Genomic DNA, 267614 nt, shown 5'->3' with positions numbered 1-267614 from the left:
GTATCCCAATCTACAATCCTACTGAAAGGCCCAACAAGGGGCCCAATCTGAAGCCCACATAATTACACAAAAAAGAAAGGCCTTGCAAAGGCCCAACTTCAGTTCAGACCTAACATGCTGGGGCAGGGCCATTGTTAAGAAAGTTGGCTGGAGAGCGGTTGTTTGTCTGGGATTTGTTCTTCAAAAGACAACAACTTAAAGACTAATCCATTGATTGTCCCTCATAATTCAGACTCTGCCCTCTATGCATGTACATGTATTCGTGGGAAAAAGTCAGACATCCCTTTGTGGAGACTGTAGGTATCATTTACATAATATGGTACACTGATGTTACAGGCCTTTTCAGGATTAGATGTAGGCATCACATGAGAGTCCAAGCATTTGTGTGTAAGTGCATAATGGTGTTTTGATGTTTTTATATGCCAACCACCATTGCGTTCTGTAGCCGTTGCTGATGGCAGCCAGCGACCCATTAAAATGAAAATCGTTCAAGTCCTAATTTTGAGTGAGTAGTCTTTGTTGTCTTCAAGGGGACAGGAGGTACTGTGTACTTACCTCCATTACGTGTCTAGTCATCAGAAATTGGGGGAGGCAGACTACAGCTGTTAGCACTTCATAAAAAGTTTTTAGCTCATGAACTGGTCCCCATCCCAAATTTTTTGAGGCTGATAAACCCAGATTACCATTAAAGGAGTTACTAACAGCTGCTGTAATGGTGGCCATTTCTCTGAACTTTTTAGCCTTCCAAGTGTTTGATAAAATGCGCAAGAACGTGTGGTAAGACAAGTCGTCAGGACTCAGGAGGGACCTGAGCAATTCAGAGGTTTAATGTTTTACTCGTGGCTGCTCACTGCTCAGTGGGGGCAGAAAAGGGCTCCATATGTTTCTGTCTCCATACTCCATTCATGGGCCAATTCCTGCCAGAAGCGCCTACCACGTGGCCTTGTTAAGCCCCCCTTTTATTTTCTTCTGGTAAAGGGTGAGGCTTTTCAGTGTTTATGTTACTCTGCAAAAGAAATGGTGGGGTTTGGGGATAACATAAATTAAAGAATTGAAGACATCATCAACCTAGTAGAGGGCCCACTATTTGATAGATGGTGTGGATTGTTCTCATTGTAGAAATAGGGCCTGGATTCCCCTTAGGGTGTTAATAGATTATATTCCCTAGACCAATATAAAAAAAAAAAAACCCTAGTAACGACCCACTCAAGAAACTTTAGTTCTAATAAATTAATTTAGTATTCTGAAGATATCTGCATTGTTTATTAACATAATACAGTAGTGGTATCTGGTATGAGAACAATTGTTTGCATGTTAAGGGGCTGTTTGCTAGGGTGCAGTTTGCATTAGCTTGCTGGAGTTTTTGAAAAAAGTTGAGAGCCAACTTGACTCTGGTTGAGACTGCAGAAGGCGGGAAAATGGAATGAGAAAGTGATAACCAAAAAGAAATGGGTCCATTGGAACAGGGATTTGACGGCAAGTTCTGACTCTTCTGAGCAATGCCCCGTGAAGAAGCACAAGTGGCACCTGCCAAACAGACCCTAACATACTTGATGCATCAAAACCTGCAATCTCGGGGAAGGGTTTGCACTCTGCCAAAAAAAAAAAAAAACTGTTTCCCTCATTTTTATTTTTCTTTAATTTTATTTACTGGGCTGAGCTCTCTCCAATCTATTGTGAAAGACAACTAGGATTTCTCGTGTATGGGGGGGGGGGGGGACTTGAATGATTTGTATCAGATTATAATATTTAGGTTGTATCAAGAATGATTAAGTCACTCTATATAATTAATAAGATTTTGTATGCAATATTATATCAAATATTCAAATGGATTATAGGCGAATGTTGTGCCATTTTTGTTTAAATAATGAAGTATTTTAATGGAAATTGACTTAAGTACATCAAAGCTAATTAAACTTAGGTCGCCGACACGGCGTGTAATTTAATATTATATATCGGCATTATTTTATTGAATAATTTGTCTGTAATTTAATATCACATTAGCATTAATTTATTGAATAATTCGCTGTTAATACAAACAACAATGTGTATGGAATGCTTCCTCAGTTCCTTGTATGATATTAAAATTCTCTCTCTCTCTCTCATAATCATTGGGATATTGTATTGATGAAGGGCCCATTAGTTTATAAATTTGGGTTGTAGAATGTGAAGCCCACGGAGGCCCACTTTGTGTTTCAGCTTGATTCATGGAGTCCGTTGTAATAAACTCTGTGAGTACGTAACATTCGGTTACCGTATAGGCGTACACACTATTTGTTTTTTTTCCCATGAAGAAGGAAGGAAACTAGGAAAGGGGTCCAGTATTTGACCAATTTTCGGTTGGAAACCCAAACCTAAAATAAATGGGCTAGATCATGTTTATATTATTCATTCAACCAGGGGCTCTGTTGCCCTGGATTTCCGGTACTGGACCATCCCATTCATGGGTAATGGGTTCCACCCTTGTTTATGGCCGGGTTTCTGTCATTATCCCTAATAATGTTTTCTTTTGCTCCTGATTATTTCTGGGAGAACATTAATTAAATGGTGGGCACTTCTCTTCCTCTAGTCCTGGAGGAGTCTCTGTTTTCATATGGTCCTCTATGAATTATGATCACCCAATAGAACAAAAAAAAAAAATTATATATATGATATATGATTGACCTTATCGATAGTGTCCAGTGGAGTCCAAATCTGCTGCTTTGCACAATTGTGTATAACAGGCTACATAACCAATCAGAGTTGAATACGTCAGTGTTTTGCGCACCTGGGCAGGGTTGTAAGTATTGATACTCTTGATGTGCAATACTTGCGAGATCACATCAGCACCTCACATGCATATCTCACCGTGTATTAAAAATATTTTCCATACTAAAAATTTGTGTGTTTAGAGTTTTGAAGTTGATTGAATCATTGAAACACTTTTTTTTTTTTTTTACTTTTTTTGATTTGATAATTTGACAGGCTACTTGTCATATCAATTACTAATGTTCAAAACAAGTAATATTTGGAGTATTAATGACCCTAGAAATCGATGCAGAACACTAGTATGTTTACTTGTCATTGGTTACATAGTCTGTGTTATATACAGCTGTGGAGTATGGGCAGTCATGCATATCTCCAAGCCTTGGAAAATTTTCTAATTTTCTAAATTGTTTCTCTCTCTCTCTGTTTTTTCCCTATTCTTTGCCAGTTACTACAAGTAGATGAAAGAAAAATTTATCAATGTCCAACTCACCTTGGGCCCTATTGTCTTTTTCTACTGAAAAAAAAAAAACATCAGATCTCAATGAAAACAAACCAAATCAACCAAACTAATTTCAATCTTCGATTCAAGACAATGAATCTTACACCTATTTGTCACCGAAACCCTGCCTTGACGACGATGTACCGGTCGCCATCCTTAGGGCACGGAGATATTTGATTTGGATTTCATTTTCGTTTTCTGTAGGCAAAATTGACAGGTAAGATGAAGATCCTAACATTGAGTAAATAGCTGGTTACAAAGCCATCCAGATTAGTTCTATAAATTCAGAACAGTGGTAGTGTTGACAAGAGCATTGAAAGCCAATGGAAGAGACCTCAGACGTCTGGTGTTAACGCCCTATCGGATATACGCCAAAGGGGGGATGAATCTCTCAATTCAATTGTTGGATATGGTTTAATTAGAGTTGAAAGCATCCGACAATGTATCATATTTTTTAATGCAAGTTGGTTGACGGTTAGCTGGTGTGAAGATGGGCTCTGAATCTTGCTCTATGAATTTCTTTACTTTGGGCCCCAGTTGAAGAGCTATTTCCCACCAAGTTATTCTATTAAGTTTATAGAGAATCCCTGCTTATCTTATCATCTAAATAATAATAGCTCTCATGTCTAAATCTGTACAACCCATTAAATCGACCATAGCCCCTCTTTTTCATAAGGCTTTGCTTGGTTTGAAGGTAAAATGTAGGGAAATGAATGGAAAGGTAGGGAAACTTATACATGATTTGTGAAGGTTTCTCTACCTTTCCTTTCCTTTTCTTTTCCTTCAACGTGCATTGAAAACATCTGCCGATGTAAATTCCTTTCTTCAGGCTTATAATTTGAGATGGATCCTGTAAGAACATGCTGATGAGAGCATTGCATCCAACCGCACATCCGGGATATCTCCCATGAATTTAACATCTCCGTGTTTTTGTCTTCTAGTTCTTGTATGGATCTTTTGTTCAATGATGCATGGGTGCCTCAGGTGAAGGACAGTTCTAGGTTTCATTTGGATAAACTTTTTCTTTTGAGCTTTGGACTTTGAAACCAAATTTGAGCTAAAAAGTGTTTTGAGCGTTTGATAAGAATTACTTGTGGTTATGGGCTTTGAAAGCACAAATCCTGAAGCTTATCCAAACACAATCTTAACTTGCCTGATTGGGACATAATCCGAGTCCGAATGGCGAAAATCGGACGGTTAAGATTGCCTCTTGATTGAGAGGCCCCCTTATGACCATGTAAGAAATTGTACATTGTAGCAATAATAAATTTACAACCAATATGAAGCCTGGTTGTTATCTCATAAATCTGTTATATGGGTCTTCTATTTGTACAATTTTGGTTGAAAAGTCCACGCTTGCTGTCTCTAATAATTCAGATAAGACCATGCTAATGATGGTACAAAGTAGTACAAGGTCCACTGAATATTTTCTTGGATGATAATTTTGTAAATTACCTTTCTCTTTAATAAAATGTAACTATCCCTCGTTTAATAGCTTTGAAAGTATTTATTTTTTGATAAAGATGACAAAAAATTATTTGTACAAATTTATTTTTATTATTATAAATGGAGATATTATTGTCCTTTGATAAGAAATGTCTCCCAAATGTGATGTGTCCATATCCATTACTTTGGCTAGGAGTACTAATCTAATCTGAGAAATTTCTTAAAAACTTACTTATCCTTTTTTGTTTTTTGCTTATTTTCTTTCAAACCAAACACAACCTAAGAGATACGCACCCTGGGGCCTTAAAATATTTCCCAAGTCAGGTTACTGTAAAACAGATTTTTTAATTGCAGCAGATGGGATTCTATTCAGATTTGATCTGATTATAACGACTTCTACCTTTGTAAAAGATCCATATCCCACCTTGATTTGATATGAGAATATGATCTATTTAGGGCAGCCTCAATTTAATCTCTTCTTTTTCTTCTTCTTCATCCTTTTATCAATGAGACTGAAAGAGGATGACGGGAACAGTTTGGTTTGGCACGGAAACAAGGAATCTTATTGGTGGGCATGGGACCCACCACCCAGTAGTTTTTACATCAGGGGTAAAATAGTCATTTTACCCAAATACGAATGGACAATTTTACACTCACGGTATTTTGATTTCTTTTGATCCCCGGCCGAACTCACGTCACCTAAACACCTACCCTTGCTTTTGCTTTTGACACAGAGAGTCCAAACACTACCTAGAAGTCAACAGAAACGGTGGTGATGGCCAGAGAGAATCCATGAGCCGGGCCCCCACCTGTGAATACACTGAATGGATGTATAGGCGGGGAGGGCCCCATGCTTTGCCCGTGCCTCACGTGCCTTGTTGGGTTCGTGGGTAACATGTTTTGTTTACAGTTGCACAACAAGCGCAGGTTAGATAAAGGCATTATCAATTCAGAACCAATAAAGCAAAGAAATTTGAAGGAAGTTACCAACTGACCAACTCTGATAAGATTTTGGAGTTAAAAGTGGGACCCCCTGCCCTGCTCCTGAAAAACAAACCAGAGCAAAAACAAACAAAACAAAAAAAAAAAAAAAAAAAAAATTGTAATTTGCTTAAAATATAAGGGCCTTTTAGTCTTTGCACATCTTCTCTTTCACTCTAGTCTCTAGAGTGCCTAGGACCATACGGAGATGCATGCACCATGGCATCCACACCGTAGATCTTAACAAGCACGGTTCCTTTTCGTAATCTCCACCATTCAAGATTGTGAAACCAAGGCCATATGAATGCCAATAAAAGGTGGCATGTTTATAATTTAGAATGATATTAATGTCTTTTCTGGGTAATTTGGGCTGAAAGCCGGACAGATGGTGATGGGTCTGATGGGGCCTATAAGCATAATTTTGCTTCACCAACCCCTCTCTCTCTCTCTCTCTATAGTCTCTTCCTTCTTACGCTTTCAAAAAAATATTATAAATTGAAAACGAAATGGGGTCTGTAAATTGTAAAATATGTAAATGTATCGGCCGGTACACTTTTATCGGCCGGCCAATAACTCATCTTTTATAGTTTTACCAGTAGAGAGCAGAGACCGATGAGATGCACAGACTGTTGTCAAAAGATGATCATTTTATTAGAGGAGTGTATTACATATATTAATTGTGGGTTATCAGTTTAAAATATAGCTTCATGTTTAATGTTTTTTTTTTTGTTTTTCTTTTAATTTAATTTAAAAAAAATACAAAATTTTATTGGAATCGGGAAGCAATATGAGGAGGAGACAGAAAAAGCTGATGATGTGGATAAGCAAGGTCCAAGCTCCAACTAATAATATACAAAAATTGTCCATCATGATTCATTCGTGAAATTTCATCATATTCTTTTTCTTTTCTTTTCTTTTTTTACTTATTTAATTTGATATATCGCATATAGATATGATGGGCATTAAGATTTGAAATTATTAATAAATTCGGCATCAAGTCACCTATTCAACCATTTGGCCTTTTTTTTTAACCAAATCGATACTACCGTTTTTTTGGAAAATCAGTAACCAAAATTGAACCGAAACCAATCGATTAACCCGTTGACTGGTTCGGTTAACTATCGGTTCAGTTCATCATTTTTTTTGGTTTTTTGTTTTTACAATATATGTTATAAATATATATATATATAAATATATAATAAAAATTATAAATATATATAATATTATATTTTAAATAATAAATAATATATCATATATTATAAATATATAATGCATATTTATTAATTTATAATATATAAAAAATATTAAATATATATATAATATACATAAATATATATAAAATATATAGAAATATATGTATACTGGTCGGTTTGGTTAACCGCTGGTTTTCTATATTGGTTAACCAAAATCGAACCAACCAATTTGGTTAACTGATTTTTTGATTCTGTTTCAGTCGATTCGATTTTTCGGTTTTTTTTTTTCTCACCCCTATCAACCAAGGACCAAAACCAATGTATCCAAGTCGAATAAGTGCAATTTACTATATTAGCTAGTCCTATGGTTAAAGTCTGAGAATTATAAAATCTTAGGAAATGTAATATTTTGATCAAAGAAAAAAAAACATAGACATGTCAAATGTCAAATAAAAGAGGAAAGTTGCATCAAGTTGGTGGTTGACACTAAAACTTTTGCCAAACTTTTATGATCATAGATCTGGTTTATCTTTCATACTTATATTAGGATTTTCCTCAGAAATCATGCGTTACAACTAAACCCAAATATAGTGCCAAGTGAGCAAGAATATGTTAGGATGGTCATTGGAAGTGATCAACCACAACATCACCTGATTATGGTGATAAAGAGGAAAAGTTTCCCACATCTTTTTTGGATAGAGGCAAATAAAAAGTTAGTCCAGCACAATTTCATTTAGCCACTTTGAATGTAATAAAACTAATAGAAAAGGTTATAAAATTAATAAACACAATGAAGAGGAGAATAATGATTACTGCATCTTATAGGAAACTAAATGGAAGTAAAAAAAAAAAAGTGAATAATAGAAATGAAGTAGCAATAATAGTATAATGTGAAAAGAGTTCGTAATAGAATAATTTTTAATTAGATATTTTAGGGGAGAAATTCATTAACATATTTAGTGCTTATCCACCACAAGTAGGTTTGGAAGAAAATATTAAAAACCAATTTTGAAAAAATAAAACTTAGGACTAATCTAAGTGGGCATGTGGGGAAAAGAAGTACAATTATGACATGGTGCATGGAGGTTTGAAGAAAAAGAAATAAGATATACAATTTTAAAATATGTGTTACTTATTAATTAAAAATAATAAACATATATTTTAAAGAGAAAAATGAACATTTAATAACATTTAGAAAACTCTGGGAGAGAACAATTGAGCAAAATCTTTCTATATAAAACAAACATTTTAGAATGTTTATGCAAGGAGATTAATCATGGAAGCCCTCTTTATTGAGATATTGATAGAGAAGTTAAGAGAGAAGATAACTCCATATGATCTTCATTGATCTAAAGAAAGCATATACATGATAGAGTGACATCATATAATAGGTTGGAAAAAAAAGGAATTTTAAATAGGTATGTTTGACCTAATTAGGGATTAAATGGTGATGCAAAAAATTAGTGATAGAACACTTTCTGAAATGACATCATATTTTACTGCTACAATGGATTTTCACCATGATTCAACACTTAGTCTTTATAATAATAATAATAATAATAATAATAATAATAATAATAATAATAATAATAATAATAATAATAACAATAATAGAGCAAATCATGGTATACTTAGGATTGAAAACCAAGAGATAATTCAACATGAGCTCTTTGTTACCCTGGTTCAATAATTCATATAACAAAGGAGAGATTGAGGAGAATGTTGTTGCTCATAGAACTGGAGTAGGATTGGCAAAATGGAGGGGTGCATCTAGAGTAGGGTAATCATGGGTTGGGCTGGACATAATTCTAGATCTATGACTTTTCTATATGCAATATTTTATTAATATGTGTATAAAATTCATTTTGTACATTATATAATATAATATAATATAAGTATATGTTTAAATAATATATATATATATATATATATATATATATATATATATATATATATATATATATATATATATGTGTGTGTGTGTGTGTGTGTGTGTGTGTGTGTGTGTGGTTAGCTCATGCTCGAGCTAGGCCTAAAAGTTTTGGGCAAGGCTAGGTTAGGCTAAAAATGATCACCATAATTTGGAATATTATGTTATAGGTGAATACCACTTCAATTAAAAAGAAAAACTCTATAAAATAGTTGTACAAATAGCTATATTGTATGAAGTAGAGTGTTGAGTAGTTAAAAAACAATATGGTCAAGAAAATGAGTGTATAGAAATGCGAATGCTTAGATAGATGAGCAGTAAACCTAGAAAGGCAAGGTGCCTACAGGATCCTTCAAAAAAATAAAAAAGAAAAAAACTAAAAAAAAGGCAAGGGTTAGAAATGAAGTCATACAAAGAAATCTAGGAATAACTCCAATAGGTGATAAAATGAGAGAAAGTAGATTGAGATTGCTCAATTACATGCATAGAAGACCAACTACAACAAAGTTGAAGGTGCTAGAAGAATTAGGGGCAAACTGAAAATGACTTGGGTGGAAATAATAAGAAATGATTTGAGCACCTATATATAATTTTAGTGATGGATACATGACCCCATATAGTTGGAACAGGGCTTAGATGATGACGATTAAAGGAGGTTGATCATTGTGCAATGGTAAAATATTTGGCTAACAAGCATGAGAAATGTGGGTTTCAAGTCTAAGAGTGACCATTTTGTGTCAAGACCAAGAATAAGATATATATATAAAGAGAGAGAGAGAGAGAGCTTAACTATAATATTATAATACATTATAGGTTGAGAATTCTAAACCCAATGATCAAGTTTAAATAATGTTTTAAATTTCCAATATTTATATTGGGTTTAATACTAGCTAGACAAATTTGCTTTTGTAGTCTCTACATGTGAAGTGTTTAGCTATTAAAGGATATTTTGGAAACATAGAGATGTTTTTTATATTAATATTGGTAAATTTCATTCCTTTCTATGCATATAGATGAAGTTTTCCCTTTTGCATTTCTACAGTTCTACCCATAAAATAAAATTTGATTTTAAAATTACTGTAGGTTAACAATTTTTCTTGTGAAAAAAGTAAGTGATATGTTAAACAACACAAGTATTTTTTTTCCTTTGAAATGGTAATTTTTTATTATTTAAAAATATTAATTCTATAAATCATGATCTTAATATTTTATATATAAGTTATTTGTTCCAAAGTCTAAATGTGGTAATTTTCATGTGGCAAAGTCTATTTTGTTATGTCTCATCTTACAAAGTTTCTCAATATTAGAATTATTAAAAGAGAGAGTCTATGTATTTGAATAATAATTTGGTTATAGAAACAAATAATAATGATATGCATAATAAAGATAAAAATAGAATTATGGAAATGCTTCATATAAGAAAAACTGAGTAGGTGTTTGGCATTGGTGTTGGGACCATCACATTGTTTTCTCATAAAAACGGTGCTAGGCATGTAGAGTTGTAAGAAAACAGTGCTTATTTTTTGTTTGGAACCGATGCTGCCACATAGACGTTTTATGAGAAAACAACACTAGTTTTGTTTGGTATCAGTGCTGGCAGCAACATTTTCAACATTGATCTATATTATTCAACATCCAAAATGATGCCATATCATTGCACCGCTGGCAGCAAGGCACCGTTTTCTCAGAAAACATTGAATTTGGTGTTGCTCCATACCACACTTTCCTGATTTCCAAGGCATGGTCTGGAGTAATGTTTTTTTCTGAAAAAATGGTACTAAATAAGAGAGTGTTGTTTGAAGCACCGCTTTCTCTGATGTGGCACCGTTTTCTCAAAAAACGGCATCAATGCCAAACATCGCTTGAGATTTTCCCTATTTTATAAAACTTTTTGAAGTTAAACTTAGAGTCATGGCCAGAGGTGTAAATATAAATACTAGATGGGAGAAAATGCATTGCTATGCATGCTATAAAGAGAATGAAACTCAACCCTTTTATATAATATAATAAAAATTACATTTCAATGAGAACATGTCAACCATACAAGCTGGTTGCTTTTACTACCCCTAACATTTGCTTTTATTTTTAAAAAACTTGTGGTCAATTTTTTATTGTTGTTACAATAAAAATTATACACACCGGGCTGTGCTACTTATCACGAGTGAACACGCCAATGCTCACTATGGGTCCATCTGTACTGAATACTGGCATGCTCAATCGTGACTTGTAACCCAACCCGGTGTGCATGATTTTGTCTCCAGCCAATCTCATTAGAGGTAGAGAGAGAATAAATAATAACTGAAATAATGATACAGGGAAATGTGCTGCAATTTTGCAAATTTGAACATGATCTCCTCTGAATATCACATGATTGATGAATTCCCCCTTCTGTTTCTTTTTCAATAGTAAATAAAAGGTTGAAGTCATGGCCATTTTTTTTTATGAATTAAAGACATCGATGTATTTTGGAAAAAAAAAGTATAATATCTATATTTACCTTAAGGCTATGTTTGGTTTGATAGAAAATAAGAAAAAAACAAAAAGTTGAAGGGGAGCTTTAATTTAATAAAGCAATTTCACATCAGGGCCAGAACTGAAATCTAATTGATGCATATTATTGTCATATATACCCCCATCGAGTCCCTTATTAAAACCATGACCCAAAACAAAGTACCTAGAAAAATTGTGACCACACAACTTTGGTACAACTTTAGTGCAGGGCTAATAGAGTTGTATTAGGCCCTTGCCTCCCCAAAGGGTGGTATTGGGTTGAATGCCCCACAACGGTGGCATGTTTTAGTTGGTTCATTCACCTTTCTCATTGAAGCCATGTCTCTCAACCACTACATGCCTCATACCTCAAGGAATTAAGTACCCTTGCCAAATGCTCAAAAAAAAAAAACATGAAATAAATAAGCAATTAAAGTTGAAAAAGATCAACTAACCAAAGTGGAGATCCTTGAGTTGTTTGACTTGTGATATATATGTTGAATTAATCTTCCTTTCCAATGTTCTCAAAACTGGACCGGACTGAGAATCAATCATCTGATTGGTTTCATTTTACCCCAAAATCGCATTTTAATAAAAAACTGTTGATTTGATTAGTGAATCATTGACTCGGGTGATCAAATTATTGATCCAAATAATGGTTTTTGATCATTTTTTTTTAATTTTTTCATGTAGTTTATTCAATTTTCACTAACTACACCCTTTAAGTGGTAGTACACTTAAGTTCATTCATATTGGTGATAACATTTATTTCTGCAACAGGGGTTTGTAAAATTTTATATTCTAAATTATGCATTGATATCATTTTTACAATTAGTAAATAATTTAAGAATATTTATAGAGAACATAAACATGTTTAAAAATCTTGCATATTAAGGTTATTATTGTTACTTCATCAGAGCATAACGAATTGCACAAACTGCAACATCAGGTGCAAGTTGCAACATGTACAGTCTATGGTGCTTTCTTGGTATTGATACCACAAAGCATGTTTCGATACCATAAAATTTGTAATTTGTGATATATTAAGTGAAAATAATTCTCTTAATTTCATCTCTAATGATAATCATGTCTTTTATATGGTTTATTAGGGTTTACTTGTCGAAGTTCTCATTTTCCTTTATTTGGTTAGATATTATTAATTTACTCGGTTAAAAAGTGATTAATTTGATAGTGAAGAAATATAATAAAATAATCCCACATCTCTCCTTGTTATGCAATATATACTTTGATGTTTATGGGTCTGAAATTAGATGTAGATCATTCCAATAATCCTACAGTTTTATGTGTTGTCCATGACCTAGATTATTTCAATTATATCATGATCCTGAGAAGTCACCATGGAAATCATAACCATTATTATGGCTTTATAAAAAATTTTATTAACCAAACTATAACTATATATGTTCCAATAATTAATAGGCTTTCCCTTAAAAATATAACTAGTGAAGATTCCTCTTTGTTGTTGCTATATATGTTTATTTCTTTATTTTCTGTAATTTGTTTTAATAAGCAATCTCGATCCATTCAAGGAATTAGGCTGCATTTGGCATTTCTTATTTAAGGACTTATCTCCTTTTTGTAGTTAAAAGCTTAGTGTCCATAGAGATATTTTAATCATGGTTTTTAAAACTGACCTGGTGACCGAACCGGTCAGGGGTCTAGTTATCGGGTCGAACGGTCTGACCATTCGAATCGAACACTCGGTCCATTTTGACAAAAAAAATTGAAAAAATAAAAAAACGGTCAAAACCATTCGAATGGTTTGAATGGTTAATCGCCCAGTTCAGTGGTTCACTAACCAAAATCAATGGTTTTGGGGAAAATGGAACTAGTCACCTAACTGATTCCCGATTTTTTCGGTCCAACCGTCCGGTCCAGTTTTGAAAACCATGATTTTAACTACAAAAAAAAAAATCCTTAAAATAAGGAATGCCAAATGCAACCTTAATGAAGTTACCGTCCTTGTATGGATTGCACATATAGTTTGTAAAGGCAATAACCCTATTTTCACCTTGCACTTCGGTCAAGGTAGGTTGTCTGTAATTACCAACATTTGTTGGTAGAGCTCATTCTTCAAATGGCATGGCTTCCTCTTTGAATTCGCATCAGCACCCCACACAGAGCACGCCCCACACAGGAAATGTTCCCAATGCATGCTAAGATGTGCATGTGGGGTGCCAATCTGAACTATTTATATATGCAATATTGTATTTGATTCTTTCAAATGAGCATCATATTTAAAAGGACTACGGACCCTTACCATACACAGGCCCATTGACAAGGTCTGAATGGTTGTTTTCCTCTCTCTCTCTCTCACATACACACACATACACACCATGGTTTTTAAAACCAACCCAGTGACCAAATTAGTTAGGGGTCTGATTACTGGGTCAAACGGTCTGACCGTTTGAACCGGATGCTCGACCTGTTTTGACAAAAAATAAAAAAATTCAAAAAAAAAATAAAAAACGGTTAATACCGTTTGAACGATTAACCGTCCGATTCAGCGGTTCATTGACCAAAATCAATGATTTTGGGGGAAATCCGGTTTTTGGGGAAAACGGAACCAGTCACATAATCGGTTCTTGGTTTTTCCGGTCCGATCCAGTTTTAAAAACCATGATACAGACTCACTCAAGTTTCATCATTTTGATATCTGGACATCTAAAAGAGTTTGCATCCCTGTACTAAAGTGAAGGTTTAGGAAATCATTCAACAAGTGTTTGAATGGATTTTTAGAAGCCCAACCCTCATCAACTGAATATTTGGAGATTTTGAACTTTGTAAGAACTACAACCAGAAAGACTATAAGTCATGATTTTATAAGACCTTGATACACCATTAGGATCTTCTACAAATGTTGCCTATCCGTTATTTCTTAACATAATATAAACCTAGAAATGACTTGTGATCTACCAGAGACACCATTATTGACTTTGAGACTTCATAAAGCACATAGATGCTGCTGGCTGTTCAAAAATAAAGAGGAGGAATTTAAGTTATCAACAATGTAGGTTCTCTTACCACCTATATATTGAGATACTAAAACTTTTCAAAATGTATTCCTTCGTTAAACATCTATATTATATAAAGTCGATACTTGCCCTGATTTTGGTGCAGGTCATAAAAGTCTTACCTTCTACTTGTACACGTGCATAACACATGTCCTTATATTAGTGTTAACTAAATGCTGATATTAATTTGTCTTCCTCTCTATAAAAGACTTGAATTCTTATTTAGCCATTTCATTTTCTTAGTTACGAATCATTCTTTTAGTTCATGGGACTACACAACCGGGGATTAGGCTTAACTACTATAACCACCAACCTGATGCATTACCAATGAGCTAGTTGGCACATTCTTTTCTTAATTATGGTATAAATTGGTAAGGCAATACCTTTTTTAATGAAGTCCAAAGTTTATGACAATCAATATAAAAGCTAAAGGGAACCCAGCTGTTTAACCAATAATAATGCCCCACGTTATCAGCTATGGAGCGTATAAAATATATGCTTCACAGCCACTTAATCTCTCACTTTGTATGCATGACTAACATGGGGCATTATTATTGATTACAGAGCCCCTAATACATCCATCAAGTTTATTTAGGAAGTGTTTGGTTTCGTTGACATTTATTGAAAAAAATACCGCTACATCAGCGCCATATAGGCGTTGGCATTTATTGCATATGAAGCAAAATGAAATAATTGTTTGATTTCCCTATTTATCAAATAAATGGTAGAAAACTTGAACGCTTTGATTTTTGTATATGGGGAATTTAGAGAAACGTCAAATTCTTGTTTTTCCCAATGCCCCAATGTTTCTTGAAACCAAATGTTGATGTGTCACACTTTAATGGATATTAATTTGAGGTGGAGAGTAAAAAACATTTAAAGTGAAGCCCAACCAAACAACAAAACATGAAATGTTTAAAGTAAAAAAAAAATTAAGGGGCATTCTTTTTTTAGATTTTGAGAGGGGAAGAAGTTGGTCAATGGGATTTTGATTCCCATTGACCAAGAATCCCATGTTCCTTTTTCATATTTATGTGGGGACCAGGGAAAGTTTATTTATTTTCCTGGGTATGATACTCATCTCCTAGGTGGGTAAATAACTTTCCCACCTAGGGGGAAAATTACCAACACTTGAATGGAACAAAAATACCCCTTTTAATAATGGGTTTTTATGGCTAAAATGGTCATTGCCTTATTTACATGAGAAATAAAAGAATGTGGGTAAATGCACTTACTCGGGTAAGCCTTTCCTGGGAAGCACTTACCCGGGTAAGTAACTTACCAAAAAGCGAACGGGGCCTTAAAGTGAAAAAATATAAAAAAACGTTTAAAATAAAAAAATACAAATAAAGAACCTATCTATAAACGTCCGCGGAACCAAATACATACTTAATCCGTATTTGAGTAAGGTTGGTTTCATTGAATTCAATGAGATAAAGATGATCCTAAATTGAGATAGGAAGAGAGCTCATATGACTTGCCTCAGAGATGGGCTATGTGTGTGTGTGCAAACATAGGCAATTAGAAACTGCTTGGAGCCTAGTTTATCCAATTTTTTATGGAGAGACTACTTGGATAAATGAGTTCAAATTTCTATGTCACACTTGTCTAGTTGTCCTATAAAGATGGGCCTTGTTGAATTTTTTATTTTTCTTTTCGTTTTCTAGAAAAAAAGTGATAAAATATATATGAGTCTCCCAATTGAATAAGGTGGTAGGTATTCATCCACTTTTATTGGAGCATGTCATGATAAAACATTATGACCAACATTGAATACATTTTTCTTTTTCTTTCACGAACATTATACATCCATCTCTCTTAGTTCTTTCTTAACATGGTTTTTGAACCGCCATTGACCCGGACAGTTTGACCGTTTGGCCTGGGAACCGTCCAGATAACCGGTTCTGTTTTATTCCAAACTCAGTCTTTGTCCAAAAACTGTTAAATCAGTTAACGATCCAATGATTCAGACGGTCAAATCATCGACCCGTTCAACAGTTTTTGACCATTTTTTATTTTTTATTTTTAATTTTTTAATTTCTGTTGTCAAAATGGGCCATCCGTTCAAACCAGACGATCGAATCATTAACCCGGAAACTAGTGGCCAGAATGGTTCCATTTCCGGGTGGTTTTTTTAAACCATGCTTCTCAATATATTTTCTCGAAAGGAAAAGAAACAAGATATAATTAAGAACTTCCATTTGCTCTAAATCATCCTTTCATTTTCAAATTGTACTAAACAAGGTATCACTTTGATAAATGAATCTTGCTCTTGTACTTATTTAACTAGGACCCAAGTCTGGTTGAACTACATTTGAGACGACCTTCAGTTTTCAGTTCATTTGTGTACATACATTTAAAATAGTAGGGTCAATGGAGTGAGTAAACGGAATGTAGATCCATGGCCTCAAACTGCTGAAAGTCTTACTTGGATCTTGTCTAGTTTACAATACATTGAAGTTAGAATGTTGAATATGTATTGAATGTAGAGTCCCACATCGAAAAGAAATGAAATGTGCAAAGGACTTGTATATAAAGATTGGACTACAACTTAATGACTTAAGTTTTTAAGATAAAGGTGGTGTCCAATCTTATATTATAAAATTGCAATTGTCTCCTTGATTGAACACACACATCCATGACTACCTTATCCATGAAATTTCACATCAGTGATGTTTCTGGGGAGAGACTGTTTATAAGTTTCATCCTTTTCATAATCGATTGGTGGAGCTGCTCAGTGCTCAATAGGATTTATGGGAGCACCCCATAAATAGTAAGGAAGCCTATACATTGGAAATTGCTGGCTTAATTGTTTTGAGAGTTGTAATTGGGAAGACTAAGACTTGAAAATTATTATTGGAGACAATGGATTTGACATTGGAAGCTACCTAGCTCATATATATATAATACGGACCATCCTTTCTTTTGTCTGGACTTTGTAATTCAAATTAGGAAGAAGCCAAATTGACTCATTATATTAGCATTATAGAGACTGAAGGTCTTCTTGTTGATGATTTGGGAAACTAAAGCAGTCTGTCAAGGAAAAACGAGAGATGGGAGCTCTGATAGTACAAGAACTAGTGCTTCACGAGTTTAGTTCTACCAAGACAAAGACTTAACGTAGTGAAAGCAATTGATCAAATTGGTCAAGAAAAACAGTGTAGCTAGCTAGGTTGTCGACACATACTTCTTAGGTACTAAGAGGGTGTTATTCAATGTGAATGTGAATTGTTTTTCTTGTTGTCAGTTTCAAAAATAAAACAAAAGCAGTTTGTTTGAAAACAAATTGGTTTTTAAAGCAAAAACTAGATAACCAATGCTTTTGGAGGCTGAACAGTTTTGGGTCAGTGGTTCAACCGTTTGTGTTGAATGTGTTTGTTTGTGAAATATGTAATTATTATTTAAATACAATATATATTTTTTGTTTTAGGTTTAATTTTTATACTAAAAATTAAGATTTCAGGCAAAAAAAATGTATTTTTTGTAAAAATAGCGGGCCACCTTGCAACCATATTTTTTATAAAAAAAAAGCTGACAATTAAGTGCAAAGTTATGGCTCTTGGAAGTTTTCATGCAATATATGTATAAAATAATTTACAACCCATGACGTACCTGTTGTTTGGGTCAAATAGGTTGATGGTTCAACCACCTGGGTCAAGAGTCTTTGACAAAGTCAACTATTTTTGAGCTATCCCTAAAAATGGACCCCAACTGGAATTGACACTGGACGACGGTTCAAATATGGTTCGGTTAATTGCCCCTGAGTCAATGATTGTTTGAAAACACTATAGAAAACATGTTTTTTTTTTCCCGGAATTGAAACCAAAAATGTGTTTAAAGAACATGTTCTCATATCTTTATTTAATATACTGTTTTGTAAATCATATATATAATTTGTACACTGCAAAGTTTGTATTCTTGAAATAAAACCAACTTGTTTTTAATTTTCAAAACAAACCCAATTCAAAAACATGTTTTCGTTTTATTGCTGATGTGGCAATTTCGAAAACAATTGAAAATAAAAACAATCGTGTTGTAGAATACCCTTTAAGACCATGCATCTGGTTCGAAAACAAATTGGTTCTTAAAACAAAAACACAAAAAAAAAATGTTCTTGATTGTATATATATGAGTTTTTTTTTTTTTTCAAAACTAAAATAAAAGACATGCTCTTGAATTTCTGATTTGAAAATCAAAATTTTATTTTAAATCATACAATATAACTCACAATCTTTCATAAAAATACAATATTTGTACTTCTACATTTGCTTTTGTTTTAAAAACCATTATTTTGATGGTTTGTCAATGGACAATATAACTCATTCTCAAACAAATAATCCCCCATCTCCATTCTTTTCCCTGTAAGGTAGAAATTACTTCATTTTACTTCCTATTTTACTTCTCACAAACAAATAAAACAAAATAGATCAAAATTAAAACAAAAGTAAACCCAAATTGACATTCGTCTATTTGCACTCCCATATATTTATACCAATACAAATGAAATTTGCACTACAAACAAACCGAGCCTAAGCAGTTATTTCCTAGAAGCTTCTTCTTGGTTTGAGCTTGATGTTTTTGCTAGCCTAGCTATTCATTACAAGTTATAGAAAAGTAAAGCAATAGAGAGGATTGCCTTGTAGGAGACTTATTTCTGCACCAGAAGAAACCAATGAAATAACTATTACAGAACATGATCCAAAGAAATTCACTTATCAAACCTTTTGAGACCCCCCCCCCCCCCCCCCCCCCTCCTCTATGATGTGTGTACGAATTTATAATGGACAAGAAGAATATATATAATTGCTGCAAGAAAAGGCTTAGAAAAATGGGTGAAAGAAGAGAAAGAAGACGAAAGGAAAACTTCAGCATCTTCAGCAGGCCAAAGAGATGAAGTAATTCGTTGTTTTGGCTTTTCGTTTGGACATTATTATTGCAGCTATTAGCACTAAACGTGTATGGTTTAGATTTACCTCCTTTTCTCAGAAAAGCTTTAATTTAATGCTTAAAAAAAAAACAGAGAAAAGAGAGAAAGTGATGTAACGTATAGAGGAAATCGTGATCTATCAAATCTCAATAATATTGATGAGACATTTCTTATTAGCCATCATCATCAGCAGCCTTGGGAGGGCCTTTTCGCGAACGAGTCAAGTTTCCAGGGACCGGCCAGGAAATGGAAATGATTGTTATCTGGTCGGACCGGGTTTGGCCCAGTTTCTAAATACCCCTTGATATTGGTCAAACCCCCAAACACTTAAAACACTTACCGTAAGAGCGGGTTCAGAGGGTTTCTGATATGATATGTATCGGCCGATATAATCGGATCGCACCTAATTGTCCCAATTAATGTCATTCTTTTAGTCCTGATTAATAACCCGTTTGGGATTGGTGCATTCTATCCTGACCCAGACCCGATTCATTAACAATTCTAAATTTGGGAATAATGTTAAATTGGGACAGGGATGGATTCACTAGGGGTGCAAATGGATTGGATCATGATCTATATGATTCAATACTATCTTATTTGGTTGAATTCGGATCACTCTGTTTGGATCTTCAGATTGGATAATAGGATACAATCAGAAATCGAATTATATTCGAATTACCCCTATTCAATCCGAAAAGATCTGATTCGATATATATATATATATATATATATATGTTATTTATTTATTTATAAATATATTTTTATAAATTTGTTATATTTATATTTTTTATTTTTTACTTTATCTAAATTAATATATTCGAATTTTTTTAATAAATTATTAATTAAAAAAAATAAATCAAATCAGATCAGACCCAAAAATCCAACTTACCAATAGAATTTAAATTCAAATCGAATCTATCCGATCCGATATGAACAATATTAGATTGAATTTGAATATACCCTCGTTCAAATCCGATCCGATCCGTATATATTGGACCATCCGGTTGAATGTATTGGGTGGGTAGCAGATTTGGCCCTAAAAGAGAGGAAAGGGCCCAAGCCAAAACCTCCACCCCAAATAGTGAGCATAGAAAGGCGATGATATTAATTTTTAATAATGAAAAAGTAAATTTTGTCCCACCAAAACAGCCACAATTTTGAGGCCATATTTTCGATCAAGGTAGTCTAATGAAATGAGGGGATGGGACCCATGTACAGTTGTCCAAAATGTGTGAAACGTGGCAAAGTATGGGGCCCAGGATGTAGTGATTGGAATTTTGGGAAGGTGTACTATATTCCCGCACCAAGCTTTTGTCCAAGCAGATTAGACACCTCGACATCGATGCCGATGCGTTGTGGTGGCAGTCCCGTAATTTGAAGACACAAAGGGGGTCGAACTATAAGGAGAATTGATATTACCCGTTCCGACCCGAAACGACCAAAATTCCCTGTAGCCTGCTGTCCCCTGCCCAGCGGCCCTTCCCTCCCGCACCCACTCCCCTCACCCTATTCGTCTCCTTCCATTCCAACTTCGTCGAAATTCTTAGCAGTAAAAAAAAACACTAGAAAATGTGGAGAGAGAAAGCAGTGGAAGATGAAGGCCGAGGGAAGAGCAACCAGGTGGCCCTTCAGGTAATTTCGCAGCCAACCAGGTGTCAATTTCCCCAAAATCACTGCATCAGCATCACCACCAGAGGGGAGAGGAGAGGAGAGGAGAGAGGAGAGAGGAGAGAGGAAGAGGACTGAGTAGTGAGTACTGTACGTACAGACTACACTAGAGAGAGAAAGGGCTGAAAGAGGAGAGAGAAAGGGTGAAAGAGGAGAGAGAGGTGGGGTTGTGCGGACTGGGGCCCACTGCTCCATGTGCCCTTCCGCCTGTCTCCACCCGCTCCTGCCGCTCAATGATTAGAGTTCTCTTTTTCCCTCCCAACCCACACACTTCATTTCTCTCTCTTCTCTCTCATACACAGACACACTGCGATCGCCATCAACAAGCGCACACCAGCTCATCTTAGCAAAGCTAAGCTCTTTCTTCTGTCTTTCCATCTCTTTCTCTCTCTAGAGGCATAGACACACACATCGCAGAAGAAGCAAAGAGATGTCGACTACCGACGGTGCGACTAACGGTGCGACTAACGGGGCGCTCATGGACCCGCAAAGACAGCAGCCACCAGGTAACGGAGCTCTAGCGGTGAAGAAACCACCGGCGAAGGACCGGCACAGCAAGGTCGATGGACGTGGACGTCGCATACGCATGCCGATCATCTGTGCTGCTAGGGTGTTCCAGCTCACTCGGGAACTGGGCCATAAATCCGACGGTCAGACGATAGAGTGGCTTCTCCGTCAAGCTGAGCCGTCCATCATCGCCGCCACCGGCACTGGGACCACTCCCGCTAGTTTCTCGGCCGTGTCAGTCTCGGTGAGGGGTTCATCCGGTACGTCCGTTTCGGCGTCGCTTGATCAGAAACCCACGCCCCCGATGCTGGGGCCTACACCGTTCATACTGGGTAAGCGACTCAGGACGGACGATGATGCGGACGACGGCGCAAAGGATGATGCCACTGCGGCCGCTGCTGCAGTTGCTGTGGGGCCCACGGGTGGCTTCTGGGCACTTCCGGCGAGGCCGGATTTTGGTCAGGTTTGGAGCTTCGCGGCCACACCGGAGATGGTGGTGCCCACGCCGGCTGCGGTGGCCGTCGCCTCTCAGCAGTCCATGACGGGGAGGTTCCCGCAGCAGCCTATCGGAGAGGCGTCGGCGGCGAGGGTTGGTAATTATCTGCCGATTGCGCAGGGGCATCTGAACTTGCTCGCTTCGTTGTCTGGTGCCCCGGCGTCGTCGGTGAGAAGAGACGACGAGCATCGTTGATTTTGATTGTGTGTATTCGTGTGTTCATGAGGCGAACTTTTAGGGGTTAGAGTTAGGGTTCTTAGTTTGGGTGATTCAGGGAACAATTAGGGTTTGGGGAATTTGAATGAACTACGAAATCCAATCAACTAGGGTTTTACTACGTTGCTTACTTATCCTTCTCTGTTCAGTGGAAAATTAGGGTTTAGTTTTTGTCACTCTTGTTTTTGTTTTTTGGGGCTTGGGATTTTGTTAAGTGAGAGAGAGAGAGAGTGCGTGTGTGTCAGTAAGTGAGGAGCTAGGGTTTGTGAATGCGCCGACAATCTTTTCATATGGCCTAACTGGAGAAGGGAAGGGGTTTTTTGAGGTTTAAGCTTTCTGGTTGAATTTTAAGGAATTCCTTCTGTTGGTACCTGGCAATGGCGAAGATGCATTCGTTTCTCTGTTTTGGTAGGAAGGATGGTCTTCCGGTTGCCACCTTGATCAGGACCATAAACGTTGAATTGAAGATTGAATTGGTAATAAATTGCACTATGACCTGCAAATTATGATTTGAAGAAGTGGCTGAGATCCCTCTCTTGCCACAAAGAAAATTGTTTTTTCTTGGCGATTGGATGTAGGAGCTTGGTTATGGTGACGATTGATAACCAACTGGCAGAGATATTATTACTTTCAAGGTGATTGTATTCATGGTTCAGTGGACAGACATGAGCCTCTGCAATTCGAGTTTTCTCAATGTAGCTTGAATTCCCTCCCTGGTGATCCTCATCGATGAATAGGAGTTTCAAGCTGCTATTTCTGTGATTGTGATAGAATTGGGGAGTTTTTGTTGGCTCATGTGCCTGGGATGCTTTGGTTAGTGTTCGTCACTGTACCTGGACTGTCTCTCGCTCTCTTTTTATCTCATGCTCTCTTATGTTGGTGTGGAGAACTTAAGGAGAATGCTGCGGAAAAGCTCCTGGTTCATGCCTGTAAGATCTCTATTTTTAATTTCATATGTAATTTTTTTAGCAATTCCCTTAGATTTATCAGCATGAAAATAATGGGTTTTTCTGTATGTAATGGATTGTTTGGGGTGCTGCAGTGTGAATAAAAGACATCTGTTTCTCTCTTTCCTTTTGGATCACTCAACAGATTGTGTCTCGTGTTACTTTTTGGTTAATGTAAATATGAACTTATTCCATCGCCATCTTGTTTTTTCTTTTCTTTTATTTTTCTGTGCAGTGCTTATTGAATTGTCTGCTTATATATCCACCTCAATTTCCTTTTTCTTCTTCCTTTTTCGTGGGCTTGATTAAATTTATCAGTTTTTATAATATTCTACTATCTCAATTGCATGGGTTGCTTATATTCATGCTTCTGTTGCACTCCTCAAGTAATAATGGTTGTTTAACTATAAGTGCAGTTAATGACGTTCATCGTTGTTCAAAACTGCAATTTATATTTAATTAATCTGTAGTGAGACTCCAGTTTGTTGATAAACTTACAACTCTTAAGCATTGATTGAAAAAACTGAGAAATTGAAAGGGGATTCTTTCTGGTTTGACTTTCAGGACTGTAGCATCATGTTCTAACTTGGTTATTTGGGAATTCTCCTCTCTTTGGTTCTGACGGCCCAAAATATCATTTGAGCTGGACTAATTAAACCAATCACCACATATTTACTCTCTGGTTAAATAGGATTGTGTTTTGTCCATCCCATGCACTGTAGGTGTACAGGGTTTTGAATTTCTGGTTGAGTCTACTGTTGTGCCAGCTGGCTCCACTGTGACTTTAACCATTGCAGAAGTTTCATAGCTGGCCAAGCTGCATAGGAAAATACAGTAATTAACCCTTTCGTTCCTACTGGTTTATAAATTCCATATTTGTAAGGTTCTATTATGCTCTTAAAAATCTGGTGCTGTGAAAAAAAAAAATCAGGTTTTTAACAAGCTATCTGTTAAATCATCTGGCTCATGTTGATACCTAACCCAGTCAGACCTGAATTTCACAAAAGATCTGAAAGCTATTGGGTGACCTGCTTAACCAGTGGTTTACTAATTTATTCCATGAAAATTGTTAAAAAGAAAGGATGTCAAAAGTTCTTCCAGTCACTGGTGCACCAGTTCAACCGTCCAATCTGTTCCGAATCTGACAGCACTTATTTAGGGCACTGCCTTGAATTTAAACCAGTGGTGCACACTCAGGCAAAATACACATACTTCCATTAATTAAAATGAAACAAGCTCATAAATGTTCTTGGACTTGCCCAGCTTAATCTACAAGCCATCTAGGTCGGGACCTACTTATTGTCAGCCTAATATTCCTAGTCTCTTAGCTGAAAAGTTTGGTTGTAAAAAAATAGTTATCAAATTTAGTGTCGAAAAATGTTCATTCTACATGTTATTTCTAAATGAATGAAATTAATTATGCATGGTGATTGGTAAATTTGATGGGGGGAATAACCTTTTGTTTTCTTTTATTTGGGGGGTGGGTAGGTGATAGAGGGAATAATGCAAGCATTTCAGTCATCAAGGGAAAATGTAACAAGTGAAGGAAACTATGTAAGGGTTTCTGGATGCACTACTGTAGGATACATTTCACTACCTATAGTGTGATTACTCATCAAGGAATGTGACAGTTGCTCCCTTTAAAAACCTGTTTGCACTTTTAAGTTAATGATCTCATTAAAGTAGGTTTGCCCTAAAGGAAAGGCTATCATCTTTGAAAATACCTACTTGTTTTAGTTGGTAGATGCATTTATGACCTTAAGTTCAAAAGTTCATTTACTTTCTCTGAGTTATTGATATAATTGAGGGGCCATTGCTTGGTGTAATGTTAAAATCTCAGACTGGCAAGCGTGAGAAATACAGGTTTGAGTCTGAGAGTAGCTACTTTGTGCAAAGAATGCCAAAGGTTAAGTCATTATCCAGTCTACTCCTCCCTAGACCCCAGATAGCTGGGACCAACATTGAGTAATGACCTTTTAGTTATAATTGAAAATAGTCTTAACCAATAGCAGCTCCAAATATCTTCCCATCGGGAGGAGATTGTCAAATACTGTTGAAGGGCCTTTAGTTTTGAGTGGTGAATGTTTACTCTCAAACTTCTATTTGAACATTCAGTTTAGATATCTTTGAAAACAGGTATAGCCAGTATGCAGTGGACCAAAATTCTTCATCTTGATTTTAAATATTTCTGCACTCTTGAGATGCATAAGCAGACTTTTACTCAAGCAGAAAATAAACTTCTACAAGTGATTGCTTCTCTGAGTCATTAAATACCCGTTTTAACTCTTGATTTTGCCAATGATCCAGTAGCTGAGATGGTCACTCGGCAATCGGCATCCCCCAACACCCCTTAACTCCCCTGTAATGTGTAGTATGTAGTACCAGAAAAAAGTCTTTATTTCAAATTAATTTTTATCTATTGAGTTAATGATTTTTTAAGCCAATAATCCTTTTGGAGAATTAAATAGCTTCTCCTTCTTGACTTATCTGTTGGGTAATAACATATTGCCTTCTCTGTTCTCTCAGGCACTGTTGCAACTTTCTAATTGAGAATTTTATTCTTTTTGTAAGGAAATTTTGGTTTAAAATTCACTGGTAGATTTCAATTATAGATGCTTTTTTTTTTAAAGATTATCTAGTGATGATGCTAAACGCACTTAAATTCCTATTGTTTGAATTGGTAGAGGTCTCAGGTCTATCTTGTTTAGTGATGTCTTCAGTTAGGATTAGGAAAGAAAGAAAAAAGAGAAAAGAAAGGCAATTTGCAAAGTACCATTTTCATACTAGTGTAGCTATGCTTGTGTGGGTTGGTTACTGTTTTTTGACGCATTGGATTCCAAATCCATTAAGTACCTCTCAGGAACTGATGACATTAAAAACAAGCTTTCCCGGTGGTCCATACCAGAAAAGACGACCTTTTCCATTACGAGTTGATTGTAGAGGCTACCTGGGTCGATTGTAGAGGCTACCTTTTCCATTACTGTTTTTTGTCAATTGGGAATCTAGAGGTGATATTCCAAAATGGAAGCCATTTAATGATTTAAAGTTAATCATTCTCACAAATAAAACGACAACAACTACTAGTCTTGTTACAATTTACAATTTACAGCAGCATTTCATCGTTGTGGGAGAAGCTTTGGGTTGGTTGAAAGAGTGAAATTTCAGGTCTATGCTTCATACTGATAAAGTGATAATATCTGTTTCGACTTTCGAGTTCTGTTAGATGCTTTGCTCTGCTGAGTTCAAGTCCTACGTTTATCAAGGGAGGAAATACCCACGAATAGAAATTGTTTCAGTTTTCAAGCTTTGAACCATGCCATCTCTGGGAAATGTATTAACCATGGTTTTAAAAAACGACCTGGAAACGAAATCATTTTGGCCACTGGTTTCCAGGTCGATGGTTTGACCATCTGGTTTGAACGGATTATTCGTTCTGATAATAAAAATTAAAAAAAAGTGGCCAAAAATTATTTAACGGATTGATGGGTTGACGGTTTGACTGCCCGGATCAATAGGTTGTTGATAGATTCAACAGTTTTTGGCCAGGATTGGGTTTGAGGTAAAACGGAACTTCAGTTCAAACAATCCCAGGGAGATGGCCAATTCAAATCCCAGGGATCGGGTTTGAGGTAAAACGGAACTGAATGGTTTGACCGTATGGGTTAATGGCGGTTTGAAAAGGATAATTTGAAATAGAGAAGGTAATTTGCAGCTATCTCAAATCCCAGGGAGATGGCTGATTCAATGCTACCAACATACTGAATTCAAAGGAAAAAAAAAAAGGATAATTTGAAAGATCAAGTGCTAAATGGTAGATTCCCCAATACGGTCTCCTCTTAAGAGATGAATGAATATCAGATGATTATAGGCTGAGCTTGAATGACCGGTTGAATTGGTTGATCAACATAAAAATTGGAAAAAAAAAAGAATGCTATTGGGAGGAAGAAGCTTCATTTTGCTCATTGGAAGGAGCGCAAATGCAAGTACGTAGAATCCAAAGTCTTGTATTTTATATTGTTTTGTATGCATTTGTATTTGCACTCCTTCCAAACAAAAATTAGAAATGATTTTAATATTAAGCGTCACACCTGCACAAATAACTGAAAAAGCCTGGGCATCATATTACATGGAGCAGTGTATCAAATATGTTGGGTGCGTTGAAAATCTCTTAAACAGCAAAATATCAAAATTACGTTTGACGCTTCATAGTAATGAAGATGGCCAGATGGTACGGAAAACATCAAAGGAGAGTAATAAATGGAAAAATACCTCTCCTGACGTTTCTGATATGTACTTGTTAAACCTCCCCTCACCTTGAAACGTTGGAAGGATATTGCTTCCATTTGAAACCTTTACCTTTTCATATCCTGCTCATTGCCGCCTTAACAACCATTTTCAATCTGAATCTCTCCTTATGCACTCAAAAAGAGACACTATGGGCTATGGGCTTGTACCTGACTTGTTGAAGGATTCGGACATATTGTTAGTTAGTCGTCACTCTTTACACTTACACTAGTGCTGAAAGCATGCCTATTCCAATATTTTGGAGGTATGCTCTTCGCCCACTCCCAAACTAGCTGACTTAAACTCTTCAACTGCATAAACCCTTTTCGCATCCCAAAAGGTGAGGGGAGGTTTAAGTGCTTGTCAGAAAAGAAACGTCATTTTACCCAGGCATGATTCATTGGTAATTTTGGTATCTTAAGTTTCTAACATGCAACTAACGGAAGGGGTCCGTAAGCAGCAGGTGGGGATGGATTCTGTGAGGATGAAATCCGAATTCCCTTGGATCATCATGATCCCAATCCAAGAAGCAAATAGGGAGTGATAGGTTAATCAACACAAGTTACAGTATCAAGAGGTATCATACTCAAATGTTGGGACTAATGTGAAGATGGAGTTAAATCCAAAATCATTCTCTGGTGGGTTTATAGGGCTTGAATAGACCGACCACCTGACATAGAGGTCAGGCAGGCGAGGTCGGCCTCGGCCAGGCCCAGCAGTTCCCGTCGCCACCGGAGAGGAACAGTGCTGTGGTCCAAATGGCTTCCTTTTGGGATGCACAGAGTTTTAAATACACTAGTATCCAGTCAATTAGGTCACCCAACTTGCATTCGCAACCCTGGTTGAAGTTGAGTTTGAGTCAGAGAATTTGTGGCAAATGCTGAGGTTTGCAGTTTTGACAGGATTCTTTTCTTTGTCCATTTGGCAGGGATTGCAAAGAAAGAAGCACCCCCTGAGAACTGGGTGGTGCTGCCATCACCATGTGCCCTTTGCTTTTGAAGAAAAGGAGGAAAAGGATAGGAAAGTTGGATGTGGACTTAATTGCTACCAACTTTTATTGCCAAACAGTCCCTTCAATGTAAAAGAGGCATCTGAAGAGGGGTTCCTTCCAAGGATACCAAAAGATAGATAGTGCCACTCAACATATGACCCGTCTAGAGATTTGCTCCTTCCAACTTTGCTTTTTAGGGCTGCATGCAAGGTTTAAAGTATTGATATGTATCATAGCATATCGTATCGGCTTTCAGGGTCATTGATACACTAAATTCTTAAAATTGGAGCCTATTAAAGGTAAAAAAAAATCCTTGTGAATATCGAGTGTGTGTCGATATTTTGAACATGGATGTAAGTTGGACTGAGTTAGGTAGGATTGAGGTCAATCGGCTCAACCCTAACCAAATCTTAGTTGTTAAACCCCCAACCCTAACCTTAAACCTATCTCAAACCAACCCGACCCGACTTTTTTAGGCTGTATTGACACGGCCTGGGTTACCGTTACTAAGTCCAAGGCTCCAAGCCCAGTTATTTCCCTTTTAGTGGGTCTCAAGGTTGGTCCCCGTGCATAAAATCAACTATGTTCCTACTACTTTGGTTCACATGCTTAAAAATGTGTGGGGCCCTTTATTGAATCACAACCCTTTTTATTTGTGGATTGTGTTGGGCTTTAACTTTCCTGGCCTGTGATGGAATGGGCTTGCCACGACAGTACAAGTTCACCTCATTGGGGCCCCCGATTCATCCAAAGTCCAGGAAGAAGTGAGCCAAAGCCCACAGTCCCATTCAAAGAAAGAAATGTGTCTGTCCTTGATTCCCTGGGCACTTGGGCAGGTCCCTATATGGCATAGGCCTTTGGCTTTTGCCATTATTATAAAGTAAACAACAAAACCCAGGTTCTGTAAATTATTGCTGTGCTACACTCAAAAGTCCCCAGACAGAACCCCTATCGACCAACCTTGATCCCTGCTTTGAATTCCACTCAATCACCACTAGTTCTTCTGCACAGACTACATTCAAGCCCCTCCAATGATCAGGCAGTAATTGATTGGGCCACATACTCTTTGGCTCATTCGTACAAGAATCTCCAACAAATTCTGAGAAGATGACAAAGGTTCCCTTGTTCTATAGGGCACCCCCCCAATTGGCAGTAACCCTCCAACATGGCCTGTGCCTACCTATGTGCCCTTGAGTGGTTCACTTCACATGTAGCAATTTATACTTTGCAAGTAGCTGTTCGCTTGCACGATAAGTCAGTAAGGACTAATGTCCTGGAAACCAACGTTTGAATGTTAAGGGAAACTCTGAATTCTGAAATCTCCCAGATCAGTATTTTGGACTGTAGATGTTGCATTCAGTTGGGGGTACACAGGACAACTGAGAGTAAGATAGTCTCAGGGATGGACAATCTATGAGAGATTCATATCTCGTTATATAATTTGTCATGGTCACATCAACTGGGCCAACCACAAAAGCTGCCCCAATTCTACCCCATGGTCTCTGTCTTTTACATCTGGTTCGCAATGAAATCAAACTCTGTGATGCAAAGTGCTGAGATTATGAGCCAAACAGAATTCACAAGCTTTTCCCTTGGTTAACTTTGCGTGAAGATTTGAGGCCCAGAAATTGAACATGCACCACCTGAAGCATATTTTCATGGGTCAATTGTTACATTTGCTGGCTTATGTGGCTCTCTCTAAAGCATATCTATCCACAACCCATTTATCCATTTGGCAAGTTCCTGAAAATCTGAAGTAGAGTTGATTTCACTACTAGATGTTTAGTGGTTTTGATTAGCTATTTGTCCATCAAAGTGGTTATCAGAATGATATCACACCAGGTGTTACAGGGTAATTTTCATTTAGGCTCCTTTTATTTGCTCTGCAAATTTCATTTGTACTGGAGTGCAGATGGGCTCAGTATAAATTCTGGTCTACTTTTCCTTCTGATTTGATATTGTCTTGTTGGTTTGTGAGAAATAAGATAGGAAGTAAAATGATGTGATCTCACTTTATATGAAAACTGAAAAGTGATGCAAAATTTGCATCAGTTTTTCGGATGCAAAAGGTGCACTGTCAGTAAGTTCAAAATGAGACAAAAAAGTGCAAATTTTTCATCAAGTAGAGGTACAAATTATAGTTACAAACGAGTTGATACAAAACTGAACTAGGTGTAAAATCTGTCTGGTTCATATTTGCATCACAATTCACAAACAGACAGAACCCTTGTAAAAATCACCCATGTGATGGCTCTCAGCCCCGGTTATTGGTTAAAAATGGGTGTATTATTGATTTTGGGTTAATTAGCTGAAAACAAACAAAAGGTTTGGTCAAGTGTCAGATGTGTATAATCCAGGCGATTCTTTTGATCTGGTTCGTCAAGAAAGGATCGGATGATATTGATGTCTGACCGTGAAGTCTGATGGATGAGATGATCTTAACGTTCTAGGTTCAGAGGGAGTATTTGATTTAGAAGTATGTGTACATATGGTGTAAGACCTGGATTTTGTCAATGACCCGGATCACTAAAATGGTATCGAGTGAAATTGATGTTCAATCGTTGGGGTTTGATGATTTGGAACCGGTACTGTTATATAGCCTGTCTTCTGAGAAAACATTATTGGTTTTGTTTGGAATTGGCAGTAACGTTTTTAATATGGTCTATATTTTTCAACTCCAAGATGATGCCACAATATTGAATTTGGTGTTGCTCCAGACTATACTTTTCCGATTTTCAAGGTGTGGTATGGAGCAACGTTTTTTCTAGAAGAATGGTACTAAATCACCTTCTGAGAGCACTATTTTTTCTGATGTGGCACCTATGTGGCACTGTTTTCTCAAAAAACAGTATTGATGTCAAATACTGCCTAAAACTCCAGGCCATCTAACTAACCAGGGGTAGTTTGTTGGTATGTTAGCGGGTTCATTCTGGTATTGATGCAGAATCGATTGCCACAACCACCGTTTTGGAGAAAAAAGGAAGGCGGTTATTAGTGGTGTGTGGCACCAAGTATAAGAAAAAAAAAACTCTAAATTACCTTTGTGGTGAATTGGGATCTGTTCCTCACATAGCACGCCTCACACGGACCTCACACCCACATCCTATCCTGTACTGGAAACATCTCCCCATGAACATCTTTCCACACAGCGTGAGGAGCAATCCGGACTCCTTTGCTTGTAGTATGCTAGAGTCGTTTGAGTTAAAATGTCAAAAGGCTCTAAAGCCACTCCATCTTAAAAGAGTTAAGATCTGCTTCCAACAAAACATATTCCAACACACTTTAAACATGATTTATGGCCACACATCTCAAACTTTGTTTTGTACTCATTGGAGATGTCCTGTCCTGCAGCGTGCAGTGTAATTTATATATATGCACACAAGAAAGAGTGTGAAGTGTCATATAATGGTGAAAGATTGCATAAATTAAACTATGAGAATTACATTGTATTTATAGAATAAGTGGGAATTGGATAAAACCAATCTGACTTAAACTCTACACTATACCTTTTCTCAAACTCTCTATCTCACATGATAACAAACTAAACCTTATACACCCCCTCAAACACATGAAATGTGTTTGATTTAAAAAAGTGAGGATGATGATGTGGCAAGTAATATATGACCGGTCTTGATGATAACATGGCATAATGGCAAGAACCTGTTACTTATTCAAGAGTGAACCTCAATGGGCTGATTATGAAAGTTATCAATGGGCCAATATTGGCCAAAATTGAAATGAGCCAGAACAAGCCATCAATAGGAGACTTCAGTGGGTCAACGATCATGAGCCGATTTGAAGATGGGCCACATCGGGCCAATGTGAAAATGGGCTATCAAGGGCCAATAAACACCACAGTGGGTCAATAAAATGCCTTGATGGGCACTATAGGCCTAATAAAATACCATAATGTTTTTTTTTTAGTTGAAATGGGCTAATAAACACCACAGCAGGTTTAGCCCATGAATTTATTCACAGTTTACCAATGCTAGGTTAAGGCCCAGTACAGATATATGGTCATTACAGCTTATGAAATTCAATGGATGTCCTATCTTCTTGCTGATCTACACGTTCCACCTTATCCTATTTATCTTTGATAATCAAACTGCTATATACATCGTCAACAATCCTGCCTTTCATCAACACATGAAACACATTGAGTTGGATTGCCACTTTGTGTATGAAATTAGGATCTCATACAACCAGCTCATGTTCCTTCTCACCAACTTGAGGGGCATATTAGGTGCGGTTGAGAATACACCATGTCATAACAGAATAGGTGTTCTGTATTGTGGTAAAAAATTGGTAGCCTGAACCACACCACGTTCACATAGGTGTTCTGCAAGGTGTGGTGTGGTTTAGGCCACACCCTGTGTTTTTTATTCTATATATCTCATATATACAATGTGAGGTAATCTATGTCGTCGACTGAGAGTAATATCTTTTGACGTTTTTAAGCAACATGCAAATTAATAATACAAATTAATTTAACGTGATCAATTATTAATCATGACTAATATGAACTAATAAAAATATAGAATATGAATTGAAAAAGAAATAATACTGATTAAAAAAATTAAAAAGTAATATATTAATATAAAACACATACATAAGAGAACTAATACTAACGATAAATAATTACTAAAAGAAGTAATCTAAAAATATGTAAAAACGTAATAAAAGGAATTTAAAAAGATAAATATTATTAATTACATATAAGACAGATAATTTTAAAAGATATTGTGTGAAATAATAATAACTAACTATGGGACTATAGTCCCTATAGCATGGTTTGGACCACGAGATAATGGGTTTCGAATCACACCATGCCATAACCGACCGAACACATCAAAAGTGGTGTGGTGTGGTTCGAAACCCACTATCTCATGGGTCGACCACACTATGGAATGCCACCCTAGTTTACCATGCAATCGAAAAGATTACATTGATGTAATCTTTCCTTCTATTGTTTTTTCATTGTTTTGGCAACTGAAGATATTGTTTCTTATAAATATTTCATTGTCATTGTTTATAAATCAAATCATAAAGAATTCTCTCAGATCAGACTTCTCTTTCAAATTTCATCCTACTTTAGAAATGATTACATGGTTAAAAGCAGCCGAGTTATCTACTGCCAAAGTTTAATGAATACATTTCAGGATGAGAGTAGAAGCAAGAAGCCTCAATACAATTAGACATAGTATGATGAAAGAAAACATCTGAGATTTCAATGTTTTGAAAATATATGAAAGAGAGTGCCTCTTAATTCCCAATCAATGTATATAAGAATATAATTCAATGGGATGTGAGAAGTAGACTCCAACAAGGCTTAAGTAATGCTTTGAGCATTGAGAGAATGAGCTAGATTGATTCCTTCAGGCTGTGTTTGGTTTGAAGGAAAAAGTAGGGAAATGAAAGAAAATGATAGGAAAACCTTTACAAATTTTGTATATAGGTTTGAAGAAAAAAAATAGGGAAAGAAAAGAAAACGATAGAAAAACCTTTACAAACTTTGTATATAGGTTTTCCTACCTTTTCCTTCCTTTTGCTACCTTTTTCCTCAAACCAAGTATAGCTTCAATGAAAAGAAGCTAACTTCAGCTTCGATGGCCATAAAGAGAGAGGGATTTGCTTTGAGAGGCTAGCAATGAACAATCCATTATCATACCTAATGGAAACACCGATGCAATTGCATGGTTAACCTTACATGCTCCATCAAGATTTAATTAGAACCACCCCAGTCTAGGCCTTCTCCCTTGTCTGAACTATCCCTCTCTAGATTGGAGCAAGTGTCCAATTCTTCTAACCATTTCTGGTCTCCCAAATGCACCACTATGATTAAAATGTCTAAAAATCGATGACCCAATTAACTATCTATGGACTTTACTTCCTTTAACCATTTAGGGAGAAACAGCAAATTGAGGGAAAGCTCTTAACAAAGTTTGTTAAATTCTCTTTAATAAGTTTTCCTCAAATTTCTCTCTCTTATTTCTTTCAAACCAAAATCAGCCTTAGAGATCCAATCAGCAATCAAAGTCATGTTTGCCTTGGTCTGATGGTCAAGTCTGACCCAAACCTAGGGCCCTAGTTTCACAATTGTTCTTACTTTCTACACTAATAAAAAAAAAAAAGAAAAGAAAAGAAAAAGGAGACACAAGATTCCAGTCCAATCCAATCTGATCAAATGGCTGTGGAAATCTAAATCACAAGTTCTGCCTTATTTGTAGACCCTGGGTCAAACCAAAAGATATGCAATAATATATGGGGATGGCCAAGTCTTGGTCTCCCATCATTTTCTAAGTGATAATTTTTCATTTTGTGCGATTGTCATTTCATGAAATATGGTGGTGAGTTTTCTATCTTCGTCATCGGCTTCAGTGTTTTGAAACCGTCGTTGACCTGGACGGTTGCATCATTCAGCCCGGGTACCTTTTAAGTTGTCGGTTCCGTTATACCCTTAACCCTCTTATTGGCAAAAAGTCAGTGATTCATTAGTTTGGGCGGTTAAACCATAGTATTTAATGATTTATTTTTTATTTTTTAAGTTAGAATAGAGTATTTATTCAAACTGAATTCATAAACCGGTGGCCAAAACGGTTCTAATTATAGATCGGTTTTTAAAACCTTGGTTAATATTCTGACTTATTTTATGATTGTTGCTTATGAACTTGGTTCCTTGTTCTAATTCTCAATTGTAGCTGTATAATTGCCAATTCTCTGTTTATTATCTTATCTGCATTAATTAAACTTTGCTTGGACTGTTAATTTTCATTGTTACAATTTGGTCAACGTTTCTTAGGGTTTGTTTGGTTCGCAATTGGAATCGGAATCAGAGTCGGCAAGAATGGGATTTCATTCCCAAAAGGAGGGACAGAGAATGACCATTCCCTCAAATGGGGGAATGCCATTCCAGCATGAATGGGAATGGGATTCCGACTCCGTCCAACCAAACAAATGAAATTGGAATAGCCCATTCTGATTCCGATTCTAGACCCCTGTTATATTTCTTGAACTAGTGGAGACTCATGTGATGCACGGGATTTGTTAAGTTAAAGATAAATAATAGAAGCATGTAAGAGTATACAATTGTTTTATATAATAGTTAATAATCATTTATATTTTATATACTATTCTTAATTTTTTTTTACAATACAAAAAATAACAATAATTAATTTTAGGTAGGGTTGTTTATCAAACTTAGGGATAGGAATTTTTCCCATTTCCCCAATCCCTGTGGGGATCTACTAGGGATTGGGATGATTCCCCCCCACCCCCTGCGTGAGGACGGAGATAGGGAAATTTTCATCCTCGTTAAAGGGGATGGCATGGGTACAAGGAGAGCACTCCCTGACCCGAGGGGGCCCTGATCCTCGTCACATGGGGTTCTCGCTAATATATGTATATATACACATACGTTTATATATGTATATATGTATACATACGTCTATATGTTAATATTTTTAAAAATATGGTTGAATATGTTTGAATCTTTTCTAATAGGATTATAAATTTTAATTATTTTATTTTTATTTTTTAAATAAAATAAAAAACAAAAACATAATGGTTGACATTATAAAGAATCGCAGGGAGTGGGGATCCCCGTGGAGACGGGGATGGGGAGAGACTCCTTATCCCCACCGTGCCCCGTTGCCATTCCTAATGAAACTAATAAAATTGACCAACCCGATTTCTAATATTTCTGGTTAGTTTTGGTTCAACAATTTCCTAACACGAATGGGTTGGATTAGTTTCGCTTTGGCCATTTGTAAACTTATTAAAATCGAATGACCCGACCATAAATATATATTAATATTTTATATTTTAAATATATTATTTTAATACAGGAAAGTGGGAAAAATTCCAATATTTCATAGGATAAAATATTTTATGTCATAAATTTAATTTTTAAATTTATTTTTTTAATAATGCCATTGTAATTTTTTAATATAAATTTAATCTTTTAAGTTTAAATCTTTTGAACAGACCGACCAAACCGATATAACCTGAGACCAACTCCCCAACCTAACCAAGTCAAGTTGGTTGGCCAAACAACTTACAACTAAACCAAACTAACCTGTGAATAATAGTGTAATCTCCAATAATTATTAAAAATTTATAGCAAAAATACACAATAAATTAAATTTAAAAAGCTAAATAATAGTAGTTTAAACTCCAATAATTACTGAAAATATATTTATAACATAAAATGATAAATAATTATTTAAATATAATAAATATTAATTTTAGTATATATAAATATAGATTAAGTATTAAAATTATTATTAATAAACATTAATGTTTTTTAAAGTTATTTTCTAAAATTATTAATTGGTGTAAATAAAATTAGCTATTTATAATATTATTTATTTATTGAATAATATCATTATTTAAGTTTTAAAATATTAATTACTTGTTGAATTTAATAATCCATAAAATTATTGTACTATAAATACATAATTTTTATATTTTAACTATTTAAAATCTAGTTATGTTAAATATTTAGTTATTTAACTAAATATTTAAAATCTTAATCATTGTATTATAATTTAAAGTTATTCAGTAACTATTTAAAATATATTATTATTTGATTTAATATTTATTGAAATTTTTATATTACATAACAAAATAAAAATAGATTTATACATAATTATTGAAAATAAATTTACCACAAAAATAAAAATAATTACTAAAATACAATAAATGTTAATTTTAGTATATATAAAAATATTATAAATATAGATTAAGTTTTTAAAATTGTTATTAATAAACATTAATTTTTTTGAATGTTATTTTCTATAATTATTAATTGGTATAAATTCAATTAGTTATTTAAAATATTATTTATTTATTGAAATAATATCATTATTTAAATTTTAAAATATTAATTACTTGTTGAATTTAATAATCCATGAAAATATAGTACTATTAATATATTATTTAAAATATTTTGTTATTTAACTAAATATTTAAAATCTTAATCTATGTATTATAATTGAAAGTTATCCAGTTAATATTTAAAATATATTATTAATTGATTTAAAATATTGATTTTAATATTTTTATTTAATATATTTATTTATTGAAATATTTAAATAATATTTTATTTTTTATGTTAGATTTTTATTATTTGAATAATCCAAAAAAAAACATAATTTATATTGTTTGTACATAATTTTGTGATGAATTTTCTAAAAATATATAATTATTAATAATATGAATATTATTAAATCGATTATAATTATTTTTTTAATAAATATTTTAAAGTTATTATATAATTTTGTTAGAATATTTAAATAATTCTTAATTATTTTAATTCAAACTTTCTTTAGATAGATGTATATAAACAGTGGGGGAGAAGATAAATAAGAATTAGAGATAATATTTATGAGAGAAACTCTACTATATTAGAGACAATTTAGGAGAAAGTTTGGGATAGTAGGGGTTGTTTAGGAGAAATTTTAGGATATTAGATTATTAGTATATGTTTGGCATCGATGCTGCAGTTGCAACACCATTTTCTGTTGCTGATGTGTGGCTTGGAGCATCGTTTTTTCAGTAAACAATGCCTTTTTTTGTTTGGAATGTTTGCTGCCTAATAGGATGTTTCTTGGAGCAACAACAACTTTTTCTATTTGGTACCGATTCTCCATGAAATGTTTTCTGCACTTCTACCCATTATCCACTTCCACATCATTGCCCTGTTGACAGCAATGAGCTACAGTTCTAGGAAATGCTAAATTTGGTGTTGCTCCAAGCCATGCCTTCCTAATTTCCAAGGCATGGCTTGGAGTACCGTTTTCTAGAGTAACATCAACGGTTCCAAAAAGACGGTTAAGATTTTGGGATGTGTGTGGGAGAGAGAGAGATTTTAAGAAGATTTTTTTGGGAAAAGTAGAGTTTCTAATTGGTAGTTTCAAAAGTGACATGGATTAAAAAAATTAAAAATTTCAAAAAAATGAGAAAATTTCTACACTTCCTTGTTTTAATAATGCAAGAAAGGATTAGCTGAATTTGATAGTTGTTTTACAGCCGGTGGAACCAATCCTTATGTCTCATGCTGCCCATAAAGTGCATATGTTCCACAATTACACAATATTTCACTTGCATTATTTATGGTTGATATATATGGAGCAAAATGATTGGTCAGCAGCCTCTAAAACAACTACCATTTAATTTGATTTTCTATTAAGGGGTGTTAGGTGTGAGAGCAATAATTACCATGGTTTTCAAAACCGGATTGGACCAAACAGTTGAACCGGAAAAATCGGGAACCAGGTCAGTTAACTGGTTCCGTTTTTCCCCAAAACTAGAACTTTTCCAAAAAACGTTGATTTGGTCGGTAAATCGCTGAACTAGGCGGTTGAATCATTCAAACCATTCAACAGTTTTGACTTTTTTTTTTGTCAGAACAAGCTGTCCGTTCGGTTCGAACGATTTCACCTTTTGACCCAGGAACTGGACCCTTGATTGGTTCATTGTTCGATTCGGTTTTAAAAACCTTGATAATTACACTAAATCATATTTTCGATGATTTTCAAATTTTGATTGATCCCAAATTTTGTGGCTACTTTTCTAGGGTTGTCAATGGGTCGAGTCTACCCAATGGACTTGAACCGGCCGAACTGACTATAATTGTTCTAGTTCCATTATTTGGCCACACCAGGCACCATTTGGGTAATCGAATAATTCTTTCATTTTGTATATGTTTGGCATCGATGCTGCAGATACAACACCGGTTGGCATCAGAAAACGGTGTTACTGATGTGTGGGTTGGAAGTACCATTTTCTGAAAAAAAAAAAAAAAAACGACGTCTTTTTTTGTTTGGAAACATTGCTACCAGGTAGGACCAATGTTTTCTGTTTGGTACCAATGCTCTAGGAAATGTTTTCAGCATTGGTACCTATTATCCAGTGCCACATCATGTCCCTATCACTGCCAGCACATGTCCTTGTTGGCAGCAATGAACTACAGCTTCAAAAAACGTCAAATTCAGCATTGTTCCAAATCACGTCTTTTTAATTTCTAAGACATGGCTTGGAGCACCATTTTTTGAAAAAACAGTTCTAAACAAATAGGCATTTTCTGAAACACCATTCTTTTTTTTACCTGGCGCTGATGTATCACCATTTTCTAGAACAACGACAACTTTGTATCCATGTGCTGACTGGCTTCGTCTTAGTCCTGATTTCATTCCACTTTTAAACTCTGCTTGACAACCCAATTGTAATATCTATCTTTCTAGAGACAGAGGAATCACTCCAATTGAGACGCAAAACCCCATGAGAAAAGAAATTAAAAATACAAAAACTAATAGTTATAATATATGTGTCAAAACCTTATTTAATTTATGCCAATATATCTCATATGAAACGAACAGTGATTTCACACACTAGCATTTGCCTATAAAATATAATAGGCATAAGCCCTATATAAGGAGCAAAAGCCATATAAATCAATGTTTTTGAATTACCGTTGACCCAGACAGTTGAACCATTTGGCTCGGGAATCGTTCAGGCAACTGGTTTGTTTTACCCAAAATCCGGTTTTTAGTCAAAAACCGTTGAAAAAGTCAACAACCCATTGACCCAGGTGGTCGAACCCTCGACCCGATCAACGGTTTTGATCATTTTTTATTTTTAATTATTTTTTTATTTTTAAACTTGTTTGTCATAATGAACCATCCGTTCAAATCAGATGGTCAGACCATCGACCCAGAAACCAATAGCCAAAACGATTCCATTTTCAGGTTGTTTTTTAAAACATTGCTACAAACAAACAAAAATATAAAAACAAAACAAAATCAATAATAATAGGGATGATAACCTTTGTTTGTCTTTTATGATATCCAAACTAGTTCTAATTGAGTTGTTTTCTAGACCTTCTTAGACTTAAGACTATTTTTGTTTTTTTTTGTTTCCCATCGTCACCCGGTCTTGATTTGGATCATTTTCCTCCCTACATGTATGACTTTCAATTGGATTCTCACTATATATTGTGATTGCTTTCCCTTGTAGAGGTGGCTACATATCCAATATCCATTATCCATTGTATATATCACTTCGGAGTCTCTTTGTACTTTATAACAACGAGAGTTACTAACTTGATCTTGCGTTTTTTTACCAACTCTAATCACCAGAATTCCATCAAGGTGGATTTCTTGATTTTGAATAGGGTTTGTCCTCAATAAGAATAACTAGGCCACAATTATCTCATAACTTCCTTTACATAAGAGTTCAGATCTGCGCCCTACAACGTCCCACAGCATATCCCCACCATGTATTAGGACATCTCCCACCATGTATTAGGACATCTTCCAATGAGTAGAATGTCATCTACATACAGAACTAGAAACGTAACCTTATCCCCACTGGTTTTCCTGTAAATACAGGGTTCATCTAAATTCTGCTCAAAGTCAAATTTTTTTACAGTAGAGTCAAACCGGATGTTCCAACTCCTAGAAGCTTGTTTAAGTCCATATATGGATCTATTTAATTTACATACCATGTGTTCCTGACCCGTAGCTATGAAACCTTGTGGTTGCAGTTTTGACATCCATTTGCCAAATTTCGTAATCATGGTATGCTGCTATAGCTAGCAAGATCCTAATGGATTTAAGCATGGCCACAGGCGAAAAGGTTTCCACATTATCGATGCCCTCTTTCTGAGAATACCCTTTCGCCACCAGACGAGCTTTGTAGGTCTCAACCTTGTCATCGGAGCCCTTCTTCCTCTTATAGATCCATTTGCAATCAATTGCTTTTACCCCAGGGGGCGGATCTACTAGAGTCCAGACTTCATTGGCCTCCATTGAGTCCATCTCAGCTCTCATGGAATCTACCCACTTCAAGGAATCTATGTCCAACATAGCTTTCGTATAAGTCACAAGATCCTCCTTACTTGTCGTAGCATCCACCAGGTAACTCTCTTGGTCATAGCCAAAACGAACTGGAGGCCTGGAAACCTGGGTAGATCTTCTAGGTTGGTCACTATCTGGAACTTGTGGGACATCTCCCACTACTCCTGAGCTCTCCTCATCAAGAATAACTTCCTGACGATGATTGTTCAGAATGTAATCATCCTTCAAGAAATGTGCATTTCGACTGCAGAACACCTTCTGCTCACTTGGGTCATAGAATAGGTAACCCACAGAGTCTTTTGGGTAGCCTACAAATAGGCAACGGTTGGTCTTGGATTCCAATTTGTCCGCACTCATTCTTTTAATGTATGTCAGACAACCCCAAATCTTCAAGTGTCATACACTTGGTTTCTTTCCGATCCAAAGCTCATAGGGAGTCTTCGGAACCGATTTGGTTGGAACCCGATTCAGCACGTATATCGCAGTCTCCAATGCGAAACCCCAAAAGGATGTGGGCAACTTTGAGTGTACGAGAAGTGACCGGACCATATCCAATAAGGTCATATTCCTCTCTGAAACACCATTAAGTTGTGGTGTAATAAGAGGAGCTAATTGTGATACTATCCCGTTGACCTTCAAGTAGTCCCTGAATTCGTCAGAGAGATACTCACCACCTCGATCCGATCGAAGGGTCTTAATTTCTCTCCCTAACTGTTTCTCGACGTCTTGTCTGAACTCCTTGAACTTTTCAAAGGATTCGGACTTGTGTCTCATTAGGTACACGTAACCATACTGAGAATAATCATCGGTGAATGTAATGAAATACACGTGCTGGTTACGAGTCCTAACACTCAGGGGACCACATACATCAGTATGTATAGGGTCAAGCGTGCCCGTACATCTTTCAGGCTTACCGTTAAATGACTGTTTCGTCATCTTACCCTGAAGGCAAGGCTCACAAGTGGGAAGATCTTCTGTAGTTAGAAAATCCAAAGGACCATCTTTTACCAACCTTGTGATACGATCAATACTGATATGGCCAAGTTGGTAATGCCACAGGCACGTGGGATTAATTGTATCACAGATTCTTTTCTTGGGGATATCGTCTGACGTAGTTTCGGCTATGTTAGTTTCTAGAGAAGGATGCAGAACATAGAGACTTCTCAAGTTCTTCGTATGCGATGAATTTGTTGTTTCTCTTAATAGTAATTGTATTACTAAAGAAGATAGAATATCCATCCGCACACAGTTTTGAAACATAAATCAAATTTCTTCTCAAATTTTGTACATAAAGACAATCTTTCAGTACAATTGATTATTCTCTAAAAAATAACTCTATAGTTTCTATGGCCGCAGCTACAACGCTTGCAGAAGTTCCCAAGTAAAGAACCACTTCTCTGTCACTTAGCATTCTATTTACCTTGAACCCCTGCAGTGAGTTACACACATGAGTTGAAGCCCTGGAGTCAACACATCGGGACGTAGAAGTAACCAACAGATTGGTATCTATGACACAGGATTCGAAATTACCTTTCTTGGATTCCAGGTACTGAGGACAGTTCCTCTTCCGGTGGCTGGTCTGCTTGCAGAAGTGACATGCATCGGATGCCTTGTCCTTCTTCTGCTTCTTAGGCTTAATGGCTTTCTTCTGAGGCTTCTTTGCCTTCCTCTTTTATTTGCCCGACTTGCTAGTTTCAATCAGCATAGCAATAGGCTCATCCTTCTTAATCAGTTCTTCGGCCCTCTGCAACATATTGATGAGTTCCTGAACGTTGACACTCAACTTATTTATGTTATAATTCATGTTGAACGGATTGAAGGAAGGAGGCAAAGAATTCAGGATGGCGTCTATCTGGGTTGCAAGATCCAACCCGGATCCAAGAGCCTCAAGCTCATTGATGTAACCCATCATCCGAAGACAATGGTCATGAAATTGCTGCCCCTTGGACATCTGCGCGGTCATGAATTGTTTGAAGACCTTCTGTCGAGTAGAACGGTTCTGCTCTTCATACATTGTCTTTAAACTATCCAAAATGTCATTGGCAAGTTCGATTTGATCAAACTGCTTCTGTATCGGATTGTCCACTGAGGCAATGATATAGCACCGGGTGAGGGAGTTTTTCTTCTCCCAAACCTGATATTCCCTCCTTCGGGCCTCAGAAGCCCTATCACCCGGACGCTCCGAGGCAGGATTTTAGCCACTTTTTCTAACTTTTCAGAAGTTAGGACCAGCATAAGGTTACGGAACCAGTCAGCATAGTTTGGTCCTTTAAGCTTATTGTCGTCCAAAAGCTTCGCAAAATGTTCGTTTGTCATTTTCTGATAAAAGAGCAAACATTAGTCCACAACCTAATTTGATTCATGTTCATTACATAGATACGGTTTTTAATCTATGTTCCATTTCCATTTGTTCATCTCTGAGATTTCCCTCCCATCTTAGTGATGGAGACAGTCACTTATGTCTCTGGAAATGTGGAAAATCACATAGGGTGCATGGAGTCAAATGTTTCAGCTGCATAACCCCACCACCTTTCTATGGAGGATCATATCACTCATCATATGAGTTTTCCCATTAGCCTCTGTGAGACAAGGTTCATTGCCATTTTAGGTTAAACCTTTATGTCCAGTGAGTGCTTACCCATCATATTCGTGAACACCAAGGTACTGTGAGAGAGTTCCCATTTTCTGGTGAAGCCCCTCCAACATCAGTCTATGACGCCCCTATCATCTTATGAATCATTCCAACAGATCCAGCAGCAAATGGATATCCCATTTTCTGGTGCATTTCCTCATTACTGAATGACCCATCTTCATGCTAATGATGAAAGGCCTTTAGAGAGTTCATCATATGAATTTCCCTATCACATGTACTCATATTGCTGGAGGGAATAAAGTTACGCCCTAGTTTAATTTAGGTCAAACCAGAGTGGCTCCCACTGACTTTCATAAAGCTAGATTTTGATGGGCCCTAATCGGCTAGGGTTTCGCACAGATCCTTTTCAGGCGGTGTGGGGCCCACCACTGAGGGAGATCATCCAATGATCTTTAGGGACACCATGGCAATGATGTGCATTCAGCCATGGTGTGCACAAGAGCCACTGGCGTATCTGCATGGGCCAAGTACTTATGGCCCATGAACGTTGCACATCACACATTCATACATCACATGTAGGGATAAATTGATCTAATCAATTAATATATGTAAAGCCCATTTTAGTCCATAATATTATTAATTAATATCATCTAGGTATATGGGCTGAATGGGGTTAAGCAGTTTGGCCCATATAGCTTGTTTGCAATAAGTGGGCTTTTGGCAGTTTTAACCTTTTAAAACTGGGCCTTAGAGGAGTGGGACGAATTAAACCTCTTAATTAAATATCCATCCTTAGGCCCAAGAGTGGGAAATTAGGGCTGACATCAACCTCAATCAAACCCTACATTCGGTCCAACCAGTTTGGACCAATCTGGTTTGAATGGGTCTAGGGTTTGATTTTTAATTAAAGATTTAATTCAAGAAACGATCTGAAATTAAATCTCTGATAAAAAACAAACAAAAATCAATCAAGGGGCTGTTCTCACATATCCAACCTACAAAACAAATGTCAGAACACAGTTTGCAGTTTTATAAACTGCAAATCACAGATAGTGATTTTGATATCTGCGAAATGTCCTTCCTTGTGCCACCATCTTCGATCAAGAAATAAAATAAATAGAAAACCAATTTTTTCTATTAATATTACATCTAATCGAATCCTATACATTCAGTCTAGAAAATAAAAAAAATAATTATTTACAGACCAAAATAAGTAGGAGCTGCAAAATCACAGTTTTCTGTGCCAACCAAGAATTCGATCTCCATTCGTACGAACAACCCATAAATCAAGAAAATAATAAAGAACAATTCTAAAATTATTTCAGATTTATAAAATTTAATTTCAGATCATTCGCCCTTCAACTAGGAACCGATTTCCCAGAAAAACCCTAATCTGCACAAATCGGGTAGAACGCCTTCTGCCCATTTGCGCAGGTTCAGATCTGATTTAATTTGGTTCAAGATTTGAACCATGACTCTGATACTACTGAAGGGATGAGAGATCCATCATATGGATGGCTGAACCCTACAGGTAGGTTGGGCGAAATTTCAAAAATTTCCTCTCCCCTCATCTGGGAATCACATTCCCTGTTTTAGAAAATCTGCATTTTCAAGGATTAATCTTGAACCATAAACCGAACCAGATCTGAAACCAGAAGTAGGAGAGGGATATACTTGATACAGAGAAATAGTATCTCCCAACAAAGGTGTTCACGCCCAAAGAAAATCTCCAAAGACTGTTCCCACTGAAGATGACACAGTGTAGGGTGGAGCAGAATCAGTAGTGTTCTTCCCAAGAACCGAACCCTTCACAAGAATTCGATGGAGGCAGTGAGCACGACTTCAGATCATCCTTTCTCCAAAGGTTGATATCAAGAACTGTTCTTGATCACTCCTACTTCAGTGGAGATCGAACTTGTAGTTGGCGGTAAACAGGAGGAGAACGCAAGAGCAGAAGATGGTGTAGTTATCTTCTCTCTTGGTGATCTGAGACCTGATCTTTGATAGCTTGGGGACGTTGACGATGAACTGAATGGTTCGCCCCCTCCTCCTTTTACAGACTTAAAGAGATTAGCTCATAATCCCATTTGGAGTTTCTTGATTCAAATCCTTATTTGAATCTGAACTCTCTTTAAGTGATAAAGATAGACCTTTATCTTATCTGCAGATTAGATCAACTCTTATTAGGAGGTTTCCAGATCCAAATTTGTATTTGGATATGGACTCTCTGAGTGGATAGGGATAAGACCCTATCCTATCTATTGATTTAATCCCAGATCCGCCCTAATTTAACTAATCATATTAGGCCAGTTCGAAATGGGCTTTAGGCCTATTAAGTCTAAGTGCTCAGTAGCCTTCCAAACAACTGCCCAGTTGGGCTTCTTTGTATGGCGTGGGACCCAAACATTGATTTACACATCAGCCACATGGGTTCAGCCCAGCCTCTGTTACAAGGCCTAGTCGAATACACTGTTATGGACAGTGCACACCCTGAGCCCATTACATGGGCTCCTAATGGGCCCAACACTTACACTAAATGGTCCCTGGGCTAAGCCACCTTATAAAAACCCAAGGACTGTGGGTAGATGCAAAATTAGCCCATCAGGTATTACCCTCAATGGTCTTAAACTTAACCTCTCAGCCCATAATGATCAAACACTGTCTGACAAGAGAGGACCTCTCCCTCGACTACAAGGAACAGTATTGCACTCTCTACTCACATGGATCCCGGGAATTAAAACCTTTTGCAAACGTTTTGAAGCCATAATATATATATATATATATATATGTATATTTGTATATACATATATTTTGCAAAACAAATTTCAACGATTGAAATCGGCTGCCAGCAGTCTTAGTTTCCATTAGAGAGAGTGCATCCCTGATCATTACCTTTGTCCGACAAAGGGGCTGATCCTATCACTATGATCACCCACTCAGATGAATTCTTAGACTGTCCCAACATACTCAGGTTTTGACCCCCACTAAGGATCTCATTGATTGGCATATCAAAGACAGCCCAATCCGACACCTAGTGCAGTATCATAATCGAGTATAGGGGTCAGGTGTGATTTTCCAGTTTTGCCCATCAATCTCCAAGGTCCAGGGCAATATTGGAAATCTGGTCCGGTTGAAGGTTTCAAGTAAACCTACACTAATGTGCCTTGGGTCTCACCTTGGCATCTGAGACAAGCCACCCCAACCAATTTGGCGGCACATCACTATCAGACTTGGCAGGATAAATCTCCCTAAACTTATCCAACGGCTGTAAACATTCTAAACTAACACGAGTCTCATAAATGTCCAGTTTAAGTGTATTACTCAAAAACACACTATAAGAACATGAATCAAATATGTACTTTATTCATTTACAATAAATGTCATAATGTACATCATTCTGATTGGAACTAAGGGCATACACTGTCTAATAGTATCCTCAGTTGGATGGACCTCAAATACGCCATTCTTATACATCGTGCTAGGCATTATTTTTATTCCATAGGATGTTCTTGAGCAATGAGCACCAACCTAACTATGGATTTCCCCTTGATTCTCGAAAGAATCTTTGTGAATATTTTTACCTATCTCATCTTATGCAATAATAGTTTTAGGCACCATCACAAGAGTAGTCTTCTTAGTGAGAACATTCTAGATTTCACCTTGACTCTAAGAAGAATCTTTATAAACATCATTACTTGTCTAATTATGTGCAATAACAATCTTAGGTGCCACCACAGGAGTAGCCTTTTTAGAAACACTATTATGAACACCTAAACTTTCACCGTTGTCATTAGGTTCAACTAAGGTTTTCAAAATTGAACCGGACAATGAATCGGTCAGGGGTCTGGTTCTTGGGTCAAACAGTCTGATTGTTCAAACCGAATAGATAACCTGTTCTAACAAAAAATTAAAAATAAAAAACAGTCAAAACCATTAAATGGTTTGAATGATTCGACTACCCGAGTCAACGGTTTGTTGACTAAATCAATAGTTTTTTGGCGAAATAATAGTTCTGGGGTAAAACAGAACTAGTCACCTAACCGGTTCCCAGTTTTTCTGGTCTGATCATCCAGTCTAATCCGATTTCGAAAACCATGGGTTTAACAATGGGGGCATATTGCTCAACCATTGCCTTGCCTTTACCATTTTTTGCACCTTCATACATCTAAACTTGTATTTGTAGTCATAATTGGCCGAATAACCAATTTTATAGCAATTATCACAATAGGGAGCTAAGTTTTCATAAACAAGTTGTTGCCAAAACCCTTCTTAAACCAGTCCATGTCCAAACTATACTAGGGTGTGGTATTGCTTGAAAAGGTCAAGTTAAAAACAAACTCATTTTACAGGTCCGATAGCCAAAGCAATAGTGCAGAACAAAATAAAGTTTCAACAAAAAATTAATGGAAAGGAAAGGGAAAGGGATTCATATCAGAACAATCGATCGATCCCATCGTGGCTCGAATACTGGAACCCACTTGAACAACTAAAAATATGTAAACCAATTTCAGTGACATTTGGAAACATCACCGAAAATCGTCGAATATGCAATGTTTCTTGATTTTTGTAATGATTGTATCCAAGTAATTTCAAAATTTATCACAATATAAATACAAATATATATGGTATAAATACATATAAAATGATACAAAATATAAGGATTTGCACTCTATATATTTGTATTTCTTGGATTTTATTCTCACTATGGGTTTGATTGGTCAATTACATGAGAAATTGCACTTGTACATTTGTTTTAAAAAACTTCCCTCTTATTAAAATCAGTTATGAACTTGTCCCACATTGGAAAATTACAAATTTTGTTTTGAGTTTTCGATAGGAGCTGATTTACACTACTTAGAAATAGAAGAGGAGAGTATGGAGGATTGCTATTGCGCAATGCACGCGCATGGGTATGTGTGGCGCAATGACGCGCACTTTGCTCGCACTTCAGAGTCTGGATCTCCTGCCCACAAGAACTCTTCCCATGCTTATCGCATTTCGGAGTCTCAATTCGCAGCTTTAGTTTTAGTGTGATGCTGACCATTGATGTGGTCAACGGTCACGATTCAATCGGGTGTGATCAAGAGACACAATTCAAAGTTAACAGTCATTAACTGTTAACAATCATTAACTGTTCAAGGTGCTTTTCTCTGAACCAACACTTTCCTTTTCTTCATAACTCTTAAGAAACTATTTAAGGAGCATCAATCAGATATCTCATATACAACTTCGAAATTCACTCTCTCTCTCTCTCTTTGTGCGGTCTGTTATAGTCTCACAGAAGGTTTCTTTGGAGACTACTTTGTTGGTTGTAGATTCTCGCTCAAGGCTCTGTTGTATCTTGGGAACGGATTTGCTTGTAATCCAACAACAATTTCAATAAAAACTGAGTGGGGGCAAATAACGTTCTAAAGACAGTGTCTTCAGACACGCCTCAGAGCTTCTCCTCCAAATTTCAATAACCCCATTTCGTAATAATATTTATACTCCATCCAAACTGAGTCTTAAGCTTAGAGTGTAAATACATACAAATATATGTACAAATATATATACAAATACATACAAATATATGTACAAATATATTTATACTCCACCGAAATTGTACATATTTGTATTTGTACAAATACATATAAATACAAACATATACGGTACAAATATATACAAAACAAAAGATTTTGCATTCTATAATAAAAATTTGTATCTGTCCAAACTGAGCCTTAAAATAGGATAAAGGTTGGTATGACGTTCTCCCTTCTTCCAGCCTTCCGCAATGAATACAAGTAATATTACTCTCGGGATGTGAAGTTTTGTCATAAAAACCAAACCATGACGTCTACGTAATGACGACTCCATGATCGTCAATGCAAGTTGCTGTATGACCTCAGTCAGCATTACGAACGAGTATGACGACGACCTATATAGCTAGTGATAGTGAATTAGAAGCTCCTAAGAACTTTTCTTTCAAAATTCAAATATGGTAGGCCGGTGGGATTGTTCAGTTGTTATCATAAGGACTAAAGTCTTTTCTCTTGCCCAAATGCAAGATGTTATGTATTTTATAAAGTTCTATCTATTAATTAAGGAACGAAGGAAATATTATATTAAAATAGGGAAATTTTTTTTGGCTTCATTTGCTTTTCAGTAAATTATTTATCTGGATAAGTTTTTTTTGGGAAACACTTATCCGAATAAGTATATTTACCTATATTCTTTTATTTATCAAATAAATAAATTAAACTAATGACTATTTTACTCATAAAAATTCATTATTAAAGAGGGCAAGAGAAATACCCAAGGGGTAATATTATTATTATTTTAGGGTCATTTATTCCTTATAATTTCACATCATTTTTAATTATTAAGACCTGCCTTACTAAGAACCCCCCCCCCCACCCCCCCACATTATTTTGCAACCGTACCGTATCAAGGAAATGTAAAATGACATTTTTGGCCCTAATGTCCTTTCATCCAAGCTTTACCTCAATTATATGGGCTTTGCTATATGAAACATATTTGGCCATTATGAATGATATTTGGTCTACTATATTATGATGTTTTTGACCAAAATTATTAGAAGAAAAGAAATAACTAATATATCAATTTGAAATAATAGAAAATGGAAAGTATAACAGACATTAAGAAATATTTTTCTATTAATGTTTATTTTACTTTTATTTCTGTTTTCATCCTTTATTTTTACTTTAATTTTTATTTTTATTTTTCCTCCTTATGTTGTTTGGTTTACATAATAAAATTAATTATGCAGGCCAAGGCAAGGTTTTATTTCTAAAAGGGTGATATAAGACTTTTTATGGGTATTTTGGGAATAAAAACCATTCCCAAATAGATATATAGAGAGTTCTCAATGGAAAATGCATTAAGTAAAGTGGTTGCAAATCCTAGCTCATTGTGCACGTAACGGGTGGATTCAAGTTGAGCCGAGCCGAGCCAAATAGTTGGTTATTCGAGCTCGGTTTGCTGAAATTGTGTTAGGCTCAAGCTTGAGCCGAGCTAAATACTTGGTTATTTGAAGTTGGCTTGCTGAAATTGTGTTGGGCTCGAGTTCGATCTTGATTCAAGCTAGAGACTTGAGATCAATCTCAGCTCAGTTCAAAGCTCGCAAGTTCGAGCTCGAGCTCAATTCAAACTAGAGACTTGAGCTCAAGCTCTTCTCGGTTCAAAGCTCGCAACTTTTAGCTCGGCTTGAGCTCGACTGCAAGCCAAGTTTTTTTCCAAAAAATAAAAGGTATACATATAAAAATATTTTTTATTTTACATACGAAAAATTAAGAATTATAAAATTTATTTATTATTATACATATAAAAAATAAAAATATACATATAAAAAAATGTTTTTATTTTACATACAAAAAATAAGAATTATAAAAATTATTTACTATTATACATAAAAAATAAAATATTATTATATATAATAAAAATTATTTATTTTATATGTATGCGTGTATGTGTGTGTATAATAATAAATTATTTATTTATTATACTACACTTGATTAGACTCGCGAGCCTCACGAGTTAAGCGTCACCGGGCTTGAGCTTGACTCGATTATCAAACAAGCCTATATATCAAGTTCGAGCTCAACTCGAAACTCGGTTTAAACTAAGTCGAGCCGAACTTGTCACAAGCTAAGATCAAATAGCTTGTGAGAAGCTCGACTCGTGGCCATCCTAATACACATCATTATGAATTATTAATACATATCATTATTATCCAGTGCCACGTCATGTCCCTATCACTGCCACCTCATGTCCCTGTTGGCAACAATGAATTACAGCTCCAGAAAACGTCAAATTCCACATTGTTCCAAATCACACATTTTTAATTTCTAAGACATAGCTTGGAGCACCATTTTATGAAAAAACAGTTCGAAACAAATTGGCATTTTCTGAAACACCATTTTTTTGACATGGCGCTAATGTATCACCGTTTTCTAGAGCAACGACAACTTTGTATCCATGTGTTGACTGGCTTCGTCTTAGTCGTGATTTCATTCCACTTTTAAACTCTGTTAGACAACCCAATTGTAATATCTATCTTTCTAGAGAGAGAGGAATCATTCCAATTGACACGCAAAACCCTATGAGAACAGAAATTAAAAATACAAAAACTAATAGTTATAATATATGTGTCAAAACCTTGTTTAATTTATGTCAATATAACTCATATGAAACGAACAGTGATTTCACACACTAGCATTTGCCTATAAAATATAATAATATCATTTATTAAATTTTTGACCAGGTCAATGTTCTTGGGAACCAGGTAATATTTTTAAGTAAAGATTCGATTCTTCTCGTGGTCATCGTGTCCTGTCCACACTAGCCAGGGGGCGTCAACGATGTGCAGAGAAAGATAATTAGTTATTAGTCTTGTCATTTCATACCTATTGAAGAAGCTGGGGTTCCAATAGTGGCCCAAAGATTTTTTTCCTAATTATAGAAGTATTTATTATTTTTTAATTTTTTATGGTAAATTGCTGAAATCTGCTTTGGTAACTAAAATCACCTCTCATGAACTTTTAGTATAGTTGTAAATAGACTCCTTTATTAGAATCTTATAAAAAAAGGGTATGAAAATATTCAAAATACTCATGCAGTTACTTTTGATCAAAATGTTTATTTTTCCAAAATTTAATTTTATATGAATTGTTAGGTCAAACCCTTTCTATCTTTTTTCTAAAATTGATTGCTCAAATGTAAAGATTCAACTTAAAATTCTCTATTTTTTTTATTGTTTATAAAGCTTGTATTATTTTTCTGTATAAGTCATTCCCAATAGTAATTGCATGGATATTTTAGACATTTTTGTCTCTTTTCAAAAGATTCTAACAAAAAACTATTTTATTCAAGGGAGATGATTGCAATTATCAAACTTGAGGGGAGGTTTCAACAATATACCCTAACTTTTATAATATTTCAAGAAATAAAGATTATTCCGTAAAAGGACAGACTTGAATCAACTCTGTCCTTGAATTATGAGGTACAGCAAAGCTTGCAGAATATAGCACTACCTCCACTGAAACGGAAGATTTGAAAAGTACCACAACTATGACTTATTTTCAGTTTTTGGACAAAATATCGTTGAACCCTTGTCTCATGGGTCTAGGTCATGCTTTTTCTTTTGTCTAAGTCATGCTCACAATAGACGGGAAGAAAGAAAACAAGATGAACTCATGGTTTGGTCTAAAGGAAAAGGAAATCATACAGAAACGAGAAATTTTGGTCTATAAAAGATGAACTCATGGTTTCATTATCTGATACCAATTACCTCTGAGGAGCGTTAAGTTAACCACAGCTCTCTCAAACTGTTGAATTGAATTCCTGGCTGCAACTATATATCAAGCAGTTGTTGCCTGCATGATTAACAAATCAGCATGGGCAGATCATCAGAGGCTGTGTTTCTCTTGTTTTCGTTGCTCTTCATGGCAGCCATCAACCGGAGTTTCAGCACTGCCGACTTGGTTTGCAGCACCACAGAGAGAAAAGCTCTTCTTAACCTGAAAAAGGGTTTCAAAGATCCTTCAAATTGGCTCTCCTCTTGGGATTCAAACAACAGAGAAGATTGTTGTAGATGGAAAGGAGTAGGCTGTGACAACAGAACTGGGCATGTTGTTCAGCTCAAGCTTCGAGGCTCAATCCTAATAAGGTCACTGAGTGGTGAGATAAACCATCATTTGCTAGAGCTGAAACACTTGAGGTATTTGGATCTAAGTGGTAACGAATTTGAAGGAAATCAAATTCCAGATTTCCTTGGTTCACTCCAGAAATTGAGGTACCTTAACCTCTCCAACTCGGGTTTTGGCGGTGTGATTCCTCCTCAGTTTGGAAACCTTTCTAGCTTGCGTTATCTCGATCTCAGATTCTGTAATGCATTAAATGTTGACAATCTTCACTGGGTTTCTCGTCTTTCCAGTCTTCGATACCTTGACATGAACTCTGTGGATCTTCGTCTGGCACACGATTGGTTACAGGTAATAAATATGCTTCCTCACTTATCCCAACTATATCTGTCTTCCTGTCAACTCTCCAACATTCCTCCACTCTCCATTGTTAATTTTACTTCTCTCGTCGTCCTCGATCTTTCCTGGAATAAATTTGGTTCCACCATACCAGATTGGCTATATGACTTGACTAGTCTCGAACATCTCATCCTTGACTTCAATAAATTTCAGGGTACACTTTCACCCAGAATTGGTAACCTCACTTCACTCACAGAGGTGAGTATTTATGACAATAGCCTTAATGGCAGCATCCCAAGTACGGTGGCAAATCTTTGTAACTTACGAACTCTGATATTGTCCCTGAATAGATTCAGCGGGGAAATATTTAGGTTTCTGGGAAATTCATCTGGATGCATGTCGAACAGTCTAGAGTCACTACGCCTGGAGTGGAATCAATTGAATGAAACTATTCCAAAAAGCATTGGAAACCTTTCAAGGTTAGAACTCTTAGACATCTCTGGGAATCCCCTCCAGGGTATTGTCTCAGAAAATCATTTTGCCAGACTCATCAGATTAAAAATTTTGAAAGCATCTTCAGTGCCGTTGTCATTGAACGTGAGCACCAGTTGGGTTCCACCTTTCCAACTCTTCAACATAGAGGTTGGATCTTGGAAACTAGGGCCCCAGTTCCCTGCATGGCTTCAAACACAGAAGGATTTCAGTAGGTTAAACTTGTCCAATACAGGAATTTCAGATACCATTCCTAATTGGTTTTGGAAATTGTCTTCTCAGATATTCTTTGTAGACCTGTCTCACAACCAAATCCATGGTAGCTTTCCAGGATTGTCGAGAATACAAGCTGATAGTGCAGCAATATATTTAGGCCACAATCGCTTTACTGGACTACTACCCCGTTTCACTTCTGGTGTAGTTGAACTCGACCTTTCCAACAACTTGTTTTCTGGGTCTATCACCCATTTCCTTTGTGATCAGTTCAGTGAACCAAATTTACTGGAATATCTTGATCTCTCAAACAATCTTCTGTCAGGAGAGATTCCAGATTGTTGGATGAACTGGCAATCGCTGAATGTGCTGAATCTGGGGTACAACAACCTAAGTGGGAACCTTCCAAAATCCCTTGGTTCTCTAACCGAGCTCCAGTCATTGCACTTGCGTAACAATGGGTTGATTGGAGAGTTACCTTCATCACTGCAGAATTGCACAGAACTGTTGTTTATCAACATTGGCCAGAATGAATTCTTTGGAAGGATACCAGTGTGGATAGGACAAAGCCTACCAAAATTGATGGTCCTTAGCCTACGCTCAAATAAGTTCAATGGTAGCATACCGCTTGAAATTTGCCATCTCAGTGGTCTTCAAATCATGGACCTTTCGCATAACAAGTTGTCAGGATCCATACCTCAGTGTTTTAACAACTTCAGTGCCATGGCTTCTGATCAAAAGTCAAGTGGCTATATTGGTTATGTAAGCAGTTTTCTGGACTTCATAGAAACAGCATCGTTGGTGATGAAAGGAATGGAACTTTATTATAGTAAAACCCTCACCCTTGTAACAAGCATGGACCTCTCAGACAACAGTTTATCTGGTGTGATCCCTGAAGATTTGACAAGACTTTTAGGGTTAAGGTCCCTCAATCTTTCACTAAACCATTTGGTTGGAAGGATCCCACAGAAGATTGGTGAAATGGAATTTTTGGAATCCCTCGACTTTTCATCAAACCAACTTTCTGGTGTTATTCCTCAGAGCTTGTCCAATTTGACCTTCCTGAGTCACTTGAACTTGTCAAATAATAATTTGTCAGGAAGAATTCCATCTGGCACACAAATTCAAGGTTTTACTGCATCCAGTTTTCTTGGTAACAAAGGACTCTGTGGATCTCCACTCACAAAAGGCTGCACTGGAGATGATATGTCCCAAATTCCAACGGGTGGTGGTGGAGCTGAAGGAGATAAAGATGACAATGGAGTAGGAGTGGCTGCAGATACTTTTTTCATTGCCATGGTTTTGGGGTTTGTGATGGGTTTTTGGGGAGTCTTCGGTCCTATTTTATTCATCAAGTCATTGAGGTTTACATTCTTCCGATTCTTGGATAGAGTGAAACAAAATATTCATGGTGGTATGATCAGATGTTGATGAAATCATAAATTGTAAAATCCTGCAACAAACCAATATTTGTTTTCTTTTTTGTATTTGGATCCTTAGTTTCTGTATTGTTTCGAAGCTCATGTAACTTCTCCATAAATAATGTGATAAGCAGAAGTTTTTTTTTTTTTGAAGATAAATAAAGAAAAAATTTTGTTACTGAAAAGAGTTTACACATCTCATAGGTGACAAGAGGTCGAGGTCACCCGACCCCCAAGAAACAAATCAAACAAAACAGAACAGACTTAATCAAAATACATCCAAAAAAAAAAACCCAGAACTAAGCATTCAAAAAGTCTGCCCCAAAATATTCTTTCTTTAGTCCTTGAAAATCTGGCATGATTAAAATCCGGCCAACCTATTACTGAAGAACTGATTCGAGCCACCACCTCTTCCCAACTTTTTTCCATGTTCTCAAAAATTCTTTTATTTCTTTCCTTCCAAACTTCCCAGCACACCGCAAAAGGAATACAATTCCACAGAATCTTGACCTTGGAACCACCCTGAACTCTTGGCCAACATCCAAAGATTTCAGGCTGATCTGAAATTGACCACCGATCCCTCTTAAACAGATTGAAAAAATAGGACCATATTGAGGAGATGAAGCTGCAACTATAGAACAAATGCGATATCAGAGCCATTAATTACCAATGTAGATTATGCTTTAAAAAAAAAATCAGTGTAGATTATTATATCAGAGCCATTACCATGAGGTCATCATCTCCCTCTGTTATTCATTCTACAAATAATGCATCTTATCTCATTTTATTAATCCTTCTACAAATAATGCTTCTCATCTCCCTCTATTCCATCTTCTTCGCTGTTTCAGTGTTTCTACTGGTCACTTTAAAATTTACTCTCTCTCTCTCAAAAAAAAAAAAAAAAAGTGAGAACTTTATTAATGATGATGAAAAAGGGGGCATAAGACCTGACCCTCAAGACTATATAAGGAGCAAAAGCCCTATAAACCAATGTTTTTGAATTACCGTTGACTCAGACAGTTGAACCGTTTGGCTCGAGAATTGTTCAGGCAATCGGTTTGTTTTACCCAAAATCCGGTTTTTGGTCAAAAACTGTTAAAAAGGTCAACAACCCATTGATCCGGGTGATCGAACCGTTGATCGGATCAACGGTTTTGACCATTTTTTATTTTTAATTATTTTGTTTATTTTTAAATTTGTTTGTCAGAATGAACCATCCATTCAAACCGGATGGTCAAACCATCGACCCAGAAACCGGTAGTCAAATCCGAGTTATTTTTTAAAACATTGCTACAAACAAACAAAAATATAAAAACAAAACAAAATCAATAATAATAGGGATGATATCCTTTGTTTGTCTTTTATGATATCCAAACTAGTTCTAATGGAGTTGTTTGCTAGACCTTCTTAGATTTAAGATTTTTTTTTTTTTCTTTATGTTTTCCATCTTCACCCAGTCTTGATTTGGATCATTTTTCTCCTGGATGTATGACTTTCAATTGGATTCTCACTAGATATTGTGGTTGCTACTAATTTGATCTTGCATTCTTTTACCAACTCTAATCACCAGATCATCCTAACAGAATTCCATCAAGGTGGATTTCTTGATTTTGAATAGGGTTTGTCCTCAATGAGAATAACTAGGCCACAATTATCTCATAACTTCCTTTACATAAGAGTTCAGATCTGCGCCCCACAACGTCCCACAGCATATACCCACCATGTATTAGGACATCTTCCAAATGATGACATCATCAATTCTGGTATTATCATCGGGAGATATTCCCAATGCACGGTGTGGATGTGCTGTGAAACATTGTCGGGTGCCCCTTGTGAGGCACAGATGTGAACTCTTTACCATAAAGAATCATCTTATTCCATGTTTTGATCTTCCTGTCCCTTTTTTGGCTTTATGTTGTCATTTCTTTGAACATCTTCAGACTTTGACAATGCATCAGATCAATCTTTAGAGTTTAACCATCTTCCCTAGGAATAGTAGTATCCTCAGTCGGATGGACCTCAAATACGCCATTCCTATTGATCGTGCTAGGCATTATTTTTATACCATAGGATGTTCTTGAGCAATGAGCACCAACCTAAATGTGGATTTCCCCTTGATTCTCAGAAGAATCTTGGTGAATATTTTTACCTATCTCATCTTATGCAATAATAGTTTTAGGCACCATCACAAGAGTAGTCTTCTTAGCCACGACATTCTAGATTTCACCTTGACTCTAAGAAGAATCTTTATAAACATCATTACTTGTCTAATTATGCGCAATAACAATCTAAGGTGCCACCACAAGAGTAGCCTTTTTAGAAACATTATTATGAATACCTAAACTTTCACCGTTGTCATTAGGTTCAACTAAGGTTTTCAAAATTGAATCAGACAATGAATCGGTCAAGGGTCTGGTTCCTGGGTCAAACAGTTTGACCGTTTGAATCGAATAGACAATCCATTCTAACAAAAAATTAAAAATAAAAAATGGTCAAAACCATTAAACGGTTTGAATGATTTGACTGCCCGAATCAGCGGTTTGTTGACTAAATCAATAGATTTTTGGCAAAATAATGATTTTGGGGTAAAACAGAATCAGTCACCTGACCGGTTCCCAGTTTTTCCGGTCTGGTCGTCCAGTCCAGTCCGATTTTGAAAACCATGGGTTTAACAATGGGGGCATATTGCTTAATCATTGCCTTGCCTTTACCATTTTTTGCACCTTCATACATCTAAACTTGTATTTGTAGTCAAAATTGGCTGAATAACCAACTTTATAGCAGTTATCACAATAGGGAGCTAAGTTTTCATAAACAAGTTGTTGCCAAAACCCTTCTTAAACCAGTCCATGTCAAAACTATACTAGGGTGTGGTATTGCTTGAAAAGGTCAAGTTCAATACAAACTCATTTTACAGGTCCGATAGCCAAAGCAATAGATCAAAACAAAATAAAGTTTCAACAAAAAATTAATGGAAAGAAAGGGGAAAGGGATTCATATCAGAACAATCGGTCGATTCCATCTTGACTCGAATACTGGAACCCACTTGAACAACTAAAAATATGTAAACCAATTTCAGTGACATTTGGAAACATCATCGAAAATCGTCCAATATGCAACGTTTCTTGATTTTTGTAATGATTGTATCCAAGTAATTTCAAAATATATCACAATATAAATACAAATATGTATGGTACAAATACATATAAAATGATACAAAATATAAGGATTTGCACTCTATATATTTGTATTTCTTGGATTTTATTCTCACTATGGGTTTGATTGGTCAGTTACATGAGAAATTGCACCTGTACATTTGTTTTAAAAAACTTCCCTCTTATTAAAATCAGTTTTGAACTTGTCCCACATTGGAAAATTAAAAATTTTGTTTTGAGTTTTCAATAGGAGCTGATTTACACTACTTAGAAATAGAAGAGGAGAGTATGGAGGATTGCTATCGCGCAATGCACGCACATGGGTATGTGTGGCGCAATGACGCACACTTTGCTCGCACTTCAGAGTCTGGATCTCCTGCCCACAAGAACTCTTCCCATGCTTATCGCACTTCGAAGTCTCAATTCGTGGCTTTAGTTTTAGTGTGATGCTGGCCATTGATGTGGTCAACGGTCACGATTCAATCGGGTGTGATCAAGAGACACAATTCAAAGTTAACAGTCATTAACTATTAACAATCATTAACTGTTCAAGGTGCCTTTCTCTGAACCAACACTTTCCTTTTCTTCATAACTCTTCAGAAACTATTTAAGGAGCATCAATCAGACATCTCATATACAACTTCGAAATTCACTCACTCTCTCTCTCTCTCTCTTTGTGCAGTCTGCTATAATCTCACAGAAAGTTTCTTTGGAGACTACTTTGATGGTTGCAGATTCTCGCTCAAGGCTCTGTTGTATCTTGGGAACGGATTTGCTTGTAACCCAACAACAAATTCAGTAAAAACTGAATGGGGGCAAATAACGTTCTAAAGACAGTGTCTTCAAACACGCCTCAGAACTTCTCCTCAAAGTTTCAATAACCCCATTTCCCAATAATATTTATACTCCATCCAAACCGAGTCTTAAGCTTAGAGTGCAAATACATACAAATATATGTACAAATATATATACAAATACATACAAATATATGTACAAATATATTTATACTCCACCGAAATTGTACATATTTGTATTTGTACAAATACATATAAATACAAACATATATGGTACAAATATATACAAAACAAAAGATTTTGCAACTTATAATATAAATTTGTATTTGTGCTTCTTCCAAACTGAGCCTTAAAATAGGATAAAGGTTGATATGACGTTCTGCTCTTCTTCCAGCCTTCCGCAATGAATACAAGTAATATTACTCTCGGGATGTGAAGTTTTGTCATAAAAAACAAACCACGACGTCTATGACGACTCCATATGACCTCAGTCAGCATTACGAACGAGTATGACCACGACCTATTTAGCTAGTGATAGTGAATTAGAAGCTCCTAAGAAATTTTCTTTCAAAATTCAAATATGGTAGGCCGGTGGAATTGTTCAGTTGTTATCACAAGGACTAAAGTCTTTTCTCTTGCCCAAATGCAAGTTGTTATGTATTTTAAATTAAGGAACGAAGGAAATATTATATTAAAATAGGGATTTTTTTTTTTTTGCTTCATTTGCCTTTCAGTAAGTTATTTATTTGAGTAAATGCAATTATCTAGTTAAGTTTTTTTTTCGAAACATTTATCTGAGTAAGTGTATTTATCCATATTCTTTTATTTATCAAGTAAAGAAATTAATCTAATAACTATTTTATTCATAAAAATCCATTATTAAAAAGGGCAAGAGAAATACCCAAGGGGTATTATTATTATTATTTTAGAGTCATTTATTCCTTATAATTTTACATCATTTTTAATTATTAAGACCTGCCCTATATTTTCATAGTACTAAGAAGCTCGTTTTAAACTAAGTCGAGCCGAACTTGTCACAGAGAAGCTCGACTCGTGGCCATCCTAATACACATCATTATGAATTACTTCTTAATTATTGATCATTGCAAAGCTCTACTGACGCGATTTCTTCAGGTTTTAATATATACAAAAGAAAAAGGAAAAATGACAGTTCGGCCCATGGTCAAACAGTCTTCTAGAAATCTCGTTTGATCAAAGTGATAATACCCAAACACGTCATTGTTTATAGCCAAGAACAACCACTTGGATTAGGATGGGATTGACTGGACGCTTGATGGAAAAGAGGACAAAATTTTGAGGGAAAGCTCATAAACGATTTCAAACAAAGTCCTAGTGAACTTTCCCTTTTCACACTATTCAAATCCAGACCAGATACATCGTTCAGTCCGTAATGGTGAGCCAACTTAGAAGTCTATTCTCCAATAATATATAAATCGTCTCTGATCAGATTCTTCTGAACTCTCTCAACCCATATACTTTCCTCCCTGCCCTTCTCCATGATCGACAGCTGATCAACATGGGTATTAGAGCATCAGGGGCAGTTTTTCTCTTGTTTTGGTTTCCCTTTCTGGCAGATATCAAGCGAAGTTCCTGCGCTACCGACGTGGTTTGCAGCCCAAGAGAGAGACAAGCTCTCCTCAACCTAAAACAAGGTCTCAGTGATCCAACTAACTTTCTCTCATCTTGGGATTCCACCAGCAAAGAAGACTGCTGTAGATGGAGAGGAGTCGGCTGTGACAACAGAACGGGACATGTCGTTCAGCTCAATCTCAGAAACTCGTATGAAAGTTTCATCGGAGGTGACATAAATCACCATTTACTACAGCTGAAACATTTGCGGTATTTGGATCTCAGTGGCAACGATTTCGGAGGAAATCCGATCCCAGAATTTCTGGGTTCGCTTCAAAACTTGAACTACCTCAATCTCTCTCAGTCTGGTTTTGGTGGCACACTGCCTCCTCAGCTTGGCAATCTGTCCAGTCTGCGTTACCTCGACCTCGGAAATTCCGTAGGCTTAACTGTTGAGAATCTTGAGTGGCTTTCTCATCTCTCCCTTCTTCAACACCTGGACATGACTTCTGTAAGTCTCAGTCACGTAGATGATTGGTTACAGGTAATTAACAAGCTTCCCCATTTGTCTGAATTGCACTTATCCTCTTGTGGGTTAGCTAATTTGTCTCCTCTCTCCCATGTCAATTTCACTTCACTTACTGTCCTTGACCTTCTCTGGAACAATTTCACTTCCACCATACCAGATTGGCTGTACAATCTTACCAGTCTCACATACCTTGATCTTAGAATGAATAGTTTTCAAGGTACAATCTCAAATTCCATTGGTAACCTTGGATCACTCAGACATGTCTACTTGGACGTCAATGACCTCCATGGCAGCATCCCAAGAACAGTAGGAAAGCTCTGCAACCTGGAAACTTTGTGGCTGTCAAACAACAGGTTCACTGGAGACATCAGTACTGGATTTCTAGGAGACCCATCAAAATGCATCTTTGATAGTCTAAGAGAACTGCGTCTGGAGTGGAACCAATTGAATGGGACCATTCCCAAAAGTATTGGGCAACTTTCCAAACTAGAGTTTTTAGCCTTCTCTCATAACTTTTTTCAGGGAATTATCTCTGAGGTTCATTTTGCTAATCTAACCAGATTAAAGACATTGTATGGAACTTCAAACTCATTGATTCTGAATGTGAGCAGGAACTGGGTTCCTCCCTTTCAACTCACTGGCCTAGAAATAGGGTCTTGGAAATTGGGGCCCCAATTCCCTTCATGGCTTCAAACACAGAAAGATTTCTTTAGTTTAAACTTGTCCAACACAGGAATTTCAGATAACATTCCCAGTTGGTTTTGGAAATTATCGTCCAGTTTCAGCCTGATAGATCTCTCTTTGAACCAGATCAGTGGTCAAATCCCAGGATTACAGAACATAGAAAACTATGATGCAGCAATTTATCTGGGTTCCAATCGCTTCACCGGTTCAATACCCCGTTTCTCTTCTAATGTAGTCGAACTGGACCTTTCTGAAAACTTGTTTTCTGGGTCTGTCTCTCACTTCTTCTGTGACAATACGAGTCAAGCGAATAATTTGGCATATCTTGATCTCTCAAGCAATCTTCTATCAGCAGAAATTCCTGATTGCTGGACGAATTGGCCAATGTTGAGCGTTGTGAAGTTAGAGAGCAATAATCTAAGTGGGAACATCCCAATCTCTATGGGGTCTCTAACTCAGCTCCAGTCATTGCACTTGCGCAACAACAATTTGACGGGAGTGCTACCTTCATCTCTGCAAAATTGCACCAATTTGCTCACTCTTGACATCGGTGAGAATGAGTTCTCAGGGAGCATACCAGCATGGATGGGACGAAGCCTAGCACAACTTAAGATTCTTGACCTACGCTCCAACAAGTTCGGTGGTCGTATACCTCCAGAACTTTGTCATCTCGCTGAGCTTCAGATCATGGACCTTGCACACAACAAATTATCAGGAGCCATACCACAATGTTTCAGCAATCTCAGTGCCATGGTCTCAGACCAGAAATCAATTTACCACATTGGCTACGAAAGTAGCTTCCGGAAGTTTCAGGATACAGCCTCAGTGATGATGAAAGGAAGGAGTCTTGAATACAGTAAAACCCTCACCCTTGTGACAAGCATAGACCTTTCAGACAATAGTTTATCTGGACAGATCCCAGAAAACTTGACGAGTTTCTTGGGATTAAGATCCCTGAACCTTTCGATGAATCACCTTGTGGGAATGATCCCAAAGAAGATTGGTGACATGGGGTTACTTGAATCTCTGGATTTGTCAAGAAACCAACTTTCAGGTGCTATCCCTCAAAGCATATCGAATTTGACGTTTTTGAGTCACTTGAACTTATCATATAACAGATTGTCAGGGAAAATTCCATCAAGCACTCAGATTCTAAGCTTTGATGCAACCAGCTTTCTTGGAAACCAAGAACTTTGTGGGCCTCCGCTCACAGAGAAATGTGCTGGGAGCAATAATCAATTGCAGAACCCAACAACACCAACTGGTAGTGTGGATGATGATGATGGATTTAAAGAGAGTTTTCTTGTTAGTGCGGCGTTGGGGTTCTTGTTGGGTTTAGGTGGAGTTTTTGGCACCATGTTGCTTAATGAGTCGTGGAGGTCTGCCTACTTTAAGTTCTTTGTCAAGCTTTGTTGTGGTCCACCAAAAAGACGATACAGATAGAATCTAAAAAGATTGGTTCTTTTTTGATGAAAAGATTATTGTAAGCATCTTTATTGCTGATTTCAGTTACCCTAGCTCCAAGTTCTTGTTTTTCTTTTTGAGTGGTCGGATGCAATATATAATATGCATGTTCTTTGTATTTGAGGGTGGTCGTCCCTTGCTAAGAATAAAATTTGTGAGTATGTTCCTACTACGGTTAATTAGAAGTGCAAGTCGGGCATTCAATTTGACTGGGCCCATTCAAATTCTAACAAATGCATGCGAATGCAAATGTAAAATATTCAAGTTCTTTGTTAATTTGTTTTGGATTTTACTTTATTCTTCTGTTTATGTCTTAAATTACTTCATTTGTATTGTAATCAAACAAAATAAGCTAAAATTTGAAATAACAATAGGTCAGAATTTATACAAATTTATTTGCATTGCAACCAAACACAGCCTAAGAATTGAGCCTTGGGCCCGAGGACAAGGTCAAGTTTGATATGTCCAACAGCTTAGCCCACAGTGAAATTTGATGCAGACTTGAGTTGGGCTCAGCTCCCAGTGGGGCTCAGGTTGGTTATTGAGCTCATATTGAAATCTGACATTTATATGTGTATAGAATTACAAATTAGGTTGGTTCTGGCTCGGGTTTGGCCCACCCAAGTTCCTCCCCTAATTACACATTATTGGGGGATTAAGGGGTGGGGACGGAACAGGTGCAAAGTTGACCTTACCGGAGAGAGCCCCCATTACAGGTTGGATCCCATGACTCATATTTGGAGGGATGCGCATCTCAGATTGGGTATATGGTCTTCCCCTTTTTTCTTCATATTTTTGTTTATCTTTGTATCTTTTTACACCACATGACAAATCACCATAACCCATGCTTTTATTTACTAAAAGGCTAAAACCCTTACATTTTCTCTTTCCCCCCAAAGTTTTTCTTTCAAAAATTCTACCCCCCATCTCTAAAATCTATTCAGCAATTAAGGCGGTGTTTGGAACCGCTTAAATCTGATTTGGTCGCGTTCGGCTAGGTGCGGACGGGACCGGTCCTCTCCACACCCCAATATAGCATGGACAAGTTCCACCCACACCCCAATTTCTTATCCACGGTAATATCTCATGGTAGGGGACTGTCTACACTTGGTTTTGATCCCCTACTTCACACTTTCCCTAAAAGGCTACCCTATTGTCTATTTCACATTTTAATATTTTTGTCAATGAAATATTAATTATTTTACCTAACTTTTTATTTTTTTTAATTTTAATGTTTTATCAATAAAATTATATTTTAAATATGTAAAATATATCTTTTGAATTTTTAATTATTTTACTATTGTTTTTATAAAAAAATTAATATTAATTCATTGATGCATTTTTCAATATATTTATCATATAAAATGCAAAAATTAGATATTTATGATTAACTATGTAGATCAAGGTTTTCGAACCGCCGTTGACCTATACGGTCATACCGTTCAACCTGGGAACCGTCCAGGTAAGCGGTTCCATTTTACCCCAAACCCGGTTTTTGGCTAAAAACCGTTGAAAAAGTCAACAACCCGTTGACCTGAGCGGTCAAACCATCAAATCGTTCAATGGTTTTTTACCATTTTTATTTTTATTGTTTTTATTTTTTAATTTGTTTGTCAGAATAGGTCGTCCGTTCGAATCGGACGGTTGGACCATCAACCCAGAAACCGATGGCCAGAACAGTTCCGTTTTCAAGTCATTTTTTAAAATGTTGGTGTAGATCATTCATAAAATGTACATGAGATACATGGAATCAAAAAAGTTCACACCACACTATAGAACACCACTGTGACACGGTTTGTCCATAGTTCAGAACAGTTGCGAACTGTGATGTGGTGTGGATTAATCCCTGCCATAGGGTGTGGTATAAACCAGTCTATACCTACCAATTTCTCATCCATACTATAGAACACCCCCTAAAACCACCAACTTATATTGGCTTTCTGTTTTTATTACTCATGCCCCCGCATTTATGACTTGTTGGTTTATATATTGAAGCAAAGCCCATAGTGAGGGGGACTTCTACATAAAATGGCTAGCCATCAACTAAATGGTGTTTGGCCCACTCAAAAATCTTGTTCTTTGCTAATTAAGTTATTGTCTTATATCCTTCTTGTTAGCACAGTGATGGCACCACCGAAGAACAAAAGCTAATTGTAAAGTAAGATTATCTGATATATGAATACAAAATGCAATAAAATCATAATGAAAATTTAGCACAAATCTATAACATATACTATGATATTTCAATACAAGAGAAAGGATTAGCCAAGATGTACCCCCCATTCCTACTCCTGTATAGCCATTAAACCAACTAATGGTGGCTCAGTTGATCAATAGGAACTTTGACTTCTTGTAGTAGAGACCTGGCCTAATCAAATCCTGGTGCCTTTAGGGTTGAGGGGGTTAAGGGGATGAGGGATTGACTAGCCCCCATATATTGTGTAGCCCCATGAAGCCAAAAAGCACTCCATGGAGACAAACACTTGTTGATGCTCTACCTGTAGAGACAGTGAAATTTAGCCATAGGGCTATTTTTGTACTTTTACTTTTCTTTGTTATATATCTATTCTTTGTATTATCTCTCTCTTGTACATTAAGGGCAAATATGTCCTTTGCAAACTTAAAATAAATATATCTTTTAGGGTGTTGGCTGACTAAAAGGTGTCGTACCCACCATTCGGTTGTCCTCTCTCTGTCTGTCTCTCTCTTTCTTTTCTAACTTTCGAACTGACTCTGACATGGTATCAGAGCAGGTCACGACCTGAACTTCACTCAACACCTCGGCCACTAGTGATTCAAGAACTCCCTAACAGTATTTGGAAGTTCTTGAGTATTTTCTTTACTTCTCTTCCTGAATCGGCTACAGATCTGAACTTTATAGATATGTTTTCTGGACTATTGCGCCACTAGGTTAAATCTTTTTTTCATATCTCCCTATAGAGACATCGGATCAGCTTGAAATTTTAGATTTGGTGTCGCCCAGAGTAGATCTATTGAACCTCTTTGGTTTGGTTTGGATTGGTTTCGTCTTTTAGGGGTTTTGATCCACTTTTTAGTTCAGAAGAACTCTACAGTTGCCTTTTTTGGACATAAGAAAGGGTGTTCTCCTATTAAATTCAACAGTACAAACTACGCACTATGGAAGTTTAATTTTCAGCTCCGTGTCGAAGCTAAGGGTCTTTGTGGGTGAGGAATTTGGTCTTTAGGTTGTGTGTGTGTGTGTGAGAGAGAGAGGAATTTGGTCTTTAGGTTAGTATAATCATTGCAACAAGTTAAAGGACTGGATCTGGTTGTCCTGGCTTGGCCCTACTATAAGTGCTTGAGATCATATCAAATATTCAAGCAGTGTTTCAGGACTTGATCTGTGGCTATGGCCGAAACCTGTTAACAATTGCCTCTACTCCATTAATTTGAACTTGTACCCATTTAAGCAGTTGGGAGTCTGGGACCACATTCTTCAGAGAAAATTAAATAAACCAATTCTTGGGAAATATGTACTATAAAAACATTATCATCAATATAGCTTAATTTTCTTCTAAAAAGTTAATCAGATAACTTTTCTTTTGAGAATGATGAATGAAACAATTATACAAAGGAAAAAATCAATTAAAAATTAGCTCTAACCAATAAGCAATTGATAACCCTGACTTCCTAGACAGTCTACTAAAAATCAATTCTTCCATTCCAGATGACTATAAATGAGAATCACATCAGGACCTTCACATGACTATAAATGAATGGCTTGAATAAAGACGAATCCTGTAAGGTCCATATAGAACACAACTTTATGACATAAATAATATATGTCAATTCTTCCATTCCAGATAAACAATATTCCATAGGCACGGGCATGCATGCATTTGCAAAGGCATATAGATACATAAATGTATTTCTTTTTCTTTTACACAGATAAACATAATTGCTAATGAAGAATGAAATCTACATGGCAACTTTCTTAGTTTTCTCAGCGGAACAAACTTTGCTACAAATGCCAATGCAATATGTACACCAAATATAAAATCCCCAAGCTTTCAATCCCTGTGAAAATACAAGAAAATTCTTCAACTATAGGAGCGAACATGTAATTTGTTCATGATGTCATTAAATTAGCCAAGAGCATATAATTTGTGATAGAATTCCACCAAGAACGTGATAATTATTCAATATGCCATAAAATCAAATAAGAAGGGACTAAATTCTTCTTATTCCATTTGTCTTTGTTTCCAAGTATGTCCTATGGATCTATACAATAGTCACTCCCATTTTGTTTTTTGTAATAGTGTGCTTTTTTTTGTTATGCTACTAATAGCTCCTTCCCCAAACCTAACTAAAATCAAATGCATCAAAGAGGCCTATAAAAGGCTTCTAAGGTCCTAACCCTGCCCAACAACTATTCTAAATTTGACTCTTTTAATAGGTATTACATGACAGTATCAAAGTGTGAAATCCCCTATTCAGGAGAGCTCTAAATGATTAGGTGGTGTCTCAACTTATGGGTTTAATGCAAAAACTGTGTTCGGCTAGTCCCAATTAGTACACTTGGGAATGGGAAGAGGATATGGAGGTGGAACAAGGATGAGGTGTTCTAAGTTAAATGCTTTTTTGAGAACCTGATTGGAGTTAGTGTAGAATAATCTAATAATTATCTAAATGTAAGAAGCCCATATCACCTCCTAAAAAGATGGAATTTACATCATATTTTCAGGAAACAAGAAATCATTAGATATGGTCCAATATGACAAAGTGATATTTCTTCTACTCATTATTAATGGTAGAGAAAAGACTTAAACTTACCCATATGCATCAACAATGTCTTGAAAAGCATAAATAAATTTATTTGTTTGGAAATATGTTAGTGTAGATTCCTTCATATTCAAGGCCTGGAATATGGATCCAACTTTTGAGTTGCTGTCCTACTCATTGTAAGGCATCTTGAATCTGCACAAAACAAAGAATGATGTATTAAGGGTTTAGTAAAATATTTTGACTTAAAGATGATTTATTAAGGGTATGATATATGTTGAACTAGAGAAGTATTGAACATCTAAAGGAAGAATACCTGATTTGTAGCAAAAAGAAAAATAAAAGGCTCCAATCCTCTACAACAAGAAGTTTCTTTGTTAAATCAAAGCTATGCATTTTCAGTGTATGATATATATATATATATGGATTTTTCCTTCCTCACCTTCAAGGTTTCAAAGATAAAAAGTTCAAGTATTAAACATGAATTCAACTAATAAATACCACTAATAGCTTTCTATTTTTTTAGCTTAACGGAAAAAAATGGATAGAGATGGGAAGATGAAAATTCCATGGAAGAAATTCCCACATTACAACCCTTAAGAAACAAGAAACTCCATTTAATAGAATAAGTTTGGACTGGCCAAAAAGCTCTACCGTTTATATTCGTAGTTGATAATCTTTAACAAATTGTCTTGATGATGCATCAGCCCAACACCAATAGTAGTCTTAAGCTTGTTATTGATCAAAAAAAAAAAAAATAGCAGTCTTTAGCTCAAAAATTTTCCCAGATACCTAAAAGTTGGAATTTTCATAGATTTTCATATTATGCCATAGCAGAAATTTTCTTTTTATAATAAAATAAAAATTCAATAAGAAAAGAAGTATAAAATATATAAGCAGACCCAATTAGGCTTGTATTTTTAAACTATGGATTGAGATTGGATTAGCAAACTTAGGCTTTGACCTTAGGTTGGGCTAGGCCCAGAACCAAGGCCCAAGTCTTAGCATTGGGACTGGGTTGGTCCAAAACCCAACCTAGCATGACCAAGTGGCATCCCTTCCCATATGTGCCTCTTTTCTTAATAAAAAGTGTTGACAGGTGTATTATATGTACTATACGCAGGTTTAGTGCCCGCAGGGGTATTTTTGTAATTTTGTAGTCCTTTTGTGTTGTACGACCAGTATAGTATAAATACAAATGTAGGTTTTCAAGACTGCTATTCAGTCTTGACCACTAAGAGATTTCAGGTTCGATGAGAAGAGAGTGAAGAAGAAGTAGAAGAAAGAGTGGTGAAAGAGCAATAGAACACAATTTTTGAGGAGAAGAACAGAATGCCAATGTTCTGCCGCCGCCACTTTAAGTTAATATATATAGGTTATGCTAGTTACATGAAAGGGCATATCTGCCCTTGGTGTTTACATCATAACTGCTAACAAATAACAAACAATATAGAACTGAAACTAGAAATAACAGAATAGCAAAATAACCACAGCGGTGACTAGATACATTCTACCCTACGGACAGAGTGGGACCACAGCTATGGGGCCCACATCAATGTTCTCTACACTCCCCCTCAAGTTGGGAGTATATGTTCATCATTCCCAACTTGGATAGATCCACCTCTAGCTTCTTTCTTGATACGGCTTTAGTGAGGATGTTTGCTAGTTGCATACTGGATGTGATGTAAGGGAGGCATACTTCTTGAGATGAGACCCTCTCTCGCACAAAATGGCGCTCAACTTCAATGTGTTTGGTTCTGTCATGCTGTACTGGATTATGTGCTATATTAATGGCGGCTTGATTATCACAGTACAGCATCAGGGGCTTCTCATACTCAATACACAACTCCTCAAGTAGAGATCTTAGCCATAGGATTTCAGCCACTCCATTGGCCATGGACCTGTATTCTGCTTCAGCACTTGACCGGGAGACAACACTTTGTTTCTTACTTCTCCAGGAGACAAGGTTTCCTCCCACAAGGGCACAATATCCTGAGGTAGACCTTCTGTCATCAACACTCCCAGCCCAATCTGCATCAATATAGACCTCCACCTTCATGTGATTGTTGTTCTTGAAAAGTATACCCCTACCTGGGCATCTCTTCAAGTAGGCTAAGATTCTTTCTGCCGCAAGAAGATGTGTGGTTCTAGGAGAATGCATTTACTGGCTGACAACACTAACAGCATAAGTAATATCTGGCCGAGTGAGGCAGAGATATAGGAGCTTTCCTACCAGTTGCTGGAACATAACTTTGTCTTCAAGAAGCTCCCCACTCTCGGCACTAATCCTGTGATTCTGTTCAATTGGTGTGTCTGTAGGCTTGACACCTAACTTTCCAGTTTCTATCAATAGGTTTAGGACATATTTCCTCTGAGATATAAAGATCCCCTGTTTGGATCTAGCAACCTCAATACCCAAAAAATACCGGAGTACACCAAGGTCCTTCACCTCAAATTCTTGGTGAAGAAGCTGTTTAAGAGACTCAATCTCATGGCTATCATTCCCTGTGACCACAATATCATCAACATATACTGCCAATAGTGTCAAAGAGGACTCCACCCTCTTGATGAATAGGGTATGATCTGACTGGGCCTGTACATATCCAAACTTCACAAGTGCTAGTCTGAATCTATCGAACCAAGCCCTAGGTGACTGTTTCAAACCATACAAAGCCTTGTTGAGCCGGTAGACCTTCTTACCTATTTCTGCATCATAGAATCCAGGAGGCAAACGCATGTAAACTTCTTCCTGCAGATCTCCATTCAGAAAGGCATTTTTCACGTCCATTTGGTATAAAGGCCAAGTGTGACTTGCTGCAAGGGACAATAGAACTCGAATAGTAGTCATCTTGGCTACCGGTGCAAATGTCTCCAAGTAATCTATGCCATAAGTCTGTGTAAACCCTCTTGCAACTAACCGAGCTTTATACCTCTCAATAGATCCATCTGCATTATGCTTCACCGTAAATACCCATCTGCATCCAACTGGCTTCTTTCCTTTTGGCAAATCAACTACCTCCCAGGTGTTGTTTTTCAACAGTGCATCCATCTCAACTTGCATTGCATCTTTCCATTCAGGGACGGATAGGGCTTCTTGCATTGTTCTTGGAATAGGGACATTGGAAATGGAGCTAAGGTAGGAGATAGGCGATCATAGGATAAAAAATGGGAAATATAGTGGGCTGTGGATGTGGTACAATGTCGTTTCCCTTTACGGACTGCAATTGGAAGGTCAAGATCATCTGTAGGGGAAGTCTCTGTGGGCTCTGGGACTGAAGTATCTGGACCTGGAGCTGCAGATGAGATTGGAGCTGGTCTGGACTGCTGATGATCAGGATCAACCTGCCTGCACCGCCTGTGATAAACCCTCAACTCCTAATCCCTCTGACCACCCTCACCATTGCAGCTTTCCCTCAACTCCTGATCCCTCTGACCACCCTCACCATTGAATCTCTCATCACCCAATGGAATAGGTAAAGGAACTGCCCCACTCTCACTGCTCTCCCCCTGAAGACAAAAACTCAAACCCCCACTCTCACTACTCTCCCCCTGAGGGGCAACCCGAGGATAATAGGGTGTCCCCTCAAAGAAAGTGACATCCATGGAGACAAACTTCCTCCCGGAGACAGGATCATAACAGCAATAACCCTTTTGAATTTGTGCATAACCAAGGAAGATGCATTTGGAGGCTTTGGGTTCGAACTTGGAGGGATGGGGTCCGAGAAGCTGAACAAAGCAAGTGCAACCGAATGTCTTAAGGGGAATAGAAAACAAGTCCTCACGTGGGTGTAGAAGCGAAAAAGGAGATCACATATCAAGGACCCTAGAAGGGACCCGATTAATAAGGTATACCGCCGTGAGGATAGCATCTCCCCAGAAGCGAATAGGGACATTGGAAGTAAACAGGAGGCTTCTACCACTTCTAAAATGTGCCTATTCTTCCTCTCGGCAACTCCATTCTGCTGAGGTGTATAAGGGCAAGAGCTCTGGTGGATAACCCCATGATGAAGAAGATAAGATGTCAATGATTTAGCAAAGTATTCCTTTGCGTTATCAGATCGGAGAACTTTGATCTTGGCATCAAACTGGGTTAGGATGTTATGGACACACCACCCGGCAACGCACGGCGGCACAACCATAGGCAGCAGCACACACAGCGGGCCGCCTAGCGGCACGCACCGCCCGGCAGCGCCGCACAGCAGGCTGGCAGCACGCGGCACATACCGCCCGACAGGGCGCTGCACGCACACGCCCGACACCACACGGCAGCGGCACCATGGCGCGCGACACGCACCGCGCACACGCCGGCACCGCAAGGCAGCGACACCATGAGCCGCGCGCACGCACTGCGCTGCAGCAGCACTGCGCGCCCGCACGCGCGGCAGGGCACCATGAGCCGCGCGCATGCACCCGGTAGCAGCAGCAGAGCGGGGCCCACACGACAGCTCATAGGGGTGGGCCCATCCTTATCTGAATATGCCAACTCGCCGCCAACTTAATCTTATCCCTTATACCTCCTCACCTTTATCTTATCTTAAGTAAGAGTGTGTTACCAATAGGAGTAGGTAATTAGGAGTAGGTAATTAGGAGTTTGAGTTCAAGTTGGAGTTTGAGTTTAATTAGGAATTTCCTTCTGTAAGCTCCTATTTAAGGAGCCACGAATTGAAATAAAGGAGTCAGTTTTTGCAGTCAAAAAAAGGGTGAGGAGAGTTCGGGTGGTCTCTTGGACAAACCACCCCGTAGGAGAGTTCGGGTGGTCTCTTGGACAAATCACCCACTAGATAGGCAAAATAGGGTCTGTGCGCAAGGCCAAAGGCAAGGGAAGATCAGGGGTTCCTGCCGTGGAACGACCCGTGACGCGATCCTACGCTCGGGCCCATAACATAGGATCATTTGGTGAAAATTTTGGGTCAGGGAAGGTACCTCATCTCATGAACGCATGAGATAAACCCAAGAAAAACGGGTATGGTCATCAACAAATAACAAAAAGTATCTATACCCACCCATGGAAGGGATATGATAAGGCCCCCAAACGTCAGTATGCACAATATCAAAAAAATTATCACTCCTTTTATTACTCAATAAATAAGGCTTTCTACAATGCTTAGCAAACTCACAACTTTCACACTGTAGCTGAGACAACTCAATAGACTCAAATAAAGTAGGAAACAGACTCTGTAAAGATAGAAAAGACAAATGACCTAATCAGTTATGCCAAAGCATAACCGGACTCACACTTTGAGAAACAAAAGACAACTTTCTACTGACTCTCCCTGACGGAACCGCTCCCCGAGCAGATAGATCCCATTCGTCTCACGGCCAGTCTCAATCACCTTTTAAGTCTCCAAGTCCTGAAAAACACATCGGTCAGGGAAGAAGGTTACTAAGCAGTTCATATGCTTGGTAATACTACTGACTGAAAGAAGGTTATTATCAAGCTTAGGAACATGCAAAACAGATGATAGGGAGATAGTATCTGAAAGCTTGATGTCACCCTTCCTAGAAATAGGAACCAGGGAGCCATCAGCAATAGATACCTTATCCCTACCAGAAGACAAATGGTAAGTAGTAAACAATGAAGGCAAGTTAGTCATGTGATCAGATGCACCTGAGTCTATTACCCAACAAGGTTCAGTAGTACCTGGAGCTGAGGCATGATAGGCTGAAGGTTGAGTACCTGAATGGGCGAAGGCAGATGTGACAGGAGCTGATGGAGGCTGCAGTGGCTTAGCTGAATTTCCAACCTCCATTTCTAGCTGTATTAGGGCAGCCCAAACTGTAGCTAAGGTCTCCAAAGATGTTCCTTTTGTGCCAGATGAGGATGCTGAATTCATGGCTACATGAGCAGTGCCCTTCTTGTTTCTTAATTTCGCAGGAACCAAGTGGGGATGCAGTTTCCAACATGTCTCTTTTTTATGTTTGGGTTTCTTACAATGTTCACATACTACATCCTTCTTGTCTTCCTTCCTCCTGTCCTTCTCTGAATCACCCCCTGATTTGGGTGTAGCCGCTACAAAGGCTGATGTGGGTTGCATCATAACCTTTCTTCTGGTCTCTTCACTGTGTACAAATGAGTAAGCCTGAGAGAGAGTCACACTGTCTCTAGTCAAAATCTGTTGCCTCACAATATCATATTCTGAGTTCAGTCCTGCCAGGAACTCAAGCACTCAGTTTGTCTCGATGTGCTTTCTATGGGTCTGAGCATCTTTGGGACTCTCCCACTCAAGAGTCTCTAAGTGATAAATCTCATGCCACAGAGACTTCAAGATAGAGAAGTAGACCGACACCGGTTTCTCTCCTTGTTTAAGGGTGTTCACTTCACATTTCAATTCATATGCTCTGGCAACATTAAGGAGTTGGGAGTAAGTTTCTTTCATAACATCCCATATCTCCTTAGCTGTCTTTGCCCACAAATAATTCCGGCTAATATGAGGCTGCATAGAATTACACAGCCATGTCATAACCAAATAGTTTTCTTGCATCCACTTGGTATATGTCAAGTCTCCCTTGGAAGGTTCTTTCATATATCCCAGGAGGTACCCTAATTTACCTCTTCCACCAATAGCCATCATGGTTGATTGGGCCCATTCCAAATAGTTTGATCCATCAAACTTTACGGTCGTAATCTGACCACCCATCTCAGAAATACCACCATAACTGATGTTCCCAAGACTGCCTTCTGCCTGAATTTTAGACTCCATTTCTGTCAAGTCTCAAAACAGCACTTGAATCACCAATCACAATCAAAACAATATAGGCCTGATCTGTATTCTCAGTGGATGTGCACAAAACCGAAATAATTCTGATCTGAAACCAACTAGCCAACACAACAGTAGCTGTCCGTAGATCTCTAACCCCCTTAGAACTCTGAGAATAGCCTTTTAAAAAAAACTAATATGCTAGGGAAAGTTAGGGTTTTAATCAGTCCTGAAAGGAAGCAATTCAGTTGCACAGTCCAAACTATATAGATGAGCTTGCAGTAGGGTTTTAATTAGTCCTGAAAGGAAGCAATTCAGTCACACAATCCAAACTGTATAGATGTACTTGCAGTAGGGTTAATAAGAAACCCTAGAATCTGATCGGACCTACCAATCAACTTAAGAGTAGCTCTAGGTAGATCACAGGGTTCAGTCAAACACTAGGGCTTGCCGCAGATCACTTTCAAACCCTAGAGTAGAGAGAAATACAGTTCGGTCCAGGGTTTGCTGTAAAACCCTAGTGAATCGAAGAGAGAAAGAGCTAGAATGGTTCGGCCTTCCCCTCCAGATAGGTCCAACCTATCTTCTCTGAAAGAACTTCTCTTAAAAAGTAAACAACTTACAAGGAAAAATAGTTCGCTGCCTTCTAGGGTTACCTGAACCCTAGTCTTCTCTGATCCTTCCTGACCACCAACACTCTACAACCCTAGCAAGTTTCCAACAGCTGCTAGCACCTCTGGCGATCTCCAAGAATCAGTCTGCGAACTCCTCCTTTTTAGCTTTCAGTCCTAGGAGATTCTCATGTGGTCGGCTGGTATTAGACTCACATGAAAAACCCTAACTTGGCTCTGATACCGTGTAGGTTTTCAAGACTGCTATTCAGTCTTGACCACTAAGAGATTTCAGGTTCGATGAGAAGAGAAAGTGAAGAAGTAGAAGAAAGAGTGGTAAAAGAGCAATAGAACACAGTTTTTGAGGAGAAGAACAAAATGTCAATGTTCTGCCACCGCCACTTTAAGTTAATATATATAGGTTATGCTAGTTACATGAAAGGACATATCTGCCCTTGGTGTTTACATCATAACTGCTAACAAATAACAAACAATATAGAACTGAACTAGAAATAACAGAATAGCAAAATAACCACAGCTGTGACTAGATACATTCTACCCTACGGACAGAGTGGGACCACATATCTGCCCTTGGTGTTTACATCATAACTGCTAACAAATAACAAACAATATAGAACTGAAACTAGAAATAACAGAATAGCAAAATAACCACAGCTGTGACTAGATACATTCTACCCTACGGACAGAGTGGGACCACAGCTGTGGGGCCCACATCAATGTTCTCTACAACAAATGCTTCACTCGCATGAAGCAGTTCTTTTGAGGCCTTAAGTCTGCAGCCTCTTCTCTCTTCTTCTTCTTCTTCTTCTTCTTCTTCTTCTTCTTCTTCTTCTTCTTCTTCTTTTCTGCTCAACATGGTATCAGAGCAGGACCGACTAGACCTGGAAAACAACCAACTGAGGTCTCTCTTCACTGCTGCGTAGGAGCTATGGTCCTGATGCTCGAAGACAAGGAAGAGGAAGCATTCTCTAATGCTGCGGTTAGTCTCCTCTACCGAGTATGGTTCTGCTACAAGAGAGCTGACTGTTCAACTTCCTAGCGCAGAAAAGAGTTCTGCTACATGTTTTCTGGGGTTGCTCAGCTAAGAAGATTGTGGAAAAACATCCTAGATGTACAAAAAAGGGTTCTGGCCTGCAGAGAAGATTGGGTCCATGAGTGTACTGCCTATTCACAGTTCGGGTGATCTGGGTACTGAACTGAAGTTTCTCTGTTTATGGTTCTCTTCTTGCCCTCTTTCGATGGACTGTTAATGTCCTAAAATCTGAGTAGGGACTGTTCGGTTTTCTTTTTCTCCCTCCTTCGACTATGTGCTGCTCTATTCAGCTCTCTAAGGGACTGTTGTTGAACCCTAAACCCTAAGTGACTGTTCGGCTGCCCTGGAAAGTGGATATCAGCCGATTAGGTGTGGTGAACCACCACTTGTATTGCTGTATTGCTGTTCCTACCGATTAGGTGTGGATATCAGCATTTGTATTGCTGTTCCTACTGAGAAACTGCATGAAAGTTGTAAAATTGTAGGTCATTTAGACCTGGTTACATTGCAAGTGCAGTGTTCGTATGTTGTTCTGTGGACTCCTACAAAGGGTAGGTCATACAAACTAGTACTGCTGCTGCAGTGTTTGTGTTTGGTTCTCTGTGAAACCAAAAATCATCAAGTGCCTAGTTGTGGACTGTAACAGCTCTGTAAGGCAGTGTGCCTTTGTTTTGAGTACTTCTAAACCTAGAATCATGAATAAGGAAAGATTGTGGTGCACTAATTGTCAGAAGCCCTGGCACACCAAAGATACTTGTTGGGATCTCCATGGGAAACCAAAGTGGGCTCAGGATTTACCTAAGAAGCAAGGCTCAGATGTAATTAGAAGACCCGGGCAACAAGGTATCAAGAAACACCACATGGCCAATATGGTTACTCAAACACCACATAGCCAACACAGCTACTATGACCATTTGAAGCTTTATGGTAGAGCAATTCGCCAGATGGATGCTCCTCCCACCACCTCTTTTGTATCCATATCAGGTAATCCTGCCATAGATTTCCATGCCTCTTCACACAACCTTGACTCTCCATGGATCATCGATTCTGGAGCGTCAAAACACATGACCGGTATGTCCTCTTTCTTTCAAACTTATCACCCTCTTTCCGGAAGAGATAAAGTGAGACTAGCTGATGGATCATACACTTCCATAGCTGGTCAAGGAACTCTCTCTCTTCCCCTCGACCTTACTCTTTCTGATGTTTTTCATGTTCCAAAATTCCCTATGAATTTGTTCTCAGTCAGTAGTGTTACAAATTCCTTAAACTGTTCTATGACTTTTTTCCCTACCCATTGTGTGATTCAGGATCTGGCCTCGGGGAGGACGATTGGTAGGGGACATATGGTTGATAGACTCTACATGCTGGAGAATACGGCTAGCCTTCATGTTACAGAGTCTATGAGTCAGTTCAAAAAGAGTAAAATGTACTTGTGGCACTGTCGTCTGGGTCATTTGTCTTTTGAGACCTTGAAATTGGTTTTCCCAGAACTGTGTAAGTCAATGTCTGTTTCTAATTTTTCTTATCAAACGTGTCAGTTAAACAAGCATTGTAGAACTCAATTTCCTCAAAGAAATAGTAAATCTGAGTTTCCTTTTCACATTGTGCATTCTGATGTGTGGGGCCCTGTTACTTTCCCTTCTGAGAGTGGCTACAAGTACTTCATTACCTTCATTGATGATTATTCCAGATATACTTGGGTATATCCAATGCGAACCCATGAGGAAGTACCAAAAATTATCCAATATTTTCAGCGGATGGTCTTCACCCAATTTCAGACCGAGATTCAAATATTTTAGTCAGACAATGCAAAAGAGTTTTTTCATAGTGACGTCACGGAGTTCTTTGCTTCACATGGCTCTCTTCATCGGAGCTCTTGTGCCCGTACGCCACAACAAAATGGTGTGGCTGAACGGAAGAACCGACACCTCCTTGAAGTGACACGGGTTTACTACTCCACATGAATGTTCCCAAACGTTTTTGGCTTGAGGTTGTCATTTGTTCTACATACCTCATTAACCGAATGCCCTCTCGTTGGTTAGAGTACAAAGCCCCACATCAGCTTCTCTTTCCTAAGGCCTCTCTTCTTTCTATCCCTTCTCGTGTTTTTGGTTGTCGGTGCTTTGTCCAAAACCTTTCTCCCACCCGGGGGAAATTGGACTCTCGTGCTATCCCGTGCATATTTCTTGGCTACTCATTCTCTCAGAAAGGGTATCGTTGCTTTGATCATGTTTCTTGGAGATTCTATGTCTCCATGGATGTTACCTTCTTTGAAGATGAGCCCTTCTTTCCTGTTTCTCCTCAGGGGGAGTGTAGGCATGAGGAGAAACTGGTTCAGCTTCCTCCACTTCCTAATCCTTCTTCTTCTCCACCTTCTCTTCCTAATCCTCCACCTTTCCGTGTCTTTTCTCGTCGTCATAAAGGCCAACCAAGTTCAAGAGCTATGGAGAATTCAAAAGTTGTACCTCAAGTGCCATCAAACTCCTCGGGGGAAGATCATACTCTCTCAGGTAACTTGACTCCCCATGATAGTCCTGACCTCCCTGTTGCTAATGATATTGACCTTCCTATTGCTTACAGGAAAGATGTTAGGTTGTGCACCACTAAACACCCCATTTCCAACTTTGTCTCCTATGAGAACATCTCACCTTCATTTCGTGCCTTCCTTACCTCCATTGACAGTATCCCTATTCCCAAGAATGTGGCAAAAGCTCTCTTAGTACCAGAATGGACAAATGCCATGAAGGAAGAAATTGATGTTCTTCATAAGAATGGCACGTGGGAACTTGTTGATCTCCCTAAGGGTAAGGTTCCAGTTGGATGTAAATGGGTGTTCACTGTTAAGCATGGGGCTGATGGAACTATGCAGAGGTATAAAGCTCGTTTAGTGGCAAAGGGTTTTACTCAAGTATATGGAGTTGATTATGCAGAAACCTTTGCCCTTGTTGCCAAAATAAACTCTATTAGAGTACTTTTCTCTCTTGCTGCAAATCTGAATTGGGATCTACATCAGCTCGACATCAAGAATGCCTTCTTGAATGGTGATCTTGAAGAGAAAGTTTATGTGGTTCAACCCCCCGATTTTTTGGCTCAAGGAAGTGAACAGAAAGTGTGCAAGTTAAAGAAGTCTTTATATGGGCTGAAGCAATCACCAAGAGCTTGGTTTAGCAGATTTCATATTGCGGTTCAGCAGAGGGGATACAAGCAATGTCAGTCAGATCACACACTGTTTGTAAAAAGGGTAGAAGGTAAAATGGCTGCCCTAATAGTATATGTGGATGACATAATTGTTACTGGTGACTGGGAGGATGAAATTCAAAGTTTGAAGGGCTTCCTTGCCACTCAGTTCGAAGTGAAAGATCTAGGACCCGCCAAATACTTCCTTGGAATTGAGGTTGCCCGATCAAAAAAAGGTATCTTCATCTCCCAAAGGAAATATGTCCAAGACTTGCTTAAGGACGCTGGAAAGATTGGGGTTAAACCAGCTGACTCTCCCATTGACCCCAACCATAAGTTAAGTGACAGCCAAGGTGAACCTCTTAAGGATGTGAAGAAATTTCAGAGGCTTGTAGGAAGATTGTTGTACCTCTCTATGACTCGTCCAGACATAGCATATGCTGTTGGTGTCCTCAGCCAGTTCATGCATGCACCTAGGTCCACTCATCTTGAAGCAGCGGAGAGAATACTACGGTATCTTAAGAAGTTCCTGGGTGCTGGCTTACTATTCCAGAAACATGGACATTTGAGAGTTGAAATTTACACAGATGCGGATTGGGCTGGATCTCAAAGTGACAGAAGGTCTACTAGTGGTTACTGCACCTTTGTTGGAGGGAACCTTGTTACTTGAAGGAGTAAGAAGCAAACCGTGGTAGCTAGATCCAGTGCTGAAGCTGAGTACCGTGCAATGGCACACGGAGTAGCCGAAGGTATGTGGATAAAGAATCTATTGGGAGAGTTGGGTTTTCCAGTTGACAAACCCATGACTCTGTTAGACAGTTTTGTATGCCCTTAGCTTCAATCAGAATGATGTACTTTATGAGTTTATTGTAAATGAATAAATATACATATTTGCTTCATGTTCCCTTGGTATGTTTCTGTGTAATACCCTTAAACTGGACACTTAATGAGACTCGTGTTAGTTTAGAATGTTCACAGCCAGTGGGTCGGTCTGGGGAGACCTATCCTGACAAGGCTGACACTGTAGTGCCACCAAGTCGGTTGGGGTGGCTTGTCTCAGCTGCCAGGGTGAGACCCTAGGCACATACAGTGTAGGATTAATTGAATCTTTGAACTGGACCAGATTTCCAGTATTGCCCTGGACCTTGGAGATTGATGGGCAAAACTGGAAAGTTACACCCGACCCCTAGACTCGATTATGATACTACACTAGGTGTCGGATTGGGCTGTCTTTGATGTACCAATCAATGAGATCCTTAGCGGGGGTCAAAACCTGGGTATGTTGGGACAGTCCGAGAATTCATCTGAGTGGGTGATCATAGTGACAGGATCAGCCCCTTTGTCGGACAAAGGTAATGATCGGGGATGCACTCTCACTGATGGAAACCAAGACTGCCGGCAGCCGATTTCAACCGTTGAGATTTGTTTTGCAAAATATATTTTATATAAGATATAAAAGTATATATGTATGGTTTCTAAATTGTTTGCAAGAAGGTTTTAATTCCCGGGATCCATATAAGTGGAGAGTGCAACACTGTTCCTTGCAGCCGAGGGAGAGGTCCTCTCTTGTCGGGCAGTGTATGATCATTATGGGCTGAGAGGTTAAGTGTAAGACCATTGAGGATAATGCCTGATGGGCTAATCTTGCATCTGCCCACAGTCCCTGGGTGTTACAAGGTGGCTTGGCCCAGGGACCACTTAGTGTAAGTGTTGGGCCCATAGAGCTCATTTGATGGGTTTCAGGGGGTACACTATCTTCAGCAGTGCATTCGGCCAGGCCTTGTTACAAAGGCTGGGCTGAACCCATGTGGCTGATGTGTAGATCAATGCTTGGGTCCCACGCCATACAAGGAAGCCCAACTGGGCAGCAATTTGGAAGCCTTTTGAGTACATAACCTTAAATGGGCCTTAAGCCCATTTCGAACTGGGTTGATTTGATCAGTCATTTAAAGGGGGCGAATTCTGAAGTGGGTCAGCTAAAACGATTGGGCTTAGACCCTATCCACTTAGAGAGTCCATGATCTAAATAAGATTTAGATCTGGAAACTTCCTAATTAGATTAGGAGACAGCTGATCTTATCTGCAGATAAGATAAGGGTTATCTCTTATCACTAAGGGACTTCTAACCCAAATATGATTTGGATTAGCAGCTCATAATCTGATTAGGAGCTTATCCCTTTTGAGATTATAAAAGGGGAAGGGGGCGGCAGCCTACTACACAACAACATCCATAGCATTCTTCTCTTTGAAGAAAGAGAGATTGAGAGATTTCCTGCATACTGCAAATTCTCTCCTGCCGCCACCTTCCTGCTTTTGCCATTCCTTCAGTTCGATCTCCAGTTCTTGGGAGCAATCAAGATTAGATCTTGATTTCAATATTTTAGGGAAAAGATTGGTTGGAGCTATACTCAAGTCGTCCAGTTGATTCTTGTGAAGGGTCAAGTTCTTTTGAAGAACATTGTTGAATCTGCTCCATCCTTCACTGCGCCATCTTCAGTGGGAGCAGATTTTGGATCCTTCCTTGGGCGTGAACACCTCCATTGGAAGAAAGTATTTCTCCGTATCAGGTATAATCCTCTCCCACTCCTTTTGGTTCAGATCTGGTTCAGTTTATGGTTCAAGATTGATCCTTGAAAATATGATTTTCTAAATAGGGAATACGATTCCCAGTTGAAGGGAGAGAAAAATTTTTGAAATTCGCCCCTTATTCCGCAATCTTTGGGCGTCCATAGGATGGATCTCTCATCCCTTCAGACTCTTCTCTGTGACAACAAGGCAGCTATAAGTATCGCTGCCAACCCAGTACTACATGATAGAACAAAGCACATTGAAGTTAACAAGCACTTTATCAGAGAGAAAATCATCACAGGCGAAGCATGCACTCCATACATCAGCTCTGAAGACCAACTAGCAGATATCTTTACAAAAGGGCTAAATCATTTCAGACACCAAGGTCTCTGTGACAAGTTGGGCATGATTGATATCTATGCTCCAACTTGAGGGGGAGTGTTGACAGGTGTATTATATGTATTGTACGTAGGTTTAGTGCCCGTAGGGGTATTTTTGTAATTTTGTAGTCCTTTTGTGTTGTACGGCCAGTATAGTATAAATACAAATGTTTCACTCGCATGAAGCAGTTCTTTTGAGGCCTTAAGTCTACAGCCTCTTCTCTCTTCTTCTTCTTCTCTCTTCTTCTTCTTCTTCTTCTTCTTCTTCTTCTTTTCTGCTCAACAAAAAGATTTTGGCATAATGAAATTTTACAATCAATGGTCCCCAAGAGAAGCCAATTCAATTCCATAAATATGATAGAAAACTTAGAAATATTGGCTATCTCAACATTGACAAACCTTTGCTTACCAACAATCTAAAGGGCCTGGGGGTCTGAAATAGAGCACTAGCAAGTAATCACCACTTGGTAGCTTAATTCTAGCATCAAACCATTCAAGCCCATGAAAAGGTTAGTTTTGATCCTTGAAGAAATTCCACCAGTTCTTCCTTGAGGGATATATTGCCGGCCCAGTATTGCTACTATCATCTCCAGACTCCATCTACACTAAAAGTTACATATAAGCTCAGGTTAGGTCAACCCCAATTTATGTCAATAAATTACATAATTGATAATATTATTAATAAGTTGCTTATTTTGTATGTGTGATGATAACATGATAAACTTGACTGAAAATAGCTAGGCACCTTTATTTTTTTATAATTATATAATTGGGTTGGTGAGATTGGACCTAAAACTATTCAAATCCCTGCCCAGGCCTGTAGTTTGCATTCTAACCCTCTCCCAACCCAATTGGCCTGTATGCTTTACTCAAAAGAAAAATTAACAAGTGTGCTTAACTACCAAACTAATTGCTATTCTCTATACATGATTAGACACTCCTTTGGCTTTATATATGTATGTTACTTAACTGTAATATTAGTATAGTGAAAAAATAAAAAATGATGGAAACAAATGTTATAATATTGTGATAGAAGGAATAGTTGACAAAAGGGCCGATGGATATCATCACCATTAGAGATACTTAAAATCCGAGCGCTAGACTTTTATATAGATGACATTATCTAGAGATGGACCCACTTAGCATGTTCACCTTCAGTCAAGTAGGAGCTCAACCAAGTCTGGACGCCTCCCCCTCAAGTTGTGAAACTAAACTTTGATAAATACATTAGAAAATCCAGGTCTCTAGAGAAAAGAATTTTTAACAGTATTTAAGAGAGGTCTTATTGGCTAATTTTAGGCCCAATTGGTTTGGGCTTTTCTATTTGAGAGTTTATTTTTTCTAGCCACTATCTGGTTTTAGACATGATTGTATATTTTTAAAGCTTTGTTTAGTTACTAACAAGCTCTTCTGATCTTATAAATTATCCAAAAAATCATGGAATGAATGACACCCCATGGATCATATCCAAAATATGCAAACATATAATCTTCATCTGTTTAGATCAATACATTCATACCGTTATTGAAGTAAATGAACAAAATATATATTAATGAAATTATAGGGGTAAATGAAAAATTCCTAAAACACCAGAGCATAATTGTTCAAGTAATTCCTACATTTCTCAGCCATGAACATTGTAAGGACATGCATTGGCTCAAAATATGAAAAACTGTTTTATTTTCAAATCTTTTGATTTTCCATTATTCATTCTGGTTTCATCTGGACTGACCTTCCAAAATACATCTTCGTGCACCTTTATAGGGCTCAATTGTGCCTTCGGAAGATGACAATAGAATATGGAAAACAAACCACAATGGTGAATCTTCATAGAATACCTTCTAATAACTCTTTTGATGAACCTTATACCATCATTTAGGAAACATTTTATTAGTTTATAGTTTTTCCATCATGGTAAATTTTTATCAGTTTTTAATCACTTAAGAAGTAAAGGCATTTTCTGAGCGGCTAACACATATAATCCCACAAAGAATTGAGTTACTTCCTAAAATGCACAGTAATCAAATAACACAAATACACTTGTAGATTTAGGTAAAGTATAAGGAAACAACACAAGAGTTTGATCTAAGAAGGTAGTAACTTACGCTTTTCAGATTTACACTTTCTTTACACATCGTTACTTTGCAAACCCCAATGCCTGTTTATTGAAATGAGACTCTATTGAAATAGAGGTATGCACACCTTTTATTTGCAAACCCATAGGAGAGAAAGAGAGAGGGGAAAAATAAAGGAGACAACAGAGAATGACAGAGGAGGAGAGAGGGGGAAAGGAAGAGAGAAAACAAAAGCGGGGAAGGAATAGCAACAAGAGAGAGAGAGAGAGAATGGAGGTTTAGAAATAGGTCATTGGGTTCAAAGGGAGAGAGAGAACGGAGGGAACGCAGGCCAAAATTTTGGGGAGCGCGCGTTAACCCCCAAGTAGCCACAGTCCTAAGCATTTTATCAAATATTAGCTTCGGTCTGGTTTAGGTACCGTTGCAGTAGGTTAGTTTAAACAACGGATTACAGGACCGTGACAAACCTGTTGCAAGTAAATCAATTTACAACCACGGGCAAAGAATTCCGTTGCTATAATATAGTGTTTAGCTACGGTTTTTTGCCCGTTGCCAAAAACCGTGGTTAAAAACCATTTTTCTTGTAGTGTTGCCTTGGAGTTTAAGAAGAATAAGACTGCTTTTGCTTCTATTTCTTGTTTGCTTTCTACTACTTTTACTTCTGGACCTTTTAATTGTAACAATGATTGGCATCTGTGGCATAGACGTATTGGCCATCCTTTTTCTAAGAAACTTGATCAGTTATTTGCTTCTAGTAATTTACCTGTTTCTGTTGTTTCTTTTAAGAATGTGAATAAATATTGCATTACTTGTGGTTTATGTAAGAGTCATATTTTACCATTTCTTTCTTATTCTAAGCATGCAACAATTCCCTTTCATTTAATTCATAATGATGTCTGGTTATCTTTAGTTGTTTTACAGTTGGGATATAAGTACTTTGTAACTTTCATTAATGATTGCACTCGTTTTACTTGGGCTTATTTTCTTCGAAAGAAATCTGAAGTGTACATTGTTTTTAAACACTTTCACACCTATGTAATTACCCAATTTAATGCTCAAATCCGTGTGTTAAGATCGGATTCAGGGGGAGAGTATATTGATAGAGATTTCTAAAACTACCTAAAACAACATGGAATTCAACCCCAGAAATCTTGTCCAGGCACCCCACAACAAAACAAGGTAGCAGAAAGGAAAAATGGGCACATCTTAAGTGTAGTCAAAACCCTTTTATAAGATTCCCATGTACCCTCTTGGTTTTGGGTAAAGGCGGCCAGCACTGTTGTATATCTCATAAATTGTCTTTCATCATCTGTTTTAAATAACTCCTCTCCTTTTCAATCTCTCTTTCACAAACCCCCAGATCTATCATGTTCAGAGTTTTTGGTTGTGCTTGTTTTGTCCACCTTCCACCCCATGAACGTACAAAGTTAACTACACAAGCAACTTTGTGTGCCTTCATGGAATACAGTTCTGAACATAAGGGGTTCCTTTGCTTTGATCCCTTGGTTCATCGCCTTCGGATCTCTCGTGATGTAGTCTTTCTTGAAAATGTGTCTTTTTTGAACATATTGTGAAATTCCTAGCTCCTTCTATTTCCTTGTTACATAGTTTTGATTCTAAAGGCACCTCAAATATTCCATTATCACCTCCACAGCAACTTCAGACATACTTCAAGAAGCAACGGCCTTCTTCAGTCTCCATCCCCCCTCTGCTCCGCCTCCAGTTGTTGATCTAGTCACTCCAGCTCCCTTAGTAAGTGTACCTAACCTTCCTCCTGAACCCACTTTACGCCGTTCCACTAGAATCTCTCGACCACCTAACCGTTATGGTTATTCACCAGACCATAGCTCATTTTCTCAAGGCTACTTTGTTAATCAACAAAAGTATGCGGCCAATCTGGTTAAACTAGCAAATCTTAGTGACTCTAAGATTGTGGACACTCCACTAGAACTGAACCTGAAACTCAGCAAAGATGATGGGTCTCCCCTTGAAAATCCTACCCTTTATCATCAGCTAATGGGTAGTTTAATCTATCTCACCACAACTCGGCCAGGCATATCCTATGCAGTTCAGATAGTAAGTCAGTTTGTGTTTTCTCCGAGACAACCACATTTATCTGCAATTCATCGGATTATAAGATATGTGCGAGGCATACTGTCACATGGGATATTCTTCTCTTCATCATCTCTCATTCATCTTGTGGCTTATGTAGATGTTGATTGGGTTGGATGCCCTGACACCCAACGGTCCACTACTGGCTGGTTTGTTTTCCTAAGCAAACTCCCTTATCTCATGGAAGTGCAAGAAACAAGATACTGTGTCCAAATCTTCCACTGAAGTTGAATACAAGACTATGTCTTCCATGTGTAGTGAGATCATATGGCTACGGGCTCTTCTATTTGAAATACTAAATGAGCCATCATTGTTTGTTTCTCTTTATGCAAACAATATCAGTGCAATAAAAATTGCATCCAACCCCGTCTTCTATGAGCGTACCAAACACATAGAAGTTGATTGCCACTTCATTCGCGATCTCCTTCTTGAGGGTATCCTCATGTCTCTTCTGGGCTCCAACTAGCAAACTTGTTGACTAAAGCAATGATACGGGCTCGACATCTATTTCTCATGGATAAACTGATGCTTATTCCTAGGCATCAGTTTGAGGGGGAGTGTAGAGAGTGAAATTTAGTCGTAGGTCTATTTTTGTATTTTTACTTTTCTTTATTGTATATCTATTCTTTGTATTATCTCTTTCCTATGCATTAAGGGCATATCTATTCTTTTACAAACTTAATATAAATATATCTTTAGGGTGCTGACCGACAAAAAGGTGTCACACCCACCATTCGGTTGTTCTCTCTCTGTCTGTTTCTTTCTTTCTTTTATGACTTTCGAACTGACTCTGACACTACCTATCTTTTTATGTTTCAAGATGTATGTTGAGAATTTGTTCTCTTGCAAAATTAAACAATTTCAATTCAATTGGGGAGGGGAGTATCGCTCTATTTCCACCCAACTTGCTCACTTTGGCATACACCATCGCATAACGCTCACATTATTGAAACCGTGCTAGCCTTACTCTCTCAAGCCTCTATGCCCATCACATATTGGGATGACGCAGTCCAGACTGCTGTTTTTCTTATCAATCGGCTTCCCACTACCGTATTACAAGGGAATTCACCATACCAACTCTTGTTTAAACAAGACCCTGACTACTCCATTCTTTGTGTTTTTGGATGTGCTTGTTATCTGTATTTGCGTTCATATAATAAGCGTAAGTTTGATTTCAAATCCTTTCTCCATGTTTTTCTTGGTTATAGTACTTCTCATAAGGAATATCGTTGCTTGGATCCCTCTACTGGTCGCATTATAAATAGTAGAGGTGTTGTTTTTGCAGTCTTCTTTTCCTTTTGCATCTGTTTTAGTTCCCTCTTCTACTTCATCTTCCCCACCTACTATTACATACATATCTGCTCCTTTTTCTTCTCCTCCTCAACCATCATACCCCTCACCTCCACCTACCCCACCACTTGTACAACCTCCCTCCCCTGTAACTTGACATGAATCCCCTTTATCCTCCTCTCCAGTCCCAAAGACATGAATGTTGGAATCTATTATGATAAATACTGAAACCTATCCCACCCCCACTCAATTTCACACTATGGTTACAAGGTCCTAAACTCGTGCCTCAACTTCTCTTACCACGAGGTACCCCCTCTCTGAGGCACTTCTTGCTTACCATGCAAGCATACCTAGTGATCCCACTTGTTTCTCACAAGCTAATAAACATATAGAGTGGTGGCAAGCAATGTGTGATGAGTTCAATGCTTTAATGAAAAATGGAACTTGGACCCTAATCCCTCCTCATTCTTCCATGAATATTATTGGATCAAAGTGGGTATATCGTGTAAAACAAATTGCAGATGGTTCTATTCAACGTTACAAGGTATTGATGTTGGCGAAACTTTTAGCCAGGTGGTCAAACCGGCTACCATAAGGACTATTCTAAGCGTTGCTCTTATGCAACAGTGGCCTCTTCAGCAACTTGATATCTCTTATGCCTTCCTTCATGGTGAAATCACTAAAGAAGTCTATATGTGCCAACCATAAGGATTTATAGATCCACAGTTCCTAAATCATGTTTGTCGACTCCATAAAGCTCTTTATGGACTCAAGCAAGCACTACGTGATTGGTTCTCTAAATTAAGTAGTCGACTTATGCATATGGGCTTTACTGCTTCTAATGTTGATTCTTCTCTCTTTCTCTTCAACAAAGATGGCATTCTTATTTATTTGTTAATTTATGTCGATGACTTGTTGGTTACTAGCAATGATGCTTTTGCTCTCTCTCTCAGTTTATTTCTTAGCTAGTTTCTCACTTTTCCAGCAAAGATTTGGGTGATTTAAGCTACTTTCTATGCATCGAGGTCACACACTCCTCTTGTGGACTTCAACTTTCTCAACACAAATATATCATGGATCTTCTCCTTCGTGCTAATCTCGATGGTTGCAAACCTGTCACCACTCCCATTGCAACCAATAGTCAACTCTCCAAGTTGGATGGTACTCCTCTTGAAGACCCAACTGAATATAGAAGCATTGTTGGCTCACTACAATATGCCACCATTACAAGGCCTAACATTTCCTTTGTTGTGAACAAAGCATGTCAGTTTCTTAAGACACCAACCACTGGGCATTGGAATCTTGTCAAGTACATTCTTCGCTATCTAAAGGGCACTACTGATTTTGCTCTAATTTTTTCACCATAATTCCTATTACACCGTAAATGGATATTGTGATGCTGATTGGGCTGGTGGCCCAGATGATGACACTCTACCGGTGGGTATGCTATCTTCCTAGGCTCCAATTTAATATCTTTGCGTGCTCACAAGCAACCTACCATCGCTCGATCAAGTACTGAAGCTGAATTCCACTCCCTTGCTAATTTAAATATAGAAATCGTATGGCTCTACTCCTTGCTCAAAGAATTGGGTGTCTCTCTCTCTCTCTCTCAACCTCGCACGATCTAGTGTGATAATATAAGCGTGGCATACCTTGCAGCAAATCTAGTCTTTCGTGCACGTACTAAGCACGTCGAAATCGATTATCACTTCATACGAGATTGTGTCACTGCTTGTTTTCTTCTGGTCGTCATTTGTCTTCTACAGATCAGATCGCAGATATATTCACCAAGGGCTTACATAGATCTCGATTTCATCTATTGCAATCCAAACTCAACATTGTTCATCATCACCCATTGAGTTTGAGGGGGCGTATTAGCAATGAGACATCTAATCCAAATAGGACTCTACCTATCATACCATAAGGATAGAGACTATCCTACTTAATCCTAATATTGTATCAAGTCTAATAGGACTCAAACTTATGTAACTCTAAATATTCCAATCACTCAATGGAACGGGTGCAAGAACAACCCATATTTGTTTTCATCAATTTTCTATATTTCTATTTGCTTCCGGTGTCTACCAATAAGCTAACTTATAATACATTTAAAAACCAACACTATAGAGCTGTTCATAAGAAGACCCAACCCGAACCGAATCGATTTAGTAGTTAGTAGTTAGTTCCTAGTTAGTATTTACAACCTACTTAACTAAGTTGTCTCTATCCTATTTACAACCTAACTTAATTTCTAGTCTTCTAGTTATGAATGACATTAATGGCAAGTATTGTAAGACAATTAGACAATGAATTTTTTTGGAAAAGTTTAAAGAAAATAATCAAAGGATCCTAGTTTTTATGGTCTTTTACACCAAATAAGCAACCAATTACAATTAGAATTAAGTGTCCTTTTTTACTTAGATTAGAAGGTTTCTTGAAATATACAAATTTCAGTCTTTTTTCTCTTTGACTTTCTATTTTCTTGATAACTTCTATTCTAACTTGGTCCGCCCCCTACCAATTTCAGTCTTCTTTCTCTAATAGAATTAGGTGTCCTTTTTTATGTCAAATTTCAGTCTTCTTTCTCCAATCTATCAATTTATTACCATGGTTGAACTTAGAGCTGAAACCGATCCAAACCGACCCAACCCGACTCAAACCGACCAGATCAGTTTTGCTTAACACAGGGTCGGTTTCGATTTCAATTTCAGGTAACCCAACCAGGTCGGGTTGATTGAAAAAATCTCAGTAAACCGACCCAACCCAACCCATGAACAGCCCTAACCAGCAATGAACTACCAACCTACTCGTCGGACTTGGGGCAGAAGTAATAATCTTCTTTCTCCGTAAGTACTCATTAACTGGATCCCAAATTAAATGTCCCAACCACAACTCCACAAAGTTGGTTGAAGATGAAGAAGGGCAGAGCTGCAAATTATTGGAGACTTAAATCCTGCAAGTTGGTAGCGTGAGCCTGATTACACATTCAGTACAATCTATAATGAGACCAGATTAGCTGCATTTGATTGCTGTGAGGCTGTTTAGCCCATGATAATACCCAACATCAACCATGAACTGTATGAGATGGGGTCTCTTGCCAACAAGACCAGATACATCGGTCTGTCTTTAATATGATATAGACCAGAAGCATCGTAATGGTGAAGTGTATCAACTTAGAAGTTTGTTCTCCAATAATATATAAATCGTATCTGAGCTTCTGAACTCTCTCAACCCATATACGAACTTTCCTCCCTTCCCTTCTCCATGATCGACAGCTGATCAACATGGGTATTAGAGCATCAGGGGCAGCAGTTTTTCTCTTATTTTGGTTTCCCTTTCTGGCAGATATCAAGCGAAGCTCCTGGGCTACCGACGTGGTTTGCAGCCCAAGAGAGAGACAAGCTCTCCTCAACCTCAAACAAGGTCTCAGTGATCCAACTAATTTTCTCTCATCTTGGGATTCCACCAGCAAAGAAGACTGCTGTAGATGGAGAGGAATCGGCTGTGACAACAGAACGGGACATGTCGTTCAGCTCAATCTCAGAAACTCGTATGAAAGCTCCATTGGAGGTGACATAAATCACCATTTACTACAGCTGAAACATTTGCGGTATTTGGATCTTAGTGGCAACGATTTTGGAGGAAATCCGATCCCAGAATTTCTGCGTTCGCTTCAAAACTTGAACTACCTCAATCTCTCTCAGTCTGGTTTTGGTGGCACACTGCCTCCTCAGCTTGGCAATCTGTCCAGTCTGCGTTACCTCGACCTCGGAAATTCCGTACGCTTAACCGTTGAGAATCTTGAGTGGCTTTCTCATCTCTCCCTTCTTCAACACCTGGACATGACTTCTGTAAGTCTCAGTCACGTAGATGATTGGTTACAGGCAATTAACAAGCTTCCTCATTTGTCTGAATTGCACTTATCCTCTTGCGGGTTAACTAATTTGTCCCCTCTCTCCCATGTCAATTTCACTTCTCTTACTGTCCTTGACCTTCTCTGGAACAATTTCACTTCCACCATACCAGATTGGCTGTACAATCTTACCAGTCTCACATACCTTGATCTTAGAATAAATAGTTTTCAAGGTACAATTTCAAATGCCATTGGTAACCTTGGATCACTCAGACATGTCTACTTGGACCTTAATGACCTCCATGGCAGCATCCCAAGAACAGTAGGAAAGCTCTGCAACCTGGAGACTTTGTGGCTGTCAAACAACAGGTTCACTGGAGACATCAGTACTGGATTTCTAGGAGACCCATCAAAATGCATCTTTGATAGTCTAAGAGAACTGCGTCTGGAGTGGAACCAATTGAATGGGACCATTCCCAAAAGTATTGGGCAACTTTCCAAACTAGAGTTTTTAGCCATCTCTCATAACTTTTTTCAGGGAATTATCTCTGAGGTTCATTTTGCTAATCTAACCAGATTAAAGACATTGTATGGAACTTCAAACTCATTGATTCTGAATGTGAGCAGGAACTGGGTTCCTCCCTTTCAACTCACTGGCCTAGAAATAGGGTCTTGGAAATTGGGGCCCCAATTCCCTTCATGGCTTCAAACACAGAAAGATTTCTTTAGTTTAAACTTGTCCAACACAGGAATTTCAGATAACATTCCCAGTTGGTTTTGGAAATTATCGTCCAGTTTCAGCCTGATAGATCTCTCTTTGAACCAGATCAGTGGTCAAATCCCAGGATTACAGAACATAGAAAACTATGATGCAGCAATTTATCTGGGTTCCAATCGCTTCACCGGTTTAATACCCCGTCTCTCTTCTAATGTAATCGAACTGGACCTTTCTGAAAACTTGTTTTCTGGGTCTATTTCTCACTTCTTCTGTGACAATACGAGTCAAAGAAATAACTTGGCATATCTTGATCTCTCAAGCAATCTTATATCAGCAGAAATTCCTGATTGCTGGACGAATTGGCCAATGTTGAGCGTTGTGAAGTTAGAGAGCAATAATCTAAGTGGGAACATCCCAATCTCTATGGGGTCTCTAACTCAGCTCCAGTCATTGCACTTGCGCAACAACAATTTCACAGGAGTGCTACCTTCATCCCTGCAAAATTGCACCAATTTGCTCACTCTTGACATCGGTGAGAATGAGTTCTCAGGGAGCATACCATCATGGATGGGACAAAGCCTAAAACAACTTAAGATTCTTGACCTACGCTCCAACAAGTTCAGTGGACGTATACCTTCAGAACTTTGTCATCTCGCTGAGCTTCAGATCATGGACCTTGCACACAACAAATTATCAGGACCTATACCCCAATGTTTCAGCAATCTCAGTGCCATGGTCTCAGACCAGAAGTCAATTTACCACATTGGCTACGAAAGTAGCTTCCGGAAGTTTCAGGATACAGCCTCAGTGGTGATGAAAGGAAGGAGCCTTGAATATAGTAAAACTCTCACCCTTGTGACAAGCATAGACCTTTCAGACAATAGTTTATCTGGACAGATCCCAGAAAACTTGACGAGTCTCTTGGGGTTAAGATCCCTGAACCTTTCGATGAATCACCTTGTGGGAATGATCCCAAAGAAGATTGGTGACATGGGGTTACTTGAATCCCTGGATTTGTCAAGAAACCAACTTTCAGGTGCTATCCCTCAAAGCATATCGAATTTGACGTTTTTGAGTCACTTGAACTTATCATATAACAGATTGTCAGGGAAAATTCCATCAAGCACTCAGACTCTAAGCTTTGATGCAACCAGCTTTCTTGGAAACCAAGAACTTTGTGGGCCTCCGCTCACAGAGAAATGTGCTGGGAGCAATAATCAATTGCAGAACCCAACAACACCAACTGGTAGTGTGGATGATGATGATGGATTTAAAGAGAGTTTTGTTGTTAGTGCGGCGTTGGGGTTCTTGTTGGGTTTAGGTGGAGTTTTTGGCATCATGTTGCTTAATGAGTCGTGGAGGTCTGCCTACTTTAAGTTCTTTGTCAGGCTTTGTTGTGGTCCACCAAAAAGACAATACAGATAGCTCCAAGTTCTTTTTTTATGAAGAGATTATTGTAAGAATCTTTATTGCTGATTTCAGTTACCCTAGCTCCAAGTTCTTGTTTTTCTTTTTGAGTGGTGGGGTGCAATATATAATGCATGTTCTTCTTTGTATTTGAGAGTGGTCGTCCCTTACTAAGGATAAACCTTGTGAGTATGAGAAATGAATTTCTACTTTGTGAATGGACGCTAATTTAGAAGTGCAAGTCTGGAACTCAATCTGATGAGATTTTACACTGCCCTCGCCCAGGCTTCCAGTTTGTAGATGTACACTGTTCTTTTCATTTTTTTTTCTCAGGAGTATTCTTTTGGGTTTTACATAGGGCTGTTCATAAGAAGACCCAACCTGACCAAACCGACCAACCCAACCGATCCAACCCGAATTGGTTGGGTTTTCTTTAGCACTGGTCAATTTTGGGTTGTAAAAAAATCATAAACCGATGGTTTGGGTTGGGTCGGTTTACTAAGATTTTTTCAACCGATCCGATCTAGTCGGGTTACCTAAAATTGAAACTGAAACCGACCCTATGTTAAGCAAAACCAACCTGGTCGGTTTGAGTCGGTTTGGGTCGGTTTCAGCTCTAAGTTCAATCATGGTAATAAATTGGTAGATTGGAGAAAGAAGACTGAAATTTGATGTAAAAAAGGACACCTAATTCTATTAGAGAAAGAAGACTGAAATTGGTAGGGGGCGGACCAAGTTAGAATAGAAGTTATCAAGAAAATAGAAATTCAAACTGTATTAGAAAAAGAAGACTGAAATTTGTATATTTCAAGAAACCTTCTAATCTAAGTAAAAAATGACACCTAATTCTAATTGTAATAGGTTGCCTATTTGGTGTAAAAGACCATAAAAACTAGGATCATTTGATTCTTTTCTTTAAACTTTTCCAAAAAAATTCTTTGTCTAGTTGTCTTACAATACTTGCCATTAATGTCATTCCTAACTAGAAGACTAGAAATTAAGTTAGGTTGTAACTAGGATAGAGACAACTTAGTTAAGTAGGAAATAAGTAGGTTGTAAATACTAAAATAGGAACTAACTACTAACTAGGGTTGTTCATAAGAAGACCCAACCCGACCAAACCGACCAACCCTGACCGACCCAACCCGAATCGGCCGGGTTTTCTTCAGCACCGGTCAGTTTCGAGTTGTAAAAAATCATAAACTGATGGTTCGGGTCAGTTTTGGTTTTCATATGTGAAAACCGACTTAGTAGTTAGTATTTACAACCTACTTACTTCCTACTTAACTAAGTTGTCTCTATCCTATTTACAACCTAACTTAATTTCTAGTTTTCTAGTTAGGAATGACATTAATGGCAAGTATTGTAAGACAACTAGACAAGGAATTTTTTTGGAAAAGTTAAAAGAAAATAATCAAAGGATCCTAGTTTTTATGGTCTTTTACACCAAATAGGCAACTGATTACAATTAGAATTAGATGTCCTTTTTTACTTATATTAGAAGGTTTCTTGAAATATACAAATTTCAGTCTTCTTTCTCTAATACAATTTGACTTTCTATTTTCTTGATAACTTCTATTCTAACTTGGTCTGCCCTCTACCAATTTTAGTCTTCTTTCTCTAATAGAATTAGGTGTCCTTTTTCACATCAAATTTCAGTCTTTTTTCTCCAATCTACCAATTTATTACCATGGTTGAACTTAGAGCCGAAACCGACCCAACCCGACTCAAACCGACCAAGTCGGTTTTGCTTAACACAGGGTCAGTTTCGGTTTCAATTTCAAGTAACCTGACCAGGTCAAATCGGTTGAAAAATCTTAGTAAACCAACCCAACCAGACCCGTGAACAGCCCTAGTTTTTGATATTATACATATAAGGGAGTGCAAATCTGTGAGTTGGGCCAAATTTAAGGTTAACCCAAGCCTGACCCTAAGAATTGGGCCTTGGGCCTGAGCACAAGGTCAATTTCAATATGTCTAACCAAGCCTAGGCCATAGTGAAAGTTGATGCACTTGGATTGGGTTCCGCCTCAAGTGGGGTTCAGGTTTGTCAATAAGCTCATTTTGAAATTTAACATATATGTATGTGTGTATGTATGTATGTATGTATGTATGTATGTATGTATGTATGTATGTATGTATGTATGTATGTATGTATGTATGTATGTATGTATGTATGAAAAATATACATGTATGAGAAAATATGTACTGAGCTTGGGTTACCTAAGGAGTAAGGGCTAGGCTAGGGCAACCCTGTTTTAAGTGCAGACCTAGACCGATGACCGAAAATCAAAGCCCAGCCCTTATAGAATTACAAGGTCAATTGACCTTACCTAGGAGAGCCTCTCGTTGCAGGTTTGATCCCATGACTCATATTTGGAGGGATGCCGAGTAACCATCTCAGATTGGGTATAGAGGTGTAAATGAGGTCGTGCCGCCTATGGCCCGACATGAATTTGGATCGGTCTATGGGCCGTGCCAAGCCTAATACGATCGTGTGGGCCATGCTAGGCTTGGGGTTTTAAGTCCGCAAGCCTGGCTGGCACGGCACGGCCTAGCCCATGGCCCGGCTTAGCACGGCCAATATATTATTTATATATAATATAATATATTATATAATAACATATAGTATATAATATATTAATAAAATAAACAATTATTTTCAATTTAATTATACTAATTTATTTAATTATTGCATATATAAGCAACTGTGTACATCAAAATTCATATAAAATTAAAATTTTAAGTTTTTTTCATTTTTTTAAATAAATAGATTTGGCCCAGTCCACAGCCTGGCCTAGCCCAAGGCCTGGCCCACAAACCGGACCGGCCCACGGCACGGCACGGATTTGTGCCATGGGCCATGCCGAGCCGACATCCCAAGTTATCCTAGGGGAGGGCGGGACAGCCCGCACTTTGCACAGGCCACCCGTGGGTTGTGCTGACCTGACTTAGCCGTTTTACACCTCTAATTGGTTATATGTTTCTTCCCCTTTTTCTTCCTAGTTTTGTTTATCTTTATCTTTTTACACGACATGACAAATCACCATAATCCATGGTTTTATTTCCTAAAACCCTTATTTTTTTTCTTTCCCCTCAAAGTTTTTCTTTCAAAATTTTCTTCCCTTCTATCGTTTTCTCTATCCCATCCAAATCAACTTTTCCTCCATAAAATTTATATTCCCCATCTCTAAACTCTCTTCAGAAATTAAAACCCCTGCACACTTATGGTTCTCCTACAAGTTTATATATTGAAGCAAAGTCCACAGTGAGGGGACTTCTACTTAAAATGGCTAGCCATCAACTAAGTGGTGTTTGGCCTACTCTAAAATCTTGTTCTTTGCTAATTAAGTTATTATCTCATATCCTTCCTTTAAGAAAAAAGAAAAATATCCTTCCTAGTGGCACGACAATGGTGCCACCCAAAAACAAAAGCTAAAGCAAAGTAATATAATTATCTAATATATGAATGTTGTAAAAATAGTAAAGAGTCAGAATGGAACTTACCAGTAATTGTTTTCCAAACCGAAGTTGCAGTGATGTGAAGTTGTAGAATCTCAAAACCAGGAATTGCAGGAAGAAGGAGGGCTGAGTCGTGCCACTTGGTCACTCTCCTTAAAACCGCATTTGCCCCTACGATGTAGCCAGGTGATCGAAAATCGGTTGCCAAAATAAAACAGCCCACAGGCTTCTAGTAGGTGTGCACTCGCTTATCAAACCTTCGCAAACCACAGAAAAGATGATGCTTAGATTTCTCAAACAGAACAGAGAATAAGAAAATCGAAACTGTTGTGTGTTGACTAGGTCGATCAGCACTCTTCTTATAGAGTGCTCTCAGACCCAAATGGACACAGATGTGTCCTTTCAAACAAGAGCCTTTTCAGAATATTGCACCTGTTCGAAGAGGCACAAGGAAGAAGAAGAGACACGAGAAAAGAAAACATTTTTATTTAAAAAATTAAATTTGAAATAAAGAGACACGAGAAAAGAAAACATTTTTATTTAAAAAATTAAATTTGAAATGAAGAGACACGATTTAAATTGAGAAGCTTTAATTCAGTTAAACAAAAAGATTCGGTGCTTTGCGCGCACGCACACGACCCGGCCCGACTCGGCTCGGCGCGCACGTGTGAAAAGCACCCCCAACCCCTCACATGCATGGAATATCTATAGTCCTCTCCTCCTATGGGTCCCTATCCATAGTCCCTACCCATAGAGAGAGCAAAGCTACAAATATACTCAATTTCCACTCCTTTCCCAAACAATGTGGGACAAAGAGTCTTCCCATGCACTCAAGAGTGGAAAGAGGAAAAGACAAAAACAAGAGGGAGGAGAGACATTCTTGAAAATTTGAATTTCCCTCCAACAATGAATGTAAAATGCAATAAAACCGTAATCAAAATTTAGCACAAATCTATAATATCTACTACAATATTTCAAATACAAGAGAAAGGATTTGCCAAGATGTACCGCCCATTCCTACTTGATCGGCTAGTCCTATAGCAATTAAGAAGCCATTACACCAACTATGGTAACTTCGCTTAGTTGATAGGAACTTTGACTTCTTGTACATGGCCGGATCAAATCCTGCTTCCATTAGGGCTGAGAGGGTTAAGGGGATGAGGGATGGGCTAACCCCCATATATTAATCAAGGATATCAACATATGCAAATGCCGTCCATGTCTCCATGATTCATTAGAGACCAGTACTGAAGCCAATTCATTAGAGACCAGTATCGAACTTGTGGGCCTAAAATACCAGGCCTGACCTTTTTTTCAAGCTGAACTCGGGTTTTCTTAAAAAATTCCAGTCCGAGCTCAAGCCTGACTTGATAATGTATATATTATATAATAAAAATATATTTTATTTAATAAAAAATGTATATACAATATTTGTTCTTTGTTTCTCTTTTCTTTTTTCAAGTAATAGTGAAATCTTTTATTATTTTTGAGTTTTGAGGGATTTTAATATAAATAAAACACCTTTATTGAATAAAAAAGAAAAAAAAATTGTTTTCAAATTTCTAGTCGGGCTTGGACTTAGGCTCGGGCTCGGGCTCAAGCCCTAGGCCCGATGGTCGGGCTAGGGCTTCAATCTTTATATGAGGGCCAGGCTCGGGCTCAAGACCTAGGCTCGATGGTTGGGCTAGGCTTGGGCTTGGGACTAAATGTATTCTATTGATACATAGGCAAAGCCCGACCTGACCAATGAACAATCTACGTTAAGTATCAATTAATGGCCTCCACAATAGCTTAACTCACTTGATTATTTTTCTTCAAGAAATTGCTATCTCTCTACCATCTTTGCCTCAGATGTTTTGTGACAATATGAACGAGTGCTTTGCAAAATTTCATTAATCCTATCTAGCTTAATTTCCATTCTTGTGCCAAGCACATTTGTTTGGGTTGAATGAATTGACATTCGACTGTCTAGATTAATTAGCAGGTCATGACCAAGTCAATGGTTGTTTTGACCAAAGAATGGATTAAGGGTGAAACAGAACCAGTTGCCTAAATGATTCCCATGCCAAATGATCCAACCATTTGGGTTAACCATTATTCGAAAACACTGTCTCAACCATCTAATGTTTTTATTAAACCCCTCCGAAGGGATGTCTTCAACAATATTCAGTTCAACTTGGGAGTTCAAGCGCCCCTCTCCAACTTATGGGGGAGTGTTAACCAAAGTGTTTCAGCTCAATCCCATCATGAATTAGCCCAAGATCAAGGCCAAGGCCAAGGCCAAGTAAATTAAGGGCGATGAAAACTGCTTAATTAATGGAGTCCACTTAGAGTATCCTTATATCTCTACATCTCTTCTTCGTATGAGCTACGGATTGGGCTCCCGAGCTCTCAAGAACCTCTATTCATCTTCTTAAATTTCCCTATCTTTGCTGGTGATCTGGAGGTTGCTCTTGAGCGTGCCTTAAGTGTTGAGTTTGAAGCCCCTCTGATAAATTCAGTGCTAGCTAGCTGCAAGAAGAAGAACAAGAGATCAATTATCACTCAATGGTCATAAGGGTATATCATTCACCACATTAGTTTCATGGTTGAATCCACAAGAAAATAAATAAGGCTCAGTTTGGGGGGAGTAGTACAAATACAAATATTATGTACAGTGCTTCCCAAATTAAGCCTAAAAGGATTGATGCTATTTTATGATATTTTCACTTTTGATCAACAGTACAATGTGGTTCAAAATGCATTAATTACACTGTGAAACAAACATTTGAATGGTATAAATGTATTTTAAAACCAATTGATCGACAAGAAATCCACGCTATCAAACACTGCCTAAGACACATGACAACCACCATTCTATCAAGAATTGATTTGGTCTTTACAGATTTAATTCATGGAAAGATATTTCCAATACACAGTTTCAATAGACTGTGAGTACGGTTATGTGAGGACCAAGTCTTAACTCCATTTTAAAGAGAGAGATTAGGAGAAAATAATTGTAGGTGTATATGTGTATATATTACATGCAAAAATTATTATATATTATTTTATTGATAAAATACATATTTATGTATATCTATATATTACATATGTGATATAGTACCGTTTGACCCATTCAACCCAATAACCCACGACATGGAGGCAAAATCAATTCGACCTCAGGCTTGATTTTTAAAACATTGGTTTGCCGTAGATACTGCTGGGTGTTTTGGGATGGCCTCAATCGCCATCACTCTCCACTATCCTCCAAGCAGATAAATTTGAACCAACTCTGCTTTGTCTCATTTATAAACAATGATAGGCACGGCACGTACATCATACTTAAATTTTAGTGCCCATCGACCCATCCCAGAAAGAATTAATCTTTACATTGAATGCTGCACACTAATGGAGAGACAATCCAACAGGGAGACACGCCTTTGTCAGCTTTAAACGAAGTCTAGCCGTGTTTGGTTTGAAGGAAATAATAGGGAAAAGAAAGGAAAGGCAGGAAAATCTTTACAAATCTTTTATAGATTTTCATATTTTTTCCTTCTTTTCCCTATTTTTTCCTTCAAACCAAACATAGCCTAAAAGACCCAAAAAATTGACTTTCTCCTTGGGATCCACACAGCAAACAAGACTGCTGTAAATGGGAAGGAGTTCGCTGTGACAACACAACTGGGCACGTAAGTCAGCTCAAACTTGGAAGCCCCAACCCATATGAGATAAATCCTCATTTGCTAGAGCTGAAACGTTTGAAAGTATTTGGATTGGACCTAAGCTTTAATGACTTAGGAGGCAGTCAGATCCCAGAATTCCTTGGTTAACTCCATTACTTGGAATACCTCAACCTGTCTTATTCGGGCTTTGCTGGCATGGTTCCGCTTCAGCTTGGGAATCTGTCTAGCTTGCGTTATCTCGATCTTAATTAGAAGTTGTAATGCATTAGAAGTCAAGAATCTTCAATGGGTTTCTGGTCTTTTAGTTCTTCGCTACCTAGACTGAGTGCAGTGAACCTCAGTACGTAAGGTATACGATTGGTTTCAACTTTCAAGCAATAAATATGCTTCATCATTTATCTGATATTCACTTGTCCTCCTGTGAACTTGCTGAACTTCCCCCTCTTGATGGTCTCCCTTCTGCAAATTTTACTTCTCTTTCTGTCCTTGATCTTTCTTGGAACGACTATTTTAATTCTACTTTACCAGATTGGCTCTATAGTCTTCACAGTCTCACGTACCTTGATCTTAGCTTTAATAGCTTTCGCGGCACAGTTTCATATTCCATTGCTAACCTCACTTCACTGCATGAGTTGTACCTGCATTACAATGGCCTTGAAAAAGAAATTCCAAAATCTGTGGGAGTGGGACATCTCTGCAACTTGGAAATTTTATTCTTGCCAAACAACAGATATTCAGTGGCGAAGTATCCAGATTTCTGGGAACTCATCTCAATGCATCAAGGACAGTCTGGTGTCACTACGTCTGGAATGGAATCAATTGAATGGCACGATTCCAGAAAGCATTGGACGTGTCTTTGGAAACTAGAACTTCTGGGCATCTCGGATAATTCCTTCCATGGTGTTCTCTCAGAGCTGCACTATGCCAACCTTACGAGGCTGAAAGTATTGAAAGCACCTTCGAACTCATTGGTTTTGAATGTGAGCACCAGCTGGGTACCGCCTTTTCATTTTTTTCAACTCGACTACATAGGAATGGGACTTAAATTCCCTTCGTGGCTTCGTGGCTTCAAACACAGAAGAATTTTATTAGTCTGAACTTGTCCAACACAGGAATTTCAGATACCATTCCTGACTGGCTATGGAAATTATCCTCCCAACTGTTTCTTTTAGGTCTCTCCCATAACCAAATCCAGGGTCAGTTTCCAAAACCATTGAAACTTGGTGCCGATGCTGTAATAATCAATCTGGGTTACAATCGTTTCAGCGGCCCAATACCCCGTTTTTTCTTGGAACATAGTTGAATACACCTCTCCAACAACTTATTTTCAGGATCCATTTCCCATGTCCTCTGACAAATGTATACTGAACCTAATATCCTGTAGTTTCTTGACCTCTCAAACAATCTTCTATCAGGGAACATTCCTGATTGTTGGATGAATTGGCCATCACCGAGAGTTATAAAGTTAGTGAGCAATAAACTGACTGGGAACCTCCCAATCTCCCTTGGTTCTCTAATTGGGCTCCAACCTCTGCACTTACGCAATAATAGTCTTACTGGAGAGTTACCCTCCTCTTTGAGAATTTATACTGAGTTGACAACCATTGACATCAGTGGGAATGAATTATCTGGAAGAATACCCATTTGGGTGGGACTAAACCTAGAACGTCTAATTGTTCTAGGTCTACGTTCCAATAAGTTCAGTGGAAGTATCCTCCAGAACTTTGTCATCTCATTGATCTTCAAATACTGGACCTTGCAGATAACAATTGATCAGGAACCATACCAGGGTGTTTCAGCAACTTTAGTGCTATGGCATCAAATCAGAAGTCAATTTACTATATTGGTTATGTCACTAGTTAAAATGTAATTAGAATCTTGATTCTTGATTCTAGAGTACAAACGCATGAAGCAAATCTATGTTTGTAAACAATAGTGTTGTATTTATCCTTCGATGTATGTCCTTTGTACGGATAAGGTATGTTTGGGAAATAAATGTTTGTTTTTAAATGCTAATTAGTGTTTTTGGAAGTCTTTTCTAAAACCACTTACACTTACTTTAAATACTTTGGATCCATTTGATTCAACATCAGGATCAGAATCACAATTGGAATAAGAATCACCTATTCCCAATGTTTGTTTGGTTCAGACAAGAATCGGAATCAGATTCTGATTATTGCTATTTGGTTCAATTGGAAGTCGGAATTGGAATCGGCCAAAATGTCTAGTTTTGTCCCTATTCAATATTCATAATGGCAATGGCAAAGATTTGGAAGGAGGGTGGATTCCAAGCTATGTTCGACGACTGGTAGAGGTTGTGAAGGAGAGAAAGAGATGAAAAGAAAGAAGGAAAGGGGAGGAAGAACAGGATCTATGGTATTAGCAATTGTGGCGACAACAGAGGGGAGGAAGAGGGAGAGAAAGAAGAGGGGGTGGAAGAAGAGACCCTAATAACCTGACCTTGATTTGTTCTACTGTAGGACAAGTTGAAAAAACGCAGTTGTGTAGCTGATGCCTTACTCATTTGAGAAGATGATTTTGGGTCTTTCCTAGGCTTAATTTTATAGGGTAAGTTGCCAGAGATCTTACCAACCAGCCAATTTGCACCTTTGTGATTTTAATGTACTTTGGTGTTTGAATGGAGCTTGGCTATACCCACAAACTGTTCTCCCACATCTCAGTGGAATTGGCAAAATCTGTGATGCGTTCGGAATTTGCTGCAACATAACTCCAAAGTGTCAACCAACTCTGTAAATCAATACAAAACAAGTCTGGTTTTTTTGGTTTCACATACATATGAACTCACACACACTCCTAACAAAAAGCACTCACAGACAAAGAAATTTCTAGTTCTGAGGATGCGCACGGGAATGAGAACCATAATGCTGTAAGACTTCCGTCAGATTCTTGAGCGCTCTGTCGTACGATACAAAACCCATGAACCAAAACTCATGGCCATCTAAAGTCAGAATTTCAATGTACTTCTCAGACGGGTTCAATCTGTTTGAAGAAGGATTCACTGCTGCCAACTGATCAAGCTGCACTACAACCTGCATTATCACGAATGTCAAGATAAGTGTAAATTTTAGAATCCAAAACTAATAAGAACTTAAACTATTAAAGCAAGTAAATTTATCTGTTCAAAATAATAGGCTGCCTCTGCATTGGCAGCATATGAAAGTCCCTATCACCAAACATTTTAAATTAAAGCTGAGGTAGTGAGGTACTACTACACCTCATAATCTTCTCAGCGACCAAAACTCAGTCATTACACAGTCAACCAAACCATGTGCTTAAATTCTCCCCTCCATTATCATGCAGATCACTGTACCAGTACAAACAAAATAAAGTCCTTGCTTTATTTATTGTCCACTTTCATCCAAACCAAACGCCAAATCCTAAAATCTGTTAATCAGGAGGATAGTGATTCTAATTTCCTGTCTTTTGGGAGCTTAAGAGCCAAAACACACTGCAAGTCTAGAGAATCAAAACTTGAAAATGTCTTGAAGCTAACACGATCCAACCCATGTTGAAGAATTTGGTTCATTAACTCCCACACCAAGGTCCACTCATCACATAATTCCCTAGAATGTTGTGGGCATAACTATATAACAATTGCCTCATCAAGAAAAACAAAATCTATTCATTAATTGGTTTTTATTGTCCCTACCTGTCCTAATAAAATTTTGTCCGAGCCAAAAACCTTCTTTAAGTTTGTACAAGCCTCCAAAAACCATTCTAATGAAATTGCTATCGTCAGCACAAGTTCAAATCTAGTTCTATTGATATGGGGTTGGTTACATTAATCCTGTTTCACCATTTCATTCTGTTCGGTGCCATATCCAACATCAAATTATGGGCACTTAAATCACTTCTTACTATTTCCACCCTTAAGGTTGTAACTTTTCTTAGGTCTCTTTCTTCCCAAATTGTCCAAGCCAATGCGGCTCTAGTGCATCTCCCCATAATCCCGCCTCTTCTTTTAGAGCACCTGAAAATGTGAGCGCTAAAAAAGTCTTCCAGATTATCAGGGGGAATCCATCTGCAACCAAACAAAAGGAAAACCAATCCCAAATGGAGTTCCCAAATTCACCATGTTCTTTCTTTCTTCTTTGTTAGTTACTGATATCTGCACCAAGTTCATTGTTCAACACAAATACATGATGCCAAAGATGGATTTTGTTGATGAACGTGTCATTGATGAAAAACAGGCATTGCATCAACAGTATCCAACACAATATGGCACCTTTGTACAGGTACCCAGGTATCATAGGTACCAAGTTTAGTAGTACCACTGATGGTGGTGGTGGCGGTGATAGTAATGTTGATCAAGCTGCGTCCTCACACTATAGCCATGGGAGAATTTGCAGTTTAAAACACTAATCGAATAACCCAAAATAAGCCATTTTATGCGCAGCTTTTGAATTGAAAAATGGAACTTTTTTAGAAAAATATTACATGGGGAAAACACCAATAAAATATAGACCATAGAGTGGACATAATATAGGAGATTAAACACAAGATATTCCAAGAGCTCCAATCAAACAGACGATTCATATTGGCCACATCTTCTTTCCACGTGGCAGAAATAGAATAGGTTTTAACTTTTAAGGTTAAGATATATGGTTGATTATGAATTTTCTCTTAATAATTCTTGGGGACCATCCCCCAGGGGAATGATTTGTAATACAAACAGTGGTACAACAAAATTGGTAGCAGATGGTAGCCTACAATTATCATTCTACATTTATAATTAACAAAATCTCTGTTTGTTACTGATCCAAAAAAAAACTCTCCTAATGAAAAAAAAGAATAGAAACACTCTAAAATAAAGAGATCACAATTTCATAGTTTACAAAAATAAAAGAAAGAGAAAGAGATAATAATTTCATAACAAAAAAGAATACCTTGTAATATATCCACTCCTGCTGTCCTGGAGCAGGATAACGGAAAAGAGGATTATCACTGCAAAAGGCCACCCTTTTTGTGGATATATAAAGTGTTCCAATCACAGGCCCCGAGGAAGTTGATAGATAACAAGCATATGCTTTAACGAGCTTTTCATCTGGCCATATTCCAAAAGTCTGTTGAAAAACCTTTTCATGTCCCCCTTCTGTAAGAACCTTTGTTCCTTGAGAAAGTCGTGCCATCGCTGCATCAGTGAGACTAGGGCTGGTTTTAACTGTCAAACAAGGCATCATCATCAATTAGAATTTCCTTGAGGTAGGTTAAACCATATCAGTAGGTGAAAATAAGTTACAGAACCAGAGGACGGATATGAGATACTAGTAGTTCTTTATGGAATCAGGATGTCTGAGTGGATTGGATACCTGGATCAGCTAATTGTATAGCTGATTCACTTCCAAAACAAGGAGAAAGTAGGTGTCAATTGGACTGGATTTGGTCCAATTGATCCAGTCCAATGTGAGCCCATTACAAATGGACAAGGTCCAATCCAATCCGATGAACATTTTGGACCGGTCCAATTCAATGTCTGGACCATCTAATTGTTCAAATTTGTTTTAATTTAGATCTATTGACACCTATGTTCTTATCTTCTATCAATGGACCAGATATTGGCTCAACCCAACCCAATCCGATATAAATTCATTCGGGATGGACCAGGTCCAATCCAATCCAGTATATACTATGGAGTTAGGACCATTAAGTCTGGACTGGTCCAATTCAATATGCCTTTGTTGGTCCGTCCAATCCGTCCAAATTTGATTTTGGTTTGGACGGGGTTAGGGGTCACAAATGAAAGCTATTTGTAATAGGCGTAATTTGAATAGTGGGTGCGCTGGTGAATACCAATCAAAAAAGAAAAATTGTATTGCTTTGCAAATTAAATTATTCAGCATGATTATCAAACAACATCAAAAGAGCCAAACAAATAGAGATATGAGGCTGCAAAAGAGAGTAAGACAACTGAAGGAATGAACATGGTAATATATAAGGAGATGTGAAGTTGATGAGAAACTTACGATGGTGCCAAACATTTTCAGCATAACCTTCTGCTTTTCTGGTGCAATCTTCAAACTTTTTACCCCACCGATTCAACACGTTGAGGATCATCTCCATAGGGCCTGAAACAAATACGTGAATAACAAAGACAAAAAGTACCAAGAAGAGTTATAAAACCATTGATTCATTAAGACAGAAAACAATTCCGACCAATTGACAACTTACTCTTTCCAGAGGATTCAGGAACAGGGGCTGTCTGGACATATGGATTGTTGACCTGAGGGTAGCCACTGCTATTGACTGTGCTAGTTGTGGCAGGAGGGACAGAATATTTCATGTAATTAGCGTTTAGAGTAGCAGGATCAGAAGAAGGAGTTGCTTCACCAGCAACCCAAGTGGCAGCCTGTTGGTTGACAGGATGGGCTTGGGGTGGAACGGGGTTGCCCATGACCCAAGTACCCCACCTTCCATCGCCTTCATGATTCGAGTTTGATGTGCCTCCTTTCCCCTTCGTGTTCTGGTTAGTCTCGTTGTGATAGTGAGGGTCCATGGAATCGATTCTCTTGCAATCTGCTATAAGGGTTCAGTTGTTTGTTCGAATTTTTTATCTGTGGGAGGAAAAATTCTAAAACTTTACCAACTTATCAAGATCGCGTCTTAATAGAATATCTTCTAGAATAAAAATCATAAGATTTTTTTCCTTTTTCCTTTTTCTATCAGTGATCACAAAAGGTTTTTCTTTTATTCTGCAAGCTAAGCATAAAATTTTGCTTAAACCAGCAATGTCCTTTCAGAAACATGAACTTTTAAATGCATCAAACAAACCCAATAGTGATCTAAGTTCATCTAGGAAAAATCTCCAAACACCCAAATGATCTCTCGTAGGATCTGTCCAGCAAAAAACGGTGAGAATGAAATTCTAAGAAGGAAAACAAGCAGAACCCATCACAGATATCACCTAGTAGAATAATACCCTTGAACCGGATGAGAAATAAAGATAATCAAACCCTAGATTTCAATGTCGAACACAGCATGAGACCAATCAGTAATCAGCACAGAGATAGAGAAAAACTCAAACAAGTGCACAAGTTTATGAGAGTGGATTTAAACTCAAATTAAAGAAAAAACACGAGAGAACCCAATTGAATTAAACTCAAATTAGAGAGAGATGAAGATATTTACATCTTGGTGAAGCTGCAAAGAGAGAACCGTCGTTCGAAAGGAGAACTTTTGGTCGGTGTAGCAACTGTAAGCACTCCACGGAGGGCCGGTTGGCAGTTATATCTTCATCTTCCCAGAAGGCGTGTGGCGTGTCTCCTGGCCAGGCCAAACGAGTGAGGCAAGCCTAAATACAACGTTACGAAAACCCCGAGAAAATAAAATTATTCTGACGCGTAAAAGAAAGACGTTGACACGTTGTGACGCGCCGACGTGTCGGGTTGATAATTCTAGATTTCGAGGGCGGCAAATGAGTTTGCACTGACTTAAGCCGATTATTCTCTCATGAAATAAAGTGAAGAAGTGCAGAGATGTTGCAATTTGAACAGTATTTGAACGGAATTTGCACTGATTTAAGCCGATCTCGGCCTCACTATCTGAATTCGAATTCGATTCGGCTCAACTTAAAACAATGTTTTAAAATCGACCCAGAACCCGAACTGCTTTGGCCACTGGTTACTGGGCTCAGCAATTCAATTATCCGGCTCAAATGGATGATCCGTTCTAATTTAAAATAAAGAAATTGGCACAAACAAACCATTACCTAGGTCGAACAGGTCAACAGGTTCATCGCCTGGATCAATGAATTGCTAACTAAATCAACATAATCAATTGCGTAGACAATTTCTTGGCCGAATGATTCGACTCTAGGTAAATAATTGTTTGAGAATCATGATTTATCTGGGCCACGTTTAATGTCCATTTGGTTTATGGAAATATGGGTCTAGAATCGGAATTGGAATTCAATTATTTGATTGGCAATCAAAATCTTATTCTCTGATGGAATATCATTCCCCCACTTGAGAGAATGGCCATTCCCTCCCCCTCCCTTAAGAATAAGAATATATTCCATTTGATTTTGATTCCAATTCATTTGGACCAAATGTGAATATCATTCCGATTCCAAATGTAAATCAAATGGACCCTTGGGAATTGGATAGCAATAGATAATTCAATGTAAATTATTATTATCATCTTAATAATTCTAATTCCATTTCCGAATTCATAACAAGCAAGAGATTGAGAAAGATATCATTAGGGGTGCTTATGGGTTGGATTGGGTCGGGCTGAGTCATTTTCTTCAACGGACCTGACTTAGTCGATATATTTATTGACTAAATCAAAATCAATTGACCTTGAAGCAAAACCAACCCAAACATAAAGGGTCAGTTTGGGTTGGTTTATCGGTTTAGTCGATTTATTTAACCTCTCGTTTTTTTTTTCAAAACTAAAGAGTGAAGACTCAATAGTTGTCTCTCCATTCCAATTTTCAAGAGTCCTTGACATCAATGCTTACTAAACCCAAAAAAGTAATAAATAAACTAATAAAGATAATAAATAATTTTATTTAACATATCTTTTTTCTCTTTCCAAAATTGAAGAGTGAAAACTCCAACAATCCAATATGTATGTCCGTTTCAATTTCCAAGACTCCTTCACATCAATGTTTACTAAACCCAAAAAGGTAATAAATAACTTTACTTAAATTTAAAGTTAACTATGATAGGGAGTATGGCTGAGTAGGGACTACTTAGTAATTACTTAAAACATATAGGGTCAGTTTGGTTTCGATTTTCATGTATAAAAACCAAAAACCAAATTGAGTTGTTGGTTTATTTTCTCAAACAAATTGGAACCGACCGGTGGTTTTGAAAAAACTGATCAACTCAAGTTGGGTCGAGCCAATTGACCGATTTGACATTTAATGTGAACACCTTTAGATTGCACCCCAATAGAATGAATCAAATCAAGGGAAAATGAATGGATACATATGCGGAGTCTCATATGATAGGTGAATAAACTAAAGTTTAAGGGAAAATTCTATAAAAAGTTGTAAGATCAATGATGTTATGTGAAACAAAGTATTGAGCATGAAAAAGAATATACCAAAAAATCGTATGGTAGAAATGTGTATACTAAAATAGATGAATGAAAAGAAAACAAAAAGGAAAATATTGAAAATGAAGTCATTCAAAAGAACTTGATAGCAGTTACAATAGGTGATAAAATAAGAGAAAATAAATTAAGATGGTTTAATACATGTAAGAAAAAGTAATCAATTGCAAATTTAAGGAACTAGAAAAGCTAAGGGTAGACACAAAAGACATGGATTGAAGTAATAAGAAGTGATTTAATAATTTATATTTTAAGAGTCGATATGACACTAATTAAACAGAACAAGAATGGTGAAAGTAGGATTCATGTGGCTTACCCCACATAATTGGAATAAGCCCTACATGATGATGATGCCATATACTTGAAATTTATATTGTCTTAGTAAATTTGGTTTCATATATTATAGGGATGCAAACGGATCGGATCATATTCAAATTAGGGTATATAGGACTGTTCCGGTCAATTTCATGAATATTGATCTAGATTTGAATCCGATAAGGATGTCAGATATCTAAATATGATATGATCTGATTTAATTTAAAAAAATAATAAATTATTAAAAGAAAAATAAAATATATTAATTTAATAAAGAAAAACAAAAAATAAAAATATTTTCAACTATTTTCATCACATATATACATATTTTTTATAAAATTTTACAAAAATATAATGTAAATAACATTAAATAATACATATACACACATTTCGGATAGGGGTGATCCAAATCCAATCCAATTTTTAATTGGATGTAATTATTTAATCTGAAAACCTAAAATTTATATATCCGAATCCATAAGATCAATCTTCCGATCAGATACCCCTAATACATAAGAAATTTCAAGTCAATTGTTCATGAGTTACAATAATAAACGTCACTTTTTAGTTCATTCTATTATATATAATATCTTTAATTTATTTATATTTTTCAATAATCAATTGTATGAATGAATCAAATTTGAATATATTAATGTCCAACTCAAGTCAATCCATTTGCAATGCTAGTTGATAGGGAACAAGAGCCCGAAGAATCTGGTTGGATAGTTCTGACCCGCACATCAATCCAAAAAAAAATAAAACTTCTGAAAAGAGGAAACTAATTACTGGGCATATAATAAAGACCGAAACAGCTGAACTGAATAGGGTCTGAAATTGGAATCAGAATGAGCTATTCTGGTTTAAACTGTTTAATTGAGTGGAATTGGAGTCTCATTCCTATTCCTATTGGAATAGCATTCTCCTATTTGAGAGAATGACAATTTTCTGTCCCTCCCTTGGAAATGAAATTTCATTCCAACCAAATCTAATTTTCATTTCCATTCTGAACCAAACAGATTATAGAAACATACCATTTCAATTCCAATTTCGTACGGACCTTTGGGATCTTCTCTTAATATAATTGATTAACTTATTTACTAAAAATAAAACAATAGATCACAGTTCAGCCAATTCAGCTTATCAACGACCCGGATAAGTTAAAAGAGAGAGAGAAAAAAGAGATGACGTACAATCCTCAGCTATTGAGGATAAACTTCAATAAAAAGGTATTTGTCTCTACCTAATCCCAGTATGAAACATCAATATATTGGACGACATTTCACGTATAGAAAACACTATGAGACCATCAAGGGAAGAAATAAGTATGATGATTGTACTGCCTATGTTCATCTGATAATGACCGTCTGATCATACTGATCATTCAGCTTAAGCAATATTTTCATCATTAATCTTCGTGGGGAAAGAAACTAGGGATGGCACTTGATTGGGCTGGGCCAAAGTATAGCCTGGCCTTTAACTGTTACAGGAGGTCTGGACCCCTGCTAAAGCTACAAGACGTCAAGACCCATGAACCCATTAAGCAAAGTGACTAACTGCCTATCAATATATAACATTTGTATTTGTATATGATATCAAAATTAATTAAAATGTATATTAATGTTACACATGTAGGACCAGTCCCACTTATTGGGTCCAGCCCGGCCCAATTTCCTCCTCCAAGTTGGAGAGAGAGAGATAGGTTAGGTACTTGTGATTATTATAGGAAAAGGGGTGGTGTTAGCCTGTTAGGCTGTTAGCTAGCTACTTTCTTCTGTATCCTAAGATAAGATCTGGGCTAGATAATTGCTAATTAAGAAAGGAAGTTTGAGAGGCTTTAATGACTTAAAAGCTGAAGAAGTCTAGGACTAATCTTTGCATAGATTTTGTACTTCAATTCACAAAGGTTGTGTTTGGTACTGTAGGTGTTTCAATTTGCAATATTTTAAGTCGAAACCATAGTTTTAAAATCGGATTGGATTGAACTATCAGATCGGAAAAACTTGGAACCAGTCATCTGATTGGTTCCGTTTTACCCCTAGAACTGTCTTTTGGCCAAAAACTGTTGATTTGGTCAGTAAATCGCTGACTCGGGCGTTCAAACCGTTCAAACCATCTAATGGTTTTTGTCCATTTTATTTTCTGAACTATTCATTGTCCGATTCAGTTTTAAAAATCTTAATTGACCATTTATATTTGAAATACAAACACCACAGTTTGTATTTGAATCCAATTTGTTGAAAGTATGTATTTTTCATCCATGTCAACACCACATCAGTGCCACATCAGTCAGGGTTTTGAGACTTTGTTTCTCAAAACAGTGTTTAACAAAATTGGAAATTAGCTGCTAAATTCAAAACGTCGATGTGGCACTGAGGTGATGGTACCAAATTAAACAGCCCCAAAATTGTCTTTCAACTTTGAAATGGGACGTCTAATCTTGGCATTACAAATTTCAATGAATATATAAAATATAAAAGGATCGTTTACTAAAACACATTATATAGTTTCATGAATTTACTAAAACGTTTGTGTTTTATTAAAACATCCCCTATAATTACTTAATCGATTTTTCATTAGATGAAAGTGGAAAATGACATTAATTAATCAAAAGAAAATAAAAAGCAAAAGTGCCAATTTTGCCCCTAACAAAACATGGGCAATCATTCTATTTTCTCTATTTGGTCAATTTTATTTTCTATACAAAAAAGTTCTTGAGGTACTTTTGAATAAACAACCATGGATCCATACCCTTGAATATTTTTCACTCAATTGAGGGTACTTTTGGAATAAATAATCATGGGTCCATACCCTTGAACATTTTCCATTTAAATTAGGTAATCATGTTACTATTTTCAGATGTCAAAACAAATGGTTCTTAATGAAAGGTTAATTAAGTAAATAGGTTACAAATTATAAAAGGTGTTTAAGTAAAATACAAACTATAGGATAGGTTTAAGCAAATCTATAAATTTATAGGGGTATTCTAGTAAATGACCCAATATAAATTGAGCATTGCTTAGTTTTCTTGTCCACATGGTGGCACATGAACTTTGATTCCTTCGTGTTGGAGTGCAAGGGTTTCTTTCCAAGGAAGTAATGTTTTTGCTTTCAAACAGAAATTTTCACATAAAATATATGTACATAGAGAACACTAGAGTCAATACACATCCATTGTTTTATTGAGCTTTTCCATTATTTACTTGGTATTGTTATTCGCTGTTCTTGGATTCTTCTTCTTCCTCTTTCTAGAATCATCTAGCAACAGAACTCTGCAAATGCCACATGGTAGTTAGTATGGAATATCAAAATAGTTTGAAATTTTCCAATAGAACTGTCAATCTTTCTGAGTCGTTTTTGATAGGTTGCTTTGTTTATAAAAGCTAAGGTGACATTCACCCATTCAAGCTTTTTGGGATTGTCAAGAAGTGGTAATAAGATTCCCCCAACTAATGAGAATCAATGAAACACACAAATTAGCTTTTTTAAGCTATGCAGAAATATTAATGAGAATCAATGAAACACACAAATTAGCTTTTTTAAGAGCTATGCAGAAATATTAATGAGAATCAATGAAACACACAAATTAGCTTTTTTAAGCTTTTTTTTTCAAGGATGGAAGCTCATTTTAGCTGAGAATCTCTTTAAATTAAGTTGCTTTTTTGCTATTGCTCTCTTTACTTTATCCACAATTAGGGGTGAGCATTCAGTTTATTTGATTAAAAGCTGAACAGAATAAATTAAAATTAAAAAATAAAAATGAACCAAAACCAAAATTTAGAAAAACCGAAATAATCAAAACCAAATTTTCAATTCGGTTTTCAGTTATTTTGGTTAAAACCGAATTTTAATAATATATACTCTATTATATATATATATATATATATATTATATTATATGTTATATGTTACATATTATATATTATATATTACATATAATAATAAAAAGTTTGGTTAATTCAGTTAACCAGAATTCTAATTCTAAAAACCAAAACCAAAAAATCAAATTAACCGAACCAATTCAACCAAGAACCGAAAAACGGAAACCAAAACTTTTGGTTCGGTTTTTCGATTTTAACCAAATAGTGCTCACCCCTATCCACGATGTAGCTCAATTTACTTTATTGATTTTTTTAGCTCAAACTCGTGCCTTTATAATATGAATCAAGCTTAAAGATCTTGCGATTGTTATAAATCCATTGGGATTAAACCATTCTTAGAAATGTTTAAAGCTTGTTCTCAACAAGATTGAAAATTTACCAAATAAGGAAAGATCCGTTGAGCCTTCAAACAATCAAAATTTTTTTATTCTTTGTGAAGTAACTGACAGCTTCAACTTTATCGGATGTAGGTAGTCGACTACTATTCACAAGAGAAAGTCTTTTCTCTCCGGTAGTCAACTACTAAGAGGTGGTAGTCAACTACTAAGTGTATCATATTTTTGGTTATTGAACATAGTTGAGTACCTAAAAGTGTAAAGTGTGTCATATCATGCTGGCACGACATGATTTTATGGGTCGCCCGTGCATTAGCAGGTTGTGCTGTGTGGCATGAAGGCCTAAGTGGGTTGTGATTGCTTGGCCTGGAACCCTTCATAGGTCAAGCCTAGCACTTTCTGTGGCACAAGCCCAGGCGGGCTCATGTTGAGCCAAGTTGTGAGAGGCATGGCCTTTTTAAAATTAAAAAAATAAAATAAATTAACAAAACAGGCAAGACATTGAAAAAAAATATAATAAAATTGGAATACAATAATATAATAAAATTGAAAATAAAAATTTATAGTAATTATGGGTCGACATGTTGTGTCATGTTGGGCCATGGGTTCGTGTCGTGTTATATTGGCCTGTGAGCCTCAAAACCCAAGCCCAACACGGACCAAGGCTATGGGTTGGGGTACTGCAAGATCCAGTTGCTAAAATGACTGGGTTGTGTCTGGCACAACCCATATCATGCCTAACTATGCCAACCCACGGGCAACATGACCCACTTTATATCTCTGTGAGTACCCTTTTTTTCAACAGTTGACTACTGACCAAAGTCAGTAACATCAAGCTTGGCTATCACAAGTGGTCAACTACTCATGACACTAGTCTCGGAAGTCAGCCAACTATTACCTTATGAATGATCGACTAATGATTATGTCCTTTCTTAGAAACTTCAAGTAGGTGATTCCAAAGATTTGGGAGTTACTTCGGCCTTCACACTTAAAAATTTTCTTATTTATGCTCAATATAAAGTATAGGGAAAACATATCCATCCATTTAACCGTTGGTCTCTAAGGTTTTGATTAAATCGAGGTAGGTTAATTAAGAAAATTATGTGCATTCTTTCAAATGATTACATCAAGTCCTAAAAGGCTATGTTTGATTTGAAGGGAAAGATAAGGAAACCTAATACACCAAAAAAAAAATGAATACAAATTGAAAGCTCTAGAACTTGATGTCTTCTTCTTTTTCTTGGTAGGGCACTTCATTCTTGGAAAGTGTTTTATTCCCTCTTTTTTTTTTTTGATTATTCTTAAGGTAGATTTGTAACTTCAATCTGGTTGAATGGAATTAGCTTAAAGGCTGTTAAAAGAAGAAGAGTTTTCTTTTCTCAATCTCTCTCTTACTAAAAAAAACACCCAACATTTGGATTAGATAAAAATGCCTCTTTTAATAATGACTTTTTATGACTAAAACGATCATTTTCTTATTTACCTGAAAAATAAAAAAACATAGATAAATACACTTACCTAAATAAATAACTTACAGAAAAAAAGTGAGCAATGCCTAAAATTTTGATTGGTAACATGTACTCATCATCTCACAATGGCTTTAACTCAAATCTTGTAAATATTATTTAGGGCCGTAGAGACATCTATCTTCATATAATCATGTTTGAGTATTACAAGATTACTCCAAGCCTATTAGTGGATCTTGATCGCCTCCATTTAATTAGATGGAGAAGTGATCTCTCCTGGTTTCAGTGGTATAGGAGATCCCACCCTTTACGATGCTTAATTCCCCTATATAAAGACCTTAAAAGATGATTTATATGTACAGAATCCGAGGTTGGGTTGGGCCTACCCAAGGCTTCAACCCAAGCCCAGCCCAGTTGGGTTCAGGCCGACTTTGGAGGCCCATGAGCCCAGAAGTCCAAGCTCACTTCCTTTGGGTTGGGCCCGCCCAAGTTGCACTGCATCTCCAAAATCCAAATCCATCGCATTCCCGAAGCATAGATAGATAGATAAATGATCAAACTAAATAATGAATCGGATGGCTACGATGGTATTCTCTTGATACGCTTCTGACACATCATCAATCACAGCGACAGCGGTGCTGCGGTGAGGGCCTAACTCTAATGGGGGGAGAGCTGGGGGGATAATAAAGATGAGAATTTAGTTACAACGACAGAGCAACGAGCGAACACTTCTCTGAAGCACTCGCTCGGCTCGGAAGTCTCCCTTGTAAGGAATCAAGAAATCTTCTCCAGAAATGAGTAGTCTCTCGTCTCTTACGAGGTCAGTTTAGGTTTCCCAACTCCACATTCTCCGATTTAAATTGCAGGAAGAGAATTTGTTTTCTGGTAGTGGTTGGTTTATTTCGCTTTTGACTTTTGAAGTCGTTTTCAGCGGCTGCTGTTGCTCGGTTGGGTGGAGCTCTTCAAGCTTGTTTGTACAGTTAGGGATTTTCTCAAATGGACGAGCTGGATTTAGGGTTTGTTCCAAAAGGAAGTTCAGCCAGAAGAGATTCCCCAGAGCATGCTTATCTTCTTCTGGTGCGTTTCTTCACCTTTTTTTCTGTCTCTGAACCATTTCTTTGTTTAAATTTCTTGCTCGAGACCCAGATTTTATGCGAAATGTTATTATGTTATTCAATTCGGTGGAAGTAAAAGTTTGAACTCCGCATTTCTATTTATTTTGTTTTTCTCTTTTTACATTTGCTTTTCTAACAGAAAGCCTATTATTCGTATTCAATCTGGTAAAGGATAGCTTTTTATTTCTTCAAAATTGTGTAGTTTAGGCAAAATGGAAATTTCAATCCAATCTGGGTTGAATTCGTATCGTTTTCTCCTTGGCATTTTTTTTAATTAATCTAAAAATCCGAGGAGAAAAATGAATTATATTCTTTGTACTAACATTTTGGAGAATATATAGAGAATACAAGTTGGTGCGCTAAAGTCCAACATAAATTATACAGCAAATCATAACGGCTTAACCATCTTCTAGTACTCACCCTCAAGTTGGAATTGAGAGCTGATGCGAGCTGTGGTGATAGCCTTAGAACGTAGATGCTCTTGGATGAAATTGCAGTCAATTTCAATGTGTTTGGTGTGTTCATGAAACACAGGATTGGCTGCAATGTGAAGCGTAGCTTTGTTGTCATGAAAAGGTGCATAGGCTGAGAATGAGTAAGTCCCAAATCAGCAAATGGTCACTTTAACCATATCAGCTTGCTAGTGGCTGCAGCCATGGCACGGTATTCTGCTTTTGCTGAAGAGAGGGAGACTGTGTTTTGCTTCTTAGTTTTCCACGACAAAGGAGAGGATCCCAGGAATGTAGCCGGTGGTAGATCGACGAGTAGGACATCTGGCCCAATCTGAATTGCAATAGATGTGAAGGAGTAAGTCACTTGAGGAAGACAGTAAAATACCATGCTCGGGGGAAGACTTTAGGTACTGAAGCACATTCATGGCAGCTTCAAGATGACATTGTCGAGGATCCCCCATGAACTAACTGGCTGAGGGTATGGACGGCATAGCTGAGTTCTGTCCTTGTAATGGTTAGGTAAATGAGACGATCAACCAGACACCTATATCAATCAGGATCACATATTGGATTTTCAGAATCAGGCCCAAGATGATGTTGTTGTTCCATTGGAAGGGGGTTGGGCTTTCAGCCCAACATACTAGCTTCTTGAAGAATATTCAATGTGTATTTGCACTGACTAAGAAACAATCCAAAAGATGAGCTAGATATTTTAGTCTCGAGAAAATACTGTAGGTGACCAAGATCCTTTATAAGAAAGCAATGGCTGAGATACTTCTTGAGGTCATTAATAGTAGTAGGATCATCACCTGCCATGACTAAATCGTCCACATATGCAAGTACAACTAAGAATGAACCCAACTTGCATTTAGTAAAGAGTGTGTCAGCCAAGGAGTAATGAAAACCACATTATTTGAGAGCATGAGTTAGTGTTTCAAACCAGTTCCTTGATGCCTGCTTGAGCCCATAGATAGATTTATTCAATTTGCGTGCACACATGTGTCTCCCAGAGGAAGAAAACCGGGGGAAGTAGCATATACACCTCTTTGTGAAGAGAGCCATGAAGAAAAGCATTGTTTACATCCATTTGATGAAGTCCCCAACCTTTGGTTGCAGAAAATGCTGATAAGCAATGTATTGTTACAAGTTTGGCAACTGGGGAAAATGCCTCAATATAATCAATGCCCTCTATTTGTATACAACCTCTTGCAACAGGACGTGCTTTGTAACACTCGGTTGTGCCATCAGGCTTATACTTGATCTTGTAAACCCATTTGCATCCGATGGGTTTTTTGTTAGGTGGTAGCTCTATCAAAGTCCACGTATGAGTATTTTCAAGTGCGGACAACTCAAGAGACATGGCTTGCTTCCAACAATCATGTTTTTGGGCCTGAGAATGTGTGGTGGGCTTAGGTAGATGAATAGTTTGGGAAGCTGAGCAAGAGAGTAGAAAATTAGATATGGGATGACTAGTGGATGAAGTGCATGGGTCAGTGTTGGGCCGAATGGTGGGACAGACATAATCGGAAAGATGGGTTGGGATGTGTTTATCATGCATTGGCTAAGAGGGGCCTACTACAACATGTGTGGGCTTTAGTGAGTTGTGATCAAGTGTGGGCTTAATTTCTTGTGAGCATGGGGTGGTGGTGGGCACTTCGGTATTGTAAGGCTCAACTGTATGGATGGAGTCTGCAATAATGGAGTCATGTTGAAGTATACTATCATCATTAATTGCCGGTGCTGGGATGATTGGGTGTGTGTAGTAGGATCCAAATATTTTTCATCAACATAAGGGAATTGATTTTCGAAGAATTTGACATCACGTGAAACAAATAGCTGATTTGTTTCCATGTCAAGGAGTCAGTATCCCTTTTGTCCATGTGGATAACCCAAGAAAACACAATGCCGGGATCAGGATGCAAACTTGTCACGGCCATGTTGGATTGTGGCAGCATAGGCAAGGGCCACAAGGCAACCAAAAGTACGAAAATGGATATAAGAAGGAGTGTGACCATACAATATTTCAAATGGAGTTTTTCTAGAAAGAAAAAGGGGTAGGGAGGTGGTTGATGATATATGCTGTCATTAAAATGCACTCCCCCTAGAATTTTATTGGTAGATTGGCCTGAAATCCCAAGGCCCTGTCTATCTCTAGGAGATGCCTATGCTTCCTTTCCACTACCCCATTTTGTTGTGGGGTTTCCACGCAAGAGTTCATGGGTTCGAAAAGAAATTCCAAACCATTATCAGAACGAGCATATTGAACTTTAGTGTTAAGCTGAGTATTGACCATATCACAGAACATCACAAAATGAGTAAGCTTCAGACTTGGTTTCAGCAAAAATACTCATGTGGCCCGTGAATGATCATCAACAATTGTCAAAAAATACCGTGCACCAGAGAGAGATGGTGTCTTGTAGCCCTCCATATATCATAGTGAACAAGATAAAAAATAGAAGTAGAATGAGTATTACTAATAGGAAATGATAGGCGCATTTGTTTTGCACGCATACAAGTATCACAACCATAGTTTTCAAGGCGCCAAGGCGAGGCTAGGCGATGCCAGGGGGGGCGCCTTGTTGCCTAGTCGTCTAGGCGTCGCCTAGGCAATGGATTTTTTTAAGTAAAAATCACATATCTTAGGGTAGTTCCCTAGGTTCCATAACCAACTTTCTTTAATAATTATCCATAGTTTTCATAAGAAAATTATAAACTTTATGTTTAAGTCTAGAAAATCAACATATTTATGAGAAGAAAAAGAAGAAAGGAAAGAAAATTCAAAAAATATAGGGGCTGAACCCCTATTTTTGTTATAGGAAAAGAAGAAAAGAAAAGGTGGAAGAAGAAGTCAATGAGGGTTCAATACAACTGTTAGCAATGTTTGTGTTGATTAAACCCTAACAAATAAGAAAATAATAAAAAGAAATTTGTTTATAAACACAAAAATGAATGTTTTTCTTTATCAATGTCTATTTTATAATTATAATCTCAAAAAAAAACAATATAAAAGTATTTTATTACACATTATGCAAAACTGCTTGGCGGTTGGGCTAGGCGAGCCTCCAAGGGCGCCTTGTCACCTAGGCATCACCTTGACAACTATGATCACAACATATGCTAATAGTAGGTATAGTAATGTGCAAGTCTTTAATGTTGGCCAAACATTCATAGGATGCATGTCCAAGCCTGGCATGCCATAAATTGGAGGAATCAACTCTGCTTTGTAGAGCAACAACTGTGCTTATTGGCATTAAGCAGTATAATCCATCACACAGAAGACCTACCCCAATCAGTCTCTTGGAGGTCAGATCTTGCAATACACAGAAAGTGGGAAAAAATATGGCAGCACAATTAAGCTACAATGTGAGTTTACTGATGGAGGCTAGATTGCAGCAAAAACCAGGGACAAACTGAGAGGCACATTACCCTTGGACTGGACTAGTAAACAAGTCCCATTTGGTAATTGAACTGGTCGTGTTCCAGTATCACCAGTGGTACGAAGATCAGACTGACAGGTAGACCTGTTCATGGGTCGGGCTCGAGTCGGGCTTTTACTTTTCATTAATGAAAATTTGGTGGGACCGAGCCCGAGCCCGAGCCCGGCCCGACCAACGGGTCTACAACTTGGGCCCGAGCCCGACCCTGATAAAAAGCCCGAAGCTTGAGGACTCACCGCCGGTGATTGTGTTCGCCGGAGCTGAGTTCGCGGTGACTGTGAGCTGCGACCTGCGATTTTAACAATGATCAGTTCGCGTCTGAGAGAGAGAGAGAGAGAGAGAGAGAGAGAGAGGACTCACTACCGGAGTTGTTGCGCTGGTGAACGTTCGCCGCTTCACCGATTGTGTGGCTGCCTGAGAGTGTGAGGACTGAGAACTGTGGAGGATGTGGAGAAGAAAGGTTCGGCTGGAAAAAGAGGTGAAAGAGCCAAAGAGGTGAAAGAAAGAGGGGTATTCGACTAGGGTTTTTAGCTTTAATTATAGGTCGGGCCGGGCTATTTTGGCGAATCCCGATCCCAGCTCAAATTTATTGTGGGCCAGGCTTTTTGGTCCGAGGTTAAGCCCGAGGGCCCATTTGCGTGTTCAAGCCCGTCCGGGGGCCGGCCCAGCCCGTCGGGCCACCCGGCCCATGAACAGGTCTACTGATAGGGTTCCATATGATCGGTGGCCCCACTGTCTAATAGCCAGACATTTGAATTCCAATGTCCAAACTAGTTCAATTGAGTAACCTTACCTGTAAAGTTGGACATGATCGGCTTTCCACTGTTGAGAAGGTTGATCAGTTGTTGATATTGTTCATATGTGAGGTTGGCTATTGGTGATATTCCAATGTCCAAGCTGGTAGATTGATTGGCAGTTGAGAATTTTGAGTCAGATGCCTTTCCAGCCCAGGTGGCTTTCCTTTTGATCCCCCCTTGCTTCCTAGTTGGCTGAATATCCAACGAGCTCGTAGCAACGATCTTTAGTGTGACCTTGTTTCTTACAGTGGTCTCAACGTAGCCGAGGTCGATCATTGCCATTCTTGGAGCTTCCGGCTCGTAGTGTTGCTGATTTCATGGCTGCGGCCTCAATTGTTGTCACTTGCTGACTCACCAAATCTTGATATTTTTCTTCTTGCGACACCAAAGCATAGACCTTGGCTACGCTTAGGAGTGGTTCCATACTGAGCACACTAGATCTGATGGCGTTAAACTTCTCACTTAGGCCGAGAAGAAATTGATAAACACGGTCTCTTTCTCTTTCAGCAAAGAACTCTTTCACAACTCCTTCGTAGGGGCAGACTGGTGCGCCAGAGAGTGTTGCCAACTTGTCTCATATGCCTTTGATTTTGGTGTATTACACAAATACATGGAGATTTTCTTGCTTTAGTAACGCAAGGTCTCTCTCCAACTGGAAGATATGAGGGGCGTTGCCTTGAGAAAATCGTTGTTCCAGATCAAGCCATATTTCATGGGCATTCTCCACATAGATGATGCTCTGGTGTAGCTCTCGAGCAACAACGTTAAAAATCCAAGATATCACCATCGATTGTGTTGTCGACGAATCCAACTTTGTTCTTGGCACCAAGTGCGATGATCATAGCACATTTCCACGTATGGTAATTCTCCTCTGTCAATAGGCAAGAAACTAGGACGGTGTTGGGATTATCGGAGGGGTGAAGGAAGAACGATGATAGTGGATCTGCAATTTTTTCGCTGATGTCCTCATTTCCGATCTCTAGTGCCATTTTTGCACTTCATCACACTGTCTCGAACGAAACTTAGAGTTTGAGCGAAAACAAAGGGACCTTTCTCACAGCTTTGATACCATCTAAGAATTTGAGGAAAAAAATGAATTATATTCTTTGTATTAACATTTTGGAGAATATATAGAGAATACAGGTCGGTGCGACAAAGTCCAACTGGCTAACAAATTATACAACAAAACCTAACGGCATAACCGTCTTCAAGACTATAATAATTAAGAAAATCGTTTAACATTCATTTATGTGGAAAATGCGACTCTCCCCATCCCGCATAATTTCTCTGTATTGTTTCCAATCTTAATTGCTTTGATTTGATTTTTTTTTTTAAGTTTTACCATCAATATTGCGATAAGCCATTGTTATTTGGTATTGATGGCTACATCATCGTCATTATCAATTTATCATTTCATTTTCTTATGCATGGAACGAGCTTTTACCTTCCTCTTGTTGTACGAGAGACTGAATTTAATTCCAACCAAATTACAATACAATTATCTTTCAAAAGGTTTTTCTTTGTTGAACTGTCACTCCCCTTTTGGCATGGACAAATTGTTTGGCTGAATGGTATAACCTTAATGTTTTTAGAGCTTTATCTTGAGCCCGGCATTTTGCCAATGCACCTTGATTTTAATTCTTGAAACTGATGGGATATTGTATAGGTGATTCTTTTACTTTGTGCCCTCACCCCTTCCTGGGAGATATCTGGATTTTGCTTTGGTTCATTTTGATTTTCATTTTTTTATATGCGTCACTGCTTCCAGATCCACTCTTGGTTAAAGCTGCAAGAGGAGACCCTGTTAGTCGTCCTCCAGCATGGATGATGCGTCAAGCAGGAAGGTATATGGCTGTTTATAGAAAGCTTGCAGAGAAATACCCATCATTCAGAGAGAGGTCAGAGACGACTGATCTCATTGTGGAAATTTCTTTGCAGCCTTGGAATGCATTCCATCCTGATGGGGTTATTATATTCTCTGACATCCTTACCCCTCTCCCTGCATTTGGTGTCCCGTTTGACATTGAAGAAGTAAAGGGTCCTGTTATCCAGTCTCCAATTTGTTCTGAAGAGGGATTGAAAACACTGCATCCAATTGACTTGGAGAAACTTCATTTTGTGGGGGATTCACTGAGAATTTTACGTCAAGAAGTAATGACTTTTAATTTGTTTTTTTTTTTTTTTAATTTTTTGAGAATCAACAGAATGAATTCATTCATCAATAATTGTCAATAATAACCTTTTGTCTGGTTGGTTTTCCTTTATTTATTAATGTTATTTTTGTGATCACCATCATTGTTATTTTAGAATATCTCAAAATTTCCTTGTGTAGGTTGGGGATAAAGCAGCTGTGCTGGGTTTTGTGGGGGCTCCATGGACAGTTGCTACATATATAGTGGAAGGGGGTACTACGCGTACATATACGACCATAAAGAGCATGTGCCACACTGCACCACATGTATTGAGAGCTCTCCTTTCTCATCTGACACAAGCAATATCTGACTATATCATCTACCAAATATATTCTGGGGCACAGTGTATACAAATATTTGATTCATGGGGTGGGCAGCTACCACCTGATATGTGGGAGCTCTGGTCAAAGCCTTATATTGAAGAGGTAATTCAAAGTTCTCTTAGTTCACTTCAGCTATCTTCTTTCTTAAAATAGCAATTCCTAGTGGTTTCACTAAAACTGTTATTTTCTTTTCTTTTCCGTCTTTTTATTGAACTATGATACTATAAGGGTTTCCCTCTCCATATTGAGCTTAACTATTTATTTGATGCCACAAACCACATTGATAGTTCTTTTATCTTTTCCTAGAATAATATTTTTTAGGTTTCCCTTGAATAATTGCTTACAAAATTACACTTTTTGAATAACCAGGAGCCCACTAGTGAACAGATATCTCCCTATTTCATGGTTAATCCAATCATATAACCTATCAGGGAGAACAATTACCCTTACTGTTGCTATTCTTTTATTAGTAAAAATTTCACAAAATATTGCTGAAAAGATGAAGTGTTTCACAAACTTTTCAAGTTGTCTGCTCTTGAATCTTGCCTTTTTTTTTATATCTTCTGAAGGGCTAGACAACGGGGGGTAGCCCATCCCCCAACCCATAGCCCCCCAACCCAAGTGCAGGCGGGATTAGATCCCAAGTCTCCGCTATGACCAGCAGGAGACCTTACCAACCAGCTGGTTGGCACCTTGCAATCTTGGCTTTAAATCAATGTTGTATGGACTCTTCTTAGTTTTTGAAGTACTATAGTGGAAATACATTGGACTTTGACACTCCAATTCTAGATCTTTACTTCAGGTTTTGTAGTTTACTCTTCTCTATCTATTATGCATGACAAAAGTAAAATCTATCATATATGTGACTGATGGGTTTCTTTTAAGATTTTTTTTTTAATCTATAACAAGAAGAGGATTTATTAGAAGGAGAAGTGTAGAAATGTATAATGAGATAAACACATGAAAAAACAGGTGCTAAAACAAGCCAAAATTGTAAAAGAGGGCTATAAATTCTTCCTGATCTGGTAAAGCAGAGCTGCAATGAACATCCTAGAAAACCCACCTATGTGCAAAGAAACAGCTAGGCCATTGGTGGACCTTCTAGTCCAGTGGAATGAGTGTTCCCTATGGCTACCAGAGATTTAGTCTCTATTACAATGGCAATAAAATTGTTGTATTTGTTTGTGTCCTTTTCCATGGGTATACAATATGAATCTTGACAAACCCCATTATTGCATTCAATATCTGCAAATTCTTAGGTTCAAGATGAAGGATATATATCCTTTAGCTCAATCATTTATTTATCTGTTTGACCATCTTGTTGAATTATTAAAATTGCAGATTGTTGGTGCAGTAAGGAGGAAGTATCCTCAAATACCATTAGTCCTCTACATCAATGGCAATGGTGGCCTCTTGGAGCGCATGAAGGGGACAGGGGTTGATGTGATCGGGCTTGATTGGACAGTGGATATGGCAGATGGGAGGACAAGATTGGGAAATGACATCAGCATACAGGGAAATGTTGACCCAGCTTACCTGTTTTCTCCGCTTCATGCATTGACAGAAGAAGTTAAAAGGTTAGTTCTGTGTGCATTTGGATTTAGTAAAAGAGCTAGAGTTTTGTCCTACATTATTGAACTTCTATATCCTGCTTGGCATCTACAAGCTTCTCCAACCTATACCTGGATCTTTGGTGGCACCATGGCCCAAAAGTCTTACTGATTTAGTTGTCTTTAATTTTTTATCAAGTTCTAATGCTTTGATGCTAACATAGTTATAGCAGGTGGTAAAGAGAGCAGGCCCCAATTCTAAGACCCATCCCAGCCTGAGGCCTAGCTAAACATGATGTAAAACCTGAGGTAAAGACAATTGCAGCTCAGGCTAGGCTCAGGCCTTGGGCAGTAATTGTAGTATTTTCCTGCTAATGCTTTTATAGTTTTACACTCGACTTTGGATATATAATCCAATTTACAAAATAAAAATAAATACATAGAAATACTGCTAGATGCTTATTTATGCATAATGTACATAGTGAATGTTCTTATCTTGAGCTGAATATCATATTGTTGAGAGTAGTATCTGTTATGTGATTACACTCGATTAAATGACCCATGGAGACCAAGGTTTAAAATGTTGGTGTTGGTGGAAATGTAGGTCACTTAAATGTAAGAAACATATTGAAAATGTCAGAAATGCTATATAGAAAAATAGTAAAAATTATAGACATGGTAGAAGCAGTATGAAATATGTGGAAATATAAAATGATATTTTACAATGATAAAAGAAGCTTTTTTTTTTTTTTATCAATAACAACAGCTTCATTAATTTAAAAGAAAAGAGGGATTATGGATACAAGAGGGGAGATAAAATATCTTAGCTCCCCAATAACGGAGTACAAAGAGAAAAAAATTAAAAACTAGCCCAAAAGACAGACTCCCTTTTCACCCCTTGCTTGGCCAACCCATCCACAATGAGTTGGCACTCCTCTTCACCCAGTTGTATTGTATCTTAATGTCCCTACACAGCCATAAGAACTGTTTCTTTTCATTGTTATTATTCCACAATCCACTGTCCTCTTTCTTCAACCAGCTAACCACCACCTTTGAATCACCTTCCGGGATCAAACGGCTGATATTTAATTCCTTTGCTCTTCGAATTCCTACAAGAGCTGCAAGGATGCACTTCTAGATTATTATCCTGTTACAATCCCCCAAATTGATATAAAGGCCACCCTGATTGGACAACCGAGTGCAGAGTTATGGCCTTTGGAAGTTTGCACATACATTGAATGTGCAGTGCAACCTGTGACCTGGTGACTGGGTTGAACTGGTCAATGGTTCAACTGTTTTGGTCGGTCAGTTTTTGACCAAGCCAATGGATTTTGGTCAAAAGCCGGGTTTCTAGTAAATTGGATCTGGAATTGTGACTGGTGACAGTTTGAACAGTTTGGTCGTCTAGGTCAATGGTGGGTTGAAAACATTGTAAAAACATCCTTCTCTTTTTGCTTTTAACATTTTAATGTTTTACCACTGGTTATCAATAGACAGCAAGTGTGCCAAGATATAATGCAAATGGACGGACTGTCATGGGGTTGTGGCCTGTGGGGATGGAAAGCATACTTCACTGAACTTGGCAGAATTTAAAATGATTTCCCGTCTCAAAATTTTTTTACTCAAAATTGTGGAATAGGAACGTTTGAAGTTTGGATTTTTCCAAATTCATTCAAAATTTGAATAGATATAGACATTGGCTCTCTCAATTCCATTTCCCCCATAATTAAAAATCAACCTTAGAGAGTTACAAAGAATAATAGAAGATCTGCAAGCACACATGAATTGGATTCCAAGGGCTACCAATGGGTTGGCAGATGAACTAGCAAAGCAAGGGGTAACAGGGGGATCGACTGTATTGGGGCCAAATTGGCTAGGGCCTAAGTGTTTCTTTGTTTTTAGGTTGGCCGAGGCTAGCCTCTCTAGTTGGGTTTTCTGCCTTGATGTACTTGCATTTCGGTTTCTAATTAACAAAATCCAGTGCTGTTATCCATCAAAAAAAAAAAAAAAACAGAACTGATTCCCAAATAATTTGATACAAGTTACCACTAAGAGTTAAAATCTTATTTGAGTTGAGAGTTTTATGACATACTAATTTTGGATCTGCTTGAGCTGTGTATCTTGAATCCATTTTATGAAACTGACATGTTACAATTTTTTTTCAGGGTTGTGAGATGTGCAGGGCAAAGAGGTCACATCCTTAATCTGGGGCACGGTGTGCTTGTTGGGACACCTGAAGAAGCAGTTGCTCATTTCTTTGATGTTGCAAGGAGCTTGAAGTATGATACAAATTACCAAGACCGGGTTGAAGCATCCAAACTTGTTGTCTGAAATAGAGTTAGGGTAATTGAGAAGGTTCACCTTTTTTTTCCCATCAGTAGTTGGTTTCAAGTTCTATTTGTCCTCCCCGTAGCAGTGGTATCTTGACCTGGTTTTTTGGGGGTTCAAAAATGAGTTACCGATCCAGGTTGTGAGTTGTACATAATTTCCAGGTGAGGCTACCGGTTATTTTCTTTTGTACCTCTAGCAAGTGACGTTTGGGTCGTTATAATAAATACTCTTGTATGTTAACACTTCTTTTCTGTAATTTTTTGTGTTTGTGCGTCCACCATTTGCAAATATGCTTATCCACTAAGAGAATGCACAAGTTTAGATGTTTAATGGTGCCTGATCTTTTTTACATGCCGCTTTGAGGAACATAAATATGAATAATGGGGGAAAAGCTTGGTTATTTCAATAAAACAGTACGAGCTGTTTTGAAGCTTTGTGCATGAAGTATGATTCATGAGGAGTATAGAAAAGGCAATTTTAAGAGATGTATTGCCACATGTTGTATATATGATATTGATAAAAAAATAATATATACATGGTTGCATCATGAAAACTCAAATAAATCTTAAAAGTACATTGATAATCTTAAGGATCTGTTTGGTTTGTGGGAACATGGGTCTAGAATTGGAATCAAAATGGGTTATTCTGATTCCAACTGTTTGGTTGGGCAGAATCAGAATTCCATTCTTATTTCTGGTGGAATGATATTTCTCCATTTGGGGGAATGGTCATTCCCTCCTCTTCCCTTGAAAATGAAATTTTATTCCTGCTGATTTCAATTTTCGTTTCCATTCCTATGTGAACTAAATATGCTATGGGAATAAACCATTTCGATTTGAAAATGAAATTTTATTCCTGCTGATTTCAATTTTCGTTTCCATTCCTATGTGAACCAAACATGCTATGGGAATAAACCATTTCGATTTTGATTTTGAAAGATTTCGGTTCCATTCCCATTTTGACTATGAACCAAATGGACCTTAAATGTATCATAATCCACATCTATGAATAAATAAAACTATGTTGTTGTCGATTTTTAATTGAATTATAAATTAATCAATTAAATATTGTTTTTTTAAGCCTAATTGAATATTAAGTTACACGCATGATAAATTGCGATGTTACATTATTACACATGGCTTAAAACTTTGTTCACATGAATTGAATTATATACTTAACCACCAAGGTTCAAAGTATTGATGCTTTAGAGTTCATTTTGATTGAAACTTTTTTTTTTTGGTAATCGATTGAAACTCTTATTCTTTTGTGTTTTTCCCTTTTATTTTGGTCTAGTAATTTGATGAGGAATGTGTCACATCAGCTATTAAGGCTGCATTTAGAAAGATATAATGGAGTGTAAATTCTGGTTCAGGGTAAATTTGCACTTTGGTTCATTTTTGTCTATGTTTGACATCGTTATATTTTTGCATTGACAAATGATAGACCAATGCATATTTACATTGATAATAAGATGTAAAAGTACATCAAAGGCTCAGTTTTGAAAGAGTACAAATACAATTATGTGTAGTACAAATGCATACAAAAATAATATGAAATGTAATGCTTTGTACTCTATAAATTTGTATTTGTACTCCTTCCAAACTGAGTCAAAAAGAAGTAAATTTGCATTCAAGTGGGTTTTGATAAAAAAAGCATATGCTTTATTGGAATTTGTTTTTGCATCCATTATATCTAAAAAGCTTGTTTGGTAAGAAGGTAAATTTGTCAAAACTAACTCAACTTTGCAATTTAGGTTGTGTTTAGAAACGATGCAAATATGTAGTGTAAAACGGTTCATATAAATTGCAAAGTTGGGTTAGTTTTGCATTGACAAATTTACCCTCTTACCAAATATATTTTTAGCTGTAATGGATGTAAAAACAAATTCCAATAAAGCATATGTTTTTTTATCAAAAGCCCACTTGAATGCAAATTTACTTCTTTTTTATTGATGTACTTTTATATCTTATTATCAATGTAAATATGCATTGGTCTGTCATTTGTCAATGCAAAAATATAATGTTGCCAAACACAAGCAAAAGTGAATCATAGTGCAAATTTACCCTAAACTGGGATTTACACTCCATTTGCATCGTTTCCAAATGCAGCCTTATATGAACCGTTTTACACTAGATATTTGCATCATTTCCAAACACAGCCTAAAGTTTAAAACAATTGAAATCACTCGAACTCTTATGTATCAACGATTTTGAAAATTGATACGTATCTGGCGATATACATTGATATGTTGTGATATTTTGAACCTTATTAACCACTAATATTAATATTAGTTGCTTACCAATTAATACCAGCAACAAAAAAGTTTAAGTGGTTATTTTTTATAAATTAATCACTTAATTATATTTAGTTTAACCACTCATTAATATTAGTATTGTCACCAAAAAACTACTAATATTTATATTTAAGTTTAACCACTCAAATGATCCATAATACAAATTACATGCTAGTATAAAATTAGTAAACTTTTCTTATTAAATAATTGTTTTACATTTATGGATATGATGGTTCATCTACAAATCCACATTATAATTATTTCCTATCATTAGATCATACAAAATATATAAATTTCTCTTTTTATCTCTTTTTTTTTTTCTCTTTTATTTTTGTGAGAAAACTCCATAGATAAAAAACTCACCGTTCTGTTCAAATTGCGTCTAGCTTCAAAAATTTGGGTTCTTGATCATTTTCTTTTGTTTTTTTTTATTCTTTTTGTAACCTAGAGATTTTATGTCACCTAGAAGATTCTCACAAGGTTTTAGAGTTAAAAGAAAAGCTTCTAAAGGGTGCTAGAAATCTTCTTTTTATGGCTGCGTTTGGATTTAGTGTAAAACGTCATCGGTGTAAAAGTATACAAATGACGTTTTACACTGAACCATAGTAAGTGATCGTTAAACATTTTGAAAATCGTGATAAAAAAGTGTATGTAGAACTTTATGTTTGATGAGGTTTTATATCGATGCACGATGTAAAACTCCACTCCATCCAAACACCAATAAATCTAAACCAGAGTGGAGTTTTACATCAATCTTCATTTACACTCCATCTAAATCCTAACAAAACCAAACTGACATAAACTTTTACATCGTTCTTGATTTACATCATTCCAAACCCAGCTTTAAGTGATTTGTTTTTTATTTGCCACTGTAGGTAAGGTCTGTAGTTTTTTTTTTTTGAAGCCCCTAACTAGCTATTGACCAATAGGCAGCTCCTATTTTCTATGTATTCCACATGTCGGTGACTCACTGGGTGATATGTCAAGGTTTTAAAAAACGGATCAAACACGTAACTGTTTTGGGGACTGATTCTCGGGTTGAATGGCCCGTTTGACTTAAAAAATATGAAATTAAAAAAATAATCAAAATAAAAACGGCCAAAAGCTATTGTCTGGGTCAGAGTCACTAACCAAATTAACGGTTTTTGGTTCAAGAGTGGTTTTAGAGTGAAACGGAACCAATTGCCTGACCGGTTCCTAAGTCAACCGGTCAATAAAGAACCAAGTGGAGGACTGGGGCAATGTGTTATGTGTAGAAACTTCAAAACAACCAATGCTATTTTTAATTTCCAAAACAATTGAGCTTTTTTCAAATAAAGTAATAAATTTGGGGATGGAAGAAAAAATATAATATAGAAAAATAGCGATGAATGATAATGGCCGGTGAAAATGTATAAGCCAAAAGTTTAGGATTCACTCACATTCAATTCCAAGTTATGTTATTGTCTAAAACTCCCCATGACTTTTTAGCATTTCTGTAAAACTCACCATAACTTTTCAAAACGTATAGGGAACCCCATGTTAGTGCCTTTTTGTTTTCCAAAACTCACCATTAGTGTTCATTGACAGAATGGCATGTCAACCTTATTAAACATATTTTTATGTCAGCCTAATTTTTATTCAATACACCTTTGTTCTAATTGAATCAAAAATGTTTTTTTATTTGAAACTCCCTTTTTACTTAAATATGTAAAATGGGCAGAAATTTTTTTTGATTGAAATATTTGAGATATATTTGTGTTGTTTTTATATCAAAGTTTTGTTTTATTTTCCATTTACAACAGAACAAAGGGTAAAATAGTAATCTACCAACATCAGTTAGCCTATTTAACGTCAATTTAATGACACGGGGTTACCTAAGCGTTTTGAAACGGTGAGTTTAAGAGAAATGCTGAAAAGTCATGGTGAGTTTTAGACAACTTTCCTTATTATTATTATTATTATTATTATTATTTATTTTTGGACAATAATAGGAAGAGCTACTTAAAACTGGGGTAGCTAGGCCCCAAACATCACACAAACAAATGAAACTAACTCATTAAGAAGAGCATGGGGATGAAATAGGAGAGGATCTTCATCTATTTGGCAAAGCTTTACGTGCTAGTCAATCCACAACTTGATTTGCTTCCCTAAATGAAGGCTGTACTCCACACCAAGCTCCAAAGTCTTGGCCAGCCTCGAACATTCCTCCACAATGGTCTTCAATTTCAACAGGATCTAACATTGATTCTTGAGACACTTGATCATCAACAAAGAGTCACCTTCAATGCAAACCAGATAATTCCTGAAATTGAGAACAATATTATAGGCTTCCCCAAGCTGCCCAAGCTTTAACAAGATGAGTTAACCCCAACAAAGTAAGCTTTTACATCTAGAACTTCTCCAAAATTATTTCTAGCAATGCAAGCAATTGAGAAAGCCCCATCCTCATTCAAGAAGTGTCAAAATTTATTTTGATGTCCTGGGACTTTTGGGCTTTTCCACCTAATGTGTCTCCAACATTTAAGCATAGAGGGAATTGACTGAGGACTAACAGCCTTATTATCTCAGAAAAAAAAAATTAAAGCACGCTCAACCAAAATAGGTGGAGAGAGACATTTGTTGTTGAAAATTCTATTATTTGTATTTCTCCAAATCATCAAAAGAATAATGCAACATTTTTCAAGTAAATTTGGTTCCATCATTTTAATTAAACATTTCCACCATTGTAAAATAGAAGAATCACTCTCTTTGGGACCAGAAATTGTAGGGCTGGTGATTGACCACACTTTCTTAGGAATGACAAGTTTTAAATACGTGATCAAGATCCTTCAACTCACCACAAAAAATACAAGCTCCATCAATATAATATTCATTCCCCTCAATTGGAGAAAAACTCTACTTGGGAGCCTATAATGAAGTAGTAACAAGGTAAACATCTTAATTTTTTTTGTAGGAACATTAAGATCCCACACTCTTAATAGACAAATTAGGTTCAACTGACTCTCTAGGAACAACACAACCCTCGTTAATTTGATAGAAAATTTCTCCTTAGGCTACGTTTGGTTTGAAGGAAAAAGTAGGAAAAGGAAGGGAAAGGTAAGGAAACCTTTACAAACCTTGTATAGGTTTTGATACCTTTCCCTACCTTTTCCTTCAAACCAAACATAGCCTTAGGGTCAAGCCTCCAAATGACGGAAGGAAAGTGGATTTAATTTTATTCTACACCAGATTAGGAACTAGGTTATGAATTTGGTTTTCCCTCCAAACCATTCTATCATGGTCAATAACTTCACTCACTTTAAAATCTTCCTCAACAAAAGAAGGGTCACAATTAATTACTTTAGAAATAGATGAGGCATCTACCCATTTGTCTTTCTAGAAGTTTATGGATTTTCCATCTCCAATAATCCACCTAATACCATGATTTATCAAAGGTCTAGTACTGAGAATCCCTCTCTAAGCCCAAGAAATGCCATTTTTAGTTTTTGCATTCCAGAAATTCTTTATTTTGATACGAACTGAATCCACAAATGATTTTTATTAATATCCTCAATAACATTATTGGGGATTTTGAAGGATCTCATAATCAATTGAGGCATCATACTATAAATTGAGTTAATCAATGTGGCTCTTCCAAGAAAAGATAGAGTTGTGTTTTTCCTACCCCCAGCTTACTATTAGTTTTTTACTTGAGATCCTTAAATATTTTCTTGAAAACATGACCATTAATGATAGGGGCACCCAAATAGGAGCCAGCCTTTGACTCCAGAGGAATTTTCAATATTTTAGACATAATCTTTTGCAATTCGGACATTGAGAACCTTAAAGTCAACTTTGTGAAATTCGGACATTGACATGAAGCTTCGGAGAAATTTTGGAGAATTTCTTTAATCTTAGGCAAGCTGGTGATTTTGTAAAGATTAAACAATCATCAGTAAATTAGAGATTAGGAATATAGGGCCCACCTCTTGAAGTAGAATACCCAATAAGGCTCTCTGGATTATTTGCTTCAACTTCAAAGTTTTTTGTAAGAACATCGACACATAACATAAAGAGGGGAGAGAGGGTCACCTTGTCTAATTCCCCTAGTAGGACAGACACTTCTCGAAGGAAGCCATATACCAAGATTTTATATGATACCGATCTAATACAAGCCATCACCCAATCAATCCATTTTTTTTATAAAAACCAAATTTGATGAGGACTTTCTCAATGAAATCCCATTCAAGCCTATCATGTCTTTTCCATGTCCATTTTGTAAGCCACAATACCCAAGTTACCCCTTTTTTTTAATTGAATGTATCATTTCATGCATAATAAGAATATTATCATTTATTTGTCTATTAGGGACAAAAATATTCTGGAAAGGAAAGATAATGGAGTCCAAGGAGGGTTTAATCCGATTAACAAGATTTTTTGCAATAATTTTATAAATAACACTGTATAAACTTATAGACCTATAGTTGTTAGCCAATTCAAGGTTTTTTGATTTAGGGATCAAAGTAATAAATGTTTCATTGAAGGTTTTGTTAATTTGATCCAAATTAAAAGTACGCTTTCATTGCCTTACAAGCAGTATCTCCAATAATTGCACAAAATTTCTTGAAAAATAGAACATTTAGGCCATCTAGGCTGGGGGCTTTTAAATCTTTCATGGACCTAAGCACATTCCAGATTTCCTTATATGTAAGATAATCGCAAATAGCCTTATTTTGGTCTTCATAGATGCATAAATTGATATTACAGATACATTAGTCAATATCTTTAGTCCCCTTAGTCTTGAATTTCTCTTCAAAATTTTCCAAAAAAAAAAAAAATGTCACATGGGACGATTTAATGGCCTAAACACAGTAAACGGTATCTACACGTGAAAAGGTTGTGTCCACGTGAAAAGGTTGTACATGCCTATGTGCATGAGAATCTATTAAGCCAGTGCATGTGAGAGCCAGAAAAACATGATATTAGTTAGGGATGCTTTTACAAGATTTGCTCATTGAAACTGTCTACATCCTTTATAGCATATACTTAGGGAGTGTAGACATATGTTACTATGCAACACACGTGTGTACACATGGTTTGTGAAGAGATGCGATCTAAAGGCTCGATAGTGACCATTCGCTTTCAACTTTTCAATCCAATGGTCAAGAATTAACCAGGTGTCATCAAGAGACATAAGTTACCTTTCAAAGCGACTCTCCTGTAATCATTAAACTGCTTGACCCGATTAATGATTGTTGAGTTGCTTTCAAATTAATTTTAAATTTTAAATTATTTTAAAATAGAAATTGAAAAGTACTTTTATGTTCCATAATCTTGTTTGATTATTTCTAATTAGACCTGTTCATAGATTAGGTCAGGCGGGGCCAAGCTTAATCTATGTATCAATAGAAAACATTTAGACCTGAGCCTGAGCCTAATCTGACCATCGAGCCTAGATCTTGTGCCTAAGCCCAGCCTTTATATCAAACCCAAAGTCCAAGACCAAGATTATACATAGACTATAGTTTTTATTCAATAAAATAGTGTTTTGCTTATACATAGATTATAGTTTTTACTAGTCATGGTGACGAAAGCTCACAAGAGGGGTGGGGGGACTATAATGATAAAAGAATTATTTTCCATAACTCGTTTTTGCTTGCCCCTGTTTTTGTGGTGATGGTCGAGTGCTTTATCCCTGCATCATATGGTTGGGTATGTTAATAAAAACAAAATCAGAGTAAAAAGTTTACCTTAACAATGGTGCATTATTAGTAGCATGACCAGATGTCCCATCTCTCCAACCAAAACAGGCATCGACAAGGTGGAAACCTTGAAATGATATGACTAACCAATAGAGTTCAGAATTGGAACAAATTATAAGAAACCCATGGCCCAGTTATAAAATAGTAACATGTGGCAATACCCACACTAAAAATATTGAGGTAACACATTGGTTCCCAGAACTATAATTTATAGCAACCAACCTTACAACCAATAAATGCCTTTTAATCTTACTGCCAGCGTTTGGATGACTTTGTCAAAGAAGAGCCGCTGGTGGTTTTCCTTGAACCTGGAGGCACGTTAAAATGGAAAAAATTGGAGCTAATTAGACCAGAAAATGGGTAGTACAGTCCTTGGACCAGTAAAGAAGGAAACTGTACAATTTTCAAGGAATCCCAGCTAACCCGGCAAGATATCAAACTATACATACTTGCTGACAACCTAGACATGTCCTTAGATGATGATGGCCGAAGGAGTTTTGGTTGCCCCTGCTTTGGTGGTGATGGTCGTGGTATTTTCGATGGTGCTTTTTCCCTGCATCATATAGTTTGGTATGTTGATAAAAAATGAATCCAAAGACTTCTTAATGGTGCAATATATTTAGTAGCATGACCACATATCCCATATCCCCAACCAAAACTAGCATCAACAAGGTGGAGTTTTATATAGCATTCAGCATGCATATTAGTTGAAAAAATAGCAATTCTCTTTATTAAGAACATTAAATTTCCTCTAAAATGTAAGGATGCCTAGTCGCCTAGATGACACCTTGACAACTATGCAGAATTAAAAGTATGCTGCAAAATCCATTTCACTTAGCTTGAAGGTAGATGGCAGGTGGCCTCCCCAAAGTTCCATAGAGTTCAGAAGTGGATCAAATTACAAGAAATCCATTGGTTCAGATAACATACATTATGTACACATGCAGCAATACCCACACTAATAGGTAACAAGAACTAGAAAGTGATAATATCATACTGATAAGGAAGTGATAACATTGCTTCCCATAACTATAATTAATAGTAACCAACCTTTACAACCAATAAAAATTTGAACAATATGAGAGTGGCTTTCTAGTAGGTTAATAACAAGAACAGTATCATTTGCATTCTATCATTTATCATGTGTAAAACCGTAATTTATCATACGGGGCCCCAAGAACCACTTTACAAAAAGGAAACACCTAGAATCAAAATGAATAGATGTAATGCTAGAAGAATGAGACATACCACAAAATCAAAAGCTAATTCCATAGCTGTGGGTTATATGTTAAAACTCAAACTCTCAACCCTACATTTTGGAAAAATGACAAGGGGAAAAAGCTAGAGAAAGAGAGCTTCTGAGGTCAGAAGCATTGCATAGTGTAGAACATATATAGAACATAGCCCTTTCAAATAAATACAAAGCATTATGGTATGTGTAGTGATGTAATTATGAGAATGCTGGTTTCTGCACATCGATCAACTAGCTGCATTAGAAAAACAATTAGAATAACATAAGCACCAACGTATTATTTGTGTATCCAACTAAGTTGGCAAAAGATCAGAAACTTTGGCATTTCAACTTTCTATAATTACTATGATGAGAATTATGTCCTCAAACAGGAAAAGCCACAAGGTAAAGAAAAAAAAAAGAAAAATACTCACTTCTCTGTGCTCTCTTCTGGTTTTGAACTCTCTTCTGGTTTTGAACTCTCAGGGCTCTCTGGTGTTTTTGAACCCTCAGGGAAAAGAGTGAACTCAACAACACTGCATATTGAACCATCTGTTTCTGTTCCCATGGAAAGGCCACTGTCAGATATGTCACTTAGTCTCTCCTCAGAATCTGCATCTCCAAACCCTAAGAGATCAACATCTGCAGAAAAATTTTGTCCAGCATCCCCTGCAGCAAGCTTTGACTGGCGGAAGAATTCCTTTTGGTGCCTGAAGTCATCCAGAGATTGCTGAGAACCAGCCTCAGAGAGTTTATCACTGTACTCTGAACAATTGTCCTGATCAGAAGCTGCTTTGTCAAGTTTTGAGCCTTTCCCTCCTGTCTGTCTTCGGCTTCGCAAAGAAGTTGCACTAAGAGAGTGTTTACTTGGTGAGGGAGGTCCACGCCTGAGAAGGTTTGTGCCCCGCTTTTCACTACTGAAACTGGGAGACACAGTTCTAAGATCTTTCAGTAGTTGCAACTGCTCAATTTCCTCATCTTTCTTTGCAATTGTGTCCTTAAGCGAAGCCACCTGCAAGGTCAACAAGAATATAGAAGGTAATTATCTAAATGTGCTTAAAAATATGTATGAAAACATTTTATTGATCATTAATAAGAGAACTAACACTAATGATAAATAATCACTAAAAAGTTAATCTAGAAATATGTAAAAACGTAAAAAATGAAATTAAAAAAGAAATATTATTAATTACATGTAGGATAGATAATTTAAAAAGATATTGTGTGAAGTAATAATAATTAATAACAAAATAAAATTAATTACCTATGATTTAAAATATTAAAAATCAAGCGTGCAAAGCACCCTATCTCTCATTGGGACTATAGTACCCTGCAGCATGGTGACAACCATGATATTTACCCTTTGCCACTATTTTGGGCATGGCGGTGAACACACCATGATATAGTGGGTTTCCATCAATGCCACACCACAACCAAACGGCTGAATGGAGTGCGGTGTGGTTGAAAACCCACTATATTGTGGGTTAACCACACAATCGAATGGCACCTAAATCCCACTTGCTGAACGACCATGTTGAACCTGCTGAACCAAGTCCTAGGTGACTGCTTTAGTCCAAACAGGAACTTTTTTATCCAACACACCTTATGCTTACTGCCTTCAGCAAGAAACTTTGGTGGCTGAACCATATACACTTCCTTCTCTAAATCACCATTTAGGAAAGAATTCTTCACTACAATTGGAGAAGATTCCAGTCCAACTTCATAGCTAGAGAGAGTAGAACATGAATAGAATTCATCTTAGCCACCAAGGCAAAAGTTTTTGCATAGTTCACACCGTATATTTGTGTGATTACTGCCTTCAGCAAGAAACTTTGGTGGCTGAACCATATACACTTCCTTCTCTAAATCACCATTTAGGAAAGAATTCTTCACTACAATTGGAGAAGATTTGTAAGAAAACCACATCAGTAGTTAGTTAAAACAATCATGTAAGACATGAGCTAGCTATTATAAATATGGGAGAGGCTGAGAATCAGATAATGATGTTTTCAAGAACCTTCTTCTCTTCTTAGGAGGACGGATTGCCCTCGAAGTAGCCCCTGTGGTGGACAGTACCCACCAAAGACCACACTATTAGTATCAATTGGCTAGTTAGTGATGCAATCAATATGGCCCTCAACTAATTAGTTGCTTTGATAAATGTGTAAGCACTATGCACTAGTCAACAACAAATTTTGCAAGTTGAAGAAAATTAGAGAGGAAGCTATATCTGAATAATAGCAAGTAGGTTGCTATGTATAGTTTTTTTTTTTTTCATAATGTTGATTATTGTTCCCTAAAGAAGCAGTTTTACATTTATTAATCTTAAACGACAATTAATCTAATGAGAACTGAAAAATGAAAAGAAAAAAAAATAGATACCATCTTTTTGATTGTTAGTCATTAAGATACTACAGTGGCCCAGAATCTATCTATCGAAAGTTAGACTTAAATACATAGTGTTGAAGTAATGTAATATATTTTCATTGGATTAACAAAAGGATAAGAACATTTCTAATCATGTAAACTTGTATATTTTGAGGCAATGTTGACATGACATAAATAGTTTCAGTTTATTTCACATGAAAAAATTTGTGGCACTTATCATCACTAACATCCTTACTGGATAAGAACATTTCATAATTACTTGCCATATTTTCTCACAACCCTTAACCTAGAAGTTATTTAGTAAAAGAGGATGATCAGAAATTGAATTCAATGCAAAAGATTTTGAGATGATTGAAAAGGTAACTAACATTTATAAAATGAAAAACAGGATACAATATATAAAGTACCTGTTCCATTAATTCTCTAACATCTTTACCCTCTTTGCTACTCCTTGCAGCACCTAGCTCAACTCCAGAGACCCTCTCAGCAAACTTCAAAGTACTTAGAGTCTCAGAGTAAGAACTCAAATCTGGATTAAGTTGCACAAACATGAGGGTCTTTGCCTGACCACCTATAGTGCAAGAGGGATATGAAAACACAGAGAAAAGAAAAAGAAACTCTAATCAATGAATTTGAGATGAAGAATATTGAGATCTGCAAATGTAATATCACTTTACTCGATACAAGAGAAGTAAGCACAAACAGCAATAAAAGTAAAAGTACCTAGAGAACTTTGAAGGACTTGAGTTAATTTGCTGTTTCTATATGGAACATGAGGGCTCTTTCGTGCTAGAGCAAAGATGACATCTCCAAGTGCAGATAAAGATTTGTTTATGTGTTGTGCCTCTTTAAGTCTTTCTCCAGTTACTTCAGAGCGATCAACTCTTTCACTTCCAGCAAGATCTACCAAATGAAGACTGCCACGCAAAGCAACACCAGAAGCCAAATCCGTTCCACGAACATGAACAGTGAGAACACTGGATACACAAGTCTAAATGAAAAACAGATACCAAGAGGGTCAACTGTTTAGGAGACAAGCATGGTTAAGACAATTGACAAAAAACCTGTGGGACCGGCTGCTTCTTTGATTCATAGCAGTGGAACTTACAGCCCTGTTCGTTAGTCCAAGATGCATCAAATCCAGTACATCTGTGGTTGATTTGACAGGATGCATGCTTGCATCAGGGACAGCTAGTCCATTGGGTTGTGCACTGGTCCATATCCCAAGCGTGTGGAAGTCAAGGAAACATAAGATTTGTTGAGTAGAAAAAAAAAGGAAGAAGAATATGACACCAGCTCACGTAGGAACTATATAATCCATAAATAGTATGGGGTGCATAACTCTCTACATGTCTAACATTTATTTATTGAACTAAGTTTTATCGCACTAAGTTTCAAGATTTTGATGCGATACACTCCATATCAAGCATATCGTATTGTATCCGCAAGCTACTGATACTGCAAATACAAGGGTTTGGGACTTTGATCATTTTCAGGGGGTAGGCAAGCCTAAGACCGACCCCCTAACCAATTTTGAGAAAAAACTAAAAAAAAAGATGTTTTTTGGTAATGAAACACCCAATATGCCTATTCATGTGTATTGGGTGTATCGATACTTTAAATTTTGTATTGGACCAAGGACTCAAATGAATCCTGTTTCGACTGCTGCTACAGTAACCCGAACCAGCAAGAGGAAGAAGAAGAAGAAGGAAAATGAAGGGACTGTCGAATCTGATTGGTTAACCCTATCAGTCGACCCCTTAATAGTAATTAGTCTCTAATTACTTGTACAAAGACTAAACTGCCCTTACTTAAGTGTGAGGCAGAGTGTCTCTAATAAAACTGCCACATAAGCATACAACTTAACAAAGACAAGTTGACTAAACTACCCTTATTCGAACCACTCTAACACTCCCCCTCAAGCTGGAGAATATATGTCATATAATCCCAGCTTGTTACATAGATAGTTCACTTTCCCTGAGCTTAGAGCTTTTGTAAATAAATCTGCCCACTGATCACCCGAGCCCACATGTTCTGTGCTTATCTCTCCAACAAGAACCTTCTCCCTCACAAAGTGGCAATCAATCTCTATGTGCTTCGTTCTCTCATAAAAAACAGGGTTGGATGAGATATGGAGTGCAGCTTGATTGTCATAGTACAATTTCATAGGTTTATCCATGTGGAACCCGATTTCTTGTAGGAGATTCCTCAACCACACTAATTCACAGGTAGTGTGTGCCATGGCCCTATACTCGGCTTCAGCACTGCTTCTAGCCACAACCGCCTGCTTTTTACTCTTCCACGTCACAAGATTTCCTCTAAGAAATGTGCAATAGCCTGTAGTAGACTTTCTGTCATACACTGAGCCTGCCCAGTCTGCATCTGTGTACCCAATTACTTCAAGTTTTCCTCCTGGTTTATACATTAGCCCACGGCCCGGAGCTCCCTTCAGATATCTTACAATTCTAAGAACTGCATCCCAGTGAGGTATACGGGGGTTCTGCATGAATTGGCTCACCACACTGACTGCAAAGGAGATGTCTGGTCTTGTGATAGTCAGATAGTTCAGCTTCCCCACTAGTCGTCTATACCTTCCAGGATCTTCAAATACTTCCCATGTATCACTGCTCAACTTAACATTTGGTTCCATAGGGGTTTCAGCCGGTTTTGCGCCTAACAGTCCTGTTTCTTCCAGTAGATCAAGAACATATTTTCTTTGGCACAGATTTACACCTTGTTTTGACCTGGCAACTTCTATGCCCAAGAAATACTTCAATGTCCCAAGGTCTTTTGTTTGAAAATGATTTTGCAGAAATATCTTTAGTTTGTCAATCCCCAATTTGTCACTGCCAGTAATGACAATATCATCCACATAGACCACTAATAAAATCTTTCAAGCTTCTGAGTCATAGCTGAACACTGAGTGATCAACCTGGCATTGCTTCATTCCAAGTGTAGGAAGAGTTGAGCCCCTTAATATTTGGGCTCTAACTGGTTCATACTCCGATTTCAACCCCACTAAGAATCTTATAACATCTAGTTGTTCCCTCTGTTGTTGCTGAACTTTAACATCTGGAATGAGAAGATGATAGATATTGAGTTCATTTATGAGATTCTTCATGCAGGCATAGTACTTTTCTAGGGTTTTGTTTCCTTGTTGCAAATCAAAGTATTCCTGATAAAGTTGATATACCCTTGTAGTATTATCTTGTCCAGAATACAGCTTCTTAGCATGTTCCCATATATCCTTACCCGTATCTAGGAACATGAAGTTGGCACTAATTTTTGGTTCCATACTATTCCATAACCAGGTCATGATTGAGCATCCTCTTGTTCCCAATCATCAAACCCTGGAGAGTCAGCCGGTGGTTTATCTTCTTTTACATGCTTCACTTTCCTCTTTGCCTTGAGGAAAACTTCCACTGATTTGGCCCATGGAACATAGTTCTCACCATTCAGTTTAATTGAGGTCATCTATACACCTAGATAGTCAGAGGGAACTACCACACTAGGTTTCTGATCATTATACCCATCTCCCATTGCTGCCATGATACTCTTTCACCGCTGCTTCTAACCTGAATTCCCAGCTACCAACTGAGTGCTGTTATTAGGAGTTTGATGTTCCAGCACCTATAGCAGTCCCTAAGCACAATAATAGGTACATAAGCCTTGTTCTTGTTCACACCACTACAGATTTCACAACACCATGAACCACATAAACATCAATTCAACACTTACTAATCACATGCAAGCCCTCTTACAACCACTCAACAAAGATTGTGCATCACAAGCACCACCACATAGTCATATCTGTTACACCCGGTACAGACCTGTTTAACACCTTTAAGAGGGCACTACACGACCACAAAGAACTCAGCTAGGTCACTGCATTACACTTTGCACAATTCGGCCACTTACAGCAGCCCTTACACCATTCAGCCACTTACAGCAGCCCTTACACCATTCGCTACTGTAAACACAGCCCGTTCTTGGGATTTTCTCCAAGAACTAGAGCAACAATAAACCTAGTTCTCTAGCTTCTGATCAGTACTCGTAGGTTCTTGAAGGTTTTCTACCCAGAAATACCAGCAGCACAAGGAGAAGAAATAACCGACCTTTTGAGAGTTTCAACCAACCATTCACTGCTGAAGTCATTTTCTTAATGAAGAAGGTTATGCACAGCAGAGAGAGACGAGCTGAGATGTTTCAGACCTAGGACGAACCAGTTTTCTCCATTGACAGCCCAGAAACAAAGAAAGAGAGGTCACGAACACTGCTGAGATGTTCACGAACTGAAGTAGGTCAGGAACCTTGCTCTGATACCATGTTTCGACTGCTGCTACAGTAACCCGAACCAGCAAGAGGAAGAAGAAGAAGAGAAGAAGGAAAATGAAGGGACTGTCGAATCTGATTGGTTAACCCTATCAGTCGACCCCTTAATAGTAATTAGTCTCTAATTACTTGTACAAAGACTAAACTGCCCTTACTTAAGTGTGGGGCAGAGTGTCTCTAATAAAACTGCCACATAAGCATACAACTTAACAAAGACAAGTTGACTAAACTACCCTTATTCGGCTCACTCTAACAAATCCCATAAAGGAAATTATGAAGGCTGGTCAGCTTTAAGAGATAAAAGGCAGTAACCAGTAATCACTGTCCCACCCAAGGAATGGAAATGGCTTAACACCTAAAAACTAAGGAACATGGTTCTAAATATTATAAATCATATCTCTTTCCAGAATACTATTAGGATTGGAGACCAAGAATGAAACCAAGAAATACCTCAATGTGACCTCTTTTGTTATCTTGGTTCGATAGTTCACAACAAGGGAGAGGTTGAGGATGATTTCACCCATAGAATTATAGCTGGACAGGTGAAATCGAGGGGGGCAGCAGTTAATGTCTTATGTGATAGGAGAATACAACTTAGGATAAAAGGAATTTTTTTGTAAAATGACTAAAAGGCTAGAAATATTGTACAGAACATGCTAAGTGGCAAGTCAAAAGGGGTTTTATGTATTTTTCCTCTACTTTATATTGTACAGATCAGTCTCATACTTGATATGGATGTCACATACTCAACAAGGGAAGAACAGTAACTAAAATCAGTATAAGAGATCAACATAAAGCAGTTGACTGGGATAGATCAGTTCATCTCTTTCCCTTTGGACTGATCACTTCTTATTCTCCTCCTCTTTCTATCTTCCTTCTTCTCTTTCTTTCTCCTTTTGTCATCAAGTCTAATACCAGAACATGGTACCAGATCATGTTGGAGGCTACAACCTACAATCTACTCCAAAGAGGGTTGAAATCTTATCTTTCTCTGTCCATTCTTTTTTCTTATTTATGATCTATTTATATTAAAGAATCAATACTGTAAGAGCTGTGATCTCCTCTACCCTCCTTGGTTCTGGTTGCAGTCACCATGAGTGATTACAGTGTTATTTTTGTGGTAGTTTGAGCCCTATAATGGACTATTACCAAGAGGGGCTGATGTGTTGCAAGTGTGAGTAGAGTTTAACAAGTAGAAACAATGAAGGAAGAAAAGAGAGTAGAGAGAGAAGGAAAAGGAAGAAAAAGAAAAGGTATATAAGGCTGTCAACTCAAAACTTGTTGGTTGACAAGAGGAGTATCATATATAAAAGGGAAGGCCAATGCTTCTTGACACCTTGTATATTGTAGTCTAGACTTTCTCCTTTATCCCTTTCTCTCACCAATCACACTTGGATATTTAAATCACAAAAATTCTTGGCAGCCTATCAGCTCCTGCTTCTCCTGGTTGGAGGAACACAATGGAGGAGGTACTAGATTCTCTATAAGAGAACAGTACCTGGAAATTGACTACTCTCCCACCTAGGAAACACACTGTATGTTGTCAGTGGGTTTATATGGTGAAATTTTCAAATTTCTACATGATGGGAGTGCAGAATATCTCAAGGCAAAACAAGTTGCTAAGAGATAAATAAAAATGTAGGGATGGATTACTTTATCTCCCTTGCAGACTCGAGGTTAACGAGTGAACATGGAGCATACACAGTCTATGGAGCAACCTGCTTTGATACCATGCCATACAACCAGTTCAAACAAGAGAGCACAACCAGTTTAGGGTGAAAACAGAAATCTGTCAACTATATATATATATGAAACATGATATTTACAGAAAGGCCCTTGTGAGGCAAAAAAGAGAAAATAAGAAAGAAAAAATACATGATAGTGTACAACAAGGACTATAGAAATAAGGTACAACATCAAGATTCTTCACAACCTCTCCCAGTGGTGGTAAGCTTAGCAGATCGGGACCACTCCAAAAAGTTGGTTCAATCAAGTTTAGCAGTGGCTATCATACTATTGGAAATATCTGCATTTCCCAAGATAACACTGGAAATCATTTGTACATCTTTGGATGATTCCATATTCAACCAAAAGGACCCCCAATACTCAACCAAAGCTAAAGAACCAAGAAAACATATCACCGCACGGTTAAGAAGCACAAGGAGGCCAAAAAACTAGGTTGACGGCAAAATAGAGGGAGAAGAAAATCTCCCAAAAATTGCATAGGACATAGAAAATTACAGGACCACTTCCTGTCACTCCCAAAATGTAAAATGACCCAAATGGTCTAGGTTTTGTAGCAGAAAACCTCATGAAACAAGTTGTATAAGGCTCGACATCTGATCTGGAATTTCTGCGATTTTCTTTTTGAAGAATCCACAAAAAAATCATAGAAACTTCAAACAGCTACAAGAGTCATAACAAAAAACTTCTAAAATCAAGGTGAAGCAAACCATGTAGGATTCATTGATTGCCGCCATCACCTGTATGGATTACTGACATCATCCGGCAGTGGTCAGGCATCAGCAGGTCATCTCGTGGGAGAGGATCAGTAAGAAGAAGAAGAAGAGGTATCGAAGAGAGGTGTGTGTGTGTGTGTTACTTGTTCACACCCTCAAAATCACTATTTATATTTTTTAAGAGAAATTACAAGAAAGCCCATACTTGGGCACCCAAATACAAAAGGATGATGTAAAGACTAAAACACCCTTGCCCAAGCATTCTCAAAAGAAAAAAATGCTACTGCATTTTCAGAAATGTAGTTATGGGCTAGAAACAAATAAATGAATATTGTGATAGATGATGGTTAATCATTTGTCTAGCACTAAAAATTCAATGCTCATTCAATGAACAAAAATGAGAATCTAGTCTGATCTAAATCCTCAATCTACCACTAAGGCTCAGTTTGGAAGGAGTAGCAATACAAATATGTAGAGTGCAAAACCTTGTAATTTGTTTTGTTTTGAATGTATTTGTACTCTTTCCAAACTAAGGCTCAGTTTGGAAAGAGTACAAAAACAAATATGTACAGTACAAATACATATAAAATAATACAAAATACAAGGCTTTGCACTCTACATATTTGTATTTATCCCCCTTCCAAACTGAGCCTAAAGAACAATAATCATGGGAAATAATCAAATTCAAGAAATTAAGGATATCTTTTTTGGGAACCATCACTTGAAAGTAAATCACGCACTTGTTCATTATATATCTCAACCATTTGAACACCAACTTCATATGAAAAGGAACCTTTCCTATTTTGAGAGATTTCGAAAAGGTCATTTAGAGCTCTATAGTTGACACCCCAATCCTCCTTACGTGCTGCATCTGGGCCAGTCTAGTAGAGACATACTTTAAGGTCACAAGGTATTTAGAACTTCTCAATAAATATGAAATATCCTATCAAATAGAACCAAAATAAGCAATATATATGCTACTACAAAATAAGTGATCCACATATTGGGAAGGTATAAGGAGAGTGTGTACCATTGTATAGGTCTTCCCTGAGCCAGTTTGACCATAAGCAAAAATGCATACATTGTAACCATCAAGAATAGAACGTATTAACGGTTGGGTGTCTAGAAATACTTCCGCTGTCAATATTAACGAGATCAAGTATGAACTCAAAAGATCATAAATTTTTCTTAGTTAAGGCAACAAATCCAGTATACCAACAAAATACAATAAAATTATAGACAAAGACAAGAACCAAGGTAAATTCAAAACTGTGACACCAGTACCAGTACATACTTTAAAAATCTCTAACACAAGAAAAATTAGTGAAGTTCTGACCATGAGAAATCAAATTCCAAAACAAGCCATATGAATAAGGCATATAATCCAAGTCCTTTTTTTCTTTTTCATCTCTTTTTTTGTGACTGTTTGCAATGACCAACTGATGCAAATGGTCATCAACCTCTGACTAAATCCCGGAAGAAATCTCAAACATAATTTCTTCTAATCCAACTATTTGATTAGGCTGAAATTTGGATATATATGGTCAACGGATTTTGTTATAGCAGTTAGTATTTCTGCTTTATGCAATAAAGTAATGAATTTCTTCTACTGTTTTCCATAGTTGACTGCTATAGAGAATTGATTTGTTTTCTTTCAAACTTCTTCTACTGATTGCTGTTGAAAGGGTGTTCTTTTCCTACTACTTGTGTGCTGGTTTAACAATTCTGGTTGCATCAACAAGGCAGCTCAAGGTGAGCCACACACTAGTTGCAGAGTTCTCCATCAACCTGTCGGAATTGAATGGTAATATCAGATTAGGTGAAATATCAAACTTAGAAAAAGAATGGTCCGGTTCCTTGTTTAAAAAAAAATTTGGGCTTTGAAAGCTCACAACTCTCAAATCTCAAACTAGACATCTGGATAGATTCAAACAAACTAGGAAACAAACTCTTTAAAGCCTAAAAAGATAAATGACCCAATCAATTGATCAATAGACTGAGAAATAAAAGACCTCTTAGTTTCACTATCTTCCCAATGAGAACTCCCTCCAAGCAGATAGATTTCATTCGTCTCACGGCCAGTCCCAATCACCTTCCTTGTCAACTAAGTTTAGGAACATGCAAAACCGAAGACAAGGAAATGGCATTAGACAACTTGATGTCTCCCTTGCCAAAAATAGGAACAAGGGAGCCATCAGCAATGGACACCTTGTCTCTGCCGGAAGATAAATGATAGGTAGTAAACAGTGATGGCAACCCAGTCATATGGTCAGATGCTCCTGAATCTATTACCCAAAAATGTTCTGTATTACCTGAAGCTGAAGCATGGTAAGCTGAGGCTCGATTACCTGAATGAGCAAAAGTTGAGGTAGGAGGAGTTGATGGTGGCTGAAGAGATGGAGCTGAATTACCAAATTCATTTTCCAGCTGAGTCAGAGCAGCTCAGACAGCAGCTAGGGTGTCTAGAGGAGTGCCTCTTGTGCCCGATGAGGTTGTACTATCAGTATTAACAGCCATATTATCATTCCCCTTTTTGTTTCTGAGTTTTGCTGGAACTAGATGTGGATGCAACTTCCAACAAGTGTCTTTAGTATGTTTAGGTTTCTTGCAATGCTCACATACTAGGTCCTTCTTAGCTTCCTTTTTAATATCCCTCACCTTATCACCCCCAAACTTAGGCTTAACTGCTGCCAAAGCTGATTCAAAAGATTGTTGCTGCAACATAACCTTTCTCCTAGTCTCTTCACTGTGCACTAAGGAATAGGCTTGTGATAGAGTCACACTGTCTCTTGTCAACAAATGTTGTCTCTCTGTAAGTTTGTGCATCCTTCTGACTCTCCCATTCAATTGTTTCAAGATGGTCAATTTCATGCCACCGGGATTTCAAGGTTGAAAAATAAACAGAGACCTGTTTCTCTCCTTGTGAGGTTAAAAATCTCAACAAGCCCTAGCAACATTAAGGGGCTGAGAGTAAGTTTCTTTCATGACATCCCATATTTCCTTGGTTGTTTTGGCCCATAAGTAGTTTCGACTGATATGTGGCTGCATAGAGTTGCACAACCATGGCCATCATAGCTGATTGGGCCCATTCTAAGTAGTTTGACCCATCAAACTTAACAGTTGTAATTTAAAAAGTGTTTTCAATCATGTTACCTAAACCACCAGTCCCAAAAACACATTCCTTTTGGTTCTTAAACTCCATTCTTGGTTAGGAGTTAATTAAAAAACACCTTCTAATCACTGTAATAGTCGGCCTACTGGGTCTGAAGCTAATAACAGTCGGTCTAGAAGCAGAATTCAGATTCAGCAGTACTGGGTCTTTGAAATAGAGAACAGCTCTACTGGGTCTTCTAGAGAGCAAAAAACAAACTTAAATTGGGAGAGGCAAGTCTAATCACCTATCCAGAAATAGTAACAGTCCTGGAATTTTAGGGTTTTCTCTTAAAACCCTAAAATAGATAAAAAAATGTAATTTTTTATAGCCGTACCTCTCAGATCTTGCTGCCGACCTCAAGAAGGAATGAAATCTTACCCAGAAAATTCTGAAAAAACTGATCTTGGCCCAAAAGTCCTCTGGAAATTCTGATTGCCACCTTCAATATTGATCAAAAATTGATCTTGATCTAAGAATCCTCTGGAAATTCTGATCAAGAACACAGTCCAATCTTTGGACAGCTGCTACAGTTTCTGATAACCTCCAAGAATCAGCCAGATAAAAAAAATATATATATCTTTCTAATCTTCCAGCCCTAGGCAATTCTCATGTGGTCGGCTGGATCAGACTCACATGAGAAGCCCTAGATCTTGATCTAAATACCAAGTAGTCATACAAGACTACAACTAGTCTTTGGTCTTGAACAGAAAATAAAACTAAAAGAAGAAGAGGAGAAGAGAGGAGAGGGAGAACTCGTGGAGAGATTTTTGAGAAAAGAGAGAGTGGTTGTGTTAGAAACAGCCGCCCCACTCTTAAATTTATATTCATAGTATCATAATTGTAAAAGAATTGAATTGCTTACATGGCAAGATAATAAGATAAGATAAGATAAAGCTGAAATAAACTAATCATAACTAACTGCTGTCATACAAACACAGTGGGGACCACACCAGTGGAGTCCACATTAGTGTTCTCTACAGAAATATTAAGAAAATTGAGCAGCTGAAATCTTTTCTATAAAAGACTTTGAAATTAAAGATAGGGACAATTTAAGGCACTTTCTTGGGATTGAAGTGACAAGATCCAAAAAGGGGATTTCCATTCGCCAAAGAAAGTATATCCTAGATCTACATAAGGAGACAGGAATGTTAGGATCAAATCCAGCTGAGACACCAATTGAGCAAAGTCATCATTTGGGAGACCAAAATGAACATCATCTTGTTGATGTTGAGAGGTACCAATGGTTAGTTGGAAACCTGATTTAATTATGTCCTCATTCCTAAGGCACTAAATAAGAGAATTAAGGTCTTATTCCATTAGGTTGAACATTCCTAGATTAGCCAATGAATTAGAGGATAAATAGTTCCATGGTGATTATGGAACTCCACATTCCTAACTAAAGTAGAATAATGAATGTGGCTATTCCAAAGTCTGTCTCATCTCTGAGAGCAGATTCTTTTGTACATCTGGAACATTTCATAATAAAGTTCATAGTATTTGTTTGCATCAACATTAGGCATATATAAAAAGTCAATTAAGGATTCAAATTCCATGCAGAAGATAGTGGGAAAGGAAGATGTTAAGAAAAGAAAATTACAGTTTTATAACATTGACAAAAATAAAAATGCAAACCTTGAGTAGCAGTTGGACCAAAGACCTTGTTGAACTTAAACATACGATGACTGTCTTTTCCTTGTTTGGAGGGATTTACAACACCCAACTCACCATTCTCACCAATATATTCTATGGTTGTCTGTTTTCCATTTTGTCCAGGAAGGAATGGCCTTATACGACAGTACACCCTAATGTTACCTATAAAAAAAAACACATAACTAAGATGAAAAATAAACTATAACATAGCATTTTAATTGAGTAGGAATCTGCTGAATTAAAAAATATGAAAGAAAGTAGCTTCTTGAAGAGAGAAGGAAGAGAGAAGGAGAAAAAGAGAAGAAGAGAAGTTGAAAAGAAAAGAGAGCAATGATCTGGTCGCCCCCTTCACTTATTATTTATACTAAAATAATAAAACAGTACAAAGACAACTATGCCCTTATAGGGTGGCAAAACATAAAACAACATATATAACACTCGGAAACATAATAAAAATTGGACTCACATAACTACTGTGGTCCCCACCTCCTATCTAACAACTAACATAAAACATCTACTCAGAAAAACAGCATAAAACTAATTAATCTTCAACACTCCCCCTCAAGTTGGGAGTAAATGTCACACATTCCCAACTTGCGTAGATCATGTTCAAGCTTGTTCCTTGCCACCCCTTTAATGAGAACATCAGCCAGTTACAACTCTGAAGAGACATAAGGCAAACAAGCATCTCCGGTTGTTACCCTTTCTCTTATAAAGTGTCTATCAACTTCAATGTGTTTTGTCCTATCATGCTAAATTGGATTGTGGGCAATATTGATTGCAGCCTAATTGTCACAGTATAACATCATAGGTTCCTAACTTAGTACGACAATTCCATTAGATGGTTCTCACACAATTTGGAGTGAGAACTAAGTTAGGAACCTCATCACGTGATCTCATCAAATATATCCAAGAATATCGTGTATATCCACAAACAAGAGAAAGTAATGGAATCCTCCCATGGAAGGGATTTGATATGGCCCCCATACATCAGTGTGAACAATATTAAAAGCAAAAGTACTTCTTTTATTACTTGGTTTAAAAGACTGTCTACAATGTTTTCCTAACTGACAACTCTCACACTCCAAAGTAGATAATTAAACAGACTCAAACAACTTTGGGAAAAGACATTTCAAAGAACTAAAAGAAAGATGTCCCAAGCGATTGTGCCAAAGCATAATCTAGTTCACTGACTCTGACCCACTACTACTGCTACTGCTAACATGATGGCCCTGATGTCTTGGAATCTCATCCAGAAAGTAGACTCCATTCACCTCACGACCACTCCCAATCATATTTTTTTACTCCAGATCCTGCAAAACACAATTACCAGGAAGAAAGGTCACAGAACAATTCAAATTTTTTGTCAAAGAACTAACAGACAATAGGTTGGTATGAAGTCTAGGGACATGTAAAACAGAAGACAGAGTTATATCATTGGTCACTCTAACTATCCCCTTCCCAGCACAATTACCATCTGCTGTAAAGACTCTATCTCTACTAGAGCACAACTGAGAGGAACTGAAAATGGTAGGGGCATTAGTCATATGCTCAGATGCTCCTGAGTCTATAATCCAGGGAGGTCCCTCCTTACCTGAAGTGAATGCAAGATTTGCTGTTGCATATGAACTACCTGTATGTGCAAAGGAAGTGGTGTAGTTGGCTCCTACATTTTGTTGTCCATCTGGAAGGCTAGAGTTGGGTGAATCTTTCTTACTCATAAGCTGTCCAAACCTCTCCAATTCTGTTCTCACTGTTGCTACCGCAATGGATTCCCAATCAGTTTGGGAGAGAGAGGCTGAAGAGTCTCCTGTAGTGGCTACATTTGCATTTCCCTTCTTGTTTCTTATCCGAGCAGGCATAAGATTTGGATGAAGCTTCCAACAAGTGTCCCTAGTATGCTTAGGCTTCTTGCAATAATCACACACCAAGTCCTTCTTATCTTCCCTTCTAGTCTCACTACTCCCCCTGTCTCCATTCGGCTTAGGTTTTGTTGTACCAACCATAGCCGACTGGTCAATCCCAGGCTGTCTCAGCATTACATTCCTCCTACTCTCCTCTCCAGAGACAAAAGCATAGACCTGAGAGAGTGTCACACCCTCCCTAGAAAGAATATGCTACCTAGCAATGTCAAATTCAAGGTTCAGCCCTGCCAAGAACTCAAAAACCCTATTCCTCTCTACCAGTTTGTGATAAGTTATTGCATCATTTACACTTTCCCATACCACAGTTTCTAAGTGATCTATTTCCTGCCATAGGAGCATGGAGAAACACACAGCGAGAGGTTTTTCTCCCTGTTTCATACTTATCACCTGATTTCTTAACTGACAGGCTTTGGCTTCATTTTGCTTTTGAGAGTAGGTTTCAGTCACTCCATCCCAAATCTCCTTAGCAGTATTAACCCATAGGAAATTTTTTGCAATATGAGTTAACATAGAATCACATAGCCAGGACATTACCATGCAATTCTCTTGCAACCATCGGGAAGAGTCTGTATCAGGTTTCTTCTCCTCCCCAATGAGATACCCTAATTTTCCACGGGCACCAATAGCCATCTTAGCTGATTGTGCCCACTCCAAATAATTTGTACCATCAAGTTTGACTGTAGTAATGATCCCAGACCCAAAAATATCACTACTACCTCAACACCCAGTCCCACAATACCGGTAGATTTCACCTCGGTATTCCAACTCTCCATTTTACTTCAAACAGTTCAACAGTAAGAAAAAAATAGATTGGAGACCTTCAAAAAATAATTTAATACCACACACACAGAAACCAACCCTTCCGGAAGAAGAAAACCCTAGCTGGAGGGAAATCTCTTTCCTCCTCACGCCTCCCAATAGAGAGAAAAGTGAATTGATCACTCTGGGAGGCCTAGAAAATTTCAGAAACCAAACCGCCCTCTTCAGAAAATCAAAACAAAACTAACAATACCTGGGCGCCCAAGATCAGATCAAAAACAAAGAGTCCAACTTTTCTGGAACTCTTCCCCATACTCCAGTTCTTCCTAATTTTGATGCCGAACAGTAGATCACCTTCCTGATGTCTAGGATCCCACCAAAAACTCCAAGAACTGGGCAATCTATAGCAGATCGATCAGCCCTTTACTACTTCATGCAATCGGCTGATCTAGGGCTGCATGAGAATGCTTCAAGAAACCCTAGCCGATGCTCTGATACAAAGTAGGAATCTGCTAAATTAAAAAATATGAAAGAAAGTAGTTTCTTGAAGAGAGAAGGAAGAGAGAAGAAGAGAAGTTGAAAAGAAAAGAGAGCAATGATCCGGTCGCCCCCTTCACTTATTATTTATACTAAAATAATAGAACAGTACAAAGACAATTATGCCCTTATAGGGCGGTAAAACATAAAACAGCATATATAACACTCAAAAACATAATAAAATTTGGACTCGCATAACTACTATGGTCCCCACCTCCTATCTAACGACTAACATAAAACATCTACTCAGAAAAACAGCATAAAACTAATTAATCTTCAACAACATGTAATTCACTAATTAATGGCACCTTTCAAGTCCTGAACTTCATTATAAAGTCTCCGGTTTTCTGCAAGAACAACATGATAATTTTCAACCATATCCTCTAATCCTTTAAGCTTTTTACCTGCACAAATTAAATGTTGAGAAAATAAATGGGCATGCCAATATAACTGTAATAAGAATCTATTTGATTAACAAACCCTACCCAAGCGACTAAATTCTTCTACATAGGTTTGTTGTATAGTTATAACCTCTTGCTTGATGGACTCAGAAGCTAACCTCAGTTCCTGAATAGTTTCAAAGCATGAATGAAAGATCTCAACTGTAAGATCTCAGAAAAGAATGAATATAAGAGTTCAGAACACAGTAAGCTTAGCAAACCTGAAGAGCTTCAAACTGAGACTTTATAAAACTCTGGTAGCTGCATTCCTTTTCCTTCCAATTTTCATCTTTGGAGTTGGAAAATGCCTCAAGCTCTTTAACTTCCTCCTGTGAAGCTTTTAAAAGGCATTCAAGTTCCTTTAATCTCTCCTCCAGGTCAATTTTATTTCCATTGACCTCTGCTTCCAACTGCAAGCAACGCTCTTCGTAAGTCCTTTTGGCCACTACCAATTCCTGCTTCAGGGAAGAAATTTCATGATTATTGAGGTCCTTCTCTTTTATCAGTCTAAGCACATCCTGCTCATGTTTCTTTGTCTCTTCTATTTTGGGCTTCTCTGTCTGCAATGAGCAAAAGATAATGAGAATACTAATGTTGCAATTAAATATGCAAATACATATTGCATGTAAAGTAATATGTTGAGTATATGCTTAATATATTGTAAGGGTAGTTTAATCGCTATATTGTTTGTTAGAATACTAGAGTTATATTTTTAGCATTTTATTATAATATACACCTTTCTTGGGTTGACTAGAAAGAATAGGTTGAATATCTATTGCTCTCCCTCTTTTCTATTTTGTTTTTTTTTTCTTTTTAGATAAATAACAGATTGAATTTCATTCATAAACAAGGATTACAAGTTAACCCAAATGAGTAAGAAGAACAGAAACTGCAAAACAGTGGAAAACCGACCAAAACCCACATAATACATATAACAACAGTTATAAGTTGTTCTCAAGACCTGGACATCCCCAATCCAAAAATGGCCTTGAAGTTCCTGATTTGGCAAGTCTAGCAGCCAACTCATTAGCACTCCTTAGTATCCATCTGAACGAGCAGTTCAAGATTGTTTAAGGATTTGGCTTCCCTGACTGGGAATAGGAAAGTCCATGGAACCACAACTTCTGATTGCAGCCAAGATGTAACCCCTTTGCAGTCCTCTTCCAGAATAAAATCTTTCCAACCATTCATTTGTGCTAACTTTAATCCTTTTGTTACCACCATCAGTTCTGCCATTAAAGAGTTTCCTAGCTCAGCAGGGCCACAAAAACTTGGCTGATTACTAATTACCTATTCTGGTATGGCTTTCCATCCTCTCATTAGATCATTCATTGACAAGGTTTAAAATGTCAGTTGTTGGTGGAAATATCAGTTGTCAAACTATAGGAAACATATTGTAAAAATGATACACATGGTGGAAACATTGTAAAATATGTAAAAATATAGAATGATATTTTACGAAATAATAAAAGAAGCTTAGGAACACCTTTTTAAATTATTATCTTGTTATAAATCATTAAACAAAGCTAAAAAACTAAAGTTATAGACAAAAGAATATTTTTGAAGTTGTCCTGTAAACCTTAAGATTCAAAACTACATGATAGAATGAGTTAAAGAAAAATTTAAACTCAGAAAATGCAAATGGTTCTAATAGATCAACCAAAATACACAAAAAAAAAACTAATATTTAACTTTTTTATCAATAACTAGGTAAATTCATTCATTAAAACTAATATTTAACTTCATGTACTCTCTCACCAGATGTAGAGAGTACAACATTATTTAAAATGTTAAGCAAACTAATGGCCTCCAAGCATTCCAGATCTCTCAATCCCTTTCTAAAACCCAAATTTCAAATGCAACACCATCAAATCAAGCATAACAATGTAGATAGACACTTTATTCAGGAAACAGTTTTTAAAGGAAAGGTTTATTTACTGTAGAGAGATTGGTCGAATGGGCCTTAGTCTCTTTCCTTTTTATTTAGTTATGCTTATGTTTATCTTTTAAGTAGTGGGCCTTAGTGCCTATTTTCTATATTTTTTATTATTGTTTTAGTGCCGGCCACCCTATTAAGGGTATTCATGGAATTGTACTCAGATTACAATTAAAAAAATAAAAGATATCTTCTTCCTAAGCATCTGCTGAATTTTTTCTTTCCTTCTTTCTCTTTCTCTTGTTATTTTATTTTCTGAATTATTACATGTGTGTTCTGCAACTTTTACCATTTGTTTGATATGATCAACAGTAGGCAAATGTCCTCACTAAAGAGTTGCAAACCCATGAGGTGAAGGCAATCATAGCAAGCTAGGTATAATCAATATTGATTCTCAACTTGAGAGGGAGTGTAGAGAATGAATTTATTTATATTGTTTTTCTAATATACCTATTAAAAACACTTCCTATCCTTTAGTGGGTATATATATCTTTTATTAATAAGGTTATTTTAGTCCTTTCCTATGTCTTAATAAGGAGCAGACGAGCAGTTATGATTTTTCATTTGTCATTGTCACTTTGATATAAATAATGGTTTTTAGAGCAGTCAATAGTTTCAACTCAACAATATGTTTTCTTCTCTAATGAAGATCTTTTTCTACACTACTTTTTCTGCTGTTTGGGAAATCAATTTAGAAGAAGACAGAAATAATTGGTGGCTTACTAAAGTTATTGTCATGATGTGGCTCCAATAGTCAGCCAAAGAATGTAAAGAAAACAAGAAAGAGGAAAGAAAAAGTAACCTTTAGGAGTTGTTTCCTTTTCGGAAACATTCACCAATTAGGTAGTTTTATTTTATTGTTTTTTTAGTAACCTATAATTTTCTAGGTTATTATACAATGAAATGAGGGTAGAGGATGAGTGGAACACAAATGACTTTTGGGAAATAATTATAGCTTCTTTATTTTAGATTTCCTTATGAACCAAGTTTAGTTCTTGGGGTTTTCATACTCACTCTAGAGTCTAGATTTGGAAACTTTTATATGGAATTTCTTTAATTCAAAAGGGTGTTTTTCTAGTGGGGAAGAGGATTGTGCTTTTGCTTCTTTTGAATTTTTATTCCCATTGTAATATCACTGGTTTTCTTTTCAACTTAGCCTATAGACATAAGGCAATTTTCCAAACCACGTAAATCCTGTACTCTTGAGTTTAATTCATTTCTCTATATTTCTGCAGTGCCATCTTAAAAATATTGCTTTTCACAACACTAGATTTAGTAATTTCTAATTTCTATCATTAAGTTAATTTTAGTATAATTACTAGATTTACATAGGTGTCCTAGTTTTGAACAGGAAATTTTTATTAGAGTTTGAATACAAGTAAGAAGTTGCTTTTATGTCTTAGTGGTCCATAAAATAGTGGCAACATATCTTGTAAGGACAGCATTTTGTTCTATATTTTTCCTATTAAGGCACGAACAAAGAATTATTTTGTTTCTACTAGGGGTGAGGAAATGGGTAGGTTCTACTTGGAACCGAATGGAACCAACTTCGAACCAACCCTATCCAATCTGTTACAGGGTAGGGTATGGTTCCAAATTCTTGGAACTGACCCCCACCGAAGTCGGTTTCAGGGTTTAGGGGTTTACCCTACCCAAACCGACCCGATGAACCAGCCTTGGAACAGAATTTACCTTGAAATAAACCCCAAAATATTCTTAAAATTTGAACCTAAGCACTCATGGTTACAAAAGCCATGGTATCACTTTACCATCAAGTTACTTAAGTGATTTGATTATTTGTTTTCATTTTAATATTTGAATGTGTATAATAAATAATGTAAAAGGTAATATTTACAAAATTTAAATTATAATGACACATTTTAAACCATATATTAATATATTATGATAATCTACATATTATAATCAATAAAGATAATATAAGTTTTAAACTATATAATATCATTATTGAAAATCAAGCTTTTAAAAGACAAGTTTCAATTTTTTTCGAAGGGGGAGAGTAAAGAAAGAACAGGTTCCATGGGTAGCATAGTTGTCAAGGCATCGCCTAGGCAACTAGGTGCCCTTGGCTGGGCACCTTGCCCAAACACCTTGACTTTTAGCAACTAGGCGCCATATATATATACTTTGTTTTAATGTTTTACTATTGAAATTTAAAAGATCAAAGGGTTTTGAGAAGAGAAAAAGAAAGAAAGAAAGAAAGAAAAGAAAGAGGAAAGAAAGATTAGAATAATAAAATTTTTTCTATTATCTCTCTCTCTAATTAAATAAAACAGAAGCTCCAACCTTATATTTTTGTTCTATTTTACATTCCATCTTGAATATTTATCGTATAAAGTTGATAACCATCTTTAGCTGCTAATTAATATGAATTTATTTTTTCAATTAACATACATGCTGAATGGTATATAAAACTAGGAAACTAGACAAAAGTCAGATTTGTATATTATAAATTTTTTATCGCCTAGGCAACTAGGCGCCCCAGTGTCGCCCAGAATCGCCTAGACGCCTTGAAAACTATGATGGGTAGACAATGGAACCGACCCTGAAACTGCCAAGGCCAGAACTGACCCTAGAACCGACCTTCACAGGGTAGGTCCGATTCCAAAAACCTGGAACCAACCCCTACAGGGTAGGTTCCATGTTCTGCCATGGAACCAAACCGAATCGACCCATGCTCACCCCGTTTCTACCACTGTTGGCAGCTATAATCCTAAAAATGTGTCTGTCCAGTATCAGACGCAGACAATTTCATTAGCAAAATTTGCAATCATAACAGATGGATCCAAGAACATCTGTATGATTGAGAAAGGAAAACCAGGAACCAAGCAACTCTCCAATTCTATGTTTTTAGAGGCATTTTGCCAGTGAAGAGGTTGAACTGCTTGCTGCTTGATCAACCAGGAACTGAATTGCTTTCCAGTCTGATCTCTGATCCAGATTTCAAAACATTGTGATGTGCATAAAGAAACAGCAGTATATAAAGTGTGCACCAAGGATCTATATTGAAAAAAAAAACAAAGAAACAGGAGAACAAGAGTAATCAATTATCTATGGAAAGCAAAAAATGAGATCGTTGACCAGATTTGGACCTTTGTCTGCTGAAGTTGGTTCATAACAATCTGTACCAGGAAAAAACATTTTCAAATTAAATGAGTGAACACAACTGGTATAATAAAGAAACTAAAATATGCCCATGTCTATAACCTCATCAGTTCAAAATGTACGATTATCAATTGCTCAAGCACCTTGGTCTCCTCATTAGGCCCAGTTGCATAGGTTTCAAGTACTCTGATCCTAGATTGATACTTCTCTTCACGAGCCTTGTAGAGATTGTTTTGCTGTGGAAGCAAGATGATGATAATAATAATAATAACAATAATAATAATAATAATAGTTATAAAGGACAACAAATAATTTAACTTCAAAGAAACCAATTCATTAAAGTATATTACAGTTCTTAAGTGCTCTGCTTGAGTAGAAATCCGCCGTTCAATCTCTTGTACAACTTTTCTCAACAGACATGCCACACGCTGCACAAAGAAAGAATATTTTGCATTAGAGATTCTGTTGTTCCCTTGTTCATTCTTTAATATAAAATTGAAATGTTTGCTCACTATCATACATGAGGTATTTCCCCATTCTTCCTTTCAATACTTTCATCTAAAATTCCATTTACAACACTTAACAGTGACTGAGTAGGAGCATTCTGCAATAAATAAATAAATATCATAATCAAATAAGAAAAAAGGGGGGGAGAGATAATGAATTAGAGGCATGGTATTGATGATTATTCAAGAAAAAGGAATAGGAAATTACATCTAAACTGGTTGATCTCAGCATTTCAGAAATCATAGCAGGAGGAAGATCAGCATAACATCCATGTTTCAATTGAAATACCTCGTGGAATTTATGTCCAACATGATGTATCAATGCAGCTGATGGCTCTACAAAGAATTGAAAAGAAATATCAACTATTTGAAAAAAAAAGCACATAAAGAATTCATCTGATGCACAATCCTCCATTTATCTCATATCCAGGTAGACACGTTCATTTCTAGGCATTACAAAAGTATAAACAATAATATTGTTGTAAAGTTCTATTTTGTGCCTCAGTAGCGTAGGGGCACTATTGTCTTTTTCCATGTTATTATTTCACCCAAATGAAATAATGATAGGGGCACCACCAGATCCATCAGAATTCTTTACCCTATGATTCTCCCTTCTTGTCTTCTTCCTCTTTTCTGTCTTTTCTCTCTTCCCTCTCTGCTCTAGTACCAATTTCATGGTATCAGAGCTACTTTCTGGGCTGCTCTAAAGGTAAGCCCAAGTATTTCAGTGGTCACTCCCCAACATCACATCTCAACAGCCTAGCTAGACCATTAACCTCTTCTCTCAACCTTATTCCCGTCACACAACCCTTAATCCATTTACACTACCTCTCTCCAAATAGAGTAATTCACCAAAAGGAGAGCATTTGGTGAATTGGAATCATGTCTGTAACTCAAAGGAGAAGGAGGGATTGGGTATTTGGAAGTTGAAGATTAGGAACATTGTGGTGTTAGGGAAGTGGCTCTGGAGATTTTGTACAGACCAAGGCAGCATGTGGACCTTAGTATCATCAGCAGGTTTGGACTGCACTCTAATAGGTGGAACAGTAATCTCCTCACCCCCAGTGGTAATGATGTCTGCATTACCAGATAAGTACTTTGTTGGTAATGATGTCTGCATTAAGTTTTGGACAGACCTCTGGTGGGCAGATAAACCCCTTCTGGTTTATATCTCACCAAATAGACCCAACAATAGAGTCTGGATGGAGCACCCTTCTGGTTTGTTCATGTCCTCAGAGACTTCCTCACAGGTCCAAAACTCTCTGTTCCCTGTCAAAAAGCTTTGGAACTGAAGGGTCCCACTCAAAATTTGTTTCTTTTGCATGAGAAGCTTGCATGCGAAGAATAAATACTTGTGATCTTAGGCACAGGAAAATAAGAGGTTGTGTTTATCTCTGCCCTCATGTTTGTGTGTTAAGTTTATTCTTTGATGGCAGCTCTTTGGGTAACCCTGGCCTTGCTGATATTGGAGGGGTCATAAAGTCCTTTAGGGGCAAGATAATTTGGGTTTGCAGTGATCCGATAGGTAAAGCCAGTTCTTTGAAAGCAGAGCTCCTCGCTGCTCTTACAGGTTATGTATTGCAAGAACTCTCGGTCTATCTTCTTTCTCAGTGGTAGGTTACTCTGCAACTGTCATAAAATGGCTATCTGATAGTCAAGGGGACTCCTGGGTTGACCTTCTATCAGTGATCGAGCCTGCCCAGTCGGCATCTGTATACACCTCAACCCCTCTCTTCTCATTTTCCTTGAAGAAGAGTCATTTTCCTGGTGTGCCTTTTAGGCACTTAAGAATTCGATACACAGCTTCAAGATGTTCTTCGTACGGGGAGTGCATAAATTGACTCACCATGCTCACAGCGAAGGCAATATCAGGAAGTGTATGTGACAAGTAAATCAATCTTCCTACCAGCCTTTTTAACTTCTATCGGAGTATCTGAAGGTTTGCATCCACTCATTCCAGTTTCTTTCAAGAGATCTAAAATATATTTTCTTTGCGAAACCACAATGCCCTTCTTTGATCTTGCCACTTCCATTCCAAGAAAGTACCTTAGCTGGCCTAAGTCTTTAATCTCAAATTCCTTGGCTAAGCTCTGCTTTAGTCTGTTCATCTCTTCAATATCATCTCCAGTCAAGATTATGTCATCAACATAGACAATCAGAACCGAAACCTTGTCTTTGGTGGATCTTTTTGTGAAAAGAGTATGATCAGATTGTCCTTGACTATATCCTTGGTTTAAGTTCATATAGAGATTTTTTTAGTTTGCATACCTTAGTTCCAAACTTCTCAGTGAAACCAGGTGGAGGCTCCATATATACTTCTTCTTCCAAGTCTCCATTCAAGAAGGCATTCTTCACATCCAACTGATTCAGTGGCTAGTCAAGATTAGTAGCAACATATAAGAGTACTCGAACTGTATTCAGTTTTGCCACTGGAGAAAAGGTCTCAGAGTAGTCTACTCCATATGTCTGAGTTAAGCCTTTAGCTACTAGGCGAGCCTTGTATCTCTCCAAGGATCCATCTGAGTTGTACTTCAGAGTGAACACCCATTTACAACCAACAACTGTCTTTCCATCCGACAGGTCCACTTTCTCCCAAGTAGCATTCTTTTCCAAAGCTCTCATCTCCTCAAAAACAGCTTCTTTCCACTCAGGAACATTTAGAGCCTCCTAGATACTATTAGGAATGGATACACTAGACACTTGTGAAATAAAGGCACAATATGAGGGTGAAATATTTTTGTAAGATACAAATTTTAACAGAGGATGTTTGTACAAGACCTAACACCCTTCCTAAGAGCAAAGGGAAGACCAAGCTGACTGGAAGAATTAGAATTACCTGGAGGAATATTTTCAGGGATTTTTTGAGAATCATCATGAATTTCATGATCCAACCTCAAATCAGATTCTTGTTGATGCTGCGGAATAGTGCCTCTCCTTTTATGTGCTAGATATTCCCTTGAATATACAAGGCCTTTATACTATTTCGCACGCATCTCTGTTGTTTCAGCTTTTTCATTTTGAGATGGCATCATCAAAGATTGTACATGTTCAATATTTAATTCATTTGTTTCCACTAATTTTGTATTTTCTGTCTCACTTTCTTTTGGTGACTGGTTGTGAGGAGGAACATCATTATGGACAAATCAAACATGAAATCAGAACCATCTAAAAAATCATCTTCACTAGTGTTGCTCTCCCCCTGAAGATGGGAGTTGTTGTAGTATGAGGTTCCTTCAAAGAATGTGACATCCATAGTCACAAACATCCTTTTCAAAACTGGATCAAAGCATTTGTAACCTCTCTGATTAGTGGGATAGCCTACAAAAATACATTTATGTGCTTTTGGATCAAGTTTTGAACGTTTAGGGTCATGGTTATGAACAAAGGCCACACTTCCAAAAAATTTTAAGGGAATGTTTGTCACTAACCAAGAGTTTGGAAAACAGTCAATGAAAAATTGTATGGGTGTTTTAAAATCCAAAATTCGTGTAGGCAGTCTGTTAATCAAATAAGTGGCTATTAAAACGGCTTCTCCACAAAGATACTTAGGAACCTTAGTTTGAAAACTTAAGGCTTTAACAACTTCAAGGAGATGTTTGTTTTTCCTTTCAGCCACCCCATTTTGTTGAGGGGTATTATTACACGAACTTTGGTGTTCAATTCCTTTCTCAGCAAACAAATTCCCTAACACATTGTTAAAAAATTCTTTTCCATTATCACTTCGAAAAATTTTAATCTGAGTCTGAAATTGTGTTTGAACCATGTTATAGAAATTTTTGAACACTGTTTCAACATCAAATTTCTCTTTTAAAAGAACAACCCAAGTGACCCTAGTATGATCATCAATAAAAGTAATGAACCAACGTTTTCCAGAAAGAGTTGTTACTCTAGAAGGGCCCCAAACATCACTGTGAATCATGGTAAATGGTTTTGATTTTTTATATGGTTGAGACTAAAAAACAGCACGATGATGTTTTGCTAATTCACAAGATTCACATTTGAAAACTGAATGATTTTTATTCATGAATAACTTGGGAAATAGATGCTTTAAATATTGAAAGCTAGGATGTCCTAATCGATAATGCCATAACAAAACTTCACTGTCACTAGAAATAGAGATAGAGCTGAAACAAGTCTGTCGGTCTTGCCTTCCAAAGGTAGATCCTTTATTAAAGAGGTAGAGACCACCATCCTGTTTAGCACTCCCAATCTTCTTCACCGAGGTTAAATCTTGAAATTCACAACAAGAAGACCAAAAATTAACTCGACAATTATGATCAAGGGTTAGTTTGTTGACTGATAAGAGCTTATAGAATAGGTTAGGAACATGCAGAACATCTTTGAGGTTTAGAAAAGGAGAAATAGATACAGTTCCTTTCCCAGCAACAGTAGCAAAGGAACCATCTGCAATCTTAACCTTTTGATTCCCTGCACAGGGTGTATATGAAGAAAAGAATTGCGAAATGCCGGTCATATGATCAGTGGCACTTGAATCTAGTATCTAGGAGCCATTAGATTTGGTACAAACAGTGGCTGCAATGAAGAAATTACCTGACTGAGCTAGAGAACAGGATGGATTAGAATTTCTTAACGATTGAGATTGAAACATTTTATATAAGTGCTCTATTTGTTCCTTTGTGAAGGAAGAGGTTCTAAGGATGATTGCTGCCCTGGATCCGAGTTGCTTAATTGAAGTGTGCGGACATCTCCCCCTGACTTGTTGTCACTGCCTGATTTTTTCTTCCAACCTGTCGGTTTCCCATGCAGCTTCCAGCAGGTTTCCCGAGTATGCCATGGCTTTCTACAATGATCACACCAAGGCCTCTGCTTTCCTCCTCGTTTATCTCCGTCTAAGTCTGCACCTCGGGCCACAAGAGCGGATCCTTCATTCTCTGTTTTTGTTTCACAAACATTCTTCAACATCACTTGCCGTCGTGCTTCTTCTCTATGCACTTCTGAAAAAACCTCTCTTATAGTAGGCAAGGGCTTTCGTCCTAAGATGCGTCCCCGAACCTCATCGAGTTCTTTGTTCAAACCAGCCAAGAAGACAAAAACCCAGCCTCTTTCTATCTTCTTTTTGTACCGAGCTTTGTCAATGGGACTTTCCCATTCTTCTTCTTCAAATAAATCCAACTCCTGCCAAACAGCCATCATCTCATTATAATAGGTTGTTACTTCACGTTCACCTTACTGCATCTTCCACATTCGGGTGTTCAGTTCGAACAGTTGTGAACGATTGTCCAAATCTGAATAGGTTTCCCTAACAGCTTCCCACACATCGCGAGTCGTCGACAGAAACATGAATGGTTTTCCAACCATTGGATCCATATAGTTGATCAACCAGGCGGTAACCATAGAGTTTTCATAACACCATTGCATGTACTTTGGATCATCAGTGGCTGGTGGTTTCACTTCGCCATTCAAATAGCCGAGTTTCCCTTTGCCGTCAATCACCAACCGCACGAACTGAGACCACTCAAGATAATTTTTTCCATTCAATTTGTGAATGGTAATTTGAAGGGAATTCTCAGAAACAGAAATAACCGCCGGCTGAAAAGCTCCCTCTAAAGACGTCACACCACTGGTAGTATCCGAAGATGCTGAACCTGAGCCAACCATGGCGGCCTTAAAATTCATGATCGAACCTTAAGGCTCTAATACCATGTTGCAAAATAGAGAGGGAGAAAAGAAGATTTTCTTTATTGATGATAAAAACATATTGAGCATACACCTTAAGTAAGAAAAGATAGGAAAGACAAACCCCTAGAATTTCTCTCAATCAGGGATTGACTAAATCTTTCCCTTAATCCTAGGATATGACTTTCCTAAATTTATTCAAATCAAATCTTTCCTAAATTTATTCAAATCTCTTAATCATATCTTTCTTATTTTGCTGCAGATCCTGTCTTTTTTAATCTGTCAACACAGATCCTGTCTTTCTTAATCTGTCGACACTGTGCTTTTGATTGTGTCGTGTTTTTGGACTCCTCGGGAACTTAATACTTTTGTAGATAGCTTAGCTAAATCCAGTGTGCACAGAGTTGATTTGTAATATTACCCCTGAATTTTGATTGGGCAAGTTCCCATTGTCTGTAAATCCTTTTTTTTTGTTTTATTTATATGATATAACTTCTTGTTATTCTCCTTTAAAAAAAATATTTCTAGTAGGAAATCCAATCCACCAAGTCATATGCCTTTTCTAAGTCAAGCTTACAAATCAACCCTTTTTCCCTTTCCTTTCCTATACTCCACATACTTTTTTTAAGATATATGAAAAAGAAAATTTTATTATTGAAAATAAAATATACATCTAACACAGGTGACCAACAGAGTACATGAACCAAGCCAAAAATCTTAAGCATTCAAAATATGCCAAAAGTCAGAACCAAAAACTTCTTTCTTTAGTCCTTCAAATTTTGGAAGTACCAACACCCAGCCAACAGATAATAAAGAGATTTCTGCCCCAACTTTTTCCAAGCTTTTCATTCTCCCTTCAAAAATCCTCTTGTTTCTCTTCTTACAAACCTTCCAGCAGACAGCAAATGCAATGCAGCTCCAGATTATTTTTGCTTTAGTACTTCCATAAACTCTCGGCCAGTCACCAAAGATTTCAGCAGAGTTCACTAGTGCCCATCCAGTCACCTTAAAGAGAGAGAGTTGTACGATCCCTTCTCCCTGTCTCTCTAATTTTAATTTATATGTGCTGAAATAAAACAGACTTAAAACATAAAAAAGAAACAAGTACTAGGCCCATAAAGAAGGCCCTACAGCAGTTAATACAGCAAAATAAAGCTACTTAAATAAAGAAAAAACTAATGCCCATTCAGTCCAACCTCTCTACACTCCCCCTCAAGTTGAGCATACATGTTAATCATACCCAACCTGCTTACATAATGTTGTAACTTTGCCTTGGAAACTCCCTTAGTCAAAAAATCTGCTAGTTCTTCTTCTGAAGCATTGAAAGGAAGACACACATGCCCTGAGGCCACCCTCTCTCGTATAAAGTGTCTATCCACCTCAACGTGCTTAGTTCTGTCATGCTGAACCGGGTTATAAGCAATATTAATAGCAGACTGATTATCATAGTATAACATCAACGGCTTATCAAAAGAGATGCCCATCTCATCTAGGAGAGATTTAAGCCATAACAACTCTGAAACCCCATGGACCATAGCCCTATATTCTGCCTCAGTTGAAGATCTAGCTACCACTGATTGCTTTTTACTCCTCCAAGAAACAATATTTCCAAATACCACAGCACAGTGACCCGATGTGGATCTCTTGTCATCTATATTACCTATCCAATCAGCATCTATATAGGCCTCTAACTTCATATGAGCATGCTTGCCATATAGTATGCCCTTCCCAGGATCAATACTCTTAAGATAACATAGCACCCTTACTGTAGAAGCCATATATGTGTCTCTAGGGGCATAAATGAGTTGGCTAATTACACTCATAGTCACAGCATATGAAACGTCTGGACGTGTCATACAAAGGTAAAGAAGTTTCCCCACAATCTCCGAAACACTCCCATGTCGGTCAAAAGATCTCCATCATCAGCTGAGAGCTTGTGATTCACATCAATAGGGGTGGAGCTGTGGATACTCCAATTGAACAAAGCCACGGACAGCAAGAAGGTGATGAAGATGAGTTGTATGCAGATAAAGAGAGATACCAACATTTGGTTGGTAAACTTTTGTATCTATTTCTCACTAGGCTTGATATTTCTTATGTAGTACACATTGTAAGTCAATTTATGCATGCACCCAAAATCTCTCATATGAGAGTTGTTGAATAGATCCAAAGGTATCTCAAGACCTATACAGGGAAGAGACTGCTTTTTAGGAAGCATGATAAAATTTATGTTGAAGCCTTCTCAGATGCTAATAGGGCAAGGTCTACTGGAGATAGAAGATCTACAACTGGATATTGCACATTGTTGGTGGAAACTTGGTTACCTAGAGAAGCAAAAAACAAACAGTAGTGGCTAGATCTAGTGCTGAGGCTGAACATAGGGCTATGGCTCAAGGCTTGGCTGAACTTCTGTGGATACATATCCTATCAAAGGAGTTGGAAATCCAAAATGATGGACCCTTAAAGTTAAAAGTTGAGCATGATAAATAACTATGCTCCACTTGAGGGGGAGTGTTGTGAGACATAATATGTAAGTGGGCTTAAATGTTGAATTGGTTATTAGTGGGTCTGGGCCTTATACATTATGTGTTTCTTTTGTTTTTCTCTAGGGGTGGATTCGAGCTGAGCCGAGCCAAATAGCTAGCTATTCGAGCTCGGCTTGCCAAGGTAGTACAAGGCTCAAGCTCGGTTTGAGCTAGAACCTTGAGCTTGAGCTTGGATGAAGTCAAAAGCTCATAAGCTCGAGCTCGACTTGAGAAGCTCGGCTTGATTAATAAACAAGCCTATAAATTGGGCTCGAGCTCGGTAGAAACCAAGCCAAGCCGAGCTCGTGAAGAGCTCGGCCGTAGCCACCCCTATTTTTCTATGTAATTTCTTGTGTTTTAAACCTTAATATAAATTTCCGGGTAGAGTAGGAAAGAAACTGTGCCCCATTCTCAAAACATCTTATCTTTGGAATTAATACCTTATGGATGACTATATACATGCTCCCCACTAAGCTTATAGGTCTGAAATTCTTTGCCTCCCATAGAATTTAGTAAAAACATCCATTAAATCATCACCAATAATGTCCCAACAATCTTGATAAAATGCCTTCGAGAACCCATTTGGACCTAGAGGTTTAGATCTCTCCACAGAGAAAATTGCATCTTTTACTTCTTGGTCTCAAAATTCTTTTCCAAGCTATCCATCATTTCCCAACTACCAACCTACCAATCCAATTTTAATAACCACTCTCTCACTCTATCAAGACTATCATAGATGGCTTTGAAATGGACCATAAAAACTTATGTTATGTCCTCTTCTCTTGTTAATACTAATCCTCTCCACTCCAATCTTTTTTTTTTATGAATGATAATAAATTTATTAATTCAAAAGCTGATTTAGAGTGAGTTCATACAACATCCCAGGGAGAGGTGCGAGTTGCAGCCCCTCCTTGAATCTTACAAGTAAACTAGGAAAGAAAAGCAAGAATCACAACTGAGCCCAAAACAATTCTTCCCTATTTACCCCTTGCTTGGCTAACACATCTGACAAAGTATTTGCTGATCTCCCCACCCACTGTACAGTGACCAACATATTCCTTGTCAACGAACTAAATTTCTTCATTTCATTCTTGCAACGCTACATAGCCTCTTCAGGATTTTTCAACCAACCCACCACCACTTTGGAATCCACCTCGATTGTTAGGTGTTGTACCCCCAGCTGGTTTGCAAATTGCACCCCTTCTACAGCAGCTAATAGTTCTGCCCTGATGGAGTCCCCACTTCCTAAGGAACCTAAGTAGAGCAATAAAATCTCTCCCTTCTCATTTCTCAAAGCACCCCCCATTCCGGATAATCTTGGATTACCCATGCTACTTCCATCAAAGTTCAACTTCAGTGAGCCATCAGGTGGAGGAGACCAGCTTGTAATTGATTTGTCCTTTAGGGATGAGCACCTCGCTACTGCTAACCGATTTCTCCAAAGGTCATTAAAGGAGATCTGATGAAAGATTTCCAAGGTCTTCAGCCAAGGTATTGCCCTAGTCAGCACACAGTCTTTCAATTCCCGACTGCTCCTTTCCTTTTCTTGAAAAATTCTAGCATGCCTTTCTTCCCAAAGAGTCCAAATCAAGGTAGCACAAGCACATCTCCACATAATTCTCCCTATTTTTGTAGGCCAATAAAAGGTAGAATGGTTGAAGAGCATGTGAACTTCTGCTGGTAGATTCTAACTACTCCCAAACAACAAAAGTAGCCAAGCTCAAAGGTCTGCAGAAAAGGGACAAGATATTAATAAGTGGTAAAATTCCTCACCGTGAGCTCTACAGAGGATACACCAATTAGGAGAAATACAAAGGAAAGGTCTTCTCTTTTGTAGGTTATCTAGAGTGTTTACTTTCCCATGGAATACTTCCCAACAAAACGCCACAATTTTTGGGGGAACTGGCATGAAAGAATCTTGTGTTACCATCCCCTTCCTGCAGCCACCTACATCTAGATTTATGTCTCCAGCTAATATCCTCCCTTCTCAATATTTCTTCTAGCTCCTACTTTAACTTCCACCTTTCCACTTTCTCCTCCATCTGCATTCTTCTTTCAGCTTAGTTTCTATCAAGCTCCTCTATCCTAAGGCCAGCCCATTCCTTCCTCTCTTCTACTCTTCCAAACACCTCATTTTCCCAATCTTTCATCCTAGCTTACAATTTTTAAAATTTCTTATAGAATTTGCACCCTTTCTATCTAAACTCCACTTGGTCTTCTTCCCACCAATCTTTCACTTTCCCCACAGATTCAGGGTGGAACACAACCACATATTCACAAACCTAAATGGGAAAGGTCCTCCTCCCACTCTTTCTTGAGAGTCTAATTAGACAATGGTCTGAAGCAAGTCTAGGTGGGTCTAGTACCATTCCCTTCTAACCATCCTTCCAATTGAGGAATATAGAAACCAGTCTAGATTACAATATAGAGTCTCCTCTTGAAAGTTTGAACATGTGAAGTTTTTTTGTAACAATGGAAGTTCCCACAACTCATAAGCTTCCACAAAATGATTAAGTTCCACAAACTTTTAGTGAATAGATATGCCCATTGGCTATCTAATCACACAAACACAGTAGTTATAGAAGCGCTACATCCAAGTTTCTATAACCGTAAGAGATGTCACAACCAGACCAACTCACATCTAGTGTGTGCCATTGCCCTATATTCAACTTTTACACCACTCCATGCAACCACTCTGTTTCTTACTCTTCCAAGTGACAAGGTTACCTCCCACAAATGTGCAGTAAGTAGTTGTTGACCTCCTATCTACAATAGAACCAGCCCAATCAGCATCAATTTAGCCCTCAACCTTACAACAAATGAAATGCTGATTCTTGTAATAGTTAGGTAGTACTTCCTATGACATAAACTAATGCCATGTCTGGACCTTGCCATCTCAATACCTAGAAAGTAACAATGTACCAAGGTCCTTAGTCTGAAAATGTTGTTGCAAGAACTGCTTGAGTCTCTATTCCATGTTGATCACTGCCAGCAATAACAATATCATCAACATAAACCACATGCATTATCTTATTGCTGCATCAAAACTGAAGATAGAATGATCCAGCCTACACTGCTTTGAACCAAACTGCTCGCTACCTCACTAAACCGGCCAAACCACGCTCTACGTGATTGTTTCAGGCCATAGTTATACTATTTGGGTTGAAAGAGGAATCAATTGGAATTTGGTAGACCCTCCATAACTAACTTTATAAAGAAACACAAATATCACCTGCAATATATACAAAATTTTATGCCATCCAATAGGATAACAGTAAATTCAAAATTAAATGTTTACAATAGAAGAGAAAAAACATAATAGAGGAATTACAGCACAGGCCATTTGTTGAAATGTCTGCCCATAAGGGGCATTTTTGTCTTTTGAATATGCCTTTGCAAGTTCCCTTTTAAGAATCACTTAACAGGGGCATTTCTGTAATTTGGAGATCTATTTCAAATGAAATAAAAGTTTAGATCGATAAGGGGAAGAGACCTGTTTGAATTTTCTTCCTTGGAGATCCTTTTCTCTTTCTTCTTCTTTTCTCCCTGTTCCCTACTGTATCAAGAATCTTTCCCTACCTTTTCTCTCTACTTTTTCTTTTCTTTTCAGACCTTATTCTCAAGTTTTCATATCATTGATCAATCATACTAGTTTATATCAAAGCAAGTCAGACTTTGAATTGGTTGAAGTGTAAAGAAATCCCTATGACAATAATGTTTCCTTAGGTTGCTTTTTAGGTTTCACCACCTTATAATGGAGAGAGAGAGAGAGAGCCAAAAGCAAAATGCATAATTAACGTTAAATATTTTTGCTTGCTTAACTAGGAACAAATAATTCTAGCAACTGATAGTTATGAAGTCAGTTCCATGTGAGATCAAATTGTTAACCACAAATAGTGAAACAACTGCAAAACATATGACAGTGAACATCTAACTACAACATTTCCCATGAAAGGCAAGACAAATCCGTTCCCCGACATAATAACAACTGTAACCATACCTGACATGACAGGGCTACACAGAACATGATGAAATTTTGAGTCTGAAACATTCTTTTGTCTCTCTTCTCCAGATAATGCTGTCTGCTGTCCACATGAAGCAGTATCCTCATGGCTGCCATTATTTTCCTCCAAGTGTTCATGATCTGAAACTCTCCATTTCTTCCTATTATGGCTTCTAGGCGTAAAAATTGAAACCAAATTATTGTCTACCCCAAGAATGGAACCAAAGTGCTGCTTAAGTGTCCAAAGGCACCCCAAAACTGTAGTCATGGAGCCCTGCATGGTACATGAATTAACTATTAAACACAGAGTGGATGGATATGCTGTAGAGCACTAACTCAAACAAATAAGGACCGGTATTCTTGGAAGGATAACTCTTTTTGATGTATGATTGGAGTTTGGATCTGCTAGAAACAAGGCATGGAAACCAGACTAGAAACACCAAGTCAGAAGTAAACATGGCAGCTGATGGTACATCTGATAACAGTACAGAAAACTGATGTATTTACTTCTGACTGGTGCTTCTAGCCTGCTTTCGATGCCTTGTTTCTAGCAGACCCAGAGTCATATGAATGTGAGTGCAACATGTATATGGATATACTAACATGCACAAGCATATGCATAAATTGTTTGTGTGTGACAAGATGAACACCACATGTGTAATCAGGCGTACAGCGTGTAGAGGTCCTAATGACAAGATAAACCTAGGTAAATTTGCTTTTCTGCTTTTCCAGATCTCTAAAAATGCACTGAAGTTGTCCAGTGACCTAAGACTCTTTTTTATGGCTTCTTATAAACATGGTTTTGTGGATTTTTGGGGCTGAACCCCCCCCCCCCCCCCCAATATAGCCTAAATGCTCTAACCTCTAAAAAAATGTCTATTTTACAATTTTACCCCTCAGTAGGACCAGAAGCTTGATCTAATGTCTTGAATTGAGGAATTAGATGAGAAGGAGACTTAGAAAAATATCAAAGAAGAGGTACAAGATTTGAGATGGGATTTGAAGAATGAGCAAGAGGAGATCCTATATGTTAACCCAGTTCAAACAAGAGAGAGAGAGAGAGAGATGTTTGAATAGGGTAGGTATATGAATGATATACAAAAGTGAGAAAGGACCATTATTCCCTACTCTTACAAGAATAAATACAGTTGTACAAATAAAAGGTAGTATACATATGATACATCATACAATAATGCCCCCAAGCCTCATAGTACAAGGAAAATAAGATAGGATCAGGATATAGAATCTCTACCCCCCCTCTCAAAATAATATCAGGAAACAAGCATCAGCTTGTTTCAGCTTCAATGGAGGATTTTGAGATAGTCCATTGCTTCTTACACTCCCAAGAGACAAGAGAATCCCCTAGAAAGGAACGCCAACCAATAGTAGAGTGTCTAGTGTTTGCCTTTGGGCATCCTGCCCAATCAGCAGTTGCATAGGCAAAAAAGTCTAAGAGATGAGGAAGAAGGGAAGAATGACCCATGTGACAGAGTTCCATGTATATAGTGGATGATTCAGAGAATTATAAACATATGAGATTGTTGAGAAGACACAAACAGACCACTTGAACAACATAAGAAATGACTAGTCAAGTCATAGTGAGGTATAAAGACCGCCAACAAGCTACTGGTAGAGTATAGCATCAAGGAGGATTTCACCATCATACCAAGAGCGGTGAGTATCATGCTATGTTTGTTGCATGCAATGAAATTATATGGTTACAGAGACTTTCTTCAAGAGCTTCACTTTCCTCTCTCTACCCAACTACCCCTTCACCACTGATCTCCTTGCTAGCATTGTCTCTTTCCCTCATATCTCCTCAAGTATTCAGCTTGTCAATATCTTCACTATGTCTACCACACACTTTTTTATAATATCTTCACTATACTACAAGTGATGAAATATCACCCAGAAGAGAAACAAAAAAAAAAAAACAATTCCAAACAGAAAAAAAGAACACAATATCAATTCCCCCCACTATCAAAATTCATTACATTCCAAAAACCAAACCCAAAAGACTCTTTGTTATCTCCCTCAAACTCTAGAAGAATTAGGACCCATTCCATAATCTTATTGCAAACTAGAAGCAAGACAATCATGAGATTTGTATCTGTCTTCAAATCTATTTCTTTCTTTAAGGAAGAGGGAGCATGAGACTACAGTTCACAGATAAAAACTATACCAGTATTGAAGCCGAGCACACAATTGGACAAATAATGACTTATCTTCAAGAAAAAAGCATCTGAAATCTTCCAATACACTAAGAAGAAAAAGTCCCACAACAGAAGAAGGATTTCCTAGGAAACAAGTCCAACTAGCAAAGTATTCAAAGTTAACAGTCCAAGAAAGAGAGATTGCGGTCCTACCGATTCAAAAAAGAGATCAAAATCTTACTAAAACAGATTGAAATATTCAACCAAACCAAATAGTATCTAGAATTAGTGAAGGTGACACCAACTCTAGAGTTTCAGTGAACCAAGCAGCAAATCAAGAGAAATCGAAGAAAACCCAACCTGGTAAGTGTCCTTTTCCAGGAGAAATACCAGAAGAGAGCTCAAAATCCTTTCCAAACGAATTTGAACCAGACCAGGCAAGGAGACATCAGTACAGTTCCTCTGGGTGACACTAAATCCAAAGCTTTATTCGGCTCTAACGCTTCAAACAAGAGAACCAAAGAAAACCCTAAAGCTGCTGGCACAGAAGTCTAGAACAGAACAGAGTATGATGTTGACTGATCAAAAAAATACACAGAAACTTCAAACCAGATGTGGGAACTCAAGAGTAATCTTCAATCTTGAGTAGAAATCATATGCTGAGAGTTGGTGCAGAGAACCTGCTCCAATACCACGTCAATAAGATGAACAGTAGAGAGAACACGTTTGTGAATTTGAGCAGAGAACACGTCCGTGAGACTGGAATTGAACTCATACCATAGCATGAAATAGTCGAAATGTAAGATAGACTTCTGACTTATACTCTTATAGTGCAATCAACAATGAACAAAACAAAATACTTGTAACAAAAGAACCAGAAGACAATGAACTAAAATAAGATGATGATGATAATGCCTCAGAATTCTCGAATTCCAACGCAAACAGACGGCCCAGCCTATGCCCCTTCCCTTTCACCTTCCCAGTGTACCAGTCCTGAATCAAACAACCATCATGAGAAAATGTAAGTATATGACCTTAGCCAATAGAAATCAGATTAGTAGTAAGGTTGGAAACATGGTTTTCAAGGCGCCAAGGCGAGGCTATGCGACCATGACCCTCTCCCAGGCAATGGAATTTAAAAACAAGAAGTCGATGGATTTCTGTCCCTTCTAAGCTAGTTTTTTTGGTTTTATGTATTAACCTACAAACCTCTACACATGCTTCTGTGTTTGTGTTTCTTATAGTGTTACTTCAAGTAAGCAAAACACAATATTAGAGTTACAACTTACAAGTTAGAACTTAAAAGAACTGAAGGGGGAAGAGCCCCTATTCTATACCCAGAAGAGCTGGTGAAAAATATTAAAATAAGGGGTGGAGCCCCTGTTTCAGACACCACTGATGAGAAAAAATGAAGCTGAAAAATGCAAGAAATTTAAGAACAAAAGGGGATGGAGCCCCTGTTTTAGATCAAGAAAAACCTAGGGAACAAATACTAAAATAAAAGAAGAAAGTAAAGAAGAAAAGTTGGGAGTGGAGCCCCTATTCTAGACCCAAAAAAGTTGGTAAAAAAATCCTAAAATAAAAGAAGAAAAGAAGGGGTGGAGCCCCTTTTCCACCCCTATTTCAGACACCAATAATGAGAAAAAAAAAAGTTGAAAACATGCAAGAAACTTAAAAACAAAAGAAGGGGGCAGAACCCCTCAGTCCAATAAAATGATTCAAAAAGCTTGGGGAAAAGATACAAAAAAGAAGAGGAGAAAAATGGGGTGTAACCACTGTTTTTAACCAACAAAAAGAAAGGAAACAGAGAACAAAATGAAGAAGAAGAAGAAGAAGAAGAAGAAGACGATTAACTCACCTTGACTTAAAGGACTGTGTGGGAACGATGGAGGGCTGTTGTTCTCTCCTATTCCTCAGTTCGATTCTTTTGTCAAAGTGAAAGCATCAAAGATTAAGTTTGTTATTTTACTTCCCTCACAACAAAAACATGATAACATGCAACAGGTTTTATTATAAAAACTAGAACAAACCAATAAAATATTATATATTTTATATTTGTTTTTATTTAATAAGTATTGTATATTATATATTTGTTTCAGTTGTCTAAGCATGCACCTAACATTATTTTTTCCTAGCATTTGGGTGAGGCGCTCTTTGAAAAGCACCTAGTCGCCTTGACAACTACGGTTCAGAACAAAAAAGGTTTTGGTAAGGGGAATGGAGGCAGTAGATGAAAGCTTAAGGGACAAGTCATTACTACCAATGATATTTAATTTCTCACCATTGGTGATAATGATCTGTCTATGGTGGGTTTCAAAAATATTATCTAGGGTTCAGGGTAACTCCTATTAGTTGCACCAGAATCAATGATCCAAACATGAGATTGAGAGGAACAATAACCAGAAAACTCAGCAAATTGGTCGATAGCAGAAAAGGTAGAGGAAATAGTAAAGGATACCGGTTGTCAAATTTTTTGTTCATCCATAGAGGTAGAAGGTTCACCCTTAATAGAGGAATCACCCTTGGTAGAAGAGATGCCTGCGGTTTGTGCCCCATTCACTTGATATGCACTTGGTAGGTTCTTCTTCTGAGCACCCTTAGATGGCCTAACCAGACAGTTTGGAATGATATGACCATGCTACTTACAATAAGTGCAAACATTCCTTTTCTTGCAGTGAGAAGCAATGTGTCCAAACCCCTTGCACTCATAACACTAAGTTTTTGAGAAGTCCTTAGCACCTAACTTCTTACTTTCTTGAACAATAAAAGCAGTGTCAACCCCAAAATTAATTAATTTCCCATCAATACTTGCAGCAGTCAGGTCTAGTAACCTTTCCACTCAAATATCCTTCCAGACCTTTTTCCTTCAACAAAGAAATCAAAATGGAACTTCCACATGCTGTAGTTAAACTATCACTTTCAGCTGATCAAAACACCTTCAAACAGTGCTCGATGACGGTCAAAAAACTTCTCAAACAGTCCTTAAACATCCAAAGAAACAAACTGAAACAATAGCTGGTAGACACAACCTGCTCTGATACCATGTCAATCTACCAGTTCAAGAGGCAAGAGACAAAGGTTTCAGGGGTGTCAAATGTGATCCACGACCCCTACCCCCAAAGAGTCAAAGGAATAGAAAAAATAAGACTATAGTACAACAGGGACTATAGTACTACAGTACATCAAGAGTCTCCACATTTCCCACATCTCTTTTGGACTTCAACTAGTGGACTTGTTCACTAAAACAAGGACACATGCCAGGCATAATTTCCTCATTAACAAATTAACACTTGTATCAAGGCAGCAATTTGAAGGGTACTTCTATTGTATCATGAGATTACATACTAGATCATAAAATTACAGTCTCTAGGGAGGATCTGGGGAATAAATTTGGGGAAGTGTTGGGATTCCAATTGTGTAATCTGGAAAACTTCATGATAAGCTAGTAATTTTCTGGTTGTATTCATGTTTATGGCAATGCCTTATCACCTACAAGAATGTACTTTTTCTTTTAATGAAATTTCATTTTACCACAAAAAAAAAATTACATACCAGATCATTCTTTTGCATTCCTACGTAATTCTTAGGTAAGGGAAGGAAGAATGGTCCTTTCTCATTCTATTTTGGCTTTAATATATAAACTAGATTCTTAGTAAACATAAATATACCTGCTCTAGGTCTGATAGTTTGAACCTGGGCAACCCCATTTCATCCATGGCTGCCAGAAACCTTTTAACATTATCCAAATACACCTCAGAAGAAAGAATGTAACTACTCCCCTACAGGAAATAACACTAAATGAAAATCCCAACTTCTAAAACTAACAATTAACAGTATTATTGAAAATTCAGATGTGTACAAAAGAATCCAACCTCATTTTCAGGCCTAGGACTAAGCCTGTTTACAATACAACAGAGAACAGTCCCATCAATCAAACATGCTCTTATATCCTCTTCAGAAGCTTCCAACGGCAACCTCAAATCAGGAAGAATACCATTTAACCACTCCACCAAATCTGCCCGTTTCTTATCTGTAAAACAAACCACAAGTCAGTGCCATAAACAAGGAGAAGACAGAAGATGATAAAGTGACTTTCCATACCCTCAGCTTCAGCATTGGTATTTAGTGCCATTTCAACAATATCTCCATATATAGAAGAATTTGAACTATTGAAATCCCCATTTTCTCTAGTTCGACCTTCAGATTGAGAATTCATGATGAGATTGTCAGAAAGGGGCATTTGGCTTCAGAGCTCAATTCTTGAATGTCATGCCAAAAGCAAATAATCCCATGTCTTCTTAAATCAAAGGAGACAATTTATCCCCAATGAACCAATAACCTACTCTGTGCATATATTTAAGCACAAATGCAGCATCCCTGGGAAAAAATGTGTCACCAATGAGCAAGTAATGGACGCCATATAGTCCAATATATGCCTGATATAAATAACAAAGGTCATGCCATTTAGTAATTATATCTAATAGATGCTTCGATAAACAACATAGATGAATTGAGATGCCTCCATTAATTGACCAACCAAAGAGGGAAAATTGCCACCAACAATTAGTAAATGAAAGCTTAAATTTGCACCAATGAATGATGAGAAATTCAAATGAATTGATTTATGGTGTATTATGTTACATTATAGAAAGCAAACAAAATATCCCACATAGGATTACACCGGAAGCTTTTTTCCTTCTAAAACATAAACTCCTTCAGTCAAGAATCACAACAAAAGAAATGACAAATAACTTTTGAATCAACAAAACAAATACGTATTAAGTGTTAAAAGAAAGATTTTGAACCAACAATCGGCCCTCTATTCTTCCATGCAATCGGCTGATCTAGGGCTGTATGGATTAATCCCAAGAATCTCTAAAGATTGCACTGATAGCAACTAGAAATTAAAAGAAACAAAAAGAGTTTAAGAAATAAAAGCAAAAAGTAAGAAGAAGATGTCTTGAAAGGAAAACAAGTAGAAGTTGAGAGAAGAGTGAAGAGAAAGCCAATAATAATCTAGCCATCTCTCCCATTAACTTTTATACTTAAAGAGTAAAAAATAAACAATGTCAAATATGCCCTCAATAGGGCGGCTACTGTCCACACACTTAAACATAACTTAAAGAAACTTTAAATTGATGGGCCTTGGGCCCAATAACATTAACTAAAAAGCAGAAAACATAGAACAGTAAATCCTCAACAAAAGCCACTTTGTATATTCAGCCATTTGACCATTTCTGCTGAGAAAGCAAATATCTCATATCATTCCACATCTAGCATGAATGATTTTGAAAAGTATATCACAGGTTGGTTCTACTCTATCATGTAAATTGATATTGACAAGTTCTAAGAAACTTACGAACCGTGGTAGCAGCATGCAATTCCTGAGGACTATAGTAGCCAGATGGAAGGAGGTAAGAATGAAGCTGTTAAGCTGGAATATGAGGGGTTTAAGGGAGAGAAGTAGGAAGGCAGTGGTGAGGAATTGGATTAGAAAACATAGACCAAAGATAGTGCTATTGTAAGAAACAAAACTGGAGAAATTCAATGTGGACATGAAGGAAGAATTTTGGGGTGTGAACAGTGGAGAGTGGTTGGAGTTAAATGCAAAAGAGCTGTTAGGGGGGTTGGTCATCTTGTGGATTCCAAGGGTCTTCAGGAAAATAGGTGAAAGGATTGGTCTATTTTCAAGAAGTGAATGGGGACTGGTGCTGGGGTGTGACAAATGAGTATGGTCCGAATACAAAAGGGGAGAGGGTAGAGTTTTGAGAGGACTTGGAAGGGCAACTGTTGGGATGAGGAGGTTTGGGGAGTTCATTAGTAGGCTTGAGCTTATTGGTCCACCTCTAAATGGTAGAAGGTTTACTTGGTTAAATAGGGACAAGTTCCAACAATTAGGAGGCTAGACAGATTCTTGTTTACAGGGGATTGGATGGAGTATGTGGGAGAAGAGGTGCAAGAGCCTTTGACATTATGTATGTCAGGCACAAACCCATTTATTAAGGAAATTTATAGTTGTTCCTAGGGCCAAACCTTTCAGATTTGAAAATGTTTGGCTGCATCAACCAAATTTTCTTGATTGGGCAGAGGAGAAGTGGAGAAATTTTCATGTGGAGAGTTTATCAGGGTTCAGGTTAGTAAGAAACTTACAGTTAATGAAAGAGGAGATCAAGAGTAGGAGGTTGGAGGCAATTGGAAGTGAGGAGAATAGAAAAAAAGTGTTGGAAGTTGGCGAGGTCGGATAGACTGGAAGAAGAAGGTAATTTCACAAGAGAGGCTTAGTTGGAAAGGGAGGGTCTAGAAAGTGAGTGGAGAGGCTAATTCTTAGAGAGGAAATAAGTTGGAGATAGAAGTCAAAGGCAATCTGGTTGAAAGAAGGAGAAAAAAACACAGCTTATTTTCATGTGTTTGCAAATGCTAGGAGGAGAAATTTTATTTCAAGAATTCAGGTGGGGGAAGATTGGTTGATTCTTGGGGGGAGGTGCAAGAGAAGGTGGTGGATTTTACAAGAAACAGCAAGGGGGTGGAACTAGGTGGCTCTTGTTTGAAGAGGATTAATGGGGATAAAGTCCCTGGGCTAGATGGCTTTCATTTTAATTTCATCAAGTTCTATGGAATTTTTTGGAGGATTTTATGCAGATGTTCAAGGATTTTGTGACTCCAAAAACTTGGACAGAAGAGCTAATGCAACTTTTATTTCTTTGTTTCAAAAAAAAAGGATGAGGCGGTGAATATAAGACTTTAGGCCAATAGGTTTGATTAGCAGCCCTTATAAACTATTGGTCAAGGTGTTGTCAAGGAGGTTAGATGGCATTTGCGGAAGGAAGGCAAATATTGGATGGGGTATTAGTGGCTAGTGAGTGTATTGATTCGAGATTAATAAGTGTGAGGCCTGGTTTGGTTTGTAAGGTTGATATCAAAAAGGCGTATGACCGTGTAGAGTGGGGTTTCTTGAAGGAGGTGCAAAGACTTGTGGCTTTTGGAGAAAAGTGGAGGAGATAGGTGTACACTTGTCGGCTTGTGTTTCGTTTGTTTCTTTCTCATTACTTCTTTGTGGAGTATCTTCGGAATTTTTTCAAGCATCTAAAGGGTTGAGTCAAGGGGATCAAATCTCCCCTTTATTGGTTTTAGATGCCTCAGTGGAACAGGTGCCGAATTTGAGAGCCATCTTAGCTAACTTCGAATTTTGAAATGCTAATTGGGATGAAAGTAAACCTAATGTTTTCGAGTGCCAGATTGGAGAGTTACCTTTTCTTTATTTGGGTCTCCCGGTTGGCTCTAAGTCAGCTGCAGTAGGAGTTTGGAGGCCTATCATAGAAAGGGTTGAGAGGAGGCTGGAGAGGTGGAAGGCAAAATACCTCTTATTGGGGGATAGAATTACACTCGTTAGAAGTGTTCTCTCAAATCTACCAAGGACCGAGATGTTACCTTTCATATGTCATTGTTGAAGATTCTAGCTAAAGTGGCTCTCAAGTTAGAGAAAATTTGGGACAAGATGTGTTAGGCAAACAGAAGGAGGGGTTGGGATGTGTGTTATGAGTTGAGGAGTGAGCAGGTGGTGTGGTGTCCTAAATTTAGAAGACCTTTGTTGGACCAAGAACTAGATGAATGTTTATGTTTTTTTTTGGAAGATGTTGCTGGACATACTCGAGAAAACCAAGATATCAACTTCTTCAAGGGATGAGCTCTGTTGGAAGGAGTGTAGGGATGGAAAGATCCCAGTGAAATATTTTTATCTGGCTTTAGTTAGAGAGAATTTGGACTCAGACCAAGTAGAAGGTGTGGGAGGGAATCCGGTTCCTCCTAGGGTGGAAGCATTCGTGTGGCTAGTAGCATTGGCTAGCATCTTAGTTACAGATCATTTGAAGAGCAGAGGCTTCAGTTTGGCAAGCTACTATTACTTATGTCATTCGGATAAGGAGACAGTCTGCCATTTGTTCTCTTGCAAGGTTGTAAATTTCATCTGGAAATTTTACTCCTTCCTCTTTCGTGTTAGAACATTTCAACAAAGAACCGCAGAAGAATTATTCTCTTCTTGACCATCAAAGGTTGCAAGAAGACAAGGATCATGTGGAGCCGCATTCCATTTACAGTGCATTGGATCATCTGGAATGAAAGGAACAAAAGGCTGTTTGAGAATAGAGCATTGAGTTGTTAGTGGCTTTGGTTGGAAAACTAATGACTGATTAGGTCAAGGTTTTTCCAAATTTTGCTCAGATTGTAATGACAGATTTCAGGGAAAGTTTCTGGGATGTACTTGAACTTACTCAGATTGTAATGTCTTTTTTCTGTTTAATGAAATATCTTTTTGTTTACTCTTCAAAAAATAACTTATATACATGTGTATACATTATGTATAAAATACATATACTTAAATATATGCAGTCCAGGCAGGGCCCATGCTAGGCCTGAAGGATTAGGCTCAAGCCCAGCCTTGAAATTTGTTGGCTTGATGCAAGCCCGGGCCTGGGCTGGGCCTGAACACAAAACCTACGCCCAAGCCCGGAATTTTCAGGCCATGCCAAGCTTGTACAGGCCAGGCTGAAATGATCACCCCTATGATCAGGCCACTATAGATTGCTTCTTGCTTTTCTAAGACAACAAATTTCCACCAACAATAGTGCAAAAACTAGGGATGGCAATTTTCCCCATTTCCCCAATCCCTATGGGAATCTGCCCCGAATGGGGCAGGGATGGGGATGGAGAAATTTCCGTCCCCATTGGCGGGGACAGGGAGAGCACTCCCTGCCCCGTGGGGGGCCCCGATCCCCACCCCGTGGGATCCCCGCTAGTATATATGTATATATGTATATATGTATATATGTATATATGTATATATGTATATATGTATATATGTATATATGTATATATGTATATATGTATATATGTATATATGTATATATGTATTTATGTATATATGTATATATGTATTCATAGGTTTATATATGTATATGTGTACACATGTGTCTATATATTAACATTTTTAAGAATATAGTTGAATATGTTTTTTATTGTTTTTAATAAAAAAACAAAAATAAAATGGTTGACATTATAAATATTCACTAGGAATGGGGATCCCCACGAGGATGGGGATCCCCATGGGGACGGGGATGGGGATAACCTTGTTTCCGTTAGCAGGGACAGAGATGGGGAGAGGCTCCCCGTCCCCGCCCCGCCCCATTGCCATTCCTAGCAAAAACCAAATATAGAGAGTCTATCACTTAGGAAACCTGCCCCATATATGTCCGTATTAAGCCTCCAGTTTCATGTGCCCTTGATCAGAAAACAGCACACCTCTACTAGGATGCTTCTTAGGTGTCCCACCCTTTTCTGTTAAGTATGAATACCTCTGCAAAACTGAAAAGAGAAGAGAAGAAGAGAAGGGGAAACAAGAAAAGGCCAATTAGAGTAGTCAATCTCTCTATTGAAGTTGGTTGTTTTTTATATAGATCTTTAGGAAAACATACAATGACTTAAATGCCCCTCTTAAAGAGTGGGACACCTAACTTAAAGTAGGACATAACGGACAAAACATAACCAACTTAAACATTAAAAAAGCATAAATACCCTTTTCTAACTAGTTTATAACACTCCCCTCAATCTGGAGAGTATAGCTCAAAATTCTTTTTTGATGAATATTAAATCTTAAATTTTTTTGAGTAATAAATTATTTGGCTGACCTATTAGAATCCTTAACACTTCCTTTAGGTTCAATTTTTTTGGTGGAAAGTTCAAATTTTATTTGAACTTACTCTCTTGCATAGTTTAACTCCTGAAATCTACAAGACAACTTTGTAGCATATTATTTTGTCTATTAACCTTAGTTTCTTGGCTTTTTAAGGGCCCGTTTGCTTCAAGGGAATATGGTCTGGAATCAAAATCTGAATGGATCATGCCATTTGGTTGGGTGAAATTGGAATCTCGTTCCTGTTCCTGGAAGAATGGCATTCCCCCATTTGGGGGAATGCCCGTTCTTTTTTTCGATAGTAAAAGAAAAATTTTATTAGAAAGTCATTTGTGAGAATGGTCATTCTGCCCCTCTCCCCAAGAACGAGAATCCCATTCCAACGGTTGAACCCTACAAACTCTGGCAAGGTAAGTCACCACCGATCATCACTGGAAATAATGCTTCTTTTATCATCTCATAAAATATCATTGTATATTACTTCATGTTTCATAATGTTTCGACCATGTCTATAATTTTTACAATATTTCTATATGACATTGCCAACATATTTCCTATATTTGGATGACCATCATCCACCAATACTGGCATTTTGAACATTGCCCAAACCCATGCCTCATAACAGGCACAATGCATAGACAGTCAACCATCCCAAATCATAAAATGGTAGCACTTTGCTAGATAAGGGGAAAGGGAAGAGAAACTCAGGGAGGATTTAGGTTGAAGATGGGAAGAGAAAACAGAAGATTTTGATCAGGGAATTGAATGGAGGATCCATTTTTTCTTGTTGTCATTGTTCTTCTTCAACTGGAAAAGAATAGTTCACTAACAAGGAGTCATAAGTCATATAGTGAGATTTAGACTAATGATAAATCAATGTTTACCTTTATTATCTTGGCTTTGACCTGGGTGGTAATGTTTATCCTTTCTTTCCAATTTTGAGTAGCAACTTTTGGTGTGTAAAACTCATCCAAATCAACTGGCTTTTCTTTTCTATTACTTCATCATTTAAACCTTAAAATGTACCATGTACTCTGTTTCAAGCTGATGGTGAAGACTTAACAGAAGAAATAACATAATTTTAGAGCTGCCCATGCACAACTACTTCACTCCATTATATCATGCCAACATCATAACTCCACGAGCATCATACTAATTTCTCCCTAGAGGGCAGAATTCTGACATTTAAGTTCAGTTCATAGCACATTTTTCCTATTCAAACTTTTATTAATCAATAACAGAATTTCATTAGAGATATAAAAAGATAATTACAATATTAGGAGAAATAAACTTGAAACTTGGACCATTTCTCAATTTGTGTTATTGATTGAGAGTATGGACTCACAAAAACAAGTGGAGATTGTAGTATCCACTCCCGTGGCATATTGGTTCTCGTAGATAGGTGGATTCCACGTATAGGTGGATCTTACAAATATTGGATCTCGCATCATAGGCAACCTCACAGCTTATCTGATCTCAAGGGACTCCGAACTCATGGTGGTAGCTTGGTATCACAGACTGATCTCATAGCTAGGACTCACTGATCTTGCTAGACTAACAGTGGTCTCGCATTAACAGCTTGTGGGGACCGTTACTTTTTTTGGTATTTTAATGCAACACACTAATAACTCTCAAGGTAGGTGGAAATAGGTAGAGGGACTTGAAACCGCATTTCCACTGGGACAACCCAGCTAACATACCAACTAAGCCACCACTCGGTGGGGAACCATTCCAATTAGGGGGTTTTCTCACATAAATAGCCTTGTATCTCGCATGGAAAGTTATCTTGTATCTTGGGGGTCTAAGAAAAAAAACAAGAGAGTGTGTGAGAAATGCAGGAGGTGGAACTTCGGGTGTATTGGGAGCAAGTGCTTTGGTGAGAGGCTGAAAATACTGTAAGTGTAAATCTCCATTGCTGATAGTGGATTTCATCTCCTCTGATTCCCATCGACTTAGGCCATAAGACAAACCACGTAAATCCTTGTGTGCTTTGTGTGCTCTGTTTTGCATTTTTCTTTTCATCTTCTCTACTTGCCAATCCGTTTGTCATTCCTGGGTTTTCTATAACCTCAACAAGATGCATAACACTGAATGTATCTCAAGTAAAACACAGAAAATCAAGAAATGACTTCAATACAGAACGTATATAACCTCAGATTTTCCATTCCAATTTGGAACACCAAATATGATTGCTTTACTGTTACATTTCATAAGAACATGATGAAAACGCCAAATTATTAACACTGAAAGCATTATACAAGCTTGTACAAGTATATGAAATCCCAAGTATACATACAATTATCTCCAAAAGCGATCACAAAACACGAATTCCAATACATGTATCGTGATTATATACATATATATAAAAGAGAAACCATAAAACCAACTGGTTAGGAAATACACAAAGGAGAGAAGCGAACAAAATGCAATGATCCGAGTGAAGATTGAAACCTACAGAAAGAATCAGCCATGAACCGGGTAAGGCAATGGAAGATCGACCCCTGTTCCTTATCTGGTCTGCACCCGGCAAAGCGAATTCGATAATCCGATAAGAACTAAAATAGAACAGGCATCGACATTGCCTGCAAACTGGGAGCAGAGGTCGAAATGCCTCGGAGGCGTTGTTTGTTCTGTATGTGTTCTTCACGTCCTCTTGGTAAACCATTTCTCTATCCGTTCTTCGCGCCTTTTCGCTCTCTACGTCCGAACACCGCTACAACTCCTCTTTTTGAGGAGATGTTCCCTCCACTCTGAATCCTGTGTTTGGATTTTCCTTCGAGTCCATCCATTCGTACGGGAGATCTGATTCGGTGCTCACTAGACCATATTCATACCGTCTCACACGAGTCCAGATCTCCTCCCACGTTTATCGCAGCCACACATGAAGAACATCTCATCCTCTGAATAGTATTATGCAGGGGAGATATTTCCAATTCACACGGGGGTGGTGTATTTTTTAGAGCCGTGCATTGCAAATAGTCAAATATCTTCCTATTTTTATGTTTTTTTTCATGGGGAGATATTCTTAATGCAATACTTCAAAGGTTTAATCCCATTTCTTTCTATTGTTTGGTTTCCTTTAACAAGGGTTTTTTGAAAAAAAAAAACTTAACAAAATTTGCTAAATTGACAAAAAAGCCCTATTTTGACCTATCAAAACTCACCCATGAATTTTGATAAAAAAAAAAACCCTTTTTTGCTACCACATCTATGATTCCACTTTATTGGTCTATTATTTTTTAGATATAATGTCTTTTCCATATCAGAGTCACACCCAAAATTAATACTTTTAGACTAAGAGGGGTGTTTGGAACCGTGGACATTTATTCAATAAACACTGCTACATAGGTGTCATTTCAATAAATCCCCTCTGATATTTTTTCATAATGGCAAAAGGTGAATTTGGTTTTTGTACATGTCTATCGTTTGGGGAAGTTATTTTTTTAAGTTTTATCCAACGGTTAGGCATTTTTTAACCGTTATGCTGATGTGGTGCCAAGTGGTGCCTAATTATCATAAACGGTTGTAATCATTACCTTTCTCGGTTTTAGAAGCAAATAAAGTACATAGAACCAAACACTACTCCCTCCTGGTGGCTAGTTGCCTCACTACTCTAAATTGGAATGATGTAAAACCCTTTAACTACCACACAACCCAACCTCTTTATTTTTTATCAAGGGTAATTATCCAAAACTCACAATGACTTTTCAGCATTTTTCTTAAATCCACCATAACTTTTCAAAACATCTAAAACTCACCATGTCTTAACATTAAACGGGAGACAGGATTTGCTCCTCACACCTGGCGCCTCACACGCACATCCTACCATGCATTGGGAGCATCTCCTGTGAATATTAGGTATTATTCATGGGATATTCCCAATGCACGGTGGATATGCATGTGAGGCGCGCAAGTGGGAGGAGCAGATCCTGTCTCGTTAAACGGAGTAATGGTTGTTAATATATTATCATTTTTCCCTTCATATAATATACACATATATATTTATTTTGATTCCCAATACCCACTTCTTTTTCTTCCTCAACATCTATTGAGCACGAGAAAGCCATTGAGTACCGGTACAGTTGGCTCAACATCCCCTTCGTTATTGTAAATGTGCTCCTCTATAAACTCAATCTCGGCTTTAGAAATTTTTGCCTCTTCAATCCCCAATTTTTTGATAAAGAATGTTTGAAGTTCTGCAGCATAAAGTATTCGTCCCTACTCGAATAAGGAAAGAGTAGAGGTGGAGTCTGAGATTTTCATCATGTTGATTGACAAATAACTTGGCTCTTCGTGCTTGCTTTGCTTCCCCATAAGCTCTAAATGCTCTCTAACGTTGGGAGTTAGACCAAGCTCTTTCAGCGGCAAAACATCAAGAAGCGTGGAGATTTCTTGGTTGAGGTCATGGAAGTGGCCAGAAATCGAGGAATTTTGTAGGAGAAGCCACAATCGGCTCGATTGTGAGCAGTAATCTAGAAGAGTCTTTGGCCAATAAATGAGAAGATAAAGCTCCTTCAGACAAAGAACAACAGTAGACGAAAGAGTCGAGCCAAAATCCCTAAGGAAATCAAAGAGGACGACAAAGACCTCTATCTTCCAAATCAGCGACCTAGAATTCTCTCGTTGGAAGGGAAACACTCGATGCAAAAAGGACGAGATCAACTCATTAGCAACAATGGAGATCATCTGAACCAGCCCGATGTTGTTGAGCTTGACCGGAGACAAGAAAGCCTCATATGACAATGTTCTTCTTCTTCGCAAAGAGGAGAAAATAGCAGTTGATGCCATAGAAGTTAAGGATTCAAAACCCTCGCTTCCTCTTTCTCTCCTCCTTCAAATGAAATGAGAAATCAACCTCAACCCAACCTTCTCTCCTCCTTGATGTGTACGATCTCTTCTGAAATCTGAATCCTCATGAAGTAAGGCTTTGTTTTATCTGATTTTATAACTTGGGATTTCCATGTTCTTTTATCTGGTTCACTCTTCATTTTTGCCCATTTTCTTTCATTACGATCTAGCATGGCGTCATATGAAGATTGAATGGGAGCAATTGATAATTGAACAACGAATCCTCTAAACAAATTAATTGATAATTGCTGGCAATGGGAGAGGTTGAGTACATTGAATGCATAGGTGGTAGATTAGAACCCACGCGGATGGTACAATGAATCTTTCTCTAATTCCTTTGTCTTACTTAGGAGGAGGGTCCATCCTTTGCATAGTTTATGTAACGATGATTGATAAAATCGTACAAAACTCAGCCCGTTCGTTTGCTCTTAAGACTACATCATTCATTGAATTGCTCTCTGCCTCTCTTTCTCACCAGACTGAGAACCAAAGTTATTGAATAACAAACAAATACGTTAACCGCCATTATTTTTGTTTTCTTAATGCTGCAGCTGGACTACAAATGACTTCATCATTTTCGCTTACCCACCACCCACCTTGCCATATTTTATCATTTCCACTTCTCAATTGCGTTAATGGCAACCATTACGCCTATACATGTCATCTGCCCTGCCCTACTACTTTCCCTCTCATCTCTCCCTACTTCACACCTGAAATTGTTCCATTCTTTTCTTATTCACTTTTGTGAGGACACCTTTTGACGGTCTAGAGCAGCCCAAGTTGCTTCGCTTAATGGGTCAGCTTGTTACCCCGACAAGACTAATCTGCTAACCCCAACACGTTCATCCTCGACATATCATTCTAGTATGGCATCGGCAGAGCCAAGGCAACGTTGATGAGAGTGCTTATGGTCGGATTCCCAACCCCAAGATTGTACTTACCCATAAGGGCATGCAGGAAGTTATGAGCAACAGAGGAAGAGTGAAGATCGGCAAAGAGAGACCCTAAATGAGTATATTTTTTTTTCTAATTCGCCAGTCAGGGGCAATTTGGTCATGTGAATTGTATATATGTTGACATGGACAACTTATGTTAGTGAATATTAATGGTGCTGGAAAATAAAAATTCATTGACATGGTGAGTCTTAAATGTTTTGAAAAGTTATGGTGGGTTTAAGAGAAATGCTGAAAAGTCATGGTGAGTTTTCCAACAATTACCCTTTCATCAATAAATAATTCCCTTTTATAAGATTCATAAGAGTTATGCAAAAATAAAGGCCATTTACACTGAAACTGAATTGGAATTTGATTCGTTGCCGCCACTATTAAAGTCATGTTAGTGGAAAGCCAACAAAGGATGAGGGAAAAGATAAAGAAAATAATGTTTTACAAAATGGGGGAAGATGAAGAGGAAGAGAGGGATAGAGAAAATTGGGAAAGAGATCTTAATTTGCTGCTATTGGTGGTGGTGTTCAAAGGAAGGAGACGTTGAATGGCTGCGTTTTCAAATTTCCAATTGCAGAATTAAAAGGGCAAATTGGTCCAAAAAATTATTTTTTTGTCATTTTCACTGCTTTTGCAATTAATCTATCAAATTTATTTATTTTTGTAGAAGGCCCTTAAAACAAAACCCTCGTACTATAGTATATGTTTGGCATCTATGTTGCAGATACAGAAAACGGTGTTGTTGATTTGTGGGTTGGAAGCATTGTTTTCTTAGAAAAATGGTGTATTTTTTTGTTTGGAAATGTTGCTGCCAGGTAGGACGTTTCTTAGAGCAACAACAACACCTTCTGTTTGGTACTAGTGTTCCATATCTGTTTTCAGCATCGATACCCATTATAGGAAGTCCACATCATTGCCACACCATGTCCTCATTGGCAGCAATGAGCTCCAATCTGAGAAAATATCTAATTTGGCATTGCTCCAAACAATCAAGGTGTGGATTGGAGCGGAAAAAATGGTTTCAAACATAGTGACGTTTCCTAGAGCACCGTTTTTTCTAATGTAGCACTGATATGTCACCATTTTCTAGAGTAACGACATCGATGCCAAACAAATGCATAATCTTCTTTTAAGACAAGTGGCACCCTAATTGTTCCCACTTACAAATATAGGTCTATCCATTCACAAAAAAAGTGAGTGTGGCATCCTACTGAAAGGGATGGTACAATCCATCGAATGGACGCCAAAAATCATGCGGAATGGTGGGTGAATTTCAAAAATTTTCTACTTACCTTTCAACTGGGAATCGCATTCCCTGATTTTAGAATCAAGATTCAAGGATCCTACTTGAACCATAATCGAACCAAAAAGATAATGTAAGGATTATACCTGATCCAGAGAAATAATATCTCCCAAAGTTGGTGTTCATGTTCAAAGAAGACACCAAGATTTACTCCTGTTGAAGATGACACAACAACTGTGAAACAGAACCAACAAAGTGCGTCCTACACACCGAATCCTTCACAATAATCCTTTGGAGGCAATGAGCACCGAACACAGATCAGCCTTTTCACAAATACTGATATCAAGAACTTTTATTGATCTTTCTCTGCCAGAGAAAATCGAACTTCAATAGGTGGCGGCTGTTGAAGGAGAAAGGCTAGAGAAGAAGATGGTGAACTGCTATTTTCTTTCTCTAGGGTTTCTGAGATCCTATCTCAAAACTGCAGGGTGTATTGTGTTCCCTAGGGTTCGAATTCTTGTAATTCGAACAATAGCGTTTTCTCCAGTTGCTTAATGATTAAGAAAGCCTCCTGATCATATCATAAGTTGCCCTTATCCAAATCTGTATTTGGATTATGACTCTTCTTAATCTTAACTGCAGATTAGATAAGCTTCTTGGGCTCATCATAATCTCAGATCCGCCCCTTGTTAATGACTGATCAAATCAACCCAGTTCGAAATGGGCTTTAGGCCCAATAAGAATCAAGTGCTCAAAAGTCTTCCAAACTGCTGCCCAGTTGGGCTTCTTTGTATGGCGTGGGACCTAAACATTGATCTACACACCAGCCACATGGGTTCGGCCCAGCCTTTGTTACAAGGCCTGGCCGAATTCACTGGAGAGCCCAGTGAATCCCTTGAGCCCATCACATGGACCTTACGGGCCCAACACTTACACTAAGTGGTCCCTAGGCCAAGCCATCTTATAAAAACCCAGGGACTGTGGGCAGGTGCAAGATTAGCCCATCAGGTATTATCCCAAATGGCCTTACACTTAACCTCTCAGCCCATAATGATCAAGCACTGGCTGACAAGAGAGGACATCTCCCTCGACTACTAGGAACAGTGTTGCACTCTCTATTCACATAGATCCCGTAAATTAAAACCATTTGCAAACATTTTGAAACCATATCATATATATAAATTTTGCAAAACAAAATTCCAACGATTGAAATCAACTGACGACAGTTTGGTTTCCATCAGAGAGAGTGCATCCCCGATCATTACCTTTGTCCGACAAAGGGGTTGATCCCGTCATTATGATTACCCACTTAGATGAATTCTCAGACTGTCCCAACTTACCTAGGTTTTGACTCCCGCTAAGGATCTCACTGATTGGCATATCAAAGACAGCCCAATCCGACACCTAGTGCAGTACCATAATCGGGTCTAGGGGTCAGGTGCAACTTTTCAGTTTTGCCCATCAATCTCCAAAGTCCAGGGCAATACTGAAAATCTGGTCCGGTTCAAGGGTTCAAATAATCTCACACTACATGTGCCTTGGGTCTCACCCTGGCGGCTGAGACAAGCCACCCCAACTTGGCAGCACACTAGTGTTAGTCTTGGCAGGATAAATCTTCCCAAACTTATCCAACGACTGTAAACATTTAAAACCAACACAAGTCTCATTAAATGTCCAGTTTTAGGGTCTTACATAGAAGTATACCATACAACATGAATCAAACATGTACTTTATTTATTTACATTAAATATCAAAGTACATCACAACAGATTGAAGCTAAGGGCATATAAAAACTATCCAACACCTACCCCCTCAAAAGAGTAAAAGACTTAAACCTACTCTAAGATTCCTCCCAAATACTAGAACATCTCCTCTCATTTCAAATTGGACTAAGACTTCCCTTCTAAGATATGATGTCATCACATAAAAACCTCCCCCACCAATCCAATCCGTTCATATGTGACATTAAATGACGTTAAAATCTTTCAAAAACCTAATTTTGTCCTCTAGATGAATTTGTGACTCTCTCACCTCCAGTATACTATTTCATACAATGAATTGGTAAAGAAAATGGTAAGAGTAATGTGAAAAATGAACAAGAGATGGTATTGGAAGGGCTTTACCATGGGAAGAACAATCAGCTTGCTGTTCTCGTTGTCCTCCATCAGTTGACAACAACAAATTGGTTACCTTGTGAAGAATGAATAGTTGCATGTTGGTCAAGCATAGATCATGAATCTTAGCACACCAGCTTTTACAAAGATTGCTTGCACAGCTGTGTGGGCTCCCTTTGCAGCAAGGTTTTTAAAATCGACATGCATAATGAACCAGTCAGGGGTCTGGTTCTCGGGTCAGACAGTCCAACTGTTCTAATGGAATGGACATCCCATTCTAACAAAAAAAAAATAAAGGAGATAAATCTATTAAATTACCCCTACTATTCACGAAATTAACAAACTTTACTCTTACTATTCAGATATTATCTTATAGTAGTACCCTTAAGTTTTCTACTGTTCACGAAATTAACGACTGTCTAAATCCACCCTTATCGTTAATTTTCTGCCACACTCCGTTTACATATGAGTGGTAATTATTTTAAGTTGCAGCGGTTGCAGTGGCCACTACAAAAGTTTGGTGATCACGATTTCCAATGCTTCGGGAAAATTGAAAATTTCAAACTTCTGTGCATGTCTTTTTTTTTTTTTCCTTAGACGAGGACCCTTCTCCTCTCCCATCGTTACAAACCATCCTTCACCTTCGATCATCTCTCTCTTTCTCTCTCCACCCATCCCTCTATCTTCTTCTTCCCCTTGTGGGTCTTTATAATAATTATCTTGGAAACAGAGCACTGCCACTGTGCTTCCACCGCTACCATAGGAAGCTCCCAACCACCCTTTAAAGATATTTGTGTTGGTTCCCTGTTTACGACAAAGATCCGGTTGATAACAATCGGTGAGACCCAAAATGCTGACGTGTATAGCTTGTTCGAAGCACGTTGAACCTCGCCGGTGGCTGCCGAACTGAGTCAGTTATTTTCATGGAGGAAGAAGAGCCCAAGCAGTGGGTGGCACAGGTTGAACCTCGCCGGTGGCTGCCGTCGCCTGCGACGGTTGTGCCGAGAGGGAGAGAGAACGACGGTTGTGCCTGCGACAAGCCCTTCGTTCTCTCTCCCTCTCGGCATAGCCATTGCAGGCGACGGCAGCCACCGGTGAAGGGCTCCCTCCCTCTCTTTCTCTCTTCCTCCCCTTCGTTCTCTCTCTCTTCCCTTCGTCCCCTTCATCCCTGTTCGATTGCAAGCTCCCCACCTCACCTCGCCGCTGCATCTTTGGTTCAGCCGATGAGGTGCCTGTCGCCGGTGGCACCGGCATCTGCATACCAGACACATCGAAGCTACCAATTGAACGAGATGGCCATGGCAATCAGATGATTACCACCTTTCGGTTGGCGTATCACCACTGCAAGATGATGACTGCCTTGTTCAACTTCAAAAATTTCACCACCTGCTTCACCATCGGCGTGTCGCCCCTGTAAGTGAAAGGCATGATTCATCTTGGCTCCTTCACCAGATGTTAGTTCTCCTCCAGCTGAGGTCGTCCTGCTCTCCGATGAAGACAGGTGGAAAAACCTCAAGCAAAGACAGGGCCCCGCCTGTGCATGGATGGAGCCTCGGCCGGAACCACCACCACCTCCGTTTGCACAAAGACAGGGCTCCGACAAAGACAAGGCTCAAACTAAAATATGGAGCATGATCTGATGTGGGCGAAGAAATGGGAGCCTAATCTGATGGCGGATCGTCCAACGACCTTCAAACTGAAATCTAGAGCCCGATCTGATGTGGGCGAAGAAACAGGAGCCTGATCTAATGGCGAATAGCAGAGATTAAGAGGTCTTTGGATAGTACTCCTTCGATGTTGATGAAATGTTCCCCCACCTCACCTCGCCGCTGCACCTCTGATTCAATCGATGAGGTGCTTACAGTTGTCGCCGGTGATGAGGTACTACAACACAGCAGTTGTCGCCGTCAAACCCTCCCTCCCCCACCTCACCTCGCTGCTACATTCGTCTTCTCTACAATCGAACAAACCGAACAGGGCTCTCTCTCCTCTTCTTCGTCTTCTATGCAATCGAACTGTTGTCCCCTGTCCTAAAGCGCACCCTCTTCTTAGTCTTCTTTCCAATCAAGCGTCTGTCCTCAAGCGAACCCCTATGGGGAACCAATGAAGCGAACCCGGTTACTCATCGTCTTCTTTGCAATCAAACCCTCTTCTTTGTTTTGTTTTCTTGGTCATCGCTGTTGCAACTCCTGGCAGCGGCGTCGAATCCAAGACCCTGACCCAGACGATTCGGCATCTGGGGACTATTTATCGCAGCTCGATCCACAAGGATCTGAGAATGGAGAGAGAGTAGAGGCGGACGGTGAAATAGGGGATGAAATTTGATAAATAGTGATGGGCAAATATGACACTTCGATTACCATCAAAGATTCTATTTTGTAATGTTTCTTGTCCTAAATTCAAGAAATTAATCCAAATTTTTACCAACAAGCAACAGTGATCAGGATTTGAACTTCATCGATTATGAACCAATCAAAATGAAGTATTGAGTAAAGCCAAAAATGAAAAAAAACATGTAGATATTTTGTTAGGTTGAATGGATAATGGAATTGCATTTCTTTACCTGCCTACGCGTGGACTCCATGAAAACATAGCTTCAACCATTAAGGAAAAACCTCAAGAGATTTTGTACAAGCAGGAAGCAGCAACAAAGATGCATACTCTTAGAAGGTTTTAACTTGTACACGTTTATTGATGAGGTTTTAACCAAAACATATTCTTGCTTCAGTGGTTCATTTTAAAATTTTGAAAAATAAATGAATGGTAAGAAATTCCTTCCATCGATTCTGTCAAATTTAACGGCACTGTCTACTAATAGGGGAGGTTTAAGTCCTTTTAGAAAGAAAATAGAAGGGAGATGTTAGTATTTATGAGAAAGCTCAAGGGAGGTTTAAGTCCTTATCCCTTAAAAAATTATGAATTACCTTCCCTTCCATTCCATTGTAGTAACTGAATTTTATTCAAATACAACTGTTTCTTTCTTCTTAATTTCTTATAATTCTCTCTATTTCGAACAATACTATTTTGTAAGAAAAGGGTTCATTTGTAAACTCAAATAAATACTCTTCACTAGTGGGAGGTTTTCCTTCATCTATGCATGCTTCATTCTCGCTTTCCCCATCTTTTTATCTTATTGGTTTATCTTTTTTTTATTCATTTATCACATCAATGCAAGATTTAAATAGAGAATGGTGTATCCCATTCTCGCTTTTCCCCATCTTTTGATGTTAATTTATGACACGGGCCCATGCAAGTTCGAGCTAAAATAAAATTTTAAGATTTTCTTTAAAATTTTCATTATTTTTTTTTAATTTTTTAAAAATATGGCTTAGCCCGGTTCATGGCCTAGCTTGGCCTAAGACTTGGCCCGTGGCATTGCACGGGCTTGCGTAGGTTCGAATTGTATATTATATACAATAATTACTGTGATATATTAATATATATAATTTTATTTTCAATTTTATTATTGCATATATAAACAATTGTACATATCAAAATTCAAATAAAATAAAATTTTAAGATTTTTTTTTAATTTTTTTGGTCTGTTTATTTTAATTTATGTTAAAATTATCATTATTTTTTCAAGATTTAAAAAAAATGGCTTAGTCTAGTTTGTGGCCAAGCCTAAGACTTGGCCCACGCAGGCTCGGGTTGTATATTATATACAATAATTATATAATATATAATTTTATTTTCAATTTTATTATATTATTTCATTTTATTATTGCATACATAAACAATTATATACATCAAAATTCATATAAAATAAAATTTTAAGATGTTTTTTTTATTTTTTATCTATTTTTTCATTTATGTTAACATTTTTATTATTTTTTTCAAATTTTTAAAAAACATGGAATAACCCGATTTATGGCCCAGCCTAGCCTAAGACTTGGCTTGCAGACTAGTCCCAGCCCACGACACGACACAGGCCTGCACAGGCTCGAGTTGAGGGCTATACCGGGCTGATCCCCTAAAGTATTCCAAGGGAGGGAAACACAACCCACATGGCATGACCCAATACAGCCTGATTGTAAATAAAATGAGAGATACAAACAATTTTTAACAAATATGAAAAAGGTAGAAGTTTAATAGCATCATTGTAAATAATTAGTCATGGCACCATTGTAAATAATTACATGTTTAATATCAAATATGAAAAAGGAAAAGGAGAAAGGACAAATTATGGTTTTTTTTATTCAATGGCATCATGGAAAAGATTATAAGATTTCTTTATTTAGGTTATATAAAAAAAGATTCCATTTGACAAATGCACATCAATTGGCCCTATATATATAAAGAGAGATGGTTGATTTTGTTTTTTGAAAATAAAAACAAGTAAAAATAATGTAATTTTGAAAACATTTATTCATAATTTCCCGTAAGGCAATATGGATGGCAATTGATGTGATGGCCAACTTATTTTTAGGTGACATCAGACCTTTTATTAATGTATTGCTTATGAGCTTTTTTCCTTTTTGTTTTGGCTTATTGCTTATGAACTGATGACCCTTTGTATATAGATTTTCAAAGAGGTAAGGCTTTTCCGTCCCCTCCCCTGGTAGGCCTTTTTTGACATTATTAATAAAATTCATGGAGGCAACCCCTCCACCAAGAGAACCCCCCTGCACCCAATAAATAAATAAATTAACTGTATTGTTCTCCCCCATGATTCCACGTACTTTATAATAAATCACTATAAAAATACCCTAAAAAGTAAGCTCATTTTGCCACATGGAATATTATCAAACACAAGCAAAAGTGAATCAGAGTGCAAATTTACCCTAAACCAAGATTTACGCTCTATTTGCATCATTTCCAAATGCAGCCTTAAGAAACTAAATTGATTGTAAGTTTAAAAAGGTCCCCCGCCCATATTTGATTCTTATATTTTATTTTTCAAAAAATTGACAAAAAACACAATATTCACAAAAACCATATATAAAACCCACGTGAAGCACCGTAATGGTGTTAAAAGATGTCAAGCAGTGATTAGATTTATTTTCTTATTAAAAAGAAAATTGAATTGGTTGTGGGTGATTATAAGCAGCCCTAACCCCATGTTTGCTGTTTGTTTTTGTTTTTTTTAATTGAAAAAAACTGCAAAATTTTGAGAAAGAAGAAGAGAATAAGTTTTCATGGGTCAAAACCAATTCATTTTATACAATAAATTATAAATAAATAAATAACTATATTATAAGGACAGATTTTTTTAGGGTCCGTTTGATTTGCTATTGGAATCAGAATCGGAATCCTCTGAAATTGGAATAAGAATAGCCAATTCCCATAGTATGTTTGATTTAAACAGGAATGGGAATGGAAATTGAAATTAGCAGGAACAGAATTTCATTCCCAAGAGAGGGACAAGGAATAGCCATTCCCTCAAATGGGAAAATGCCATTCCAACAAGAATGAGAATGAGATTTCAATTCCACTCAATCAAACAGTTGAGATCGGAATATCCCATTCCAATTAAGACCCCTATTCTCGCGAACAAAATGGGGCCTTATTTTCTTTTCAAAAATACTCTCAAAACGGTCTGACAAATTAATGTTTACACTAAGGTGCAGCTACAGTAACCGACTGCATGGTAAAGCCAAACCCATCTTTTAAAAACCATGGAAGTAATTTACCAAATTCATGGGGATGATTGGTTGTTAATATGGATTTCACTTTACTATACAGCCGGTTTTCGTGGTTGCACTTAGTATTTGCCATTTTCTCGTTCTCTTTCTTTTTTTTCCTTCCAGATCCAGGTCCCTTGGCCCAACCACTGTTCTCTTGAACCTATATTTGATGTGTTTGGTTTAAAGGAAAAAGTAGGGAAATGTAGGGAAATATAGGAAACCATTACAAACCTTGTATAGGTTTCCCTACATTTCCCTTCCTTTCCCTACGTTTTCCTTCAAACCAAACATAGCATAAAGGGAAAACTCCATCCACGTTGTTAAGATGTACTTGCTATTTTGCTAACTCATTAAAACCCCTCCCCGGAAATATCTCAGCCTTACAGGCGCAACAGAAGTGCACCAGAGGAATTTATTCAAGATCTACATCAGACCCATTGTTCATACATTAACATCAGGACATCAACCACTTCATTGTATTGTTATTAAAAGCTAGCTAAAGTCCAATATTTATCCTCCTTGATGGAAAAAAAATGATAGACCAGTGGAATTAAACATATAGTATAATGGCAAAGGTGAGTCCTAATGAGATCATAACACTATTTACCCTCCAACCAGTACATGCAAACATGTATTGTGGGCCGCATTAAAACAATGTAAAGGTTGATTTACTCTTTGGTGTATTTAGTCCTATGCACAATGGTCAAAGGGTAACAGGGTGCAATTACATTTGGAATGGTTTCTCTGTGGCCCATCAACAAGATACCCAACTAAATGGAGACTCAAGATTGATAGCACACAAATTAATGCATGGGATTACTAACAGGAGATCATAATAACATCCATACTATAAAGTAGAACATTTGCATCTGATACTTCATTGAAAAGAGTACAATCTATTATTGTAGGTCATTAACAACCAAACTTAATTTAGGTCTTATAATGTCCTGAGGTATATATAACCAACCACTTAGCTTCCCCCAGCTTCTTGTGGAGTCTTTGCCACAATTGAAAGTGCATGCAATCCGGATTGAAGCTCTTCAGACAATAGATCATATACCATCCTATGGCGTTTCACCAAGCTTTGCCCACGAAATTTTGGTGATACAATCTTCACATTAAAATGTGTTTCATTTGTACTTCCCTTAACAGCCGCATGGCCTGCATGCTGGTAAGAAACATCCTCAACCTCCAGCACACTTGCTTCCAAAGCAGATTGCAACTTGTGCTTGATTCTACTTGCTCTTGAAGCCAAGGCATTGACTCCTCTTGAGGCCATTGTTTCACTGACCCTCCTCTGCCAAGCTCCCTGATATCCATAGATTAATATCATTAAGTTATTAAGATTTCTGGTCACCAAATACTGCTACATGACTCCATTTGTCAAAAATTAATTTGTCTTTTCCAGGTTAATTACCCAAGAAGGAAATAGGTTTTGAAGGGTCAAAAGTTGCCCCTTTCATTTAATTTTGGGTTCATTAGATAGGTTATCCAATAATCTATTGACCAATACCAAAATTGCCTGATACTATGGCCATTTTGCAAAACAACAGATGAGTCTGTAACAAGTTTTGAATTAGAGTTTTAGTATTTTTAGGATTTATTTAGAAGTCGTTTCTTGTTAGAAAATAGAAATTTTTGTCAAACTTGTAACGGGTCAAAAAATCAACTTTTAGAAGGCTTCTTAGTAATTTAGGCTCAGTTTGGAAGGAGTGCAAATACAAATATGTAGAGCACAAAACCTTGTATTTTGTATGTATTTGCACTGTAAACATTTGTATCTGTACTCTTTCCAAACTGAGCCTTAAGTTATTTATGAAGTCATTCCGGCATGTGTGAACAGAAATACTAAGGTTTCAGAAATCATCCATGGATTCTTGTCACTACTTCAACTGAGCTCTAAACAGAGGGCACAATCCACAAGCAGCAAGCATTGAAGAGTTGGACGCATTCTTTAGGGATGCTAATTGGGAGGGTTAGGTTTAGACTTTCAACCCAAACTGACCTTAACCCAACCCAACCCATTAACCTTGTAACACCTTTCGTTTTATGAAAATATGGCTTAAAAGTTAAAACCAACTTTTTAGTAGCTTGGTTTGACATGGCCCAATGGTAAGAGTGATTGTCTTTCACATGATGTTCTAGGATCAAATCAAAGAATATGCATAAGACAAAGTCGCATCATCCTTAGCTAAATATATTCTGCCCTGTAATATCATACTTAGAGTTGACTAGTTGAGTCATGTTAACAACTCGAAGATCTTATTTCTCTCCACCAACTTTCTGTGTCTAGCAGAATCCCCAGAACTTTTTCGAAAGTCGTCACCAAGCAATCAATCTCCTTCCATAAGGACTTTAAACTTGATTAGTACAATGCTAATAGTTTCTCCCACTGTCAAATTATTGACTTCATTTCTCAACTTTTAGGCTCTAGCAATGTTCATCTTCTAAGAATACATTTCAGCCACATTATTCCACACTTCTTTGGTTGAATTCATCCATAAATAACTTTAACTTTTGCTGGTGTGCATAGAGTTCACAAGCATGAGATAACCATGTAATTCTCCCGCATCTACTTCTTGCAAGTGGGATCTAAGACCTCTAGTTTCTTTGCGCAACCAATAACATAGCCTAGTTTGCCACGGCTACAAACACAAAAGCATACTAATTGAGTCCATTCCAAGTAATTACTGCCATGCAATTTAATTGCAGTCACCACATTGAAAAAAAATTCTCTACAATCCTTACTAGACCAACTCTAGACTCCATATTCTGCTGTGAATCAAATCTAGATTACTACATTGATTCAATTATTCACCAACAGAATCATTGTAAACAAAATAAAGGTATACCAACCTTAGAACAACCTACCTACAGTCAGATCAATCAACACAAGTTAATAGGGTTTCACCAACCCTGGATTCTGTGATAAACTGGAGAAAGTTCAGCCACTCCAACTAGTGGTTTCAGATGAATCTCCAAAGGTTGTCGATCTCAATGTGGTTTATAAAAATACTCCTAGGAAACCCTAAGCACCAGCCTCAAACCACCTCCAAGTGCTGCATTAAAAAAACAAGACATTTCTCTTTGGTTCATATCTAGGGCAATGTTCTCCAGGAACTTCTTCTGACCACAATGAAAAGTCTCCTGAATCCTCTCCCAACCAGGCGAGAGCAATAAGAGAGATGATTAGCAACTTAGTTCTCCATACACACTGCTGATCATAGTTTTCACGGCGCCAAGGCGAGGCTAGGTGACCATGGGGCGCCCAGGCACCTAAGCGGGTGCCTAGCCCTCGCCTAGGCGATGGAATTTAAAAATAAGAAGCCGATGGATTTCTACCCCTTTTGTACTAATTTTTTTGGTTTTATGTATTCTGCACTTACTTTTGTGCTTGTGTTTCATGCAGTGTTGCTTGATGAGAACAATTGCTAAAATAAAAGAAGAAAATGAAGAAGTAAGGGGTGGAGCCCCTGTTCTAGACCCAGAAAAAGAAGGTGAAAAATATTAAAATAAAAGAAAAAAAAAAAACGAAGAAGAATAGAAGGGGCTCTGCCCCTGTTTCAGACACCAATGATGAGAACACAAAAAGGGCTGAAAAATGCAAGAAGCTAAGAACAAAGAAGGGGGCGGAGTCCCTGTTCTAGACCCAGAAAAGCTGGTGAAAAAAATACTCAAATAAAAGAAGACTATGAAGAATTTCAGACACCAATAATGAGGGAAAAGGAGTTGAAAACACGCATGAAATTTCAGAACAAAAGAAGGCGGCGGAGCCCCTGTTTTAGTCCAATAATATGATTCAAACCAGGAAAGAATAATGGTTTTAGTCCAACAAGGAATAGGAGAACAATAATGAGGGAAAAGGAGCTGAAAACATGCATGAAATTTCAGAACAAAAGAAGGCGGCGGAGCCCCTGTTTTAGTCCAATAATATGATTCAAACCAGGAAAGAATAATGGTTTTAGTCCAACAAGGAAGAGGAGAACAATAGGGCGTAACCACTGTTTTAAATCAGTGGAAAAAGAGAACAAAACGAAGGAGGAAACTGATTAGCTCACCTTGACTTAAAGGATTGTGTCGGAACGATGGAGGGCTGTTCTCTCTTCTTCCTCATTCAATTCTTTTGTAAAGTGAATGAAAACCCTTGAGATTATTTTGTTTATACTTTCCTCATAACAAAAAAATGATAACATGCAACATATCCTATTATAAAAACTAAAACCAACCAATAAAATATTATATATTATATATTTATTTTTATTTAATAAAATATTGTATACTATATATGTGTTTCAGTCCCCACAGCATGCGCCTAATACATTTTTTCTTGGTGTTTGGGCGAGGCGCTCCTTGAAAAGCGCCTAGTCGCCTAGGCGTCGTCTTGACAACTATGCTGCTGATCCTAGTACTGTATGGATTCAAGAGAAGAAAGAACCTGCTTTCGTACCAAGTAGAAAAATGAAGAGCACAAATCTCAAGTTTTATTCAAATAAGTACACAAGTCAAGTGGAAAGATTCAAAACAGTTGAAAGAAGAAAGAATGGTTTTAAGAAGAAGTAACCATGGCTGTTATCCAGCCCTCTACTTTGATATATTCAAACTATTATTAATTAAATGTACATACCCTTAGGAGGGCAGCTGCAAGAATAAAGAAAAGAAAGAGATGTAAATCAGTCCTCAAATCTTAGGTGTAAACTTGAAGATTAGAAGAAAGGAAGAAGAGAAGTGAGAGCAGCAATACAAGAGAAGAAGATGGCGAAAAGAGAAGGAAAGAGAAGAAGAAGTCGAATATATTCTCCTTTCTCCTCTAACCCCTTTTATGAAGTATTAAAAATAGAGTGATGACAAGTATGCCCTTAAGTGGGCGGCCAGCTAGGCAGTAACATAAAGAGATTAAACAAAGAGAAATAACAGGCCCATTAAGAGAGGCCCATTAGCCAACAATAAAATAAAAGATATTACAAGAGAAGATGGTAGGGCCCATTCGGCCCAGTCTCTTTACAGAAAGGACCAAGTAAGCCCACTACAACTAAAGCCCAACAACATAAAATAAAGAAAGGATGGCCCATAAAATAAGATGCTCCTCATGGCCCAAATAACTCAACAACTTTGATTCTTGTCTTTGTTATATGGATTCTAATAAGGACAATTATTATTGTTATCTAAAATTTCCACGTGCAACACACATGCACATTTACTAGTATATGTACAAGCATGTTCTTCATTACTTATTTGCTTGGATTCTTGTTGCAATACTTGCTTGCTTGGATTCGATATGCTATTACTTCATGCTGCAATCAGTATGTCATAATATATTTTTTATAGATATATGTCGTAATATTTTTGTTTGGATTCTATGTTATTCAGTTGTTGGTTTACTTATTTGTTTGAATTATTACTAATATGAATATTCATGATGTTAAGGTTGTGTTTGTTTGCGGTGTAAATACAAAATTACACCGATGGAGTTTTACAACGGTCAGATTTCTGAGTGTAAAAAGCAAACCGGCTTTATACTCCTTTTACACTCTTGTGTGTTTGGATGATCGATGTAAAAGGTAGTGTCGCTTAAATCTTCGATTGCTCAATCTCTCTCCTCTTTTTTCCATGTCCAACATTGAACATGATTTTCAAAATCCTAAAAAGTTTCTGCTGAGATAAATGCTTTTGTTTTCATCGTAGAACAAGAACCCCTATTTTTCCTTGATGAATCAGTGGATGAATGATGAATCGGTGTTAAATATTTGCAAGAAATTAAAAGGGAAAACCTGAGAAAGAACAAGAGCTTCGTAGAGACAAAATCTGGTAATAGGAAAACCCACGGTAAGTCAATTTGGGATCGAAATCTGGCTCTGGGATCAAAATATGCTGCACATGTGACAAGAGCTTCATAGGATTTAGGCTTATAGACTGAGACTCTGGTTTTGGGATTGAAAACTGGAGCTTCTTTGCCGCTACTCCAAACCATGTAGTTGCAGAAGCTTCTCTCTTGTCCAAGACATGTCTGGGTTTTCACCACCGACCGACTGATTCCATCTCGGAATCCTGGATGTCGCATCGTGGTGGCCACTGACCAACTAAGGTCGTGATCCTGATCGCAGTCGGATGTCTGAGGTCATGGTGGCTGCCACAACAGTTGTTTTTGGAGAGAGAGAGAGAGAGAGAGAGAGAGAGAATCACACTCATCGAAGAAGCAACGACACCAAGGAAGAGAGAATCACACTCATCGGTTCTCGATGTAAAAATCTATCGAAAAGCTTGTTTACATCAATATTTGTTTTTATTTTACACTCCAACCAAACAGCTGTAAAACTGAGCCAGAGTGTAAAATTACATTGAACCAGATTTTACACTGCTTCCAAATGCAGCCTAAATGTCTTATTCTTTGATGACTATAATTGATTATATTATGTAAAAAACATTGAACTTTATGATTGAAAATGATATAGCCTTTTGACATTAATGCTTTAATGCATTCCAATATGCAAGATTCATGACTGCTGGCATTCTATCAATATTGTTAAATATGAAATAATAAGAAATTGAAAATATAACACATACTAACATGGATCATGCCCAATAAATAAAGCTCGTTTGCTTAGGTGTCACCTAAGCACTTTGGTGACAACAAGGCATACCCTATTACCTAGTATCCCCTTGATAACTAAGGTAAGAAATTCATCCTACAGGCTACAGCTTCCCAGAAATTAAAAAATCAAGGAAAAACACAAATTATTCTGAATACAAATATAAGACGAATGCATTACCACTTACCACATGGCTTTTTCAGATAAAAGAAACACCAAAACCCCATATAATAAGGCAAAAGTGCTCTTCACATTAAAATGAGCAAAGATGTGAGAACAGAACAATTCATAGGCTTAGCATTTCCAATCATGTTAATATAAAGTAGCATGGGGAACATAGTATGAAGCCTCTATTTGTATTCTTAAACCCTCCAACATCAAATGAATTTCTTCCCATAATGGATGTGAATCATCACCAGAAAAAAATGCATGGACTTGGTTACAGACTTCAATCAAACTATATCCTGGTGTTTTCCTCAATCCTCTCTTCCTCATAATGCCCCTTACATAGTCTACTTCACCCCATCTCCTTCCTTCCGCATATATATTAGATAGCATAACATAAATTCCAGGATCCATGGAATCTAAACTAAGCAATTTATCTGCAGTACGGATACCCATATCAATGTTTTTGTGAGTCCGGCATCCACTCAGCAAAGCCTCAAGCACTGCATCACTTGGTGCAAAAGGCATTTGATTGATCAATGCCTCAGCTTCTTCAAGGCGACCAGCTCGGCTGAGAAGATCCACTAAGCAAGCATAATGTTTCTCGCCCGGCTTAACTCCATGATCTATACTCATGCTATGAAAGATAGCTATCCCCTCTTCAACTAGCCCTGAGTGGCTACAAGCAGATAGAAGAGAAATGAGAGTAGTATGGTTTGGCACAAGACCCTCCTCTTTCATTTTGTTGTAGATTCTAATAGCATTATGTCCATTACCATGTATGCCATAGGTTGTTATCATGGAATTCCAGAGCACAATATCATTAGACAAAGATCTATTGTTGAACAATCTCTCTGCAGACTCTATGGTTCCACACTTGGCATACATATCGATCAGGGCTGTCAAGTTAACTGTATCAAATATAAAGCCGCACCGGAGTAAATGGGCATGCACACTCTTTCCTTTCTTCAAAGAGCCTAGATGTGAACAAGCATGAATTAAACTAACAAGAGTAACAGAATTTGCAGCAACTCCCTCCTCTTGCATCTTACCAAATAATTTTAATGCATCCTCTGCATGCCCATTCTGTGCTAATCCTACCAACATTGCAGTCCAAGAGATCACATTTCTCCCCTTCATTCTATTAAAAACAGAAGTTGACAAATTCAAAGCACCACATTTCACGTACAAATCCACAATAGCAGTCAACACAATGAGATTTGATTCAAAACCTCTTCTATAAGCACAAGCATGGAGAATCTTCCCACCATTCAAACAGGCTATATGAGCACAAGCCTGAAGGAGGCTAACTATTGTCGCAGAATCAAAGGCACTACCACTTAAGATCAGCTTATAGAAGAGTTCAAATGATTCACAAACCAATCCATTCTGCACATATCCTGAAATCATGGCATTCCATGATACCAAATTCCTTGAAGGCATCCTATTAAAAACCTGCTGAGCACTTTCAATATCACCCATTTTGCTATACATATCAACCAAAGATGTAAGTACCAAGATATCACAACTCAACCCCAAACAATTCACACTTGCATGAATGCTTTTCCCAATATCCAAATTTCCAGTTCCTCCACATGCATGAATTAAGTTCACCATGGTTATTGCACTCGGTCTAATTCCACAATGTCGCATCTTGGAAAACAGGTCAAAAGCCCTATCAAAACTACCAACCTGTACATAGCCCCCAATTATAGAATTCCAACAAACAACATCTTTCTGGGGTATTTCATTAAATACTCTTTGAGCTTCATCTATGTTTCCACATTTCACCAAGAAATTTATCATAGAACTCCCAAAAAAGGGATCGTTTGACAACCCATTACCAGCAGCCTCTTTCAGTATTTCCGTTCCTATTTCAACATTTGACAAGCTTGTACAAGCCTTAAGCGCAAAAGTACAGGTGCAACTATCAGTATGCAGACCATGAGATCTCATTATCCGATATAATTCAAGGGTTTCAATGTATCGTTCATTTCTGAGGTACCCACCCATCATAGCATTCCATAGGAAGACTTTGGGGTCAGTTATTCGATCAAATACCTTGCGGGCATCACATAACCTACCCAAATCAGAATATGTTTTGACTAATTTGGTGGCCACAAATTCATCTGAGGATAGAAAATTAGTGATGATTTGAGCATGAATCGACTTGACATGGATAATGCTTCTTGAAAACTCCTGCAAGAGGGTAAGAAAATGGTGCAGGATGGGAGGTAGCTGTTTGAACTGAGCATCCTTGACCATAGATGCCGAGGTTGACAAAGGATGGGAGGAAAGGGGTAACAAAGGCATCTTCTTGAGCACAAACCGAGAGCCATGAAGAGAAGATGCAGAAGAAGGCATGAAAACGAAACCCCGAAATGAATCTTCTCAAAGACCATTTAGGAAACAAATGGAAACAGAGTAAATACCTTGTTACTGAACAACAAAGACACCTAAAAACAAAAATACATAAGACCCCAGAAATACAGCAAATGAGTTACCACCTTACATGGCTAGAAGCCTATCCATCCCTTTTCGAAACCCAAATCAAACCACAGAGCTATTGTATAAAACTACACAGATAAGAGGCAAGCAGCAGTGGAATGCATATAACAGAAATAAGAAACAACGCTAATGGGGAGCAAGTGAGCAACCAGAAAGGCAAACACAAAACTCACGAGAGGACGAGAAAGTTGAGTCTCACCTCACTTCCGATAGCTTGCTGAGGCGCAGCAGTCTCCTTAGTCTTTACCGACGGACATCCTTGACGACGTTAGGCATAGAAAAAGGTTTTCCTAGTTGAATCAATTTGGCTCCGCTTGAGTGGGGTGAAACGGTCAAACGGGGCTGGAAATTGAATTCTCTTGTTTGGTAACAGGGGTGATCATGGGCCAGGCCCGGGGAGGGCTTCGGCCTATAATAAGTAGCTTTTTTTTTTTTTTTGATAGATATCTATAAGTCACTTAAATGTATATCCGTAGTGGATTGTATTATGGTGCAACCACAGGTACCATACAGCCAAAATATATATTAGGGTCCATTTGATTCACAGTCAAAATCTGAATCCGAATCAGAATGGACTATTCCCATATTATGCTTAGTTCATACAAGAATCAGAATGGAAATTGAAATTAGCTGAAATAGAATTTCATTCCCAACCGAAGAAATGGACATTCCCTCAAATGGGGAAATGTCATACTACCAATAATGAAAATGAGATTCCAATTCCACCCAATTCAACAGTTAAAATTGGAATGGCCCATTCCATTTCCAATTTCAGACCCTTATTTCCGTGAAACAAATGGACCCTTAGTAGAAACATGCACATTTGTTAAGCATACTTGCAAAAAAAGAAATACAACAAGGAATAAAATACAAAAAAAACTAAAAATAGCAAAAAACGAAAAACATATTAAATACATGCCTATTTTTGTTATTTTTTATGTTTTGAGAATTATAGGATTTTTTTACCTTGCAATAATATTAGTGTTGTAGGAGCAAAGTATTGGAATACATGTAGTTCCAAATTTTTCTTCATATCAATTACTACCCAAAGCCCTTCTAATCTCATTTTTTTCCCCAATTTGATTTATTTTCCAAAAGTAAAATTTCAACTCTCCTTTTTGGGACTTCAGGCTTATACTATTAGTTCAGGCCAACAAGGGAGCTTCTATACGTACACAACTTTTTTTTATCCATGTTTTTTAAAATTAACCTAAAAATGAAACCGGCTTTTCATCTGAATAATGGGTCAGTAGTTCAACCATTTGGTTCAAATTAGTCAAAATGGTATTAACATAAGGGTAGCTTTTCTTGGTAAAAAAAGGTCTCATAAGGAAAGCTTTTTTGGTAAAAAAAAGGTCTCATAAGGAATATCTAATTGCTTTGTCAAAAAGTAAAAAAATGAGAACCTGATTGGTATTCCCTTATATAAACGTGCATTTATTTTTTTTTAGGAAATGCACCAAATTAAAATGCTTCAACGTGGAAAGTTAAGGAAACTTCTTAACAAATTTCGTGAATTTCAAGTTTTTATTTCTCTCATATTTTTTAACAAATCGAACAACACTTAAATTTTCTTTTAGTATATTTCATCTATTAATAATTTTTCAAATAATAAAAAAAAGACAGCTAGGCCTTATTTGGTTTACAGTATTGATTCAGGGTCAATTAGGGGTACGTATACAACCTATTAACCCAACCGAGGGGTGACTCGTTTGGTGTGTTAGCTGGATGATTCCAACATAGACATGGATTCGATTCCTGCAACCACTGACTTAGGGAAAGGGGGGTTATTAGTGGTGAGTATCACCAAATACCTTAAAAAAGAAAACTTTTAACCCATATTCTTAAAATTGACCTAAAAATTAAATAATTTTTTCATCTAGTCCAACCCTTTCTGCATTATTCTCTCATATCAATGTGCATTTAGTTTTTTAGGAAATGCACCAAAATGCTTAGTAGAAAGTTGAGGGAAAGTTCTTAACAAATTATGTGAAATTCAAGTTTTTGCTTATCTCATATTTACTATCAAATCGAACAAAACTTCGATTTTCATTTAGGATTTTCATCTATTAATAATTTTTTAAATATAAATTAAAAAAAGGTAACCATGCCTTATTTGGTTTACATTGTTGATTCAAGCCAATTAGGGGCATGTATAAAACCTTTTAACCCATATTCTTAACATTGACATGAAAATGAAACCATCTTTCATCTGGTTCAACCATGATTCAAATTAATTAAAAAAAAGCAAAACTATGACTTAAAACAACGTAATGTAGTGTGTAAGGCTCAATTTGGAAGGAGTACAAATAAAAATATGTAGAGTACAAAACCTTATATTTTGTATGCATTTGTAACATACATATATATAGAGTGGACAGTTTTGACACCAATCCATCAAGTGACCCATTAGAGTCAACATTATTAGATTTAACTAGGGTTTACTAAAGTTTTACTCTCTCTCTCTCTCTCTCTCTCTCGTCATATTCTTCACCTCTGTTGAAAAAGAGAAGGATGAATCTCTCACTCTCAACCTTTGGTCTTCTATTCTTCAAACCTCCAAAATTTGTGAAATAGTTTATTTTCCTTGACAAATTTGCCTCCTTCGAAAGCTTCTTAAAGCTTCAAACCAAGCTCTACCATGGTAGCAATGTTGGATGAAGCTTTAGCTTTGAATCTCATACAACACCTCTTTGAGGATTTCACCTCCTTCGAAAGTTTATTGAATGATTTCTTTTTTTTTTTTTTTTAAAGATGAGTGGAATATCTACTTTTGGCGACAAACTAGAATGATAATCAATATTCAAGACTTTTCCCCTTTCGGATCTAAAGCAAAACCCCAAATTGTTGGCTTGGCTGCCCCGAAATCCTTGATTTCAAGTTTCAATTTCACGGAAAAGGTATTTGTCAATGAAGATCTCTCCCTCCCACAAAGAAATTTCAATGAATGTCCAATACAGCCATTGAAGCCTACGGCTTCTACAACAAGCACTTCCCTTTCCCAATTTCTGTTTGGATGAAATGTATATTTTATAGGGAGAATGATGGTTCAGCCCAGGGTGAGAATTCATAGGCACAAAGTACATTTGGAGTAGATGCCAGTTTGGAATTGATGCCAATTCATGGGTGGGTATGGGTGCATAGAGTGTAGAAATCATAAATCTGCATTAGACCTATCCGTACTTTTCCGTATTTTTTAACATTTCCGTTGTTTCGTTTTTTTGTTAAAATATATATTTTGGTTTTTGTTTTTTTAATTATCTTTATATTTTATGTAATTTATAGTTTTTGGCTAAACACATACATATTTTTTTGAATATTCTCTATTTTGTTTGCAATTCCTGTTATTTAGTTGGTTATATTTTCTTTTGAAATTTGTATCATTTTCTATGTTTTTATGATCTCTAAATATATTTTTATTTGATTTTTGAATATATATATATATATTAATTTTTATAATGTATTGTTCTATGTTTTCTGCATTTTATGAAAGTTTCTATCAATTTATGCAACTTTCCTGCATTTTGTTAGTTTCTTTGCAATTTTTACACTTTCTTGCATTCTTTGTTATTTATTTGCAATTTTTGCATTCTATATTTTTATTTTTATGCAATTTCGATTTTTTGCAAAATTTGTATTTTTTCTACAAGTTTTTTGCATTTTCTGAATTTTCCTATAATTTGTTGCACATTTTTTTTGTATTTTACTACAAAATTCTATATTTTTTTATTAATTCATATGTTTTTTCTACAATTTTCTATGCTTTTTACAACTTCTATTTTTATAATTGTATTTAAATTTTTATTATTTCCTATGTTTTTTTTCCATAATCTACATGTTTTACATGATATATATTTATTTATTTATTGTATTCTTATGCATTTTTACTTTTATTTGAAAAATTGAACTTTTTATGTTTTTTAGTTGAAAAATATATAATTATTTGTTTTTATGCAATTAAAAAAAAAAAGTGATGGGTTAGTGGGTCAATACGAGTGGATGAACAAAAAAAATGCCCCCATGCAGGATCGAACTACAGACCTTCAGTTTACAAGACTGACGCTCTACCACTGAGCTATAGGGGCTTCAGCTGTTAAAACGGTCTGCCCATTCTTTATCAAATCTTCTGCAACTCCACGCCTCGGCATGATTCAGACGGAGTGAGAGGGATCAACGATTAGCACCTTTGAGACTTTGACACAGAGATGCAACTCCAAAGTCCAAACCTTTAAACAATTAGCAGGGAGAGAGAGAGAGCATCCATGGCTTCAAAAGTAGGAGCAAGCGCTATTAGGGTTCCAGAGATGGAGAAGATGAGTCTGGAGCAGCTAAAAGCTTTAAAAGAACAATCTGATCTAGAGGTGAATCTGCTCCAAGACAGCTTGAACAACATCAGAACTGCTACTGTTCGTCTCGAGATAGCTTCCAACGCTCTTCATGATCTTTCACTCCGTCCCCAAGGTTTTGTTCGCTCTCTCTCTCTCTCTCTCTCCCTCGCATATAACCAGTACTCCAATCTTCAGTCTGTTTTTGTTCTTTTGATTTCCGGCGACTCCAAGGTTGTTATTTGATTTTTGAAATTGGATATAGGGAAGAAAATGCTAGTGCCGCTTACGGCTTCTCTTTATGTCCCCGGGACGCTTGACGATGCCGATAAAGTTTTAGTCGATGTTGGCACTGGGTATTTCATTGAGGTTAGTTGGTAGATTCGTATATTGTAGTTTACCATTGCTTAAGTTCCTTTGGTTCTTCGGGTTTTTGCTGCTTCATGGTTGATTCGTTTACAACATTATTTAGTTACCCTTCTTACTCAAGTCCTAAAGTAATAATCTTCACCCTTTATTTATGAAACTCTTCTTGATTTTTTTTTTCGTTTCTTGATGTTTACTAGGGTTTAGGGCTTCAAATATTGTACCAGAACTCTACTACTTTCAAACTGAGAATCTTTTTAAGTACAGAGAAAACTTTTCAGATCTCTGGTCCGGTTTATAAGCATGCAGCTTTAGAAATACAAAATTACGTTGCTGCAGCATAAATAAAACATATCATACTTATTTTTTGTGGTTAAGTTTGTTACTAGTAGTTTCAGTGGGAATCTTAACCAATTGCATACAACTAAGTGATTTTATCACTGAAGTCCTTTATACCTGTGATAACTGATAAGTTTTTTTACAGCCATACCAGCTGCATTTAGTCCATTATGCATCATGAACTTGCATTTTTCCTCTGTTCCAGGTGTGGCTTCAATATCACATTTTTTGATTGACTCCCGTCTATTGATTATTGAATAAAAAATGAATTACATACAAGCATGCTAAGCATTTCTCATTTTAGGTTAGCAACTTAGCATCTGCCACCAAAACCTTTGTTTTAATATTTATATTTCTTAGTTCTTACTCTTATAGTTGACCTCAAAATATTTGGCCCCTGTTAACCCCCTGCTTATCCAATTCCATCAGCCAAGCAATTTGCTGATGTTTTTGTTTTTGATTGGTAGCAGTTTTCCATTTGCTGATCTTTGAACCCAAGAGAAGCTGGTTTCTAGTACCCTTCCCAAACTTCTTATCCCTCTAATTATCCATAATGTTTTGGTACTCCATGTTCTTTGACTCCTTTTAGCCAGCTCACAACCACTTCTGAAACTAAGTGATCTTCTGATCCATAAGCTTGTAATACTGCCAACAATTCAGCTCTTGTAGGGTTCCTAAAACCCATGGGTCCTGACTAGGATGGTCCCTTAACAATTTCTATATATATTCCCCCTATGCCTGAAAGTTAAGGGTTATTTGCATTGCATCTGTTTTATTCAATTTGACTTGGTTTTCAGCTGGTGGAAGCCTTTGCAATGAGATTGCAGACTTACAGGTCTGGAAGTCTCAGTAACATCTTATTTGAACACTGAACAGTGTTAAGCCTTTGATGGAATATTCTATTGGTTGATCCATAAGCCAAACTTATTATCTCTAAAACTGTAGATCATAATCCCAGGTTCCCCATCATGTTCCTATGACCTTTTCTCACATGTGCCATACTGGAGATGGCCTACTTATTGAAGATAATGTGTCTGCAACTCTTCTAGTTATTATAACATAATCAATGTTTAAAATGGAGTGCCAGTGGAAAAACTGATTGTCCAAATATAGGAGACATTTTTTTGGTAATAAATAAAAGAAAATTTTATTAATCTAATAAAAGATTACACCCAAAGTCGGTGATGAGGGATCACCTCAAGACAAAAGAGAAAAAAAACTACAAGGTTTTCACCTCCCAAGAGCAAGATCTAAAGCAGACAAAAAATTACAATCAAAACCTTCATTTGTGATTCCTTCAAATTATGGAAGAAGCAAAACCCATTCCATGAACTTCTCTCCACACAAGAAGACAACTTGATCTGTGGGCTTTTATTGGCCATTGAAAAATTTTCTGTTTCTTTCCTTCGAAATCTCCCAAAATATACTTCGACAAAATAACATCCAATAAACAAATGCATCACACTTGCCTCTTCTGCTAGACAAATTCCTCTTCCTTTAATATGATCATGAGTACGAAAGCTGTCTAAGGTCAGCAGCCATGCAGAAGCTTCCTCTCTAGGAGGAATAGGATTTCCTTAAATCCTGATGACACCAGATTTCTCCACCTGGTTTCTTTCCAATGCATTATAGAATGATTTAAATGAAAAAACCGCCACTATCTTTCCACCACCATGCATCACTTCTTTCTACTTGCATTTCCATTGGCTGGTTTAGTCAAAAGGCGCACACATTCCTCAATTTCCCATCAAAAAGAGGATGCCTGAACCTTGGGGACCAGACCACTCTTCCTTGGGTCACACTATAGTAGACATTTTGCAATATCACATGGAAATATCATAAAATTATAGACATGGTGGAGACATGAAATATGTGAAAATAATAGATGCATAGGTACACTATTTTAAATTATTATCTTGTTCCAAACTTTTAAGCAATCAAGCAAAGCTAAGAAACTAGGGTTAATAGACAAAATAATATATTGCAAAGTTGTCCTGCAAATTTTAGAGTCAAAAGTACATAATAGAATGATTCATAAAAAATAACCATAGAATGTGCAAGTGGTTCTAATAGATCAACCAAATAATCTATTACACATTTTTTTTTGAGAAAAAAAGGTGATGTAATATATTAGACAAAAAGCAAAGCCAAATCTGCACAACAAGGAGCTGTGCAGTGCCCAATCAAAAGCTGTACATCTTCTAAATTGATTACCCTGTGTGCGTAGATACAAAAAGAGCTATAAGAACTATTCTTGAAAACTTTATGTGTTCCCATGAGTACATCCTACCCCAAAATCCTTTACATAAATTTTCCTCTGAAACATACATATTTTCAAACAGTTTTTTGTTTCTTTCCATCCATATTGTCCAAACCATTAATGCTGGTCCTACTCCCCAAATGACCTTGCCTTCTTTAGAGAGACCCTTCAAATGCCAACTCTGAAGCACTGCTAGCAGATTTTCTGGGAAACAGAACTGAGCTTCAAACAGACCCAGAAACTTTGTCCAAAATCTAAGACTATCATCGTGTATGAAAAGAATTTGAGCTGGCATAAAGTGGTAATTGTGTCCATTAGGTTGGAAATAATACTGCATTACTGCCACTTCACATTATCTACAATATTGTTGCCCACTTATGTTGTACTACCATCACGTGTACTAGCACATAGCACTGATAGTTTTAGTTGGGGAGATGTTGATTCCTATAATATTTTGTGTCGTACCCTGGAAATAGAAATATGTCATGGAAATATTAGGAAATATGTGGGTTAAGGTAGCTGGGAAATGGTAAAGTAAACCTGATAAAAGGATTTGGGCCATTCACCCCAAAGGGTCTTTTTCTTGTGGTTCCTTTTTCAAGTTCCTCTGCCAATCTCCCTCTCATCAGAGTTTCCCTTTCAAAGAAGTCTGGTGTAGGCCGGTCCCCCCCAAGGTTATGGCTTTGTGTTGGGAAGTGTGGCATGGTAAAGTAAACACGATGGAAAACCTACAAAAGAGAAGACCTGTCCTTTGTATTTCACCAAACTGGTGCATTCTTTGCAGATCTCATGGTGAGGATTGCAATCATCTATTTTTATTTTGTAATGTCACTGCAGAGCTCTGGGCTTGGCTTCTATCCTTGTTTGGTCTAGTTGGGATATGCCAGCAGAAGTAAGCACAATCTTTAACCCTTCTTTCTTCTCTTGGCCCCATAAAAGAGGAAGGAAAATGTGGAGATGCTCACGAGCAGCATTGTTATGGACAGTATGGGAAGAAAGTAATGCTAGAATCTTCAAGAAAAAGGAAGAAGCAGTCAAACCTTAAAGGACTGCATTTTGTCCAGGTCTTTACATTGGTTAAAGACTCTAGAATTATTTAACCATTTTACTTTTACTGATTGTTGGAAGGATTGGAAGTTGGTAGCAAGCTGTTCCTCCTACAAGGGAAGGGCGCAGTGACTAGCTGGGTCCCCCCTCTTCTTGGTTCTTTGAAGTTGAATTTTGATGGGAGTAGCCAGGGTAACCCAGGTCCCTCTGGGATGGGAGGTGTACTGAGGAATGAGGCTGGAGAGGTTGTCTTAATCTACTCTGGCCCTTTAGGAGTTGGGAACTCTATCCGGGCAGAACTGCTAGCTGCAATACAAGGAATACTTCTTGCAAAAGAAGTGGGCGTGGAGCAGCTTCTGATTGAAGGAGACTCTAAGACAGTGGTGGACTGGTTAAATAATCCGGAGGATGTCACTTGGGGCTACAAAAATGAGTTAAAGAAATTCAAATGGCTGACAAGAAATATGTCTATAACAGTACAATGGGTTGAGAGATCAGCTAATGCTTTTGCTGATGTCTTGGCAAAACAAGGGATAAATAGGGAAACATTGTTCTGGGCACAATTGTAACTATTGTTTTAATTTCAACATTCATGTTTTCTCTGTTGTAGTTTGTGTATTTGCTGTTTGGAGAAGCTGCTCCTCGCGCCTCTAAGGGGATCTTCTTGTATCTATTCATTATTTTAATGGAATTGATGTTATTTATCAAAAAAAAAAGGTAGCTGGGCAATGCCTACACCAAGCTCTAGGCAAATAAAAAAGAAAAGAGATTGGAAAAATTATTTGATGAGTTTTGACAACACTTTTTTGAAAAGAAGAGCAAATTATAAGCTTCCAAAAAGGCAAATGCAATGAAGAAAGAACAAGTTTGGACAACAAGACAAAGAGCACCGATGAGGTAGTGCAGCAGGTGGTCAGCAAGCTGATTTCTTGGGTGTCTGTAACTCCTGACTTTAAGCACCTGAATGTATCTGATTTGCTTAGGTCTTAGTCCATTTGGAGTCTGTAACTTGGCTTTGTGCCCTGTCTAGTCCTTGTGTGGCTAGTTTCTGTTGTAACTTGTACTCTCTTAATTAATAAAATCTTACCTTACCTTTCAAAAAAAAAAAAACAAAAGTTTGGAGTTTGGACAACAATGCTGGTGACATATCATTCCAAAAACAGGGCTAAAACATGCAATGATGAAAGAAAGAAAAGTCTCTTGCATTTTTCTTTCAATGAAGTTTCTCTTCATTGGAAAAAGCAAATGCATCACCGTTCTTGTCTTTTGTCAGTAATAAAGTTCCTTAAAAAAGAAGAAAACATAGGGGAAAGTATGTAATAAGTATACAAGCTTTGTGGCCCAAGCCTCCTAGAAAAACTGTCTCACCAAAATTCCATCCTTAAATCATGTAAAAAGCTATAGGTAATTATAGAACTATCATCTATTTATTTTAGTTCTTTCTCTACTTATACTCTTATAAGTTGCTTGTCTGATTTTTTTTTTTAAATTAAAATTTTTCCATTTTTATGATTGGATCAGAAAACAATAGCTGAAGGCAAAGACTATTGTGACCGGAAGATCAACCTACTGAAATCCAACTACGACCAACTTATTGAGGTACACACTTGCTTGAAAACTTCATTTTAGTTTGGTACTGTGTGAGCTGCCTTTATTTAGTTCATTTGATGCCTTATTTTTTGTTTAACTCATTGTCCATTAATTACTAAGTTTATCCTGAGAAATAGTTGAACCATTCAGGGCCTACACCTACAATTGTTTTAACTGTGTTACATACACCATAGACTGTGTAAAGGAACCATGCCTAACACTGGTCAATTGGCAACGCCAGACACTAGAAGTTCATAATTTGATTATTTGAAATTGAGGATATAACCAAATATGAGATTGCATGCTTGGTGCCTTGGTGGTAATCTTGTTTGACATTTTTAATTAATTAATTCAAATAATTCAGGACTTTGTTACAATAAGACAATGCCATTCCCAACTAGTGAACCACTTTTGGGCTGCAAAGCCTGCAGAGTTTTTTGCTCTTTTTTTTTTTTTCTTTAATACACTTTTTCAGCTTATATCTAGGGGGAATGGGTTTCCATGATTTCTGTCCAAAGCTTTTCAGGTTAAGTGATACAAATATTACAATTAATGAATGTTTTGAGCTGAGGTGAGGCATGGACAGGTGGTATCCCAAATTTAAAAGACCTCTTTTTGACAGAGAAGTAGAGGAATGTGTGCAATTGTTGTCTAAGCTTCAAACAGTGGAGATCATCTTGGATAGGTCTGACATGAGATTGCCAAAGGAACACAGAAATGGTTGCATTGCTTTCCATGAATTCTGTCCAAAGCTTTTTAAGTTAAGTGATACAAATATTACAATTAATGAATGTTTTGAGGTGTGGTAAGGCATGGATGTGTGGTATCCCAAATTTAAAAGATCTCTTTTTGACAGAGAAGTGGAGGAATGTGTGCAATTGTTGTCTAAGCTTCAAACAGTGGAGATTATCTTGGATAGCCTGACATGAGATTGTCAAAGGAACACAGAAATGGTTGCATTACTGTGAAATCATTGGGATAACCTTATTGATATGGTGGCTTTGGACAATGTTCTTATTGACAATTGATAAGCATCTCAAGTGTGGGATCACTTCTTATCCTTGTATGGTATGTCATGGACAGTTCCACAATGTATCAAGGACCTTTTTGTGCAAAATGTAACTAGTTATCATACTAAAAGAATGAGATTTTTATGGAATTGTCAATAGTACAAATGCTGCTATTTTGTGGAGCATTTGGTGCGAAAGGAATGCTTGAATGTTTTATAATAAAAAACACTGTGGAGTCTTTGATTCGGCTGATTAAAGTAAGAAATGAGAATAGCTTATTGGGTGTTGGTGTGTGATGAATTTAAGGATCCATCAATGAATGATCTTATTAGAGGCTGGAACATCATGACAGGAACATCAAACTGGATCCAACCAAGACCTGTTAACTGGTTTCCCCATGAAGAGGTCAGACTAAAACTAAATTTTGATGGTTTCACTTTTGTTAATCCAGGCAAATCTGGAATAGGAATGGTAAGGTCTGATAAGAGGTAGAATATTGCTTTCCTGGCCAGTTGGGTTTGGTACCTTGTTAAGCGCTGATATAACTTCCATATCTTCTATTACAGTAGCAGAAATTAAAGTTATTGCAGGTCCAATAGGTATATCTTCTATTACAGTACCAGAAATGAGGCCCACTAGCTAGCCAAATCCTTATGGATTGATTGAGTCGTCATCAAGGGAGATTCAAAGATAATAATAGAACTTTATGAGGTTCGGGCCAACCAGCATGAAGGTGCCAATCCATCCTCAATGAATGCAGGAAGATTGGATCAAAGTATTGTATAGCCACATGCATAGAGAAGGAAATCAAACAGCTGTTTGGTTGGCGATTCAAGGTCATAATGAAAGGATACAAGACTCTCAGCCTTCTGACTGGAATCTGGATTATTTAGTCTTAGGAGATTTGCTAGGTTGCTCTTTTGCCAGGGTTTTATTAAAAAAAAAACCTTCCATATTCAATACCTAAATCTGGTGGTAGGGAAAAATTGGAGGAATGTGATTGTATAAGGGGCTTCCATGATCTGCTTCTGGTTTACTCTCTTCTTGGATGATTGATTTGTTATCAGCCAAAGGGGTACTCTCTTTTTTTTGATAGATAATGAAAATGATAATTTTATTGATTAAAGAACTAAGTATACATCATACAATTCCCCATTAAGAGGCGCGAGGTGCAGCCTCCCAACTACATCATAAAGCTTACAATTGAGCCCAAAAGAGCTGATTCCTATGTACTCCTTGTTTAGCTAGGAGGTCTGCCAGCCCATTTGCCGATCTTCTTTCCCATTGAACTGTGACTGAAATATCTGAAGTCAGCCACTTAAATCTTCTCAAAGTCCCCCTGTACGGCCATGCTGCCATCTCTGGTTCTTTTAGCCATCCAACAACCAATTTGGAATCACCTTCAATCATTAAATGCTCTACTGCCAACTCTCTTGCATATTCTGCTCCTGGTAACACAGCTTGGAGTTCTGCATTTACTGAGTCTCCACACCATATAGGACCAGAAAATAGAGCTACAATCTGACCTTCATTTCTAAAGACTCCCCCCATTCCAGAAGGCCCCGGGTTGCCCAAACTACTGCCATCAAAATTTAGTTTAATGACGCCTGCATCAGGAGACTTCCAATCCACCACGGGCTTGCTTCTGACTGCAGAACTTTTAGCCAGTTGTTCCCAATTTCTCCTTATGTCATCAAAAGTGTAGGAGGAGAACAGATCCAAGGATTTTACCCAACTTATGGCCCTACATAAGATGCTTTCAAACACACAAGTTTGATCCCTCTCCTTGTCATTAAAGATTCTAGCATTTCGTTCCTCCCACACAGTTCACACCAAAGTGTTGATTTTCCCGAGGGAGACTTCCCAACAAAGGGCTCCAACTTTAGGAGGGACGGGTTTGGACCAAACTTCCTTGCTATGAAAAGGTTGAGGCAAAGGAGAGGAGCACAAGGAAGCAAAGAAGGAAGCACAAGAAAAGGAACCCGAAGGTAAAGGCTTCCAAATACGGGAATCTACAGAAGGAGGGTCCAAGCAAACGAAATTAATGGTTTGAAGGAGCAAAGCAACCTGGTCAAACTCATAATCTCTCAAGTCTCTTCTAAAGCCCAGATTCCAGTTTATGCCAGAAGAAGAGGAAGAGGATACAAACCTTTGAATTGGCTCGTTTTAAAACACGAGATGGAATACAAGGAGGGAAAGAGGTCCTTGAGGGCATAGTCACCAATCCAAACCTCCTCCCAAAACAAAACCCCATCTCCAATACTAGCATCATACCTGATCAGGTTTAGGAAAACAGGAAGAATACTATGAATAGCCTTCCATGGGGATTTCAGCGTAGCACGCCGAGATACACCAGCATCCCATCCGTTGTCTACCGCACCATGCACACTCCTTACCACTTTATGCCAAAGCCTCTCCCTTTCTAGAGGCCACCTCCACAGCCATTTACCCACTAATGCTGTATTTTTCTTCCTTAGATTGTCTAATCCCCAATCCCCCTGCTCCTTCCTCCTACATACTATTTCCCACCTAACCACATGATCCTTCCTCCCTTCCCCTAACCCCCACAATAAATCCCTCATGACTTTTTCTACCTCCAAAATCACCTTTTGTGGCATTCTAAAGACGGAAAGAAGGTAAGTTGGCAAGTTCACAAGAGTAGCTCTAATTAAAGTGATCCGACCCCTGAGGGAAATGTAGTCTCTTCCAAACTACCAGCTTCTTTGTGCATTTTTTTACGATCAAATTCCAAAATCTTCCTTCTCTTGGATTATCTCCTAAAGGCATACCTAAGTGCTTCAAGGGCTAGCTAGATATCAACCTAAGGACTCTGCTACCTCATCCAACTCTTCTGTCTCCAAATATACCCCCACTACACAACTCTTTTCAAAATTGACCTTCATCTTCAACACACATTCAAACAACTTTATTACTCCTTTCAAGTTTCTAGCCTTTGAGGGATCTCCAGACTCGCAAAAAATGATTGTATCATCCGCAAATTGCAAGTGTGACACCACAATACCCTCTCTTCCTACCCTCCATCCTCTAAACATATCCAACCCATTAGCTCTTGAAATGAGCCTACTAAACACATCGGCTACCAAGGTGAAAAGGAAAGGAGAAAGAGGATCCCCTTGTCTCAGCCCTCTAGAGGCTGGAAAGAAGTCTCTAACCACTCTGTTAACTAAAACTGAAAAATGACAAGTTTTTAAAACAACCTCAATCCAGCCACACCACTTCTCTCCAAACCCAAAATTCCTCAGGGATTCCAACAAAAAAGACTAGTCGACCATGTCATACGCTTTCTCTAAGTCCAGTTTACATACAAAACCTTTCTTCCCCCTTCTCTTGAAGTCCTCCACACATTCATTTGCTATCAAGATTTGATCTATGATCTGTCTTCCTTGAATAAAGGCCCCTTGTGATTGGCTTATTAAAGTTGGCAGGGCTGATTTTAACCTTAACGACAACACTTTGGCCAAAATTTTATGAATGCTAGTCACTAGATTGATGGGTCTAAAGTCTTTTGGTTGAGCAACCTTTGCCTTTTTAGGGATCAAAGCCAGGAAGGTGGAATTGATTCATAGACTTATAAAGTGGGTCTCCGCAAACTCCTCAAATACTACCAACAAATCTAACTTGATGATATCCCAACAATCCTGAAAGAAAGCCATAGTGAAACCATCAGGTCTAGGAGCTTTAGATCTATCCATTGAAAACACAACTCTCTTTATTTCTTCCAATTCAAAATCCTTTTCCAACTGATTTGCCACCTCTGAGTCCAATCTAGGCCACTCTAACCCATCCACTTCCACTCTAAGCCTCACATCCCCCTGTCTTTTGTAAACTGCCCTGAAATGATTCGTGAAAACATTAGCAATCTCCTCTTGATCATCCACAACTTCGCCATTGATCTCTAACTTTTCCACGAAGTTTTTTCTCCTTCTTCCATTAGCGATTGCATGGAAAAATTTAGTATTATCATCCCCTTCCTTAATCCATTGATGTCTTGATTTTTGTCTCCAGCACATCTCTTCCCTTGGCACTATCTCTTCCAACTCCTTCTTTAGAGTCCATCTTAAGGTTCTTTCTTCTTAGAGAGAGTTGTGTCCTTTTTCATCCAAAAATTCAATCTGGGAAATAACAATTAATTTTTTCTCCTCCACTCTCCCAAAATGCTCCCTGTTCCACTCTTTAATTTTACCTTTTAGCCTTTGAATTTTCCTGTGAAATTTGACACCCCTCCCAAGGGTACCCACCACTTTTTCACTCCACCACTCTTTAACCTTAAGGGTAAAGTCTGGATGTGTTAACCACATAATTTCAAATCTGAAGGGTTAATCTTTCTACCTCCGAAAGCTTCCTCTTTCTTGGATGATATTTTTCCTTCTCTCCTTTCTTTTTGGAATACGCTCTAACACTCACTACTTCTTTCAGTTTTAGTCCCATCTCTTCAGCCACTTGATTCATCGGTTGCTGCCCCATTCCCTCACCCTCATTCCTTTCATTCCCTTTTCTTTGGCTAGACTCCTGTAGATTCAAGTCTTCCTCAGTGTAACCATCTTCTGCCTCTCTCCTAGTCAGCTCCTCAAAGGAATTGCAGACTAAATCCTAGATTTTATCACCTTGTGCCTTCCATTCAGCCTCCATACTCCCTACATTAAACCCTTATTCCTTATCTCTAATCAGAACCTGCTGGAATGTGGCAGACAATGGAAGGGACTGGATAAAATCTGTTGCACTCACAGAAGACTCATTAGTATTCTTAAAATCAAAGACTAACATACCTGGAGAGGAGGGTTTTGATGAAGGACTACCATAGAAGGTTTTTGTCTTGGGACTAGACCTACAAAAACCAGTTTCCAGAGGTTAAGTGTTAGACTGAGGTTGAAAGGGCGGATGAACTTGAGAAGTCGACGCCCCCTTACTGGTTACACCCCTGCTTTGCTTAGAAAAACAGTTGGAAACCAAAACTGCACCACCCTGCACCTGTTGGGACCTTGAGATAGCTTCCGGATCCCCCAGGCAGTGTCCAATACCTAGGTTGGTTGGCATCTCTTCTTTCCTACCCACCTCCAAGTTGGCTTCAGAGGAGATGATAACAGTCTCACCGTCATCTTTTTTGCCTTCGTCTTCCTCCAAGAAAAGCTGCTCTGTGCCGAAACTTTCATCCCCTTGAAACCCAAGGGATTTCTCTAGCCGAACACTCCCAATACTTGAAGTTTCAGATTCGTCAAACTCAGAATCATCCTAACTGAGTTCCAGAAAATCGTCCTCCTCTGCTACACCCCCTGTTAAACCAGCTCTTTTGTTTCTTGGATTACGTCTTTCTGGTGAGCCCAGCTCCGACGCTGACACAGGTCTCCACTGCAACGAGCTGAAACTCCCAGGACCTCCCCTCCCTGCGTCCCTTCGAATTGGAGAAGATGATGGACCAAATTTAGTGTCCATCATCAGTCCCTTTAAATGACCCACGTGGTCACGTGACTTAAAATTAAAAGGGCTGACCGGGCTGGACCCAAACACACCTTTAGGGGCCTGTTGAGAATCGAGTTTTGATGTAACTCGGCCCACCCCAACTGCCCTCTTATGGGCTGCAATAAAACTCTTTTTAGGCCCATTAGCACAACTCTCCCTGCGGCTAAGACAAGTTCCCTCTCTACTTGTGCCCATGTGGCCCTCTTCTCTTACCACCTTACCCCCTTGTTTTTTTAAAGAAAGTTTCAGTCCTTACTCTCCACCTTGACAATAACCCCTCTTATTTGGTGAAACTTGTCGAGTAGCCTTCTCCCTACCTCCTCTTTCTGTCAGAACCTGAGCATAAGACCTGTAGCTTACCTCCTTTTTCTCTTCTCCTAATGGCTCTTTCCCCTTGGTTGCTGGAAACTTTCCTTTAGAGATATCCTTTCCCAAGAATACCATTTTAGTGCAAATGTCAGCCAGATTTGAATACACCAATCCCTTACTTCCACATAGCCTTTCTTCTTCAACCTTCTCATCCTCCTTCCTTCTCCCCTCACTCCACAAGGCAACTTCAATGGCTGTAACCAGCCAGGCTACATAGAACACTCCATCAACCATCAGTTTTACTGAACGAGGGATATCTTCCAGATGCACATTCCTCAAGCAAATTGCAGCTGAATGGAGGTCTTCCACAAAGGAACCTTCCAATCTTGCCTTACACAGAGCAGCTATAAAATCAAACACCTCTGAGGTCCAAAGATGAAACGGCAGACCCAAAATCCTTACTATTACTTTGTCCCTTGCATGCAGATCCTTAGAGTTTGAATGAGGTGTCCATTTTGTGATAGATACAGAAGCTGAGTTCAATTTACAACACAAAGCACAGAGTTGTAACTCCTCTCCAACTACCTCAAGCAAGGCCTTACAAGACTCAAAGGGGGTTAAGATGATAGTACAGTGCAAGTTTAACTTCTTTAACAACTCTTCTGCAACTGTCCTCCAGTTTTTTGGAGGTGCTGTAGAAGTTACTATAAACTTTCTTGAGCTCATTGCAAATCATTCTGCAATCTATTGCTGCTTTACCCAGAATTTGTGTGCCTGCAACCTCTGGCTGAAGCTCTTGTTTCCTAGCTCCACCAACTCCAATCCTTACCTGTAAATGTTCTTCCTTCTCAGAGCTGCTACCTTCTCCAAATCCCTCTCGGGTAAAGAAGTCCTTCAAAACATTTGACACTTCTTTCCATCCAATCCCCAACTTTCCTTCAGGAAAACAAACCATTTGTTTTTTTCCTATCCCCAAAAAACTCCAGCAAAGCCACAAACCTTCCTCTAGAGTTCTTTCTCCTCTCTGCTACAAATTTCCTACCAGTAATCTCTTTTGATTCTTTGCACTCTAACTTTCCACTTACCTGAACTGCTTTCTCCAAGAATGTCCGGAACCAAACTACAGCTTCTTGCCCGAACAGTAATACCATGGCCTTGTTTAGTTCTCTAATTTTGAGAGCTTTCTTCCCTTTCACCCTAAAGCTTTCAAAAAGAAACTGCTTAGCCTCAACCTTCAAGGTCCTTCTCCAGCTTGTTGCCATGATAAACTCTCCTTCCTCCATGATAAACTCTCTAATTTTGAGACCTTCAAGGTCCCTTAACCTTGGACACCCCCCCACCCCACCCTCAGCCAAGGGGTACTCTCTGGAGCTGTCTCCCCTTTACACAATGTTGGGTAGTTTGGAAAGAGAGGAGACAAAGAATTTTTGAATCCAAACCTGAGCCGTTGGAGGCAGTTATCGGTAGAGTTGAAAGGATGCTGAAAGGCTGGGCTGGCCGCTCAAATCTTTTTGTGGGAGTTCCAGCCAATTATTTTTATGATCATTGGCTGTCCATTATCTTTTGAGTTTTTGTTTTTTTTTTTTTGATATAGGATCTGAATGCATATCATCTGTACATATCGGCACACTTTTTTGTATATGTGGTTGAGGGATCCTCACCCTCCCCTTTTTTTCACAGAATAATAATACATCTCATTACCACCTTTCAAAAAGGGCACTGCAACTTTTTGAAAGTTGGTAACTTGAAACAAGTTATGGTAACTTGAACCATGAAGGATACCCATGCAACTTGAAACAAGTATGCCTGGTGGGCCTCTTTCCCATAAAATAGTCAGCAACCAAGTTATCTTTTGTCTTCCTTGCTCACAACTTGCTTCTTTCCTAAACTTTTGCTTCCACCAGCCATAGAAGCAAGTCTTGAGTGCTCAGTCTCAGTCTTCATAACAACCCTTTTGGATGCCTCCTACTGAATAATAGAATATCCCTCATCAATGGATGGGATGTCTCTTCTTCCCAATAGTTGCATTCTAATAATCTCAAAATCTGAATTCGTTAAGAATTCAAACTCTTGATTTTGATTTTTGAGAATTTTATATTGCGTTGCATCCTGGTCATTCCTCTAATGTAGTACCTTATAGCAATCTGAGTCTTCCTATAAGGCTTGTAAGGCAGCATAGTAAGCGGCTAAGACTCATCCCCCTTTTTAAGATTAGTAATCTCTTGCCTAAGGTGGAAGATCTTTGCCCTATTCTTCTTTTGTGAATATGTCTTATTCACTCTTTTCCAAATCTGTGCAGCTGTCCCAAGGAGACCAGGACTAATTTGATGAGTAATGGAATTCTACAACCAAGACATAATGATCATGTTTGTCTTATCTCACACTTTCAACATTGTATCATCTTCAACAAGCTTCTTAGTTTCTCAGTCAAGTGGCCAAGTTTCCCTTTGCCACCAAAATATACTTTCACAGATTGAGTCCACTCAAGAAAATTAGTTTCATCAAGCTTGGTGGTGGTAATCTGCATGTTATCGTTCTCAGGCCCCCTTGTAGATATAGTGGTCATAGACCTAGATGAAGTGGTCAACACAGGCTTGGTTCAGATCAAGGAAATCAGGTCTGATTGCAATCATCAACCAAGACAACACTAAAACAGCCCCAAAATAGATATTTCTGGAAATGACATTAAAATATACATAGAAAAAATATAAAAAAAATCATTCCATCACAATAAGTAAATAAATAAATAATAAAGGGATTCCAATTTCTAAGTAGATAAAAAGCTCCTTGATCAATATCAATTGACTCCAAACATAAAGCATCACCTTGTTGTCCTCCATGATCAGAAAACCCAGATCTAAACATACCTGATTTTCACAAAAATGGGAAAAGTATTGAATCTTAGTATCATACTAATTGGGCTCCCTGATCATGCTTAAAAACACCTTAAATTATCCTTGATTAAGGGGTAAACTTCCCTGCACTGTCAGCCAGTATTCTCAAACACCCATGCTATATGAACTGAGATGAACTGTTGAACCTGAGCGAAAAAGAGACCAATGGGTTCTAAACCTGATCTGGTACCATCATAAACTATAGTTGTAATATATAAATGCTGTGAGGTTTTGGTTTAATCAATAGAAAGTGTGAAGGAAAAGAGAAGAATAAGAGAAGAGATTGATCAAATAGGGTTGGATACCATAGAGGTTGGCCCACCCTCACTTACATACCTTATCATTTAAAAAAATGAGAAATTACAAGATTACCTTTCCTTAAGTAACATATGACAGCTATGTAGAATGACCCAAAAGCCCCTAAGATCAGAGATAAAAGAATACATGAAAAAAATCCATATCTCACCACTTTGCTCCTGCATCACATGCATTCTGAATTCAGCTTCCCTACCTAAAAGGAGAGCTGTGCTATTAATCTAGCAGTGGTTAAGGTATTGCTAGACAGAACAAGGACCACTAAGTTATTTATTTATTGTGTGTTTATTCATTAAGATTGATAGATTCAGATGAACTTGAATTTGATGTAAAGATTTACGGGGCATAATGCATAAGTATCTGAATAAGCAAGTCGTCATGCTCTCAGTGTTGAGAATTGAGATAAAACTTGAATGCAGGTTGCATCCAAGAAAAAAAGTATAGCAGATGAAGCTGGGGCGATCTTGCAGGCAAAGTTACGACAGGCGGCTCCAACCACATAGACAATCCTGAATTCTGCTTTTTTGACCAAAATCTTGCTCAGAATAATTTTGTGAAAACCAATCAGAAAAAAAAGAGTTATTCTGTGAAGTTAGAACTGATGCATAATTGCAGGAAATGGTTTTCTCACTCAATTTTTTCCCGAGCTGAAAGCATAGGTAATTGAAATTCACTGTTTCGGGGGGACTGGATGCAGATCTATACTTGCACGGGGCACACTTAGTTGTAGTAGTAAATGAGTACAAGTTTTCTTTTTGAAATGTTCAAAGCCACTTTGTATTTAGAAATTAGATGTTCCCTGTTGAAAGCGTTGAACCTCTTGTCGTCTTCTTTGTTTCCATCCCTTTTTTTCCTTTTATTTATGCCTCTTATCTTATTCTGAGACTTGTGTTTAAACTTTAAAGAGTTAAGAGGTTTTCTTTACATGTCCTTTTACTATTCCCGTTGTGTTTGCAAGCAGGTCTTGGCTATGGATTCCTTTTTTGTCTAAATAGTGCATATCCTGTTTACTGTATTAGCAGAGTTTTTAGACACTGTAATTAGATCAGTTTTGATTTACAGCCTGAGCCCTGAGGTTCCACTTCCACCCATGTCGTTTATGACTTCATGAGAGTGATCTTTCCGAAATCCAGGCTATTTCCATCGCACCAATAAAAAGAAACAGCAACTTTTGCTGGGCGTTGGAAGAACCACCACCCAGTACGCACCTTGTGCAGTCAGTTTGATTGGAGATAATATATCCATATCTGGGTCGGACGGCGCCTTGACAATATAGCTTCTATGTGTGACGATCCGATCCCGTTCCTCCATATTAGCCCAAAGTTGCAGAAATGGTGCCAAGTCAGATCCTGTCTGTCAATATGTGGTTCTGTGAAGCTTTATTAACTGCAATTGGGTTTGGGGTCCAATTCACCTCTTAGATCCGTCCTTGCCCTACCATAAACATTTTTACCATGGGTTTGAAAACCGGACAGGAAATGGAACCGCTTTGACCACTCCTTTCCAGTTCCCTGTTCAAATGGTCCGACCGTCCAGTCTGAAGCCCAGTTGGATGGTTTTGGGCTCTAAAACCAGACTCTGACTCATAACTAGTTCCTGGTTCAACTGGTCTGGTCTAGTCTGGTTTTGTAAAGATGTGAAATGAAGGGACTAAATTTTGGGATGGTTGTATGATTGTATCGATGTGAGGCCAAGGTAGGTACCACATTATATGACAAGGATAAATGGGCAAACATGTTCATAAACGCGTTATATTTAGACGTATAATTGGATGGATTGTATGCAAATGGATTGAAATAGTCTGTATCCAAAGAATCTTAGGATGGGTTTTGAGCCCCCAAAAAATTATTTTAGATGATTTTCATGAATCACAAATTTCATTAGAAATAGTTCTTTCAAGGCAAAGCATGCCAGATGTTATCTTAGACATATTTGATTTGTCTAAAATAACTGGATATCCAGACCCGGTTCCGGTGGATAGTAACAAGGCACAAAGTGTCAATATGTTTTATGTATCCATAGTTTCTAGTTACGATACTCTTTTTTTTTTATATATTTTTTAAATGATATGTTACATTATGGATAAAGATATTAAGGGGGCGTTCTTTTTTTCGGATTTTGAGAGGGGGAAAAATCCCATTGATCAACAACCCCATGTTCTGTTTTTCAGATTTATGTGGGGATCAAGGAAAGTTTATTTGTCTAGGTAAGTGATATCCATCTCTTAGGTGGGTAAATTACTTTCCCACATAAGGGAAAAGTTGCTAACACTTGAATGAGACAAAAATGCCATTTTTAATAATGGGTTTTTATGGATAAAATGGTTCTTACCCGGGTGAGAAATAAAAGAACATGGGTAAATGCACTTACCCGGGCAAGTGTTTTTCAGGAAAAACTTACCCAAGTAACTGCATTTACTCAGGTAAGTAACTTATCGAAAAATGAACAAGGCCTAAAGTGTATTGATATTTCAATTTCAACATGTTAAAAGGCCCCAACTCTCAATAAACAGTGTATGAGTGGGTTCACAAACTGAAACGTATTGATTGACACAACCGATATTGTGATATTTTGAACCTTGGTAAATAAACGAGGGGAGGAATGTGCCCAAGAGACTGATATAGGCAAGGTTTGTGGTGTTGATTTTTTAGGTTAGTACTTAGTAGCATGGGTGGAATGGTCGAAACTCCATTGAGTTCCACCTGTATCCATAGTATTGAGTCTATTGACTTATACATTGTCCTGTATAGGTCTGTATTGGATCCATATTGGCTGATATGTTAGGTTTTTTGATCCATTCTCTGTCCTCACATTTTCTCTCACCAATTTGTAGGATAAATCTATGTTGCTGGAAAGATATGCAGAAAAGCCAACCGATAAAAACCATGTGAATTTTTTTATGCATACTAAGACCAGTTGATTGATTATAAGTTTGTTTAGATATTATGCCTAGTATCATAGTCAGACCCTATTTTTTTTTATATTTAGCTATTACAATTACTTTGTCATTAATTTTAACCCACTCCATATAATTAGGATAATTAAACTAAGGCTTGGACGATGATGAATTACTTTCTATGTTTAAAGCAATTTTTTAAATTCAAATATATCTCACTCCTATCTCCCTTATTAATTCTTATATATTTGAATATTAACTTTTAGGCTGTGTTTGGTTTGAAAGAAAAGATAGGGAAACGAAGGGAATTCACTTGTAACCAATAAACTGGTACAAATAGTAACTAGTAAACATCGAGTGGTATTTATCAAAATTAACGGGAAGGTTTTGATTTGTGAAACCCCTTCCAGTATTATGTCTTTCCAACATCATAGATTTTTTCTAACTCTTATATTCAAAGCATCTTTTCAAATTCAAATTTGCTTAGTTGACTTTTCTAGTATAAAAAACTACGAAAATTTGAACCTTTTGTCTATTGATTGAAAGACAACAAACCTACCACTATGCCATTCTCTAGTTATTTGTTATAATTATATCTATCATTAATCTTAGACATTCTCTTCTTAGTGGATATTATCTATAAATGTGAAAAATTGATTATTAAAATAATAAAATTTATACATATTAACAAAAATTATATTGGTATTTTGAGAATTGGGATATACTTATATGGGTTCAGACTTCAGACTGTGCTAGTGGAAAGACATGATACCGGAAAAAACTTGTAACCCGTTCTGGCCACCAGTTTCTGGGTCGACAGTCTGATTGTCCGGTTCGAACGGATGGCCCGTTCTGACAAACAAATTAAAAAATAAAAAAAAATACAAAAAACAGTCAAAACTGTTGAACAGGTCGACGGTTCAACCGCCCAGATCAACGGGTTATTGACTTTTTCAACAGTTTTTAGCCAAAGACCAGGTTTGGAGTAAAATGAAACCGGTTGCCTAAATGGTTCCCGGGCCAAACGGTCCGACCATCCGGGTCAACGACGGTTCAAAAACCTTGCATAAAACTATTACTGTGTTTCTTATCTGTGTACAGTTTTACTTATAATAATCTAAAACTCATTTAGATTACTAATATGAATTCCATCAGTATTGATGCAATGAGTCTCAACTTTCTTGCATATGATGAACAATTAAAGTTTTCCATGGTTGAATCTTCTGATGACCCGCATCATAGGCTTGAAATCCGCGTGAGGTAGCCACTAGCCACGCACACTGCTTTGTAAATCCCTTGCTTAGATGTTACTGGTAAATTAAGAGAAGGAATTGTGGACTGGTAACGCGCATCTAGCTTCCCCATTGTTTCCAGGTTTTCTGTGCTGCTCCCAACTGTTCAGGGTCTTGTGAGGATGAACTGGATACAAACCTAAGCAATGGTCTGGTTTTTCGATTGCCTCTCCAACAGGATTAAATCATGGAAAAGTAGAAACTACACAGAGAATAACTCAGAAGCAGAATGCATTTACCTAATATAAGTAGTACACAATCTTCCACATAGAGTCATAGATAATGATAGTTCACTGAAGATCAAGTATAAAAAAGTTCATAAACCGCCAGTCTCTCCCCTCCCCAGCCATTTCAGTCTTCCCAAATTGCTTTTAGAAGATTCCTTTCCACCAGCCTTGTAAAACCTCATCTTCTTCTTGATCTCCAACCATAAATCATCTATCATCATCCATGCTTTATCCCAACTATATGGGATCAGCTACATGAATCTTGTTTTTCCAATTCATGCTTAATTTTTTTTTCATGCTGCTTCTACTCATGTCTTTTTTGGAATACTCCGAGCTCTTTAATGGTCTAACCCCTTCAATATGTGACAAACCACTTTTTCTTACTGGTGCAGTTGATGGTCTTCCATGCATGTGCCCAATCTCCAACCATAAATGAGAATCCTAATTTCCAACAGTGATGTTCCCAACTGTGAGAGAACTTTGGCTCCTATTAAATTGTAGGTACAATCACCTTTTCACTGTGGATTTAAGGCCACCTCATCGAGCATTCAAAAATTTTGACAAAAAACAAGGAGGCATAGATTCATCATCCACCCTTAAAAGTGATTGTACCTACAATTTAAAAGGACTGGAAGTTATTTCCCCAACTGTTCAGGGTCTTGGGAGGATGAACTGGATACAGAACTAACCTTCTGTCCTGTAGAGAGACTGGGCCGAATGGGCCCTAGTGATTTATTTTTATTAGTACTGTTCTTTTATATTGTTTATTTGTTAATGGGCCTAATTCTTATGGGCTTATTAACTCTTCTCTATTTTTTTAAGTAAGTGATGAATTGGCTGCCCACTTGAGGGCAAATTTGTAATTAGCCTTGATTTGGTAAAATATTAGAGAGCTAGGAGAGAGCCAGAGAGGGATCGAACTTTCTCTTTCTTCTCCCTTCTTCTCTTTTCTCCCTTCTTTTCTTGCTGAAAGTTGAGAACTATTTACAGATTTATTGATTTGAATCACATCTTGTCCAACCTTTCATGAGTCAGCCACTCTCATACCCAAAGCTGAATTCTAAATTCTAATGATGGTCAGCCCGAGAAATGGTCTGGTTTTTGGACTGCCTCTCCAAAGGACTAAAATCATAGAAAATGTAGAAAAAAGCAATAACTCAGAACCAGAATACATAGTACACAGATGATAATTCACTGAAGATCGAGTATAAAACAGTATATAAACCACCAGTCTCTTTCCTCCCCAGCCATGTCAGTCTTCCCAAGTTGCTTTTAGATGATCCCTTTCCACCAGCCTTGTAAAAAACTCCCCAGCTCCTCGATCTCCACCTGTAAATGGAAAGCCCAATATCTTACTTATCTTCACCATACGCTTTATTGATTCCTTGTCCACAGTTGAGTCATGATGCACTTCTGAATCTTTGTAAATAGGATTGAGTGTCTGGTATGGCTCTCTTTTAAGAAGTCTCTGAAAATACGATACCTTCAGTCCATTAGCCCTACCAATTTCAGAGCGTACAAACCTTGAACAGTTCCCTAAAGCACCAGTCACTATGACACATGTTCTATTGTCAGCCAGATTGACAAGAGACACTATTGCCTCTGGTTCAGTCACTGAAGAAGCATCCACCAGAAAAATATGACTAAAATGGCCAGCACATATTCCGTGCTCATGGAGCCGGGCGCTAGTAATATAGGTTGAAATTATCACTTTAAAATTCTGGAGCTCCTCAACTGAAGGCCAAGTAAATAACTCCTCCTCCTCTTCGTAAGAGCACAAAGGGAGGATATCATCAAGTACATCGTCATAACCTCTAAATGTAGCATTTCCTCTGAACATGTGGGACTTAGGAATCTCCTTCATCAAGCTTCCGAGCAACAAATCGCATGCTCTATTCCTGGATGTGCTTACGAGGATCCTACAGTCTGGAGAAGTTTGGTAAAGTTGGATGATCAATTTCTTAATAACCACTCCAGTTGTTGATAGTGTATCATGATGGGGATCTACAGAGAGTTGGCCCTCAATGAGATGAAGCCGTGAGCCACTGAGCAACCGTGATATCGTCTGTGCTAACAAGATCTCTTGAAGTTTGAGATTTTGATCAGAAGAGATGCCAAGTGAGGCAGGGATGCTGACTTTAGATACTTCATCAGGGAAGAGAAAGCTCCAGAAAAAAGGATCATATGATGCCTCAACTGCTTGGTGAGCCCGTTTTAAGCAGAATCTATTCAATTCGAAGGTAACATTATGCTTGCAGTTCCATGTATGTTGAGAAAGAAAATCACCTCCAAATTCAGCAATTATGAGGTTTCTTTGCCTCACAGCATAAATAATCCCCTATTTGGTAATTATGAACATACATATAAGATTTTGTATTTAGTAATGAATTTCGATTATGAAACTAAACATCACCATACACATATAATCAATTCATTTTCTACAAAAATACAATATGAGTTCCATTTTATGTCCAAAAGTTCCAAGGTAGATCTGTATTCAAGAAGCTAAGTATGCAATCTAAACTTAAGTGGGGAAAAAGAGAGAAAATGAAGTTACTGAGCTAATGGCACTCTGGGGAAAGTGTCCCTATATTCAAAGAAAATATGGAGGTATTCTGCTGAGTTTCTCAAGCTACAAATATGTACAAAGGTCAAAACTCAAATAGAAAACCAAAGTGCGCCACTATTTAACTTTACTTATTGAATGATCCTCACCATTTACCAAACATCATTATTGTGTTGGACCATAAAATGTTCACAACCTAGTTCACATAAGTGAAAAATGACTAAAATCATAAGAAAACTACCATGGCCAATGGTTAAATTAATGTCTATTTTACAGGTTGTAATTACTGGACAGAGGTGCAAAAATATTGAATGGTATCATACTTTCTCTATCTGTGTTGATGACTGATTTCTATCCCATAGAGAACGAATACAAATATATGGTGCCAACATGAATTTTAGATATTTACTAACAAAAAACTTGAATTTTAGATGGGCAATCCCTCAGAAGATAAAAAACACTTGAATTTTAGCTGGACAATCCCTCATTTGATAGGAATCATTGTGGCATTATTGATGTATGTTAATTGTGATAACTAGGGTTCTATACATATTGGATTGAACCCTAGGTTCCACAAGTGAATACTCCCACCTGTGAGATAGGAATCATCTTTGAGAACATTCAGAATGAAGAGGTGAATACCCCCACCTTTGAGAACTGTATGCCAATTAGAGGGCTTGTTCACAAAGGGGTTGCATCAACCCCTGATTGATTTTATCATCAACAAGCTGGATCTATATCACATATACACTCCAGCTCGAGGGGGTGTGTTGAGCATAGACTGTTATTTCATTTATTTAGACCTGGGTATTATTGCCTTTTTTCTTATTACTTAAATAGGGTGGTTAGGAAGTTATGAATTCTTTTTAGTTATGTGGTGATCTATGAATAGAGACCTGGATGGCTGGGATACGTATCTGCCCCTATATTTTCTGTTCTATTCTTCTTTTCAGGTCTGATATCATACTAGAGATTTCTTCCATTATACTGGAAACCTCTTCAAGGAACAACTGTTGCATCTTCTACATTGAGGTTTAGATCAAGGACACTCCTAACCTAATACTTAGATTTCCCTTTAGGAGACAGATACATATCAAAGTCGATATAGGGGCCAGTCATTGAGAGATTTGAAAGAAGGCTAATAGCTTGGAAGTGAAAGTACTTGTCAAAAGGTGGGAACCTTACCTTGATCAAAATCAACCTATCAAACCTAACCACATACAAATTTATCTTTATTCTTTATTTCCTATCCTAGTTTGTGTGGAGGAAAGGCTGGAAAAAACTAGCAAGGGATTTTTTGTGGCACAGTTGGAAAGGAGATCAGAAAATTTATCTAGTAGAATGGGGAAAAAACACATATGGAGGAGGCTTATTGCAAACACATTTGGAACTAAAAATTTTGATTGGGACCTGGGGATTTCTACAAGCACATATGGCTACTTGTTATGGAAAGGGATTCAAAAATGCTACCCCTCCTTCATAAATGGGTTGAGGTACAAGATTGAAAAGGGAAATAAGGAGTACATTTGGCAAGAGCCTTAATGGGAATTTTTCCCGGCTCTATTTACAGTTGCAACAGACAGAGGCAGTAGAAGTGAATTAGAATTAGGTGCTATGGGACAGGATGGTATAGAAATCTTCTTTCAAAAGAAAGCTAAATGACATGGCTGAGGAACTATGAGAATGCTTCTTGGCACTACAGACGTGTCAAAAGAGAGACAAGGAATTTAGCTACAGAGCTGGATGCAGGTTTCAACTGGATACAAAGAACAAAAAACAACATGGTGGATTCAATGGAAAAATCAGGGGTGAATAGGGCAGAATTGTTTTGGGAAACGTGCCACAATGATGTATTGGTGGGGTTGGATAGATGAGTGTAGTCTGGCGTAATAATAATATCTTTGTACATATTGTTCTTTGTTTTTAATATCAATAATGACTGGGGAATAAAAGAGTTGGTCAATTTGATATTGAAAATTGGTGATAACCTTTCAGTGCCAGACCAGGACAGTAGAATCTGGATATGGGACAGATCAGAAAAATTCTTAGTCAAATCTTTTTACAACCAGCTTAACAGACAAATAAGGGACAACTTCCCTTATAAATAGATCTGGCATCCACCAGTCCTATACAAGGTAACAATTTTGGTTTGTTCAGCTACCTTGGGAAAGTTTGTCATGTGAGATAAGCTAATTAAAAGGGGTATGGTGATACCAGAACCAGGCTGCCTTTTGTCAGCAGGTACTGGAAACTGCTGATACTTTTTCCTACACTGTCAGATCAGCTCTAAACTCTATGCACATTTCAGCAACATAATTTCAATTGGTGCTACTCAAGAACAATGGGGGAGTTTCTACAGAATGGAAAGGAAGCTAAAGAAGAAATGGTGATAAGGAGGGCAATGGCTGAAGTTCACTCTAGGGCAGCAGCCCATCAGTAGAACATAATTAAAACAGGGAGCCCACAACTCAGATCTTTGGTTGTATGGAGTCATATCTTTTTCCTACACTGTCAGATCAGCTCTAAACTCTATGCACATTTCAGCAACATAATTTCAATTGGTGCTACTCAAGAACAATGGGGGAGTTTCTACAGAATGGAAAGGAAGCTAAAGAGGAAATGGTGATAAGGAGGGCAATGGCTGAAGTTCACTCTAGGGCAGCAGCCCATCAGTAAAACATAATTAAAACAGGGAGCCCACAACTCAGATCTTTGGTTGTATGGAGTCATATCTTTTTGTCATTTCATTGTATTATCTCAATGTACATAAGATTATATGTGTACATGATTGCTTGATTTAGGCTGATAATACAATGCTTTGCCTTTCCATCCTCAAAAACAAAATTAAAGAAAAAAAATTGAGGAGATTTGAGTCATGACTTCACAACCTAAAGGAAACTGAAATTAAATTACAAATTTGAAACTATGCATGATTTTTAATTTCTAGGCTAAGTTCCTTTTCTTTGTTCACATTGATGCCAACAAATGTTCAAGAACTAACCTGAAATTGAACTTCCTTTCCTGAAGGCCGTACATAGACATAGTCCCTTGATAAAAAGAATGGTCGATGCTTGGGGTCCAAATCAATTTGGAATTCTACAAATATCTTTTTGTCACTTTTCTTTTTCTTGATTGCTTCTCGCTTCTTCTTGATCTCTCCTTTATGCAATTTCAGAGTGACATTAGGCAAATGGAAATCCTTCCATTTCTCTTTCCACTTCTGTTGTGAAGGACAGAGCACAGTAGGAAAAGTTGAGTACAATCTAAGCAAAAAAGGAAGAAGATTGCATGAAAAACAAAAATAGTAAATAAATGATTAAAATAAATATGCTAAATACAACAACATATTGCATAAATAGAAGCTCCAAGCACCCCTCTTTCGTTTGCACTGTTATACTTCATTTTCTCTCAGTTGAAAAAAAAAAGAAAATTCAGGTACAAAAAGTAATGGTGATCAAAAACCTTTAAAGAAGCAGATATAGAGACAGAATTATTTGTAGTCTGAGTACTATAAATTTTAACTACAATGTCCTTGATTAACTCCTTGATATCAATGGTAATTGCATGAGTAGGAAACAAGTCAAAAGTGTTGGAAATGCTGTATGGAAATACTATAAAAATCATAGACATGGTGGAAACATTGTGAAATATGTGAAGATATAGAATGATATTTTATGAAATGATAAAATAAGCATGGGTACAACCTTTTAAATTATTATCCTGTTCCAAACTATCAAAAAAAGCTAAGAAACTAAAGTTAATAAACATCCATGAACTACAGGAGTCAAAGTTACATCATAGAGTGAGTTCAAGCAAGAGTTAAACATAGAAAGCACAAATGGTTCTAATAGATCAACCAAACGGTCCATTACATTAATAAAAACTAAAGGTTCAACTTCATGTTTGAAAATAATTTCGAGTTGGCTAAAAGTGATAATCATGTCCATTAGGAAGGCAATAATAATGCTACTCCACATATGACATATCTACAATATTGTTGCCAACTTATGCTTTAATACCATCTCTTGTACTCTACATAGTGTCAGAAGTTTTCAATGGGGAATATGTCAGTTCTAGTAATATTTTGTTCAGTCCCCAGGGAAATAGAAATATGTTGTGGAAATATTAGGAACTTTTGTTCACACTTAATACATATTGAGTTACTTAACAACAAAAAAAAAAGGAAACATATGGTCATTTAATTTTTTTTTTTTTTGGGGGGGGGGTATTTTGATAGATCCACTATTTTAATAGGTTTTGAAGCATATTCCTGGAGGTGTGCGCACTCAAAATTCCCTAAAGCATATTCTGAAGGCATGGATGCCTTTGATGCATATATGCCTCATGCAAAAGGCGTTTTAAATGCATACATCTCATGCATCTAATTCATGCCTTGGAAGAAGAAGATCATGCCTATTTTCCACTTACTAATGCTACTCCTCTTGAGGATGCTTACACCTCTTGCATTTTGAGCTCCCTCATGCCTCCGGGTAATGGAATGCCTCATGTTATGCCTCCGCGTTTTAAAACTTTGGGTAGATCCAGTGGAGATAAAGGTGGCATGGATAACAATTGAGGAGGTAGAAAGATGGAAGTGGCATAGAGAGATAGGGAGATGGCTTAGAAGAAAATGGAGGAGGCTCAGATGAATACAGCAAGCATAAAAAAATCAATAAAACCAGTATATTGAATAGAGAAAATCAGAACCTCCAACCACCACTTTCACATTTTGCATGTTTTTACAGTATTCCAATACATTGTGGAATTGAAAAATCAAGCAATAAAAGCAATGACATTCAACAGTCTTCAGGTAAAAAATATATGTAAATACATTTATTAAAAAAAACCTACAGAAAAAGTTTCTAGTCTGAATAATAAAGCAAATTTCCACCATTACACTAACCACAGAAAAACATGTGGTGGGTAAGTCAAATTTGATATGTTGGACTTGGGTCATCTAGGAGGGATGCCAGGATGCCTAATGACTTTGATACAAGTTCTGTGCCGCTATATTTGCATGTTAACGGTTAACCAAAGTTACAAATGACTCTAGCAAGCCAATTTTCAGTTATTAGGGAAGAATTTATATAAGGATTAAGGAAAAAAAAAAAAGAAAAGGCAGCAGGAGAAAAATTAATAATCCAGATGAGTAAACAAAGCATAAATAAGATAGCTACAAAAATGAGCTAAGAGCCAATGGATCTAAACACCTGCAACCACCCAAGAGAAGGAACAAATAAGGAAATCCTTGAGCTCATGGGATAAAATCATCATAGTGGATTCTCAAAATATAGACCTCATGGAGGCCTTGCAGAGCAGGAATCCTAGGTCAAAAAGAAGCCAAGTGCAACTGCTTGCAGTAGTTGATCAAGATACAGTTGCTAGCATTTTGTTAGATATGTATAGAGAAGATACTATTGAATTATTCTGCAAAATATATAGAAAAAAGATTGAACATAATGATATTTATACTTGTTCAAACTAATAGCAAAAGGGAGCCGCGTGCAACTGCTTGCAGTAGTTGATCAAGACACAGTTGCTAGCATTTTGTTAAATAAGTATAGAAAAGAGATCATTGAATTATGCTGCAAAAGGAATAGAAAAAAAACCCTGAAATAATGATATTTATACTTGTTCAAACTAATAACAACATTTCTATTGCAGTTCATTTAAATTCTTATAATCACTTAATTGCCACTATCTACAATATTCTTCTTTCCCAATAGAAAGTTCAGCAAAGATCGCCAACTAAAAAAAAAAATGTAGCTTGCAAACTCCATGTATTCAAAAAGATGTCATAATTATGGCATCAGAACTGAATAATCAGAATTTACAAATACCTTTTATGGTTTGGCATATTTTTCTTTGGATATCACAGATTAGATATACACATTATAACTGATAGAGATTATTCATGATAGAAAGTGAAAATCATTTCTATACGTGAAGGGGACATATCAAATAGATTTTATACAATTTGCCAGTGGCAAACAGAGTCTTAACCACCAACCTATAGGTGTTGGGTTACCCTAAACTTAATAGTCATGCAAAACTTGTCGGATTCGTTAATAAAGAAAAGAATTCTTAACAGAGATGATAAGAATTATTTAATCAACTGTTAATGATTAATCCTTTTAGATAAGGGTTGTTCTATACCTCAACGTAGAAGTCCTCAGCATAAAGCAAAGCAGCAAAATAGTCTTTATAGGTTGACGGAGATAAAGGTTTCTTGAGAACTCCAGGTACAATGTCCTTCTCGATCAAATCCTTGAAATCCTCAGGAATTGCATAAATAGGTATGTTATGCTTCTTTACCCAAATTTGCTTTGTGGGTTGTTTTGGTAGGTCTGATGGAGTTGGAGAAAATGTTGACTTAGAGAAAACTGGAGGAAGTTTGGAGATTTGAGGTAGCACAGTGGAAGACGATGATGACAAGGTTGGAGATGGCCCAGTGGAGGATGGAAGCGACTTGGTGAAAGATTGTAGTGACCCAGAGGAACATGAAGATGGCTTGCAGGAAGGTAACACAGTGGAAGACGATGATGACAAGGTTGGAGATGGCCCAGTAGAGGATGGAAGCGACTTGGTGAAAGATTGTAGTGACCCAGAGGAAGATGAAGATGGCTTGGAGGAAGGTAGCACAGTGGAAGACGATGATGGCAAGGTTGGAGATGGCCCAGTGGAGGATGGAAGCGACTTGGTGAAAGATTGTAGTGATCCAGAGGAACATGAAGATGGCTTGGAGGAAGGTAGCACAGTGGAAGACAAAGACGAGGTTGGAGATGGACCAGTGGAGGATGAAAGCGACTTAGTGGAAGATTGAAGTGGCCCAGAGGAAAATGAAGATGACTTAGAGGGAGAGGAAGTCAGCCTAGATGAAATTGGAGGCCGCTCAAAGGAAGATGGAGGTGGCCCAGAGGAGGATGGAGAAGCCTTGGAGGAAGAATGATGTTGCCCAGAGGAACATGGAGACAACTTAGAGGGAGATGAAAGAACCCCAGATGAAGTCAGAGGTGGTCTGGATGAAAATTGGGGTGGTCTAGAGGAGGACAGATGTTCCTTCGAGGGAGATGGAGGCACCCCAGAGGAGGCTGAAGGTAGCTTAGACAAAGGTGGAAGTGGGTCACAAGAGGACAGAGGCGGCTTGGATGAAGATTGAGGTGGTTCAAAGGAAGATGGAGAGGGCTTGGAAGAAGATGGAGGCTTTACAGAGGAACACTGGGACGGCTTAGAGGAAGACAGTGATGGTCTAGAGGAGTCTGGAAGTGGATTAGGTAACCATGGAGATGACTTGCAGGAAGATGGAGGCGTAGTCGCAGAGGAGGTTGGAGGTGATGTGAAGGAAGATGATGAGGACTTGGAAGAATGCAGATCAGGTAGGTCAGTCAAAGGAGATGTTGAATTTTTTGGCACCTGAGAAACACGGTAAGAACTTTCCAATGAGCTGTTGATGCGTTGCTGATTAATAACTCTGGATGGATAAGATAGTGGTGAAGGAGGACGTATTGTGGTGTGATCAGTGTTTGTGAAATAACTCAGTGAAGGAGAAGGGCTCCTATCTAGAGTTACATAGTGATGACGGTTGACATCATCTTCGTTGCAGCACAAGAGACATCGCAGAATTTCAAGAAAAAAATCCATTTTTTTCCTTCTCAAGAATCCACAAAGCAAGGTAGCATGCAAAGGAAGATCGTTCGTCGTCAGAATTCAAAACTTTGAAGATCTGGAATCAGAAGAAAGTCCGACTAGTATGATTAAAATTTTTAAGAGATAATACATTGATCATAATGGAAACCGGCTGCAGCAGCATATATCAAACGCAAAGAAACACAGAAACACGTCGTATTTGCTTAGAGAGATCAGAAAAGCTAACCTTTCGAAGAATCGGAATACAGAGAATTCTGGGTAGCCTAGGTTTCAGAGAGCAGGCATGCAGTCGATGATCTTCGTAGTGACCTCAGTATCATGTTGGTCAGTGTGCTGCCATTTCTGCATATAAAACTTCCAGGTATATAAACTGGTAATGGTGAGGATCGAAGAAAGCAGCCGCTCTCGACGAATTCTAGCATTTGGTCGACTCCTTGGAAGCTCCAAGTGCGTTGGTAAAGCTGACAGTGCACTTTAGCAGCTCAGTAAAGAAGAAGACAACTTAGCACAGTTATGTAGACTTAGCGAAGAGAAGTCAATTCAATTAAAGGGTGAATTGCTAAAACCTCAATTAGTTTTCTGATAATAGCTAAAACCTCCCCTTCTGAGGTAGATTTCTCTGTTTCCGCCCCGTTTGATGCGTCATGTGATGGCTTTTTAGAAGCCTGGCACCCCTATTTTTCACTTTTCCTGTATGGTTGGAAAAAGATTTATTATCAAAAGACTCAGTCATGAAAAGATGTACATCAAGATCTTTATACAAAAACTCACATTGTATTTTAATTGTTAAATCTTTAACTCACATTGTCTTTTGGTTGTTAAATCTTCCAAAAGATATTTCAAAAAAAAACTGTCAATCTTCCATCTTCATCTGAACATGCCATTTAATTGTTTTTCATGTCAAGCAATTTACTACCATTCACAACGACCTCACAGGATCCCATTGTGTATTGAGAACATCTCCCATAAATTATAACACATAAGTACGAGAGATGTTCTCAATGCACGGTGGGATGTGCCTGTGGAGTCGGTGTGAGGCGTCATGTGTGAGGAGCAGATGCGGTCTCGCCATTTATCTCCTCCTTTCCTATGAGGATTTGGAAAATTTCAATTAGTTCGTATCTGTGTCAGTGCGCCCCACATGCACATTTCAGCATGCATTGGGAATTATCATTTGGAGATATTCTCAATACATGGTTGAGATGTGCTGTCGGACATAAATGCGAAATTCACTTTTATTTAAAAATATTTTTAAAAGTTAACTGATGGAAAATTGATAAAAGGGTTAAAGAGTTAGAATAAGAAAATTCAAGAGGTATTTATCACAAATAAAAGTTTAGGCTTAATTTGGAAGGAGTACAAATGCAAATATGTACAGTGCAAACCATGAATCCATACAAAATAATACAAAATATAAGATTTTGCACTCTACATATTTGCATTTATACTCCTTCCAAACTGAGTCTTAGGGATTAATTATCATTACCGGGCAATGAATAATTTACTCTAATTATTTTTATAATAAATATCAATTTATATTATATAAATTATTGGTGCAGGTCATGAGTTATATCAAAGTAATCATGTCATTCTTTATAAAAAAATATAATATCATTAATCAAGAAGAATAAAAGACCCTACAATCTACACCACCAGGGATGTGTAAGATAAAAGATTAGTTCCATAGGGGCAGTCTCAACATCTGAAGATAACCGTAGGACAAGCATTATATTGTCAAGCTCGGCTGCACTAACTCGTCATTTCCAAACTCAGAACTCTCCCAATAAGTAACCCAGCACAGAAGCCAATAAGGGGGGAGCCCCTAGCTAGGCAGTTTGATGTTTTTAGAACCTCCTAAATAGCCAACTGGCAAAGCTCAAATCATATAAGTGGGTTGTGGTTTTTAAAAAATTCTATTGATCTCTATTTGGTTTGCAGGAATAGGAGTTTAGAATCGAAATTGGAATGAGCTATTCTGATTATAACTGTTTGGTTGGGTAGAAATGGAATTCCATTCTCATTCCTGGTGGAATGGCATTCCCCCATTGAGGGAATGGCCATTCCCTCTCCCTCCCTTGAAAATAAAATCCCATTCCTGCTGATTCCAATTTTCATTTCTATTCCTGTCTGAACCAAACAGAGTATGAGAACATATATATACCATTCTGATTCTAAAGAATTTCGATTCGGATTCTGATTCCTATTCCCACTGCAAACCAAAAGAAATGTTTTGGAGCAACACAAATCCGGCTTTCTTCTTGACATGATAAATGACTCCAATTCTCCATGGAATACGGATCTATAATTACATCATCACAAATCTGGCCCATGGGCTAGCATGAGTGATTAGAATTGCCTAGCAGATGATGCAGACAAAGCTGGAGGCCAGGCCTTGAAACAGCTAGGGTTAGTAAAAGGCACAGGTCTTGGATCTTGAACGTTTCAGGCTACATTTGGCATTCCTTATTTTAAGAACTTATCTCATTTTTACGGTTAAAATGCCACTATGGACACTGAGTTTTTAACTGTAAAGAGGAGGTAAATCCTTAAAATAAGAAATACCAAATGCAGCCTAATTGGATATGGACTAACCCCAAATGGTGATGCAATTTTGGGGATGAAGGGTCTATGTAGTATGTATAAGTTAGCCAGAAAGTCAGATGTCTTTAGAAACAATAGCAAGAGATGGAACAAAGAGGTCTTTCTTAACACTAAAGAAAATAGAAATAAAATCAAGAGTTAATTACAATCTCTTGCAAGTAGACCTGTTCATGACCTAGGCTGGGTTTGGGCTGGACTTTGCCTCTATATTAATAAAACATATTTAGGCCTGAGCCCAAGCCTGGCCCAACCATTAGGCCTAGATCTTGAGCCCAAACCCTAGGCCCAAATCTGAAGGCCAACCAAAAAGTTGGGCAAGAAGATTTCTTTTTGTCTTTATTCAGCAACAAAACAGATTTATTTATATGTCAGGTTGGGCTGGTGCTTGGATAGGGATTTTTTGAGAAAGCCCGAGCATGGTTCCAAAAAGTCGGCTTGGTGTTTGGAGCTGAAGCTAGAGACTGAGCCTAAAATCTTGTTCAAGCCCAACCATGAAGGGGACAGGTCAGGTCGAGCCAGCCCATTGAGCTCCCACTACCCAGCCCATAAATAGGTTTACTTGTGAGCCCAACAAAGCATCTTAAAATTGGCCAAAATGGGCCAGGACAAAGCCCAAAGTTTGGATTGGTATAAGTAGGATCATTTCAGTTAGGAAATTTACCATTTTGCCCCCACAATTGAAGATGACAATAGATTTATATGTTATGATAAATAACATTATCAACAATAAAACATTTATAAAATATAAATAAGAAAATAAAAAGTTATAAAGTATTAATAAAATACTATTTTATTTTTTATTAGTCTATTGCTTTTGTTATTGTTTTGTAATTTTAACTTCAGTATTTTATTACACTATTATCATCATCATCATTGATAAAATATTAATACTAATAATAAATTAAGCATGAATAAGATGCATGGAGCCATTTTAGGAATAAAAAAAAATAAGAATGTAGTTAGTTTTGATGTTTGGACTTGAGGAATAAGAGGTCTTAAAAGAAGAGAACAGCCTGATGTCCTTGTCTTAAAATATTGTACTTTAGTTTGTAACAATATTTCATGTGTTTGAATCATACATGTAGAACAAGCATGGCAAATCAACTTGCAGAACTGTTCCAGAGAAGCAAATCAAGATGCCAATAGATTAGCTAACATAGCAGTCCATCAACAAGTAGACAGACTTAAATCTTATGCACTCTACTATGACCTTATGGTTAATGTGTATGAGATAAGTACTGATAGGTTGTGTTAACGTTGTAGTCGTTGTGAGTTCTTTAATACATCCTCCTACAGAACTATAGTCTGATCACAATGTAAGAGTCACAGAAAAAAGCAATGGAAAGGTCCACATTAATTCCTCATTCCTGATACGCGATACGGGCACTAAACATAGGATGAAATGTCTTGTATTGCTCGATTTGCAGCAGCCTCTGAAAATACGATATCTCCAATTCGTGCCGCCTAGCAATATCTGAGCGCACCCAATGAGAAAAATTCCCAGAGGAACCAGTCACGATGTGACAGCAGTTTCCATGTTGACCAGATGGACAAGAGACACCATGGCCTCTGGTTCAGTTGCCGAAGAAGCATCCACAAGAAAAATGTGGCTAAAATGACCAGCACTTATGCCATTTTCATGGAGCCTGAAGCTACTGACGAAGGTCGATAATATCACCCTGAAGTTCTGTAGTTCCGCAAGTGAAGGACAAGAAAAGCACTCGATCCCCTTCATATCGGCATGAAGAGAGAACGTCATCAGGCACCAAGTCGAGCTCTCGAGATGCAGCATTTGCTCTGAACATATCTGACACTGGAATCTCCTTCATCAAGCTTTCCAGGAGCACATCACATACTCTGTTGGTGCATGCGCTTATAAGAATCTGATAGCTTGGAGAGGTTTTATTAAGATGGAGGACAGCTTCGATCTCGGATGATCAGTCCTGTTCTTGATGGTTGATTTGTATTAGCCAAACCCAAAAAAGGAGGGCCATCAATGAGATAAGGTGGTGGACCTTTGAGTCTTGATATCTTCTCCACTATAGAGTCCTTGCTGGGATAGTAAGTGCTGAACAATGGAGGGGGGGGGGTGTTGATATCAGCCATCTGGTTAGGGAAGAGAAAACTCCACAACGTAGGCCTGGTGGCAGCTTCAACTGCTTGGTGAGCTCGCTATAAGCAGACTCTGTTAAATGAGAAGCTGACATTATACTTGCGGTTTGGCAAATGCTGGGAATGAAAATCATCTCCAAACTTGGCCAATATAAGGTTGCCCCTAATAATGCAGTGTAGAATACCCTGTTTTGCAATTGGGGTTCCAAATAATCAGACTAAAATAACATCAGTCATGTTCTGTTACAAATGATTTCAGAAGATGAGATCTCTAGAAATTAAACAACTTAGGATCCTTTTGGTGTCTGCAGTCAAAATCGGAATCGGAATGGAACCGAAATCCTTCAGAATGGTCCATTTCCATAGTTTGTTTGGCTCAGACAGGAATGAGAATGGAAATTGGAATCAGCAGGAATAAGATTTAATTCCCAAGAGAGGGGTAGGGAATGGCCATTCCCTCAAATAGGGGAATGCCATTCCATCAGGAATGAGAATCAGATTCCAATTCTACCCAACCAAACAGTTAGAATCGGAATAACCCATTCCGATTCCAATTTCAGACCCCTATTCCCACAAACCAAACGGGGCCTTAGTTTCAAAAGAAAAAGGAAATAAAAGTTAACAGGCCCATATATATTCAAAGAATATAAAGAAGTTCTTATGACATCTTTTCTCGAATTCGGATTAGTTGAACGCTTTAGCTGTTCATCAGGCTGTGGCACCAATGATAATTCTCCATGTACACCAGTGATAAAATACATGGGCCCACACTGAGAGGACGAATGATCGTGAGCCCCATGTATTTTATGACTGATGCGGAGTATTATTATTGGTTCCACAGCATGCTGAACAGCTAAAGCGTTCAGCTAATCCTATCTCTCTTTTCTCAATCTAAAAGGTCAGATGAAATTCACCATTAGACCAACTGCACCAACGCTGAGTTTGGTTGCGGTAGAAATTTCATTTGCACCGGTATAAATGCATATTGGAGTGCAAAAGGGCTGAGTGTAAATTCTGGTTGATTTTTTTTGCTTCAGATTTCAGTTCACTAAGCAATAATTTTAGCCACAATGACTTTCACACATCAAGTGTCATTGCTCTAAATTCAACTTCAACACTTGACCTTGTAACTACATTCTATTTTCTGCTATACCACCAAATCACCTCCAACAGATAGACAATATCCAGATGTAGATCTCCAATACCTAGTTGGTATCTATATAAACTTCAACCCCAAAGATATCCATGATTAGAAAAGAGAATTGATCCCTTTGCACTGAGATGCCTTCAAATATCTCAAAATTTTATGAGTAGCCTCAAGTTTGGGGTTACCTAACCACCCTACTTTTACAAAAGCCCTCTTAATGGATTTAAAATTCATTAAATAATAATTTAAAAATAAAAAATTCATTAAATCATTAATAATAAATAAATGTAAAATGTTCAAAATAAAATAATCATATAATAATAAAGAAATAATTTATATAAAATAATTAAAAATACAAATTTATAAATAAAATATAAATAAAATTATTAAATTAATTATTCATTATTTAATATAGAAACATCTTGGATTTTAAAAATTAAGACTAACCAAGTAGATTTATCCATAAGTTCCATATTGTAAGACATACACTCCTAGATAGCACTCGGATTACCAGACAAGTTGACTACATTCAAAGATCCAGACCAGAAAAGCAAAAAAGAAAATTTTTAATGTTAAGAGCTCATAATTAGGGTTATTCATGAAATGAGTCAAACTAACCAAATCGATCCAATTCAAATTGGTTTGGATTGATTTTCGGTTTATAAATGTGAAAATCGACAAAAAACCAAACCCGCTCGCCTTTAAGACAATAAATTTAAATAATGTTTGGTAAGTGTTTACTTACCTATTAAAGACTCTAGCCATGAAAACATTTTAATGTACATTGGAGCATTAATGAATGATAAATGTTGTCTTTTTATACTTTTTACCTTTTAGACTCTAGCTTTAGCCTCTAGCCTATATGATAAATCAAAACAAACATTAAATGGTGTAGTCATAAACACATTAAATAGATTTTACTTTATGAGTAGCTATATCCCCTTTGATAATGGGCTAGAGGGAGAGAAATTTGCCTTGAAATAAACCTCACATTACTTTTTGGGATGTGAAAATTTGAATCCAAGCATTCATGTTTACGAAAGCCATAGTCTCACTTGACCATTGAGTTGCTTAAGTTATTTGATCATTTGTTTTCATTTTAATATTTGAATGTGTACAAAAAGGTAATATTTAAATTTAAATTTTAAATCTTGAACCTTATAATGATAATCTACATATATTAAGTTATCAATAAAGATAATATAAGTTTTAAACTATATATTATATCTTTATTGAAAATCAAGTTTTTAAAGAACATCTTTCTTTCTTTCTTTTTTTTTCTTGCGGGGGAGGGGGGGAGCAAAGAAAGAACAAGTCCCACGAGTATACCCTAGAACAACCAACCCCAGAACCGACCTTAACAGGATAGGTTCCAGGTTCTACCATGGAACCAAACCGAACCAACCCATGCTCACCCCTAGTGTCAATGACTGTTCATTTAATTAAAATCAATAGAATATAGGTAATCCTATTTGCAAACTGAACAAACTGAAAAACTGACAAACTAAGAGATCTATATTTAGATTGTTTTTCAAGTTATCTCAATTGATTTCTTCGGTTGGATAAATTATATACAACTGAACTGAATCGATCTGTGTACAATCCTACTCAGAATTGTTCTCAAAACTTTTTTTCTTTTCTTAGAGAGATCAGACCATTAGAATTCAAATTTTATTGAAAACCACTAGGGGGTGTTGTTTATACTAAATGAATTTACATAAAAAATTACTAAATAGTATTGACATATTATCTGTTGATAATGAAAAAATATTTAAATTTAAAAAGTATTAAATAATAATTACAAATAATAAGTTTAATTAAAAATGGTAACAAATAATTACAAGTAAAAATATAAATAAAAAATCAATAATTGCAAACTAATAAAAAAGGTATTTAATATTATTAACATTTATTTAAATAATAAAAATGTTAAAATTTTTGATAAATTTATAATTCATCATCATCATGTACACCTTGTCCCAATTATATGGGGTTGTCTACATGAATTATGCCTTGCCACTCCATTCCATTGAATGTCATGTTTAATGAATTTAAAATTTTAAAATAATAAATTAATTAGGTCACTAATAGTAAATAAATATAGAGATATCAAATATAGTACTCAAATAGCTATAAAGAAATAAAAAAAGCATAAAAAATTTATATAACTTAATTAAAATGCCAAATTTACTAATAAAAATACAATTTAAAACTATTACATTAATAATACATAAATATTTAATAGAAAAATACAATAGATATTAAAAATTAAGAATAACCAAATATAAGAGTAGACTTGTAAAATAGACATTTCTCAGATGTTACAACATTCAAATTACCAAACATCTTCGTTCAGAGATCCAAAACAACAAAAAGCAAATTTTGCTTAGAACTATTCCCAAAACTTTTTTTTTTAATTTTTAGAGATCATATTTTAGATTTATTAAGTGACACCAAAGGGAGTGTTTATTTACACTCAATGGACCTCTAAGTGAGTTCTTACTTGGCAACTAAGAGGTCCATTATACTCTTAGTGCATTGAGAGGTATGTTTTATGATTTTTTGTTCTAAAAATGTTCATATACAATTTTTTTTTATTATAGAAAAGCCTATATTCTACTTTTTACCCAAAGCCCTACCTTTCTCTTAAACATCTAAACATGATCATAGGCATACTTGTCAAGGTGACACCTAGGCCGGTGCCTAGGCGCTAGGCAACAAGGCACCCTTGGAGCCTCACCTCACATAATAGCTAAGCAATTGTGTACATTGTGTTACAAAATATTTTTTTATTCTTAATTTTTTGAGATTATAATTATAAAATAGACATTATTAAACTAAAATATTCATTTTGTGTGTTTATATACTAATTTTCTTTTCTTATTTGTTAGGGTTTAATCAATACAGACATTGCTAAATGCTGAATTGAACCCTCATAAATTTAAAAATCTGAACCAATTCTTCAACTTCTTCTTATTCTTCCACCTTTTCTTCTTTTCCTATTACAAAAATAAGGATTCAGCCCCTATATTTTTTGAATTTTCTTTTCTTTCTTCTTTTTCTTCTCATGAATATGTTGATTTTCTATACTTCAACATGAAGTTTATACTTTTCTTGTGAAAATTATGGATAATTATTAAGAAAATATGGTTATGTAACCTAGGGAACTACCCTAGGATATATGTTTTTTATTTTTAAAAAAAAATCTATCACCTAGCCTAGCCGGCACCTTAAAAACTATCATCATATGTTGGACTAGGTGGAGCATCCATGCTTGCCCATATAAATTAATAGTATTATATTTTAAAAATTAAAATTTAATCTAAGACTATATTTAAAATTATAAAAAAGGATATCAAGTTTATTATACATATTTTAATATATTAATATATATATGCATGAATGTTATTCATATAAGCATGTGAACAACACAATATACAATATACATTATCTAAAATTACATAATACATGCATGCATACATACATACATACATATATATATATATATAATACATACATATACAATATAAATAATATATTATTTATTTATATTAAATTTCTAGTATGGGGCAAATTTGGAAGAAAACCTTCTGCCTAGGCCTGGAAATATCCAAGATGGACCATGCTGGGCAATGTAGACCCTAGCAGAAATGATCAACTCTACAAATTTGTTTTTGTTTTTGTTTTTTTTTTTAACTATCTTTTTTAAATCTTCCTTCATTTCAATATCTAAAAGATATTTGATGTCTCTCTTTGCAGATTTTTTTTTTCATAATTTCTTTGTATCATGCAACAGCAGTTACAGTACTTAGATGTAGCAAGGAGATAGTTCAACTTTTTGCCGGGTCTACATATTAATTACATCATTCAAAATATTCAGACAGTTCAGCTGCATTCAAAGGCAAAGAAAAGCAAGAAAGCACACTCTGACCGCTCAGGGTTCAGTTTTGCTTACCAAGGAAGTTGATTATATAGGCTTTTAAAAGAAAAATAGCTTAACCAGTTAGTAATAAGAAGATCAATAAATATGGACTTAGATTTGTATAACTAAAGGACATGACTAACTACATGGTCATATTTTAACAGGTGCAGAATAACAGACATTTACACATCAAATAAAATAGCATTTTCTCCCTTGGTCAAGCAGGATTCTAGAAAGGAAATGATAAAGGCAGATATAATCTATTGAATGTTAAGTAGATTATATCTGTTCATCACTTTCGGCTTCTCCATTGTTGTTGATTGATTAGTGGAAGGTGGCTTCATCATTAATGTTCGGTGAGCAGAGTGGTGGATAAACGGTGGTTCAGTGGTGTTCTAGTGTAACTGCAGTGGTGAACAGCAGCGGTGGTGGTTGCGGTGAGAGATAACACCGCGCGGTGGGAGAGAGGTTGACAAGTACGGTAACAAAGAAGAGTCGAAGAGAGAGATCAGTTGATGATAGTGATGGATGGTGAGGTGAAGATGGTTTTACGAAGATAGCGGTTCGGGGTGCGAGAGGAGGTTGAAGCGGCGATGGACTGGACTTGCAGAGGGTGGAAATGAAGAAGTTGCAAGGGACGATGGCTCTGTGTTTGCGTGGTTGTAGATTGAGAAAATGGTGGGTTACAGTAAGGATAGGTGGTGATGGAAAATGGAGACAGTTGCAGCGAGCATTATGCAACCTAGAAGAATATATGGGAGAAAGAGGGAGAGAGAAATGGGGAGTGACTCTGAAGGTGGCGAATGGATATCACAGCGCGTATGTGAGAGAGGTGGACGGTGGGGGAGAAGAACGTGTAGCTGCGATTGTGCCGGTGATGTGGAAAGAAGTTGAGGCAGAGAATAGCAACCGGGGGGATGGAGAATAAACAGTTTGTTAGAGATAGATAGATAGAGAGAGAGAGAGAGTAAGAAGGGTCGAGATGGTAACGGGACCAGTTTGGTCGGTGGAGATGAACGGAGCAGAAAAAAGAAGGCATGGAGTGACTATGAGCGAAAGACAGCAGAGAGAGAATATATAGGGAAATAGAGAGAAAGATAATGGGAGAGGTAGCGGCAGGAGGAAAGAATGGGTGGAGCTGCGTCCGGTGACCGTGGCCGGAGAAGATGATGACGTCGGCAATGAGAGGAGAGAACACCGGAGGGTGCTTGCTGCTGGAGGTGAAGAAAGAAAGAAGTTGGAAAATGGGAAGAGGAAGGGACGACGAATGAGAATGCGCTCTTTCATATGCCACGACGGTTTCTTTCCAATGAGAGAGAGACAGTTGTTATTGGCCACGGTGTCTATCCATTCAGAAAGTGACACCTGTTCAGAGAAGCTTTCTCGTTACACGAAGTTCAGCGACGGAAGGAAACCGTGAGTCCGTGACGGAATGACTTCTCCGTTATCTCTCTCTCTCCCCATTCCAATTTCCAACAGTCAAAATAACCGCGCGTAAGACATGAATGAGAATGGGAATTCAAATCAGTAAAAATGGAATTTCGTTCCGGAGGGAGGGGTAAGGAATGGCCATTTTCTCAAATTGGAGAATGTCATTCCAGTAGGAATGGGAATGAGATTCTGATTCCATCCAACCAAACAGTTGTTTCTGATTCCGATTTCAGACCCCTATTCCCATGAACCAAATGGGGCCTTAGAATGTAAAATGCAGGTTGTACCTAGACTTGGCAATTGGATTGGGTGGTTTGGGTTTGGGTTGGATCAAGACATTTCAGGTTGATTCGAGTTGAGTTGAATTTCAAGTTAGGTTGCCAAATGCTAAACCCTAACTCTAAATGTTCGGGTTATGGTTGACCCATGGGTCAATTTGGGTCATCCAAAAAAAATCATTGAAATTTAAAAAAAATAAAGAAAAAAAAATATGAAAAATACTAAACTTAAAGGAATTAACCTTAAAATTGCAAATATAAAATAAAAAATCTTGAACAGTTAACAATTCAAAAAGTAAACAATAAAGAGTAAAGACTAAATAGAAAACATTAAAGAGAGGAAACTTCTATCAATGCATAAATAGTCCCAATTAGACTTGGCAATCGGCTCATCAGGTTGATCCATGACCCAACCCAACCCAATCCAACCCAATTTTTTTTCCTAGGTTGAGTCGGGTTGGGTTACTCTCAAATTCAGCTAGTTAAATATGAGACTCTAACCCTATTTTTTCAAGTTGAATTGGATTAGGTTTGTGGGCTGGATCAACTTTTTGCCAGATTTAATCGTATTACTAAAGAAGAAAAGAGAAAAATTACACTTTTGTGTACATACAATTTTAAATAATGGAGTAGAGTGATGATGGTGAATAAAAAGGGTTTTACATTCTGATCTCCATTCCGACCCCATACCAAATTGACCCAAAGGCACTTCACTTACTTTACAATAACAATACCTAATCCATCATGAACCGCTTGAAAAATCTATGATGCAGGAAAAACATGATATTAGAAGAATTTTGATCAATCAAATCCCATCCAACAAATTTTGATAAATAACCCCTTATTGACTACCACGATTGTGATATCAATTGATTGATAAAAAATTTGAGATATCATAGTCGAAAGAGTTTTATTCTAATAAAATTATAACTTTCATAAAATGTTTCTTAGTTATGGGTTTGTTACAATGCACTAAGGCTATTAAAGCTTCTATTCAAATTGTGAGAACCCAAAATTGCCACGTATTACTAAATTTTGTTTCACGAGCACTACCTGACACTTTTTGTCATCATTAGCACAACACCATACCCATAAAACTTGGTAGCAACGGAATTGATCCTATGATCAAAAAGTCTCAGTATCACCCTTTTATACAAACAAAACCCCCTCCCATAATATTTAATTCAAAAATAAAACAAAAAGTAATGGGAGAAAACAATAAGTAAAGCAAAAAATAAAAGGAAAATAGTAGGAAAAAAAGTAGAATATACAATAAATATAAAAATGTTTTTATATTCTATTTTATTTTTGTTATTTTTAATGTTATCTATCTTTTTTCTATTTTAATTAATTATTTTGTTATTTTTCCTATTATTGTCTATTTTATTTTTTAGTTTCTATTATTTAAATATTTCTTTTCTTTTAATTATTTTGGTCTTTAGGATCAAAAATGTCACTTTACAGTTCCATGTAGAAACAATAGGTAGATCTTACTAATAATGTGAAATTATAGAGGGTGTCTTAATAAATGACCCCAAAAAAATGTAATCTTAAGCCATAAGGCTAATTTTCATCCATGAGATCAATTTTGGGTTTAAATGTCATCCATTTGCAACCTTACCCCAAATAATCAAATATTTTTCATGTATTCCACCAATGCCCCTTGCACCTTAGATGCAAAATATGGTGTGGCCATATCAAATTAAATCAATTGTGGTGTGTTCATATCAAATTAAATTGCTCAAAATGTGGTGTGCCCAAATCATTTTTTTATCAACACTTAAATCATTTTTATGATGTTTTTGCAAAGACATCGTCACATAAGGTAAATTCAATGGACAAAATAAAATAGAAATTGTTAATTTTTACTAATTACTATTTAATGTTATCATAATTAATAATTATTATAATGTGTTATATGTTGTATCTTAATTTTTTTGGTAAAGAAAAGAGGGGCACTAACAGAGACGGGGTAGTGCGACCCCAAATATCTTTCCATCTAATTTTCTTGATTTCTCTCTTGTCGTGAGTAGAAGTGGAATCTGAAGAGCAATTGTGACTTAAGTTTGCCAAAATATCCGCCATAAAGTTTGCCTCTCTATGGATATGAGTGAACCTAAGCCCCTTCCGACTGCTTCTACATAACATTTCAATGTCATTGATGATGCTAGACGAGGACTAGGGCTGTTCACAGGTCGGGTTGGGTCGGTTTATTGAGGTTTTTCCAACCGACCCAACCTGATCGGGTTATTTGAGATGAAAATCGAAACCGACCCAGTGTTAAGAAAAACTGACCTGGTCAGTTTGAGTCAGGTTGGGTCGGTTTGGGTCGTTTTCAGATCTAAATTCATCCATGCCCCCCATGGCCCATGTGCCTGTGTGGTGCAAGTTTGGGTTGTCAGATATTTCAGTTTTTATGTAAAACTGAAATATCTTTATTTAATAGTTTTAAATATAAAATATATTTAAATTAAAATTGAAATATATATTTAAATAGATTAGGTCGATTTAATTTAAAATCGAAATATATATTTAAATAGTTAAGTAGGAACTAAATCGATTCGATTCAAATCGGTTTCGGTTTTCACATAAGAAAATTGAAACCGACCCAAATTATCGATTTATGAATTTGTACAACCCGAAACCGACCGATGCTGATGAAAACCCGGCCGACTTAGATTGGGTCGGTCCGGATTGGTCGATTTGGTCGGGTTGGGCCTTCTTATGAACAGCCCTAATAAGGACCATGGATGCTTGCACTTTGAATTGATGCATGCGATGGTGAGGGGTAGAGTCTCCTTCGATAGTGAAATCTTCAAATAACTCCGGTGCACGTTGAAGAGCCTCCCACCCCGCCCAAGCCTCCACCACTGTAACGTTATTGAAGCCTATGGAATGGAAGTTGAATCAAAGAATAGCTCCAAAACAATTTCTTGCTACCCAAGCTATACTAGCCAACCGGTGGAGATTTCCATCTTACATAAATAACATCTCTCCTATTATATATATATAATTTTATTGTACTATTTTATTCCAATTGTATTATAATTTTTTAATTTCATTTATTATTATTATTTCGTATATAAATAATTGTATACATAAAAAATCATGTAAAATAAAACTTTTAGATTTTTTTACTTCTTAATTTCTTATCTATTTTATTAATTTATTTTCATTATTTTTAAATATACCTCTCATGGCCTAGCCTAGCTCGGCCCAAGCCCGCTTGGGCTCCTACCATGGGCCATGCTGAGTCTAAAGCACAACCCATGTAGGCCCATTAATCAACACGACACGTTTTGCTAAAGCACGGACAACCCATAAAGTCGATTTACACCTCTACACATGGGAGAGTGAGATGTATTTAAGGGACATATGCCATTGTTCTTATGAGTGCAAATGTATCGGATCATGATCGGATTCATTCCAAATGCAATCATATTTTTTTAAAATTTGGATAACCCTCAGTCAAATTTTTTTGAACATATCGGATTCGGATAACCTCTATTTGATTTAATAAGGATCCAATTTGATTAACCAATATATATATATATATATATAAACATAATTAATTATAAAAAGATGTACTTTTTTCTTTATATACTTCTTTTATTTTTTCTTTTAATTATTTATTAAATTGTTTATAATTTGAATTGGATCATATTAAATTGAGATATACGACATCTTTAATGGATTCAAATTCCAATATGCCCTTATTAGAATCGAACTGATACATGTGCATCTTTCATTGTTATGTGAGGTAGAGAACAATGTGGGGAGCCATTATGGGTATCACATATGAAGCAATTGAAACATGTTATAGTTTCAAACATTTAAAATGCAAAACATCATCAAGTAAAAGATAAGATGTAGAAATCTTCTCTCAACACTCTTAAATGTGCTAACTTTTTATTTTTTTCTTTTAATTATTTATTAAATTGTTTATAATTTGAATCGGATCATATTAAATTGAGATATCCGATGTCTTTAATGGATTCCCATTCGAATATACCCAGATTCGAATCGAACTAATACATGTGCATCTTTCATTGTTATGTGAGGTAGAGAACAATGTGGGGAGCCATTATGTGTATCACATTTGAAGCAATTGAAACATGTTATAGTTTCAAACATTTTGAAAATGCAAAACATCATCAAGTAAAAGATAAGATGTAGGAATCTTCTCTCAGCACTCATAAATGCGCTTTACATGCTTTAAAAGAACAAAACTATAGGTTGTGTTTGGAAACAATGCAAATATGTAGAGTGTAAAATGGTTCATATAAATTGTAAAGTTGGGTTAGTTTTGCATTGACAAATTTATCTTTTTACCAAACAGACTTTTAGCTTTAATGGATGAAAACACGAATTCCAATAAAGCATATGCTTTTTTTTAACAAAAGCCCACTTAAATGCAAATTTACTTTTTTTTTATTGATGCACTTTTACATCTTATTATCAATGTAAATATGCATTGGTCTGTCATATGTCAATGCCTAAATATAATGTTGCCAAACACATGCAAAAGTGAATCAGAGTGCAAATTTACCCTAAACCGGGATTTACGCTTGATTTACATCGTTTCCAAATGCAGCCATAATCACAAATTGAACAAATACCGATGGTAATTGCTAGATACGCATTCGATACCAATCAATGGCAAAGATACATTGGAAAAAGTAACAATCTCATAAGAGATTGTCGTGGATTAAATCATTAATTAGGCTTGTTATTTTTTAAGGACAAAAAAAAAAGTAAGAGTTTGAATATTTGTGCCACAACTAGCTGTTGACAGGTCATTAGATTAGAATATTTCTTTTGGTAAATTTCTTAAACTACCCTTATGGTTTAGCTAATTGATTAATTGTACCCTTACTGTTTGAAAATTGACTAAGTGTACCCTTACTGTTTCTAACAATTGACTAAGTGTACCCTTAGTCGTTAAACATGGACAAAAAAGGTCAAATACCCATTTTACCCCTATGCAAAGTTACATTTTTGTCCATGATTTTAACTTAACTCATAATCCCTCTCAGACACTCGCCCTATCGAAAGAGAAGAGGGAGGAGCGCCATCCATCAATGCGGCCATCGTCAATGACGGCGGTTACTACAAATACTAAACGGTGGAGGTCTAACGGAGGTCAATGAGTTTTCTTTTTCACCAATAATAGATCCACGAGTGTTATCTCGCCTATGCAAGTCGAGCTAAAGGACTTGGGGTCGGGTTCAGTTCTGCCATCGTCGTCTACATCGACTCCCTCCAGCACCGACACCTTCATGGCAAGATCAGTGGTAGGTTGGAGATTATTTGAAGGACTTGGGCTTGATCTTCACCACCAGAAGAAATGCCATAATGTCTTTGGAAAAAAGACAACTCTTCGAGCGATTTCTCTCGTTTGCAAATCCTGGTGGGAAGTCTTTGTCGGACCCTACTGCTGGACTGGCATTGATGTTGAGCAATGGTGCCGCCAATGTAACTGCTCCGATCTCATCGACTATGCTGTTCGCAGGCTTGTCCCTCACAGCAAGGGGACCCTTCGTCGACTCTCTGCTTACAAGCTTGGCGTAACTCCTTTTTTCCCCTCTATTTCATCTCTCGTTCAAAGGGGGTTACTGCTGCTGTTGCCAAGAGGAAGAAGAGAGAGATAAAGAGAGATGGGATTTCAGAGGGGGTTGTCATCGCCGTTGCCTAGAGGAAGAAGAGAGAGAGAAAAAGAGAGATGGGAGTTCAGAGGGTTGCCGCTGATGAAGGATGATTTGACCCGACCTATGAAATGGCGACACGTGGACGCCGACTCAGCGTAAGCGACAACTCAACATCGTGTTCCGATACGGTTAAGTGATAGGCTCATAAAGCAGCCCGCTACGTGGTAGCGAGGTAAAGAAGGGGCTCGCCACAATGCGAGCTCCGAGTTCCCCGAGCTACCTCGAGGGATATTCCGAGGCAAACTTTAACTTACAATCTAAGAAAGCCAGCTCACCCGAGCTCCCGAACAAGGCAAATCATCCGAGGAGCAATTCTACTAAGGGTACTTCAAAAGTATTCAAAGCTCGTTGCAGAGTAGCTCGCGAATGGGTCGCACAAGCTTTCCTCAGGAAGCTTCTAGTTAATAAGCCGTACCTATCAGACTGGGTCACATCCCTAACTGACAGCGCAGTCCATGTCCTTTCGACAGTCTGCGCCCACGTCTCTCAGTAGGCGGAGGCGTGCTTGTCACTTTGGGGATGTGTCACTCGCCCGAGTAAGGAGTACGTCCCAACGGCCACCTGCGCAGCCCTGGCAGGTAACGGGTGTGGCAGGGACCCGGTGGCGGTTATGCCCGATCTCGCAAGAGCACTCCTATAAGAGCCCCCCAGGGCAGAAGAGAAAGACTCTCTTGAGACCTCTAATCTCGAGAATATAGTGGTAAAGTGCGACCTCCACTCTTAGCTTTCGTTTCTCTCTTTACTCCCCATACACAGTACTAACTTAAGCATCGGAGTATTCCCATCGGGCTAATCCCCGGGAATCCTTCCTTTCATCTTCTCAGGTGCCGGTCGTTGCCAGCGAGGAGCCAGTCAGCCGCCAGCTAGGAGTGCCCAAATCGCGCCACATCATTTGGCGCCATCTGTGGGAAACGCTTCAAAAGACCTTCCCCTTTACATTCTCAATTACTTCTTCTTCCTAAAACAGAACTCAACGCTCATGGCTTTCCCTAGTAACGTTGGACGAAGCATGGAAATGGGTAACCCCGGGGAGCAACCCCAGTCTCTCACTATCTGTATTGGTCAGTTCACCATCCCCCTCTCAGCGGACGAAATTCCCAACTTGAACGTGCCTCTCACAACAACACCTATCATTGCCCCACTCCTCGCTACAGTCGGAACAACGTTCACTGAACCCTCGGTTGTGCCCCCAGCGGCCAGCCCGAACCATCTGGAGGACCTAATGCAGTGCATGAGGGCCATGCAGGCTCAAATGCAACATTTCCAGCAACTTCAGCTCTATCAACAGCACGTGCTGCACCAAGTCTCCCAGTACCAGTACCAGCAGCAGTTCCCCAAGCTTCAACAGCCTCAACTCCGGCCTCAGCACCTGGCCCCGCATCAAGCCGGATCTCTCCGCCAGAACGAGCACTCCGGCCGAGGAGAAGTCCCCCAAAAAACCAGACCTCCCCCCTCGGCAGACGGGAGAGACTGGCTACCCTGATTCCGTCGCGGGTGGACGGGTCGGGGGGACCCCGGCTAGGCTGGTCAACGTCGCCTCGACAGTCGAAGTTCAGAACCCCAATCCTCGAAAATCGGTTCGAGATCCTGGCAGCAGACTCTAAGCAGGCCATTTCTGTCTGCAGCCATCACTAGCAAACCGGGCTGCTCCCGGCGCAAACCATTCTGGACAGCGCGGAGGTGAGCAGCACTAACGCCGAGCCCACCAAGAAGCAGAGACACCGCCGCCGAGCCCGCCGATCTGTCACCCGCGATTTGCCCGAGCTCATGGGCAAAGAAGAGGTAGGCTCGGCCGAAGCCAAGGCTCCCCTCCTCTCGGTTCCGTCCCCCCTGTCCTCCGAACTCCTGGCGGTCCCAATGCCCAAGGATTTCAAGCTTCCCCCTCTTGACAAGTATGACGGGTCGTTCGACCCGAATGATCATGATCATGTAGACGCCTTTCAATCACAGATGCACCTGGCGCGAGCCAGTGAGTCATGCATATGCGTGGCATTCTCCACTACCTTCAGGGGAGCAGCACGCACGTGGTACCGGAACTTGGCGCCTGGATCGATAAGAAGCTGGGCGCAATTCGCACAAGCCTTCACGTCCCACTTTGTCACCAGCAAGCGGTGCCCGCGGACTGAAGAAAGCATCTTCAAAGTAGCCCAAAGAGAAGGAGAGTCCATCCGAAGTTATATCAAGCGGTTCAACGATGCTTGTATGCAGATACCGCGCCTGGACCCCGCCGTACGCCTAGCAATGGCCAAGAAAGGCGTAAAGCACAAGGAGTTCAAGTGGCACATGGTCGTCAACCAACCCGCGACCATAACCGAGTTCCTAAAGCTTGCGGATAAGTTCATAGCCACTGAAGAGGAGATCAACCAGAAGTGTGAGGGCGCACCCGAAAAAAGGAAGAGAGAAGGGGAACCTCCCAGTCAAGAGGACACCCGAAGAAAAAAGGAAATAGTCCGGGGTGCAAAGCTGGGTCAGTTGTTCCGGGTTCCTGCACCATACCGGGCAGAATACACTCCACACGAAGCGGGCCGAAATTCTGATGGCAATCAAGGACGCCTCATGCGTGGAGTGGCCGCCCCGTCTGAGGGGGAATCCCAATAAAAGAAATAAGAGTTTGTATTGCAGTTTTCACAAGGACCACGGTCATAGTACCGAGAGTTGTAAAAACCTCCGCGACGAGATGGAGGAGCTGATCCGTCGTGGATATTTGAGAAACTTTGTACAAAATAATAATAATAATAATAATAACAGTAATAGAACGGGTCAGCAAGGGGAGCACGGTAAAGACGCCCCCGAGTCCAGCAGCAAGCCGGCCGAACAATCGCAAAGGTCGCCTCCAGAGGAGAGGCCAGTTCGGGGGACCATTCACATGATAGTGGGAGGTTCAATCGTCGCGGGTTGTACTTCGGCGGCAGCTCGGATGTCGGTTCGTGAGGTCACCCGGGAGGAGTAGAACCCCCCGAAGCAGCCGAGAACGGAAGAGCCAATTTTCTTCACAGAGGACGATGCGCGAGGAGTCCATTACCCCCACGACGATGCGCTCGTAATAAAGCTGAGAATCAACGACTTTGAGGTTAGGCGTATACTCATCGACTCGGGCAGCTCAGCCGACATACTCTTCAAAGCTGCGTTTGACCAGCTCCAGTTGTAGAGAAGCGACCTGAAGCCTGCAAACACTCCTTTGGTAGGCTTCAGCGGAGAAGAAGTCCGGCCCCTTGGGAAAATAACAGTACCTATAGAGATCGGCACTTGGCCTTGCGTGGTCAGGTTCGAACACGACTTCCTAGTGGTAGCGATCCCCTCTCCCTACAACGTCATAGTAGGTCGACCCATCACCCATGTCCTACGGGCGGTGGTCTCCACCTACCACTTGGCTATGAAGTTCCCAACAGACTTCGGTGTGGGGGTAGCGCGGGGCAACCAGCTCGAGTCCTGCAAGTGCTACGTTGCCGCCCTAAAGGGGAAGACCAAGGTGGTCGATAATCTTGAACTGGAATGACCCACGGAGCAAGGTGAAGAATGAGCTGCGCCCACGGAAGAAACAGTTGTGGTCCCGACCTCAACAGCAGACCCAGCTCGGACGCTCCAGATCAGCGCTTCCATCCAAGAGCCCCTACAATCCGAACTGGTAAGATTTTTATTTCAAAACTTAGATATTTTTGCATGGTCCGTGGCAGAAATGCCTGGCATAGACCCCGAACTCATAACTCACAAGTTGAACACTGATCCTATAGTTAGGCCGGTTAGACAGAAGAAACGCAACCTAGCCCCGAAACGATGGAAAGCGATCGACGAGGAAGTCGAGAAGCTCCTCGCAGCGGACTTCATAAGAGAAGTCCAATACCCGAGCTGGGTAGCCAACCCCGTCCTGGTAAAGAAGGCCAATGGCAAGTGGCGCATGTGCGTCGACTACACCGACCTGAACTGGGCTTGCTCGAAAGACTGCTTCCCACTCCCCCGAATTGACCGTTTGGTGGACACGACCTCAGGGCATGAGTTGTTAAGTTTCTTGGACGCCTATTCGGGCTATAACCAGATCAAGATGGACCCGATAGACGAAGAAAAGACTGCCTTCATCACGGAGTTCGGCCTATACTGCTACAAGGTTATGCTCTTTGGGTTGAAAAACGCAGGGGCAACCTTTCAGAGGCTTGTAAATAAATTATTTGCGCCGTTAATCGGCAGAAAAGTAGAATGCTATGTGGACGACATGGTTGTCAAAACTCAATTCTCACATGAATCAATACAAGACTTGCATTCGGTTTTTGAAATTTTGCGTAAGTTTAATATGAGATTGAATCCAAACAAGTGTGTGTTCAGTGTAACCTCGGGTAAGTTCCTAGGATACATCGTTAACCGGCGCAGCATTGAAGCCAACCCGGATAATGTTAAGGCCATCTTGGACATGAAACCACCTCGGAAACCGAAGGAGGTTTAGAGGTTGAACGACCGCATAGCCGCCCTAAGCCGTTTTATGTCTAAGTTGGCGGGCCGCTGTTTGCCGTTCTTTAAGGCAATAAAGAGCAAAGGGTTCGAATGGACCCAAGATTGCCAGCTCGCGTTCGACGAGCTCAAGGAATACCTTACTAGCATGCTGACCCTAACTCGGCCCGGTGCGGGTGATGTTTTAGAACTCTATCTCTCGGCAGGCAACGAGGTGGTCAGTTCGGTACTAATAAAGGAAGTAAATCGGGTCCAACGACCCATCTATTATGTTAGTAAAGTATTGCAGGGAGCATAAACAAGATACCCGGAGATGGAAAAGCTAGCATACGCATTGATAATTGCAACTTGGAAGCTCCGCCCGTACTTCCAAGCTCATACTGTTATCGTCCTTACTGACAAACCTCTGAGGTAAGTATTGCTTAAGCCCGAGGTCTCCGGTCGATTGACGAAGTGGGCCATTGAGCTCAGCGAGTACAACCTCCAATACAAGCCGCGAACTGCCATTAAGGCCCAAGCCTTAGCAGATTTCATAGCCGAATACACATTCAGCTCCGAGGTTCCCAGGCCGGTTGAGCGCGAGGCTCCCACCTTGGGTGAGCCCGGAGCTCCTGGGTTGGTCGAGTCTGAACCCCGCGAAGTAGTAGCCAGTGTGGCACCTCTCCTAGCTCAACCAACCGCGAGCTGGGATGAGGAGCCCTAGATCCTTCACGTAGATGGCTCCTCGAACCAACAGGGCAGCGGTGCCGGAATAGTTCTGCACCGCCGAAGCGGCATGAAACTGGAGTATGCGCTACGCTTCGAGTTCGAGGCGTCTAACAATGAAGCAGAGTACGAGGCATTGATAACCGGACTAGTTTTAGCCAGAGAAGTAAAAGCCAAGCACATCATTATCTGCAGTGACTCCCAGCTCGTGGTCAACCAGGTCACGGGCGAGTATGAAGCTCACGAGCCGACCATGGTCGCCTACTTAGCCAAAGTCAGAGAGGCCCTGCTCAACTTCCAGTCACACTTTATTAGACAGGTCCCTAGGTCGGAGAATGCCGAGGCCGATGCCCTGTCCAAGTTAGCCAGCACTAGCGACATCACCACGAGAACCGTGTACATAGAGGACCTGTCTCAGCCTAGCATTCTCGGGGAGGCCGAGGAGGTCGCTCCCGTCGTTCAAGCAGAGCCGAGCTAGATTGACCCACTCATGAATTTCTTGTTGCACAGGACCCTCCCTATAGAGCGCAATGCAGCTAGAAGGGTGCAACGTCAAGCAGCCAAATATGTCATAATAGATGAGCGGCTATACAGGAGATCTTACATGCTCTCCTACCTGCGTTGCTTGCGACTTACTGAAGCTGAACTCGTACTCCGCGACATTCATGAAGGTCTGTGCGGCGGACACTTGGGGGGCAGGGCCCTCGCCCAGAAAGCGCTTCGACAAGGGTATTACTGGCCAACGATGAAGGCAGATGCCATTGAACTCGTTAGAAAATGTGATAAATGCCAGAGACACGCCAATGTTCACCACCAACCCGCTGCCGACCTCAAATACCTCACCAGTCCGTGGCCTTTTGCATAGTGGGGCATTGATCTACTCGGGCCATTCCCGCCAGCAACGGGTGGAAGAAAGTTCTTAGTGGTAGCAGTGGACTATTTTACTAAGTGGGTAGAAGCCGAACCCCTCGTAGCAATAACAGCCCGAAACGTCCAAAACTTCTTTTGG

The 267614-nt window shown here is 37.8% G+C and overlaps 9 protein-coding genes, 3 long non-coding RNA genes, 2 other non-coding genes and 2 pseudogenes across 22 annotated transcripts; 8 read left to right on the top strand and 8 right to left on the bottom strand.

Moving 5' to 3' along the window:
- Nucleotides 1–20949: 20949 nt before the first annotated feature.
- Nucleotides 20950–23282, top strand: LOC104592127 (transcription factor TCP7). The gene has a single exon (XM_010251335.3). It carries the CDS (start codon nucleotides 21348–21350, stop codon nucleotides 22113–22115), a length of 768 nt encoding a protein of 255 aa, XP_010249637.1. The 5' UTR covers nucleotides 20950–21347; the 3' UTR covers nucleotides 22116–23282.
- A 29586-nt stretch (nucleotides 23283–52868) lies between these two features.
- On the top strand, nucleotides 52869–56096 carry LOC104592119 (receptor-like protein EIX1). Its single transcript, XM_010251326.3, has one exon. It carries the CDS (start codon nucleotides 53201–53203, stop codon nucleotides 55919–55921), a length of 2721 nt encoding a protein of 906 aa, XP_010249628.1. The 5' UTR covers nucleotides 52869–53200; the 3' UTR covers nucleotides 55922–56096.
- A 5301-nt stretch (nucleotides 56097–61397) lies between these two features.
- Nucleotides 61398–64306, top strand: LOC104592111 (receptor-like protein EIX1). The gene has a single exon (XM_010251313.3). It carries the CDS (start codon nucleotides 61398–61400, stop codon nucleotides 64104–64106), a length of 2709 nt encoding a protein of 902 aa, XP_010249615.1. The 3' UTR covers nucleotides 64107–64306.
- Nucleotides 64307–82263: 17957 nt separating this feature from the next.
- Nucleotides 82264–85878, bottom strand: LOC104592106 (uncharacterized). Its single transcript, XR_016083912.1, has 3 exons — nucleotides 85464–85878; nucleotides 83768–83963; nucleotides 82264–83633 (listed from the first exon to the last, which is right to left on the bottom strand). It is a non-coding gene; the product is annotated as an uncharacterized LOC104592106 (long non-coding RNA).
- Nucleotides 85879–91668: 5790 nt separating this feature from the next.
- LOC104594930 (receptor-like protein EIX1) lies at nucleotides 91669–95021 on the top strand. Its single transcript, XM_010255487.3, has one exon. It carries the CDS (start codon nucleotides 92120–92122, stop codon nucleotides 94829–94831), a length of 2712 nt encoding a protein of 903 aa, XP_010253789.1. The 5' UTR covers nucleotides 91669–92119; the 3' UTR covers nucleotides 94832–95021.
- Nucleotides 95022–101116: 6095 nt separating this feature from the next.
- LOC148801105 (receptor-like protein EIX2) lies at nucleotides 101117–104654 on the top strand (annotated as a pseudogene).
- LOC104592099 (GEM-like protein 1) lies at nucleotides 104590–109242 on the bottom strand. The gene is made up of 6 exons (XM_088901981.1): nucleotides 109084–109242; nucleotides 108127–108509; nucleotides 107922–108023; nucleotides 106845–107119; nucleotides 104770–104987; nucleotides 104590–104654 (listed from the first exon to the last, which is right to left on the bottom strand). Exons 2-5 carry the CDS (start codon nucleotides 108449–108451, stop codon nucleotides 104784–104786), a joined length of 906 nt encoding a protein of 301 aa, XP_088758107.1. The 5' UTR covers nucleotides 108452–108509; nucleotides 109084–109242; the 3' UTR covers nucleotides 104590–104654; nucleotides 104770–104783.
- Nucleotides 109243–117599: 8357 nt separating this feature from the next.
- On the top strand, nucleotides 117600–129493 carry HEME1 (Uroporphyrinogen decarboxylase). The gene is made up of 6 exons (XM_010251280.3): nucleotides 117600–117828; nucleotides 117940–118085; nucleotides 124578–124960; nucleotides 125142–125426; nucleotides 126666–126901; nucleotides 129040–129493. The coding sequence occupies exons 1-6, from the start codon at nucleotides 117803–117805 to the stop codon at nucleotides 129203–129205; spliced, it is 1242 nt and encodes a 413-aa protein (XP_010249582.1). The 5' UTR covers nucleotides 117600–117802; the 3' UTR covers nucleotides 129206–129493.
- A 4000-nt stretch (nucleotides 129494–133493) lies between these two features.
- LOC104592060 (kinesin-like protein KIN-14C) lies at nucleotides 133494–188451 on the bottom strand. Of its 8 annotated transcripts, none has more exons than XM_088900813.1 (23): nucleotides 188120–188450; nucleotides 180081–180415; nucleotides 179852–180009; nucleotides 179648–179758; nucleotides 173824–174100; nucleotides 161870–161997; nucleotides 161676–161759; nucleotides 161506–161583; nucleotides 161299–161391; nucleotides 161143–161172; nucleotides 156318–156656; nucleotides 156142–156223; nucleotides 155965–156060; nucleotides 152418–152597; nucleotides 148662–148768; nucleotides 148334–148512; nucleotides 141905–142069; nucleotides 141564–141817; nucleotides 141248–141411; nucleotides 138887–139464; nucleotides 137671–137774; nucleotides 137444–137529; nucleotides 133494–133782 (listed from the first exon to the last, which is right to left on the bottom strand). In XM_088900813.1, exons 2-22 carry the CDS (start codon nucleotides 180217–180219, stop codon nucleotides 137471–137473), a joined length of 3405 nt encoding a protein of 1134 aa, XP_088756939.1. In that variant the 5' UTR covers nucleotides 180220–180415; nucleotides 188120–188450; the 3' UTR covers nucleotides 133494–133782; nucleotides 137444–137470. The 8 variants fall into 8 exon arrangements, with proteins under 8 accessions (XP_088756939.1, XP_088756937.1, XP_088756935.1 ...); XM_088900811.1 differs by having other exon boundaries at nucleotides 133495–133759; XM_088900809.1 differs by lacking the exon at nucleotides 133494–133782 and adding an exon at nucleotides 136994–137154.
- A 5926-nt stretch (nucleotides 188452–194377) lies between these two features.
- On the top strand, nucleotides 194378–197230 carry LOC148801104 (uncharacterized). The gene is made up of 2 exons (XR_016083714.1): nucleotides 194378–195772; nucleotides 195902–197230. It is a non-coding gene; the product is annotated as an uncharacterized LOC148801104 (long non-coding RNA).
- LOC148801103 (uncharacterized) lies at nucleotides 195943–197670 on the bottom strand. Its single transcript, XR_016083715.1, has 2 exons — nucleotides 197377–197670; nucleotides 195943–197085 (listed from the first exon to the last, which is right to left on the bottom strand). It is a non-coding gene; the product is annotated as an uncharacterized LOC148801103 (long non-coding RNA).
- Nucleotides 197671–201228: 3558 nt separating this feature from the next.
- LOC104592056 (uncharacterized) lies at nucleotides 201229–210039 on the bottom strand. Its single transcript, XR_016083381.1, has 2 exons — nucleotides 209900–210039; nucleotides 201229–201749 (listed from the first exon to the last, which is right to left on the bottom strand). It is a non-coding gene; the product is annotated as an uncharacterized LOC104592056 (transcript).
- On the bottom strand, nucleotides 207256–209875 carry LOC109114405 (pentatricopeptide repeat-containing protein At1g06140, mitochondrial pseudogene; annotated as a pseudogene). Its single transcript, XR_016083380.1, has one exon. The product of XR_016083380.1 is annotated as a pentatricopeptide repeat-containing protein At1g06140, mitochondrial pseudogene (transcript).
- A 3674-nt stretch (nucleotides 210040–213713) lies between the features above and the next one.
- TRNAT-UGU (transfer RNA threonine (anticodon UGU)) lies at nucleotides 213714–213785 on the bottom strand. The gene has a single exon. It is a non-coding gene; the product is annotated as a tRNA-Thr (tRNA).
- PFD5 (prefoldin 5) lies at nucleotides 213735–230648 on the top strand. Its single transcript, XM_010251194.3, has 4 exons — nucleotides 213735–214161; nucleotides 214291–214394; nucleotides 219559–219636; nucleotides 230053–230648. The coding sequence occupies exons 1-4, from the start codon at nucleotides 213963–213965 to the stop codon at nucleotides 230134–230136; spliced, it is 465 nt and encodes a 154-aa protein (XP_010249496.1). The 5' UTR covers nucleotides 213735–213962; the 3' UTR covers nucleotides 230137–230648.
- Nucleotides 230649–235179: 4531 nt separating this feature from the next.
- Nucleotides 235180–244765, bottom strand: LOC104592041 (uncharacterized). Its single transcript, XM_010251183.3, has 4 exons — nucleotides 244488–244765; nucleotides 242771–244337; nucleotides 239616–239834; nucleotides 235180–236386 (listed from the first exon to the last, which is right to left on the bottom strand). The coding sequence occupies exons 2-4, from the start codon at nucleotides 244253–244255 to the stop codon at nucleotides 235301–235303; spliced, it is 2790 nt and encodes a 929-aa protein (XP_010249485.2). The 5' UTR covers nucleotides 244256–244337; nucleotides 244488–244765; the 3' UTR covers nucleotides 235180–235300.
- Between the last annotated feature and the right edge of the window lie 22849 nt (nucleotides 244766–267614).

The sequence above is a fragment of the Nelumbo nucifera genome, chromosome 3, assembly GCF_055504915.1.
Source record: "Nelumbo nucifera cultivar China Antique chromosome 3, China Antique-T2T, whole genome shotgun sequence".
NCBI lineage: Eukaryota > Viridiplantae > Streptophyta > Magnoliopsida > Proteales > Nelumbonaceae > Nelumbo > Nelumbo nucifera.
This window is presented reverse-complemented; position numbering and strand designations above follow the sequence as displayed.

What these genes read in the sequence shown, in the direction of transcription:
- LOC104592127 (XM_010251335.3), top strand. Translation starts at nt 21,348, where the DNA reads ATGTCGACTACCGACGGTGCGACTAACGGTGCGACTAACGGGGCGCTC.
- LOC104592119 (XM_010251326.3), top strand. Translation starts at nt 53,201, where the DNA reads ATGGGCAGATCATCAGAGGCTGTGTTTCTCTTGTTTTCGTTGCTCTTC.
- LOC104592111 (XM_010251313.3), top strand. Translation starts at nt 61,398, where the DNA reads ATGGGTATTAGAGCATCAGGGGCAGTTTTTCTCTTGTTTTGGTTTCCC.
- LOC104594930 (XM_010255487.3), top strand. Translation starts at nt 92,120, where the DNA reads ATGGGTATTAGAGCATCAGGGGCAGCAGTTTTTCTCTTATTTTGGTTT.
- LOC104592099 (XM_088901981.1), bottom strand. Translation starts at nt 108,451, where the DNA reads ATGGACCCTCACTATCACAACGAGACTAACCAGAACACGAAGGGGAAA. An exon ending in TGAAAATGTTTGGCACCATC is followed by an intron (nt 107,120 to 107,921) that starts GTAAGTTTCTCA and finishes CTTGTTTGACAG; the next exon opens with TTAAAACCAGCCCTAGTCTC. An exon ending in AGGAGTGGATATATTACAAG is followed by an intron (nt 104,988 to 106,844) that starts GTATTCTTTTTT and finishes GTGATAATGCAG; the next exon opens with GTTGTAGTGCAGCTTGATCA.
- HEME1 (XM_010251280.3), top strand. Translation starts at nt 117,803, where the DNA reads ATGAGTAGTCTCTCGTCTCTTACGAG. An exon ending in AGTCTCTCGTCTCTTACGAG is followed by an intron (nt 117,829 to 117,939) that starts GTCAGTTTAGGT and finishes AGTCGTTTTCAG; the next exon opens with CGGCTGCTGTTGCTCGGTTG. An exon ending in AGCATGCTTATCTTCTTCTG is followed by an intron (nt 118,086 to 124,577) that starts GTGCGTTTCTTC and finishes CACTGCTTCCAG; the next exon opens with ATCCACTCTTGGTTAAAGCT.
- LOC104592060 (XM_088900813.1), bottom strand. Translation starts at nt 180,219, where the DNA reads ATGCCCCTTTCTGACAATCTCATCATGAATTCTCAATCTGAAGGTCGA. An exon ending in TGAGATCAACCAGTTTAGAT is followed by an intron (nt 161,760 to 161,869) that starts GTAATTTCCTAT and finishes TATTTATTGCAG; the next exon opens with AATGCTCCTACTCAGTCACT. An exon ending in AGAAGCAGCCGGTCCCACAG is followed by an intron (nt 141,818 to 141,904) that starts GTTTTTTGTCAA and finishes TTGTGTATCCAG; the next exon opens with TGTTCTCACTGTTCATGTTC.
- PFD5 (XM_010251194.3), top strand. Translation starts at nt 213,963, where the DNA reads ATGGCTTCAAAAGTAGGAGCAAGCGCTATTAGGGTTCCAGAGATGGAG. An exon ending in GCACTGGGTATTTCATTGAG is followed by an intron (nt 214,395 to 219,558) that starts GTTAGTTGGTAG and finishes TGATTGGATCAG; the next exon opens with AAAACAATAGCTGAAGGCAA. An exon ending in ACTACGACCAACTTATTGAG is followed by an intron (nt 219,637 to 230,052) that starts GTACACACTTGC and finishes ACTTGAATGCAG; the next exon opens with GTTGCATCCAAGAAAAAAAG.
- LOC104592041 (XM_010251183.3), bottom strand. Translation starts at nt 244,255, where the DNA reads ATGGATTTTTTTCTTGAAATTCTGCGATGTCTCTTGTGCTGCAACGAA. An exon ending in CTGAGGACTTCTACGTTGAG is followed by an intron (nt 239,835 to 242,770) that starts GTATAGAACAAC and finishes CCTTCACAACAG; the next exon opens with AAGTGGAAAGAGAAATGGAA. An exon ending in GAAAGGAAGTTCAATTTCAG is followed by an intron (nt 236,387 to 239,615) that starts GTTAGTTCTTGA and finishes ATTACCAAATAG; the next exon opens with GGGATTATTTATGCTGTGAG.